The sequence below is a fragment of the Bactrocera oleae genome, chromosome 6 (genome assembly GCF_042242935.1).
Source record: "Bactrocera oleae isolate idBacOlea1 chromosome 6, idBacOlea1, whole genome shotgun sequence".
Taxonomy (NCBI): Eukaryota; Metazoa; Arthropoda; class Insecta; order Diptera; family Tephritidae; genus Bactrocera; species Bactrocera oleae.
In genome coordinates, this window is record NC_091540.1 from 67,883,515 (window position 1) to 68,133,993 (window position 250,479).

The 250,479-nt window shown below is 34.7% G+C and overlaps 11 protein-coding genes across 11 annotated transcripts; 4 read left to right on the forward strand and 7 right to left on the reverse strand.

The window, feature by feature from the left end:
* The first annotated feature begins 207 nt into the window (after nt 1-207).
* LOC106623731 (putative uncharacterized protein DDB_G0271606) lies at nt 208-106,975 on the forward strand. Its single transcript, XM_036364373.2, has 11 exons — nt 208-795; nt 23,945-23,976; nt 53,771-53,790; nt 76,482-77,654; nt 77,753-77,860; nt 85,859-85,937; nt 92,077-93,146; nt 99,604-99,735; nt 101,543-102,303; nt 105,288-105,473; nt 106,548-106,975. The coding sequence occupies exons 4-11, from the start codon at nt 77,510-77,512 to the stop codon at nt 106,659-106,661; spliced, it is 2,595 nt and encodes an 864-aa protein (XP_036220266.2). The 5' UTR covers nt 208-795; nt 23,945-23,976; nt 53,771-53,790; nt 76,482-77,509; the 3' UTR covers nt 106,662-106,975.
* Nucleotides 48,633-50,819, reverse strand: Rac2. Its single transcript, XM_070110872.1, has one exon. It carries the CDS (start codon nt 49,513-49,515, stop codon nt 48,937-48,939), a length of 579 nt encoding a protein of 192 aa, XP_069966973.1. The 5' UTR covers nt 49,516-50,819; the 3' UTR covers nt 48,633-48,936.
* Nucleotides 103,624-104,418, forward strand: LOC106626288 (uncharacterized). The gene is made up of 2 exons (XM_014246101.3): nt 103,624-103,731; nt 103,796-104,418. Exons 1-2 carry the CDS (start codon nt 103,678-103,680, stop codon nt 104,360-104,362), a joined length of 621 nt encoding a protein of 206 aa, XP_014101576.3. The 5' UTR covers nt 103,624-103,677; the 3' UTR covers nt 104,363-104,418.
* A 5,945-nt stretch (nt 106,976-112,920) lies between the features above and the next one.
* On the forward strand, nt 112,921-117,791 carry ppk26 (pickpocket 26). The gene is made up of 9 exons (XM_014243851.3): nt 112,921-113,079; nt 114,527-114,736; nt 115,232-115,492; nt 115,550-115,813; nt 115,897-116,101; nt 116,566-116,705; nt 116,766-116,896; nt 116,962-117,214; nt 117,343-117,791. The coding sequence occupies exons 1-9, from the start codon at nt 113,009-113,011 to the stop codon at nt 117,593-117,595; spliced, it is 1,788 nt and encodes a 595-aa protein (XP_014099326.2). The 5' UTR covers nt 112,921-113,008; the 3' UTR covers nt 117,596-117,791.
* A 25,151-nt stretch (nt 117,792-142,942) lies between these two features.
* LOC106625848 (larval/pupal cuticle protein H1C-like) lies at nt 142,943-143,428 on the reverse strand. The gene has a single exon (XM_014245669.2). It carries the CDS (start codon nt 143,426-143,428, stop codon nt 142,943-142,945), a length of 486 nt encoding a protein of 161 aa, XP_014101144.2.
* A 7,995-nt stretch (nt 143,429-151,423) lies between these two features.
* On the reverse strand, nt 151,424-152,228 carry LOC138857814 (cuticle protein LPCP-23-like). Its single transcript, XM_070111645.1, has one exon. It carries the CDS (start codon nt 152,154-152,156, stop codon nt 151,539-151,541), a length of 618 nt encoding a protein of 205 aa, XP_069967746.1. The 5' UTR covers nt 152,157-152,228; the 3' UTR covers nt 151,424-151,538.
* A 2,572-nt stretch (nt 152,229-154,800) lies between these two features.
* Nucleotides 154,801-155,707, reverse strand: LOC106626555 (pupal cuticle protein C1B). Its single transcript, XM_036363726.2, has one exon. The coding sequence runs from the start codon at nt 155,624-155,626 to the stop codon at nt 154,949-154,951; it is 678 nt and encodes a 225-aa protein (XP_036219619.2). The 5' UTR covers nt 155,627-155,707; the 3' UTR covers nt 154,801-154,948.
* A 58,358-nt stretch (nt 155,708-214,065) lies between these two features.
* LOC106623555 (probable cytochrome P450 316a1) lies at nt 214,066-216,842 on the reverse strand. Its single transcript, XM_014243108.3, has 4 exons — nt 216,382-216,842; nt 215,364-215,829; nt 214,706-215,292; nt 214,066-214,644 (listed from the first exon to the last, which is right to left on the reverse strand). Exons 1-4 carry the CDS (start codon nt 216,536-216,538, stop codon nt 214,307-214,309), a joined length of 1,548 nt encoding a protein of 515 aa, XP_014098583.3. The 5' UTR covers nt 216,539-216,842; the 3' UTR covers nt 214,066-214,306.
* Nucleotides 216,843-218,609: 1,767 nt separating this feature from the next.
* Nucleotides 218,610-221,261, reverse strand: LOC106623556 (cytochrome P450 4d8). The gene is made up of 5 exons (XM_036364475.2): nt 221,079-221,261; nt 220,628-221,014; nt 220,490-220,559; nt 219,113-219,684; nt 218,610-219,057 (listed from the first exon to the last, which is right to left on the reverse strand). Exons 1-5 carry the CDS (start codon nt 221,236-221,238, stop codon nt 218,714-218,716), a joined length of 1,533 nt encoding a protein of 510 aa, XP_036220368.2. The 5' UTR covers nt 221,239-221,261; the 3' UTR covers nt 218,610-218,713.
* A 10,121-nt stretch (nt 221,262-231,382) lies between these two features.
* LOC106623558 (uncharacterized) lies at nt 231,383-232,202 on the reverse strand. Its single transcript, XM_014243110.3, has 2 exons — nt 232,096-232,202; nt 231,383-232,025 (listed from the first exon to the last, which is right to left on the reverse strand). The coding sequence occupies exons 1-2, from the start codon at nt 232,147-232,149 to the stop codon at nt 231,459-231,461; spliced, it is 621 nt and encodes a 206-aa protein (XP_014098585.2). The 5' UTR covers nt 232,150-232,202; the 3' UTR covers nt 231,383-231,458.
* An 11,677-nt stretch (nt 232,203-243,879) lies between these two features.
* LOC106623559 (larval/pupal cuticle protein H1C) lies at nt 243,880-244,964 on the forward strand. The gene has a single exon (XM_014243111.3). The coding sequence runs from the start codon at nt 244,110-244,112 to the stop codon at nt 244,797-244,799; it is 690 nt and encodes a 229-aa protein (XP_014098586.3). The 5' UTR covers nt 243,880-244,109; the 3' UTR covers nt 244,800-244,964.
* Nucleotides 244,965-250,479: the final 5,515 nt, after the last annotated feature.

Here is a 250,479-nt window from a genome sequence, read left to right on the forward strand (position 1 = left end):
TTTGTTGAGATGTATGCAACTGCTATGCATTTCCTCTCTCATAGTACCGTTACTTGCTGCACTCCACAACAGTACTTACACATACATAAGTTGAGGATGGTCGGCTGGCTATTGACTGGCATTTGACGGCTGTTCGCTGTTTGCTTTTTGCCTTTCGTCTTTTCACTATTTCGCTGTTCACTACTGCCATCTGTTCACTGCTGGTCGTCGTGCGCTGTCGTCTGTGCTTGGACGGCCCATTCGGCCTTTCGTGCAATGTAACGGCATTCGGAAAATTCAGTTGGTAACGACTTTTCCGTGCGTTTAGACGTCTTTTCGTTGCGAGCTTCTCACATACGGCCTTCGCGTGTTTTTCAGTTTATTGCGCCATCCGATTCGCGCATCAACTTAGAATTTAGCGCAGCAGTAAGGCAAATACGCGTGTAGAAATCGTGTTTGAGAATTTTGAGATTACCAAATTGTAAATTCAAGAGTGATTTTACGATTCTGAAGGCATTTTTAATGTGAAAACATAAAGTGATGCTGATTGAAAAGTGAATTTAGGGAATATATTAGGAATATTAAAACACAAACTAAATGTAATCAAAGCGTATTTATAAATTCGCACAGAGTGATCGTAAAAGATCGTTATTATTAAACAATTTCGAGTGAATAAATATTACAGTGAAGTGTTTAAAAGTGATTTTTGAGCAAAATTTTATTCAATTATGATGGTAATATAAACAAGAGCTAAAATATAAATACTAAATTTTTGAAAAAAAATGTTTTTAGTTTGAGCGTGTTTCGAAATTCTTGGTAAGTTGCGATATAATAAACAAAAAATGTTGAAATAATAATGTTTATCAATGTTTTGGTTCAAATACTGATAACGAATAAAAAAAATAAGAAAAAAAGACACAGATTAACGAAGCTGAACAAAATGTTCAGAGATTGTATCGCAGCCTTGGGCAAAAATCGTTGTCTGATTTTGTGAAGATATCTTGTCAAATAAAAAACTTTTCCATACAAGGACTTGACTGTGATGGATCAGTTTGTATAACAGCTATATTCTATAGTGGCTCGATATTCGCGGTTCCGACAACTGACCAAAAATGATTTTTCAAAATGGACTTGTGCGAAGTTTCAGTTCGATATCTCAAAAACTTAGGGACTAGTTCAGGTATTTACAGACAGATAGGCTGACATGTCTAAATAAACTCAGCTCGTCACGCTGATCTCTTATATACATATACACTGTATTATGTTCAAGGTTTAAAAAGTATTGAAAAGAGTTTTTAATATAATTTTTGAACATAAAGGGATTTTCTTAAAGACTCTTGACATCAGTGGTAAAGATGCAACTGAATTTAGCTTGGGTATTAAATTAATATTTTGCTTATATTATAGTATAATTAAATTTGGAATTGGTATAAAATAATTATACAGTGACTATATAATACTATAAATAATAAAATATTACTTCCATAAGATTCATGCTAGACGTCCAATGTTTCCGTTGATGCTCCTTTTTTATTAATTGTAATATAATAATCATGTTATTAAAAAGTTAAAATGAAACTAATATTTCCCAAAGTTTCGCGTAATAAAATTCTTTATGAAAATTTCCAACATTAATATATTTTATTTCGCCGCGGACGCGGCTTAAAAGTAATATCGCCAAAAAGTATACTTGAAAAACTAAAAATTCCCATTATAAAAAAGAAAAAATAAAACTAAATAAATAAAATTTAACTGATGTGTTTATCTATTGAAAAATTGTTTCCTGTTGGAGCAGTAAGGCTTTCAAAATTATGCTAGATCTGCTATCTATACAGATGACTTTGACTTTGTATTAAACATTACTACAGAAGGAGGTGTTTTCAGCTCTCTCATGGAGCCTCACAATATGTTTCTGATTTTCGAGATACCATATATCTAAGACCTGCAGTAGAAGTTAGGAAAAAATTTACCTTGACAGTTCCAAACTTTTCTCAATGTAGTAGAGAGCTTTTTTGGTAAAAGTAAGTTATCATCACGAAATTTTCTATGGATTTTTAGCAATCAAGGCAACTTTATAATCTTCGAACATATTGTTTAGTATCTAGTTGCCATGCCAACTGACCGATCAAAATCAGGTTTAAAAAAAGTTTTCCAAATTTTTTCTCGTTTATAGTTACAGAAGTGCATCTTAAATTTTTTTAATTAATTCTACCTAACTTATAGTCCCCAATATTGTAATTATTAGCTATTGCTAAAGTCTTCAACTTCATCTTTGATTATTCGTACATCGAAAAACGACCTCGTCTGCTCTCAATATAATTATATATTTTTAATTTCATTTAAACACTTATATTTTCAACAATTAATATCGGACGATCTCATTTTAGAGTGGAATATTTTTGAGGTTAGGTACTTCTAAAATAAAAAAACACTTGGAATTTGATACATTGTTCTCATTTCTGTTTCACATCATCTAATAACCACTAAATTTCTTCTGTTTGGTTAAATAAACACATCTGTTAAGTTCTTTCCGAATGTTTATTTTTTGAAGCAAAGAGTGCTTTCATCCAAAACACTGTATTTTAGTTTTTTTATTGGCGGTAGTGAATCGATTCAGTTCGCATGCTCGCGGACGCACCAAATCAAATGCTCTACTACTTATGCATATGTGAGTGTGTGCATACATATTGTTTATAGTTCAAAGAATTGTGGCCAAAATCCGGCAAGATTTAGTTAATTATTTTCGGTTTGAGAAGCCTCTTCCATTGCAGGTGTTGATGCCTGCATGTCTTCGAGCAGAATCAGAAGAGCCAAATTAGTGTGAAAGTGTTTTCGAAGAGCTTAAGTAAGTCTTTTCCAGTACTACAAAGTGTGCTTATGTTTGCTAAATAAATGTTTACTAAAATAAATACTTTGGCTTGAGTGTTTATGGAAATTTTTGTGGACTTGTTAACACGATTATTGTCCCGAGACGATCTATGGCTAATGGGTAAGCAGACAAACAAATGGAATGGTTTTTGCAACAATGTGCAAAACTCGCAACTAATTTTATTTAAATATACCATACATGCAAACTGACATGTGTATATATGCATATAATCCTAATTAAAATATGCTGTAATTTCGAAAGTTTTGCGCTCGCACTCATTCGGGTAAATATTTCATAGAGTTTCTTTGTGTCTGAAGTTTCAAAAGCTCATATGTATATTTCCCTGTTATTGTTGTTGCATGTTGTTGTTGTATGTTTAATGGCAATTTATAGTTGCAGCATTTACAGCTACTTCAGCTGACTCATATTTCACAATATGCGTTGATACCGTTAATTCATCAAGAGAGCGTCAACATATTGTGGTAATGAATTACAATAAATTACAGTAATGAATATTAATGCGCGAAATAACAACTACAAATAATTGAAATTTTTTATGCGCGTAATTTACTGTTATGAACAAAAGTATGCGAGTAAGAGCGTTCAGTGTGTTTTAAACTCATGAAAATCAAACCAAAATTGTTTAGTTTTTTTGAAAAGTTCAGTTTTATCCTTTAACATTGTTGTTATCTAGAGTTTATCATCCTCGATCTTCCAATTTTTTGATGCAATTTTAGTAGTACGAACCGATTCTACTTTTAGCTATGAATTTGGTCACACAAAATCCTTACGATTCTTCGGCGTTTAAATCTAAGAAATGTTTGTGTTTTTTTTTTAAGTTTTCGTCAGGGCAGAAGAAGAATAGACTTTAGAATATCTTCTAAGTGAATGCTATCTGTCGAGGGTTTCTTTGCGATGTCTCGGAGGTTCCACATATGTTATACAAGTTTTTGAACTGAAGAACGTTTCAGGGTCACAGGGTGGTTCAGAAAACATAACAGAGTGAGGGGATATTAGTCCTACTAGTTTCATAATGGTCCTCCCAAAATTCACCCTACCTATCTATCTTGGTTTTTTTCGCCCATATTAATTTCTTACGAACTGCACTGGATTTAACGTTTTCGGTGCGAAAAATAATGTTTTATTAAAGGTCAGAATTTTTCTTAATGCAATTTTTCAGAAAACCAAAATCAATTTTTTCCTCAAGGTGCTTTATGGAGAGCTAACTAATTGGTCCAAAGTTGTGAGAGTTATGAAGAACATTTTTGCTGGTTAATTTTGACTAAGAATTTAACTTAGACCATAGCAGACTTTTTTCTTATAACTCTTTCAATTTTACTTTAAATCTTTTCAGGTTTAGTTACTCAAACAATTTTAAAATCAAGGGCATAGAAAAAACCTCTGTACCTTTCCTTTCGACTTCTGTAAAACCTTGTTGAAAAAAAATTTGCTTATAAATTATATTTTCGGTGGATAAGAAATTATGAACCTTTCACCTCCATTTTAAAGGAAAGGATCCAATTTAAAGGGAACGGATATCGAATGGTTCACTATATATTGTCTGACAGAACTTGAGGACAGGTCTGATCTTGTTTTTATACCAAATCGGAGTATCTTAATTGTAACATACTAACCGAATTTTATGAATATCCCTCCAATTCTGATCGATAACTACGATCAAAAGTCCGGAGCGGTGTAACTAATGTATGTGATCTAGGACAAGATATTAACCAACTTAGTGTAGTTTTTCTCTATATTAAACTCATCGCATAATAAATTCATGAAACGGAAATAACTTCATAAATAGTTTTCTCAAATATTTGCGAAATAAACGCTGTCAATTGAAAGCTATAAACATTTTGTTTATTAAGGCAACAAATAAACAGAATGTGAAAACAAATTTATAGTTATAAACATGTTGTTCTTTTTTTTTTGATTGTATACCATTTTGTAGCAAAATTTCGAATAGCGTATTGAACCGGATAGACTACATTGTATAAATGTTACTTATACGCTATGGTCTACCCAATATTACATGCAAATGTATTACCAATAAGTAAACAAAAATTACTAAGTTGGCATGAAATGGCATTTTGTGTTATCAAAGTTTACCTGGAATAAGGAATTTAGCCGCTTAAACCACCTTTGAGAGTGGCGAATCGAACAAATAAATTGTATAAATTATTTAAACTGCCATAACGCTGCAGAGATAGAGAGTGGTTCCATAGAGTTTTCATAGGCATAGAAACAGTTATGTTATAGTGATTCTCACATGCTTACTTCTATCAAATATCACTTTATAACTCTCTTGTTGTTGGATATACACGTATGTACAATATTAAGCTTGCCAAAAAGCTTGTAGCTTGTTGTTGTTGTAACTTTTGCAGTATTTGGTATAAATGATCAGCTTGGCGAGCTGAGTCGATTTAGTCATGTCCATCTGTCTGTCTTCCCCGCTGTATAAACGCGAACTAGTCCCTCAATATTTGATGTATCGATCTGAAATTTTGCATATGTCGTTTTATCTCCAAAAAGATACTTGTCTGTTGGAACCGCCTAAAGCATATCGCTGCCATGCAAACTGAACGATCAAAATCAAAACTTTTATCGAAAACTTATTTATTTGAGACTATAATATGCGAACATATTGTTTGGATAAGACTACTTTAACTTATAGCTGCCATACAAACTAACCGACCAAACTCAAGACCTTGTATGGATAAGTTTATATTAGCGAAATTACCTTCACGCAATTTTACATAGATTTTTGCCCAAAGTAACGTTACAATCTCCGAATATACAATACAAACTGATCGATGAATGTCAAATCCTTGTCTGGAAAACTCTTTTATATGACAATATTTTTCTACCAAATTTGGTACAAACTATTGTCCAAAACAATCCTACAATCTTCGAACATATTGTTTCCATCGGAACAATATATTATATCATATATCTGCTATTCAAACTGTCCCAATTAAATCATAATAAAGATCTTTTTATACCCTTCTATGTTATAAGAAATGCACCTGCGACTCGGAGGCCACTACTTGTCAAAATTTACATTTAAAAAATAACGTAGATAGGGCAAACACAAAAATAAACCAACAAATCTGTAAGTTATCTCGCCTTAGTACTATCATCAAAACATCACCCAATGTAAATTCGTCTGCATTTCACACCTCATTAGACTTCTTTGGCATTTCCTTATGCCAAACATTTGCATATCTTTTCGCAGTTATTAAAATTTTGATATATACCGATCTTTAATATTTTCGCAAAATAATATGAAATCAATTTAAATTTAGCTACGAAAAGTGATGAGAAGAAATTTCCACACATTCACTTTGTTATTGTTATTGTTATTGTTATTTTGTTGCAATTGCAATGGTGCAGTTGCATTCGCCGCTGATTTATGGCGAGTAAATGAATGCAGACAAAAGGCAGAAATGTTGCACAAGCAAATATACGCGTGTGAAATTGTTGTTGCCCGCGTGCTCATGGCGGCGTGTCCTTTGTGTGTCTACTAAAAAATGTTAATATTTATAACGAGCCGAATGTTAATGCTAAAAATAATTATAAATTAATTAAATATAATGCCGACGATGAGCGTAAAGTGATGTGTGGCAGACAGTCGGCCACTCATTTGCTGGCGTACTTGGCACGGCTGTCTATGCGGCGGACCAAGCAGTGCAGTGCAGCACAGTCAGTTGTGGCATTAATGAACTGTCCACAAATGAAAAAAGCGAGACAAGAACTCTTGACTCGACAGTTGCTGGGGCAGAAGGTTGGGCAGAAGGTGGGGCAGAAGGAGATACAGAGGAGTGCTTTCAACAAATATCACACACACATACAAACGCTTTACACGCATGCGATTAAACATACATTACATATTTTTACATTCTATTGTCTATTGTTTGTTGTTTTTGTGCGCTAAATATATAATGTTCTATTTTTCGCACCACCCTTCATTATCCCCTTGTATATACCAATATATAAGTTTATTTGTTTTTTGGTTTCAGTTTTTGGTGTTTTTGCATACTTGCTCGCATATTGTGCTACTCTTGTGTCAGTTTGCTTGTTTTTGTTGCTTCTGTGGTACATGTAAGGAAAATGAAAATTGAGTGATGGATTGGCTTTTATGACTAATTAATGTGAACGGATGTTGTCTGTGTCGATTTCACGCCAACGCAACTCGCACGAAATGCGAAAGTATGCATGTAAATCTTCTCAGCTAACAGGTAAATAATTATATTGTGTGGTTTTCTTGGGCTTGTGGAAATTCGCAATACTCATGATTTCAAGTCAGTGTCAATTTTAATTGTAATGTGAAAACGTTGTATAGCTCACTTAACTTCTAAGTTGTTGCTGCTTCTAAATCTGGCCCTTTTGTAAAGATCCTATACTACTAATAAATTTTCACCAGAGTACAGGATAATCTACAAACTATTGTACACTGTATTCTGTTAGTTTAAATCTAATCTAAAGCATGTAAGAATCCATCTAAGTGATCTTATGCTCTCTTCGTTCATTTTTTAATCTAATTGTAAATCAATATTAGATTTATATATTAATATTATATATATATTAACAGACTTATAATGACCCCTATTCAGATTCATTTAAAAATTATATGTGCTTCAAAATACCCACTAATTTAGTCAAAATTTGTAATAATAATAAATGGAACAAACTTCTTCATTTGTGTTGTTATCATTTGCGTTATGGTTTCGAATTTCATAATATCCCTAAATATTTAAAGGTTTTGACTGAGAGATGCTGCAGATTTCCTTAATAAAGGTGTTGCGATCAACGAACAAACATTTTTGCTCCTCTCTCATCATTTATTCACTAGATTTTCAGCACAGAGATCTGAGTTAAGGCGAAATAATACATCTGGGGAAGAAATAAAAGGGTTTTGGAAACTACTGCTTTCAGATCGACAACTTTAGGTAAAAATATTATTGATTGGGTATTTAAAGAGAGCGTGTCATATAAGAAAAATTGTAGAAAGTAATTTGGAAGTCACAAATTTGAAAAAAAAAATTTAAAATAATATTAAGCATGTTGAAGAATTTAAAGTTTACTTATTTATAGAAATTTTTACGTGTCTCTTTTTGAAATGTGTATGAAATTTCCTATTCAAGAATTTCTAAAGGAAATAATATATTGTAAGTTTATGCCAATTAGTCTTGAAGCCGTTATGTATCTTTGTAACAATTTTTGGTAGAGAAACTATATTATAACTGTTCATTAAACAAATAATAATAGAAATAAATGAACAATTGAAATTTAACAAACACATAATCTCAGAAAGGAGAAGCATTTACCTACAATAGATTTTAAATCGAACACAACAAAAGGCGGAACTGGTCAGAGGGTGTTCCGAAAAAATGCTTTTTGGAAAATTTTTTTTTGAAGAGACAATTTATTTATTGAATAAATTAATAAAAATATGCATTTACAGATTTTATTGTACTTTATTAATCAGCGATTCATTTTGAAAGTTTCATTCATGAATACAAGAACTTTACTCCGATCTTTCAGTTTTAAGGGCAGCTATATGCTATAGTCATCCGATTTCAATAATTTCTTCGGAGGTTGCATGACTGCCTTAGGTAATAATTCATTCCCGAAAAAAAAAGTTTTTTGTGAAAAAGTTTACACTTCAGAGTGGCTTCAAAAATGGATATTATTATCAAGAATCTTATTTCCGTTATCATTAGCTGACAAGTACATATGTATATCTAAGAAGATAGTGTGAAAATGTCAAGTTGATCTATCCAGCCGTTTCGGAGAAAATTTTTCACCGACTCTGAAAACAGCGTTGCTAGAAAAACTGGTTACGCTAAGTTAAAAAATTCTTACAAATACGCTCGTAGCTCCAAAACTATGTGACGGATCAACTTTTTCTCATTTTTAGAAAATGTTCGCAAATATATGTACATTCGAAATATATGCAAAATAAAAAATAAATTTTTTTCAATACTCGTATAATCATTTAATTCGGTTTTGGAGCCGGTAAATAATGGAAAGTGCTGAGTGCTGATTTGTGGCTACCCTAACTGGAAAAGAGAGTGAGATAAGCAACATACGATTTCTACTCTCCATTTTCATTACATTCATATAGAAAATAATTTTCTATTAATTTTTCCCAAATAATTAATAAAAAAAAGATTCTATTCTTAATAAAAATAAAAAAGTTTCGAAAAAATAACAATATATTTTATTGAACAGTTTTATCTACTCCTTAGAATTTTATGGTTGTTAAGTATTTTCAAAACAAATACTTTATTTGATTCTCCAAAAATTATTCACATCGTTCAATTTAATGCAGCAACGCCTACCAAATTAATATGCCAGACGATAATTTGCAAACACATACACCTTCAACTTGCTCTGTGTGAACATGTGTTTTGTTGTCATGCTTATGAGCAATTTTGATTTGTTAAGCCAACAAGCGCTTTGTTTTGATGTTATCGTTGTATGTTGTAAACGGTTTCCGTTGCATGTTAGCTACGAAACTTTAACGGAAGTAAACATTACAAAATCCATGCTTTGAGCTTTGCCACTACCCACCCCCGCCACTCAAAAGTTAACGAAATAATTGACAAAACAAATTTTATGAGCGATAAAATGAGTAGATGAGAATATAAGGTGTATACGTATCTATATAAAGATATATATACACATATATACTTGTGTGTATGTGCATTTTTATATATGTGATACAGTTATTGTATGACTTAGTAAATAAAAATTGCGCACGCAACTTGCCGGCAATGATGAATCGTAAATATACACACATATATAAAAGTGCACATACATATATACATATATAGGTGTGCATAAAAAAATAATTTTTGTTTTTGCTTCCCAAATGTGTTGACAGCCGCAATGTATGCGCATTCGATTGATTAAAAAATATGTAACAACTTGCCACATTTGTTTTACTACCGTCAACACCGCCTAGTGACATGCCACACTACACAACGCACTTGTGCGCAGTATATTGCTACAAATAACTGTCAATATGTGGGCCTTTTTACACGCTACTAAACACTTAATTCTATTAATATGGCCCACCCATCAACGATACCCCGACGCAACAGCCACTACTTTGCGGCAGCAACAGCACCGACTAGTTTGCAGCACATTTTTTTCTTCACCGCTAAGGCTAGTAAATTATTAGGTAGTGTGCTGTCCTCTTCACCTTTTTCGTGTTTTGTTGAGTGGCACCATGCAACATTGCCGGCACTTTGTTGCCACATTATTGGAATTCGTAGAGAATTTCGTTCGCATGGCGCTCCCTTTCGCTCTCTCTTCTTCTTTGTGACCCCGCCTGTTAGCTCGTTTGTGTCGCTGAAAGGCTTATGCATGCCAAATTATTAGTTATTGTGTGGCTCATAAATTGCATTCTCATGCTTTTGCGACGGCCTCATGCCACGACTTGGCATTCTTTGCCGCATAGTGTGAATACATGACAAATTTGCTGTGTGTGCGCAATGGCAATTCAATCATCATAAATGTAATTTTATCAATTTCACTGCTTTATTGCGATTGACATGTGTGAAATGAACTGTTACCGTTGTTAACGTTAGTTTGATGCAGTGACTTCATTGGTTCTCAATTCCCTTTAGTGACAGCCACTTGGGACACGGTAGTTAAATAGTGATTGTCGGTTTCAATTTATTTTTAATTTTAATTTTTTATGATACTGGCGTGGTTGGCGAAATCAGCATGAGCTCGCAAATGATTTCAAATCATTATTTTATTATAAATATTCAATGTGAGCTATTCCTGGTATTTATTTAGTATTTATAAAAACATATCTCTATTCAGAACTTTTTTAAGAGGCACACCTGTTGAGACAGAACAGGTAGCCCTCTGGCTAGCTCATCGGCTTTGCGGTTGCCATGCACCCAAACAAGTCTGATAATGAAGCAGCTTGATGCTATTTCTAGATAACCCTCGTCGGTATCTGAGCAGAGAAAAAGGCATCAGTAAGAGTCTATGCGACACGGTGTTCCAAGTTTTCAATGCAGTTGAAGAATGAGAGCATTTTGACGTGTCCTTGTTTGGATCCCTTCACATGCCTAGCTTTCCTGAGACTTAGAACGCTTAACGCTGCAATGTACTTGCCGGCAATGTCCACGAGGTCTATGCGTAAAATGGCATTAAGTGTTATTGTTGGTGTAGCCCGCAGTGCATTCTACAGCAATATAAGGCAACCGATGTCATCCTTAGTCTCTCCCCAATATTTGACCTTCATGAAAGCTTTCTTTCAGGGATAAGCAATAGGTATTTTACCATATCAACAGCTTGAAGACGTGACCACCGAAGAGAGGCACGTCTGTGATCTTATGAGTATATTTTCCGATAAATAAATACATTTAAGTTTTATTTGTATTGACGGCTAAGCCGCTTCTATTCGCCCAGTTGGATACCACGTTAAGGTACTCTATATTTTATGTGTAACAATATTGCAAACAAGTAATTAATAATAATAAAACAATTCAACTGAAAAATTTTTTTTTTTTTTAAGTTGAAATTTACTTTTAAAGTTTTAATTTATTGTATTTAAACAAGTCATATCTACTATAAAATTATTTTGAGTTTTTGATTTACAGATTTTTGCTGAAAAAGTGGCAACCTTATCTAAATAAAACTTTTTAAACATCTTTCTTTGCATAAATTATATTTATAAAAATTTCTCAATACATCTACAAGTAAAGTTCCCTTCATGAAAAATATTATTATTAACATATTTATTTTTAACTTTAAAACTTCATCTAATCGACGAAAAGTTTCAAATTATTTTAATGTTTTCCTAGTTTATATAATAAGTACTTACTATAACAAAACTGAAAAGTTCCACAGAGAAAGCGTTGAAGATTTTGTACAAAATCGAATTTGTCTCTCGAATATCTTCGCTGATTATGTTCTATTTATGAAACCCATTTTCACATCAGTGCAGAGCACACAAGAACAATTGGGAACTTGTAGAATTACGAATAAATTCCATTGGAGTGAATATAGTCAATTGTGAGTGTATGTGCGTGTATGTGTGTGCGCGCTAGTTCAGAAGCTCATCAACTTAAAGTTTTACACAATTGAAATCCAATCAGACATCATTCATAATTCAAACGAATTACGCGCGCACTTTTCAATAACATATCATAAGCTTGGAAATATTTTGTATTTATGCACATACATACGCATCTAAAGATATACATACATTTATATATATATATACCATCATATCATATGTAAGTTCATAAATAAACTATTCTGCCAAAGATTATATCCAATTGCTAAAAATACTTATGAAGTTACGAGTATATGAGTGTGTACCCGGTAGGAAATTTCATTCAGTGTTTAACGAATGTTTATTATAGTTACTATTTTTTTCGACTTTTCAATACAGATAATTAATTATTTCGATTATTTTATTATACCTGTGAATGTTGTGATCATACTTATATATTTGCAGATAAATTAAAGGTTGTCATACTACATCTATTTTTATCAATTTGTTTGAACTAAATTGTTTAAGCATTTAGCAATCCTTTCAAAAAATGTTTCCAAAAGAAGTTTTTCTAAAAAATACATTTTTATTTTGTATCTGTCCAAAAATATATCGTCAGCCTGAAAGCGTTTGAATTAGAGTTATAGTTTCACCATCATATTGCAGTGTCTATTTATATTTAATTAATTTTGACTGGAATCGAACAAATTCTACGCACATCACACATCACAAGTTTCTGAATTATTTAAAGAGTTATAAAAATTTTATTTTTTCGGCATTATTAGGAAAAGTTTTGGTTTTGATATTTTTAAAAATTCTCGAAAATTTATTTGAACTTATTTTTTCAAGCGAAACTTAGTTATAAATAAAATAATTAATTAGTTATAAATAAATACTTCATTCAGTTTATGTCTGATTCTGAGAAAAATTATTAAGCTTTTGTTTGAAGAATACCTCATTTATTGTGTAGATATAATCATTTTTTAAAATATGACTTGAAAAAAATTACATAGCCGAATAATTTTATTTTTGAACGATTTAGGTCTGTGAGCTTAGAGTTACTAAGTGAATGTGATTTCCTTACGTGTTCGCTTTTTAAAGCCAATAAGAGCCAGCTTTCTTCAATTTGGCCTGCCTTCTTGCCAATAATCATGCACATTCACAGCGGCTGTGGTATTTATGAACACGGCTTTGCCTAAGTTGTCGACAATATATTCGTATATATGTATATATATATAGGAGTATAGATAACGGGTGATTAAAAAGCGAATTTATGAAAATATTTCAAGATTTCAAAACATTTATTAAAAAAGAAAATAATGTAATAGAAAATATATAGTTTTTGCTACAGCCAGATTAATTTATCGGAAGCAAAAAGGACATTTAATATTATACGATATCCTTCGTGAGTATTTACCTGATAATATTCGGTTTTAACTCACAGTATATAAACTTTCTCTTTTTCTTTAAAGCTAAAATGCAATGTCCATAAATTAATAAATATGCTCAAAGCAGAGAAACTCTGCTCAAATAAAAGTCATTGTTCCACCATGTATATATAACGGTAAATCCTTATAGGTAGCTAACATATGTATGCATATGATTTTGCGAGCGAAACACTCGGGTAATTTTCCAAAGCTCATTGATTTCGCCTTTTGATTGTGCACTCGAGTTATGTGAGGTCTAGAAGAGAAGCTGAGAGGGGTAAGAATGACTTTTTTAGTTTTTTATTTAAGCTTATATGTATGTATGTAAGTCAGTAGTCAGGCAGCAACTTAATATGGCGACTCTCCGCTGGCATTTTTGAACTTCCTCAATATGGTCTGCCTTTTAAGTAGACGGCAAAGCATATTTACAGATTTCAGTTAAAGACCAAATCCAAATTGCGCCTTTTGTTGTTGTTGTTTTCGTACTTCTACTTTTTCTTCTAATTTTCATACTTTTTTCGCACTTTTTCTTATTGAATGCGGTGCATGCCAAAGTGTGTGTGCAAAGAATTTTCGATTTCATATGCAATGGATTTTCATATGAGTATGTGTATATATGTCAGTAGCTATGTATGTGTGTGTGTACATGCGCCGCTTCGTACGTTGTACAAGTGGAGCTAAATGATTTATGATGTCGAGTGGAAGAAGTACTAAAGTTAGTTATTAAGTGCCTTGTAAATAGCAAAAGCGGTGGCAGCGACGGCGGCAGGAGCTGAGGTGGGGACAGCGGCTGAAATCAGTGTGCTTTACTATTGGCACACACACACATACATATATGTATATATGTATATACACCCACATATGTAGCTGACAGCATTTGAAGTGCTTTCGACTGTCGCTATATGTGTGTGTGTGTGTGTGCGCACGCTCCGTTTGCAGCAAGGAAATTGCTTTGTTATGGCTGGCGCGTTGTTGCATGCAATGCAGCGAAAGTATTGATGCGGCGTTGAGTTCTCGTGTCCTGTCGAATGCATTTTCAGCTGCAATTAATCAAAGTCTGCAGAATTTAGCGCAAAAAGAAAAATTTTAAACAAAACTTAACAATCTGAGAACAAAATTGCGCCAACTTTTAATATCGTTTATTCTAAATTACAGTTATATTGCTTGGGATTTTAGATACCGATGATTTAGTTGGAGGCATTTCAAGGATACATGAAATATTTATCTGCATAGCTCGTTAGCCTTGACTTTTCGTTACAGTTATGATTTGAATTTTATTATATTTAAAATGAATCTTGCGATGTGGCAACTTTGGCTGATACCATTGGGGTTATATTGCATGAAAAAATTTAAAATTTAAATCGGTACATGGGTTTATGAATATGAAGTAGAAACTGTCTAACCATCCAGCGAATGGCGCTACAAAAATTAGACAAAATCGAAAAAAACCAAAATTCGGTCAAAGAACTGAAGGCCATTCCAGCCAAGATTTGTAAAAAGTATATGGAAAAATAAATATTTGCATTAAAATACGTGAAAATGTAGATTTTTCTTAGTCCGGGTCATATTTGATCATATGATATTATGAAAGCTTCTATGGTAGTCGAAAGGAATAAGTTTTGCTACGTTAAAATTGTTGTTAGGATACTATAACTTGCTCTTTAGTATTAATTAATAATATTATTATAAAAAAATACTAGTATTTTTTAAATAGTTAGTTTAATGACTCTGGTCTTGAAGTGTCAATGAAAGATGAAGTACAGTTATTCCAAGTTAATCACGAACATTTCTCTCGCTTCATACTTTGCACATCTCTCTTAGATTTACTTAAATTGCAACAGATTAAGGCAATAAAGACGCTAAGCGGCATCCCCTTGAACCACCCCTCAGCCACCCTGAGGACACTTGAACCTGAGAAATCTAGCGCTGGATATCAAGAACTACCAGCACGATGAAAAACTTTACGGCACATTTGTTGGCATTTATTTTATGTATTTGTTTGATTGCTCAATGTTGTTGCTGTTGTTGTTATATTATGTTGGCTGCCGCTGTCACTGTCGCTACTTAAGTGACTCAACTTGCGACTAAAACATCATCGGCAGCAAAATAAGCGCAAAACACGCTAAGGACAGATACATTCATATATACATACATACACACACATACATTAGTTGCCATACACACACACACACACAGCTATACATAGAATTGAGCAAACCACGCGGAAAAAGCTTTGACAAATGAAGACTGACATTTACAAAACAACAGTTGGGCAACAGCAACAACAAAAAATATACGTAAAATAAAATCTTGAAATGATACAACAATACTAGTACTAACAACAACAACAAATTATTTTTGCAACGCGATTTTGACTTTAAGTGGGCTGCAGAGTTGCTACGCCGCTGCTGTCGTCTATGCGGCTCGCAGGCTGTCGGCAAGTGGTAGTCAGGCGTAGCAGCAACAACATTAACAACAACAACTATCCATATAAATAATAGCATTTACATGCAGCGTAGATTTTTTTGCGTCACTCATTCTCAGTCTTCGGCAGACATTTCACTGATTTCTCTTTGTTGTTCCAAGCTCTAGCTGGTTGTTGTTGCTGTTGTTGTCAATTGTACTAAAATGTAGTACGTGAAAGATTTAAAACAAAACCACTTAATTTTTGAGTCATGCACTCACCAACACACACACAGACGCGAATACATGCAAATGCCATCAGTGGAATTGCGGCAACTCACCTCACGCCCCTCTTGACGTGGCCTACACTTACCCCACGAGTGTAACATGCACTCTTATGCCCCTGCAACGCCAAAAGCTTCACTGCTCTTCGCATTGTCAGTTGACAATTGCATAAATTGCAGACGCATGCTTTCTCCGCTTTCCCGGCTTGTCAGCTTTCTCCCACCTTCTCGCTCTTTTCTTCTGTGAAATTCGTGCAGCGTGCGCGTGTCACTCGCGCGATTTTTCATAGTCCAAACACACACACAGAGCTACTACTTTGTGTATATAATTTTGAATCCTCATTTATCGCAGCGTTTCTGACAAGCTTTCGCATCTGAAGACACTTATTTGCGCGCTTTTAGTCCACTTAGTATTAATTTGACTTTTGCATATGGCGTGAAATTTGTTTCGCTCATATTTTCTCTCATTTACATATGTATATATTACATATTATCATTTTTGTCGCGGTTTTCGGCTTAGCAGCACATTTGTCATGATTTCTCCCTCCCCTTGGCACTTGCTCGCGCCTCGTTGGAAAAGCGTTGGCTTATTTTTTCAAAGCAAAAGAGCAATGTAGCAATATTTAAAAGATCAAATATGCTTAAGGAGCCATTTATCATATTTTTGAGTGGAGTGAGTTTTGAATCATGCGTGCCTTAATGTGAACACTTGTTGAAACACAAATTGCTAAGTATTTACCCATCAATAATTATTTAAAAGCCTCTTATTTAGAACTTAAAATTTTTTTGTTTGATTTGATAAGTTGTTGCTATTGGTGTAGTATACGGATCCTACAAAAACAAAGCACTTAATACATGAAATTATTATAGGTGGGACTAACTGAGGAATTAGCTCATGTATATACAAACAAACGAACGAAAAGACGAACATGGCAATATATATGTATGTCATTTACAAGATCTTTGACGTTTCCTCCTGGATGTTACATGCTTCACGCTTCAAACTTAATATATCCTCTTCAAGGTATACAGATACTTGACGACGAAGAAAGTCTTCATATATCAATAAAACACGTCTTGAACTCATCAAAAATCTGGTAATGTGATTTATTTTAATACTAAATAGTTCAATTGGATAGTTAAAGAGTAAGAAGCAAGGTAATCTTAGTTTTACAAAAATAGACAGGCAAGAAAGAAGTACTGGCATGAATTTACCTAGTCAGTATTATTATTGTTATTTTTACAAGCATAATATTTAGCCTTACCACGTGAGTAACAATAGAGCAATGCCAACAATCTGTCCCTATAACTATAAAAATACATTCCTCAAACACTTAAGGCTCTCTAGATCATCTACGATTAATCCCGATTCATGTTAGGTCAAGCCGTCTGATAGTAAAGAGCAAGAGAACAAAGATTCACATTCGCTCACAATGCAGTATGGATAAATCTTCTCTCATTCAATCGATTCTACGAATGTTATAATATAAACGGAGAGTTCTACAGTTACCCTATACTTTAATTAGTATTAAAGTTTAACAATATTTAGCTCTATTGCCATAATCAATGAAGAGCCCATTATTTTGTAGCAACATTTTATAAAAGAGATAATAGAATATTGCTAGTATACAATTGATCACATATTGCCAATATTTGGGTTTAACTATACATGTATATAGTTTCAAGTTATTATTAAGATCGAGCTAGAGTTTCTAATTCGGTAAAATTGATGAATTGATGAACACTTAGCTAAATTAGAACTGATTTACTAAATAATTATACCCTAGCAGAACTTATTTCAACTCTGTGTATATTCCATGGCACTACTTGCTACGTATCTTTTACTTGCTGGAACATGTTTTAGAAATAATTTTATGCAACATTTATGGCAAACAAAGCATACATTTTGGGGCAACAAATATTGCAAAAACTCTGTAGAATAAGACTTAACAGGCTTTTTATGCAAATAAGCAGAGAAATGTATTCGCAAACATACGCAAATAATATGATAATTAATTTAGTCAAGGCCAGTGGCAACAATTTCATTCACAGAACAAAGTTTTTGTTCTACACGAAATCGATAAGTGAAACTAAGCAGGAACGCGGAAGAGTGGAAGGTCGGCAGAGCTAGCAAAGTATTCGCTTTCATAAAATGTTAATGTGATTGCTTAACACGATTGAGAATGACACAAATATTTGTGTGAAATATTATAAAAGAAAATTAGTAATTGTGAGTTGAAGCCCATAGTGATTTTGCGGATCGGTAAGAATACTGTAACCTTCGAACTACTTTATTTCAAGAAAATTAACTTAAAAATATTTTATGAGGCCTTTTAGACCACATTGCAAACATTTAATTTTTTCAAACTATTTTCTCAAAACTGTTCAATAATTTGACTTCATCGATGGAGATAATTTCAAAGGAAACTAAATAACATCTTGGGGTTTGAATTTTCTTGTAACTGTTATTTATGAATTCTTATAGAACTCAATTTTATGGGATTTATATTTTTAATTCCGGTAATGTTAGATTTTCTCACAAAATCACTTTTCATATGTTGTCAGGATCAATTATTTCTCTTTGTCTTTTTTTCCTATATTAAACTTAAGGAAATATATAAATTACTTAGTTAGATTATTTTAATTGCTTTCTTTTTTTTATACACTGAACAGTGAAAATTAAGTTTTCTACGAAATTTGTAGCACCCAGAGACAAACGTTGGAAACCTTATAAAGCACTTATATATAAGTAATCAGCGTGACGAGCTGAGTCGATATAGCTATGTCTCTCTGTCTATACATACGTGAACTAGACCCTTAGGTTTAGGAATATCGGTCTGAAATTTTGCACATGTGCTTTCTTTTCCAAGAAACTGTACATTTGTTGGAACCGCCGATATCGTATTATAGCATATAGCGTCTATACAAAGTGAACAATCTAAATCAAGCCCTTGTATGGAACATTTTTTCATTTGAGAATATATCTTCATAAAATGTTGTTATCCAAGACAATAATGTTTTCTCGGAAAAAATTGTACTGATCGGACCACTATAGTATATAGCTGCATACAAAGTGACCGATCAAAATCAAGTTCTTGTATGGAAAACGTTTCTATTTTTGTAGTGTATTAGAGCTGCGGCGCAACCAAAATTAAATTTTTTTGTGTTATTTCCGAAATTTTCTGAAATATGTAAAGTTTTGACTTTAAACGCGCCTCACCCTGAAACCACGCAATATTAAAAATCTCGATGACAGTTCAAGTCGATGATAGATCAATTCGATGTATTGGGCTGTCATCGATTTGTTAAATTTTCAGCTGATAATCGACATGTATGTTCTATGTTTTAAGGTAATCTAGTACTGTCGTGCTAAATTTTATGAATAATAATATTAAAATGATGTTTCTGCCGTAATTATTAATGACATTTTTTACCGTTAATTGGGAGTAACTTTACTTTCATCTATCAAACGTTCTTAGATATTGTATTTTAATATTAATTAAATTTTTATTCGCTTTGTAATTATGGTCCTTGAGAGTGTTTATTATTTACACATATACACACTTCAATTCAATTATTATTCCAATTATATAAATACTCCGCGTATATAACGGTGCTTTAATTGCAAATTACAGCGAAGGATAAACAATGCAACAACAGATATCCGCGCAACAACAATGTAATGAGTACAAGGACACGCAGTAAACTATTGTCGTCAGCAAAATCGTGACTGTTGCTGTTGTTGCATTTGTATTTTTGCTTTTGTTTCACATTAATTAGAGCGTAAAAGTTTTGCATTCGCCGCCATTGTCGATTGCGGAATGCGACGTTGAATGCAACACCAGTGAAGCGCTGCAATCGCACAATGGCGTAAGAATGTGTATGTGTGTGTGTGTGTGAAGAAAATTTAGGATGGCTAATGTTGAAGCAAATCAAAGCGGAAATCAAAGGCAATTTCAACATATGCAGCATACAACACATACACACACATTTCATATCAAATATGTGGCAACAATTATATAATTTGCACGGAGCAGTTGTTGCCCCAACTGCTTTGGAAGCAAAATAATAAAAGAGTCTATAAAAAAATCGCCTATGAAAATATAAACAAGCGAATGGTGAGCTAATTAAAATATGAGTGGCCAGATTGCACCTTTTCATTTCGAATTTTAATTTCATTAAATTTTTCTGGTTTTGACCCATATGTGTATGGGTGTTTGTTTGTGTATGTGTGTCAGCACTTCAAAGTGAAAAATCTGAAAGAACTCAAATCATTTTTCTTTTCGAATATTAATTATTATGTTCTCTTTTTCCCTTCCAATACTATTCAACTTTGTTTATTGAACTTTTTTTTTTTTTGGATTTTGCTTTTTGTTTTTGTGATTATTTGGCACCACAAACGTTACATTAGCGCTGGTGGTGCGCAACACAGGTGCGCTCGCCATTTCACTGATTGCATCGACGTCAAATTTTATGTCTTTTCCGTTGAGTTGCCGACACATGGTGAATCCCCTCGATTCCCTTTCATCCGGTACACACTCAGCCACAACCGATGGCTTTGCTGTGGTGTTGCAAATCAAATTTTTCTCAACACATACGCAATAAACAATGCATACTTAATGTGTTGCGCAACTGATCTGTGTGTATATGTGTGTCTGTATGTGTGAACTGCGTCATTGGTTTAAAAATAAATACCTTTTGTAGTACTTAATTCGTCAGGCAGGTGTGTCGAGCAGTGAAAATCAATTCTGGAATTTATTTTTATTATGGAGAGGAAAGGTGTAGGTAAAGTGTATTTTCGGCGATTGCATAATAACGCGATCGACAAAACGGTTCTCTCATATCCTTATTTGGATTTGCTTCTCAATTACGTATCGATCCCAAAGTAGCACCTGTTGGCGAGAGTTATTCTGTGCTTGATTTTTAGTATTGAGATGTTCTAAGTGGTATTATGCTAGTTCGACAAGATAGACAAAGTCCTACATTTTCAAATAAAAAGCTGCCAACAGTGACGTAGTTGCCAAGACGCGAGGAATTTTTGAGTGTCCAGGTACTTTGTCTTGCCCTCGTTCACCACAAGACTAACCACTTTTGATCCTGTCCTTGCTATCGACAGCGGCTATGAAATAGACGAAACACCATTACGCCGATCTGTTTGCTGAGGGCCTTCTTCAGGATTTGACGTATTGTAAAAACCTGGTCTATGGAGGATTTGCCAGTTCGAAAGCCACACTTAGTTTATTTAAAATGAGTTTAAGTCTTCCAAACAATATTTTCGAAAGAATCTTGTATGCAATGTTAAGAAGGCTGATGCCGCGATAATTAGCGCAGTCTTCGCGATTTTTCTTCATGTGTATCAGACTGAAGACATTCCTGTTCCTATCATTGGGATGTGTTTAATCGACCAATTCATGCTTAGCAGCTGAAACATGCGGCTTTACAGCTCCTCACCGTCATCTTTAAACAGCACAGCCTGGAATCAATCGACCATTGGGGCTTTTATGTTCTTAAGCCGCCTTATAACTATTTTCATCTCGTCTTGGTCGAGTGGCGGAACTATAATGTCGTCACGGCAAATTGTTGGTGCGTTGTAAGCTACGAAGTCAAAATGATGCAGAGGAAACAGAGAGAAACATTTGAAAATAATTCGGATTCGAAGGTAATTTGCCTGACAACCACTATGTTTTCAGTATAAGTAATTGAGATCGGAAGTAGGAAAAAAAAATTCAAATGACTTCATAATATTATTCTTTCGTTGAGCATATAATATTAAAAGAATTTTTCCTCATATATTCTCACATGCAATTTAAAGAAGTGTAAACGTTTCGTATGATTTAATTGCAGTAATTTTCGCAATGATATCGCTTTGCGGCTCGCTGGCGAATAAATTTATTATTTTTTTTTCACGAAATTGAATTTCAATCCAAGGGCGGCTGCAAAAATATATCCACAAACAAACACACTTTATCCCCATAGACCCATGCAACATCTGCTCTGCGTTTTCCACCCATGTATGTATGTATGTATAAATATATATGTACATATGTATAAGTGTGTATATATGTGTTTATATGTACATATATGTATATGTATGCATATAACCATATATTTCTCCACACTTCGTTGCATTTCACTAGGCATCTGCGGTTGACCGACAATATCAGCCGATTTTGCAATTACGCACCATTTCTGGACCATTGCCGACGTCGGCGTCGACTGCGCCGCCATGCGGCTGTTAAATGCACTTTTAATAAATTATTTCTTTTATTGCAGCGGCATTTAAACACACGCTTGTGAGCATGTGTGGCATTTGGCATGACCCGTTGGCCACCCGCAAGTGTTGAAGGAAGATTTCGTTGAGTATTTTAAATGCTTCACGTCTCGCTTTTTTGATTTTTCATACTTAAAATCGATTTTTATTACTTGTGTGTGTATATAATATATAGTATTCGTATATTTTCCCACTCCACTTGAAGCTTTTTAACGCCTTTCTGCTCACCAATTGCCAGTTTTAAAATGCACCAGTAATTTAACTTTACCACTTACCTCTGGTCACTCGCTTAAAAACATAAAACGCACAAAAAAGAATATTTTTTAATATCGTAAACACTGACCACAAGTTTGTATGTACCGTTATTGCGTATATTTATTATTTACGCCGCGTAATTAGCGCATAAAAGTGGCGCAATTTTGGGAAATTAACTAAGAAGATTTGTGCGAGGTCGCCGGTGGTCTGCGTTTCTACACTCGATTTATCGTAAATACCGTTACAGCATTTCAACATTTACACTTCATAAATTTTACGTTGCTGCTTATGTGTGTGTGTGTTTGTATACATGCTTAGATTTAATTTAGCGCACTTACAGGCGGTTTGATTGGTGAAGCAAATTTTTTTGAAATTTTTACGACTCAGCTGAACTATTTGCGGCCATAAATATTTGTATTAGCTACCAATAAATGTGGAAATTTTGTGGAATCTCGAAAATATCTCATAAAAGTTATTGCTTAATACGACGATATATTTTTGTGCTTTAGTGCGTGCTCGTGTGTGTTTGTGTGTTGATGAGCAGCATTTCATCTGAAATATAGGCATGTATTGCATTTGATGTTGTTAACACAAAAATTTCCCAGATTATATGCAGTTTTCGGTATGGAATGTGAAGGATACAGACCTGCTATCTGAATTCGAACAATAAACGCGAGTGTTTACTTTGAACATGTTACAAAGTATATACATATACTAAATAATTATTGATCTATTTTTAAGAATTATATGCTGTTTGATATACAAAATCTTCAACTAGTAATAAAAAAATATATTTTATGTTGATGTTTATCTCTTTTAATTCTCTAATTCTAATTTTGATCAATTAGCTTGTATGACAGCTATGTATATGCTATAGTGGTCCGTACTAAACTATATGTTCGCGGATTGTATAGTTGCCTTGGAGAAAATCCATAGTAAATTTCGTGAACATATCTCGTCAAATAAAAAAGTTTTCCACACAAGGACTTGACTTTAATCGATAAGCTTGTATGACACCTATAGACATATATATGCTTCAAGGGGTCTACGGCGTTTTCATCTGGTGGTTGCACACTTTGTGGCAAACTTAGGCTATCACAACGAAATTAAAAATTTGTTTGTATTTAATCTTTGGATTATATTTAGCTTGTACCTGATACCTCGGCTGATCAGAGGGAGCAATACCGTGAGCTCTTATATTTTCTAATTTATGCTAAATTTGCTCAATGTATTTATTGAACTTTTCTGATAAAATTCCCTTTCTTGAAATATATTATGCGACATCTAAGCTCATTTATTACATGACAGGAAAACTTGATCAGCTAGTTGTATATATATACATATCTGTATAAATGATTTATCTACAACTTATCTGTATATTACTTTGATTCAGTTAAAAAAATATATAAATTTATTTTTTACTTTCAGTTTTCAAACGCCCTTCTAACTAACTCTTTTCGGTAAGTTAAAATACCAGTTTAGTCCTAAACCATATATAATTATACAAGTTATCAGAAAATATTGAAAAAAATGATATTAGCTACAATGAGATGTCTTCGATTCGTCACTTCTGTGCTAGTTGTGTTTCAGCGCTGTCCTCTAGTCAAAAATTTTATATTATATAATAAGTGAAAACAAAAATGATGTTATATAGTTGAATTTAATCGAGAGAACATGAGAATACCTTACAGCAAAAGTGTTATAACCTAACTTTCCCTATTTAGTTATGTCAGTCTTTTGCGCTTATACCAGATGTGTGTTCGTTATGATGAATCGAAGATTGCAGCTATAAGACAATAATATAGTAACAGTTATTACTTTAAATTAAACTCTTTAAAGTTTAAATAATAATCTGAATTTAATGCCAATATATCATTAAACTCCTATGAGCTTTAAAAATATAATAATGAGGACCGAAAAGACTCGATTACAATCTTATAGACGGCTAAATGAGTGAAGCTTTTGATATGAAATTAAAACCCTTGTCGTCTGTGGGTATCTTTCCTCCTAATGCTTGTGGTGTTTATTTCATCTTCTGGAATAAAGAGGCAAAACGAACTGGTCTAAAGTTAACAAGGATAAGAAGATAATACAGCATACAATGAGATAGCGTCCCGGTGTCCGAGAGCAAGTTTCGACAAAAAAAATTGTGAATCTTTTGTCAGTTAGCGATGCCACATTAGAAAATCACAGCGTTCGACAAGAACACGTGGTCCTTACAATGCAGCTTCGAAAATATCGAATTGGGTAACAGAGGGTGGTAGTGGCTGAAAAGAAGGTCTCCTCTGTAAAGTAAAGTACACGGCTATCTCTCCGACCTTTCTCTCCTCTTCTCTGCAAGTAGCCTAACACTCTCCTCCACAAAATCCACAGCGACCATACTCACTAACTAAACGAAGGAGTACAGACTGAATCTAAACATTACAGTCGATGTTATTACAATTCCGACGGTCAATAACCCTAAGATTTTAGGTGTAAAATTTGATAGCCTGTGCTCTTTTACCCTTCACATGACCGATAACTGCCAAAGAACAAAGCCGCAACAAAATGCTCAAGTCGCTTGCCGGCAGCTCATGGGGAAAAGAAAAAGAAACGCTGTTGGTAACATACAAGGCAATCGCATCGATATGGTCACCTGGATGTACGCGTTACAGGACGAGGAAGCTTCAGACATGCCAGAACACTGCACCCAACCCATCTAACACCTATCTCTCTATGGTCCGACCTTATCGAAGCAGATCGTTTCCTGGGCCTACCCTTAGATGACTTCGACGACAATTAAGCTGAACCTTACCACCCAAGCGGGGATTATATGATCATTACAACAACAACAAGGTCTCCTCTGTATTGTATAGATCAGGGGTGCTCACACGCTGTAGCTCACTTTGGATCCCAACAGGAACTTTTGCCGCAAGCACAACAGTTTTTACTTTTAGCAAATACAGTTATATTTGTACGCTTCGCAGATTTCCATTTGGCGCTATGGGCGTGGCAGGGAAATGCATTTTAATTCGCTGGCGTGTGCAAAATTTTAAACTTCTTGTTGTTGTAATTGACGAAATCAACACAACAACATCATAGCTATACTTATGTATGTATGTATATATCTGAGTAGGCCTATTTGCCTTACATACATACATATATATACATTGTTGCTGTACACACACACATATATATTCACAAATTACATGTATTGTGGTTTGTTGCTGCAATTGCTGTTGACTACCGCCTGTCGGTGCGCATGTTTATAGATGTGTGTGTGTGTGTGTTAAAATTCTTCTCATCTCATTAGTTGCCACATTGTTCGGTTGACTGTGTTGCAAGTTGCTGTTAGTTTGTTTACAACTTTGCCTGATTACATTAATGGGCAGTTTGTTAGTGCTGCACAATTTGTTTCGTCGATAATAAGTTTCATTGTTGTTGTTGCATTTGCTATTCTTCTTCTTGTTGTTGCTTGCTGCTGATTGTTGGTTGCTCGTCACATACAGGCGGCAGCCCACAGCCGTTTCACTACTCGGGCTGCCACTCAGTTGTTGTTGTTGTTGTTGCGGTCGCATGTTGTTGCTGCTTTGCTTATTTTTATTGGTTATTGTCTGGCGGTTTTGTTTACTTTTGCGGGACGGTGCACCGGCGCACCGGCGGGCTTTTCGCGCATTGTTCGCTCCACTTTGGCACTTTAAGTAAATACTTAAGCGAATTAATGGGCGAACTTAAAAATTCCAGTTGCAAAAGAGTTGAAAGGCGTTGCAGGCAAAAGTTTAGCAGTCGTGCCCCCGAACATGTGTATGTGTATATGAAGGCGAAAATGTGTCTGTAGAAAGTCAGCGAAAATGAAAGCCACAGTGTAAGCCTGAAACAATCTGCAAATTGCTTGTTACTTCGTATGTGTGTAGATTTTTCATGTGTATATATTATATATATATATATATGTGTGTGTGTATAAACGGAAAAGGTGGAAATGGCGCAAAGTTTTAATGATCAAATATCGAAATTGCTTACGAGTCACAAACTGCTTGTAGCCGTCGGTTCGGTTGGCTGTTGAGTGCCGCTTGTCGCCTGATTCTCAGCTGATTTTTTTATATTGTTCGGCAGCATTTCGGCTGTGACCGCTTTTGGCTGTCGTCAAGGACCGCAGTGCACACTTTCGAAAGTACTTCTGTCACATTTTATTCCATTGTAATTAAGTGAGTCGTTACGAACAGAAGTGTGTGGAGAGAGTAAATAGAGCGATAAAGTAGTTCTTATGGTAGGATATAAAAGTAATGCCGCAAGTAAATGAATCGTAAAAAGAATCGGGAATGCTTCTCAAACTTGAACTGAACTCCAGTTCTAATTTTAGTAGCTATGTTTAAGCATGTATATTTATTGTTGCCAAATCTTGTACTGAAAAATATTCCTCTGCTCTCTTTAAATGCCTTCTCTCTTTGTCGCTTTCCAACAAATTAATGATCCATATTTTTTACGACATCTGACAATATTCAAACTATTCATTCTTCAAATCACTATAAATCAGTTTTTCCTCTTTTGAAATTCAAGAAAACTCGGTCTCTCTTATTCTTAGCAAATTATTGAATTCTACTTCCCTATTTTCTATGATAAGCTCTGCTCTGTTTGATGATTACTGTATAGCGATTGATTTTCTGAGATGTTTTTATAAACAAAAGTGTTCCATTGTTGAAGCAATGAAGGTTTTAAGTAGTTTTACCTATTCCTCGTCTCTGCGATAGAAGTTTTACAGATAATTTCAAAAGTATTTGAAGATCTCTCAGCCAAAGCTTGACTACGGTTAAGATGATATTTATGTATTTGAGGACTCTAAATATATACTCGCCTTTTTAAAATTTTTATTAATTGCATCGCAATTTGCTTTGAAGGACATGCTTTAGTGAAATTCTAGTTTGGTCCACACATTCCATTATGAACACTATTTTCGACCTTTTCCAATGTGTTCTATATCTTTATAACTAATCACCATAAATTTGCTACTTATATGAGTCATACGCTGATAACTCTAGTTAACTTTAACGGCCATCATAAAGATGGATCGATGGAAAAGATGGATTCGATCTTATTTAAGGATATAATTTCCGTCTGCTTATTACAAAAAAAATCTAAAAGAACAAAGGCAATATATGATTTGTTTGTTTTGGTGGTTCCTCACTTTTAAGTTTAAGTTTAAGGTTAACTTTAAGTTTTAGTTCAACTTTAAATTTAAGTTTAAGTTTAAGTTTAAGCTTAACTTTAAGTTTAAGTTTAAGTGTATCCTAAGTTTAAGTTTAAATTCAAGTTCACGTTTAAGTTTAAGTTTAAGTTTAGGTTAAAGTTTAACTTAAGTTTAAGTTTTATTTAATGTTTAAGTTTAAGTTTAGGTTTAAATTTAAGTTTAAGTTTAATTTAAGTTTAAGCTTAAGTCTTAGTGTTAGTTTAAGTATAAATATGAGTATAAGTATAGCTATACGTTTAAGTTTAAACCCAACTTAGACTTCAAACTTTGCCTAAATAAAAGTTTGTTTATTCTTTAGTCTTTCCACGCTGAAACACTTTAAGTTTTCACGCCAGTTGCTGTCTCACTTTGGCTAACACATTGAGCACCCTCTGACCCGCTACAATGGCTTTTGCGCCAGCGCATATGCTAAGCTATTCATTGCACTACAATGTTTATGTTTTAAATTAAACGATAAACATTTCTATGGTTTCACAACGCATCGATTTAACGTAAATTACAATTGCCAAGAAAATACGAGCATAGCAAAGAACTTAGGGAAAATTCAAGGAAAGAAACGCAACGCAGCCATAAGCACAAACGAGTGTCGGGTGGAAGTCAATGCTGATGACTAAGCTAAGAAGCCGCCAAGACAGACAGCAGCTGGCAGGGAACATATGGATATAGTTATTTATGTGGCAGCTAAGGCGGGAACGGCAGGACAGAACAGCTTAACTGAAAATACATACTTCTTCATACATGTATGTACATATATACTCATATATGTATATATATATATACTTATATAGTATGGTCACATATTAACAAATGCAAAATATATCTATGAGCCATATTTCTCTTATTTATTCCACCCTCAGCTTGTCTTTTCTACCCAGTTGTTATTGCTGTTATTGTTGTTGACGCTTCTTGCTGGTATATTGCATTTCTCTTCCTGCCCCTTGTAGGAATACCATTACGCCGGCAACAGGATAAGAAATAGTTTAGTGTTGCATGCCAATGTCAGACCGCCTTAGCATGCCATCGACGAAAAATTTTAGTGGCAAGCAGCAGTGCAGGAAGCATGCAACAAGGCATATGCTGGCCGCAGCAAATGGAACACTACATGCCTTAACTTTATTTATATGCCACCACACATGGAAATGTGGGTGTGTGTATGTGTCGCGCTTGCATTGAAAAATAACGTGTAATAATTTGATACGAAGACGAGGACGACGACGACGATGGCGCTGGCGATGATGACGATGACTTTCAACTGTTTTATGTGCGCCGTAAAAATATGAAACAAGTAGCCGCCATCAGCTGTCGAACCGCAGTAAACAGCAAGCAGCCAACTAACCACTAGTAGTTGCACAAATACCAGTGTGCATGAGTTACGGCGGTTGCATACAGTCATATGTATGCATATATGTATATGTATGTTTGCAAAGTGTAAAATATTCCAGCTTTTCGCTAAATAGCTACTTGTCGCAGCTGTGGCATAAATGAAGGCGATTTAACGTCCACTTACTTCTCGTCGATATTAGAGTATATTCGAATGTTTAGGGCAGCAATTTGCAATTTTAGTTAGGAGAATGCGCGTTTCATAGCCTCAGGCTATTTTCTTCAAGGCAAATGGAACTCAAGAAAATTTTTTAATTTGGATTTGAATTACTTAGAAAAACTTAAAAATTTAATTTAGAAGTGAAGTTGTTAGAGGCAAGTGCACCGCATGGGCGTTGCTGACTTTTATAAAAATATGTTAAGGGATCATAGGGCTTGAAAAGGTTTTGGTTGCCACCTGAGAAATCCTTAGCTGTCTGATAGGTTTTTTACTTAAAACATATATTTCATTTCTTCCATCAATAATATACTTATACTACTTAATAAATACAACAAGTCTACTTTGTTGCTCTTTCTTTCTCATATACAAATTTTTGATAAGCAGTGAAGTGGCGAATCGAAGACAGGCGGGAGGTTTCTTGCTTGAATGCATCGATAATATTGTTAAATATTGTTTCAATGAACTCAGTAAACAATTAACTATATGTTTAATTAGAAGATTCATTTTAAAGATCGTTAATTAAGTGAAAAACACATACAGCAGTAATCTACCGAAATCATGAAGCAACGTACAGTTAATTTCAGCTATCCTATTAACAAGTAATAATTTTTAATAAAATCAAGCGTGTAAAAAATATTTTCAAACAAATTTCGGAAATCTTTTGTACATATGTGTTGTTTCAATATATTCTGTTAACAATTTTAATTAAGCGCTTAAGTGTTAAAAAGCTAGCGCCTTTGCGATACTCATCCACAAACATTTTCTAAATTCCCATGTCAGTAAATTGTACAGTAATTATTATATAAAGGGCGCCTCTATTTTATTACTCTGTTGCACTTTTCTCGTTTTGTTATTTTTCGTTTACAGTAATTAGACAAGATTTTTCAAATGACTCACTAAACATTTTCTTGGCATTATTTCAATTGCAACAACACCGCGTATTTGTGTTTATTTGTAGGTACTCGTATATGAGGTGGTCCCATGCACATGGTTGCATTGTTGTCTTCTTGTTGAATGAATTTGCCAGCGGAACAACGACACGCCAGATTTACCGCTACCACACAAAGCAATTTGAAAAATGCAAAATTTATGAAATTAATTTTTGAAATTCTCTGAAATTAAATCGGCTTTTCTTTGCCTTGTATATCAAAATTTCCAATTAATGTGTGTTTCGCGTTGTTATCATGCAACGATTCATCAAAGCGCGCTGACAGATGCGTTGCAGAAAGTGTTGAAACGCTTTTGAAATGCACGAGTGTGTCTACAGAATTACGACTGATGTTGGAATGCGGTGGTGAAGTGTTGTTTGCATTGTTGGAGTGTAAAATGTGTTAAAAGAGATATGTTACAAGCTGCTTTGTTAGTAAAAGACATGAAATTTGTTTTCTAATTTTTGTTTTTCACAAAATTAATTTTTTATAATTACAAACCATTTGGTAAAAAAAAATTGTAGAAAAATTAAAAAATTAAGAAGAAATATTTTTAAAAAAATTATTTGTTAAAAAAATCTTAAGGATAATTATTAAAAAAATTAATTAATTATAAAAAAAATTATTTTATAAAAAAATTAATTTATTAAAAAATTAATAAACTAAATAAGAATAGTTGTCTAAAAAAAAATAATAAATTAACAAAATCTTGACGATTATAATTAAAATAATTAATTAATTAACAAAATTAATATTAATAATAAATAATTACACTGAATAATAAAAAAAAAATTTATTTGTTGAAATTAAAAAATTATTAATTTCAATTTTTAATATTAAAAAAAAAATTTTAATTGAAATTAAAAAAATTAAAAACTTTACAATTACTATTTAATTAAAAATTTAAAAAAAAATTTAAATATATTTGTAAACAAAAAAAAATTTAAATATGTAACATTCCAAAATATATTTATCTTTAAATTTCTAGCAAATCAGTTTCCAACCCATTTAAGCGATTTCACATACCGATATGGGCAATTAAGTGCTGCCAGCGCATTGAAAATTTTAGCACGAAATTACACATACTCAATAACGGCATACATCGGTATACACAAGTATTCAATATTAATATAATGCAGTGAAATATGGCACCATAACAGTTATTATTATGCATCCTGGCGATTGGAAGTGATATGCACACGGACGAGCAGTGGCAATCAACATTAAAAGCGACATAATTGACAACTCGCATCGGCATACTTCCGTGCAACATAAAGCACTCTGATTCTTTTAAAATACACAAATATGTATATATGTATGTATATACAAGTATTTGTAACAGCAAATATATGTGATGCATCAGGTGTTAAGAGTGCAAAAAAAACATTATGTGACTGAGATTTTTAAGTGCGCGCCTTCAAAAGCTCGCTGACACATACTGTCATACCTTTATTTGCATATATTTATATCTATATAGTGGCAACCCTGTGAGAAAATTTTTTGCTAAAAATTCATATATTTTAGTTGAACTATTTTCAAAAACCGAATAAATATTTTATTATATTATGCCTTGTATTAGAGTTTCCTCCTCACTAAATTTGAAACGTGCTTTATTACTGAGATTTGGCAAATCTATCCAGAATACTACGGAAGTATTAATATTTAATAATATTTAGTAGTAGAAAAACTGCATTCTTCGTGAACTAAATTAAAATAGCAGCAGCATTTGCTTAAATAAACCAATAGCAACCTAAAAGTGGGATAGCTTAAACTTTCCGAGAATGTCATTTGAACCTGAAAGATTCCACGCATGATTTTTAACGTATATACATATATGTTTGTATATGTGTTTGAAATGAAATTTAATATGCCAATACAACAGGTTGTTGAGCATTAAATAAACGGAAATGGACCAAGTGTACTGTCAGCAGTCGTTGAGCATATCAGTGCACTCTTAGCCGCTTAACTGAGAATAATTAAAGAGTTTATTTTTCAGATTTCTCAAAATAATTTTAAACTATTATTGTTGCAGGGTTCTATGAAAGAATTTTACACAAAGAAATATATACATATTTCTCATGTATATTGATATAACCGTTTTGCCAACCTGAGTGCTCTGTACATACCTTCAACATACAGTAAATTTATTTCAGGATGCAATGGTGTGCATTCCAGAATCCTGCTGATAGTTCGGATCTCCCCGAGATATTTAGTCACTTTAATTCTTAGTATTTGTTCATATCAGTTTGACCTTCGTTTACTAAAGCCCATTTTACGGTGGAAATCGATAAAAACGACACGATTTATGTTTCTAAAACGGGTTGAAAAATTCGGGTTCGACTTTTGGTTAAGTTTGGTTTGGTTGGTAATTGTTGTTGTCATTATATATATTGCAGTTTTGAAAACTCTGCGAGTTGGTAATTCTTGGAAAAAAAAACATGCGAACTACTTCCGTTTACATAGACTCGGCTGTCAATCGAACAAGTGGTTATTAGTTTTGGAATATGTCGACTCTATTAAAGGTTCATTTAGTAGTTTCCAAAACGGTTCACCGATTTGAAAGCTGTTTGTTTAGTAGTCGTTTCACACCGACTTGAAATTTTCACACGATCTACTGAAATATATTTGTCAGGCATTGATCGAGGGAATAAGGTTTTTAAATCATTTTGATTTTTTAAACCACTCAGAATGTGTAATTTTTTCACAAAGAAGAATTTTTTTGGTAATCTACCATTTTGTCAAAAATCTAGTGCTTCGATTATTACCTATCTTCTTTTATAGTTATAAAACATTTCTTTTTTTTTTAGTTTTTAGATTTTAGATAATTTTTAGCATAAAACTTGCCATCACCTCCAGATACCTTTTTTCGGAGGTCCTCTTGGAGCTTGACTACAGGTTCAATGGAATCCCACATTTTTCAAAATGAATCGATGTTATTAAGGTATATTCAATTCTGTTAATATTGGTTTTATTTATTTAATAACTACATTGCTTCTTCTTCAAAAAAAAAAAAAAAAAACAAAGAAAGGTGTACTGCTGATTCGGAGGTAGGTTGATATATTTGGAGTTGCTGGAAATTACTTGAAAAGTTGACTGCTGTCTTCCTTAAAGTATTTCAAATACTTGACACTTTACATAAAATTTTCGCAACACTTTCAACCTTGTAGTCTCAACAAACCCACACTTGAAGCATACTTATCAGCAATCTTTAACTGATATTCCCATTCACTCGCTCTTACTTACTGTTCATTGACTTTGAGCTTCTAATTCTACGGCTGTTTCCGGCAAACAAAACTCGTCCACTCATCATGAGCGCAGCGGCCGGCGACTGCCTCAACCGAGCTGTCCGAGTCTAGAACTTTGTCCTGCGGCACTGTGTCACTGCGACATCCTGCCTGCCACGCCACACACGTGTCTACGTCAGCGGGCATAGTTGCTGCCGTCAAGAAGTGCATAACTTTCCATACACTTATGGGCATGTGTGTGTGTGTGTGTGTGGGCACTTGCCTTGACTTTAATATACCCATCTCGGACGATCGGCATTTTCCTGACTCCGAAGCGATGCCTGTTGCCGTGCTTGTGGTTGCCTCTTCACACACGCTCGTTGCGCGCATTGCATTCAAAGCTGTGTAAATAGTGGTAAGCGTGTTGTTTTTGCTGCTGTGAAGTTCATTACACCGACATGTTTTGTGCGAGCAACTATCGCTGACATATACTCCTGTTGCTTTTCAACGAAATTTCCCAAGATAAAGTCGACGCACGTTTTTGCTGTCAGACCGTTTCGCCTATCAGTTATAATGCGGCAGGCGCTTGGCTGTGTATGCGTGTATGCGTGTGTGTGTGGATAGTTGCATGTTGCACAATGCCGCCAAGTGATTGCTGCAGACGATTATCAATAACAAAGTGTAAGCAATGACTTGAAACACAACGGAGATTGGTTGCTAAAGTGACAACAGCAGCAGCAACAACAACAATGCCTGGTAGTAGTTACAATAAATAGAGTAGAAACTAACGGTGGCAAGTGCAAAAAAGTGATACCCTCTGCTTGAAGAGAGTAGCAGTTGTTGTTGTTATTGCTACAACATCATTTGGCCACTGACATTGCTGTCGCAGTCGCTGTTGCAAATTTATGCTGCCATAGGACTACACGAGCCGGTGACAGCGACACGCACGCACGAAGGCAGTGCTGCGACGACGATATCGGAGATTGCCACATCACTGAGTGTGATAGGAACTTGTGGTAGAATTTAAAATATTTATTGAATGCATAAATATTTTGGATATTATTTAAGGATTGAATCTGCAAGAAAAAAGAAATCGAGTTTCATTGTTAGAGCTGTGATTACCGTCAAAAGAGTAAGACCAAATAGTTCTAAACCGTCCCCAATCAGTAAGGTGTTTTAAGAGAGACTCTAAACTTTGGTATTACATAAAACATTCGTCCTAAATTTTTGGACTTTGTTCAGTGGCATTCTAGAAACAAGATATATTGTAATTCCGATAAATCTTGGGTATATCATATTAATAAGTGGGCTTTTTGTATTTGTTACATCTTTACTCAGAACCTGACTGCGTTTTAAAAGACGAAAAAGAAACGTTGGAGACCCTATAAAATGATCGGCTTGACGAACTGAATTAGTTGATTTAGAGATGTCTCTCTGTCTGTCCTTCTGTAACTATGGTAAAGAAATAGTCAGTCAGTTTATGAGATATCGATATCTCTACAATTGTCGAACCCGTCGATATCGAACCATTATAAGATATAGCTGCATTTCAAATCGACTCATCAAAATCAAATTCATGTGCGGAAATTTTTCTATTTGACAAGATATCTTTACGAAATTAGACTATTGTTCAAGAAACTGCTGCAGTCTCTGAATATAGGAGAAATGTAACGATCGTTACAGACTTCGTACCAAACCTCTATGCTGTAGTTCTTTAGAGAATACTAAAACTGCACGATCGATGAAGAACAATGGAACATTTCAGAATCAAGAAATTCTTATATATATTTATGTTTATTTTTTAAATCCCAAAAAGTAATGAATGGAGATGTGAATGGAAAATTTTGCAAAATTTTATTGCTTCAAGATAGTTTGAAAAACTTTTTATTAAACAAACGGTAGAAACGATAAACCGCTACGTTTATAGGAAAGCTTACTTATTTATATTATTAAATGTTGCGAAAATACTTAGACTCAGCATTAAGCAATTGTAGCCACTAACACACCGCATGCCACGCACATTGATCTTCTCTCCACAGGGCCGTTATTTCATGTTTATGTAGTACCACCAAGCGGTGGCCATCGTATATAAATACATTAACTCAATTAATTGCAAAGTAAACCGAAAAATCAATACAAAAATCCCATAAAAATTAGCACAAATTTACGCCATTTACCACTACTCAAGCAACAGCAATGTTGGGTGCTGACACAGCTAATCGGTATGCAAGGGCCACTGACGTGAATGCTTTATAGCATATGGCCAAGAGTCGAAATAGTCGAAGACTCGACCGCAGGCCATAGAAGGAATGTAAGATTACCGAAAAATATTTCAAGAATGCAAAAATATATGTGTGTGTGTGTTGTGTGCGCGGCATGGTGCACGCAATTGATGAGGCGCGAGTGAGAGCCAACAAACTTACATATGTATATATCAGTTATAAAAATGTATATACCTTATATAACAATGTGTATGTTAGTGAAATCGGAAAACTTTTGGCGCTCCGCTACCGCTGAATCTGATTTTTTTGCGTATTTCTCCTTACAGACATTCACTCATATGTATGTGTTTGACTGAGAGCCGAATTGCAGCCTCTCGTTGCGTTCTTATGTGTTGTTTTTTAAGGCATACAAATTGAGTACAAAGCTTAATAAAGCTTTTGGTGCATATAAGACATAAGAAGTACATTAACCCACGAGCACAGCTTGATATGTCGCTGACACACGTGACAAGAACCCTTCTTTTGTAAAATTGTGCCGATTTTTTTTATATATGCTCTCAAAGTTTTAAAAAAAATTCTGAGTTTCTTCATACCTGCTACTCATGTTTCGAATCATCTACAGAAGTTATGATCCTTTATTTCAATCGGAGTCATATAGACGGGAGTTGCGAAGAATTGATTCCGAAAGACAGTTTTTTAACTGTTGTCTTGCAACACCTTAGTTTTGTTTCTCTTCGACGCGGCTGTGGCCTGATAGTTCTGTGATGGTTCCCATACTGTTTTGGTTTCTTGTCGAATAACAGCAAAACTCTTGAGATTTTGAAAATAAAGTTTTCACGGATTTGATCGAACAGCCCTTATATTCCAGGATTGGTATCAAATGGAGGGGGAACTTAACAGACTTCTCCTAAGAAATTGTACTTGTTTGTACTTACCTGAGAGCAAATATCGGTTCAATAATGCAAAACCGACCTTTTTTGAATAACTATAAATATTTTGGTTGCTCGGGACGATATGAAAGTCAATTGTTTAAAGTTGTTTCGACTATTGTTTCAGCAATATTTCCAGAATTTCAATATATTTCAGGTAATAACAGCTTAGTTTAGCGAGTAACGTGTACCAGTTATACCAACCAATTAAATTTGATAGGCTGGGATGACTTTTTTTAACTTGTTGTACTTGTAGTCTTTTTTTCATTTTCGCGCTGATTGCATAAGTCTTTCGTCACTTCTGTCGTCTAGAGCTCTCAATCTCTAAGTAGTTTTGATTAATTAAAGAAATTAAAGACATTAATATTTTATTCAATTAAACACAGCCAAATCTAACTTCCCTTTTTACAAGTCGACATTTTCTCCATTTAAGTGCCCTAACGTACTGTTTTCGTTCATTTTCTTACAAAATACTGCAGTTTTCGTTGCCTTTTTGCCTATCTGATTGCCGCGCAAATTTTCGAGAGTCCACAGCAGCCAACAAAAAATGCTCCGCCTATGAAACGCGTCACATGCTTGGAATAATTCTGAATTTCACTTGTCAAAATTTTAGGCCTAGCGCTGCTTGTGGTAAAATACTTTCAAATACTTTCCTTATTTTACACAAACCCATTGAAATATCTTTTTCGCTGTTCTCCTTCTTCTCTCGTGCGGTCGCCTTATGCTTTCGTGTGTGTTTGGCCATTTTTTGAAAGTATTTTCAAAAAGATAAATCGCTTTCGGCTCGCCAAACAGCGGTAATTGATGGCGTCGTTTTAGCAAGAACAAAAAGAATAGCTGCAAGCATAAGTACAACTACTCACCTGCCCGTCTGTCCGCCTGTCTGCTTGCCTGTTGGGCTTAAAATACTTTTCTTCGCTAAGTTTTAAAGAAAATAGTTGTTGTTTTAGTCGCAGCAAGGTGAAATATGTTGTGTGGTATTTTAAAGTATGTATGTGCGTACTCGTACTTGCTCGGTCATGTCGTGCGTTATTTCAAAATAAAAATTAGCAATTATTTAGTTTTAAAAATAAACCCATTGCTTGCGCTGCTCAATTGCCTGTGAATGCGCGTTTTATGTATTTGAATTTAATTAACTTGTGAAATTGCTAAATTGCTAAATAAACATTAAATTCTTTAAAATACTATCTTGTGAAAATATCTATATGCGACATTTCAATGACTTTGTGAAAAGTTCTTGTTTAGCAACAAGAGAAATTAAATTAAATTCTGCGAAAGTCTCATTTTTACTTATAATAATTTGTTGAGAAAAGTTTGGGCATCTCTTAATACCATATTTTTATTCACAGAATTATTTATAGATTTATTTATATGCGGATATTTAACTAAAATCCCCCTATAAATTTATATGCGAGCGAATTGTGCGGGAACTTCTATAAATTTTCATAATATTTATATACTAACCTTAGTTTATAGTTAAAAATTTGAATTACGCTATATATGATCGTTTGGCAAAATGAAACCAAGCATTCTAAATATGTTAGAAAATATCTTCTCAGTAGTTTTTTGTTGTTCCAAAAATTTCGCAGACCGGCTATCGTTTGGGTTTTGCTTCGCCTTGTAATATAATGAAAAGAACGTCACTTCAGTAATAGCTTAGTTTAAGAACACTTCTCTAAATAAGTTTAAAAAAGATGAAATTCAATTAAAGAGTCCACAAAGAGTTTTTTACTGGGAAAGGAAATAAAGGTTTGTATTGACCTTTTTACAAAGATCTACCTAGTATTATTTTTTAAATAATCCAAAATGACAGAAACCGTTTCGAAATAATTTAATTATATTGGTATTTGAATTCAATCGCGATAAGTATATCTTCCCATTATTTCTAGAAGCGACTTTATACTGGCTGACTTCGAATAAACGCCACATGTCAACTTAGTTTTCCAAGACCACAATGAAGGGCATGAAAAGGAAATAGTCGAATTTCGGCGTTTAGCAGCTCCACTGTGATCAAATGACTCAATTTAAAATGCTAAACTGGCTCGGCGTTAATAAAAGAACAGGTTCTGGCATGGAAAATAATCCTATTCAAGCCACAAATTGGTCTAATCTTTGATTTTGATTCCCAACAAAATGTTTTTGAGAAAAAGTAGTCAACGATATCACCACTCTCGAATTGGCAGCAAGCTAAGCTTCTCAGAGCGAAGTGGCTTCCCTTGGAAACATACTGAGTTTTCATCTCAAAGTCTTAATTGTCTAAATGGAAATACACTTCGGCAAAAACAAATTAATTTTTTATCTTACGGATCTTAATCTAAATGGATAGAAGTTCCCAACAATAATAATATGTATATCCTGAACAGCGATCCCACAGTTACTGAGATATCCAGCGGAAACTTTAAACACGTCCTTTATTTCTTAAGAATTTGCCAAAAATATATTTTCATTTGTTGTTTTTATACTTATATATTCAAATGCAAAAGGGAATTCTTGTATGGTGAATACGATTCGTAGGGTCATTATCTGCACTACTTGGAAAAATCTGAAACTAAAAAAAAAAAAACATTTTCTTATAGTGGTCCTCTCTCAGCAGATGTTTACAGAAGCTCTGAAAGCATTCGAACATCAACTGTTGCAACGAAATCGTTAGGAAAATCAAAATAATCATGTAAACTATTTGGAAAATATGATATTAAATTATATTTTTTTAAGAATATTTATTTGGCTGTTTGGAATTTTGTACTGTTATATGGAAAAATTGTGCAGTTTACTTAAAAATTCACTAAATTTCAATAAAATAACCAATATTCTTACTGTATATGCATATTTGATATATGTATAACGCCTTAAAATTCAATTTCGCGATCCACGCTTTCAAGTCAGTTGCGCCCCTAAATTCAACTATTGCCAATTTACATTCAAATTTCCCGGCGGCTGACTACCGATGGCTCCAAAATCTAGGTCAATTAAGCGAATTTGCAGTGTCTGCTTTTCGCTGCTCTCGGCTGGTCACCCATTTGACACCAGCACCAACAACAATAAGAAGTGCAGATATGTTTCAACACTGCTGCCAGTGGCATTGAAAGTTGCGCCCACTCATTCATAGGCGCTCGAACACAAGTGTAGAGCATGTAGCGATGACGGCAGCAATGGCAGCGGTGTCGCCCCACAAATCAACCGCACTGCCATTCCACCAACAATGCCGTTACTCGAAGTGTTTTTGTTGCCACCAACCGCTAATGTGCAGCATCCCGTGGCGCGTAGCGCAGCAAGCAAATTCATTACATCCAAAAAGTTTGTATGCGTGTGTGTATATGTACATATGTATTGCTATGAATTACTGATATATTTATGTATGCATATGTGTGTGTGCTCTTGTTTGGGTGAATTTATATGACTTGTCATAATTTTTCGCCAATTTTAATGGCAGTGGTCCCTCTTAAAATATTGCGCGCTTGCATGTTTTTGAAATACTATGTGTATGCATGCGTATGTGTGTGTGAGTGTGAAAATATTTCTGTTGGTTTATTTCATTTTCTCATCATATTTCATCGAATTCGCACTCTGCTAATGAGCGTCAAGCAACAGGCAATTTATTAACAATCAATCAACATTTCTACTCGAGCGCTTTAGCCAAGGCATACACTCCTTTATATATATATTAACATATACATACATATATTGTATGCAGTTTTGCGAAATTTTTGGCATAAGAAATTTTATAATATTTGTGGCACAGCAGTTGAGCATTCCAATTATTTACTCTTCATTTAATTAGAAGATTGTTAGCTGCTTGCTAGTGCTGACACTTCAAATTGGCATAATGAAATGCGCATGCCTAAAAGTATGCTACAGTAAAATTAATATTCAATAAAATCATTGAGTTTGATCAGAAATATTCCGCTTGAATAGGTTTGTTGATAATTTTTAAATTAATATAAAAACACCATAGGATTTTTTACATAAGAACTTATAAATAATAAAAATAAATTAATAAAATATTATATTAAATGTAAACTAACGAGAAGAAGATATGCAAAAATATAGCAAAAAATTTTAGCAGTCTTCTTACTTATCCAATTATAAGTTAAATTGTAATATATCAAAGCACTTTCGTTGCATTATTTTTGTAATTTTACCTTGGAAAAAAATAATTTTTTTAGTTTTTGCATATTTTGATATTATATACTTTTAAAAATACCATATTAAAGTTTTAAATTTATACTTCAAATATTTTGATATGTTCTAAAATGTAACCACTCAGTACAATCCGTTCTATCAGTTTCTCTTTAAACGCGTTTTTATCAAAACAGCAACTTTCGAATTATTAGAATATTTATTGACATACAAAATAGATCTTTTAAATCTAAGTCTAAAAACATTACCACCTGCTCCAAAACTTTTTAAACTGTATGCCTTTTTAATACTCCTTAGTTTGATATACATATTCTGCTGTCTCTTTACCAAAAAATTGTTGATTTGTAATTCAAAACAATTTTCCTAACCATGTTGCCACCCCTTCCAAAATTTTTTTCTTAACGTATTCCTAAACATCTGCAATTTGACACCCATATTAAGTGTTTTTTCAATAAATTAATATTGCAATTATATGGTAACTCTGGTTAAAAAATAACTGCTTAAAAAATCATGCTAGTTTGATTTGAAACCAAAGTGTAAAAATTCGTTGCTCCCATCAATCGAATAATTTTTTTGAAATAGGTGACAGCTCTACTCGAAATAAATTTCGACTATAAGGACTCATAAATATATTATTTTGAAATCCTTCCTAATTTTATGATTTTTGCAAATTCAAATGTCCAAGAAGTGGCAGCTTTTAACAAGTTTTGTTTTAAACCACTCTAATACTCGTAGACTGAACCCAAAAATTATAATTTTCAATAGCGTGGCTCGCTGTGTACCAGAACCTAGGACCTATACTCCTAGAGACTAAAAACATAATAATTCGAAGAATGCTTCAACAAGTGCTTTCCGATAAACCTTAAACCTCATAAAAGCGATTCGTTCAAAAAACTTTGTTTTCAAACATACATTTATTACCATTAAAAGTAATTTTTTTACCGCAAATACTTTATTTAACTAATCTTATCAAATATAAATTTAGTACTTACCTCAATAAAAGACATGTCATCGTAGATAAGTCGTTTCTTGTGGTTCACATTAAAGAAAGCAACCAGAAACAGTTGCTACTAGAATTGATGTTAGAGAAAATTACTTTCTCTGTTTTTTTTTGCTGTTATCAGCATGATTTCATCTACAACAAGCGACAATAACAATTTCTTAAAAGTACAGACGCGTAACAATCTTTTTTAGTGAAACTCCTTTAGGCACGACAGTGAAATCGATAGGCGTCAACTTATTGATGATTGCCTCGATTTGAATTTTGTTTTTGCTTTATTTTTTGTTTTTTTTTTGATTGCTCGGTGTGGAAGTGAGGTGTTAAAAAATTTAAGTTTTAGTGTTGCCACTTTTTTAAAAATCGAAAAAATTTTTAAAGTGAAAACACAACAATATGCGTGTTAAACAGAAGATATTTAAAATTTCCTGTTGAGGAAACAATTTTTGAGGAATATTGCCACCTGTCAGATTTGTATACACTTAAATCGATACTGTGAATGAAATATTTCACTATGGGATTATCTAAGGTTGGAGAATGATTTCAATATGAGATATTATTGGACAGAGTTGCCACCTGCTTCAATATTTAAGCAACAAAATTTAAAAGGAGTCAATATGGGTATCAAATGAGTGAGAATTAAGAAAGATTTTAGTTAAAAATACTTTTCCATACTCTAGTCAACCCTCTCCAGTAATGTAGGTATATGTTTTTTATTAAAAATATGGAGTTTTGTTTATAAAATTCTTTCGTGTGTTACATGTAAACGAGACAAATTTTATATGTTTCAACTTCTAGTTTTTTATTAATATAATTAATTAGTTTCAAACTTTTTGTTTTATCAAAAAAAAAAAAACACATACTGCTATTATTAAAAGTATTAAATTTAAAGAATAAAAATAATTTTCTGAAATAAAAACTCGTTATTGGCGTTAAAAATAAAATGACAGTAGTATTATTACAAAATTCTTGTATTATTAATATAAAATAGATTTTAATTGCACACATATCGATAAAATGCAATTTCTAAAAATACTCGACTTGACTACTTATTTAATTAGTTATACTTTCAGTACGTAGGGAAGACGAGATTGAAGACTTAATGCGGTTTTGCGTTGTTCATTTTAATTAGTATATATTTTGTGCTTAATTTTTAATTAATTTTAGTAATAACTTAATTAATGCACCATATGTGGGAGATACCTCAGCATATACATATATAAGAAACAAATTTAAATTAATTAAACTTATTTATGATTAATGCAATCCTAAAAAAATTACTAATAAAATAATAGTTGTGAGTAGCTTAGAATTTATTAAATACATGTTTTAAACAATTAAATTATTAATATGAAAAACAAAAGAAACACATTTTATTTAATGAAAATTTTTTTCAAATGATTTGATGATGCATATATTTATATTTTATTTGATTTTTTATCATTGTAACAAAAAAATTTTCATATTAAAAAAAAATTAAATTTTATTTAAATTTTATTAAATTTTATTTAACTTTTTTTTAATTAAAAACTTCATTAATTTTTTTTTATTAAAATTTTTTTTTTTTAATATTCTCTAATTCAAATTTAAAAAATTTAAACATTTTTCTGGATTAAAAATTTTCTTAATTATTTTTAATTAACCATTTTCTAAATTTGTTTCGTACTTTCTTACATTCTGCAGAACTCACTTCTGTCTGCGCACATTAATTTACGCAACTATAAATGTGTTTGCTTAACTAATTTGTTGCTGTTTTTATTACGGCGCCAACAACAGCCAGACCATCGACATAAAATTTACTTATTTATTTCCCGGAATTCCTTGTGGCATGTGGCAGAGGAAATGTTAAGCGCAAAATTTTTTTTTTCAATTCTTTGTTGTTGTATGCCAAAGATATACATACATATATACAAACAAATCGAACCTAACTCTTTTCAGCGTTTACGTTATTACTTTCCGTGCGTATATATAAGTATATATGTGCGTGTGTATGTCTGTCTGCGTTCACCGGTCATCAATTAAAGAAAGCCGCCCGTCGCTGATCTTGCCGGGTTAAACAAGAAAATTACTTCAATTCTTTACTAAATGCTGAACAGGTCTACAGACATATCAAGGTACATACGAATAGTGTGTGTATGTGTGTGTGTATTTACACATTTAGATGCCCTTAGTACGTCAGTATTTGCCAACAAATCTTATCGCACAACTTACACCGATAAATTGTTTGTTTGCCTAAATATTATTTAATATATTTCTTTAAATCGGCTACTAGTCGACGCTGGTGTGTTCTTTGTATTGGTATAACTATATGCATCGATATATATGTAGTAGTGTATGTATGTATTGGTATATACTTCTAAGAATATACTCAATAAGTCAGTGACATTGAAGTATTTATCGTCTAATACATATATTATATAAACATACATATCTACTGATATATTCTTCGATTTCTATAAAGCTTAGGCGCGGTTGCGTTGTTCTTCATGACGCATGCTTAATTCGATTTTGCTTCATCAAAATAAATTCGAGCAACATGATTTTTGATTTGTATACATATATATGTACATAAATCTATATATATATATACTTCTATATGTATGTATGTATGAACTTAATATTTCCGTAATATTTGTTCGAAAACTTCTATGAGTATTTTATGAATCAAATATTTCCATATGTACCTTTATGTGTATGTACACATAGTACATACTGTGTACAATCCAAAAGTCATCACGCGCAAGTTAAACACTTGTAGCTTTAAAAATATCTCATTTATAAAAACTTTAATACTTCATAAGAGCAGAGCACTTGAAAAGCTGGCAGAAGATCGGAAAATATTTGGTTTGCTACTGAAGCCACTAGCTTTCAATAAGAAGAAAAATGCGAAAATATACAAGTTACTCTCCCAAAGAGCGAAATAGTGAATAAGTAATAAAACGAATTTAACAAAAAATATCAATATGTTGTTTCTAATAATGACGGCATATTAACACTTGAAAAGCTATCAATATAATATTTTTTTCACAATTAAAAAGTATTAAAATAAACATAATTTAAGTATATACGTCAAATATCACATTATTATCAACTTGTACTCCCTTCTGCTGGTGTTTTGAACTAAGAAATGCTGTTCCAGCAGAAACTTGGCTAGCGAGTGATAGCCCATCTAGAAACAATTCCATTGTCAGGAATATATTACTTTTAAATATATATATTGGGTTGACAACTAAGTAATTGCGCATTTCACTCATAGATGGCTTCAGTTGAATTTTTAGGTTTGCTGGCGTAGTCCAAATGTAAAACACATTTTGTTATTTGATAGTTGGCAATTTAGCTGTCAATCAGTAAAAAAAAGTTTTCTGTTTGGTTGCGTAGTTTTCGCTTGGCGTTCGTTGAAAAATGGAAGATCAAAAAGAACGTTTTCGTCATATTTTGCTTTTTTATTTTCGCAAAGCGAAAAACGCATCGCAAGCTCACAAAAAGTTATGTGCTGTTTATGGCGACGAAGCCATAAAAGAACGGCAGTGTCAAAATTGGTTTGCCAAATTTCGTTCTGGTGATTTTTCACTCGAAGATGAAAAACGCTCTGGTCGTCCAGTTGAAGTTGATGACGACCTAATAAGAGCAATAATCGATTCGGATCGTCACAGTACAGCAGGTGAGATTGCAGAGAAGCTTCAGGTATCACATACATGCATTGAAAATCACTTAAAACAACTTGGCTTTGTTCAAAAACTCGATACATGGGTTCCTCACGAACTGAAAGAAACGCATTTAACGCAACGCATAAACAGCTGCGATTTGCTAAAGAAACGTAATGAAAATTATCCATTTTTAAGACGATGAAAAATGAGTTGTTTACAACAATATCGAGCGGAAAAGATCGTGGAGCAGGCCAAGTGAATCAGCTCAAACAACATCAAAAGCTGGTATTCATCAAAAGAAGGTGTTGTTATCAGTTTGGTGGGATTATAAAGGAATTGTCTAATTTGAACTCTTACTACCCAACCGAACGATCAATTCTGTTGTCTACATTGAACAACTAACGAAATTAAACAATGCAGTTGAAGAAAAGCGGGCCGAATTGATAAATCGAATAGGTGTTGTATTCCATCATGACAATGCAAGGCCACACACATCTTTGGTCACTCGGCAAAAATTATTGGAGCTTGGTTGGGATGTTTTGCCACATCCACCGTATAGTTCTGACCTTGCACCATTGGATTACATTTTGTTTCGATCTTTACAAAACTCCTTGAATGGTAAAAATTTCAATAATGATGATGATGTCAAATCGTACCTGATTCAGTTTTTTGCTAATAAAAACCAGAAGTTTTATGAACGTGGGATTATGATGCTGCCTGAAAGATGGTAAAAGGTTATTGATCAAAATGAGCAATACATTACAGAATAAAGTTATTTGAAAAAATTGTCTTTGCAATTACTTAGTTGCCAACCCAATATATCTATTTTTAAATATTATATGTTAATATTGATTTCATTAAGTTTATGCGATCTATTGGTAGATAAGAAAAAATGACCGATTCTCAACTAATACATTTAACTCTTTTTTTTTTTAAATTTTCAACTTTTGCCAATGAAACCGAGGAAGTAAAATTAAATCAATAACTCAGGTTTTGATTGCACAAATAAAAAAAAATAATCCAAAGATTGTCTCATTATATAATATATTAAATTTGCTGTGTATAATGAGTAATCACATACTTAAACTCTCTTTATACTTGTAGATACAGTGCATCTAAATTTTCACTTGTCATTGGATTGCATTCTACATTTTTAGAATTCATGAATATTTATAGTTTTGCGTACTCGAGTATGATAATTGGCCAAATGAAATAATTGAGGAATCAACTCAATAATATCTGGTAACTCTACATAGTTGTCAAAAATATGTCAAAAAGTGCCAAAGATGTGCAAAAAAATTCAGCGAAATTCAAGAATTTCCTGAAATACCAATACAGTATATCTTGTATATTGCATGTATAGTTGATATTCCCTACTCTTTTTAAGTGTATAAAAAATTGGCGCAGGAAGTATTGTGCTTCGGCGTCAAAGAGTACAACTTATTGAATTTAATTGTTTCACACACTTAACCCAACTTTTAATATATACATTTTAGGTTTTTTTGGGTTAAAAGCTTCAAAACCAGGCACATGCCGTAGTAAACTCTTAAAGCCACTTAAAAATCCATTACTTAGCTGTTTGAATAGTTTTGAAACTTTACCATAAGTGCATAAATTTGTGGGACAAGTGGTCGTTTGCACTTTAAAAATTAAGCAATTGAAGCTTTTGTTCCTTTTGATAGGGCGTTAGGGGGAGTTGTGGTATTTAAGAAACGCAAAAAAAAAGTCAAAGTTCCTTAATACGAAGTTAACCGATTTCAATTGAAAATGCATTGGAAAAAACATTTGTTTATATAATTGCACGCGTAATCACATAATACTCGTTAACGTAGATTTTATTTAAAAGATTTGTAAGTAAAACATAGGTATAATTAAAATTTTTATAAAGTATGTATTGATAACTTTCAGTATATGTTTTTATTGATCTGTTTGAAGGTGAAAATGGTACATATGTAGCTTTGAAAATATTTTCAAAGTTGTTGCGAAAACTGAAACATATTAGTGAAAGTAAGTCAAAAGATCTGTTTTTGAAATAGGGGTTAAGATCTCGCAAAAGAGCGAGTGAGTGAAAACTAAGCTTTAGGTTTGTTCAATATTGATCATTTTAGACTTTATTTGAGTAATATAATTACTGCTGAACCTTTGAACTGTTATAAACGGGTCTTTTTTTTGCAAGAGAGAGATTGACAAATGAACTTACTCTTAGCTTTATATCCCTGTCAACTTTATTTGATTAATATAACTACTGCCGAAACTTTGGTCGGTTAAACAGGTGTCCTATTTTCTTTGAGAAAATAAATTTCTGCATTATCAAAGAGTTTATAAGCAGCAACTGGACTTTCGTGACTACAATCGAGAGAGTGTGAAAACTTATATAAGTATAAGCCTTTACTGACTCCGCAAACAGCTGTCTTGCTGACGTCACATTAGCCAATGCTTAATTTTTCTTTGATTGTTAAAGATTTCACGTTAAAAACAGTAAATGATGTTTAAAAAAAACATTGCGTTTTAACATGATATACTACCGAAGCTATGCAAATTCTTAAAATTTTTTGCATTAACATTTCTTCGAACTCAATCTTTATTTGGTCGAATTTTTTATGCGAAATTATTTTGCACCCTCTCAAAGCAACTTTAATGCATGTATTAATTTCAGATATTTGTAAACAAAGAAAGCAGAAATATTGGAAAAATATTAAAATTTTAATATTTTCTAACTTTTTCAGGTTAAATTCTCGTTCATTTTTAGTTTACACGCTTCTTCACATACTTTTCACAGTTTGTTGACTGTCGTATAATACATAAATATTGTGCGCTCTCTCTTTTTATCTCACTATCTCACTCTGAGTGTGTGGGCAACTCATAAAACCAGCTGAGCTGAGGTTGATTTCAGATAAACGCTGTGGAGCTGAATTGGAATTAAGTAAGCTTTTGCTTTGGTCTGGCTTTTGTCGTTTTTTTTGTTGTACATGTGTGTATATGCAATTGTTATTCTTCTCTACACTATACAATCATATTTATTGGGTTACAAACTAATGTAAGAGAGAAAAAATCCAAAAAATAATTGAAAATAATAAGAAAAAGTTGAAATAAAAATGTAAAAAATCTAAAATATGCGCTTTGCTGCTAACACACGCATACACTGACAATTTTCTCCACATCTAGTAATTTGTATGTGTACATATGTGTGTATGTATGCACAACAAATATAACACATACGGTGCATTAATTAGTTAATAATAAAAATTCCAATAATTTTGCGCTGAGTTTTCATTTTCAAAAATTTTTTTTTTATTTGCTTTTTTAATCTACTTTCTGCTTTTATCAGGCAAATTACATATTTTTAAAGCAATACTTCATATAACAGTGTGTATCAAAAGTCGTTAGCATTGTTTTGAGAATGATACAAGCTCACTCGTTACATGCAAATTTTGTCTTTAGATCCTCAAAAAATAATAAATAAACAAAAAACCGAAGCGATCTTGCCTAAATCGGCATAAAATCTTACGCTTGAAAAGGTGGCAACCACTTCGCTGCACTGAGCCCGTCCACACACCACTAACAGCAGCATTTACAATAGCGCACATTTGCGCGAACGCTTGACCCGCATCACTGGACAAAGCACCGAACGTATAGCCTCGTCGAAGACTGTCTTCAAGCCTTTCTGCGTCAACGCCGAACATTCCAGATACTTAACAGCACCGATCTCCTTGGCCATAGCCAAACCTTGCGGATATGTGATGGGCGTCAGTTTTTTCTCCTTTAATTTCTCAATTGTCGCCTTGTCGTCGCGCAAATCCAGCTTAGTGCCGACCAATATGATCGGTACATTGGGGCAATGATGACGCACTTCGGGATACCATTTTGCTCGCACATTCTCGAATGAGGCTGGATTCACCAGTGAAAAGCAGATGAGAAAGACATCTGTCTGTGGATAGGAGAGTGGTCGCAAACGATCGTAATCCTCCTGTCCGGCCGTATCCCAGAGACCCAAATTGATCGGTTTTGCATCGACCATCACGTTGGCCGAGTAATTGTCGAACACGGTCGGTATATATTCGCCGGGAAAGGCATTTGTTGTGTAACTGATGAGGAGGCAAGTCTTACCGACGGCACCATCGCCGACGACGACACACTTGATGGCCTGCATGGTGGATTTGTGTAGCTGGGAGTGTTTGTTGTTGTTGTTGTCGTGACTGGATTGCACTCAAGTTGTTTAGGGGTTGCGGTTAGGGCTTAGTAATATTTTTTACTATGGGGGTAAAATGTTTTGTTGTTGTACACTATTTCTGTTGTTGTTTTTTCGAAATATTATTGTTTTTATTATTATTTTCTTTGTTATTGCTTTGCAATACTTTTGTTTGTCTTTAATTTTGTTATTGGACTTTGTTGTTGTAGTCTAACTTGGTTGTTTTAGTTTCTTGTTAATTTATTGTTGTACTCTATTATTGTTGTTGCTTTTTATTGCAATATTATTAGTTTTTTTTGCAGTTTTGGTGTACTTTTATGTTGTTGTAATGTACGTTTTTGTTGTAGCGTACTTTTTTGTTGTTTTTTTTATATTTATTTTATATAATTTTACTCTCTCCTCTTGTTGTTGTTTCTTGTTTCAGTTTGCTGCAGCCTGTGTGTCTTCTAAGAATTATCTGCTTGATTGACCAGTTTATTTTCACTGAATTTGTTGTTGTATTGGTGCGTTGGAGTGGACGTGTCGTGCGGCTTGGTTGTGGTTGGGGGGGGGGCGATGACTGTAGTATCTCTGTATCTCTTTGATTCTTCGCTCGCTTAGTCGATTAATATTTTTCATGTATACACATATGTAAGTGTGTATGTGTGTGTATTTATTGCTTAGTTAAACACAATTTGTGGACTCACTCTCCACTTGTTCGTAGTCCGGAATTTTCTTCTTATTTTACTTTTAGCCGTTTCACTAATTAAAAGCCAACCAGCTAACTAGTTTGCGTCTGTTCAGCTGCCGTTTGTTGTGGCGATTACACAACGCTTCAAATTAAAATTGAGAAAAAAAATTAAACTTTTTTTATTAAAAAAATTTTTTTTTTGTTGCTCCAAACGCGTTGCGGCACAAATTCAATGTCAACAATGCTCGCGTCACTCAGCCACCTTTCGAATGTGCTACACCTTGATTTGTTGTTATTGTAATATTTTCTTGAAAATTTGCCAATTTCTGAGTGGCTAGCGTGTTGTTGCCTTCACACACAGATTTTTTTTATGTTTTCGCTCGTTTCTCTACTCAATGCAATTTCAATCTTAGCAATGGTCGTGACGATAATAGCACGGCGACAACGCGTAGCACGAAAAACACACCCAAACGCTTTGGAATCTCTGCAGAAACTAAACAACAAATACTACAAGTATTTAACGCTGTGCTGTGTAGGCCGCCAGTGTAGGTAGTTAGTTGGATACCAAGATACTTTTACTTGATCGTGTAGTGCGCTCACTCTGATTGCCGTGGCGTGTTGTACAATTCGACTCTTTTCCACTAATAAATCGCTAAATTATTTCTGAAAACCCTGTATCCTCTGTGATCTCACTCCGACCGATCAGCGTTCACTACAACACAGTGGTGGCTAGTAAAATTGCTGTACAAAAGAACAAGCGCTCTCATGTGCTCTCACAATCAGAGCTGCTTTTTTCATGTTTCGCCTTCGGAGATTAATCAAATGCATGCTACAAACACAAGTTTTCGTGAGCGTGCGAGTGTGTGTGAGAGCACAAAAGTCGTAATTCATTCAATTATGCTCATTAAATTTCCTACAAACTCATATATACATACGTATGCAGAAATATATATAAATATATATAGTATATTTATACAATTATAAAAATATATTTGTATATATGTCAACTTATGCAGCAATATTTGTCTATATGTTTGCGCTTGCCTCGTATCTTTCACTCACAGAAAGAAATCACATTTACATATGTTAGTTGTTGTTTTTTTTTTGCATTTCTTTTGTATAATATTATCTACGGCGCCGGTGAGTCATGACTTATGACATACAACAATGCAGCGCTGACACAGGTACTTTCATATACATAAATAAATACATACAGACATAGAAACATCTGTTAAAATGTTTTTGTAGTGATAAAATAACACTCCAGGCTCTCACCGTGGTACTTGTTATTTACTTACAAACATACAAATAGACATATTTACATAAAAATGTCTACACATTTTCCACTTGACCTTGTTAAGGGAAGTTTTTCTAGCGCTGACACAAGAATAAGAAAAATTTGTGAATATGTATGCATGTGTGTCAATAGATTTGCATATATTTGTGAGTTGCACATACATTTTTATATACTCATAGAAAATAAAAACAAATACTATATATAGAATTATTTTTTTTTAATATCGCATGCGACATTTTTTAGCTCAAAGATCATAATTTATCGCATGACATTTCGACATACAAGTTTGGACCCACGCAATGTCAAAATTAATTACCACTTTTTTTATTCATCAAATGGTCTCTTCTCAATAAATAAGCATATATGCATGAAAATAAAATTCTATAACTATAATTTGATCCCCCATAACATCTACATATATTTATACCATGTAAATAAAATTATATTTTCGCTGAGATTTTAATATGTTTACTTCAATATATTACAATATATTAAAAATACTTCCAAACATATAATTCATAATTATTTATATACGTATGTATATTCTTCTGTATTCCTAATTTATAAATAGGTATATCAGTTCAAAATAATGTGATTTATTTTTAGACCTTTACTCATATATCAATAAAATAATACTTGCATATACTTATTCGTTATTAGAGAGAATTATTACAGCGCGACTTGTTGAGAACGTAATCAAATTAATCATTATTGATTGCTGATAAACATGACTACAATCAAACGTGTATAGAAGCTTGCGTGACTACAAGCTATGTGACATATTACCGAATATATTGGGAATTGACTGGATTTAAGACTTCTTCCAATCATTTAACGTTTATTCGAAATATTTTTGAGTTTAATAGAATGTCAATATACGTGTTAGTCATTATTGTGAATTTTGAAAATTTTGTATGAGTGGAAAATTCGTAATCCGAGCTCTATATCGGAAATTAACGGTATTTAATAGCAATTAGATTTAATCTAAATTATAAAGAATTTGAAGAAATGTCAATTTAATTTAATGAGTTTCGAAAACTTCGAAAATTTTCTGTTCAAACAAAATTCGAAATCCAAAATAATGATTTTTAATCAGAGCACCGAAATTTGTTTGAAAGATATTGATTCGTTAAATAAATGTACGTACATATTTATTTATAAATTTACCAAAACCCTTTATTTCAGTCTTTATAATTTTTTTACTCTTCGAATGCGTAATTACACAAATTCTATTATATTTTTTTAAAATTTGTAATGTCTCAACTTTTTTTGAAAGAGTTGAAAAATAATTTCGTTGTGGTATAAATTTTTTAATGTTCGAAATAGTTTTAATATATTTAGAAATAATAATTTATATATAGAATGAATCGAATCCCGAAATTCGAAATACTTTAAAATAGCAATACAATTTTAAATACTAAGAGAAAATCAAAAGCCAATATTCGATTACATAGGTATGATGCTCGAAAATTTCTTCATTTTGAAATTCGAAACAACATTAAAATATTTTAATTCTAAGTCAATATTCATGAAGTTCAAAAATATTTTTATAGCTAAATAGCTCAAATAGAATTTCCAAATAAAATTAATGATTTTCGCTTACATATCAATTACGAAAATATTTTCGAATCCCGAAATACGGTTTACTTGTTAACTTTTTTTAATTTCACAGGCTAATTTAATTTTAAAGTACTTGGTTGTCATATGTTTATGTTTCAAAAATATTTGCAGTTTCAATAATATATTAATATCTCTGAATACTTATATTATCGAAATTTATTTGAAGTGTTGAAAGATAATGTTTTTCCTTTTGTGCCATTAAAAGTAGTACTTTTAAAAACAAACTAAAGTGCTATAATATCAAAATCAAAGACATTGTTTCAATTTATTTCAGCCATTACTGATTTAATTTAGAAGAATTTCTTTAATTAGAAATAATTTTTTCTTTCATATGTAATATCATATGTTCCAATATGTTGATAAACGTTCAGAATATTACTGAGGTGTTACTCAAACTAAGAAACGCAGATTCTAAACGTTTAGTTATATGTACCTATTGCATTAATGCCGTAGATTATGGTTTTTTTCAATCACATAATTCTGGAAATTTTACCTCAAAGAACGTTTCAAAGTGTGGGTAAATATTTATTTGATGTTTTAAAATATTTTTTTGAAGACAGCTTTACAATTTAAAATATATACCCAATTTGAATTTGACTCATTTTAGCAATATTTTCGTATATTTTCAGATTTATTTCAATTAAAAAAGGTATGTAATTGACGTTTTATAAATCTAAGTAAAATTTTTTCAAAAAAATTAACATTTCAACGAAAACTAATGTATAATATAATATATTTCCATAATTTCAATATCGCCCAAAATGTAGGCTACGTTGCTAAACAACAACAGCAACGCTTTAAATTAAGTTGTTGCCTACTTTTAGGAAAATCTTAGCTAAGACATATACCCGTTAAAGTGAAAGTAAAATTGACAAATTTAACAAACATTCGAAATACATATATCTATTAAACATAAGAAACCTGAAAGGTCAGCCATTCTAGGTGAAATATTGGGCATTTAAATTTACTTCACTACTATTACTGAATACCGGTGTGTACTGTAACTGCTTATTAAATTTTATTACAACCAAAAGTTATTGTTGCTGCAACTCAACTCATTTTCCTTTCATAGCAGGATATATAAATAACATGTATGAAATCGATCTATACATACATACATATATGTATGTATATAGATATGTGCTTAAATTGCTGATTACGCTTATTGAACTCAATATAAACTCTCACCACTTAATTGCACCGCAATGTAGAATTCAAACTTAATTTACTGCAATTTTGCTTAAATGTGTCAGCTATTAATATCTCTACAGGCGGGTGAAACCATGAGTGCATTCTGAATGGCAGCAGCTACTTATATATTTATGTATGTAAATATGCACAGAATAATTCACTTACTAAAGTTTATTATTGTTTGTTGTTGTAGGCACGTTATTGTTATCTATTATAGACTCACGGCTATTTGGTTTAAAGATCGCATTGCATTTTATTTGGGTATAGTTATGTGGTAATTTCGGCCCAAAGATCTAAAAATGCAGTCTTTACTAAATATGCGACCGTTAAATAAAATATTAAATTGCGAGAACCAATTATTTGAATACCTCCATTTCTATATCCAATGATTCGATGCTATAAAAATATTTATTAAAGTTAAGTTGAGGATATTGAAGTAGATTTCAGCTTACACAATAACAATTATGCGAGTGTTTTTATATGCCAGCTTTAAACAGTTTTTAATAAAGAGAGTGAACCTGAAACTAGCTCAGCATATTTTGCTTACTGGGTATACATTTTGTTTGCTTATACATATATGTATCAAAACAAACACTTGTGATCCTTACAGTTCATTACTACGAATAGCCTCAAATTGTTTTATTTACGTAAACTCACCACATTTCATTGATTTTGCAATGGGGGCCATTTCGAAACGGTTGGGAAAATTATTTAAAAGACTTTTACATACTTATGTAGTATATAAATGTGGAAAAATTTATACTAAGAGGATTATGTTTTCAAAGGGATAATATGGAAACATTTTTAGAAATAGTATACTGTGAGAATAGTAGATAAACCAGTGACGTCCAAAACTATTAAAGTGTTGGTGAAACAACTTTGGCTGTGAATAGTGATCCTGCAATGAAACATCAAATTATTAATTATCTTATCTGGCGCCGATATCGGATAATATTTCGCTCCGTAGCCTAATCGACAGTCATCCGAGAGGATTGAATTACGCTTTTGAAATGCGGATGGAATAATTTTTATCAATTTTCTTGAAAAGGAAAAATCCACAACAATATTGCTGCCACATCCATAATATCTTGAAGATCTGTCCCCAAAAAATTTTTTCTTGTTCTTATGCCGCAAGGTAATGGTCACATAAAGAAAGTATTTGCTAAGACTGAGGTCTATTTTGAAATGAAATATTAATCTTACTAAAAAAATTATATCGAAAAGTAAAGATTAAATAAAATGAGTGTATTTGGTATTTATGGTATTTAGGCTTCAAGTAGTTTTCTATTGAACACAATATTTTCACAACTTTAATTTTCACACTGTGATCTGTGTTCACTCTTCTCTTTTTTTTCTGACTCTTTTCAATTATATGATCATAAAAATTTTAGAAGAGACTAACCGAATTCCATGTGCCGAGTTTTGTGCCAGAATGTTGGTATGATTTAAGGAAGTGGTATAAAGTTTGACCAGCTTTTTCAATAAAAGTGTTTTTTTTTTTAATTGTTGATATATTTCTATATGCAACAATATAAAAGCTACGAGACATTTGACCATAATATACGGTCACTGCTTCTGTCGCGTCATTATCGATGTGTGAGACCTGGCGTTGTTCTGATGGAATATAATTCCTCTCCTATTGGCCAAAGCTGGCCGCTTCTGGCTGATTGTTTTCTCCAAATGATGTCAGCCCAGGTGCGAATTAAAACTATGGCTGTAAGGGAGCAGCTCATAGTAGATGATGCCTTCCCAATCTCACCAAACACAAAGCAAAACCTTCTGACCGAGCCTAGTTTTGTATCCAAACTTGTTTTAAACGGTTTTCTTGCATTAAAGGAAAATGTATGAAATTTTATTACTAGACCTATTGTTATCGAAATAAAAAATTAAATAGGTATACGACTAGCAAAAAGTTTCAAAAATTTATTGTAATGCTTTCTGTAAACTATTTATTGGACTCAGTGCTGGTTTTCGACTAACAAAGTGAATGATTACATTACAAAACTTTAGGAGGAATCCAAGTAGTTAGTAGTAATGCTAAATGTTCTTGCAAATTTAATCTACTTTCAAGTTTTATCGATGTTGAATTTAATGCATTACAGGCTTTGTCTGCCACGTGACCATGTGGCTGAGTTGAATTGCAGTCATTCATTGTTGTTGCTGTTCAAACATGGACAGGGCAAAATATTTCTTGTCTATTTAAAATAAACAAAATTAAAATATTTGGCATTCTTTGGTGTCGAAAACCGTGAAACAACAAAACCACAAATTGGTCGCGCACTCAGCACAGCGGCCACGGCCATGTCTCGTTACGCGGGAGGCGGAATTGGTGACGCGTCTGTGTGGGAAAGTGAATAATAGCAGTTAAATAAATGTGTAATTAGAGTATTTAATGCTTGTATAAATTATATTGAATGTGTATATGTATGTGAGTGTGTGTGTTGTTAGTTTTTGCTGGCAATGTCATTTAATGCCACTTCAAACTGTAAAATATTCCATGCGCCATTCAGAGCGCTCAACAGCAGCACCAAACACACACATACACAAATCTGCTTTGCAGCAAAAGCCGCTCATTTCGCAATGCAAATCATTTGCAGCGTTTAAATATTTACGCTTTAAGTTGCACATGCAACTGTGTATGTGTGTGTGTGTATCGCATAAATTGTACTTACGCTTATTTTATTGTATTTGCGTATGTGTGTACATTTAAAGTGTGTGCTCAACACGTTGCAATCTGTACATGATTTATTGCAACAAAATGCACAACAACAACAACAAAAACAGCGCTGTTGTTGGTAACAAGCGTAAACAGCAGTTGGCTGCAGCTACAATTGTAACAGTTAGGCGAGCGACAATAACAAAATGTACAACAATAACAAAAGCAAAAACATTAATAACAACCACAACAACAAGAACACTAGTTGTAACAACAGCATGTACAATAAATGTCTGCCTCATGCAACATGATGTGCAACGAAAATGAAATAAAACAAAAACAAACATTTGTTAAAATGTGGAGAAAAAATAAATTGCATGGAAATTGTGTAAATAATTAAATCTTGCAATTATTATCATTATTGTTACACACACTTACATATAAGTATGACTGCATGTGATTGTGTGTGTGGCATGTTGCCGCTGTGGTTGTTAATTTAAATCGCTGGCCAGCTTAAGTTCGCTGCAACTCGCCGCTGATAAGTCAACGGTCTCGCAATTAATATTGGTGCCAGAAGCTTGCTGAGGACGAAAAAGAGAGTTTCCTGATTTTAATAGAGGCGAAGAGCACAAATTCTTAAATTCGAAAATAAATTTCAAGAAAAAATTTCGAGAGAAAATGGGCGACTAGTTTGCATACATACAGATGGACATGGCTAAATCGACTCAGCTCGTTACTCTGATAAATATGTACTTTATAGGGTCTCCGGCGGGTCTTTTTGAGTATGACATAAAAATGATTCAAAGTGCGAAGTGGACATGCTCAACAGTCGTTCGAAATGATACCAGCAACCGTCTTAAAAAGTCTCGGTGGTTACTGGTTTTATCAAAGACACCCCATTTAAAATTTGATGGGCATGTGATGTCGAAAAAAGCTGATATAAGTTGACCAACCAAATTTCAAAATTTTACGCAACTTGATTTCTCTTTGTTCCCTTATTTACTTGTAAAATATAATATATGTCAATACCAGCACTTCTTGCCGAAATCTTTTTATTGTGTGAAAACGAATTATAAAATGCGTAATGAATGTGGACCCTAACGTGATTCTATCATACTTTCCGAAGCATACATCGACTAACCTGCTCTGAAAAAAGCGAAGACTGTCCTATCTGTTGGATAGAGGAGAGGCTTTGTTTTCTGGTATTCATAAGCTGGGATCTACAGCGCTTGTTTCTATACTTGAAAAATGTCATTCGCCTGGCAAATATTTGTGTCGAATGAGGAGGCTATCGTCGCTCCAGAAACCTAATTTAAAGATTCCCAGAAAATGTATTTTCCAGACTGGTTAAAGAAATTGAAGCAGCTCTGGATAAAGTGTATCGAGCTTAAAGAAGACTGTGTTAAAAAATAAAAAGAAATTGCCTTCGTTTTCTAATTATTATAACTCATTTATATATCAAAACACCGAAGTTTGAGTTACAGCGCCACCTGACGGTATTTCTTTATGCTTGTTATTCTCAAATGCTAATAAAAATTGATAAAATTCGATTTTGTCCAATCGTATTTACGGTATGTCAGCGGATTAGGTACGTACAAAGTCAGGTAATTTTTCGTTGTTAACTCTCGATCGTGAGATTATGTTTGAAAAGGTACTAAGATAGTAATTTCTGGAAAAGCTGTTATGAGTTGGGAAATCAGTCAGAAAGAAGCTTGTAAGTAATACCATTTTGCATAGCTTTGTATGGAGCGTACAGTTCCTTTAGGTTCGGTCCTTTTATATGAATCGAACCGTTTCCAAACCGAACAGGTATGGAAGCAAAGTTTTCTCTTTTATATAACCATTTGATGTACAAGTAGTAGTCAGATATCGGACCACTATAACATATAGCTGCCATACAAACTGCCCGATCAAAATGAAGTTTTTATGTGGAAAACTTTTTTGTTTGACAAGATATTTTGTCGAACTTTTTTCATAAATTAGTGTCCGAGGCAACGCTGCTATCTTCGAAAATATTGTTGAGATTGGAGCCCTAACGCATACAGCTGTTATACAAACTGACCTATCAAAATTAAGTTAAATATATTTTTATATGTTTATATGCTGTAAGAAATTCAACTGTGAAGGGTATTATAGCTGTTGTTTTTTTTTGGTCGCTAAAAATTTTTTGAATGAAGTTGAGTTTTCTTTGTTAAAAATTTTCATAACATCCACTTTGAGCTAGTTTCGACTAATTGATGCCTATTAAGCTCTACATAGAGTAAATCGGGTGCACTCTCTTTACAAATTACTCGTATAATTTTTTTCAGTGTACTAAGCAAGACTCTATATAAATGTGTAAACAAATTATATGTATTTCAATCGGCAAAACCTTGGCTGTATATATATGTTGTACCGTATCTGCTGCTAATTCATATATTTATATGCGGCATTAATGGCCAACGTACTGCCTCCGCATTAACACACTTTTTCATTCAATAAAACAGGCACAAATGTTTATATATATGTATAAATGTACATATGTTTGCATTTGTGGTTGACATTTCGACTCACAACCATAATCATGTGGTTGACACGAATAAATAAATAAATAAATAAATTGCACTTGCAACAAATATGCAGCTTGCAACAGCCAAAAGGTCTTTACCATATTTGTCGAGCAATTTTGATTTCATGTGCAAACACACACACAGCCACACACAATCAAAGCAGATAGGCTTTGCAACTGTCACTGCCAATGCAATGTGAGAATGCAATAAATGCAAAAGCGTTTAATTGTCGAGTGATAAATGCGTTGCAGCTCAAACAGAGCCGGGCTTGTTGCAGATATGGCAATATGGCTGTGGCTTTGTTGTTGTTGCTGCCAACCACTACACATTTGAGTACACTACAAAGCTTGGCATGCGTGCGTGTGTGTGTGGTCGTAACATGTCCCCAGGTTTGTTAGTTGCTGCTGACCATTGCATGGACCTTTGTCACCGAAGCGACAAACATCACTTCCGGCTCGTCGCCATTTGTGGCACTCAAATCGCGTAATTATTTACGCTTTCGGCACGCACACAAACATAAAGCATATAATGTTTATGTAAGCCTATGCTTGTGATTATGTCCGCTTTATTGCGTGTATTTAATATCGCAAAAAAACATACACACATACACATACATACATACATATGTGTTGGTGAAAGTGAATTTGTTAATAAGCCGTCGCATTCACTTAAATATCCAAATAAATGAAAGTACTCGCTGGTGTAGGCCCAGAAATCTTTGTTATTAATTTTAAATAATTAAACAGTTACTTGAATAATTCTCGCTTAATTAGCGCCAATCGGCAACTGGGTCAACTGAGGTTAAATTGAATTACTTTAATGAGGATTATTTGGTTGAATTAATTACTTGGCAAGAGTCGAGCACTTAAAGTGCGAAATGACAACTAAATTTTCAGATTAAATGAAATAGAATTACAGTTTAAAACCATGTTAATTGAATAATATTTGTAATGAAGTGCTGCAACTACCATTTGTACATATGTATATATTGTATTATAGTCCTGTACATAAAAATATGATTTTGTTTGTCTCTGAAATTGCAATATTTCTTAATAAAAGAAAACAATTTTGACTTTTTTGGCATATATGGATGTCATTCTGCTGCAACGAAATTGCGTTACACAAGGAAATTCCGTCACCCTAATTGTGCACAGTTAACCACTATCGTTAAGTCTGAAAAACATAAATATTTCTATATTATACGATATAATGCTCAAATAGCTTAAAGAAAATGTTATCAGGTTGCCACCAGGTGTAAATTTTTATATTAAAACAATTGATATTTGATAACTTAAAAGTGCCATATGGTTACCAAAGTGAAAAGTTTTAAAAAATTTGCCACAAAAAATCTTGGTTGTGCAGGTTGCCAACTGTTAAAAAATTTAATTGTCAAAATTAATACAATATAGATACCAAAATTAACAGCTTTAAGAAATTTACCAACAAAAATATTGTAAATTGTCTAAAAATTATTCATTAATTACAAAATTAATACAATATAGATACCAAGGTGAAGAACTTTAAAAATAATTGTTTTTGAAGAGTTGCCAACTGTTAAATTAAATTATATAAACATATTAATTTATAATATACGAAGTATTACAGTTGAAGTTTAAAAAGTAACAGGTTTAAGTTATTTGTCTGCAAAAAATATGTTTGAAAAGTGTTGCCCGATGGTTTATAATTTAAATAAAATTAAAGCAGTAATATAAAGAAGCACTATATTATTGGCACTAATTTGAAGAGGTTTAAAATGTCATACAGTCCAATTTCCTTGTTGAGGGTTGCCATCGTTTTAAAAATTTAAATTCTATGAAATATATGTTATAACCTAATATTAAAATTCGAGTATCAAAGTTAAGTGTTTTAAGAGGGCTCACAGTGGAAATTATTTTGCAGAGAGTTGCCAGTTATTTAAAGTCGGTATTAAAATAAAACCGATAAAATAAATAAAAAATATTTAAATTCTTTCTTGAAATATGTCTGCCAAACTTTATTCAATAAAATTTAAATAATTGCAATATTGTAGACCTAACATTATAGGAAAAGTATTTAATGATTTTTTTTAGTTTATTAAAAAATAAATTCATTAGCATTACTCTAATAGTTGTCGTTAATCAGTTACCATAAACCATATCGTAGCACTCCTATAAGGGCTCATAGATATTTTTTCTAATATCTATATAATTTAATTATGAATTATTCAATATTTATTGCTCACCTTTTTGAAGTCAAGATTTACGTAGAAAATATGTCAATACTGGCGGCCGTATTTTTAAGCTTTCAATGAAGTTTTTTAAAGATAAAAATATGGCAATTCTATGCCACAACTTTTTTTTATGCTATATGGCATCTTTACTCAAAAACTCACACGTACTATTCATATTGCTTGTGCAATAATGATTTTATGCCATCCAAGTTATGCACACATTTTTCAATTTCGTGATAGCCAGCTGCTTGAAACGAATCAAGAAAAAATACCGTTAGAGAATTGAAAAGTAACTACTGTCTACATATTTAGGCTTCTGAAGACCTCAATATTGAATATTAAATGAACAAAGATGGATTCTCTTGAAGCTTAAAGCAAGCACACAAGTCGCAATAAAAGTATTGCATACTTCACGGCGCTGTCAGTAGCATTTAAAATATTATGTAAAGATAAAACATGTTTATGTATTTGAATGAGTGTAAATATGTATGCTGACCATAGATAATTTTTGTAGGATGGCATTTTATCGCCTCCGGTTGTTTGCTTGTTGGCAACTCTAACACTTTTAAAGCAACGCTTCGGACTTTTCACTTCCTTATGCTCTTTCAAAGCAATGAAAGAGCATCTTACATATTTTCACGCTCTGTACTACTGTGTTTATAAAAACGTATATGCATGCACATACGCATGTGTATGTGTGAATTTTATAAGACAACGAATTTATCGCATTTAGACGTGCAGTCATCTGCGGCTTATTTTATGAATATGTCACGTGTCCTACACATCAACCATCGCTATATATTAAGCAGCACATACACGCTTTTGATAGAAAATACTAACAATAACAATTTTTCATATTCACAGTTGTCTTCTACTGCAATCGAAGCGCCAAGAGGTTACAGAGTTGCTTGCTTACTTTGGTTACTCAACTGTTGGGCTTTTCGCTTTGTCGAGTTGTCATCAACTTTTCTAACATTTCAATATTTTATGGCTAAGATACATTCAATTGGCATACTGACATGTCTCCTTAAACAGACACACACACACAAGTACAATAACACATGTGATTCCGTAATATTTGACTAAGCATATCGCTGGGCATGAATGGAGATATTTTGAAATTGGCCAAGGGCTGCCTACTGTCATTCTCCCTTTGTGCGCATGAACAAAGCGCCAAACTTGTCTGCCATCGCGCTTGTATGGAGTGGTTGTATTTGCAATTTGTTTCGCTTTTCAGTTCTACGCGCATTCTATACTTATGTGTGTGTGACTTTGAAAGTAGCCACTGAATTTTAGCTTTACTTTTTCTTTTCGTTTCTATTTACAAACATACTTTATGCAACGTTCTCTTCCGCCTTCACATACATAGCCAGCTCATCCATTTAACTCGTGTTTGAGTTTTTGTTTGCACATAAAAACCCGTTATAAATAAAAAATGCTCTGTTTTTTTAGGATAAAAGAATGTGTCCTTTGACATTTGATCGTTCACTTTTGATATGCTTCGGTTGCAATGTGGTTGAGAAATGAGTATTGTGTTGATGAAATGAAGCAAATGTAAGTAATGAGTGGAGGAGCCGTGGAAAATTGCTACATACTAGGCTTTCCATATATAGACCAATATGTGTCAATTTGTAGATTCGTGTTTATATTTTTATGAAATTTTTTACTTGGCTTCGTAAAAATATACAGTTATTGCTTAAAAATTAGAATCGATAAGTATTTAGGGAAGACAGCCTATCCATGGAAGAAAAAGAACAAACAACAAATAACAGTCTTTTATCTGAGCGAGCGATAACAATAAAGTAATAGAATAAAATATTTAAAAACCCTTAAACCCATAAAAACTCGTAAAACATGACATTAAACATTTTAGGGTATTCAGTTAAAATGAAAGCTATACGATATAGTGGCTCGAAGATATTTTTCCACACAAAGACTTAATTTCGAATTTCAGTTTGTATGGCAGCCAAATGCTATAGTGGTCTAATATTGGTGCCGATTTGTATAAATTAGGATCAGCCTATGAAATTCTCGGTTTTGCTGAACACTAAGTTGAGATAACTAACCATAACGGTTCTTATCGGAAAATTCTATTTAAATTTCGCATTCGAGTCTTCAGTGGAAAATTTGCTTTGTTTGAACTATTTTGTATTTTTGGATCTCTTTGTAAAGCAATTTCACGTTATTTACATTCACCTGAAAGGAAACGATTTTTGAATGCAATTGTAAGGCCCTTTTCAGCTTCATTTTGAAGTCGAAATCCTACACATGAGATATGTTAAGTTTTGAGATATATCTAGAGAATTCAGTGGGTGTTTTTTCAGCAATTTGAGTTTTCGTACTATTTTTATTAAAAAAAAATGTTATCCCCCCTGTCAAATCAAACTTTCTGACACAAAAAGCTGCTCGTTAAAATCCATTAACTTTTTCTAGATGACTTGTGTTTGAAACTTGTCATTGTGTGGATATAATGCCCGCCACATTTGCTAAACCTTAACCCATTATTTACGAAATATACATTTTCCAACACTTTTATAAAAATAAAGTAAAGATCCACCTCCACTAAGTAGCTTACATGAATGTATTAATAATAGATATAGGTCCTTTGTAAGCGTAAGTATGAAAATTTTTTTATAAATGATTATTACGATCACACATATGCAAAAATTTAGGACATCTCTCCATATATGCTTCAGTGAATGTTTCTATTCACAAACTTGTGAATGATGTCTAGTAACAGTCAATCTTTTCAAATAGCGACATTCCTCGAGTCTTAAATAAACACATACGTATACATTTATATATGTTAACTCACACATTTTTCTAAACACGCAGAAACATCACCTTTTAATCCAACTGCAATTTTAGATGGAGCGAAATATATGGCTATATGGTTTACAGCGTTCAGCTGCTAACGGTAAAGAATATCATATCAGCGCAACTCGATGAATAGCGTGCGTTGACTCGAGGCTGACCATTTGTTCGTTTGAAAGACTGTGTGCTGACACGCTTGCATTGATGATGGTTTTGTTGAATGGCCATTATGAGAATTGTTTTGTTTTAGTCTGTCTGATTCGCTTTGCGTGTAATCTAACTGCGTGCTGTAAGGTATATCCTCTTACTTCGGAGTACTGTTTTGAGCAAGTCAAGTCAATAAATAGTTCTTGAGATTCAAAAAACTGTAGTTGGAGCAAAAGGATTATTTATGTTAGAAATTTGTGCCTTCACTGAAGAGCTAAATATAAAATTAAGCAGTTCCATTTATTTTAGTTGTGGAATTGTTTATTTCAAAATTTTCCTCCTCAGTTCGTCGAAGTATGAATGTAATTATTTTCTTTCGAACGAATTAGTGAATAATCTTAATCGTATAATGATGACGCTCAAAATTAAATCTTAAGCATGTACATACAATTTGGTTGGTCCATTTAGGACCAAAATAGTTTAATTTTGTTTTGTTTCAATACGAAAAAAATTGCGTCATATTTGTCGAGACCCCTCCTCTCCACAACGTGAGAATAGATGAGATTTGACTGGACCCCCTCCCTCCCTTAATCATCTCACTTAATTTATGGACGCCCCCTTATGAATGCGAAAGATTTATATTCATACGCCATGTACGCCCTAACTTTAGTATCTCCAATTGTATCTAAAAATAATCGAAACTCAAAATATTTTATGCTGAAAATATCAACGATGAAATCTTAAGCGAACACATTGAATATCTTACTCCAGCTTCTATCTTCCTCCTACCGCTTATTTGCCACAGTTCTAATTACAAACTTTTCAGCCTCGAATGCAGCCGTAATTTCTTAATTTACTTCGCCTTAATTCACCGACAGCAAAATTGCCAACTTTGCGGCAATTCTTTTGTTGTTCACTACAGAGACGGCAATGCTTGTTGGGTAAAGCGTACCACTTAAACGAGTATATTGTGTGCTGTTATAACAACAACAAAGAATTGAATGAAATTCTGTCAGCAGGCCTGGTGTTACTCACCGTTGGCAGACAGTCGAATGTGCCCATTTTCGAAATGAAAAATGCAACCACAAATGCACACACACACACACCGCCTATACCATATACATCAGTTTCCTTGCGGACTTATTGCTCGTCTCGTGTTCTAAAGCCTACAAATTACTTTCTTAGTTGCGCTTTTGCAGATTTTTTGTTTTTTTTTCTTATTCCTTTTTTTTTTTTTTTGCTTCTTAGCACTGCTCAAGTGTGGAAGCTCTTTTAGTAAGCTGCTCTACTTCGTCACTGCCGTTTTGCGCCGCTTTCTAGTACAGTTAATTATAATTAAGCCGAAGTGTTGAAGTCGCTGCAGCTCGTTGCATTTGCTGTGCTTACCAAAGCGGTAAATACCTTCTAAAATGCCTTTTTAACTAAGCAGCTCTCATACTATTGCCTTCACTGCAGTTACCGTTGACACATGGGGTTTCTGTAGTGAGGTTATGTGCCTAGTTGACTAAATGCTGTTCATTGCCTAGATTAAGTTATTAGGGTTGTATGAATACCTGGCTATTGATATTTAATATCCTCTTAGTAATTTAATTTGCAGATATTTCTTCAGAGGTATTGTGAATTCGCTGAATTATAAGAAGAAGAAGTATGTAATTGATGTTAGTTGAAGAGTTTCTTTAGCTAAGTACCGACTTTGCGTACGTTAAGTCAGAATTTCGTAGTTCTTACAGTAGCTTTTAATAATTTATGATTTATGTAGAGTGTTGAGAAGTAAAAAAAAGAAAAATCATTAACTTTGTCGGCTTTTATCCATAACACACTTCCCATCTGAACAATTTGTTCGTATATTATGGACAATAATCTATGCTAAATTATGTGCAGATATCTCCTCAAATGAAAAACGTTTTCCATACAAAGACTTGGACTTGAACGATTCATTCCGAATTGAAGATAATGTTCAATTTACTTATATGAGAATTTTCCAACTGATGCGCTAACGCATGTCGTTTAGTTGGTAAATGGGATCCTATATTTTTTTTCTATATGAAAATTATATGTTGCCTACATTTAGGCGTACAAAAGGTAGGGATAGTATTGATTTGATTATACCACATTTTGGCATTACTATGTCTGTTAATAATACATAAAGGATGCGCTCTGCGTCTCATTAAGTTACCTGACATACCATCTCCAATACATAAGAAGTAAAGTCAACCACTTTTTTTGAAAATCCTGATTTTATCCATTTTAGACACAAATATCCACCATTAATATAAATACACGTCCACATAATTTTATTAAGATACCTCACATTTCCTATATATGCGGTTAAGTTACCCGGAAGTTCTAAAATCTTTCTATTAGATATATGGTGGCTAAGAGCAGTATTGACCCGATTTAACCCATTTTTGACAAACCGATATACCATTATCAGAAAAGTATTATCTCCGCATTTCAATAATATATCTACTGATTGATATTTGCAGTAAAATTTCAACCATAGGCACTGGCGTCCACATCTTCGGTTCATGGGGGGCTTGAATAGTTATTGTCCGATTTTTACAATTTTTAGACTTTAGATGGCAAATCTAAAATGAATTATTTGGGCAAAGTTTTACCATAATACTTTCATTGCTGATTGATTTATATATTGAAAAGTGATTGTGTTGTATGAGAATTTTTACAGTAATGTATATGACTTCTATAACGTAAGAAAGCAGATGTTTGAGCAATTAATGTGTCTTTTAAAAAAAAAATTTGAAATTTAGATTTGATTATTTTTGATTGAAAATTTGTGTTTTTTTGATATCAGGTCAATAAAAGCAAAAAAAAAAAAAAATATTTTAAATAAAAAGAAATACAATGTGTTTGGGACATAATAATGTAAGTTTTCACCAAATCTAGTAAAAGAAAAAAAAAATGTTGGACTATTATGTTTCTTTTAAAAAGCTCAAAAACTTGGTTATTTGAAATTTTTGACATATATTTTGAGGTTATGTGAAAAAAGTCAATATACAAAAGTTATAGATCGTTTCATTAACTACAACATTGCCATATAACTGTTTTCTATAGAACTTGTCCTTTTGCCGGATATCGAGATAAACCGTTTTTAACCCTTAAACATTCAGGCACGCCCCACCGCTTCCTTTTCCCAACCTCTGATCGCACGTAAATCGTCTTTCCCTTAATGTCTGATATTTTATCTTTCGTTTACAATGGGTTTCAACCGACTATGATTTTTTTTGCCTTTAAAAAAATTATCTACCGTGGTTTATTAAGCAAAAACTTTTGCATGCCTTCTTCATACTATAAATAATCTTTTTTGAGTAATATTTTTATGAGCATTAATCTACCTATTTCTTCTCTCCTCGTTGAAAAGTGAAAATAATCGATTCATTGCTAATGGTGTTAAATAGTTTTTGCCACATAAATACACATTATAGTAATTTCTCATTTGAATTAAATTTCTGCAACGGCTTAATTATTGAACTTTGACAAAAATCAATAAAATACAATGAAGGATAATAATTATAAATACTTAACCGCACAAATAAATTATTTATTGCACTACTTTTCACTGCTGACACATAACAACCTGATATTTTTAATATCAACCTCAATTCATTTAAAGCCATTTAACCTCACATTAAAGTCAAGTATGTCATTGGTGTTCTTTCTGGATTTTCATGCGATTCTATTTTGTTTTTGTATGAAATTTGCACTAGTTGCAAATTGTGTGGCAAGCATATGCAATTGAGTGGAAGTGTACGGGTATTTATGTAAGCCGTGACACACTTTCGCGCTTCACTGTAACTACAGCAAATTGCAAGACTGAGTGAGTATGTGTGACTGATACTCACACAAATGCAAAAAAAAAAACGGGTATACAAATGTTTACTTTATGAAGGCACTAACACTACTTCATTACAAGCTGTGTGTGAGAGCAGCTTTTTATACCTAAAAAATATTTATGAATGAAAAAATTAAACAAAAATTGTGTCTGTGAGTTTGTGTGTGCCATTTTATTGGCAATTAAAAGCAGCAACATGGCCTAATTTCCTGTTTCTTTCACAGTTGTTGCAACAGCGATGACATAAATATTTGCTGACAAACTTCACTTCGCAAGTAAATGTGGTGGGGTTGTAGGTAAGGGAAGAGGAGGGCGGTAATAGAAAATGAAACTAATTTCATTTAAGTATGTGTAGTTGTGTGTCAAAGTGTGGCTTAGTAGCGCTTAGTTTTTTAAAAGGCGGAAATGGCTCTCAATTAGGCGTTAAGAGGTTAAGAGTCTTACTGTGTTGCCTCAAATACGCGCCAACACCAACACCAACACCAACAACAACACAGACGTAGTAACACATTGAAGAAGATCAAATGCATGTAAGCACCATGAAAATGAAAGGTTACACACACACACACACAAATATACACGAAAACATATTGGGCTGCCTTTTCCTCTCCAACAACAACAAAAATATATATGTTTATATACGTATACGCCAGCTTGTTATAAAAATTGCAAAATATGTATATTTGCATAATTATATACGTTTGTGTGTGCGTGTGTGTATTTAACAGCCATTTAACTGTTTTTCTTCATATTAAATAGGATAAGTTTTAAATGCCATAAAGGCCAGTCGGTGAACGCACACCTGTGTGTAAGTGCATGCGCGAGGGAGTACATTTACATTTATATATATGTGAAGCACACACACACACATGCCAACAGTAAGTCACTGCATGTGTTTGCGGCGCCATTGACAGCACCCCAAAGGCTGGCAAATGGGCACAGAGTGAAGTGTAGAACATTTTATGAATATTGTTAGCAACATGTGCTGCCAAAGTAATGAACGAGCGTGCAACAGCTCGGCTGACTAGCGAACGCACCTACACGCATGCAAAGATGGGAGAAGAGATAACAGGAGTAGCAGCTAACACTCCTATCTTGCCTTACAAGCGAAATAATCATAAAAATGCAATTATGAATGTCATTTCTATGAAGCTTGCCACACACACATACATACAATGCCAATGAATGACACATGTGCGTTTGAGAGACCAAAGAGCGTCTCCTTTAGTGTCTGCGAGGTGAGAGCGCAAAATTCTGCGCTGCATGAAATTAGTATTAAAGTATTGAATGACTCGCTGTGTATGCGTGTGTGTGTGTGACGGCATTTTAAGGCTGCAACAATTTGCTAATATTACCGCACACACCTACATACACACACACACAAAGTATAAGCGCGTACGTGTTACGCATCGGCCATCAAATACGCTGATGTATTACCAATTTGCTGGCGCTTGAGCACGCTTTAATGCAGAAATATTTGCTTTTCTTTTTATTTTCGCCTTTTTACTTTTATGCCATAAAAATAGCCCAACGTGCATATATTTGTGCACACATGTCGTCAATGCCTTGTGCTGGCATGGGCTGTATGGTCATAAAATCGGCGTCGCATCCACTAAACGCTTAAAATGTTGCATACTTGATTCGCTTTATAACGGCGGCGTATGTGTAAAATTTATGCCTGCAAACCCTGTAGGAAATAATTTAAAAAATAATGTTAAGTAAATAAAATTCATTATAGAATTGAAATCACATTACGAATATGATACTCTTTATACTCTCGCAAAATGTTGCTATAGAGTGTAAGAGTTTTGTTTAAAAGTAATAATAAAATTAATTATTAAACTGAATTATTAAGTTAAATGATTTTTAAATTATATTTATTTAGGGTTGCCAATGGAAACTGCAAAATATCAATTTACATATATACAACATTATAATCAATATTTTTTCAATACAAAAATTTACGTAAATTAATGTGTATAAATATAATCTTCATATAATGTTTTTTTTATTAGATTATAATTAAATATTTTTAGGCTTTCCTAAGAGTTGCCAACAAAATAAAAACTTTATTTAGTTTAGTTCGAAGTTATGTAGAAGATTTCTGAGGCATATTTGTTGTATACCCCTATTAAAAATAAGGTTGCCATACATTTGTAAATATAAAAATAAGCATAAAATATTAATTTTATTATTTGAGCAAGAGATTTTTAAGATTTTAATAAAGAAAATAAGGTCTATAATATGTTTGGCAGCGCTTCCAGCGAATTCTGCTCAAACACATAAGCATGTATAATATTTTTACACTGACAAGGTATTTTAAGTTTGCCACGAAGTTTTTAACATCCAGAAGGAAGCGTTGGAGACCGTATAAAATATATATAAATATATATATATATATATATGTATCAATGATCAGCGTGATGAGCTGAGTCTATTTAGCTATGTCCGTTTGTCTGCCTGTGCGTCTGTATATACTCAGTATATATATACTGAGGGACTAGCAGTTTTTGTACATGCGCCCTTTTCTCTCCACGAAGCTGTTAATTGCCGCTATCGGATCACTATATCAAATGGCTGCCATATAAACAGAACGTTCAAAGCCAAGTTCATGTATAGAAAATTTTTTTTATTTACCAAGGTTCATAAAATGTATCATGGATTACTGCGAAAAGCAACGATATAATTTCCAAATAAATTATTAAGATCGGACCGCTATATTCCATAGCTGCCATACAAACTAAAGGAACAAAATAAAGGCTTTGTATGGAAAACTTTATCATTTGCCAAGATATCTGCACAAAATTTAAGACTTTCTAAAGTAACGGTATAATCTCCGAAAAAAATTGTTCAGATCGTACCACTATAGCATATGTCTGCTATACAAACTGACTGATCAAATCAAGATAAAAATCTTTTTATACCCTTTTACGCTATAAGAAAGACACCTGTGAATGGAATTATAGCTGCGGTATAGCCGAAGTTAACGTTTTGCTAGTTTTTATTAAAAATTTCAACTTTCTAATAATTTTTTCAATTGTTTGGTTCCTTATTGTTTTTGAATATTTTGTATATTCACCATCGTCATCATCAGCTACACACCCTGGTACGAGTCTACGCTCACTGCAATTTAGTTATCCAATTATTTCTGTCCCTTGCTTGAGTTCCCCAGCATCGTAGTTCCAGCGCTTCAGCGACCTCGTCCTTACATAGTCAAATACGTTATATTTTTTTTTTTTGTGTTGATCTATGCAATTATTTGACTATTTTTAGTGATAAAAATTTATTATTTTTATATTGCTATTTTTTCTACAATAATTCATATTCTGGGGTACATTTTTCTACAGGGTTTTTAAGCTCATACCCACCTACATATGCAAAACTAAATATTTATTGTATTTTTTTTTTTTTTTAATTTTATGGGATGCCTTGCAGTCTGTCGCGACAACATTACTTGTAATATTTATCGTAAAAATATTACTAAAAGGATATTTTGTGTGTACGTGCGCCTTTGTCTATGAAAAATGCACGCGAAATGGTTGAAAAGTAGCTATGCGACTTAAAATGGCATAGTAGGGAGCTGGTGTTGTTTGACGATAAAATATTAATGGAAAAAATTAGTAATACTAATATGAACTAAATAAGCTGTAAGAGCGATAGACAGTGCTATGAGAAGTTTAAGTATTGAATCGTATACAAATTATTTTTCCGAAAGTGGATATTTTTAAAGTTCTTGTGTGCGTATTAATAGTTTCTAGAGATATATTTAGCGTTGAGAATACATTTGGAACCTATTTAAGTTCTAGACTGACCTAACAGTGATTTAAACTTTGGATTCCCTTGATCCTGTAACCGATCTTCAGGACCAAAAAACGGTGTCAGCCGGTGAGGATGATTTTTTGCTTAAAATTATCTCAAATCCAAACAAAAAAAATATTATTATAGATAACAGAATAATAACAAAATTTTGATTTTTAACAAAATGTCAGCTTCTCAAAGAATATTTTTTTTTTGTGAAAAAATTTACACTTTGGAAACTTCGTCGAAAATCTTATTATTTTTATTATTATCTGACAATATATATCTAAGAAAGTCGTGTAAAAATTTCAAGTCGGTGGGTCTAGCTTATACGGAAAAAGTTTCCTCACCGACTCGGATAATAGCGTTTCGAGAAAAATTTTATAAAATTTAGAAAACTGATTACACTATGTTATTAAGTTCTTTCAAATACGCTGATATCGCAGAAACTATTAGCCAGCTTAATTTAAAATTTTCGGAGAACATTTCTCAAAAACATTTTTTGCAATTCATGAGTGTTTATAAACTTATAAATAAAGCTGTAATCCGACATGTATGCTAAATATTTGGAGTCTGAAATTATTTTTGTTAGTACTTACCCAAACTAACTAACTAAAATATATTTAATAAAATCTTTGGACAAACTAAAATGAGTAGTAACATTCTAATAAAACCAAATTCTAAAAATCTTTAGTGTATCCTAAAAGCCAGTTAAAAGTCTACATTGTATTAAAACTTCGAAGAAAATGATTCGGTCTCAATTTGAGTGACTTTGTCAACTATTTAACCAACATATCAATAACGTCATGGCTCTATGACTGACAATTAAATAAATAACTGTCAGATAAGCGACACTAACAAGCATGAAATGAATAGCTCACATAGTTTATGTGAGCGTTAGTGAAAAATGGCATACTATTAAACAAATGAATTGACGAAAGGGATGTGTAAGTGATGTTTGAGTGTGTGTAAAGTGAAGGAAATGCATGTTGCATGCAACACATGTGCCATTTAAATGACGTGCTGATGGCAATTTCTGGAGTAAAAAGAAAATAAATAAAAAAATGAAAATTGTTATTCATAACAGGCACGTAAATCAAGTGAATTATAAAGAAATCAAGTTCGCTTTACATATTTAATATATGAATATATATTAGGGTGGGTAAAAAAGAACATTTTTTTATTTTTTTTCTTAAATGCCGTGAAAATAATGTCCTTGCCTTTTGTAATATCGAACGATATTTTTTCAGTATTTCGGGACAAATAAACAAAAGTATTTTAACCCACCCTAATATATTATATATAAATATATATTATAAATATTTGTAAATACTGAACTATAATATGGTGTCACTATGCATATATCTACACATAAATATACATATATAATATATATATATATGTAAAAGTGCTTATTCTTCAAATAACTGTATGTGTGCTGTCGAAGCGAAGCGGCAAAGTTGCTTTTGTTTGCGCGTTGTTTCGGAAATGAAAATATTTATGACAATAAACGCGCCTGAATAAGCAAATAAATGCGGCAGAAGCGAGTGACTGAAGAGTGTAAGCGCGTATGAATGAAATGAATGAATGAGTGAGTGAATGGCTCAATGCTTTAGTGATTATGCACCGTGCACATAAACACACACACGCACATCTACAACACAACTCAACGGACCAACCGACAGCCTCGCCTTCAGCTTGCCGCCCGCATTCTCAACTTTATGCAAAAACATTTGCTATTCTTCAATGACACCATCGTCGCTCGCTCTACCTAAATAGACGTGTGCGGGCCTTAGCTGCTTGGTTGCCAGGCTCCATGGTTGACTGAGTGACAGTGAGTTGTTTGTCCCATTGTCCTTGTAATGAATGCTTTATTGTGTCTTTGCTGTCTTTGCTTTATTTAGATTTCCATTTTCATTACAAAGCCTGTTGTTGTAGGCGGCCGAAGGGTTGAGTAGCGGCTGGCGAGGAGTGGCAGGTTTGTAATGCTTTCAATAGGATTGCTGGAAAAGTAGTCGGTTTAAGATAAGAGTTGCCCGAGATGACGACTGTCAAATAATGGATGACATTATTAAAACATAAAATGAATATTTTATATATTTGTGCTAAATATGTATGTGTGTACATGGCCAATTAGGACAATGGCTTTGAAGTTTATTTGAAATTTTAAAATTTAACGAACAAAATATATTTTTGATATTATTTTCGACCATAAGCATAGTTATCTATTGTTCTATATAAAAATTATTTCATATATTCATAACTGGTTTACCTTTTGGTAAGTAAAATTTATGATAAAATCTAAGAAATCTGAATATTTCGCAAGAAAATTAAACGATAATTCCATTGCATCATCTGTTATATGGGCACTTATAATGTGAAGACGCTTGAGTCCCGTTGGGGCAGTTCACATCTACCCCAGTTCCCATCTACCCAGCAGACTATGAAATATAGCTGATATATTCTCCGCTATGACAGATGACTTCGAATGTGCCTCATTTATCAAACTCATTACTAAACATATTGGGAGACCCTGGTGCATACACCAGTGTAATATCGAATTGTTCTGGCTATAATAAGAAAGATGCCAAATACATTTATAATATATTTGGATTGAAAATATGTACGGATCATTTCTTGTCCAATATAATACCAATGTATTTTATACACTTTTTATATCTAAGATGAGTTCCATACTAAGTTTGCACTGAGATTGCTGACATAGAGTTTCCAGTAACTTTTCTAATCTCTCTCTATTTCTCTGGTACTTTCTTCTTATCACTTATGTACTTCACAAGATCTTCCAAAAAAAAGACCAACAGTGATGGCATAAAAATTCATCCGTACATTTTAATGATTTTGCAGCCTCCAGCACAGTCTTATGCAGAGTCCATACGTCAGGCTGGTCCTAAATTAATTTCGGTAACTTAAAGCATGCACAATATTATTAAAAATTTCTTCAAGCAATTCAATTCAAGCACTTTCATCTGCATTTTGCAAGACTGCGGATGAAACATCTCAAACCAGGTGAAATAGCCGCATTGATATTAGGCGTCTCAACAAGTTTGTGTTAGCCTCAAAGCGGTTTTGAAATATTTGAGCGTCGTTTCGATCAATACTTAGGTGTATTTAGGTATCATAATGGACTGGCGTTCGCAGCTGGCCAAGTGTTGAAAATGAACGAATTTCCAGCCTAGACCCTTAAGATGTCAGAATTATTCAGTGAAGTGTCGCCTAAAACCTTTTAAGTGTTTGTGAAAGCTATAAAGTTATGAAACTCATTGGAACTTCATGTGGCTTCATTAAGAACTCATTCTTAACAATTATGTGTGATTTTCTTCTCTTTGACATGTGGTTTGAGTGAGTAGCGATGAAAGACATAGTAGGAAATTCTAAATATCAATTATAATTTTTTTCTGACACAAAAATAAGCGAATCTCGCCTTCAGATGTTACTTCATTACTTAAAGCTTCGGATTGGCACATAATTCGCTCTTACTCTTCCATAAAAAAGTTAAAATCCACTGAATTGTAAACTCACAATTGCCTTTTTAATTCATTTTTTATTCTTGCTCAAGTTCTTTAGCGCACTTTCGCATAACCGCAAAATCCACTTTTAATAAAAAACAATCAATCAAAATTTAAGCTACTTAAATTAATTGAATTTCCATGCATTTTGTGTTGTATATTTTTAATACTGAAAATCGTATTTTAATACGAAAAATCAATTATAACCGACAAGTCGGCGCGAGAATATAAATGCGCGCTCTATGTGGGTGTGGTGTGCTTTTAGGCGCATAAACGAGCAAATGCACGCGGATGTAAATTTGAGTGTGGAGAAGGCGGTGGTTACACACTTACATGGATATAGACACAAACGCATATATACAAAGACCTATATATACATACAGCACAATGCTAACGTTAATCCGCGCACCGACACACGCCCAACCACACTCCCGCACATACAAAACAATACAACGTGTTGTTATATGATGGACTTATTTACATCTTCTTGTCAGTTCATTTTTATCCATATTCTCAATTTAACTGACTTTTTTTTGTGTTTTGATCGACTCATGAGCCTCTCCCGCTCACTTTTCACGTAATCTTTTTTCTGCTTGCAGATTTTTTAATCCATTGTGTACGGTTTTTGTGCGCCGATTGTTATTAATAACTGCGGTTACGCCATCAGCAACAACAACGAAAACAACAACAATCAGCATCGTTAAGTCGCCGACGTAACCAACAAAAACAGCAACAACAATTCATTTGTTTGTGCGTTTCTACTGCCGGACAATGCCGAGCGCGCAAGTGATGAGGTAACCCTCCCAATCAGCTACAGCGAGAGCATATCCTGCAAAAGAAAAAAAACAACAATAAAGCACAAAAATCGAGATCGAAGGCAGCAAATCATTTACGCAAACAAATAAGCGCAAAAGCACGTACTCAAGCCTAATCCCAGGCGTTTGAGCAGAAAGTCGACAAAGCATAAACAACTTGGGCCAAAAATACCACACACAAACGAACGCAAAGTCACATAACACGCGCGCCAGTTTTGCCCTAGGCTATACGGGCTAAGGCGCTTTATAGCAGTAATCCTGCGGCCTTTTCGTGTTCTCCGGTGCCCAGTGCTCGTCTCCCGCAAAAAACACGAGCAAAAAATATTTTAGTTGAAATTCCAGAAATAAATCCATCAGCACATTGGAATTTCGTAAGAACACCCATACTTACAAAGTCACACAGATACATACGCAAGCTTGTGTTGTACACACTTGAAATTCCAACAATTTCATCGTTTTTCGTTCGCCTGGTTTACCATTAAGTTTCCATCATTGCGTTTTTATATTTTGCGCCCACGTGCCCCGAGCACAACCACCATCCGCACCAGTTGCAGCAGCAGCCGCATACGCAGCAGAAGGTTGTGCTCCTGCCATCGCCGGCGACCCACCTCTACTCACCACACCAGCACAGCGGCGCGCACAGCTACACCACCGGCCACTGTGACGCAGAGCCGTCGGCATACGCGAGCAAATCAGCCGCTCTGACAGCGAACCACAGCTTAAGCAGCAGCAACAGCGTCGCCAGAAGTCCCACCAGCGGCTTCTACAAGCATCACACGACGTCGTCACATTTTCTCACCGTCGGCGACACAATGAAACTGTCAAAGCTGTCTAATCAGACGAACTCGCAGGATCCGCAGGCGGTGAACTCGCGCATCTTTGTGGGCAATTTGAATACGTTCCAGTGCTCGAAAACGGATGTGGAACGTATGTTCCAGATTTATGGTCGGTTGGCGGGTAAGTGTAGGCAGAGCAATAGAGTAAATAGCACATTTAATTACAAATTTTCGTAATGCAACTTTTCTAATTTTAATATTTTCATTGTCTGCTTTCAGGCATATCAATGCATAAGGGTTACGCTTTCGTTCAGTTCACAAATCCTTTCGATGCACGCAATGCTTGTCACGGCGAAGATGGACGCACTGTGCTGAGTCAAACTTTGGGTGAGTGATATGCATATTAATAGACATTTGTAAATATTGAAGACTCAGAAAGGGGACAAAGCAAAGTTACGAAATATTGAATCCAAATTTTAAGATTCAGAACATCGAAGTTGCCTATGACTATGAGTCCTTTATATTACTCTACAAGTATATTATATTTAGATCTATCCGAGACCGAGAAACTTCGATAATTCAATATTTAGTCAATTGCATATTGGTTGATGACGAGGTTCAGAGTCTCTCGCTCAGTCCTAATGGATAGTTCAAGTAACCAATGTGGATCCAATAAATGGAAATATTGACGTAGGTGAAACAAAGAGATAAAGGTATTAGATCGGTATGCTGCTAGAAACTTACGATTTCTTGTACCAAATAACAGTTTTGTATCTTAATTTCCGGTTTAGTTATGCCAATTTATAAATTTTCGATTAAGGGCATTATGTGGGCGTGGTAGTGGTGCGCTACGCCCATCTACGAACTTGCCCTCACTTTTTCGCCAAGAACCAGGTAGACCAACTTTCATTACTATATCTCAGGTTTTATTTAAGTTACAGCTTGCACATATAGACGGAGAGACGGACGGACAGGCAGTCTTTCAGAATTCAACTCGTCTCGTCATCCTGATTATTTATATATTTGTATATAAATCCATTATATATTTGTATGTAAATAGTTTAAAATAAATTTCGTGATAGACAAAATAAGTTATCTACTCTGGTTTGTCTGTTCTAGGCTTAATTTCCCTTAGGTCTTATTTTTTTTGTTTTTGTGTTCTTTTAAAGTTTAAGCTGCGAAATTATCTGTCCTAGCTTCATTTTTCATTCCCAAAGTAAACGTTGTAAGCCAAAATATTAGCAATCATCACATAAAATTAACAATGGTTATATCAGTTTGCTTTAATTGAGTAACCGATTACTCAAATCATTGCTTTATTTGGAAGTCGTCAAAATCTCGATAATTATTTCGTGATATAACTAGCTTCTTCTGGGGCATCTGAAACCATAATAACACGTTGGTTTGCTGACTTCAAACGTGTTCGTAGAGACACCAAGAATCGTCCAAATGAGGCTGTAACACCAAAAAACATTTTAAACAAAACCAAACAAAATCTTTTTCAATGATCGGAAAGTGAAGTTGCGTGATATTGCTGACATCGCAAGGGTTTTCAAAAGAATATGTTGGCTTTATATCGTATGAGCATTTGTCCATGACAAAGCTCTGTTTAAAGTAGGTGCCGCGTTTGCTGACTATTGACCGACAACGTGTTGATGCTTCTGAGCAGTGTGTGGTCATGTTTAAACGCAACAAACGGTATTTTTGTACAGAATAAAAACGATCGTCATCCGAGTGGACAGTAGCTGGTGAACCTCGTTCAAAGCGCCCGAAAGAACAATAATCAGCTGAAAAGGTTAGTTAGCAAATTAGTAATATACTTCACATAAAACACTAAAACAAGTAAGCAATATGTTCTAAGAGTAATTTCAATTTAATTTACGAGTTCCCTGAAACTTCTTAGCTTCGCAAAATACGAAAGTTCCAACAGCCTAACCCAGTTAGTGGCGAAAACAGACGACCAATTGGCCGTCTAAAACTTTTACTGCTTAATCTGTTTCTTGTAACTGCCACTTTTAATGGCTTCACTGACTGTGCAACAACGTCGACGGCGAATGCACTATGCCATTTTACTACTTCGCCACTGCGTACTTCTTCCGACTTTTTGCTAAACCGTCCTTCACTTTGCGGCCAACCCCCAGCAAGCGCATTTTCTTAACCTTCGATGTGTCGGCGGCGCGTCTGCGGTCTTTTTCATTCGCCTGCCGCTCAAAATTCCTTTCAACACCCGCGCATACACACACATACGTAAGCATGACTGTTCCACAGGCAGTTCTTTGACTTCTTCACAATCCGTTAGCTTGAAAATTTATTTTATTTTAAATTTTTATATTATCCACTGCTTGTTCTTGCCTTCATTCAATCCTTTCAAGTTGCTGTTAAAACAGCGATAATTTCTCTTTCATTTCCGGGGTATTGGCCGCAAAGCGGATGCACCAAGTTTCTCTAACAACTACGCGAATTTTCTTTTCCGACTCACTCAAGCAAGCAAGGTAGTGAGCAAGGCAGCGTGTGGGCCAGTTGTCTGCTATTGAATTTTCGAAAATTGCGTTTAAATTCGAAATGTCCTAGATATTTAGATAGTGCTCAAAGTCAGTTTAAGGCACGCAAGCTTTGCATTGCTCTCTCCGTGTCCTTATTGCAATTTGACTCAAAGCGAGAAACCTTATACGTTACGTTACTGTTTCTGACATTTTCTTCAATATATTTTTGTTGACAAGCGGAAGCTGGTGTTTTTGTAAATCTCTTCGGTGAAAAAAACTCATTTTTGAGTCAATAATCTTAGATATTTACCATTGAACTTAAAGGATGACAAAACACTATAAATTTACTGGAAGGATATATAAATATATATGGGACATATTGTATATCTGTGAAAATTTTACGATAAGTCCATGCTTCTACAACGACTTTGTTGTCTTGATGGTGTGGGAGTATTGAGGTTTATAAAAAAATGTCTCAACTTTGTAAATGTCTTGGGCCGCAACAGCAGTAAAGAATTTTAGGCTTCATTTCAGACTGATTGCATCATGGTCTATTGGTATATTGGCTTCGTATTGCTTAGGTGAGAGTACCAATACTGATTATACATATGGTAGTTGATTTACATTTTCGAAATGGTTTTCTGCACACTTCTCGAATTCAATTCTTCTAAATCAACTGATAAGTTTAAAAGATTAGTATATTTTATGTTCAGGCCGCTGGCTTATATTTTTGAGTTATAACTTTTCTCTATTCTGGAGTGGCAATTTACCGAAACTCAATACTGCCGCGAACTTTATTTCAATCTTCACTGGTCTTTCTCCATATAAGGAGTTTCAAACTGAAGTTAACTGCATCAAAAAGGGAGTAGATTTACTGCTAAATCGTCGAATTATCAATCTTTACTCGAATAATTAAATTTTTATTTGGATTTTGGTTGTTGTTTAAGCGGTTTCAAAAATCTGTTTACTGTGTAAAAGAGTTGTCATCGTCGTTATCTAACATAATAATAAGCGTCCGGCAAGGGAACTATTCCGCTTTAAGATCATATAAAAGGGGTGTTTAGTATAATGCGTACATTTGGGGTGTAGTAATTGGATTTGAATAGGTACCAGTTTAATATACTAAGGACTTGACTCTTCGCGATCGGTGATGATTTGAGTTCTTTGCTCCTTCTGGAGCTTAAAGAGTTTATGAAAGTGTAAGTAGACGCTCTCTGAGTGATATGACGTATCTGAAATGTCTACTCTGTGTTGTGAATTGTCGATATCGATGTAGTTAGAATTGTCTTCTTGATGCTTCTGCCTCAACAACATTGACAATGTTGAGCAAAGCTTTCTTGAATACTTCTTTGTCCTTAGTTTGTGCTATCTGAGTTCTAGGTATTAAGCATGCTTCCATAGTAAAGTTTCTAACAGCAGCATTTCGATAAACTGATAAAGATTTAGATGCATGAGATGTTTGAGGTTAGAAATTGCAAAAAAATTAATTGGCTTAAATATTTTACATTTCCAAAGACACTTAAAAATAATTTTGCATATTGTTGAGAGTTTTAATAAACCTCCGCTCCAAATAAAACTGTTTTCATTAAATGCACTTCCAACCAAAGTATACACAATCATTATAAATATAAAATGACTACATATAAATACCATATGTTTCAAAGCGCATCGTTACTTCCGATGAAAATGAGATTGTTGTATCATAAGTTCAAAATAAATGAACCGTGATTCACTTCTTCCGGTACTAAACAAGAAACCAACCAACGGCGAAAATATGAACCAATCGCAGCCCATTTTGTTGCACTTCATTTAAACGTGGCAATAATGTGCACTTAATGAAATTTCAATACTGGCAAATTGTTACTCCTTATTGTTGTTGTTGTTGTTGCGTGATGGCGAATGTGTGCGCAACACAGAAGGATATAGAAATATATGTAGGTATGTAATAAGTGCGCATCCAACGATTTCATTAACGTTTAAAAATGTTATTAAATATACACATACATAGATGCATGCCTATACATACATGCATACAAGCATATATATTGTATATATACAACTGCACTCATTTTCTGGCAAATAAATATGACTGTTTCAGAGAGGCAAGGTCTCTTACTGAAAAAATCATCGAGTTGCATATGAATAATTTCACCTGTTCTCGACATTGTGTAACCGTATATTTATATACATATCTACGAGTTCCCATGCAGGCACAGTGTTAATGTGAATGTGGGAAAACACAACCGGCTGGTTCGACCGGTAAGTGCGTTGCCTTCTGCTAGCTGTTGCACCATAGTACACATACTCTTACATACATACACAGGTACTTATGGAGAGAGTGGAATGCGCGGTTGTGTGCTGAGGTGCGAATTTATTTTCAACAATGCAGAAAATATGCGATTTCAGTGAGAACATCTTAATGCACTTAACAGCGATGCACAAACAACTTTTACTCGCACACTTTTACATAAAAAACTGCAGAGCCGAATATGTATGCATATGTGAATGTATGTAAGTGTATGTATATATTCTGATTATTTGTCGCGAATGAAGGAGCACATGGAGCAGTTGACGCCCAATGATTTGAACTTTTCCCACATATAATGTAATTTCATATTAAATATTAAGTGCTATGTGACTGTTAAGGAACAAAAAAAAAGCTCTATAAATCTGTTATCATTCCCTTCCTATTATATGGCGCAGAAATATGGACGATGACGAACGGAGATGAGAAAGTACTTGGAGCGTGCGAGAGAACTGTTCTGAGCAAGGTCTTTGCAGCCGTCCGTGTGAGCGTTAAGTACCGAAGAAGATGGAACCGCGAGCTGTGTGACCTCAACGGCGTTATGAATATAATTAAGCGCATAAAAATCCAACAAATACGTTGGTTAGGCCAAGTTGTAAGCACTGAAGACGATGCTCCAGCGTAAAGCTTCTTTGATTCTCGAACCTCGCACAAGTGGGCAACGGAAGCAAGGGCCCCCACGCATCCAATGGAAGGGTTAAGTGCACAAGGACCTGTCTGTACTTGGGATGTAGAACTGGCGTGATTTCTACTGGCAACTGTGGATATTTTGTGTTCACGGTTCAGATCGACTCACGGTTGTAAGGCCACAGAAGAAGAAGAACAAAAACAATCTTAATGATTAAAACAAGAGAATGTTGACACTCCGAAACCAATTCGAAGGTTTTATTTGTTAACAAAGAGATATTTTTGAGCTCTGCATTTATCTGCATTTAAGTTTCTAGCGGAGCTCTAAGCCAAACCCTGGAAAAACTACTGTCATCTCCAATATAAACATCGGTTTCGTTGAAAAAATTCTTGTTACAGCCTCAATTAACACATGTCATTTGTTTTGTAATCTTAACCAGAGTTAAAAAATTTTTGGTATCAGTATCAACAATGAGCATCATATCCAAAATAACCCTAGTATATGCTAGGTTAATCTTATGCTAAGACGAGGATTTTCGAGTTATCTGCATTTATGTTAAGACCCACAGAAAACTAGAGAGAATACGTGTTTTTTCTTATAAAAATATGCAATGAAGTTCATATTAGCTGGTGTCATCTGTATACTCCTCACTAGCATATATCACCATATATCACCATATGCAACAGTCTACACATCATAATTGACATGCATACTCACGACACCTCGTTGCCGACGACACGGGCCAGCCACCTGTAGAAAAATGAAAATTGGCACAGGCAGTGACACTCTCCACCTTAAATGTCGGCATGCTGGGCGTTTGCTCCAGCGCTTTATGGAATTCAATTAGTCACATGAAAATCGGAAAAATGCACTCCACTGCAAAATAAATTAAATAAAAAGGAGAACTCGGTGATTTTATGGTAAGTAAATTTTCTTTATTTAACTACGGAGAAATTCTTGCTCTCACTCTACCCCTCTTACACATCGGCCAACTGTTGCTTAAGCCACCGCAGCATTCTTTTACTTGAGCTTCATTTCGTCTTTAATTCCCGCACTCTACAATGAAATGCTTTAAACGACTCTGGTTGACACGCTCCATTTACGCGCGCAGTCAACTGATAAAGCAATGAATCCAAGAGCTAGAGATAGAGTCGGGTGGAGCACAGGAGAAGGGAGGCTCTACAATTGCCATAGCACATCCTAACACAGTCCAGCCGCATAAGTACCAAGTACTCACCAACTATATGGAATGCCAACAATAATAAAATATATAGTAAAAGTCATCATCATCACATACCAACCCACCGAGCTACTCACACCACGTTTCGGGCACATTTAAACCGCTTTGCCGCTTAGCTCTTAAAGTCGTCCGGAAATCCTTCTTATTTCTTATCCTTAATCTTAATTATAGCAAGCAGACAGACGGCAGAGCTCACCCGCCACTGTATATGCTCCTGCCCAGCCGCTCCGTCTGCGAGAGCAGTGATTGAGTAGCGCCAAGAGTGTGGCTGTTTGCCGCCAGTCAAGCTGACAGTCCTACTGGCAATTTGTAGTTGCATTTGTCAGCGAGTGTAGGGTGTGAGTCCACTCATTTAGCCGCATGTGAAGTGCCGTAATAAGAGAATTGAAAAAATATTCAAAATTTACGGCGTACGCTATGTAAGATTTAGTATTCGCTACCAGGCAACCGTCGCTTTTTAACGAGTGGGCGCGTCGGCTAGCACAGCGAGTCGAAAAAAACGAAGAAAGCGAGAGGGTGGTGTTTTAACAACGGCCTGCAGACTCTATGAATTATGATGAGTGGCATGTCGTGGCGTGGCGTACACAACATCGGGTGAATATTACTAAAAAATTTTTGTTGCCGCTTCTGCGGTTGTCACACCCTTTTCACTGGTTATGGATGGGTGTGGAAATGTTTTTGAATATTTTTGACAGTCAAGCTCACTAACTTAGCCGAGTCGAGTGCCGAGCGACGAGTGGCGAATGGTAAATGGTCTGAAAAATCTGCTGCGACTTTTATTAAGACAAATGACTGTGTTCTGCGTGGCGGAAGTTGTTTCAATTTCGTTTGGATTTTTTTCTAACATCTCTAGAGATTGATTAAAAAACTGTTTTCTGGCCATATTTTTTTTTTTTTAGTTTTTTTTTCATAAATTAATAAAAATGTTGGCGTGAGTTTCTTAGAAACGTGTACTTAATAAATTTCAAAGAATACTAGGACTTTATTTGAGTTTTTATGAAAATTAAAAAAGAAAGAAAGCGTTTTGATGGACTCGCCCGAAATCGTTTAATGAATGATTATAAGCCAATTAAATCTATATTTGGAATATTAGATATTTCGTTCCATTGTTTGTTACAGAAGAACCAATCTTGTGACTGATCTGTGGAAAATTTACGAAAGCGCAACAGATTAGAGTGAGAATGATAGGCACTGGAGTGGCGTCTTCCATTTTAAATGAGTATATTAAAAATACTGTATAAATTAGCATAAAACGGTACACTTTGATTACCAAACTTTAAAGCAAAAGGTGGTTCTGTAGATTATAAAGCCTAGAGGTTGTTGGAGGTCTTGCGTGAACCTAATGCCTACCCTATATTGCTCTTGGATCTATACATATACATATTTACGAATAGGGATCCCATCACGTCAAGAGCACCTAGCGAATTCCTGGCAAACCTTAATTAGATTCTATTATATTATGCTAGGACTCTTTATTACTTACTTTTAGGATGTTCCGAGACATATTTTTGGAACCATCAGACGATTATAGATCAATGACGAGAATATACTGCCTTTGCTTCCCAAATCGATTTTAGGTTGTTTAATCAATCAAGGCGTCATATCGATGGAGCCCCATCTATGATAAGATACTTCATATATCTGTTTTCAGTTTTAAGCGTAAACTTTATAGTTTTCTTTCGAATTTGGGTTGATACCTAAGTATTTAATTTTTTCATTTTTATTTCAGATGTCAATATGGTCGCTGAACCCAAACCACACCAAATAGGTAGAAAACGACAAAATGTCTCGAAAACCGGAAATGACTGGTAAGTTAAAAAGTCAACTAATACAAATCATTCTGAATATAACGTATCCATAACCTTAAAAACAATTTTCAAAAATTAACAAAATTTGTTATGTGCGTGAACATCACTCTCTGAGCGATCTGAAAATGTAGCCTAAAATGCGGTAGTTTTTTGTCCAAAATATATACTAAGTCATTGAGTGTATTTTTGGGATAAAAAAGTTTCTCGTAAATTTTTACAAACGTTTGGATGGCATTTAATGCTTCTAAAATTAATTTTAAGTTAAATCAAAGAATAATTAAAACACAAATGTAAATAATAACTCAATAGAATATCTATCTACGGACAGCCTGAAAGTATAAAAATTACATAAGTATGCAATTTAACCAATGTAAATAGAATAAAGGAGTTTATCAATCGAATTAGAAAATTTTATAAATATTTCTTTAAGCGACACACTTGATGAGCAATTAAAAAACAAATATTGCTTTCATATTTCGTTAGATTATACCTTTAAAAATAACATACTAAAAATTAAAAGCAATAGCTCAAATAGTTTTTGAGTTACAGCTTTCTCAAGTATAGCCGCTCATTTAAATTCACTCAATCAGTTTATCTATAAACGCGATTTTCTTGAAACTACATTTTTTTAATTTGTTTCAGTGATTACTCGGGTATAAATTACCCGACCACTATCCATTTATTCTTCTTGTTCTTTATAAAAACTAAATAAAGTTCAAGTCTTGCAATATTTTAAAATAAATAATTAATCGAGTCACCCTGTAAAAGCAAGTGGGTTATTAATATTTTTAGAAACTGTCGAAGAAATAAATACATAGTATATAAATAAACCCGTCTGTACTTGTCATGTTCAACATTACGTTGAATGAGTAATAACGGTATTACTACAGCAAATAAAGAAAGCTCGAAAGGTGTGTACCCTCAGCCAATATAATAGCATTGCCAAGAGAATGATTGATTGCAGTGCTCAAGTATTGGCAGCAAAATTTATTAATGACCAACGAATTGTAAACATCTGTCCCCTTTTGAGCCATCAGCGGCAGAGTAGAGTAAATTGGAAGCAATTGAAGGCGCATGTGTGTGCAATTGAATAATAGTGTAAATAAATATATCATTATATATAAATATATACATATGTGCAGCACAAAAAAAATTTACTTTTGAGAGTAAGGTTATATTTGGCGTAGTTGTGAAACACTCTAATGTCCCAATTCACGCTTCAAAGTGCATTTTAATTAAATTTCTATTTCGGTTCGGTTATTTGCCGAAAACTGTAATTTATATATTATATATATTTTTCTATTTTTTGGTGTAAACGTAACAAATGCGCAACAAATTCAAATCATTTAACAATTTTCTGCACTAAACCCCAGTGGCGCACACCAACTTACTCAGTGCATTAAGCACTCGTTATTGTTGCTCGTGAGCATGGAGCCTTAAGAGGGTATATTGAGAAAAAGTAGTAGTATTGCTACTTCGTGTACACTCCACCAACTTTTACCAATTTCTCACTACTTAAAATATTTATATATCATTAAACCGTTTACATTTCTTTCCACTCCTACTCCTCTCCTCCACTATTTTCTCTTAATCACACTCTTTATACCCTGAACAGGCTAGACTAAGTTTGTAACGAAGTTTGTAACGAAGTTTGTAACACTCAGAAGGAGACATCGCAGACCCTATAAAATGTGTATATAAATTATGGGCATGTCAAGTTGAGTCGATTTAGCCATGTCCGACGGTTTGTCTATATATTGTACATATGTGTACGCAAACTAAACCCTCAGTATTAGAGTTCTCGATATGAAGTTCTGCACACGCCCTTTTCTCTCCAAGAAGTTGCTTATTTATCGGAACCGCTTATAACGGACTACTATAGCGTATATTTGTCATACAAACTGATCGGTTGAAACCAAGTTTCCCGAATCTTCGATAATCGAGTCACTTTAACCTATAGCTGCCATACAAAATTTTCGAACAAAGTTCTTGTCAATAATTTTTGTATATATGAAGGGTATTAAAGCTTCGGTGCAGCCGAAGTTTACGCTTTTGCTTATTTATTTGTTCGTTTATGCAAAATTTACTACAAAAATTAAATTCGCAGCAAAGTTGTTGCGCCTCAAACGAAAGTGCTGGCATTTCAACAATTTATTTCGTTTATTCAGTTAAATTTTTGTGTACTTTCTCTGCTCAGCACTTCGCTGCGTGCGGTTACTTTCTGTAAATAACAACAAACAATTCATCACTCGAATGTCCTTTTTGTTGGCTGCGAGGCAGCGGCCACCTTTCTTTGTTTTAATGCGGCTTGTGGGCGCTTGGCGGCTGGCAAATGCTGACTGACGGCACAGAGCTGAGGACTGTAGGAGATTTGTCGCAGTTTGTTGGCAACAATTTTTCCCACTCCAAAGGGTGATCCATACAAACACACACATACATATACGATGATTCGTATATGGTAGTTTTATTCTTTTTTTCAATCAACCACTGTCACTACCGGAAAAAGAACTACTCGTTGGCCTTTGCTGTGCGCTCGCGCTTTGATATGCGGCCTGAAGTGTTCCGTCAACACTACAAGTGCGTCACACGCATACTCGTGCAAGTTCACACACACACATACCCATGTATACATGAGTGCATATTTGTATATTTCTCGGCTTACAAAAACAATGATCGTGTGTCCGTTTGTCGGCGAGTGCAAAAATAATACCGTTGGGCGTTGTGTTGCAGGCACTCTTACTTGTCGCCAGTTTGTTTGGCGTAGACATTTGCCGTTGACGGTCGGGATAATGATGACCAACTTGTTTATGTGTGTATGTAGTGCCGACATGTGTGTACTTTACTCGCTGTCGCTTAGTGTTGCCACTATCGTTGTGCTTTTCGTGCTGCTGACAGTTAATATTTAACAAACGCTTGACGTCTGTGACCCAGTAGGAAATTTTTGGGTTTTTCGCAAATTAAACTTCGGATACCCTTGGACGAAAAAATTTAAACAGTACACGAAAATGGGAAACGGGTGCAACAGATTTTTATAATATCGTCTAGCTTCAATTACAGAATGTAATTCTTTACAGTTGTGAAACTTAGATATTTTATTTGCAAACAATTTTGCACGAATAGCAAATTTTTAAACGTCACTACATGACTAACACATATTATAGTCAGAAAACCCATACATTCCTTAGCACATAGATAGGCTTTTAAAAACGCTCTGGCAAAGTCAGAATTATAATATTTTTCAATAAATAATAGACAGACAGCTTAAGTTCGTTTATTTGGTAGTTAAAAAAACTAGCGGTGAGGGATTAAAAACGCGAGCTTCTGAGTTCAAACTCCTTCGACTATTATATAAATTCAACTTATGAAAACTAATGCTATGTCTTGTAATTAAATTATTTTAAGTTATTGAAAATAGTGCAAAAGGCATTTTTTCTAGTACTAAAGAATAAGCAAACTATTTCAATACCCTAAATTGTTAAAATTACAACGCGAAAATGCTTCTAAAATGCTTTTATCAAAAATACTGGCAGAAATTCCACGTAACATGTATTTATTAGTATTTGAATCTCAGCGACATCTGCCAATATTTTCAAAATATATTGATCAAAGTTAATGTTAATCACATGTTAAAGTTATCCCTATAGGGCTTGCAGTCATTTGCTTTAATACAACAAATTTCATGGCGTTTGGCTTATTTTTAAAGTCATTACTTGCAAATGAGCTGTTGTTAACTAATTTCAGGTTTTAAAATCAAAATTTTAAAAAGTAGGCTATTATCTTTTTTTTCGACTATCGATGTCTCAAAACATGTATCTCTCAAAAGATCTTTTAGACATGGTCACCAAGCTTTCTTTCTCTCGTTTTTTCTCGCATTATCTATGAAATGGAGTTAAGAAAATAGAGAATAGCGTATATTTGTATGCCTTATAAGTGCTCTTTAAAATTACTTACCATTACCAATCTCTAAAATGTCCAGCATGATCAATAGGATAGTTGTATTAATATGTCGCATTGACAAAATTTTGCAAATGCCGTGAAACCTCTTAAATTAAGGTTTGATTTTTTTAGTTTGTTGATAATTAAAAACATTTTTATGTATATATTTTTTGTAATAAACGTTCTATAGCTCCTAAAAACACCCTATATGGGCATGATTACCAGTATACATTTCACCTGGAATAGATATCATTAAATGCAACTACATAAACAACAATTTTAAACCACAAAGTAACCGCAACTGCCACACATTTATCGTGTACGCACACACACAATTGTCGAATCATCAATTGTTGCCACACCACTTACCACAAGCCACAAATGCCACACAGATTGTATTCGATACAGTGACAATAAAATGTACCGAAAATACAGCCGCCCAACCAACGTTTACCGCAAATCAGCCAGAAAGGTCAAAACACAAAATGGCCTACATACATACAGACATACAACCGCAAATTGAGTTGAGTTGACTTGTGGGAGACGCGGTGGCGTTCAGTGGACTCAGATTTGGTGGCTAAGCAGCGAACGTGCAACATGTTGACCTAGAGTTTAAGCACTTGTATGATGTTTGTTTTAGGGTGCTGGAATGGGTCGAAGAAGGCGCTTAGTTCTACGTGTATCTGTGTGTGTCTATGTGTGTCTATCAATCAGTGAGGCAGTTGGTGAGAAATTTGTGTGGGTTGTAGCGTTTGCTAAAGGGTTGAGAAGCATTTAATTTTTTCTAAATTTTTTGCAAGAGTTAATAGTGGTTGGGAGTAAAGAGTAAACTGTTTGCACTTTATATATATATATGTTAGTATATAACTATATATGTATGGTATATTCATCAGCGAATATTGACAATATCAGTGTCTGTCAAGCAGCAATTTTTAAGTGTTTGACTTTCGGATTTACTGCGTTTTTGTCGTTTTTGGTTAGAATGGTTACATTTCGATGCAAGACACTAATTGTCAAATGGGAGAATGTACTCGTATGTGCTTTTTTGCCAGGTTTTACTATTTCTATTGCATTGGAAAGCACTGATAAGCAATTAAGAAGGACAACTTCGGATGTAATCGATGTGTGTGCCAAATAATTGTAAGAATCTAAATTTTTAATTAACTGGTGACCGCAAATATGTTCCATTCGGCCAAAAATTTTCCTAAAAAGGAGAAAAAACCTTCACAAACACAAGCAATTTCTTATAAGAACTTTGATCGGTCAGTTTATATAACAGCTCTATGCTATAGTGACTCCATCTAAACAATTACTAGTAGTTCGGAGATTTAACTTGTATGACAGCTATATGCTATACTGGTCCGACTTGAACAATTTCTTTAAAGTTTATACCATTGACTTCGGCAATAATTCATGCCAAATTTGGTGAAGATATCTCGTCAACTTAAAAATGTTCCATACAAGAATCGAGTTTTAATTGATCAGTTTGTGTGACAGCTATATGATATAGTGGTCCGATATCGGCGGTTCCCCCAAAAAAGTACTTCTTGGAGAGAAAAGTACGTCTTCAAATTTTCAGAGCGATATCTCCTAAATTGAAAGATTAGTTCGCGTATATACCAACAGACCGGTTAAATCGACTCAGCTCATCTGATAATTTACATACCATATATATTTTATAAGGTTTCCGACGTTTCCTTTCGTGGAACTACAAACCTCGCAGCAAATATAATGTACCCAGTTCAGGTCATAATAATCTACGTATTTTCAAAATTCTGGTTTCATAAAAATATCTCACCAAAATTCTAAGATATTTAGTCTAAAAAGAATTTAGAAGAGTACAGGGTGGCTAAGGAACATGCGATACCAGAAGTAAAATGTGCATAGAATTATGCTTCCAAATCTCCCTAAATATTTGAGTAATATAATGTAGTATGCAAAATAGATTAAAAGAAGAACGCATGGGTGTAATTTTTGGCAATTTCGCATCAATGTAGACCAAGTAAAGAACACTCTCCTTTACAAAGTCATTTCTGCGGCATCATACTCCCTGCATACATACATACATATATTTTCACTTTCGATTCCACCATCACCATCATTTAACGGTGTTTACATTTCAATTAAACTCTTTGTGCGTCATTTGATTGCTTATGTTTCACTTTTTCCACTCTCTCTCTTTCTCTCTCACTCATTTACACAGGGACTACTTCTACGATAGCTACTGCTCGTCGACACTGCTGCGCTCATCCGGTGTACGTCCGAAGAAGCGTAAACGCCTAATGACATCCACGTCGCGTTTGCTCAGCGATGCGGTGAATAGCAGCAACATAAATGCCGCTGTTGCTGCAGCTGCACTGGCCCAACAACACCAGCAACAGCTGCATCAACAGCAACAGCAACAACAACAGCAGCAACAGCAGTCCACACACTTGTTGCCCCATCCACATCATCAGCATCACGTGCAACAGCAGCAGGCGCACAATCACCATCAACAACAACAACAACAGCAGCAACAACACCAGCATCAGCAGCAGGTAGCCGCCGTCGCCATGGCTGCCATGACAGCCAACCTATTGCCACAGCAACAATTGTTGCTACATCAACATCAACACAGTTTGTTGGGCAATGCCACCGCTGCCGCAGCCGCCGCCGCTGCTGCTGCCGCTACATGCAATGGTGTTGCTGGCGGTGCGAGTGGCGCCAACACACCCACCAATGCCGCACATCACAATCTCAGCGTTTATTTGCAACAACAACAACAGCAACAACAACAGCAGCAAATCAAACAACAGCAACAAGCGGCAGCGGCTGCAGCCGCTGCGGCAGTCGGTCAATACACGCTGACCGCGACGGGTGGCTTACAATTGAAATCGTCGTCAACCGTGCAGAATGCCACATCAGCAATAATTGCCGCCGCTAATCAAACAACATTGCTGAATGGTGGTGGTACTGGCGCGGCTGCCCTCAGTGGTGGTGGTGGTGGTGGTGCCAATGAGCAGTTGTCAACGGCAGCCAACAACTATGGCAGCTTGGCAAATGGCCAGGCGCAGCAACAACAACAAGCGTCATATATTGGTGGTGCCTTGCAACCATTGACATTGTCGCTGCCCGGTATGCAGCAAACACAGCAACAACAACAACAGCTGCAGCACAAGTCATCACTTTTGCAAAAGCAAACACAACAGCAACAGCAACCGCAACAACAACTGCTGCCGCATCAACAAGAGCAATTAAGTTCGAATCAACAATGGGGACCGTTCAAAGTTTACAGTAAGTATTGATGATACGCTGAGCGACTATTGACAATTGACCAATAACGGTTGCATAAACCGCCCGACCGACGGACGAGCACAGTGTCTATGCAGACATATCTACTCGTACAAGCTACAGTTTGTGCCTGGTAAGCAACTTAAACGGAATTAATGTGGGATTTCCGCTCGGCTCTTTGCTTATGGAGATGATGAGAAAATTCAGTATGGAGAGACATGTTGCAAAGCTCTAAAAGGGCTTGGATAGAAACAAAGGTTGACAAAGAATTTGTTTGTGTAGGTCGGCAAAAAGTGAAACGAGGTGAAATTGAAATATTTTAGCTCCTGTATACTCAGGGTTTACCATATACAGTATGATGGCTCCTTCGGACAATTTTCGGGGGAAACTACAATATCTTTGATAAAACCGACAGATAAACCGTAAAGTGAAAAGGCATTGTAGGTAGGACTTTCAACAGAACAAATCGCAGCGCCATCTACCGATTTCACTTATTATCAATAAACTTTTCTCGATAAAGTTTTAAAATATTTGAATAATTTAGTTTCGTTGAAAATTAAAATCTTGTTTTGTTTTCTAAAAAGGTTCACTCCTTGTCAATCGCGGGAAAACTTCGTAAAAATTGTATCGGTTTTGGGTGTCACGGAAACCAGTTTTAGCGGTTGTCATAATTATTGACTTTATGGAAAAAAGCTTGATATTCCCCTAGTACATCAAGTGGATTACTGTGCTTGTTTAAAATATTCCTTTTAATATTTTCGTAGCTTTTTTCTTCCAATAAAAAAAAAGCTTAAATAGCGGAACTCAATGTAAACTTTAGTAGACTTTATTCGGTATTTTAAAATTTAATAAACGCTTTCAAATTTATTAATTTACAAGTTTTGTCACATTAGTCAACAGCTGATTCCAATATTGGTTTTGCATATGTTCGAAAAGACGAAAAACCAATCAGATTCTGTGACACTTTTAAAAATGAGATTTAGTTTGCAACTCGGACAACTATGTAAATCTGTTTTGGAGTCCACAACACCGCTGATTATTATTTGTTTGTAACACCCAGAAGGAAACGTCAACTACAATATAAAAAATATATATGTATATATGAGCGGCGTGACGAGCTGAGTCGATATAGCCACGTCCGTATGTCTCTTCGTTTGTCCATCTGTATATAACTAGAGCCACAGTTTTTAAGATAATTATCTGAAATTTCGCACACGTCTCTTTCTAATTAAAAAGCTGCCGATTTGTCGAAAAATGAAGTCTTTGTAAGGAAAACTTTTTATTTGACGCGATATCTTCACGAAATCTTTCATAGAATAATATTCAAGTCAACAATAGAGTCTCAGAAAAAATTGATCATAATCGACCACCTCAAATCAAAACCAAAAGTTCTTCTATGAAACCTTTTTTTTTAAGGGTATTCTAGGTCCGGTGCAACCGTAGTTAACCATTTTACTTTTTTTTCTTCATTTCGCTTGATTGCGCTCATTCGTTTTCAAATATTTTCCGATAACCTTTCTTTAAGTTGAGATCTTTACGATAGTTTTGTAGATATATAACACATTTTTTGAAAATATGGAGATATTTTCGGTCAACAGAAAAGGAACATGTATTTCTGTAAAGACATTGTTTTATAAAACACTCACTTAGACTCTGAAGTCTCATGAGGAGGATCAATGAGGTTATGTAAGTTATGTTACTATCATTACTGAATGACTATGTCAACAGAAGTGAACAAAGCGTGGAAATCCATATCTGAAGAAAATTTTTCTATAAAAAAACTCAAGAATAACGACAGTCTACACAATGGTATAAATCACGTCTTCCTGAAAATCTAAAGCGAATAATAACTCTTATTTCGCTTTAAATTAAAAAATTTATGAAAATGGTATTTTTAAAATCGATATATATAAACCTATCGACTTTTTATTTTAAACCTTTTCAACACGTTTTTTAACGTGATACTTTGAAAGTGTGAAAAACTTGAAAGAAATTTGATTTTTTATACGTAAATATTCGAAATGTATTTTTCAAAAACGGTTTATTTAATTTTTACGATTTTAACTGTAAGAATATTATTGTTAAATGCGCGTAATATGGAATACAACGCTGCACACAGTGCGGCCAAATATCAGGAGTACATTGAGGGTTTGCTCAAATTGAAAGGTCGAATGCTGTCCCATGCCATGAAGATGCTATTGAAGAAAGAGGATGACGAACAAGAAAATCATGGCAAAGGTGACGGAGCAGAGGAAGAGCATTTCATTGATCTTGGCAGTCATCCGATAGCTACGCCGCGTACTCTAAATGCTGAAGACTTTACAATGCCACCGAAAGAAAACACCACCTGCAGCACAACAACCGAAAGGCAGACTGTAACGTGGGTTGCTACCACCCATTCGCAATATCGCAACATGAAATATGGTAGTAAAGGTAGCGATCGCGAAGAAGAAGAAGCGCCAACACGGAAACATGCGTTGGATACGGATGAGGCGACGACCGAACGTTGTACTAATGAAATGAAAAGTGGGCATGGGCACAGAGAGAAAAACCGAGAAGAGGAAAATACTACGAGAAAACACGGTTTAGACAGCGAAGGAGAGGCTACACATCGACATCACCATAAAGATAAACACGATGAAGATCGCGAAGAGGAACAGCATACGACAAGAAAACATGATTCCGAAAACGAAGAAACCGTAACGGAACGACACGACAATAAAACGAAAAACCGACACACAACTGAAGACAATGAGGAGACAACAACGACAAAAAGAAGTGAATCAGAAGTCGAAGATGGTAAAAAGGGTCACAACACAACCAACGATGAACACAAGTCTGAAGATCATGAAGAGGAAACATCGAAAAAGAAAGCCGATAAAGAAACAGAAGAAGAGTCTACACAACGTAGTCATAATAAAACAATGGAAAAAAGTGATGAAGAAACGGTTACAAGAAAAGAAGAATCCAGCACTAAAATAATATCTTGCACTTGTAATCGCGGAGGGATGGAAACTACTAAAGCCGGTCATGAAGATAAAGGCTCACATGAAACTAACATCGAAAGACCGCACACCAAATCAAAAGGACCATCTGCAGCAAGAAACGAAGAGGACGAGCTAGTTAGAAAAATTGCGTTACAACTATTTAAGTCACACATTTTACATAGAAACGAAACCACGACAGAAAATGCAGAGGAAGAAAAATCCGGCGAAAAATCTACGGAAGAGGATGAAACAGCAGAGGAATGCAGCGAAAGTCCAGAAGAAGAATCAGAGTGTGAAGAAGAAAGTGAAGAAAGCGAAGAAAACGAAACATGTGGACCCGAAGAGGAAGAAGTACCCAATCAACCACCATACAAGGAAGAATCTACAACAGCTGTAACCCGAAAACAACAGAATGAATCGGAAGTAGAACAAGAAAAACAGGGGCATAATGAAAGAATATCAACGCATGAGCCGCCAGTTGAGACCAACACTTATAAACAGCATTTTCAACTCTTCATACTTGAACCGTTAAAAGATGGCGTATGGAGACAACAAGGACCCGGAAGATATACTACTTGTGGACCTGACGAAGAAGAAATCACAGAGACAGCTGGGCTACACACCACATGTGGATCTGATGAAGAAGAAATCACAGAACCAGCTGGGCCACACACCACATGTGGACCTGATGAGGAAGAGATCACAGATCCAGCAGAGCTACACACCACATGTGGACCTGATGAAGAAGAAATCACAAATCCAGCAGCGAAGTCGGCAGAGCATGAAACAAATACTTCGAAACCAGTAAACCCCTTCAATGAAGGTGGGGCTATAAAAATACTTTATATTAATGTAACAACACCAACACCAGATTTACTAAGCGGGAGACCTGCAGATATTAATGCCACGAACGATACAACATTCACAACGCCTACTTCGATTGAAGCTTATCCAACGATGTGCTTTCCAGTAACTGAACCGCCGGTGAATGGCACGCTGGAGACGACAACACCAATCTCGTCCCAAAATGTTTCTGTACCGCCTTCAAACGATACGCAGACAGCTACCACGCCCGCTTATCAAAGCGCCTCGTCCACAGTTACGCAATCACCAGAGAGCGCTTCAATAGAAAATACAACTCAGGCACTACAGACAACCCCGGCTTCAGTCACACAACCTCCAGTTGGCGATACACAGAAAGCAACAACCCAAACGCAAACCATTTCTACTCAAGAAGTCGCGACAACAATGAAATTACCGAATAATACGCAAGAAGTGACAACACAATCCCTTGCTGGTTATGCGACCATGTGTTATCCTGTGACCGAAGCTCCCAGCGCCACACCCGCGAAGCCGCCAACACTAATAAATACACAGAAACTGCGAAGGCACTTAAAGCATCGTTGGAAAACCCAACGAGAATTCCGCGCACCTTCAATGCGTGCCAAGCTCAGTCGCGTCGTGCGGGAGTTGCGAGAACGTGAGAACAAAGACGTTGACAAGTCTAAAATGTTGACCTTAGTACATTATGCCGGACAACCACATTACCAACGATATTATTTGCGTGGTCTCAAAGACTCTGAAAGCTCAGAGGGCAGATTCAAGAAGCATGAGGATAACTACTATCCCGACGAACAGGATGACCCAAAGTTTGAAAAGCGTAGTAAAAATCTACAACTGCTCGATTATGAGGAAGTAAAAGATGAAGATCAGTCGGGCATATTTGAGGATGCAATGAAGGTGAAACTGCCGTTTTGTCCAACGAAATCGCCACCACCACAGCCTATGGCGCAGAAATGTGCGGGTAAAAATCACAATATACAACATTTTCGACATCAACCAACGAATAAGCCACTGTCGTTAATGCCAATGGATCAATGCAAGAAGTGTGATGATGAAAAGAATGTTTCGCCATATATAGTACCTATACCACAAATAGATACCGGTTCGAACGATGTTTGTAAGTCACCAGATGATGCTGATGTTCTCAGCTTCGACAACAATTTTAGCTACAAAAATAATTTTGACACTGCCAAGGGCTGTAATGATTTCGGTATGGAACAATTCACAAAGAAGAGTCAAGCTCAAATTTCATTAGAAAACTTTCGCAAACAAGAACAAGCTGACCCCATACAACAGAAATTGAGCTTTATGGGCCGCTTATTGGGAAGAAACATGAATTGTGGAAGCACAAAAATGGCTTCGAATGCAATAAAAACATTACCGACTGCATCACCTGCAAAAGAATCAACAGAAAGTAAAGCAAACAGCTTTTTTCCACTACGAAAACTCTTTAACAAATGGTTCAAGTCAAAACCGAACTGTGATCGATGTCATCAGAAGGCAAAATTGAAAGATCTTCTACACCACAAAGATTCTATAAAGCGTTTGAATAGTGGAACCACTAAGACTAAGCGACAAAAAAGTGAGCAGCTCAGAAATATAAAACATCATAAAATCGATACCGAAATACGTCGACGACGTCACAGAGCCGACTTCGGGTCCAAGCTACATAGTCGACATAGAAACAAACGCAACAATAATATATGCAAAATCAATGCAAGAAAAGCAGCACGGAACGACATCACGGAGCATAGAAAGCGGCGACGACTTGCACTTAGGCGTCGTCCACGTCGCACGAGCATCTACGAACAGTCGAATAATCATATGAATTGGCGAAGTGATGATGTGCCAGATTTACCACAAAGCTGGAATGGTAATTTCGAAAGTGATGATTACAATATTTTTTGATTGGCGATTTCTTTGAGTAATTCATATGTATATATTTCGTAAATAATTTTCTCAATTAATATAAAATATAAAGCTGTCAGATGTTCTTGTAAAATAGTAAATTATATGCAAATATTTTGTAATAAATGTTATCAGCATACGATTAACGTCGTGAATTTCAATTGCCCGGTTTCTAAAGCATGGTTTTCTTTATTAACAGGTTAGGCAAGCTTACTTGTATATATATTTGCTTATGGTATATCTCGCTACAGTGACCTAAATTTACTATCCTTCATAATAGAAATAGTGTCTTTGATGTATTTACTACCAGAATAGGCTTCGGTAGAGCGCGGTCTCGAGTTGTGTGATCATAAATCGATATCATTGTACAACGAAGTGAGATTATTGATTTCGGTTATAGATGCAGACTTGACTAAACTCTCTGCAGGACAAAGCCAGCATAAATAGCTTGAAGTTTTATCTCTCACTTGATAACTTTTGAAGAGAATGTCAAGATAGGCATGTTAAAGGGAGTTACTTTTGGGGGACTTTAGTTATTACGATATTGAATTTTAGTCTATACATGTACATATATGACATAAGTAACAGTAACGAATACGATTACTCATACTGCTGTACACCCAAAAACATTTATACAGAATATGGTGCAATATTAGTACATATCTACATATACATATATATATACTTTCGAAATATATTTAAAAATAATAATTTTTTTCCAGGCAATCCGGACACATTAATTTGCGGCAATTGTCGAGGATGTTTCAACGAACTGGCTGAATTATTAGACCACAAGCGGAGTTATTGCAAGTTGCGTTTCACTTGCAAGTGCCAGGATGTTGCCTTCGCTGCAAGTAAGTACTGCAGACGCCGCAGCCAAATGCTGATGTTTTATTGCCACATTGTTATGCACCCACACCAACAACAACAACATAGACTGCAAGCTCTTAAAATATCTAAAGGCACATGCACATACATATGAATGTATGTATGCATGTGCTACAGCATGTTTCCATTGCATGCCACTTCATGCAAATTGTTATTGCTACACTTACTTTGCATCTTACTGCAATTTCTGTTGAAGTTGCTAAGCAATTTGTATTGTTTTTGTTGTTATGGTTGCTATTCTTCACACCGTTAGCTGCTACTGTTGTTTGTAATTAATTTATTATTGTTTAACACTTTTGCAAACGTGTCAGTCGACACTTGTTTGCACATGTTTGGCTGGCAGCCATATTTCGTTGCACATATTTGCTCTGCAAATACACTAGGGTGGTACTTAAATGAACCTTTTTGTCTTTAAAGCGAAATTAACAAGGTTAGCCTAAACTGAGAACAGCAAGTGTTTTATAAGAACATTAGGGTGTTCTCAAAAAAGTCAAAACTAGTTTGTGTAGTTTTTCTTTTATCAGTAAAAAAAATGGTTTTAAATATATCCTTTATTATTTGTTATGCAACAAATTCATTTTTTCCACTTGCAAATATGTTCGATCACTACTTTTTTAGTATGATCGATTATTTTCTGCACTTTTCACTTCAAAAAACTGGTTGATAGACATCTTTAAAAAAACATCTCCCAGTTTTGGTTTTTAATATTAATAGCAAGGCTTTCCGCTTTTTTCCTTATTACTGGAGAGAAAAATTCATATCTTAGTTTCTACTATTTAAAAAAAAAACAGAACTCGCTAACAAAAAAATTATTCGTGTGCCTCTGTGAAATTCATTATATTTTAATTTGTTTATAAAGCACCTTAATAATAGACAAAGTTATTTTATAGGCGGTTGCATACCAAAAGTTAAACATTCAACACATTTAGCATACATATGTATATGAAGCAAGGATAAAGTCAAATTTTACGACCTCGAATTCGAGCATAACTTGAATGATTGCATAGCTGGGCTGCGCAGTGCTAAAAGAAAAAATTGGGTCTACTTCAGAAAAACATGCCTTAATTATTTGAAGTATATTGTATTTGTTGAATATGTAAAACTCAATACATATGTAGTCTCGAAATATCGATAATCGTCTTCGTAAATAGTCAAAATTTGAAAAAAAATTATCTTAATTTTTTATCAATTATGTAGTTTCAACTTTGAGGAATTCAACTAATTGCAAAAAGTTTCCTACAGGGTCATAAACTCACTTACATGAAGTCGTTTACTAAATTTGTAGCCGAGTTTTAGGCGTACCATCGGACAACATTTTTAATCCATGAAAATGTTGTATAATAGCTTCTAGTAGACAAAAGTGTGAGAATTCATGACGCTTTGTGTGAGCCGGCTGCTGGCAGAAAGGATTATTTTCGAATTTGTGTGAAAGTTGGCAACAGCTGTTGCTCTATTATTGTCTAAAGGAGATGCCTAAATGTAGGATAGTGAGTGAAAGTGAACCAAACCTCTTATTTTTTTCAGCCATAATTGTTATGTTAAAATTGTTGAAGATTAAAGAATGTTAAAATTATTGAAGATTAAAATAGTTCAATACTTAAATTGATGGGGTTTCATGAATAATTGTAAAGCAATTGTTTGTCATTAAAACTTTTTTTTTGGGTTGAAAGTTTTTTTGTACCAAAAGGTAAATTACCTTTTTTTTGGTTTTTTTTTTCTTTTACTACCATTAAAAACAAACTAATTTCTCTCCCTCTCTATAATGTTCCATAGAAACACCGCCGATGAGCGCCAAACTGTTATGTGCCGTTTGTAAGGATGCCTTCGCCAATCCGTGGGATCTGATGGTGCACGCACAGGCTGCGCACATGGTCAACATTTACGAATTGGGCAATGAGGCTAATAACAATTATGCCACCGCCGATTGTGTGGAGGCTATTGCCGCTGCCAATGCCAACAACAACAACACCATTAACAGCAACAGCAAGAATATTAATGTTAACACAATCACACCGTTGTCCACCACTGCCAACAATATTAGCAGCACATTCACCAGCAACAACAACAACAACAACCTAAACGTCAACAACAGCAACATCACCGCTGATTTGGCTAATGCAGCGCAGTTGGCGTCGCCGTCGACGCAGTTTAAGCTCGAGTTGAACAACAACAACAATAATAACAAAAACATCGCCAACAACAATAACAACATCATCGGCAGCAACAACAACAACAATAACAGTGGCAGCAGCGGCGGCAGCAATTGTGACATTAGCAGCATTGGCAATGAAATACAAATGTCGCCAACAACCGAAACATTGTCAACGCCAACATCGGTGGCTGGCAATTTAGAAAGCAACAACAATAGCAACAATGAAAACAACAATATCGATATGATAACGGGCAATATGTCGGCTGGCAGTAACAATGGTTTCATGGCCAGCAATGGGCTTGGCGGCGACACCGATCACTGCATGGAAGGCAAATTCGGCAGTTGCAACAGTCCGACAAATGGCTCGATTGCCAACAAGGAGGTAAGTGGCAGAGATGTTTGTGTGGGTCGCAACATGCGTGTGCCTATGCACGAGTATTTGCGTTTGCTACTTCCTTTCAATACAAGAGAATGCTTCCACTTTTATGTGTGTGTTTGTATGTTGTGTTGCCGGTTGCAGTTGCAATTTTCGATTTGGGTTGGAGAGTGGATGGAGGTAGTGTAGACATTGTTGTTTTGGCCGCACATTAGCAAGTGCAACGAGTATGTCTGTGTCATTGTTGTTTGTATTTGCTTTACAAGTGCATCCTCACACATATACACACAAACGAACTCCGTTCATTTACGTCTAGTAAAGCTGTACTAGCAACTGTCATTTGTTTTTGTTTGTATTTGCATTGTTTAATGTTTGTTGGTTGGAGTTTGTGCGTTTGTGCTCCCATTGTCAACATTATTAAGCCATATTAGCACAGGCTTGTGTAATGCTTACTGGTATTTACTTCGTTGGGGGTCCACAATCGAAGAGGAGAGGGTTCTCATCGTTTGCTTTCGATGATTTTGAAGTTACAAAGTCAATGCGTATGCAAAGGTTTGATAGAAGAGTCCTTGGTTTGGTAAAAAAAATAAAACGTTTGTATAAATTTAAAAATATAATTTTAAGAACCCTTTCCGGGTCTCGAGAGGATTGCCTTGTAATACAACACATGTTTTGTATACGAAGCTATGGTAGCATATTAAGTGAGGGTATAAGCCGTAAAAATTTGTGGGATTTGAAGTTCGCCATTTAAGAAAACGCTCGTCCTAAGCAAAACAAAAATAGCCCAGAGGAATTCTTCTAGAAATATATTTGTATAAAAGCTGGTATGAAATCTACATTTTGTGAAAATTTGTTATTTCTATTTTTAGTTGTGTTCTATCTAAAGCTTGACGAATAAGAAAATAAGAGAATATATTAAGTAAAGAAGGAAATAAGAGATAATATTAATATATAATATTTTGTTAATAAACTAACCGAGACTCGCTAATAACACAAAGGCCACCAACGAAGCTACAACTACGATTCATTTGCAAAGTCCAGCAAATTTGTAGCAATTTAAACTTTGCGATAACACTACACGTGAGCTTTTATATCTTTAAGGCGTATAATACACGACGGTGCACGAACCAATTCTTCACTTCTTTGAGAGCTTAACGCTCGACTATCGATCATAAGTGGTGTTAAGAACTACAGACTGTTATCAGTCTACAGCCATGCAGACAATTAATACCACATTCAAGTCCACGTGCTCTTTGTCTGACTATGCTTGCGCCCTAAAATTCCCCTACTTGACCAGCACAACGTTTCCAAGCGCTATAAAAGCTCGCCGCTATGTTTGATTTTCATTAACAATTTTGTTAGCCAAGTTAATATATCAAAATGAAATTTGCTGTCTTCGCTCTTGTATTAGGACTGTGCCTTGCAGTCAACGCGGTAAGTTACTTTCAGTTACTATTAACTTTTGTCTTCCGAGAAACTAATAGTTGAACCACCACAGGCCAGTGTGGACTACTTCGTGGAGGATGAGGATGTTATCGAATTCTCTTCCTCAGAGTTAACCGATACGATCAGTGATGCTTTCCTTTTCGGCGTTCTCGGACGCTTGAAGCCGACCATCAAGGTTAGTTTGCGCACCTTAAAGGGTGTTCACTGCACCATCGAGAGGGTGATAAGCATTCGCGCGGCTGGCATTGATTTCATTGATGCCTTTAAGGATTGCAATAGCGCTGCTTTTAAGGACTTGAACGCCGTACTTAATCAAGTACAAACTGTGGTCAACACCAGCAATGATATTATTAACCTGAATGAGAATGTTTGCCATAACGCTGACTATAACGCTGAAGCTGATGGTAATAAGAAGACATCGAAATCTTGTTTCAGCAAGTTGGTGGGCAAGATGGTAACAATGAAGAAGCAGATTGGCACAACCATTAACTTGTCGAAGAAGTTGTCCTCCACACCGGGTGTTTATGGCGCTTGCAATGTCTACGCTGTGAATGATTTGCTCTCCGTATTCACTGAATTCCCTTCTTTTGTCAAGCAGTGCTCGAAATTGACCCATTAAATGTGGAGTAACATTCTTAATTTCACGAAATATACTTGTATATTGAAAGCATGTAATTTTTAGTGTTTCAGTGTTTTTGGATTTAGAAATAGGTTCGAATCCATGAAATATGGAGATATGCATTTCCTGATTCAGTCTGTCTGATCGTTTACTTACAATCATATAATCGTCCACCTTGCCGACATCCTCATACTTTAAATCAGACAGGCGTAGTCTTCGATTAGTCATTGTATCAGCATCCGAGGTTATTCGAATACATAAAAATCAGAAAGATCTGCCGTAGCAAAAGTGAAGGACAAAACCGATAGTAGAAGTCCAACTCTGTGTTGTAACTAAAAGGAAGCCTTTGCGTTCAATTTGTGTGTATATTTCTGGTAAGAGAAGACTCTTCAGAATTTAAATCGAACTTGAGAAATTTCACGTTTGACTGACAATATTGAGATATATGAAGAAATTGGACGAATAACCATTTTTAATAAGGGTGTAGCTTTTGTAAGTAAAGCTTTAGATTACGTAGGCTTAAGTGAGTCGGTCTAAAGTTGTCACACATTTCTGGTGCTAAAAAATTTTGCTCGAAGTTCGTCTTTGATATCTAGCATACTGAATATCTAATTGACTTAACTGATTATAATAGAATTTTGCTGAAGCTTAGTAGGCTGTGCACAACTAAATACTCTGTGTACCAAAATTAGATGTCTTTAGTCCTGACTATATAGCAGTTTCGAGATTTTGAACTAAAATTAAGTAACTTCACCCCAAGAATTTCTCAAAAATTCCCTTTTTTTATGAAAATGGTACCCTATAGTGTTAAACTACACATGGAATCCGGATATAAATAATTTTTTTGTTATTAAAATATTTTCAATCACTTACCAAATTCTCCACTCCTTTTCTCTCTCTCTCTCTCTCTGCTCACTCTCTGCAGGAAACTCAGCACTCACCGTTGGATGGTCACACCACAATCTTGGCACACAACCACCACGCAGATGATGTAAAAATGTTGAATGGCTCGGTGTCGTCACGTGGCAGTTCGCCAGCTTTGGAGCATGAAGAACAAGAGCAGCAAATGCAAAAGCCACAACCCGCTTGCATTATGCGCACACTGAGCATTGTAAGTGCAAAGTAAATAAAAAGTTAAGCAAAAATAAAATGAAATACATTAAATTATTTGCAAACAATGAAATATACCCTCACAAGTTTGTAGAAAATACAAAAGTGGGAGCATTTAAATGCATATGCGAATAACTTGTATGCGTGCCCTGTAGGAAATTTTAACGAACGTTTCAACGTAAGTGGTTTACTTTTACCATATTATTATTTTATTTAACATGGTATGTTATGTTTGCCAAGAAATTTGTAATGCACAGAAGGAAGCATCGGATAAATGATCAGCGTGACAAACTGCGTCGAGCTGCCATACAAACTGATCTATCAAAATCGAGTGCTTCCATGGAGTAGTTTTTATTTGACAAGATGGCTTCACAAAATTCGGTACAGACTACTCTCTAAAACATTGCTACAATCTCCGAACATATTGTTTAGATCAGACTACTAAAGCATATAACTGCAATATAACGTGATCGATAAAAACTTGATAAAGGTCTTTTTTTACCTTTTTATGCTATAAGAAGTGCACTTGTGAAGGGTATTATAGTTTCGGTGCAGCCGAAGTTAACGTTTTTTCTTGTTTTCTATAGGGAATGCATAAAAATATTAAAATAAATAAAAGGAAAATTTTGTAATTTCTAGTGCGAAATTTTTCCTACAGGGTCTACATACCAGTATTAAAAAATATTAATAGATATCACAAACATAACATGTGAGCCTTAAAAAATGAAGAATTAAAATCATAACCAATACAATGGTGGTCACCAACACAAAAAAAAATTGCCTTTGTCATAAATTAAGTTAACAGCGAAAAACGCTAATTGCTGGTGAAAAACGCAAATGTGCAAACACTCACTCACTTGCGCAATTGCCAGCAGTTAGCGTAAATAAAAATGCAAACAGTTATAAATTATGCGACACATGCGCTCAGCCACAAGTTGGGCGTGATCAATTTCGCAAACAATTGAAATTAAAAGCAAAATATTGACAATTATTCATTTACTTATTTGTATTTGTATTTATTTTTTCTCACTCTTTCACTGTCTCCTTGCTCTCTCTGACTGTTTCACACATGCAGGAAGCAGCGACCACCCCGAGCACAACTGGCAACTTGATGACCGGCACTCTGGCTTTAAGCCTTACAAATGGCGTTGGCAATGCCGCCACAGCAGCAGCAGCGGAAATCAAATAAATAACAACAACATTGGCAGTAATCGCGTGACTTATATAATACAAACAGAAAAACAAACACAGCAACACAAACAAAAGTCAAATTAAAATGGATGCGAGTCTGGCTGCAGCGTTGCTACATGGCGTATGAGTGACGCGGAGGATATTAAAGCCGGTGTAGGCGGACATACACACACACATTTACTGTATGAATCGTTTGTGGTAGGTTGTATATATTATATGTCTACTTATAGTGTTATACAAATTTGGTGGTGAGTGAAAAATTAACAGTAAACTTAATTTGCAGTTTTTAATTTGTTTTTGTGTTTTTTTTTTTAATAAATCGAATATTTTCTTAATTTTTTAAAAACTGTAATCATAAGGAAACACCATCAACAAATTGTTTGCACAAATTAAAACTATAAAATTAAATATAGTCAAATATTTTAAGCCGCCTTGCTGTTGCGTTGTTGTTGGAATACAAAATTTTGATTTACTATTACTTATTGTCTACTTTAGCTGTATAGTTTTTAAATGATATGAGATTTTTTTAAAAAAATATAAATTATTTATCGCTGTCATGCCATTTTGTGTACGTAGGATCAAAACTTTAAGCTAACTGACTTAAAAAGGCTTCAAAGTCAAACTTTCAATAAGGAAAAAATATTTTGTAAAATACAATTAATAAAGGGTTAATTGTATTTTACAAAATATTTCCTTACTTACTAAAACTAAAATAGTAGGCACAGTTGTAGATATGTTAGCTCAAACTGTTGGAGGAGGGCAGTAGCTAATCAAATTTTTTCGTCTTGACGAGATCTATCATCTGATCAAACATGACCCGGACTGTCAAAAAAAAAATACATTTTCACGTATTTTAATACAAATCTTTATTGGCACCTTCATAATAAGTTACTTAGCCAATACAAGCATGCCAACGCTCCACTTTGGCCAAAGCCTCTAGGTCTAGCTCCCTTTTAGACCTCTCCAACCCTGTATTATATTATATATGGACTACATCATATTTTCTGCGCCGAAAAGATACCCAATATACCCAGAAAACACTTAAAGTTTGCCGGACATACGTATGTATGTACAGTTATAATTGTTACATATGTTTATAAAGTACTCGTAAAGGCTTAAAGTCTGTTTTCATTTCGTTTTCAGAGCTATTTAATTATATACATACTCATGAACGCATGCATGTACATATGTATGTGCATACAGGTTTATCAAGATATACATATATAGTAGATGTTTACCTTAAGCTAGTCGATAGTTGCATATAATATGCAGGATATAAACATACATATCATTTTAAATTAGTTACAACATTTGTATAACATATTTACATAGATAATTAATTTTAAAAAAATATAAATACATAATACTTAAGATTAAGGAATATATAAAAGTATATAACAAACTTGGAATATGCAATGAAACAATTAAGAAAATCAATTCTACTAAGGCAATTATAACAAAATGAAAAAAATATATACAAAATGATTTTATTAATTTAAATTTATTTAAATACAATCAAGTATAATCCCAACTTTTACCAGGCACATTAAAAATAAAAAGAAATGCGTCAAAAATAAAAAATAAAATGTGTCTCAAAAATAGTTTAATTTACATATACTGTATGTAATCAATATAGTTATTTAATATGCCAGGCAAATTGTAATCAAATCAAATAATATGGTAAAATGAGCTTTGTACATAGATTAGTAATTAGTTGAGTATTTCATAAGATTTTAGTGTATCAAATACCGTTATGTTAATATGAAAAATTAAGCATCTAACAACTTATGTATAAGTATATACATCTATTAACACATATATGCCAGTATATATGTATATATATATATATATAAATGTAAATGTTATTATATATATTGTACTTACACACAATTATGCCATTAAATTCAAACAAAAGTAGAAATAAATTATATAAAAGCACATACAGTGGTGAACAAAACAAAATATTTATGAGTAGATAGTAAATATTACAAACAGAGAAAATATTAATTAAAGTCACCAAAAATTAATATTGTGCATATCTAGCTATGTGTGTGATTATATTATGTACGAAATAAAAGTGAAAGTTCACATGTAGGACTATGCACTTAATTAAATTTAAAAATATACATATTATTTCAAAATATATTCTTTAAAAATTACTTAAAAATAAAATTTCTGAAATTATTTGTTGAAAACTTTACAAACTTCACTAAAAAAGTTTCAAAATAAGTATTTGACAAATAAACAAATGTAATTGCAATTGTTGTTTGTGTGAAATCAATTTTCGAAGTTATTTTAAAACTAGCTATTTTTGAGATTAACATTTTGAGTGCGTTTTTTATTAGGAAACCGGTCTTCGAACAACTTTATAAAATTTTCTTAAGAAAAAAAAATGTTCTCATTTATTTTGAAAGTGCATGTTCGTAAAATTAAATTATATAAATTAAATATATGAATCAGAATAATACTAATCTACATCAGTTTTTTTATTTATTTTATTTTATTGTATTATATTTTATTTCATAACATTTGTTTTCTTGTTTCATTAATTTTTTTGGTTTATCTAATTTAGTCTAATTTTATTTTATTGTATTTAATTTTATTTGGTTTCTATTTTGTTTTATTTTATTTTTGGTACATTATTTTATTTTATTGTAATTTGTTTTCCTCTTTTTATTTTATTTTATTTTAATTTTTTATTTTATTTTATATTATATTATTTTATAAAACTTTACTTTTTTATTTCATTTAATTTAATTTTGTTTTATTTTACTTTATTTTTTTTTTCTTTCATTTGAAAATTAACATTTTACACAAAATATAATCGCCTTGAATATTTTCCTTATTAAAATACATTTGTATTTATATATATTTTTATCCGGATACTGAAATTATATCTGTCAAAATTGTGTTGCTTATATTTGACATAACAGTAAGCCTATAGAAAGTTGCTTAGATTTTAGTAAATCAGTTAAAGTAAAAAAAAAACTTTTAGAAACATATTTAAAAGTCCTCCAAAGTATTGTAACAAAAAAAAAATAAATGAAATAATAAAGGATATATAACTAATCAAACTTTATCGCCTTATTTTAATTCGGAAATTTATATGGAATTTTTGCCAGTACAAGAGACAAGTAAGTATGAAGCAAAATATCAAAAACCAGGTACTACAATAGGGAAACAATTTTAAAACACCAAAAAAAAACAAAAAATATGATAACAAGTTAAGTGAAGCAGGTAAGGAAGGGCTAAGTTCGTCAGCACCCGAACATTTTATACTCTTGCAACTTGCAAGGATCAAAGCAGAGAAAATACCTCCAGATGTTATGAAAACTTTATAAAAATGTTGCAGAGGGTGTTGGCATATTAATCGGCTTATGCCATTAAATTTTCTCGAATGTTTTAAGAATGAAACGTGTGGCAGTGAAATTTGTTCCAAAATTGTAGAATGCACCAGCTCACACATCAATGCTTATTCGTGATTTTTTGGCCAAAAACAAAACCGTAGTCATACCTCAACCAACATATCCACCTGATTTGGCTCCCTGCGACGTTTCCTATTCCCTAAATAGCAGAAGTCAATGTAAGGAAAGCGTTTGCCACAATTGATGAGATCAAGTCAGAATCGACGAAAGAGCTGATGGCCTTACCGAAAAGTGCACTTTAAAAGTGAGGGATTACTTTGAAGGGGACAAAATAGATATTGATGAATAAGCAAGTACTTTAAAAAAAAAAAATAATCAAAATTCTCCTTTTCCTTCGAACACATCTCGTATACGCAATTAATTTAAGCAAATATTAACCTGCAAGACAGTTTATTTTGAAAATTTCCATAATTTGCTTACAAAGCTTACAATGCTCCGAATGTTAATGTCCAATTACAGTTGACAACATTAATCCAGCTCATTCACAATAGAATACAAACAAAAAGAATGGAGTTAATCCTCAAACCATTACGGCAAAAGTATTTCATGTGCAAATTGAGTCATTTCAAATGCAACAAACTTCCCTAAAATGGTGTCATAAAATGTTTCTTCATCAGCACGTGTGCAACCAAAGGTGAACACCAATACAAATACACTTCTCTTCTTTCTCTCCTTTCATATATATAAGGTGTGCGCTCTGCCCCGGTGCGAGTGTGCAGTGGTGACGCAATGTTAATTCAGTGGCAATTCATTGCAACCAATTCACTTTTTATTGCCAACTTTGTGCATTGTTAGTGTTATTGTTGTTGCCTACCGTACATACCGAAATGCTAATGTGCTACAGGTAGCGCAATATACTGGCATTTGGAAGCGTGTCCATGTTGTCGCATCGGTCTGCGCATTGCCCACTGCTTAGTCCTGTCGTTCCACCGGCTTTAGGCTAAGCACTTGCGGCAGCAGTTGATTTAAAATGCAGTCACTGCAATTTCTGTTATTCGAGCAATTGTGTTGAAAATTCTCACAACAACAAGACGCTCGAGCGGATAAAGTTTATATTAGGGTGGTTGGCAGAGTTTTTGGAACAATATATCAAACATAGTTTATATATTGGAGTAGATTATAAGGGGAATACGACACATTTTTATATGTTACACTGATGTTTCATTTGGTAAATTCATGATATCTGACAGCTATATTGACAGTTTTTGAGCTTGAGTTTCAGAAAAAGTTCATTGAAGAATAATTTTTTTTTTCAAGTATTTAATATTTTCTAATGGAAATTATACAAATGCATATATTTACCTAAATCGGACATTATCCAGAGCACCATTAGATACCTTTGTGGTTGCAAATGTCAGTCTACACACATATTTTGATTTAAAAAATAAAAATTATATCCATCTTCCCAAGGTTCGCTGAGACTTTTTTCTACAATGTTATCGCTCACCCTAATGAATACACCAGCATATTTACACGTACAAAGATGGCAACGTAGGTTGAATGGTTGTATGGAAATTGAATTGGCGCATGTAGAGTTAACTGTAAAATTGTTACCATTTGTTGCAGTGTGCTCTAATGTTGGCGCATCAGTTAAATTGTCTTCTTCCAATTGCTATCTTTCTGTGTTAAAGCCTCAGATGGGAAATATTTTAGACCGCTTTATATGTTTTAGGTGTAATCATTACATTTGGAGAGTTCAAATATCACAAATTGTTGTTTGTGTATTCTTATTTTATTAACATTGAGTTACATGATAGGTTCAATTGGCTTGAAGTGTCATTGTTTGGAACCATTTTTTTCGTTTGAGCAGTTGATAAAAAGATATTGAATATCTACAAAAAGCTAATAGTGTGCTCTGTGGCAATTCTCTTTCCAAATACAATTTCGGGTTTTTATATCCTGAAGTTTAAGTTTATATATATATATATAATATATGATCTTTAGCCATGTCTGTCTACCCGTCAGTATATACACGAACTAGTCCCTCAGTTTTTGAGATATCGATCTGAAATTTTGGAAAAGTTCTTTTCTCCTAATTAAGCTGCTAATTTGTCGGAACCGCTAGGTAATGCCAAATTCGGCGTATATTCAAAACTGGTCTAGTTCTCATTTAAATAATTGAAAATATTTAATGATATCTCTTTCCTATCAGCGAAGATTATATGTTATGCATGGCATAAAGTCATACACTCAATATATTAAACCACTGAATGCAAATTTCCGTAACTCTAAAAGTACGTGTCGACCTAGTAGAATTGTGTAGAATTATAATGCCATAATGGGCAACGGGTTTGCCAACACTACTACTATTTGTTCAGTAGTCCCGCGAATGCATTTATTTCATTAATTCGCATTTATCTAATAAAGGTGAGCGAATTAAAAGCTCATCAGCGCAGTGATCCCAATTGGGATTAGCGTTGGATGTTGACATGAACATTAATTAATTGCCGTCATAATATTTAAAAGGAGAAATACGCGTTAAAAAATTTCAAAGCGTGCAAACGAAAGCGAGAGTAATTAATAGCCACATATGGTGAAGATAGCACGAAGAAAGAAGAGTGATGGACTATACGCCAGTTATATCAATTTCAGTGAGCGTAAATTCTCAATTGGGAGTTTCGGCAACGAAAGTTACAGATAGTGAGGGGTCCCAAAACTCATTTACATCACAACTCAGCCGGAAAACGCATTCCCCATTGCATAGTTGAAGGCGCCAACGCACCAACGTGAAATTAACACACCTAAAACGCTGCTACTGCCTAGTTCTTGTCATCTAACGGTATAAAAGTCGCTGTAATTCGCTAAGCGAATGCACAAATTATCGTCAGTCGGTTAAGTATCGTAACGCGCTCGCAGTAAACGCTTAGAAAAGCTGAAACGCGTTAAACTACTGGTGAATTAGAGTAAACGTAGAGCAAATATGGAAACCGAGGAGAAGAGGGATATGCAAAAGGAGGCTTCATTGAGCAGTATTCCAGCTGCTTTGCAGTGGTAATTCTTGTTAATGTGAATATGTGTGAAAAATTGTGAATAATTTTTGAAGAAAAGAAAACAAAAAGCAAAGTGAATTTGAAATATTTCTAGATGATAAATCATTGAATAAGAAAAAGATTGCAAACAAACTTCCGAAAGCAAATCAATGACTCGGTATGGAAGTTGGAAATACAAAAGATAATGTTTGGAAACAAACCATTAACGAATAACAAATAAAATCACAATTCTTGACTGAAATAATTAAGAAAATGCGAACTAATTGAAAAATGTATTAAACAATTATAAAAAAAAAAATTAGAAGAAATGAACATACATATGTATATGTTTCGAAAATATACGATAATTTAAACAAAAGTTTCAGTGTAAAAATGTAAAAGACAAAAAAACAAAATTGTAGAAACAAATTTTCGAAAAAGAATTAATTAACCAAAAAACAAAAGAGAAAAGAGAATTTCTTCAACTTCAAAAATTTAATTATAAAAAAATGTATGATCTAATATTAACAAAATACGAATAAATTAGAAATGTGTAAAAAACCGTTAAAAAAATTATTTTCGAATTTAAGTAAATAAAATTTCATGAAAAAACATATATATAAACGTTTAAGCCATGTGATTAAAAATAGAGAAATAATTTAAAAAATATGGCTCTTAATAAAGCCCGGTAGCACCGAAACCATATTTTTCAAAAATAAAAATAAAATCTTACACGAACTTGGTTTTGATCGTTCAGTTTGCATGGCCGCTATATGCTATAGTAGCGTGATCTGAACAATTTCTTCGAGAATTGTATCGATGTCTTGGATAATAATCTGTGCCAAATTTATTGAATATACCTCGTCAAATGTAAAAGTTTCCCATACAAGCACTTTATTCTGATCGTTTAGTTTGAATGACAGCTACATACATGTATGTTTGTATATGTACTATAGTGATCCGATATTGACCGTTCCGACAAATGAGCAGCTTTTTGGAGAGAAAAGAGCGTGTGAAAAAATTTGCGATCAATATCTCAAAACTTAGGGACTAGTCGCGTATATAGAGACAGACGAACATGGCTAAATCAAATCAGCTCGATATGCTAAACTTATATAAAATATCTACATTTTTTAGGGTCTCCGACGTTTCCTTCTAGGCTATAGGAATATAAATATGAGGATATAAAAACTGAAATTCAACAAAACAAAAATATATTAAAAAATTAAACAAATGTTCAATAAAACATAACACAAAAAAAAATCTTAAAAAATGTAAACACTTATATTTCGTAAAAGCAAAAATATAAATATTTTAAAATCGAATATAAGTAATAGCTCAATGTGATTAAAAAATAATTAAAAACAAAATAGTGAAAATTATTTATAAAATACTTAAAAAGTTTACTTATTATCTCTCCTTTTTAAACCCTGATTTAAATTTTCCGCTTGCCTCTGTAATCCTCTTAGGAAACGTGCGGCGCTCATGGCGAAAACCGCAGCTGCTTCGAGAGAAAATATCGACAACGACAGCGACGCAGACGATGTGGACACAAAGCAGGCGATTAAATATGGCAACAAATGTCAAGCGACCTGCGGTATTCTGAAAGAATACTGTGACTACAGTACAATACATGGCTTCCGTTATTTGGGCGAAACGAAACGGCCGCGTTGGGAAAGGTGAAGTGAAGAGTTGTTTTTTAAAAAATAAAATATTTGTTAAAAAATTATTTATTTAACGTAATACTAATTTAATTTTCTATAGAATTGAAAGCGAAAATTATTCATATAGTTTTAAGGTGCAGCATTCAACATAAAATATTTTTTTTAAACATCTTAAAATAGTTTCGAATGATTTCAGGATTCAAGAAACTGTTTTGTGGCAGTTTCTTTCTTCTTGAATCGAGTTGCATACCAGTTCAGGGTTTTCATAATTTAAAATTACACTTACCTACTTCTGGGGGGAAAAAACTGGACATTTAAAGCTTCAAACTTTTTTCGGAATCTGAAAAGCTTATATGTTACCAGAAGTTTCTGGAAACTATAGAATATACAGGGATATTTTTTTTTGGAAAATGTATAAAGTTTAAGAAAATAGAAATTGCCCTATTTACACTTAAAAACAAAGAAAGTATAAAAAAAAACTTTCGATACCTTTATTTTAAAAATTTTCAGACTTTTCTGGGTATTTGTGCTGATATTCTCAATTTATACTTGCGCCACGCTGATAATGAATATTTGGGATAAGTGGAACAATAACCCAGTAATTGTGTCTTTCGCCGAGAAATCCACACCTGTCTGGCAAATACCCTTTCCAACTGTAACGGTTTGCACTGAAACAAAAGGAAGACAAACAGTTTTAAATTTCACCGATTTGTACTGGAAAATATCGGATAGATTTAACAATGTTTCCCAGATTAACCTAACGGAACAAGAGTAAGAAAACAATAATGAAAAAAAAAACAGACTCACGAAATTTATTTGAAATTGCAGGCGCGTACGCATGGAGGCTCTGGCTCAAGTGTGTGACGCCCACTTGTTAACCGATTTCAAATTTGGTCACCTATTAGCATCGGGTTCTGAGATCGTAAGTTCGCTGAGCGCCATCACACCAGTGTTCAATGAAACCTATTTGAATTGCAAGTGGCGTAACTCACCGGAAAAATGCCAACAAATTTTTAAGAAATTTATAACCGAAGAGGGTGTTTGTTACAGTTTCAATTCATTGAGTCCCATGGAGATTTTCCGGCCGGAAGGGTTAGAATTACATATATACAGTGGCTCTTGACAAAACGCTTTATTTTCTCATTAAATTAAATATGATTATATTTTTTTCTTAGCATGATTAAGGAGATGCTTTTCCAAACTGACAATCGTACGGCCACCGATTGGAATGTGGAAGATGGCTATAGCGCAAGTGCCGATCCTGAAACCTATCCGGAACGTGTGCTGGGCCCCGGAGCGCGTGCTGGTCTATATATGGTGCTAAATGGCTTCGAACAGGATTTTGATAATATGTGTCGCGGTCCGGTGCAAGGTTTTAAGGTGAGATGATATTTATTTTTATAAATCTTTAGTTAAAGTTTTTTTAATTGTTCCAAATTTTCTTACTAAAAACCAATATTTTGTTATGAATTCCATAAATTATATGGCGACCCTAATTTTGTATGATCATTTGCTGACATATTCATATAATATAATTAAGTAATATTTTTCGCCACAAATTTATCGTTAATTTTTTGGATAAGTTTTATGAGAAGTCGATAATCTCTCGATTCCTTAAATTTTTTATCGATTAATTTAAATCGTTATCAATTATTATTAATTGGTTTTTTCAAATTTAGTATATTTTTATAAAGATAACGATAATTTTACTCTATAATGTGACATATGTACAATACATAATTTTCATTCCGAAAATATTAGGGACGCATATATTTTAATATGGCTCTTTAAGTCTTAAGTATCTTATAGATATAGTACAACCTCTAATCACAATCACCATCTAGATCATTTTGCATACACCCGGTGAGGTGGCACAAATATCGAAGCAATACTTCCGTATACCCTTCGATCAGGAGGTTTTGATTTCGATAAAACCAAAAATTATAACCACCTCGGAGGGCTTGCGGCACTATGAACCACATAGGTGGGTTTTCAATTTTCCAAAAAAATTTTAAATACATTTTTTTATACAAATATTCCACAGACGTCAGTGTTACTTCCAAAAGGAGCGTTATTTGCGCTACTTCCAAATTTATACGCAGAGTAATTGTGAGCTCGAGTGCTTGTCGAATTTCACACTGAGCCAATGTGGCTGTGTTAAGTTCTCCATGCCGCGTAGGTGTCCATAGAGTTTAGTATCAAGTCTTTGTTTAATGGCTAACCTTATTCCGCTTCAACAGACACACCAGATACACCGGTTTGTGGCGCCAGCAATGTGAAATGCATCAACGAAGCTGAGGATCAACTCTTACTAAAGGAATTCAATCAGGGCGCGGAAAATGCAGAAGAAAACGTGCGTGGACGTACCGAATGTGATTGCTTACCTTCGTGTACTTCCATCGCTTATGAAGCGGAAATATCACAATCAGATTTCGATTATAAAATGATAGCGAATACTTTTAAGCAGCAAGACGTTAGTAATTTTATAACAAAGTGAGTAAAAATTCACAACGATGATGCTAAAAAGTACGAGTATACAACATTATTAGCACTTATGCTCGCAGAGAAATGCTCAAAAAAAATTTCTTTCCAAATGTTTTACCTTTTCATGTGTTTTACAGGAATAAAATGTCCCGCGTGTCAATATTTTTCAAAGAAGCACAATTTCTAACCTCTAGACGCTCGGAATTATACGGTACCACCGACTTTCTTGCCAACTGCGGCGGTTTGTTGGGTCTCTTTATGGGCGTGTCTATACTGAGTATTGTAGAGATCGCCTATTTCTGCTCCGTACGCCTCTGCACGAATCTGCGCATGCGTCATGTGCGTCGCAAAGAATTAGAACGTGAAGGTGAAACTACAAAGGAAGCTTAGAGGAGTTTTCTTTATTACATCCAAATTAAATTTTATAATTGGCGCTTCAAGCAATTGCGATTGGCTAATTTCTTAAAGCCTTTTGCTGAATTCTTAAAAAAATTAATTTGTTATAGATCAAGTGTCTTAATAGGTGTCACTGGATAGTTGTTATTAGATTATTTGTAAAACAATAAATTCCTAAAACAATGGTCCTCGAAAGAATGAAAGGTGTTTTCTTTTTGGTGTTTTTTTATGCTTTTGCCGTAGTATTCCAAAATATCGATTTACAAAATAACTTTTTTTTCCTCTTTTAAACTCCAGATCAAATTTGACCCGGACTGGTTGTAAACAAACAGCTGTCAAACTCACACTAATTGACATATTGAAATAAAGCTTTACACGAACATAAAAAGGTTGTACCAGTTCGGATCAAATATGATCTTAAGTATATTCCGATCAACTCCCGTAATAGGCCAAAGATCTTGCAGTATCTTATATATAATATATGTACATTCATATGCATATATATCTAAGATATCGGCAATGGTTTTCAAATTAAATTTCGCTCAAAAAAAATTGTCGACCTTTGTAGAGTTGATTTTAGGAAATTGTTTCCATTTAGGCAAAATAAAGTTAGATTGGGAAAGATTTCACAGAATAAATAATACACTTACGTGCATAGATATATAAAGTTAAAATATATTATGATTTAAGGAGGAAAAGAGCAAAAATATATAATAAATTTAAGCAAAACGATGGTCTAGAAGAACCTCAGGCGAAAATTCTCGTTCTCATGAGCTGAACCGGATATTGATTGTTCAGATGAACTCCAAAGAGTAGGGAAATGTCCAAACCCATCTATTATGCAATTTATGAGTAGCATTTCGTGGAAAGAACTATCAACTGTTCTCTATGTTCAAAAAAAAATTTAATACTAAAATCAATAATTCTTCTCTCAACGATTTATTCTTCCAGTATTGCTCAAACCAAATAAATAACCTTAAAATAAGCTTAGGTCAACAATGCATTCGAAGTCTCAACTCCACTTGCAACATTATCAATTCAATTTGCCTCATATGTTATGCATCGCTTTCAGGTACACCAGAATTACTGCATTACCATTTGCAAAAGAGCTGGTCAGGTATTATATTTGATTACATCAACACCTACACACCAAGCAACCAGCAATTCGCATCAATGAACTTCCTTCAAGCAGCCGCTGTTCTCCTATACAGATATTCATGCAACAAGCAGGCATCATAATTATCACTCTTATCCGCTTCATCTCAATTATCATTATCCAAAGGAAGCATGTGTGTATGTATGGGTGTGTGTGTGTGTCCTTAGACGTCTATCATTTGTTTATTTTGCTTGTGCAAACAATTAGCTTAGCATTTCCGGCATGTTGTCTTCAACATTTTCATTGGTCTCATTGATTTACCGCTACCACCAGCACAATAATACTATCTGCGCAACTCAGTCGCTCGCTTCGGAATGGAGTCGGCTAAGCCATTAAGTTCGTTATTGGCTTTCTCACTGCAACATTGTCTGAAAATCAAAATGAATTAAGTTAATTATGTAAGCAAATATTTACACAATAGTATCTCAATTTAAGCAAACATCAGCAAGTTGCAACAAATTTTTAAGGGAATTTTACGAAGATTGTGGCAATTGTTTATGTGCAATGCGTTAAGAGGTGTAATGGTGTAACTTCATTCATATCTATTGTTGTTTGAGTAAGTAATGTACGTAAATTCACAATATTTTGTTTGTGTAATAAAATGTTTAATTATATCGTCAGATTTGCTCATGGAAATTTGTTCCATTAAAAGAAATATGAATGCAAGTGAGCCATAAAATAGCTATAAGGAAGTCTTTAGCTACATATGAATGTACTCGTATATTTTACTTAATCACTTCGATGCAACACATCTACTTGTAGATGCATCAGATGAAGTCATTTTACGAAAGGTTACATTACAAACAAAGTCCGATCAAATTTTCTACATTGCTCGATATCAAATCTCATCTGCTCATTCACAGCTTATTTGAAGCATCGTATTTAATTTCATAGCTACATATTATATAATATCTATAATATCACATCACATTATCAGTATCATTCCAAATGACATCGTCTGACCTTATATCATTTATTATGACATATATCGTCACGTAATTCTCAATCACATAATAAGAGATCATAATACACCTTTTGCAGCACATTAACTAAATAATATCATGTTAAGTTATAAGTATATATCCCATCATATGATCCCACATTCACCAAATTCAGACACTTTAAAACACATCACTTTCAATCACATCTACATCACATCATATTGAATCCACCATTGCTAGAAACAAATATTACCACATCATACATTATATCGAATATATATATTATATATTTCCTCAAATTACATCACATCATATCATATCTCTTCCCTTCACTTTATATCAAAACACTTAACATCAATCTTATCATTTTATTTACTCGCATCATTTACTTATGTGACATCATATCGCATATTAAGCCAATACCAATTATCATCTCGTAGAATCTCTCGTAGAATTCAATCATATCGTATCGTATCACATCATATCATATTTCATCACATCGCATTATATCCCATAATCACACATCACATCTAACTTAATCACAACTCTTCAAATAATACCACATCAAAATTCATCACATTCACTTAATTAAATCACCTCATATCATCTATTATCACATAAGCATGTGGAATATTGGCGAACGTTCGTTAAAGTTTTCACAACAACAATTTTCAAAAAAGCATTAACGCCCTTTTTTAATGTGCGGTGACACGCCTGCATTACACCTGCGTGCAATAGTTTTCAACAGTCATCGATGCCTCCAACCGCTTAACCACATATCAGCGGCTCACGTGTCGCCATGTACACACACACACTTCACAATATCCACTTATGAATTGTATATTAAAGCGCAATATGTGTGGTATTGTGGCATGAGCTTTGATTGCATGCGAGGCAACAAGTGCGCAACGCTTCACAAACGCTTTGGCAGCGTGTTGCATGTATTGACGTATGTGGCACACTAAAGCACCGCCCCGGCGTGAGAGAGTGAGTGCTGCCGGAAGTGTGAGAGAAAAATTTAACGCGCCACATTTGCATAGCTAATAAAAGTTTCATATAGTTTTTGCGCCTACACTTCACACTTGCACCCACACACACACACATGCACACGAATGCACTGACACACATGAGTTATTTATAAACTTTTCATTTCATTCGCATTTCGTATAAAATTGTTATTTTTATCCATTTTTATACGTCCGCCAAGCACCCAAAGTGTCAGTCGTCGAGGCATTCACTGCTTGCCACAAACTCCACAAACGTCCCAGCGTTGCATTGGCACTTTAGTTGTTGCGAATTGTAAAGTGCTCGTTGCGCTGCCACTGAGGGCTTTCATCGCGCCTACGCTGCCCACCGCTCTGCTCGTCAGTCGCCACTCACCGCTCAGCGCCGCTCGGCCCTCGACACTTTAACACCGCTTCGCATTCGTGCATATCAATTTGATATAAAAATGAATTTATGACAATTTTATTGATGGCTTGTTGCGCCGGCTGGGCCTGCACTTCACTTCGCTGTTACTTTCTGCCCCTCGATACCCCTTCGACTCAGTTCATCATGCTCTATCGTTGTTCGATGTCCTTTGAGTCATGGCACTTGACGCCACATTATTGATTTCACAGTATCACACACACACACATATGTACATAAATATAATTATGTGCTAGTGTGTATGTGTGTGCGCTGCAAGGGCATGTGCATTCATGTGTGAATTGCTAGTCAACATTGTAACGTATGCGTGTGCTTGTCTGTGTGGCATGCTGATTGGTCGCATATACATATGTATGTATGTATCTCTGTGTGTGTGTGCTCCCAGCGTATCGCTTAAAATGCGCCTCCTGTCATGTGTACAACCTGTTGTAAGGGACTAATAGCAAATTGTTGCTTCGCCATTCACTTTTGCCATTATTGCCTGACTTTCGCCAACGTTATTGTTGTTGTTATTGCTGCCGCTGCCACATTACATAGCAAATAGCATGTAAAGTATCAAAAATAAAAATTCCATTTTTTACTCATTTCACTTTGTTGACTTTTTATGTTAAGTGCAGCGCATTTCCTGCATGCGAAGTGCCACTTAAATATAACCTCAGCTTACAAATTGAACGCTGTTCGATGGCAACAAGAGGAGATAGGCATTCGTTTAAAGCTCCGAAGGTGTTAAGTACGCTATCGTCGCTTTCGTTAATTAATACTGTTACTTTGAGTATATTTGCAATAAGCGGATCGACAGGGAATTGGGGTGTGCTGGAATCGGTGAACGATTTAAGAACCTTTGAGTTCCTTTTCGACAAAAAAATTTCAATACTGGAATCCTAAGTATTTCTAGAAACCTTGTAACCTTCATACTAAGGCTCTTCCTTTGTGGTTTTATGTTTCATTAAGAAGAATCAGAAAATTAGGTAAACTCAAGAAAAACTGAGCCTTGAGCAAATGAGAAATAAAAAACAGAGACTGATCAAATGTAAATGAAACTCTACGAAGCGTATTTTTAATACTAAAACTTTGAGTACCATGAAGGTAGGTGAGTACCGAACGCTCAAGGTATAAGCAACGCATTTATGTTATGTTATGCAAGTCAGCGGCAGTATTTTGCTTCGCCCAATATGAATGTGTATGGATGGATGTAACTCATCATAGCTGGGTGATTTTATTAGCTCAATCACTATGAACCAGGTTTTCATAATGCTATAGTTCTACAAATACGTTCAAGTTGAAACTGGGCCCCTTTAAAAACTCCCAATCAGTTGTGCTACTCAAACCGTTTATGTACTGTTACAGTTTATGTAAGTAGGAATAATAAATAATTTAGTGACCATACAAAACCCTCAAATCATGCTAAGATTACATTCGTATATTATTCGAAACTACTGCATTTCCGATTATATGGACCTGAGGGTTTCTGCCAGAGAAGATTCTGCACTTTTGATTGAAATTTTTTTAAGAAAATTATGGGTTTATATAACGACTATGTCTAACAAATACTACTTTTCACAGGCGATTGAGAACATAAGTCGACTCTCGATGAACAAAGTTAGGGCAGGGAAGATCTTGGACTCCAACTTACAAATGATAAGCCCATTTAAATTTTTAAGGGTATTTTTATTACAAATATATCCTCGCATTGTCATACAAATGACTACAACAGCACTCATCCATTTAATGACCCTTGGCGAGGTGAGCCTTTTGTTTACTATTAGCGAGGTCAACAACCATACATTTTTAAGGTCAATGACCGTTTTCTTTATTTAGCGAAGTCAGCAATCCTTTCTGAGGTCAATAACCATTTTTGATTTAATATATCCTTAACTCATGTTTTATACACATATGTCCCATATAATATTCACACAAAAATTACTATTTCACGGTCATAAAACTTCATTCTCTAGAGGAGATCCTCACACGTCAACAATGCATTTGCAATTGAAAGCGTAAATTACTGGATTGCTTTATAATTCTCTACAGTCTGGCAACACCACATAATATCAAGTCTATTATGGATTTTCTCACTTGCCTAAATTTACCTCTTTCTCTTATAAGCATACAGATCTGCGAACCAATATAATCACATACATGAACTCATGACGATATCTGCAACCATTTATAACGGTGTTGTTCAAGCATTTGAATGCCACAGCAGCCGTAACTGAGTGAAAGCAGCGCGGTGTCTGATACTGTGATTAGGCAAGTGAATGGGAAGTTGTCTCTTGCAACATGGCAGCGCACTAATAACGCAATTAGAGTGCAACGCCGTTAGTGGAATGCCAGTTGCGGCATTTAGAAAGGAGTGAGAGAACAAATTTAGAAGTGAAATGAAATGAAATGTCGCACAAGGCCAAGCAAAAAGTTTGATGTGAGGATTAACCCAGTGGGAAGTGAAGTACGAATAAATTGAGCAACTATCAAATATCACTCGGCTAATCGTGGATTGAATAAAAGTACGAAAAAAGAAGATAAAATAAAGAAAAGTAAATATTTTTCAGGTTTTAGGTAGAAAATATGAATTATCAAGAAATTTAACATGAAAGTGAAGATTCTTAGTATCATAAATAATATACTTAATATTTATTTGGGCTAAGGGACGTTTAACAGAAAGAAAATATGTTCATATTCAATATTCATGTTAACTTACACAATTACCCATATATTCGGCAAACAACCATTTACATTAAAGATAATCGTTATACTTAATATTTATGTTAAGGTATATCATGGACCAACTTCACTCATTTTGTTTAGTTTTAGCACAACTTTTCATGAGTCTATGACCTTTTTGCTCAACTTTAGTAAGGTCAAAAACCCTTCAAGAGGTCCCTTTCAAAGGTCATCTTTTACTTTTAGCACAGTCACCAATCCTTCGTGTGATCCTTGGTTTAATCAATTTAGGGGTCACCTGACGACGACCTCACTTACATTAGTAAGTATGCCAGGAAATTCACGGCTGCCAGAATGTGAGGCATACTTATTAGGACAAATACATAATAGGGTACGTGATAACGATATGTGATGTCAAGCCGACTAACAACACTGTTGTCTACATCTAATTATTGTTAACCACTAACAAAGAGGTGTAGTATTTTGCTTATTTATTTATGCTTTTATATTTGAAAATGCTCAAGATCACCTTATCTAGCTCGATGCCTTAACACCTCGTAGTTAACTAATAAGTTTTCTTTAAAAACACATTATATTATTGTAGTAGTATATACAATCGTTTACCTCTCTCGAAAATACCACTGGGTAAATATTCATAGAAAGTTTCGTGGCGTTCAGATGAAACTTTTTCCTGCAACAGTTGTGTTGTTTGTATGCATGTGTGGGTAGAAAAGTTTTCTTAAACTCTCTAAGCGCACCTTAAGAGACATTGGAAACTTGCAAATGCTAGTTAGAAATTGATAGAAATGCGCTTGCATAGTTTAAAAGTCATTAAGAAGTTTACAAAGTAGTTTGCTGCAATTTAGGAGTAATTGAGAAATTTGATTGATTTTTATTTTGAATGTGAAATGACAACTGTGTTGAACAGATTGTTTCGTGTTTTAAAAAACTTCAGATTTATAAAATTTAAAATATAATTTTTTGATTTGATAAATTGCACTTATCTTCTCTTCGTTCAACTACTCTTACTTGGCCAACGACTGTTTTGTAAATCTATTTTAAATAGGGCATCGAGTATTGCCTACATTTAGGCGCTTTATTAAAGCAACAGTCATTGTTTATCTAAGTCGTTACCTTGTAAGTTACCTTATTTAATAATAGAGTAAGTAAAAATGGCTTTGTTCGAGAATAACTGAGTCTTTAAGCAATATACTTACAGTTGGGATACATCTATCTTATCTGATAGCTTTATTTAGTAATCATAATTCATATACCAAAAAAGACAAGCAGACTTATTGTGGTAAGGAGCTGGTATATGAGGTGGTTTATAATTATATCATAAATAAGATGCTAATGAGATATCGACACGATTATAGAGCCCCTCCTACTGAACTGCCAACTTCACCTACACGTCGGTGCATCCCGTCGATAACAAAACAAACGTGGAAAAAATTAAAAGGCGATTCGAAGTCTGGAGAATAGCAGACTAGACGGGAATTTAGAACAGCTTAGACACTCTTTGAAAATAACCTGTCATAAAAGCCGAACTAAAGCCTCGGAAGAAACTCGCTAATGCTGACCAACATAGGAATAGAAAAAAAATATATTTTTAATTTTAGCTCTTGAAGCATAAGAACTATGCTATAAGCCGGAAAAATTTACTAGATTGCGGATAAACTCATTAAATATAATAGAGAATAGTAAGATCAAGATGGATGGACGAATTAAACGAAGATACTGAAGAAACTCCGGTCCGCGGAATTTTCCTTTTAAAACCGCCAATTCACACTTCAACATGTTAAACTAGACTCATTTAAACTCGAACCAATGCGAAATTGTGGCTTGAAGTCATAAAATCGTACAATTAATAATAAATTCATGCGATCAAAAGAAAGCAATGCATATCGTGACGATAATAATGAAGAGGAGCGTGACTACGCGTGGCCCATAATCTAACCACACATCACGTCATATCACCGAAGCATATCTATACACTAACATATGTACATTTTGCTTGTACAAGTGAATCCTTGCGTTGGCGACACCGACCCGTCAAGCAGCGACGTCTAATGAAAAAGTGCAGCCTAAAATTTGTATGCAAACCGCGAAGTAAATTAGATGACGATTTTTTTCCACCACCCGCGCTCCACATCAGCACCTTGTGTGGCAGTAGTAGCAAAGTAGAATACGTTATCGACCATTCCATAACACTAATGCGACTCTGAGTCAAAGCTGACGCTTGTTGGTGTTGGTGTTGACGATGAAACTGACAAGCCCTGTTCGAGGATTCACGCCAATTCGATGAGATTCGATTAAAATTGATTGAGCGCAATTTAGTGCATAAAATACGCAGAATGCAGACGCAGACACAGAGACGCAAAGAGACTGAGGCAGATAAAGCCACGCACGTCCGCCACGCTAACTCGGCTAATCTCGTTAAAATGGCAAATGTCGCAGCCTTCGGCATTTCTAACGGGGAGTTGGCTGATGGTTGTTGCCATTGCTAAGCATTGTCTGTGACATTATTTAAAATTGCTGTTGTGGTGTGTCTGTGCGACGCATTTCGCACTATAACACTTGGGTGTGTGTGTGTGCGACATATCCAAATTAGGTAATAATGACATATGTGGCATTCCACTAATAATTTTTGTGGCACGCGCAATAGCTGCTAAATTTTAATTATTTGTGGTATTTGCGGTTAATGACGACACACACATCACGTGAAATGTACTCGTATTTTTTAGGGTGGTAGCTGTTCTTTGTAAAATATTTATTTTAATGAAAGACATTCTCTAAATTCCAAATAGACATCTTTCTTAGATACGTTTATTTAAAAAATATGAATACGCACCCTAATGTAGCTGAATTTTTGAAGAAGTAGATATATATATGGTAGTTTGATTATAGGAGCCTTTTGGGATACCAAAAGATAATAAGTTTATGAGATACTCCCGATACTTACTATAAGCCATTCAAAGTATTTAATGCATCTCATAAACCCGAATTTTTTTCGGACATAAATGTGGCTGTTTCTCCTTTAACTTCTTCAATCATCAATTTTTCGGAGATCTTCAAAAAAAAAGAAATCTTTTTTCCATTGAATACACCGAAATTGAAAAAATTTTGCGATAATTTAAGAATTTTAAAATTGTGGTAAAATTAATCATGTTAAAACCATCTTAAACCATATTTCGATCTGGAAAGCAAGAAATAAGCTTTTATATACGCACAAAAATCTTAATAAAGCCATTGGGATCTAATGTCTGATTTCACAGTTCACGAAAGATCTTTAAAAAGCGACTGATTTTCACTTAAGCTCTGATATCTGCCGCTATCTATCATAAGCTACTAAATATTTTAGAGGCATTTATTTAAGATAAATTTGTTGCCGAAACCAATTACAAGCAAGATTTTCCGATCGCATAAAGTGCTCGTATGGATCCATAATATATGTATTTGTATGTATTGGTATAAAGTCTGGATGAAGGAAAAATCTGGTGTAGGTATTTCTGGATCGGAGACCCAAAGCTATATTTCATTATCTGTAAGTACATTAGGGTGGAGCGAAAAAAAAATTTTTTTTTAACATCTAGAGGGCCCACTTTTAAAGTAAATTTCGAGTTAAAAATGTTTTTGGACAAAAAAGGGTTTTTTTTGTTAAACTCTTCACATTTATATAAAATTCCCCAATTTGACAGTTTTTGACTAAAAATGTATTTTAACGCTTAAGGAAAGCAGGTTGAGAGGGCTCCGGACAGCTTCTAGAACACTTATCACTTTTATGAAATAAAAAATTTTCTTTTTTTATAATCTACAAATTTTACTCTCAGGCTAATCAAAAAAAAAAATTTTTTTTCGCTCCACTCTAATGTACAAGTACATATGTATGTATGTGACAGGTTTACTAGGAAAACTTGTTAGCTATTTGACAGAATACATTTTTCCATTATGTAGAACAAACAGATTGTATCTAGATCATCTCCAGCACGACTTTGATCTTGAGTGATTATCTGCCAATGGAACATTAGACGAATTTTATCGCGCACAAACCGATTCAATAAACATATTTTTCCTAGATTGATATAACCTTCCTCATGTGAAGTTTGATTTCCATATGCCAATTAGAGTGTGTTTGACAGGTGTTCGTTTGCGACGCGAAAACTTTGTCTGGCGATATTTACCATGGAAGTATGCTTGAGAAGAAATGCTTGAATTTTTGTATTTCCAATACAATCACGGCTACGGAGTCATTGAAAATGCTGCGTGTTTTGGAGAGTCTACTTTATAAGGAACACAAGTATTTAAGTGGCAAAAAACGTTGAAGTTCGACTCGTCATGAAGTCAAGGACTCCTACATTGTACTTTTCTTTTTAATTTTTCGATAACTTCTTTCGCTCTAAATGGTTCTCGAATACGAAAAGAGTCACTATAGCATATTGCTGCCATACAAACTGATCGATCACATTTCTTGTAGGGAATCTTTGTATTAGTGAAAAGTACTATAACTTCGGTGGAACCGAATTTAGCGTTTTTTCTTGTTATGACGCATTTTACCATGATATAAATTGTTAAGGAACTACTAATGTTAGAGATAACTTCAACTGTACTTCACTCGATGCACAAAAAGGGGCTTCAAACCAACACATAGCTTTTTGCACAACCGAACTCGCCCGGTGGGCGAATACAGTGGAAAGATCCTTGAGAATGGGAAAGTCCAATTGTATACTGCCAAGAATATTTTTAAAACTATGCAAGGGTGTGTGCATATGTATGTATATTTATATATGGGTGTATGTTTGCGCAATGGTATATGGGTAATTCACGCTGTGTGAATTGTGCAAATAATGAATTACAGAATCATGAAAGCAAATTGACTTTAATGGAAAAATCAAATATTTACACAAAGAACCGTATGAAATGAAATGCAATGAAAGCCAGATAAAGGAAAACCAACAAAAAAAAAACGAAGAAAAGATGATGGCAGCAAGAAGCAGCAATTCTGCAAAGGACAAAATTGAGGGAGGAGAGCCAAAAGTGGGGCATGCAAGTGAATGCTAGTGAGGCACGTATGCATAGCTGAAGGAAATATACATAAGCATATGTATGTATGTGTGTAGATAAATATAGATAACAACAAATTGAAAGCCAGTCGAAATGCCAAAGCGTCAAAATGAATGTGAATATTTGTTATGAAGCGAAAAATTGCTGCGGGCAGCCAAACTCGTCAGCCAGCAGGCTCTTGGAGGCACAATATACATATATAAATATATACTTCTCTGTTTTGTCGGTGCTGCATTTGTTCGTCGAAATAAATCTACTAACAAATACAGAGACATGCACTCAAAACCTGTGTGTTGTGGGAACGTCGAATGCTTAGAATTTTGGTAATTTCGGAGGAAACTAGAAAATAAAATAAACTTAGTTGTGCCTGCCATTGAGGGTCTGTCATATTTCCGGTGCAGTATGTGAACATTAGGGTGGTACACAACGATATGTTTGTGCTAATTCAATATTTCAATATTTTGAGGCTCCCAATCAGAATTCATCTTTAAAATCATAAATATCTATTTTAATTCAATATCTAAAATTTTTGAGTAACTCTAGTAATTCATTTTGAAATTCTTCATATATGAGCTATAAACTTATATAACATATTTACTCGTATGAACTCATACATAACATACTCTCCTACACCCAACAGCACTCCTTTTATTACACTATCCAGGCAAATCCCCGCCTTGTGCACTCGACGCGTCGGCAAGTTTTTCAAATTTCACACATTTAACTGCTTTGCGTGCTCACTTCCGTCTGGACAGCTGCGTCCTTTGGCACTCTGCGCCACTCTCTGCGCTGTCGCCATCGCCGTCGTTGCCACATATGAGTGTTTGACGTTTAACCGCACAAAATTTTACGATTGCCCGCATTATTACGTCTGCACTGTGTTGACTGGTTTCTGTGTTTATTTGCTTTCCTTCGTTTGCTCCTCTTTGTTTTTTTTTTTTGCTGTGCGCCCATTGCGTTATGGTGTTGAAGATTTGCCTTTTCGCGCCATATTTGAGTTGCATATTGTTTTAGCTAATGTTTTGGAAAAATTAAAAAATTCCACAATTTTGATGGTTTATTTTGCGCGCAGCTGTACGGGATATTAACTGTGGAGAGAGAGTTTAGAATTGCAACAACTTTGGTTTATTTAGTTAGTTGAATATAAGTAGGTTACAGCACTTGGACGTGCAACAAAGTAAAGAAGTCACAAAAAATTAAAGACTTAGCTAATCAGCAACACTAATATTTTTGTTGTTGTAAAAAAAGAAAAACTCCTCATAGCTTGACACAAGCATAAGAAGTTGGCTCCATGCGGTTGAGAGGGAATATCTTCCACGGCTTCTAATGTTCTAACTTAAGAGGCTTTGAGCAGCTGGGGTGATAAAAATCAGGAATTTTACCAAATCCACTGAGTTGCTGGATAAGTCTTAATTGGTTATCACTCGAGAGCACGATAGGCTTAAATAATTCCTAAATATGGCCGCCTGAATTCTAGAGCTTTAGCGCCTTTCTTTTCAACCAATCAACTAACCAACGAAGAACATGAATAAAAATAAGTCGAAATGGGGGAATCCAGATTATCTTTTATTGCCAACAGATATAATACAAAAGAAATGTCAAATATATAAAGACTTTATATAGACTACATATACAAACTCTCAATTTTCAAAGAAACTATTTCAACGCATATTATTATACCAAGCGTTAATGTTTCAGAAATACGAGGAAAGGATCAAAAGCCTTTAAGCCTGAAATCGAATGTACTTAAACAAAAACCTGTACACAGAGCCGTAATAGAAAGTAAGATTGTGGAGGGTGAACTAGAGCCATTCTTTCACTTGAAGCATTAGTGGCGCCCCTAACGATCATGGAAGAATTCCGTAAAGAACAGAAGCTGAGAGTTAGGACCTGAATATATAAATAAATTAAATTTTCAACAAGAATCAAAGCTTATTCAAAATCTCTTTTTTATGTTTTGTATAATCTACACACTCTGTAATGAATTTCGAATGACATCAAAGCACTTCTAAAAACTTGCAACACATTTAAGTGGAATACGCTTTAAATTCAACCTTTGGCACATTGTACAGAGAAGAAAAAATTAGGTGGCACCGTGACCAGCGCAACGCCAAGTTCACAAGAGCGGGTCTTTAGACTTTGCCCTGCAAATCCATACGTGTCAGTTGGCGGTTAAGTGTGTTCCCTTAATGTACTTACATTTTAATTAATTAAAAGTGCGATCCACGGCGCTTTTTTATTGTTTTTGCTTTGCAAATTTTTTCAAAACGAATCACATACATACATAAACAACAACATGTGAAAGCATTTAGCGATGGACTCGAGAATTCACGATATGAACGCAGCAGGTGAACAAGGGAAGGATATATGGAGGAATATATATGTATGTATATGTACCAATAAGTATATGTGTGTGTGAGTCCGCTAGCATGTTACAATTTTTTTGAAGCACCGCACGTGGTCATGTAAATAAAGTCATGGTGACAACACCCAGACAAATGATGATAAAAGCTAAATAGAAAATAAGCATTAGATTAACTACACACATTAAGATAAATATATATGTGTACGTGCGCAATGTCATTGGCAGTGAGTTGTTTGGAGCTAAATGCTACTTTGTAGAGCAGAGAATTAGCGCTGATGGATGTATGGACATGTGAGTGTGTGTGTGTGTGTATATGTGTGTTGAATCGGCTGTGGAGTCAGTCATAATGTCAGCGGCGTTATAAAAAATGTTTACTTTAATGATAATGCGAAGGTGGCTGAGTAAGAGTGGATGGGAATGTGAACAGTTCCCTACGTTCATCATACGCACCGGCGGGACACGCTTGCCATTAGACATATGTTTTATATGTAACAGTAGGCAACAAATGCTCGATGTGGCTGGTAATAAGCAAGTATACGTATGGATATGAATAAATTCATATAGTAAGCTTTTTAATCAAAAATCCTGAAATTTCCAACAAAAAAAATACTTCAATAGAAGAAACTGGAAAATAAGCTGTAACATAGTCGCAAGGTTTCATAGATTCACTTTTGTCATATTATACTTTGGATATCTAAGATACTTTTCAGAATCTAATTAAAACGATATGAAATTGCCGATGTGAGCCACATGTAGAAGGCTCTTTAAGTTCAAGGTCAGACGCGAAGTAACTTATGGATTTTAAAAGAAGTTTTTTTCTCATATTGAATATATGCATCTGTTATGCTTAAAACTTACAACTTGTAGAGTAGTTCTGCATATCAACTAGTTAGTTCACTGAGAACAACGATCGTCCAATTAGATTATACAATAATAATTAAACCGCTCTGGTTAACGGTAGAGTGCATACTTAATATACTTTTTCGCTTAATTTTTATCGCCATAACCTTATTCTCAGTTTTTATAGATTGATGACGATAAGTTCTACAGTTCGAAAATTAGATCCAGATCAATCCATCATAACCAAACTGACTTTAATTTTAATTGTTCTACCATAAACCATTACTTTTTAACTAAAGAAACCAAGAACACCAAAATATGCTTATTGGGTGTACGTTCACCCTTTTCCCACATAGCCTTAAAAGCTTTAGAGCCACATATATATTTATTTAGGCGTAGAAAATCAGACCTTTATAGCCCTGAGCGCAATGTCAACAAATATGAATCATAATTTCGGTCCAACAAAATAATGAATATGATGAAGTTGCAACATAACGGCCACTCAAGCACACGTACATACGAAATTGTGTTAAAATTTACTGTAGAGAGTGGCACGTGAGATAGATGTGGAGTCAGTGGAACCATGTGGCAACAAAAAGAAAAATATATATTGTTAAAACGTATGTGTGTGTGTGTGTGGTTAACTAAAAACACTTTGATACTTTTGGGAGCACACATTAGTGGTACCCATGCCACAACAGCAACAACAACAAAAAAATAAACGGCCACAAAGCAACAACCGAAATGAGGTGGAATGACGTCGGCAGCAAACAAACATGCGAACAAAAATGAGAACATAACAACAACAACAACATAGCAGCGCAACTGGAAAAGTTCCAAAATGTACACACACACACACAGGCGCGTACAATCACACATTGGTGTTAAGGTGTTGAAGGCGCTTTGTTTTGTTGGGCACACTCACATACACACACGCAAAGTGTACCGCAAAACGAAAGCGACAGTTTGCCAGCGTTTAATGGGGCGTATGAGTGTTGTGTGACACAATTTTCCTCGTGAAAAATGGCACAAGATGGGCGTCTAATAAGATGTGAAGGAAAGTATCCACACATGTAAATGTGTATGTGTGCTCGTCCCTTCGTTTTCAATGTGTAATTCTCTTATGCTTTTGCCACTTTTTCACGTTTTATTTCCATTTTACAATTTAACGCAATTTAATGGTAAAATATTTGGAAAAACTTTGTAATTTTTCGTGAAGTTTCTGTTTTTTTTTTTTTGATTTTGTTTTATGTTGCCCATAGTGGACGCTAGTGACTGGGGTGCGACGCATTAAGCAAACTAATGGAAATTGTTGCATAAAGTTTAATGAGGCAAATAACCCTTTTTAGGGCGAATGTGGCAACAATTGACCGAAGAGAATTTTTTGTTACACAAAATTTACCGGACAGTCTTTGAGTGTTTATTTGTGTGTGTATGCGCTTTAAAATGTACAATAAAATAAAGAAAAATTAGATTACTTGCAAACTTTTAAGTACATATTGAATTTTTGTACTTCTCAACCGGTTTATGTGAACAAATAAACTCGCAAAATATAAGCTTTCTGAACATTGAATTTCTCTATCGTACTCTAAAATATAATTTCTTTATGTTTGCTAATAAAATTGGTCAACTGCAATGAAATTACGTAGCGCAACAAAATTTTGTCACGGTGGCATTATAGAGAGCGCCACCATAGTAAAGATTTAAACAATAAGAAAGTTATATTTTTGGAATTGTTCTTTATCTTTCTCGAATAAACTGAAACATTAGGTCTAAAGGTTGTCAACTTGTTAAAATTTCAATTAATTGATAACTAAATTAAAATGGCAAACTACAAAGGCTATAAAATGGTGATAACTGGATAACTGAAGATAAGACTACCGAGATTCAACCTCAGTCTTGCAAAGGCTGGACATTAGAAGATAAAGTACTTGGATGTTTCCACTTCATTCTACTCTATACAACTTTGACAACATGTGTCCAAGAAGATTTTTGGCCTTATTGCATGAATGCCTATTGGATAATTTCAAGTAAGAAGCCCTGCGATTCCGATGTGAACAAGCGAGCCCCTCTGACCAGCTCATGGGCTTTGCAGTTACCACTGGATAAAACACCTTAATCAACTTTATCATAGAAAATAGAAGTAGGGTAGAAGCCATTTTTGTCAGATAAAATTAAAAATTGCAATTTAATTCAGATTAAATTGTTAAGCGAATGCTTTAAGGTGACACACTTAAAACACATTTCCTAGACACACATGGCAAGTGGCAGTTGAAAATCGATCAAATAATTAGTTCAAGAAATAAGCTTAAATACAATATGTATTTGCATATGCCGCCACGATGTATAGATAATTGGTATGTAATTACACAGGACTTGTGTTCGATACGTATCCCAACTAACATCTAAAAAATTGTTTTCCAACCTTATAGTAGCCGCATCTCCGAAAGCATTGGCATATTTTTATTATAAAATAATTCATAATATCCTATACCGGTTCGGAAGCCTCTTAAACTCATATGAACAAGAAGTAAGTACGTCAAGTACGAATGGAAAGAAAGTATCGATAGTACGGACATAAACGCCGACTATTTATTATATGAATATATTATTTTTAGCTTTTATAGCATTGAAGGTAAAAAAATAGTAAAACTATGTCCCATCTTTATCTAAAAATCGAGAAGTTCCTTCTCCTTAGCAACTTTTTTTTATTTCTACAATATAAAATCAAATTTGTTACACTTTCAATATTAAATTCACAATCTTGTAAAATTTATGACTAAAACAAGCTCGTTAAAGTTGACTGGACATGCCAGGAGTTGCGAAAGTATGTAAATGTCCTTGAATATTTATTCAATTTGCAACAACGCGCCAACAAGCAGAATTCACTGTACACATGGGGAGTAGTGTATATGAAAATATATATAACAGTATATATGAAGTCATGCACAAATTCAAATATACATATATAAACGCACACATACGTGGTTGGGATTCATAACAACAATAAAGCAATATAATCCTTTTTCTAATATTTCACCAAGCTGTGCTCTCACTCCTCCCCGCGTCGAGCGACTTTCAATTGCAATTCAAGCTGATTTATATTTATTTGCACACTTTTGCAATTTTTATTGGTCCCGACCTCATAGTTTAGCATTTTTTTCGCTTCCTTTCGCCGCACACACACACACATGCAGGCGCTCATGCGGCATATCCTTGCAGAGTTTTTTTTTTTTGTAATATTTTTTATTCTTCCTATTTATTCTGCTTACCTCCCTTACTGTGTGTGGGTGTGCTTGTGTATGTGCTTTCGAATTGTTTGCTGCAATTGAAGTGTTTATTGATATTCAAATTCGTTGCGATTGTTGGCTGCAACAAACAAGTTGCAAGATGCCAATAAAAATCGCAAGGACGATAAAGCAAGAAAAAATTCGAAAAATAATAAAAAATTTGCCAAAATCAAATTGTTTTACGGTCAGTTGCACTTTGTAGTTTGGCAAACAATTGCAATTGCCGAATGTCCAAGCCAAAGGAAAGCGAGCTCGCGTTTCCGAAAGGAAATAGAAATTTTTTATATTTTTTATTGAATAGCGAAAGCGGTAATGCTTGTGTGGCCGTTGGCAATTTAGTTGGGGGATTATTGCCTGATTGCTGAAACATATTGTAAACAAGCAGTTTTGCATGTTCGCCTTCAGCTAACGACAAAGGATGCAAAGGATTTCAAGTATGACAGGTAAAATGTTCAGAAGATTCAGGTATAAAACAGCGATGTGTAAAATATAGCTTCCGACGATAAAATTTAAAGCTAATCAAATCTCAATCTTTGAAAATTACATTCAACTATTTTATAGGGTTTGTTCAGGCTTTAACACTTGATTATCCCGAATGCGTTAGTAAATGCAAACTTCAATATGATGTATTTTAAGATATTGTTTGTGTTATAAAATGTTATCTTTTGTTAAATAATCTAAGAGACTTGAAGTTAATAACCATTGTGTCGTATTGATTAGATGTGTCTGGGACTTGGTTCCGGACCAAATTAAAAGTTTTTTATCGTTATTCATCGATAGAAAGTGAACGACAAGTTGCTGAACTTTAAAAGGGTTTGCTATAAAAATCAATTGGAGTAGGTTGATCGTTTGTGGTTTCTAAATCCATCGCATAAGGTTCCACGGGTGGAGAAGCTCAGTCAAGAGCCAAGCAAATCTGCAAGCGTAAAAGTCAAAGCGTCAAAAAAGCTCTTACACATTTGGAAGGAATAATTTCGTAAAAAGTTGCAATCAATGCTCCTCAAAAATTCCGGAATTCGCAGCGAAACTTTATTGTATTATAAAAGGGGAACTAGAATTTCAGCACAAAAGTAAACTTCAGAAAAGAGATCACTTATAGCTCAGAACTCTTGAAAAATGTTTGTTAGTCGAAACAGATCGTTATATTTAAAGTTAAAGGCGTAACAGTTTTCCAGTTTTTCGTTCCGATTCGCTTGGAACTATGCAGTATGATCATAAAAAATTACCTATTTTACATACTACGAGACTGCTTGCGGAAACTTGGCAGATATAGCCGGCTAGAAAAAAGTGGTCACCAAGCCAATCAAAGCATGAAGAGATATCGATATTGGCTACAACTCTCTGGGCTACGCTAAACTAAGCTTTTCTGGAAGGATACAAATTGGAAAGAATCCGACAAATTGCTGAACACCCCAGGAACAAATTAAGACTAAAAGAAAAAATTAGAATAGTTTCGACGGAAAACTGTCTGTTCATCGAATGTTCAGTGATTGAAAAATAAAGAGCAAAGTTATCGAAATAACTTAACCCGTAATATTGCATGTTCTCTCCGTTACTTCAAGGCGGTTGTCAGGCTCCCTCAAGGCTCAGACAGAATTAGAAGAAGTGAGTAAAGGAAAAGCACAACAGACCGCAGTACACACTGTCCCTGACGTTCAGACATATCGATTTGAAATTTGGTGCAGGTCCTTTTATCCCTAAGACTCTACTCATTTGCCGGAAACGCCGATATCAGGCCACTAAAAGATATAGCTGTTATAGAAACTGAACGATCAAAGTCAAGTCGTTGTATAAAAAACATTTTTATTTAACAATTGTTTCCACTTCTCACCACTTTTTAGCCGCAGACCTGCCATATTCACTTATTTATACCCAATAACAACCAGAAATATATAAAAAGCGTGCAATTTATGAATTTCAACAACATTTTTTGCCTTAGGATTTCGATGCAACAAACAAGTCATAAATCGGAGTGACAACAAAGAGCGTGCCACATACATTACAACAACTACAGAAACTTTACACAATTCGATGACAATGCTCGGCGTGTCCATCATTTGCAAGAAATTCACAATGCCACAAATCGGTTGAAGGGGTGAAATAAAAAGAAGCATCACCACAAAAACTATCAAAAATCGACAAACAAAAACAACAAATTACACACTTAAATGTTGGCGAAAAAATCACTGACAAACCGCCGACAATGGTAACTGATGCCACCAGCGCAGCAGTGACAAGCGACGCTTCAACACGGCTATCGATTGTAGTATCGAACAACGGGTTAAGTGCATGGGTCCTCGGATATTATGGTGAGGCTGAGAAGCTCAATCGAAGCATCGGCAGCGCGGCACGAATTGAAATCACATCCGGACATTTGAGCCGCAAGGCAAAAAATGGCGACACATTCGGTGGCAAGACAACGTTACGGGTGTCCAGGGTCGCTTTTCAGTACTTGTGCGTGGGGGTGTATGTGTGAGAGATGTGTGTGTCGAACGCAAAAAACTTCCACACTTATATATGTGCACATGTGTGTGTCCGTGTGTATTCCTGAATATCATTCATCGTTTTCACTTGTGCCCTTTGTGTTCATTGTTTCACGATTCGATGTTGTTGGCAACGCCGGCAATCACTATCGATAGGAGCAATTGCTGCTCGTCGTGTATATTAAGTGACAGCAATTGACACTTTCGAATGAATTTTTAATTTTCGTAGGTGGCATGCGCCATACAGAGCGAAACAGAACGAAAGATAAGGGTGAAAAAAGGATGCACACACATACGTACACATGTATGCTTGTATGCTAGTATATGGAAATATGGAGCGGTTAAGTGTGCGTGCTTGGAAGTGGATTTCTATGACGTGGAGCTTAAAGTGTGTCTCTTGCAGATTTCGCCTAAATCTCTGTGCTCAAGTAAGCTTTTTTATAACCTTAAGGAAAAAAAAATACAAATAAAAAATTATACAAAAAATTTCAAAATAATAAAAAAAAATTTCATATACAAAAACATATTAACTTGTATCTTTGTCTATTAATATTTCTACACGGGTCGCTCCTGTAGTCTTTTGTTGATAAATGATGCCAAAGTGAATGAATAAAAAAAAGTTGATCAACGAAATTAACCTTGTTAGCCTGTTCGTCAGACATGCCAGCTCGTTTGTTCAATTTCTTTGCAATATTTCAGCGTCACTGCAACTCAAGTCGCGCCCACCCACCAACACACAGAGGCACACTCACACGAGCATTTACTGTGTAGGAGCAGAATGATTTATATTTATTTTTTTCTATTAGAAAGCTTTGAAGATTGAACACATCAATAAATCAGTTTTGCTAAATGAAATTAGATTCATCAGAGTTCATATGAACTGGATGTAGTAGAGCGGCGACTTTCTGTTTGTTGGTGTTTCTGTGGAGTAGTATTTGTGTGACTTCGAGAAGAAATATACTTGTAGTTTATGTTGTAGCTGGTTGAAAGCAGGAAACGCACTTAGACACTTAGTAGAGCGAACTTTTGTATAAATCGGTGTAATAAAATCCGGGTTAGTAGCAGTTTGAAGCAAAATATCGGTTTTTATAGTTTCCAACAAACGGAGTATTTAAAGAAACCCTTGAATTGTTGCAGACTGCTCAAATTATAATTTTCATGTTAGAACAACTTTGGGTGGGTGTGATCATTCATTTAGCTTTAAAAAAATTTCGTATAATATATATGTAATATATATTAACATATAATTTATTATATTTATAAGATTTTTTGATAATAAATTACAAAGCCGCTATTTTGACAAAAATTCAAAATTTTGACGGATCCTTCGATTTTTACCTGTATTTATCTATTGTAATAATATTTATTTTTAAAGGCGACTGTTTAAAAAAAAACGATTTTTACCATTTTTTTATTTTTTCCTATTTCTTAAAAAATAATAACAATTTAAATTTGGAAATGAGTCCAACTCATACTCGAGAAGGGTTTATAAAGAAAATTCTCTGAAAATTTCAAGTAAACTGGTCCAGCAGAAGTCGAGAAATCGTGGTCTGAGAAAAACGAATTTAAAGTTTCGCGTAAAGTCGTTTGCTCGATTAGACAAAGCCGAACCAATTTGAAGGCTGGGTCAGTAAAATGTCTACATCTCCGAAAACAATTTAAGTTTTCAAAAATTCTCTTGTAGATATATTCTTGAATAGTTAAACTTTGATAACATGAAAAGAAATCAATTTGTTTGGAATTCTACATTAGAATACCCCCTAAAGATAAAAAGCTACTGTTAATAAAAGAGCACAATATTTCGACAGTGCCGAGTAGGTCTCATACAATAGTCTCTAAGCGCATACAATAGCTCATAATTCTAAGTTCTCCTCAAAAATCTGTTCATCTATACCTGAAAGTCTCATCTTCAGGTTGAAATACTTGATTCAAAGCCTGCATACACAAATCTTTTTGAAACATGGGCTCATCTAAGAACTTGCTGTTTGTTGTCGATGAAGATCCATTCGTATTCCCCTCTATTCAACCTATACGCCATCTATCGGCTGTGACTATGAACTAAATATAGCAAAAACTTAATTATATAGGCATTTGAGAGTTACAAACAGTACTTCGATTATACTGTATTGCAAATCAGATCCTAACAGAGTCTCGCTATAATATTAGCTTTTCACCAGTATTTAATGGCATTCTGAATTTACTCTACTCTCCTTATGTATATGGATTCTATTGGATCCTTTAGTTAGTAGCATGATCCTGAAGTGGGTGTTCTATATTTATTACTCCTGAATTTCTTGTTGTAAACTGCTTAGAGAGTGTTTATAAAATGCAAATTAATAATAGTGTGAGTACGTGCTGCCTCCTACTCACTTCCCGGCTTTTAATATTTGCCTAAGTGTAGCATGACGGCATGCAACAAGTTTCCTTAGCTCAAATCCATACATATTTACATGCTTCCAGAACCTTTTTTTTAATCATATCTCCCTCATCCATGTTTGCGCAAACGCCCCTTGCTGTAGCTTCATCGCTTGCTTTTAGTGTGAAGAGCCACAAAACTTTAATTTTCCGTAAAAGCTTGCCAACTATTATATTATAAATTATTCATTACAACGCCCTCATCTGCTAGCAGCTAGTAAAATCAGCAAATCAGCGGCACATACACATACAAACAAACAAGGAGCTGCTGCTTGGGATCTGCCACATTGGCATATTCCAACAACAAGTGTGAGTACTTGCTGCTGACAACCTTGGTGCAAAGAGAGTGATGAAGGGGGCAAGCAGAGGGCAGAGCAGAGAGTTTAAGGGAAATTTTGCTGCTTGCTTCTCGTTTGCAACTAATTTGATGCACAAATACGCACACAAACACACGTTTGTATTAATATGCGTGGATAGACACGAGCTGGGACAGAGACACACACACACAGATTTTCTTTCTTTTTTGCCTACCGCGTTGCTGTGGTTTGTACTTCGCATTTCATCGCTCGCCACTGCCACCCACACTACTACAAGTACTGCTGGCTGCATAACGGTTTTTGTCCGCTTCTTATTTCCTGGCTCATGATGTTGGCATAGCGCGGCAAGTATTTGGCTGCCACATGGTTTACTGCTCGATTTCTCTTTTTTTCGGCAGCGACTTTTGCGCATTCTTTTTTCTCCGTTTGAACTGCTGGCCTGATGTTTGATTTTCCAGCAGCGTCACTGAACGCTCGAGTCAGAGTCAGAGCGTTGACGGAAGGTGCAAGTAGTGCGCTGCGAATGGTGGCAGGCGAAAAATGTCTGTTATGTGGCTAAGAATTTCGAGTAATTAATGGCAACGGTTTGATTAAAAATTCCTGAATAAATTGTGCGAAGTGATAGCTGCGGATTTGCCGCTAAGCAAAGATTTGCGCAAATTCACGAACACACACACGCATACACTTAAAAAGGAGGCATACACATACATATTATGTGGCGCTTTGAGACTCGCTTTAAGACCACCCATCACTCTTGCTTAATTGAATTGCTCACGGTGGCTCAAGTCGCTTGCAGATTTGCTACTTTCTTACATTCGAAAGTGCACTGTGTCTTGAGTTGAATTCAATTATCCTTGCGGCAAAGTCGTTGAGCAATAATCAAACTCAAATACAACAACAAAACAAAACAAAAAGGAAAGTGAGAGAGCGGCTGTCAAAGGCCTGCTAAAAGCACTTAAAGCTTTAGAAACATATACACACACACAAATACCAAGGACACTTCCCAACTACACACACACATACACACATACTCGCTTATACACACAAAACCGCACCACTTGTTGGCGTCCAAATTTAAAATGATTATCGCGGATTACACGCACAATTGGCCTGGCAGCCAAATATCTCTCTGTGTATGTATGTGCTCGTGTCAGTGAAATCTCCGCAGCGGCGTCACAAACAAAATGTCAAAATTCATCAACATCCTTAGCATTTCGCTGCAGGCGCACTTATCCTTGACACGCACACACACACGCAGGCAGATACCAAGTCGCAATCGTAATCAAATTTGCATTATTTACAAATTTAGTTGAGTTGCGATTTGTTGCATGTGAATATGGATATGCTTCTTAATAATTTTTTTTTGCTCGTCCTAAAAGCGGTTTTATCCTCAGGAGCATCCTTCATGTGACTGAGGCTGTTTGGAAGCCATTTTTGTGGCTGTGTAATTTAAACTCACTGGGATTATACTCCTTACGGAAGCCGGTTAATTTGCATGTTAAGAAATGTCTCCATTATTTTGATGTCAGTGTTGACTGCCAATGAGTCTTATTAAATTATGTGGAAAATTGAGTTAGACGCCAGTGTCAAGGGTACACAAACACAAGCGATTTTGGATTTTTAAATTATATATTTAAATTACATAACTGTTGTGAAGAATTGTGTTGTAATAATTGTGTGATAAAACATACAAGAAAGTTAACTTCATAAAATACTAGTCCTCTGGAGTCCAAAGATGCCTTGCAAAATCTTTATTTTGATTGTTAGTCAGTTTGTATGGCAGCTATATGGTCCGATATTGGTGATTCCGACAAATGAGGAGCTTCTTGAGAAGAAAAGGACGTGTACAAAATTTCAGACCGATATCTCTAAAAATGAGGCACAAGTTCGCTTTTATGAAGACAGACGGACATGTCTAAATTGGCGCAGCTCGTCACGCATATCAATTATATATAATTTATAGGATTTCCGACGTTTCCTTCTAGGTGTCACAGACTTTGTGGTAAACTTTGTGGAGAAGTATAAATATAAAATACTACAGCGAGTATCTGGTTAGGATGACAGAAGTTTTATTTATGACGAATCTTTCCGAAATACAAAAAAGTGGAAAATGTTATTCGTAATCGATGTGTTTGATCGAACTTTATTTTATAACACTCTAATTGGTAAATCCGCAGAGCAGTTTACGACAAAAAAGTTTTTTGCTTCGTATTGAAAAACGATATAAGGTTTCGAATTTCAAAATAGAATATGTGTATGAGCTGTTTAAGTACCAATGAAGTTCTACAAAGTCCAATAATATTAATATATTATAACAAAGTTACGAGTTTTATTAACAATAATGAAGTTAACACATCCAACAAATTACGTGCAACAATAACCGCTTAATAACCCCAGTGTGTGCCGAAACCATCGAAGGCAACATGAGCGACAGCAGCAGCTGGCGAGTAAGCAAAAGCTGGAGCAGCTGCTACATGTCCGTAAGGGGCTACTGGAGCAGCATGAGAGTACACAACTGGAGCAACCTTAGCGACGGGCGAGGGGATAGTTTTGGGGATCAACGGAGTAGCCACTGCAGGAGCAGCATAAGTAGTGACCCTCTTGGCGATAGCTGGTGTAAAGACCTTGTTGTTGATGCGTGTATCCGATTGACGTACGCTAGAGTAGGGAGTATCCACAGCCTTGGAATGATGGGAACCGGTGCCGACGAAGGAGCGCACGACATTTTGGTGGGTCGTAGTCACCGCATCCACAGAGGAATTGGCAATCCTGGCTACGGCAACGGGAGCTACCGCTACGTGGGAGAGTATGGCGTCAGCATTGACCACAGCGAGGAAGGCGACGAAGGTAAGTGCGAATTTAAAAGCCATTTCGGTATTTAATTTGTTTGAGGTAGACTGCTTGTGATGCGCTAAAACTGCAAGTGTCAACTGATGCTCTTTCTCTGAATACTATTTTATACGAATGCAACATATTTAGGCGCTGCCAGTAGTTAATTAGTTGCAATTGGATTTTATAATTTTTTTTTTTAATTTTTTACTTAACAATGAGTGAGTGTTTGCAAAATATTAGGCGAACTTGTTAATTGAACTGGCTGAGCTGTAAGAAATTCGCTTGTAAAAATTTGTCAACCGGTTTTCAAAACGATTTGTTAGTGGAAAGAGCGAAATAAAGGAATGAAAATAATATAGATCATGATTTAGCATATTCTCTCAGCGCGCTGCTACCAGTTTTATTTCGTTCAGTGATTGAATAACTTGACCTGAGACAGTGAAAATTATATTACAACAAGAATAACCATCAACTTCGGTTGCACCGAAAATATAATACCCTTCATAAATAAAAAAAAAAGGCCGGTACATATACTTGATTTTGATCCGCCCGTTTGTATGACAGTTAGATCATATAGTTGTCCGATCCGAACAATATATTCAGAAATTAAAGAATTTCCTTGGATAATAACATGCCAAATGTGTTGAAGATATCTTGTCAAGTGAAAAGGAACTTGATTTTGATGATTTTTCACTTTGTATTGCAGCTATATTGTATAGTGATCCGATATTGATGGTTCTGACAAATGAGAAGCTTCTTGGAGAAAAAACGAAATTCGAAAAATTTTAGATCGATATCTCAAAAGCTGAGGGACCAGTTGGGTACGAATGGACGAACAGACGGATATACAGACTTACAAGGATAAATCGACAAAGCTCGTCATGCTGATAATTTATGTATGGGTGTACATATTTTATAGGATTTCCGACGTTTCCTTCTGGGAGTTGCAAATTTCGGGGCAAACTCAATATACCCTGTTAAAGGTATACAAAAGTTAGGCTACGATTTATACAGCGTCATCCAACGTACTATGAACACTATTAGTGTGATAAATTAATACACTATATCAAAGGGAAATGTAGTCGTTTCAGAAAATTTATCCACTCATTCTGGCTGTTGTTTCATACGATTATTTTTGCAAAGCAGTCTACTAAATTAAGAACACTAGTGATATAAAAATAATTACAACCAGAGAACCTATTCTATACGAAATCAATTCATACAGTGCTGTTCAATAAAATAGTAGCTCCTCTTTTTTCAACTCAAAAATAGACATGAGCTCTTAGAAATAACTGAAATTGACTTTATTTAGTGTGATTCCAAAATGTTAGCGAAGGAGCTCAGTTATATATAATATGCCATATAAAAATATATTGATTTGGAATCAACAGAAAGGCAAACGTACTATTGCTATAAAACAGGAAAGGCAAACAAGGAATTGAATAAATAAAAATGTCTTCCATAACCAAGTCCAAGCTAATTTCATTTCTAGTTAAACAATTTTTCTTTTTTAATTTTAAGCAACTGGATTGAAAGAGAGAAAAGAATTCAAACCTAACCAAATCGAATATTGAAACAAAGACTCACACAAAAGCCACTTTGTGTTGTCCGAAATTAAAGCCTGGTATAGAGAGAGAGCATATTCAAATACCTCTTGCTCTAATGCCATCTAAAGTTATTTGTATGGAGCAGGCACAAAGTATTCTGTAACTCAGTAGTCAAACTTAGTAGAGCTCTTGGTTCAGAATTTTCCGGAAATAGTTGACTCTGCCGCTGGCTTAAGATGCGTTCAGATACAAGTCACAAAAGTAGGTTATTCATTTTAATTCTATAACTACAAAATTTTGAGTTCTCTAGCCTTGAACTTTTTATCAAAATATATTTCTTGCAAGAAATTTTCTCCGAGAAAAGATGTTATATTTATTCTAGGAGGCAAAGTGCGAAGCATAATTTACAATGTTCCGAATTACATCAATATAGCTTTATCGTTATATTGTATCTTTATTTTAAAAATATCTCTTGTTTTTGTCTGAGCTGTCGTCTTTGCAGTTTAGCCCTCTATTTGGCAAACTTATTTATGAACTTTTCATATTTTTTCTATTTTCTAAGCAGAATTTTCAGATTTTTATTCATTCATGGCTTTTTTCGGACACTCTATGCTTTTAAACGAGATTCTTTAACTACTTATAATTGTTCACGAAATATAATGTAATTTTTAATAGCTTTGAAAAGAACTCTTTTTTCTTCATTATGAACTACATTGCTTAGACGAATAACTTTGCTGAAGATCTTCTCAGAAAAAGCCGAGTCGCAAAGCCATCAGCTATTTCAGGCGATAATATAGTTCCAACAAGTTCACTGTGGAATTCAAAATTGATTTCGTTTGATTATTGAGATAAAGTCAATTTGAGGCCCTTAAGCTAATAATCAGGACTATTTCGTGGAACTTTGAAGAAACGACTTTATGAATTTAATTTTAGAATATTTGTGTTTTAATAAAAAATATTCCGTTTCTCACGTTAGCTATATATATCAGATCAATAAATTTGCTTTGTTTTTTTTTAATGCATTACTACTCATTTGCCTCTATGAACCCCTTGAGAATGTTAATCTTTATCACTTTTCCCTTTCTTCAAATATTTCAGAATTAAGGTATCTTCAGTGGCGGAAATATTTTCACAAAACAATAACAGTAATAACACTCAAGCCCCAACACTCAGCACATCGTCACCAACAAACAAAGATTTCAAAGTCAAACCACGCGAGTGAAATTAATAACAATTTGCCAAAAAATATGCATCCAAAGAAACTTTCAACAAGAAAACAAATAAATTTGTTGTATGTGTACGCTTAGGTGTCTGGAAAAAAAACATTTTTAAATATTCCAAGTGAAATGAAGAGCTTAAAAAAACGTGAATAATAGAAATTAAATGCCGGACAGATACTCATTCAGGCAGATAACAACTCAATTCAATTTGTTAGCATATTTTTGGGCGCGTTGCCCACGCCACAACAATTGTCAGGCATACGGTGCAGCGCAGCACAGTTCGTGACAGTGGAACGAAACGGCAAAGTTTTTCAATACTCATAAATATTCATCATCGCTTACGAGCAGTTGTCGAGTATGAAGCAAAAGTGTATCGAAGGAATACAAGTAAGTAAATGGAAAATGCATAAATAAAGTGATGGAAAAAGTAAAAATGTAGTTGTTAGAGGGTGTGAGTTCGAAAAGTTTGCTGATAGAAATTTGTGATAGAAGAGAAAGTTTTTACTTTTATTATTTCTTATGCGCTCGTTATTTAGGTGAAAACAAAAACAGAGTTGACACTTGAATGATTGCGGTGAAATATGGAGTGTTTACATATTTTTTTCCATGCGTACTTTCGTGGAATGTGGATAGACAAGTGTATCAAAAAAGTCTCAAGAAAACTGCAAATATATATGATATTAGATTTTAGGACAAATAGTTTCGTTCTAGGCAATTTTCTGAAACTCTTATTGTATTAATGTGACAACCCATGAGAGTTAAAAAAAAACCGTCAGGTGGATTTTCAATACAGTCCGCCCTGAACTTATATTGGCTCAATTACTGTCACCTCAGAAGTTAAGCTAACTGGAGAATACTTTTTAAGAGTCACAACAACATCTGCACTCCATTTCGGTTTAATCAGAAGCAATCCGTGGCTTATGTTTTCTGCGTATACTGAAAATGCTTGAAAAAAAGCTACTTCAAACTATAAGTCTTGCTGAGTGAGGTCTTGAATTACTTATTTATTTTCTATGAAATAGTTAGCCATACTGCTCATTTTGTAATTTAGTACTTCATTTTTATAAGTCTCAGGTTTTCGTATTGGCTCCAAAATGTATGCTAAATTTTCTGCCTTTTTTTTTTAGTATAGAATTTTTTTACTACAGTGAAGGGTAGGGAAAAACTTATTGTTTTCCAGAATCTGATATAAAATTTAATGAAATTAGTAAAAAAAAACTGCTTCGGAATATGCCTTGAACTTTAATGACTAAGAACTTTAGCTGATGATTGGAGGCATAATTTGTTTTTGTTTTTATTCACCGTTGAGTAAACAGCTTACACGGCTATTCTCAGAGTTTCTACCTAGTGTTTTGACATTATCTAAATTATTTTTCATTTACTGCAGTTGTGAGCATTACATCCAACATCCTAATGGTAAAATAAGTTTTTACAGCCATGTTTGAGGATCATCTGTTGGTCTCTTCTTGAACGAAGCATGTTTCCCCATAAATTTCGAAAAGCAATCGAATTTCAAAAATCAAAAAGAGTACACTTTACGTTTGCATACACGTTCTCTCTTAGTTCGACTTCAACTCGGTAACTTTGTTGCCATACATTTTTTGGCAAGAGAAAAAAGTTCAATAATATTGAGCAGACAAACGAACGAAGGTGGTTAGTGCATACATACAGATATACATACGCACATAAATATTTTCAAATAAAAAATTTTGCGAATTTACCTTATTATCATTTCCACTGGTACTTAGCAACAATCCATTTGAGCTATAATTAGATCACTTTAATTATCACCGCAATAGACCGAGTGGCATTGCTTGCATGAAGCACTTCAATGAACAAGAACCGGTTAATATTTTTTCCTTACCTGACCTCAGTTAAGTGCGAATTCACAACCAAACGAGCAAACAAAGCTTAACACCCACTCAAACAAATATAGGTATGTAACATAGATATACCATATAACGAACATTCGAGCGAATAAAATATTTTCTCACATATACATACATATATATTTTTATTTCATGTTTGTACAAATATTTATGCAATATTAGCCTATTTTTAGCTCCAATATTCTTCAAATATAAGATAGCAACAACGCGCCATAATTAAGTTATCAATTGTATAATCAAATGAAAGTAAAATATAAAATTCAAAACTCTGTTGTCGAACGAATTACTTGAAATCAAATAAAAATTGTTAAAAAAAAATTAACCGATTCGCTGAGTGATTGAAATGGGCGGCAGCACTTAACGCACAATTTGCCAAGCCGATTAGCAGACACACAAATTTAGTGCATTTGTTGGACTAGCCAGTTCATGTGCTACAATCAATGTTTTGATAAATATTTGAGTACGCTGGCAAACACCCCCCAGGAAAACATGACGATTTCTCGTCAATTTTAAATTAATATAATTATTTCGCAGCAGTCATATGACCATTTGGTAGAACTGGCTAGTGATATCCTTAATCCCTTTTGTTTTGATACCAATATTGTAATAACAATTTTTGCAAATAGTTGGCAACCCTTTTGAAAAATAATTGCAATGGAAAGAATTCAGCCTTTACTACAGTTCGTTATTCGTACTTCAAATAAATCTGTAAAGTATTAGATAATATATTGTAGTCGTCTATCAAAACATCATCGACACTTCATGAAAATTCTCCCAAAGGTCTCTGGCGAACTTTAAAGTAGACTCATAATTGGAGGACCTAATCGGATCGCAAATTTACACATGAATTTCGAAGAAACTGTGATATACGAGTATGATCATGTTAGCCTCTGCCTGTGTTTTTCAAAGTACTCAAGAAGACTTTCTTCAGCGGCGATTATGATAAACTCTTTAAAACCCACATGTCATAATATCATGCGATGCTTTTACTAAGATGAAATGGTACTCCAAAGATGTTAAGTTCTTGCAGAAGTCACTGTAACCTCAGTGGTTCAAGGTTTGTACATGTAGTCCCTTTGCTGTTAAACTTATAAGCCGCAAAGTTGGTGCATCTTATGATGTAAGATTGGAATGTAAAATTACTGTTTTTCAAGAACTTAGAGATAATTTGTTATTGTATTATAGATAGAGAAAAGCTATATAAGAAATATGGATCATATCATATTTTACTCGTGAAAAAAATTTCCAGATTACTTATGAACTGAAATTGAGTTGATACTATTATTTTTCAGTACATTTCAGAATAAAATTAAAAATAGTTTCGCCAAAAGTGATACAGAAATAAAGAGCAATACTTGTTGTTGTTCTTTTCTCTCAGATTATGGAGACATGTATATTACGATTTAAAGTAATAATATGATAACCCACCCTATTATTGGGTTAGAAGAACGGGCGTGTTTCGATTTTTTTTTTTAGGAAGGTTTTGGATACCCATCGGTACTTGAGCCAAACCCGTGACATCTAAGTGTTCTTATCACAAAACCGTGCAATATTCGTTGAGAGATCTTGCAGACATATGATCATGAGCTGCTTTTCTAATATCTTACAATTTCTTATTTTGGAAAAATTTCCTACAAGATACAAATTTGCCAAATTTTTTAGCTACGTGTACATATGATAACCATGCAAAATAAGCTAATCAAAACACCCACCATTTATGAAGGTCAACCCCTACTATCACTGTCAGTGCAAACACATTCATACCCGCATGAATAAGCACATATTATCTCTAGAGGTAAAATCAACCATACAAGTATATTTCCATTTCAACATTGCCCTCCACAGCTAACTGTGCCCTCATCACCATCACACCAACTACCTTAACCTTTCCATCGGCAAATCCACGCATGACAGCACAGTTTTTGTTTTTGTTCACCTGCCCAACAGCCGAACTACACATGCGCCACATTAGCGTGTACTTAAAATGCCATTTGATATGATTCGTAGATTTTAATTCGCTTTGACGCGCATTTGCTCCATATTCATTGAGTGTTTCTTTCACTCCACTTTTTTGCTGCTGTCCACCTTTTTTTCTACGGTGAAATAACCTTTTACAGTGCGTTTATTGTATTTAAAATTTTTGCTGTGTGCTTTGGTGTTTACCGTGACGTGCTTGACTTATGCTCAATTATAATGGAGTGGCGTGGCTAATGTTATTTGTATTATTATCGCAAAAAATGAAATAAACAAGAATGAATGAAAAAACCGTTAAGCCGCAATGTTTTATGCTGCAAATAATTCATTTTGTATTAATATATCTTATTTCAATTTGTGGTCACCATTGTTTTCATTATTTAATAGCTTAATTTTATTTATTTTTTTTTTTTGTATGAGAAATGATACTTGTTTGATAGCGACCCACTAGGAAAATGTTTGCATAAATGTTGGAAGTGCAAAGGGCTCTGTAAAATCTTCGGAATTGCAATCCAAAACGGGAAAATAATATAATTGCACAGATTATACGGCCAAGCATGGAAGGTTCAACAAGTATAGTAAAGGTATTGGTCTAATTTTTAGAGAGAGATAGTTATTGGGGGTGTTTCCTACAAGATACAAGGTGAGATCAAGTGGAGTATATTCGTAAAAACTGCCACAGCTAAATTGTTTATAGTAATATACACTTCTTAGTCTCATTCCTTTAGATATCAAGTTCCGTAAGCTTGGTTTTTACTGGTACTGGCCACAAAATCTTAAATTCGAAGAATATAAGAAGGCTATGTAATCACAACGACAAATTAGATATTCGCATTAACTTCTAACGGAATGTCCAAGTAATGGATGATTTCAACGAGAGTAGCCCATAGAAAACTAAATTGGATTTTACCCGATTAAGATCAATTAATTTTGGAGATCCAGCTTTTTTAAACTAGTAAGCTCTACTTTGAAGAGATTTCTAAGACAAAAATACATTTGGATCCAAAGAGTTTGGAAACTAACAACGTCTTAAGGCCAAGTTGGTAGCCAAAAGTATTTTGATGGATGTGCAGATCCTCAATCAAAGTGGTATCTAACAATGCTCTCAAAGCTAAGTGTTATTAGACCCATATCTGAGACATTTCTGAGGAAACTTCTTTTCTCTAAGCAATAACAATTATCATCTGTACATAATCGTATCCTCTTCTCTTCGAAAGTCGCTGAGCTGGATTGCTACAGTGAAGTCCAGCTCTGTGACCTTCGAAGACAACAGGATACGGTTATTTAAGGAGAAGTTATTTTGCCAACCAAACCAGGACTGCATCTCCTGAAACACTTCTTCAGCCATGTATCAAATACCATAACGGTTATTCCTTCCGTTCCTTTCAATTATCATAAGTTGATTATATTTGCATAACAATACATTTTTATTCAAAAAAATTTTTTAACAACCAAAAAACAACAATTATATTAAGAAGATAATAACTTTTTCAAACTCAAAAAGTGTTTGGAAATTATTCACCAACCCCAGTGGGTACCGAAACCATCGAAACTCATGTGCGAAGCAGTCTCAGCTGGAGAGTAGTGGATTGCTACAGGAGCGGCTTGGTGGTAAACCGGAGCTGGAGCAGCATAGCTGACAGCTTTAGCAACAGGCACTTCGTGATGATATACTGGAGCTGGAGCTGAGTAAGTGACGGTCTTCGCAACAGCTGGAGCAGCAACAAGAGCATGGGGTTGAGCGGGAGCATAGATAGACTTGGCAACAACGGGTGTAGCGTGTGTGTACAAACCGGCAGCGGGTGCTGGAGCCGCGTAGGTCACAGTCTTAGTAACTGGTGCGGCATGAGCGTAGACAGCAGCTGGAGCTGGGGCAGCGTAAACAGTCTTGGTGACGACGGGTTGGTAGACATTATTGCTGACGCGTGTGTCCGACTTGTGTACGCTGGAGTAAGGAGTCTCGATGGTTTTCGAATATTGCGAGACGGTACCATCGAAGTTGCGCACCACATTCTGGTGGCTGGAGGCGACGGCATCCACGGCGGGATTGGCGACATGAGCGTAGGTGATCGGTTGCAGGATACCAGCGCTGGCGACGGCCAAAAGTGCGGAGAGTATGATGAATTTGAAAGCCATTTCTGTAGATTTTACTTTTAGCGAATTAAATAAAGTAAAATATTGAAGTTTTTGCTGTTTACAATTGTTTGATCGTTTATAGACTGATACTGATTTCGGCAAAATGTGTTGTTTTTATATGATCGCGGTGTCACGAATTAGCGAGAGCACGGCCTAGTTTGCAGCAGTAAATAAAAATCATTGCAAATTTTATGCCTTCCGTTTACTTCGGCTTTGAGTGGCACGCATTTCGCTTTGGATTTGTTTTCTTTTTTAACGGTTTTTCGAAAATCAGTGCGTGCAGGCCTATAATCACATTGACATGACCCTGCCTTTTTTACCCTTTACACTAACGAACCATTGTATTATAAAATTAATTGTTATTTTTATAATTAACCAAGTGTTAGATAATTTTTGTTGTAAAATACATTTTTCCATTTGATGTAAGTCTCAATATTGGATACGGATGTGTATTCCACACATAAAAACAATGAGGGTCAAACATTTTGAGTTTACGCCTCCACAGTTAAAAGAATTTATGATATCGTAAAGAAGTCAAAAGAGTTTAAAAATTCTTAAACTTGAAATAACTCTGTGACTATATCCTTACGATACTGCGAGGTAACATTATACTTGTAGAGCCTACAACACCTGATCCCACTATCAGCCTGAAAAGTCATTATTTTTCTTAAAATCTTTTTTTTAATTCATCATTTAAGTATCGTACAAGCGATACTATACTTAATTTCCAGATATACCTAGTCCATTATTGTAATTTTTTTTTAAAAGGACCTCATCTCTTTAATCTGAAGAAGCTTGATTAAAAGTTTCTTAATATAAAGACATATGAAGTAATATTGTTAGTTAAATAACATATTGAAGTCAAACTTTACCTAGACGATGCTAAATGACTTCGTTGGGGCCAGGTGCCTCTGCTAATATATTAAATTTAATAGGCATTATCAAGCTAATATCTAATCCCCGAATAAAAAAAGTAATACGCCGAATAAATTTGATTTATCGGAGATTTTGATATGTGTAAAACCTGGCTCTGACCATCTTTTTGTCAAAGTTTTAACTATCATATCCCTTAGGAGAAATAAGCTAGCTGTTAAATGTTCAGAAGCTACTAAACAATTTTCCTACAAATGGGAGCACAATGTGCTAGTATGTTATTTATATATCGACTGTATTACCTTGAAGTTTATTTTGAAGCAGTGGCACATGTCAGAAGTTAGTGGCGACTTAAAACGAACGGACGAAGTGTTCCGTACTAGATACTAGATAGGTTGAAAAGTATGTTTTTGTATGGTTGACACCATAATAATTGAATCCATCAGTCTAGTAGACCTGACCTTCATACATTTCATAGCTTTCGAAATTTGATATTGTTCTGAGATATATTGTATTTTGAGAGGCGAAAATTCAAAAATTTTTATGTATTAATTAAGCACTATTTTTTGATAAGAATATAATTGTGATAAAATAGTGAGACTTGATGAGTGGTATCCGGTATCTGCACTAGGCGAAGCAACCATTCGTAAGAGGTATGCTAAATGCCGATCATACCATATGAGTATCGAAAAGAATAAACCCAGTGGATATTTGAAGGAATCTCTTAACTCTTTCATTTGACTCCGATAGTCATCCAAGTAAGCTGGATGCGATGAAACGAATCCAAATTGAAAACGGAAAAGTCATTAACAGTGACTATGTCATAGCGTTATAAGAATGTTTGAAGGACGAAGTCGCAATAACATCTTTTTAAAGAAGAAAAAAGTCTTGTTTCAGCAGGCAATACACTGAGGCACTGCTCAATGGAAAACATGTTAAAATTATCTTTACGGAGTTTGAATTGCTTTCGCATCCACCATATTCCCCGTATCAGTCCCAAAGACTTTTTTCTGCTCTCAGTGACAAAGGCAAAAACATGATTCTTTAAAAATTGTATCTAAATGTTGAGAGATTGCATTAATCGGTTTTCCATACTCGCTGCAAACTACGAAAAGAGGAAATAACCTACATCAATATATGGTAAATTATACACAAGCAGCAGTAAACGAAAATATCGGGGCTCCACTCTTGGCATTTCAATAGCATATGAAGACATTGGTTGCAGCTCAATCCTAAGTAATGGATCACCATCAATAATGAGGACAATTGCTTTGGTTCTATCCGGTAAGCGAAAAGTGTAAATAGCAGTAAGCTAAAAAAAAATTATTTTTTTATGTGATAGAAAAATATATATTAGAAAGGGGATTGTCTGATCTAACATCACAAATAGAAGAGGAAAGGAAATATTTGAAAAATCAAGCAATTATAAAATATTCTATCGATCATAGACACTGGGGTGGAGCGAAAAAACATTTTATTTTTTTTTGCTTAGCCTAAGAGTAAAATTTGTATATAATAAAAAACGAAAATTTTTGAAAGAAAATTGAATTTTTTTGGAATGAAAAATCTGATTTCATATGTCATATTTCGTTGCCTTTGGGATTTTCAAACTCTGTGCTAGCGGTACCAGTCAAGTGAATAGTTAAATGTATTTAATGTCTTTATTGAACGTCTCTAAGCAGATTTAATGATGTTGTTTCTTCAACCGTTCACTAATTTAATAAGACTATTCAAATATGTAACTTTTTTAATCCCTTAATCAAACAAATGGTTTTTGCATTACCTTCAATCCAAAACATTTTATTCAACAAAAAATAATCAACAAAGAGAAGTAAAATCAACACTTATATTTATGTATGTTTGGGAATGAGTATATCATGTATAACAGGATGAATCATATATTTTGAAAAATTGATTATTTACCAACCCCAGTGAGTACCGAAACCATCGAAGCTCATGTGAGAGGCAGTCTCAGCTGGAGAGTAATGGACGGTTTGGCTGGCACCATAACTGGAGACACCGGGAGCGTTATGAGTGTAAGTGGTGGCAGCGGAGCCTTGATTGTAGTTGGTGGCTACTGGAGCGGCATGGTGGTACACTGGTACTGGAACTGGAGCGGAGTAGGTGACAGTCTTGGCCACGGCGGGGGCAGCATAAGTGACAGTCTTGGCCACAGCGGGGGCAGCATAAGTGACAGTCTTGGCAACGGGCACTTCATGATGATACACTGGGGCTGGAGCGGCATAAGTTACGGTCTTGGCAACAGCTGGAGCGGCATAAGCCACAGTCCTGGCAACTGGAACGGAATGAGCGTAGACAGCAGCTGGAGCTGGAGCAGCGTAAACAGTCTTGGCCACTGCGGGTTGGTAGACATTATTGCTGACGCGTGTGTCCGTCTTGTGTACACTGGAGTAAGGAGTCTCGATGGTTTTCGAGTACTGCGAGACGGTGCCATCGAAAGTGCGCACCACATTCTGATGGCTGGAGGCGACGGCATCCACGGCGGGATTGGCGACATGAGCGTAGGTGATCGGTTGCAGGACACCAGCGCTGGCGACGGCCAAAAGTGCGGAGAGTACAACGAATTTGAAAGCCATTTCTGCGAATTTACTTTTTGCTTGTTTACTTTTTATTGAAAGTGAGTTTAGTAGCTGCCTTGTTGTGCTTGCTGTGGATTGATCGATCGTTGAATGATGTATTTTCAGCCGCAGCCTACGGTTTTTATATGATCGTGATACGAAGTGGACGTGAAGAGTGTGCGTGTGCATTTGCGCGTGTAACTGTAAGACTCTCAGCGTTGTTTGTGTCATAAGTCATGACAATATTTACGGGTTTTTTGGCACTCAATTCTTGATTTTGAATAATAAGTTTTGTATTTTGCTAAATAGGTAACGGTATTATAAAAAAAAAACTTGCCTCTGATTGAAAATAGTAGGCGTAAAATACATGCTTAAAGAAATCGTATGAATCGACTCAAAGCACGTATACCGACATAGAATTTTCCAGATAAGTTAATGTTATATGTTCAGGGTATAATAACTTCGATGCAACTGAACTTTTTTCTTACTTAAACCTAAAGTAATTTCTACTTGCACTCATAACGTTGCTATAACGATCAAATGTCACACCTAGAAGCCTTGCGACAACTATCTTCTGCTCATTCAAGATTTCGAATTCATCAAATTAGCCGGTTCCCTAGCCACTGGCAGATTTACAATTAGCAATAAGCAACAGCAATTGTTTAATATAGAGTGGGAAAGGAGAGCGGACAAACACATACATACATGCACAGCTCATGTTGCAAGCGACAATTACTCAATAATTCATTAGATTTTCATGCAACGCATTTAATTTCAAGCAATTTCCAGCTCACATAATGCAATGCTTCGCACTCCGTTTTTCGTCTCTTGCACTCCACACAGCTATGAGTGACATTGTGGCAAGTCCACAGCGTATTTGCCACACGATGCGGCAGCAAAGAACATTATCGAGCAACAACTAAAACAGATTTTAATTACAAAATTTGCACTTTACTGCCATATTGTTGTTGTGATGTTGCATTACTGTACATTTTGTTATTGTTTTTGATTTTTTTGTTATTGTTGTTTAGCTTCATGCCACAACAAATGCAATTGGAACGCTTGTAATGCTTGAACAGTTCAACATTTGTTGCATGCAACACTGCTGCCAGTTGCATTAATTTTGTTGCCCAATTGCTGTTGTTGTTTTTTTTGTCGAAATTGCCAAACAAAATGTTCGTGTTTTAAATTGCATTTGTTGCGTAAACGACTTCAGCTGGACGACCTTCAAATGCCGACTCGGCAACTCTACGCACAAACCGTTACATATTGCTTGTGTTGAGTATTTATGTGTATGTGTGAGTGTATGCGTATATAAAGCCAAATACTGTAGTTAACACAGAATGCAAACGTTTGCAATTTGTTGGCGAGTAAAAGCCAAAAATACGGACTTTTAGAGCCCACAAATACTCCTGTGTATATGTATGTGTAGCTATATGAATACAAACACACACAGGCATGCATATTCACATGAGGGCAAGGCATCGTCTGCAAAAGTTGCAACATTGCATGTCAGAATGCAATTTGGTGACTATAAATAGCTTTGCCGCTCACACACAGAAACACACAACTCACAAAGGCAACAACAACAACAGCAGCAACATGCAAGCCGTCGTGCATTTTGCGCCATTCATCGCTGTTAGTCGGCATGGTCGCATTGCCGGGGCGTATAATTAAATTATGAAAGGGACATAAGACGCATAATAAGTCATAAATCAAATTTACCTACCCCTGGGGACAGTTTGGATGCAGACAACGTACACAAATATATTTAGACAGATAAACACTCGAGCAGATGAGATGGATGAGATCGAGAAGCGGTATGGGCAATTATATTAGTGGTGTGATTGTTGTTGGGCAAACATATGCAAACAGTTTGACTGTGTATGTGTGAGTGTGTGTCTGTGTATGAGTGAGCCTATGCAATTGCAAGTGAGCCAATGGCAAGACATGTCTGTGCAAGTTGTAGAGTTGGAAATGATTTGGCTGTATCGGTGGAGCGGTAAGGAAGGGGTTTTAGGCGACGGAGGAACAGCATATGACAGCTGAGCTAGTTAACAGCAAAGCCAAAGCAGTTATGCCGGCAAATGGACAATACTTTGGCGTGGTTTCGACATGCAAGTGCGTGGCAAAGAAAATACTCTGACTTTGACATATGAAAGGACATCAGGGAGTTGTTCTAATAAAGTGAAAGAGTTGAATGCGTTGGTGTCTCAATTTTTTCATATTGAAAATACAATGCGAATAATTATTGGCAAATATGTCTATTTGTAATGATCGATATCTGAACTAACAGGTTTGTAGCCAGTATGGCGGGGACTTCAACAGATCTATGTCAAGGAAGCAGCTTCATTACCACCATTAATTATTTATTATGGAACTGATAAACAAACCTTGATTATGTAGTCTTTTTCTTAATAATAATACCATGTTTCGACCGACACTTAATCACGAGATTTAAACGAGATTTAGGTTGTAGGAGAAAACTTCTTATGCGACTTTGATTTAGCGCCATCTCTTTGTCAGTAGGGAAATTTATCACATTATCACAGCTGATTAAGACATTACAAACTGTCAGAGTGAAAAAAATTAAACCAACAAATAAAGTAAAAAGTTTAAAATTAAAGCAATATCATGTAAATAAGTAAAAAGAACACAAAATAGCATCAACAAAAGGAGAGTGCGGCTGTTGAAGCCGATCTAATAGAGTTGTGGCGAGAAAAAATGCCACAGCTTCCATCGGCTAGTCAAAAACAGATGTTTATAAATCTCCGACGGCAGTGAGGACAGTTTAGATTAGTAAACAGATTTAATGTAATCTAATCACTTCAAATTTTTGGTGATAACATGGTATAAGTCTTTTAAATAAACATTTTCTCTTAAAACTGACTTCTTAAATATTAACTATATCAAAGCTGAATGGCAGAGATAAACTAACTATTATATTTACAAATAAAACATTTAAGAAGCTAAACACTTAATATACAAGACATAAGTCAATAAGATCTGTAATATAGTACACACAGTAATTCGAAGTTAGTTGGAAAATACAAGCACTTTAGAGTGCTCTAGTTACCAATTAATGGATATTCGTCCTCTTTCTTAATGCTAGAGACTCATGTTTCTAACTCGAGATGCATTGTTTTACATAAGATAACGATCCAAGTCAATCTAATCGGAAACGATCGCAGAAACTTTGAGGTATTGTTCGCATTGTTGAAGACATACTATACATATGTATAATCGTTAGAAGAAACTTTAATACTCAACAACGAAATTTCTTTCCCCTATGAAAGCATAATTCGAAGGAGTATAGCCGCAATCTTAGTCGTCACGTGATCAAATTTTCTTCATACCTTGCCAGATTTATTGAACTTCTGTTGTTTATTCATATATTCTAATTCTACTGGTCATTATTTTTTTTTTTGTTGTTCTTAGATCCCGTCTCCAAACAAAAAACTAGGCTGTGAACTGTAAGAAGCATAATGAGGCAATGATTGGACCGGTTCCGAGTTCTTGTAACTTTTAAATTGACGAGATATCTTCACGAAATGTGGCTATGGTCTAAGGCGATGGCGTAATCTTCGAGAAAATAGTTCAGATCGAGTCACTATATAATACTGTTATTCTGTACTATATGACATACACAGCTCAGCATTTTGTTGATTTTCCCCCTTACAAGCACAATCTGTGTTCGCTGAGAGCAAAATATTACAGCTTATAATTCACTAGGTAATTAGTAAGTTGAAGATTTTAATTGAACAAATACAAATACTCATAAATATCAATTTAATTACATGCTAATATTAAATATGATTTAATTATTGAATATATTCAAATTGATAAGCCAGGCTCAACCCATAATCGTCTTCAAAAACACTTAAATTTAACTCAAAACACACATGTAAACCACACTACGCGCACTTCTTTTCACACACACATTTACAACAACTTACAAGTGTATATGTGTGCCACTCCTTTACCACTTACGCACGCCAGCCTGCTACTTGTCATTGTAATTGCTAAACCGGCATTAGGGGATATGTTAATTTTGCTTGCAACATGACAGCACCAACAACTACAACAAAAACGCTTACAATTGCAGCAGTATCAAAGTTGTTGTAACAACAAAGACGGAACACAAAGCCATCACTTGCAAGTGCTGCAAAAAGAAGTCGACCAAGCGCCGCAAGACTGCATTCGACCGAAACATATTGCGTAAGCGTACAGCAACAACAAATAGCGACGAGTAAATATGCACAATTTTATAACGACGCTATGAACCCTGCCGCTGCTCGCCAGTGTGGCGCACTAATTTTTGGCTGAGCGAATAAGTTTTCGAGGCTCAGAACAATCAGGCAAACAGACAAATTTGCAAAAGACTCGAGGGCCTATTCAATCTCTGGGCACTTGTTAGTTACAAGTGATGCTGCAGTTGTTGTTGTTGTGTCTGTTTTTATTGTACACGCAATGCCACTTTTGTCTTGCGGCAGAGTGAAAGTTGCAACTTTTGGTAAAATTTGTTTGGCAATATATGTATGTGTGTGTGTGTGTGATGTTTCTGAAATTGGGTGCGTGTAAGTGTGTGTGTTTGCTAGTGACATTACAAACACTCAAACGCAATTGCTATGCATATGCAGGCGTGTGTCTGCTGCGCTAGTATAGTCGCATTAATTTAAGTACACACACACACACTAATTTATACATGCATGTATTGGTGGAAATGTTTACAAATGCAGCATCCGAAATCCATTTAAAACACTTTTCATCAATTTTATGGCATTTGCATGCGTTTGTATGAAATGTATATGCGCTTCTATGTATCGTTATGTATTTTTATGCATGCATGCGCATATGTACATCTGTATGTGTTGCTCGCATTCATTTGGTTTACCATATGTTCTTCTTTTGCATATTTATGCCAAACGCTTTGTTGCAATCAGCATTGTTGTTGTTTCTGTTGCTGTCAGTTGAACTTTTCACTTTTGGTTGAGTAACTGTGCGTAACTGTTTTTAAGTATCATTGGCGTTTTTGCTCTGTGACGCTTGTTTGGTGTCGGAGACAGCTTCACACATTATTTTTACACCAACACAGTTGCATGTTGGTGGAAAGCTCGTCACAGACACACTCATGGCATGTGATTGCCACAAATGTGTTAAATTATTTGAAATATGTAACTTTTAAGTACCTTTTGGTGTTTGTGGCAGTGATTCGCCATGTTTTATTTATAAATATTGATGGGGTGCCTAAATAAAAAAAACAACATTTTTGTCAAATTTGAGGTTATGCTTATTTCCAGATTATATCGGGTGTTTTTTTAGAGGTATAGAACTTTAAATTGCAATAAAACAACGATGGATTATTCGATTCATATGAATTTTATTTATCCGAAAGATAATGTTGTGGCATTACATTTTATATATGATTTCTGGCCAATTTTCGATGACTTTTTCCAACATTTGTGGCCGTATATCGGCAATAACACGGCGAATGTTGTCTTACAAATGGTTAAGCTTTTCTGGCTTATGCGCATAGACCAATGACTTTACTTAACCCCACAGAAGGAAGTCTAGCGGTGTTAAATCACAAGATCTTGGAGGCCAATTCACAGGTCCAAAACTTGAAATCAGGCGGTCACCAAACGTGTCTTTCAATAAATCGATTGTGGCACAAGCTGTGTGACTTGTTGCGCCGTCTTGTTGGAATATTGAAAATATCAGCTTAAGGGAGCTTTAAAATTAACATACTATACATAACCCTTAATTTTGTCTAGTCGCACACCTAATAGTCGTATGATTACTATCACGAGTAGATATAGATCTGCAGATGCGAGATAAAAACTAAACTAATATTTTATAGAATTTATGAAAAATTCTCAATTGCTTTTACTTTTAAAGAAAGGAAAGTAGTTGTCCTGCTGAAAATAAATGGCATTATCATATATATAATATTTCTTTACCACTGCCGTAATTTTATAGCGAAGTTCCTTAAATATCTTTGATAGAGAATCTAAGTTCATTTCCAATATAGTAATTCAGTAAGATAATAAAGTAACAAGAAAACACGTTAACTTCGGTTGCATTGAAGCTATAATACCCTGAAAAAATACAAAGGTTACAAGAATTTTTTTTTACAAGAATTTGATTCCGATCTAATTTCGTGAAGATATTATGTCAAATAAAAAAGTTTCCCATACAAGCTGATTCCGATTGTTCAGTTCGTATGGCAGCTATATGCTATCGCCCGTTTCGACAAATGAGCAGCTTCTTAGTGAGGAAAGGACAAGTGCAACATTTCAGATCGATTGACGTTAAACTGAGGGACGTTCCAAATAAGATCTCCCTGATTTATGTCACGGTGTTCAGCCCCTATACCCAAGCTAACCTACGCGTATTTTGAGCATATAATAAAACGGTTAAAATGATAATAATCAAGAACGCGAATATCAGCCAAATAGGAGCTGCCAACAACAGGTTAGAAGGCATCCAATGGTTTATCAGACACAACAAAGAAAGCTTCCAAAACCAAAAGCAAGTGTCAGCTAAGGAAAAACTCAAAGGAACACATTAGGAAAATACAGAAATAACAAAGCCAAGCACGCAAAAATACCTCTGGAGTTATGAATACAAAAGATGAGCGATCCCTAAAAGCACACACATATGCTTACACACACATACACATATGACACTTACCGGAATTCCTCGGCATGTTCTAAGACCCAATTGAGTAGGCGCTGAGTAGCTGTTGAGTGGTTATTGTTGAGTGTTTGCCCACTCCACTTGGCCTAGGGCGCCACTCGCAGTTAGCAAAGTGATGGTGAAGAACGTAGGGGGGGTGTTGTAAATATTTTCGCATTCCTTTATTATGGAAATAACAACAACAAGCCGCTGCCAGTATGAATTTTATGAAACTCTGACGACGAAAGCTTCATTTGCGCAAAGCAACCAATTTTTTTGGCGTTACATGAGCGCCTATGTACATAAGTATATGTGTTTGTGTGTTATTTAATGCGGTTGATGAAGGCGCACGGCCGCCTAAGGATGCCCGACTACCACCTGCTTACTCTCACTTTAATTTAGCGGCCTTGTGAGTTGTTGTTGTGTCTTCTCGCTTTTCATTGTTGTCATTATTTATATAACGAATGCTCATGTTATTGTTGTTGTTGCTACTATATTGTAGAAGCTTTTGTGGCGCTGCAGATACGCATTTGCCTTCCTCATTGTGACCGTAGAATAGAGATTAAAATTTAATTTTTAATTTAAAGATTTGTTTGTATTTTATTTTCTCGCAAATCGTTTGCTTTTTGTTCGCTTTCTACGAGTATATGTTGCTTTTGTATTTATATATCTGTTAAAGTATACATACATATGTACACAAAAATATATCTACATATAAGGAGGGCTTTACAGTAAACTGTGAGTTTTTGTTTTAGAGAGCTCTTGTTGCTTTCTTTTCACTCATGATCGCTTATACTATCTTGTATGAGAACACACACACAAACACACACTTGTCGGTGTAACGGCACTTTTGTCGGTAGGTTGCTGCCACATTTTATTGTTGTGTTTATTTGTCCTTTTGGCTTCTCATGTAAGTATTTTCGCTGGTGGCCTCAGTTCAAACAAAGCTAACTGCATCTAGTCGCTACTGTTGTTGTTGATTTTATACCCGAGTTTACAGGTGATGTGCTTAGATACTATAGTTTCTTTCATAATCATCGATCACTTCTCAAAAAAAAATTTATTTCAATTATTTATATCAGTACTTATGCTTCACATAGGTCAGACATTGAATTACTTTGGCTACGGAAAAAAATATAAAATGTAACTGAAATTGTAAAAAAAAGAGTCTGAGAAGCCCACTACGATGACCATAATCTCATGGCTATTAAGTCCATAAGTAAGTCTAAAGTCTTTTGAACCATAAGTTAGTACCGTCCACAAAATGTTCTTGATGAGGCACCAACTAATAACATTATAAAAAAAAACACTTCCAGAAAAATATTATCAACAACCGAAGCTTTTGAACCATCTTCTTTTGTCCAGAAACGTGGAATACTCTTTATGTTTATTTCTTATGCGAGTACATTTATATCAGTATCTGACACGAGTTTAGCACTACCTTACACGATTTTGTTGTCTTTGTTAGCGCATATAATCGTAATTTTGTTGAATGACGTTAACGTTTGTGCGCCCAAGCTTTAAATTGACTGCACTTCCCAGCAGTATCTGGGTTGCGGACAAATATGGCACATACATATATAGATGCGCACAGGTGCCTAGTTCCGTGTACATGTACAACCATGTGCATAACAATCATAGCCTTGTTTATGTTTACATCTATGCCTGGCAGGACATCACCAGCACCACCACCAATTTGCTCACTCTCATCATTTCGTTTGTCTTCCACAAACAAATGAAAGTAATTTCAATTCAACAATTCAAAACCCCAACTTCTGCCAACTTCGTATGGTCTTAAGTGTGCTGGCCGGCCCCTTTTGCCGTTAGCTTTATCTCTACCTCACACTTAGCCGAATCTCTAAACTGCGCTCCGCTCACTCAAAGCTCGCAAACAATGAGATGCGCTTTTGTAGATATGAGTGCCCGTTGCACGAAGTAGTATCACGACCGCAATCGTGTCCGTGTGCAAATAAACCACAGGATTGTTGTTGGGTTTGGGAAATTAAAATTCATTTTAGAGATTTGTATGAATATTTCATTTATTAAAAAGAAAAGAAAGCGGAGAAAAGCAAATAAATAGGAGTGTAAAAATGGGCGTACATAAAGTAGTGGTTTTATCATTTGCGTACGTTCCAGATTGGTTTTGTTTGTGATTAGAGTAATTTTCAAATCAAAATCATACACAAATTTATTTAGGCAATTACAGTAAAATCTTGATTGCTCCACTGCATTATTTACACGCTTTAAACGTAAGTATTAGAATCTGGTGTAAGAGCTCTGGATTTTGGGAACCAAACGTTTTGCTGTTAGTGAAAGCTCTCTTTCAAAGTCAAATTTTTGCGAAGAGTGGAGAAAGTATGCGCTGCAAAGTATATACTCATGGTAGTATATGGCAATAGACTGTTGAAAACTACTCGTAAAAGAAATGTATTAACTCTTCTCAGCTGATTTTGTTAGTTGAATTCGTAAAATGACGCACTCACGTCGGGATTAAGTTAATAAACCTTACAATTGACGAATTGTCTACAGCTCATAAGGATGAGTCTGTCTAATCGTTGTTCAACCCGATGACGGATAGTAAGAGAAGTCGAAATATTTTATACAACATTGAATCTTAATATAAACAGGGTGACAACCTATAGAGATTTATGGAAACTTACGACTAAATATATTTTTGAGAAGAGTTGCCATTTGTTCAATTTTTTATGCAAAAAATAAATAAGATAATAATAAGATTTCAATATGGACAAAGAATTAAAAGGAGTACCTTTCTTAAAATTTGTATATTAAATCATTATGGTTGCCACCTGATTTAAAATTTTACCTAAGCCATGTTTAAGTCCTGTACTACATAACAAATGTACTGAGTACTGAGAAGTGATTACGGTTGGAAATCTTTCGAGAAGCGGCTGCCACTTTTTTTATACAAACTTGATAATGAAAAAAGTTATTACAACATCTTGTATCTTACTAAGAACTTATCTTACAAAAAATTATGTTAACTGAGTATATGGTTAAGAAGTGTTGCCACCTATTTCAAAATGTCAAGCAATTCAATTACAAAAAATTAAATGTCAAAAAATTAAAAAGATGCTGAAATTTTTAAGCAAATAAAATTTATGACAAGGTTGCCACCTGTTTCAAATTTCTAGGGTACAAATTTTATATTATATATAATATATAATAACAGCACTTAAAACTGAAAATGTTTTCAGAAAAGATTGCCACTTGATTTTTTTAAATAAAAAATGCATAAGAAAAGCGAATTATTACAATATGGGTAACTAATTAAACTCTGAAAACTCTACTAGTTAAAAGTATTTGGAGAAGGGTTACCACCTCTTTAAAGATTTAATTTAAATAAATTGGTAGAATAATTTTAATATTATCGGAACCAAATAAAGGATATCTAAGATAGTTTTGTTATGTAGTAACGCAACAAGAAAGTAGAACAAACCACAATCTATACGAGTAATATCACTATACAAAAGCAAATACTTGTATTTTTAATAACTAATTCACACTGTCCTAATAACCAACATTTTACACGAAAACACCCACTCACTTGCTGAACTATGCAAATTGCGTTCATTTTATTTCTCTATCACAATCTGTTGACATTAAAATGCCATCATTTAATCGTCCAAACTTCAGTGGACACTTGGCAATATTTCCAGACACACAATTGGGCGCTCAGCCATAAAACGATTAACATTCAATTAGTATCTTAACATTACCATCATACGACTCGACACGACTTTGCCCTCATTTATTGCGGCAATCTTTCTTGTTCTTCTTCTTCACCGGTTTCATCAATGATTTTATCAATGCAATTATCCAGTACATCCATATTTACGAAGACATAAAAAAGGCGCCCTCATTGCCACCGAATCACTGATGTCAACCACAGGTCCACCCACTTGCGTCCCAAAACAAACAATGTAGTGTAAATTGTGGCAAATTATCAACGCAGTCGGACGACGCACACAACATTTTGCGAAGTGGATGAGACAAACAATATTTTGGTTGTGGCAAACCGTTATAAAAATGACAATCTGCTGAGCAGGCAGTTCAAAGGACAAAGCGATTATTGTGAATGCGTTCGTATGTTGTGTATATATGTGTACTATAATGATGTATTTATGTTTGTATATTTCTCAGAAGCTGGTCTAAGTGTTTTGCGGCGACAGTTCGGTGTTGTTGTCATCGTTAGTTGGTTGGCTGGTTGGGCGCATCTTCAAAAGGTTTTTATGACATCAACAGCTGTTGTTGACAGCTTATTGCACAATTATTAGCTACTTTGTGGAGTTATGGTACGGTTGTACTTAGAAATGTTTGTATATCACTCCCACGATGCTTCTTCAGAGCTTCGTACGTAGAGAGGACAAGTATTCCTTGTTAACAATAATATATATATGAGGGTACACGTCGGTTATCTCTGTAAGTCGTTTAGTCAAGTAAACTACTGTCAAAGTTGTCATTTTTCATACACGGTTTGGTTCTTGATAGTGTACAGTTAGAAAACGATGTTCCTCAAAGTTTCAGTTAGCAAATATTGCAATAACGGTTGCCAATCAGTCAATTTTAAAGTCACAGTTATTTTGAGAAATTTTGGCTTTTACCAAACTATGCGAACCTCTTAGATAAACAGAGATGATTTAACTGATGATTTAATGACTGGTTTTTAAAGTTTGTCAAAAAAAAACAAGTTAGTAATGACAGAATAAACTACGAAGACTAAGGATATGTTTAGCCATTGAAACTTTAGAAGTAAACATAAAGCTGTTCAAGCCTGTCACGCATACTGGCTTGCTTCGTTTATTCAGAACGAGTTTAATACGAAGTTCAGATGGGTTTAATACGAAGTACTTATTATTAAACACATATTATTAAACACATACTACATTTTCATCCCAGGTAAAGAGCTCTAAAATTAGAGAGAGAGGGTGAAATAAAAGTGATTTAAGATCCAGTGGGCAATCGTAGTAAATCAAAGCTGAACTTATTCGATATCTAGAGTAAAATTGTGGTAATTTTACATGGACTCCACTCGACAATTTCAGCTCCTTATCCTCCAAGACAACACGGATGGGATAAGAGTTCGTGACAGTGATGATATATATAGTAGGACACAGCGTCATTTGGCATACGTTCTTTTTTCACAAAGAAGCTGCACTGGGCTGAGAATGTAAAGTACGCACGGAAGTCAGTAGTCTGTACATTTGAGGAAGTGTTCATTGATACTCTTAGAAGGCGAATCTGTGACATTCTGTATTGACGATCTCTCTTTTTTAGCTAAAAGTTTATTGATGTTTTTTAAAATTTATCATTTCAAATATTTTCTTATTCTCTTCCATTGCGTATATATTGTCAGCCTGTACTTGATTAATTACATCTTCGGTTGCCTGAAGCGCAACTGCAAAACATCCATTTCATAAATGATTAAAGATACTAATTTAAGTAATTGCATTAAGCAGGGTTTTGCTGACAGAATTGACTGCAAATGCGCATAAGAAAATACATATATATATATGTATATATATATATGCGTTCATATAACTACATGCATACAAATTAAATTATTTACACATATGTACATACATAATTGGGCATCTCTTTAACATTGCATAAGAGATAAGTGCACTTACACTTAATATAACTGTTAACTACAGGCGCATATACTTATTCTCACATATACACGAATATCTGTGTGTATGTGGGGTTGTGTAAGCAGGTGTTAAAGCACCTTTCGACCTTATCAAAAATGCCTGTTGCAATTTGTTTTGTCGCTGATAACGAGCCATCACGTGTCCGCAGGCCATAATAATACTATAGATATGTGAATATATCCGTTAATATACAACAATACAGACGTCTGTATGTATGTATGCGTATATGCATATAATATTGTATTCAAATAAACACATTTCGTTGACTTTGCGCGTTTTGTGCTTATTTCATGCGTGTGTGTGTGTAGTTTATGCATACATGTGTGTGTGTATGCGTACGTATTTAATTATTATATTGTTTATGCTTATAATGTAATTAATGGCAAATGAATGGCGTATTAATTGTTGCCGGTAAACATGAATATCCGGGGGTTATCGCATATATGCCATTGATATCGTGTCTGAGTGTGTGTGTGGTTGCATGTGCGTGCGCGTGTGCTCTAGTGATAATTACTTGTGCGTGTATATGTGTTGTTTGTGTTGTTACAATAACGCCTCGTAAGCAGCGATTAAGCTCATACCAACACAAATAAACAAAAACATAAATAAAGCAGACACGCACACATATATACAAATATACGAATTATCATATATTTAAATCGCATTTGTTAGGTTAGGTTTGCATTGAACTCATAGGCGACTGCCGGCAGCATTTCCAAGCATTAAAGCACTCACATCTCTGCCCACTCCAGCTCACCGTTATGCGTGTAAGTGACAATTTGTTTGTTTTGTTTTTGTTTATATGTCAAACAAACTTGCGACACGACTGCTGCCTACTAATGGTTTCGGGGCTGAAAGTTAGCTCGGCAATGTGTCAAAGGAAATTGCCGCCAGCAGCTGTTTACCAATAGGACCACCCGCGTGGGTATAATAATTTTCTGTAGGAAAAATTCTCACAAGTATTTCGGTAATTTATGTGAATTTCGCCTAAACTGCATAATAAAATAATGCCGGAGATCGCTTAAATATTTTCTTGCTTTCTTTCTTCCCTTTATCGCTTCCTCTTCTTATTACCTGCCAACGAATTGCCATCAATCGCTTTGATGTTGCAGCAAAAATCAACAAAAGGAGTCACCTGTGAAAATAGCCAATCCCGTCGCTGGCGTGCATAACATAGTAAAGCATACCTTTTGGCGCGCGAACGTTTTTCGATTTTACTAAGAAAACAAGCTGGCTGCTGGCGCCAACAAGTAAGTGAGGAAGCAAATGAGAAAAGCATTAAATTGAATAAAATACAATTTGCCTGACCGAAAGGTGGCAGCAACAAGCACTCGGTATTCTAAAATCAGAAAAGTATGTAAAAGAAGGTGAATAAAAAAAAGTTGAATGGAAGCAAGAAAAAGCGAAAACAAATTGCACTGCAAAATAAACGGCAGATAATTCTAAAAGTGAAGAAATTATTTTTATAGCCACCCACATACAATTCTTACACACACACTAATATAAAAGGTTGAAGGAAACGCTTTGCGCCCAAAAGCGTGCAACAGGATGATATAAATGAGCAGTGCAAAAACAACAAAAGCAATGAGCAAATATTTGATTCCAGTTGTATAAATATGTATATGTGCATGTGCCTGATGAGCTGCAGATGAAGAATTACAAAATTACGTGGTTGCCACAGTAAATTCTAAATTAACGTTTGAAATGCAAAAGCCTGAAAGCTTGTAGCAAATGAATTGTGAATCAGAAAATTTAATTGAAAACGCAGAAAGCATTAATAGATCACTTTGCAGTTTAAAACACTATACATTATCCAGAAAAGGTGTCGTACTTCTTAACTTAACATGAAATATTTAAGAAATATAGAAAATGTGTTTTGTAGGATAATCGAGTTGTAGCTTTCTGCTCTCCAAGTAGCTCTCCCATAAAGCCCATTAACCGAAATCACGCGCCGGCCTTATAAACTATCAAATAAACACTTTCAAAATTATGCAGCCATAGCTCCTTTATCCATGTGGTTAGCACTCATGAAATTAATTTTAGTTTGTTGGTTATTCATGGAGAAACTTCAACAGTTTTCTTAGGTATTTTTGCTCCCACTCACCATATAGATGTTAGCATAACAACATTAAATATTTTAATAAAATTTTATTCTTATATATATTTTTATTTAACTAATCCAATTTAAAATTAATTAAAGTAATTTTTAGCTTATTTAAATATCATCTCACTTTGTTATCGCAAGTGTCGTCTAATCAGTATCAGCCCAAAGCATCCATTTAACTAAGTAATGGTATACTTCTTTCTAACAAATTATGCTAATTACTTTTCATTGTAATTGTGGGCATTATGATCCATTTGATGTACAGTTTAGCGCTTTTCTAATTAGAAAGTTTTGTGTGAAGTGGAATTTAGCCAGCAGGCAACTGTCCACAAGTATAAGAAGGATAGAATGAATGGAAGGCACTAAACAAGCGAATTACCACTTTAATGAAAAAAAACTTAATTTTTACAATGAATAATAATATTATATTGTACAATATAAAAAATAATTTAAATTATGCACTTTGAATATTTACAATTTTAATAAAACATAAACACAAATTTATATATTTATTGACTTTTAAATTTATTTTTATTAACTTTTTACCATTTTTTAACCTCAATAATAAAATAATGCACGAATATTCTTAAACATTTTCCAGCCAATATTTTGTAAAATAATTGAAATGCTGATTTTTTGAAATTTTATTTGCCTGACCAACGGATAATCAAGTAAAATATAATAGATTGATAAGCATATAGTCAATTGCATAACGAGAAATATGAAAAAAGGAACATATATAAACTAGCGACAAACAAATAAAAGTTTAAATATAGAGGATATGTAGCGTGAGTAAGTGAAGAGCAGTATTATAAACCAAAAGATGCCAAGCAGATAGTCGAATGTAAATAAAGTTGTATTTGTGTTAATCCATATCCAAATGCAGGCGTTTCATCAGTAATACCCAACCACTTTAAGGACGCGAAACACATAAAGTCTGCTGTTCCACGTCTGAGTCGTTCATCACGAAACGCAGAATGGAGCCAACAATAACTGCACTTGGTGACAGTTTCACTTATTTAAGGTTTCTTTTACTATTTGGAGGACATACAGTCATTCGCGCAATTTTTCACGTGTTTTTAAGTGCAATCTCTTTTAAATCATAGTTTTTATAAAATTAAAAAACAAGTGGCAGCACTCAAAATGGTTGCTAAGCATTTATAAGCCTCTTAAGTTTGAATACCATATTGTTACAAACAATTTGAATTTATGGCGTATTTTTTAAAAGTTGGCAACTCTCCCGCCAAAATATTTTTAAATTTACTTTAGCCTCTTAGTTTTGTTCCACTCTGATAAACTTAACAATATTTTCGTCGCTTCTTCAGTTTGAGTAAAAAAATATTCAGATCTTGTAGAGCTTTACAGGTATGTCAAAGGGTTCTAGAAATATTTTGTCAGAAAAGGGAGCACAATTACTATGAGCTTTAAAATTACAATATGATTAAAAATATAGAATTTGATAGCACCGATTTTTCCCTCTTGAACCATCGATGAAAATTTGCATTGACAAAAGCACTCTAGTAAGCTCTTCGGCCTCAGTAAAGTTCACCTTTCAATAGTTGTAGGAGTTATGATTGAAAATTTTACGGGATGCCAATCGCATAAGCTGCCTGCAAGAACATGAGATGAAATATTTTCCGTACTTTCTTTCCGAATGTCCTGCCTTTGCCGAAGGAAGGCTTAAATAACTTGGATCTCATACTTTTAGCGGAAATAGAAATAAAGCATGTCGACAAAACGCTTCGCACCTGCCACAAATTTATCTTAGCTAGGTAAAAACCACTGTGGCAGATGTCAATATGAACCACTGTGGATATACGAAGACTTTTTGTGACGGTGGAGAAGTTCGTTGTTTTGAATATAGTGCTACAATAATTCGGTATTTTTATTTGTTCATGATCATATATCGAACACACTGTACGCATATTCGCATGTGTTTTAAATAAATTTCTGAATAATATTATTGCGTTGGCTTTCTGGCTGTTACTTCAACTGCGTTGCGTGTACTGGCGTGCGTTGTTGTTAATCACATTCATGTTGTTGTTATTGATGGTGTTACTGATGCTGATGGTGTTCACATCACGGTTGTTATTATTATTGTTGTTGTTGTATTACTTTTTTCTTGTTGGATTTACGATATTGTTGTTGTCGTTTTGCCTATTTGTTGTTCTTATTACTGTTATTTTTGTTGCTGATGGTGTTGATGTGGTCCATGAGATATGCGCTGACATTTTTATTGCCGCACTTGACACTTCCGACAACGAGGACGACGACTGTCTGCGTCACACGCTCAAAAAATTATTATCACCCACCCTAAAACCTGTGTGGGGTAAAAGAAAAACTCTCCCAAACTACGAAACAAAAACAATAACAGCGCTGACAAATTTAAAAGTTGCGAAATAAAATTCATAGCTGGTACACGTGTAGCAACGTCGGACGGTTGAGAGCTGTTGGGGTTGTACATATATATTACTCCCATTACTCCCCGAACAGATAAAAAATTGAAAATTGAAAACATCCACCCTCACACTGGCCCACCGACGCACATTTCGGCTGTCAGTCGGAGGAGGGTTCCAAATAACGAGAACTCTAGGATGTCACACATTCATAAATAGTACAATATGACTATAGTATATAGGTATTCTTTCAACATTGCTGTTGTTGTAAGTTAAGTAGTCTGTAAGGCGTTTGCGTTTAGTCCTTCGGTCAGTCGTTGACAAGCAAGTGTCTCGTTTCATTTCAACAGCTGTCTTTGGTTCTTGCCACGAGTATTTTTGTGGTTAAGAGTAACTGTTCGCATGGTTGGCTGATTGTTTGTCCCCGTCCACCGTCTTTACGAATGTGCGGGTCATTTTATTGACCTCATTATGTGTTGCGATAAAAAGCTGTTTTCCATTTTTCCGCTAATAAATTTGTTTTGTAAGTAAATGATAAGAGTGTCTTTTTTATAGCCACGTCGGTTGTTAAACTTTTATCTTTAGCTTTTTTAGAATCACTCAGACAAATGATTGGCCGCAGAGACCAGCCTGGAGTTGGAGAGAGGTGAGTTTTTTGTGGCTACTACAGCATACAGCCGAGCTATTCTAAAACCACCTTAGACCTAATGAGTTCTGCAAGCTCATAATTTCGACCGCATCAAGTTTTGCAAACCTCAATTATCGGTCTTACTTCAGTTTCGGGAACCGAATTTAACTCATAAAAGATATGGTAACAGAAATCAGCACACAAAAACTTTAAACAATTTTGAGGATTTTTATCGACTTCTTTGGTTCCCTCGTTTTTTCTTTCTTTAACTGTCATAAAAACTGCATGAAATTATATTTCCTGAAATTGATCAATTAATGATGGAACCATTTATAGATATCTTCCATGATCAATAGACTTAAAAAGTTACTATAACCAGAATCTTAGAGGCAAGATCTGGGTACTGTTAATCTTAATATAGGACTCCGAACCTCCGGTAACTTTTTCAGTCAATGTTGTTAATTTCCTGTACCGTACCTTTGACAAACCAAAGATGATTACTTTAGAGTTATTTGTAGTTAAATATATAAACTCTGGGAATAAAAAGGAAGGATAGATATAGGGAAAGTATTGGCTTTTATAGTGGAAGAGGGTTTGTTGGTAACTGCGAACAAATTCTTTTGATGAAATGAGGGCTTTAGCCTGACAAGTTTAGAGCATTCATCTTGTTATTCTAACGATGATTGTCAACTGCTCAAATAGTTCTTGATTTTCTTGTTCCATCCTGGCGAAACCTCGACCGGTCGAAGATAATCTAGTCATACCTAGGTGTGACTAAAATTGGAAAAGGTTTCAACCACTCGATTGGAAAAATGTTCTCTTTCAAGCTGGATATTTGAAGAATATCAAAAATTGTTTGGATATTAAAGACATCAGAGTTTGTGATACCACAATAATCTTCACGAAATTAATGCGGATTATTAACTGAGCTCAAGTGACAGTGACTTATGGTCTCAAGATGTATTCACATGAAAATTCTTTGCGAAAATCTCATCAAAATAATCGCGCGACAATGTTTAATATGTATTTCTGTTGGAAAACTCTTGGCACTGCCTTGTATCCTTACTATTTATGTTGGCCCCGAAATGTAGGCAATGGAGTTTACGCTTACTATATTGCGGGGAAGAAACGGGATGACAAACTCATCTGCAGCATTGGATAACTTGAAAAAATTAATGCTTTAAATTTTCGTAATGCCCACATAAAACGTCACTGTAATTCCTGTTGAGTTCTCTAGTTCTAAGTTAAAGTAAACCGCATAACAATCTCGTTAAATTCCATGTATTTGGCATACTAAGAATAACCAGAATGGGTTCGGAAAGTTTTCGAGCACCAAAACCAAATGATGTGGAAAATGCGAAAACGTGTCAAAGTGGTGAAATGACAGCAAACAACAATTTTTATTTCATCTTTTTTGCATTTTGTGTTGAAAATATTAGAATAAACTCGTATTTATTTTAGTAGAACAACCATAAACGTGCCACAAGGAGCTGCTTAAGAGTACGTATGTGTGTATATGCCCGTCCAAGGATATGTAACGATTACATACGAGAGCATATGGAGACACGCTGGGGCACTCTACGCTGATATTGCATTCCACTAGCCAGCAACAACAACGATGACATCACAAAGTCGAAGCTGAAGCCGCGTGGCAAAGAGCTCATTAGGCGGCAAACCCCTGAAGAGATGAGTAAATTGTTGGAAAAACGGTTGGCAAATTATGGAGGTCGCTAATAAGCAACGCCACCAAACGACACCAAACTGAATGTAAACAAAAACAATACCAGAACAACAACGAACAGCGAGCGCAGCACCAAGCGACCACAGCGGAGTACTTGAACCGCCCGGAAAACACCCACAAACCACTGTTGACCCGGCTAGAGCGTGTTGCGCGCAAGCTTTGGCCGCGGCAGTGGGTTCAGTAGCGGGGACATTCTCACCAGCTTACTGCAGCGCTTGCCCTCAGTGCAGCAACGACACTGCAGCAAGCCTTTGGCGTCATGTGGCGCGCACACGCAAGACCGCTAGAACAGTGTCACATCGCTGGCGGGCAACTTTGGTGGCATGACTTGCATGGTAGAGTTTTTATACAAGTAAAAATAAGGAATATCAAGGCAAAAAAGCGCGTTAAAGTAGGAAAAATATTTTTTTCGTAGAAGATACAAACTTGCTTGAGAGCGCCTTGAAGTGCAGAGAGTCCACGCGCAACGCCAAGTATCGCTGAAGAAGAGCTAAAGAGCTGGAGATGTGACGTGTATGGAAATCCAAGCACGCTGCATAAGCGGTATAATTAAAGTCGCATTTGTGACAGGCGTATGTCGCCTGTGGCGTTTTTAATTTCTACAAGAATGAAAGCATTCGTGCCACAATCAACACACGGACTCACACAAGCATACAACTACACAAAAGTTTAGCCGAAAATTTGCCGTAGTTCACAGCATGCTTAGACTGGCAGCTGTAATAGCCCGCGGCTGATTAAAATCTATTAGAGAAATTCGCATTTCAAGTGGATATGAGCAGGACAATGAGATTTCTAATGCAGATTCGCAGCTTGTCATTGGGTGTTCATTTTCTTTATTTCAATTCATGCTTCGCGGTTCTATTCAATTTCGTGCAAATCATTGAAATAAGTAATTTTATTTGTTATGGATGTCAGAAATATCACTTGAGGCTCGGTTACTACTTTAAATTTCTTGGAAAATTAATTTTTTTCAATTTTTCCCCAAAAAAAAGAATTTTTAGCAATGTTTAACATTTCTGTTGGAAAACCTTTGGCCCTGTATGATAACTTAACACTTTAAACCTTAGCGCCGAATTGTAGGCAATGAACTTTTCGCTTCTTACATTCCAGAGAAGCAATAGGGTGACGGTATATGAAAGAATTTAATCAAACAATTGAAAATGCTAAAATCTAATAATTTAATAAATGAAATGTCTATAAGTATGAAGTATTGAATCATTCTTCAGTCTTCATTTTAGCAAGGGGCTGACTACAAAAAATATATATTAATAGTTAAGTGACCAACTTTCTATATTCACTGTTTATGGAGATATAACCTTCAATTCATACTGTCTGTATGAAGATAAAAAATGGCACCATTATTGAAAAAATATTCAAAATAAACTCAGAGCCTTTTAAACAACACACTTAGAACAAATGACAGGAAGATCTAACTTTAAGCCTTGCTTAAGTACGCCTTGGTCCAGTACTTAAATTTAATTAATATTAAGGTCTCAAAGTTTCAGGGATTTTTTTTTGCGTATTTTCAACAAAACTTCACGACGGGACCGAAAAAAATAGCACCCTAGCATATATGTATAAAAATATGGAGTAAGTATTAAATGGCTGGGCAACCTAGTCTACAGACTGCGGTTTGTTTTGTAAAACAAAATATTTTTCTTATATATTTCAATAGTTTTTAGTCCAGTGATTGTTAAAAGTCTGAAGAAACATATTGAAGTCAGCACTTAGCCGATGAACATCTTATCTATTAAAAAAGAAACACAGGCTTATCTCCTTACTTGCAGAGTAATATTTATGTACAATACTTCTTGTCGTTATTATTTTGAGCGTGAATTTTCCAATACTCGGTTGTGAGCTAGCTTGTTGCATCAGATCAATAGCTCAATTGACACGTTCCGAACATAATCAAGCGAGTGCCATCATCATTTCCGTTGACATTTTCCCTTTAACATTTCGCCAGCACTTTCATACGTAAATAAGTATGTGAGTATGTGTAAGTGTGTGACATAAAAAAGTAATTTTTCGTAGAAAAAGAACACTCACACCATGAAAGTAGCATAACTTTGCAACAGGCAACGTGGCAACCTTGCACACAGCTATACATACCATATTCATACATACATATAAATATTTGTGTGTGTGTATGCGTGTAAGTGTATATGTGTTTGTGTGTTGGTTCGCGTTAAAATGCGTGGAATTCTTCGCATAAATTAACACCAACCAAATGTGGTTTGCTCTAGCTCGAGACAGCCCTACCAACACATATGCATACAGACATATACATATATTTTAGATACTGTTCCATAAATATTTCATATAATGCTTAGCATTTACAGCCGAAGCCATACGCATGCATAATAAAGTCATTTTAGCACACAAATACTTCGATTACTTGTATTATCTCATCGCCAGCCCTGCTTAGTGCGAGCTGAGAGGTTTCTCTCGGCTGCTGCTATGCACTCCCTCATTCCTCATTTGGTTCGACTGCTCATTTCAGCCGAAGCACTCAACTTTATTGGCATTACTTTCTATCATTTTTTAATAATGTGTGCGCTCCCGGTTATTGGTTATCACATTTTTTCCGTTATACGCACACACATTGTTGTTGTCGCTATGAAAATTGATAACCCACTTATGTGACATAAACCGTTGATGTCACATGTGCTATTTCAAACATTTTGTGTTCCTTGTGGTTATGTTTTGTATGGCTTAAAAGCGTACGGACGGATAACGTAAATGCAGTATAAGGTTATGATAATTACGAACTCACGTGGAGGCCACTTGTGGAACAATAAGAGGGTGAATTGCTTCCATGAATATGTGATCTATACTGCTTTGGCATAAGAGATGATCTATATAACATAATTTTTTGTAATACACCACTTTCATATTAATCCTTCGAGAAAACGGTAAATCAGTAGATATCCGAAACGATGACATCATGGAACTACTATTACTTTAATAATAGCCGCTCAGATGCTAGTAGTAGCTCAACAGTAAGCGCTACTGGGAACAATAAATAGGGTTTTAAGGTCAATTAAAAATATGTACTTTGACAAAAATTGACCTTCTTTGAGTTTTAATATGATTTAATCTTATAATACTCGAATAATCCATTGACGATTTAAAGAACTATACGAGCTATACATCAGATATAGTCAAGATTTCTTAAAAGTGCATAATAAAATACTACAAGTATAAAGCTAGATAGACAATTGTGAGATTCTGATAATTTTTAGAAACTGTTAGTTTCACATAAACCTCCCAAGCGCCCATGTCGGCTGCTCCATGTATACCGCTCCATGAGATATGTGGTAATAGTCAATTAATTCTGTGTTAACATAATATTATTTAACCAAAATGTTGTGTAGCTGCCATAACTGGTATTCAGCACTGTGTCTTACAAACTTCAAAGAAAACTCTTTCCTCTATTTAGTTATTCTCTTTTCGCATGCAGCGTCATCTACAAACTATTATTACCAAGATTACAGCCATTTATACATTGTATTCATTTAACAAATTATGTTCACTAAAAGCACTAAAGCATTTAAATCCCCTTAGCCTAATTTTCGCAGCCTGCGATGGCTCATAAATTATGTCTCCAAATAAAAATGAAAAAAGAATTCAATGGAGGCGCACAAAAACTGCATACATATAAAATCAAACAGAGACGGGCGAATCGAAAATCTAATAATTTCGGCATATTTTACTAATATTTTACTATGCCATATTTGCACACGCCCGATTGAGCGCGAGAGCGTGACGTCTGGCATTCCACAGCCAAGGCCAACACGGTCACCGGTCAGTTGTTAGTAGTTGCCGTCCAAATACGGGTGGATTAAGCCAAAAGTGTCGCACACAGTTGGACAGCAAATGCGTGAGATCATTTCGGGGCAAGGCTTTGGGGGCTGGGACGAGTGGGTGGATATGTGTTCGTGTTATTTACAAATCATGTTGCGTGGAAAGTCACGTGGCATTCATAATTCTTAAAATATCGGGCATTTGGGGGCACAGAATATTAGTAAGTGTAGGAGAAGGAACGCAAAAAAAAGCTTTAAAGCAAAGTGCAAATGAACAATGTCGCTAAAAAAGGGAGTGGAAATGTAAGTTGCAAACGAAGTGCCGACTGGACGTGACGTGCATAATCTGCTTTGAGGCAATGTTCGTCATTTCAAGTTAGTGGGTGTGTGGTTATATATATGTAATATACATATATAACAGTTATGGTGTCTGTATTTATAAATCAAAGTTGGAGATATAGTTTATATATATAAATTTGAGTTTCTTTGTTCAACAGTATTAATCCTTGACGTCTACTGCGACGCTAATTTGAAATTTAATCAGGAGAGTCGAAAATATTTTTAAATGTGATAAGTGATAAAGTTGATAATGTTATATTCCTTACATAGTTTGAAAATTAAACTTTTAGCCCTACGCTTTTTAATTCATGTTCTCAAAACCTAAGAACGGATATATCATCTGAGCAAATTTGACCCTTACTGACAAAAAAAAATAGACTTCTGAGCACTTGTCAGTGACTTCAGCGAATTTTGGTTTCTTAGTTTCCACCAAATTTTCTAGCACCATTCGCTACATTTTTGGACAGTGGTGGCGTCATATTCATAAGCTCAGGTCTCGACAGAAGTAATGATGAATTTGATATACATATATAAAACGCTCAGCCACGTTGTTAAGCTTTTCTTTTGCGTTCCCTACTCGACATCGGTTTTGCAAAAGGTTCAGGTCTATTGATATTAGTCTAACATTGACATGCTTTATACCCAAAACATTAACCAAGTGGAGATCCTCTGCTAGCTCTTTGATGCCAACACTATGGGAGACCCTGTTATTAAGTGCTACACCGTAACAGGAAAACCAAGCTCCGACTCATTGTCAGTCTAATGCTATTGAGGTGATTCTCCTACCAAACCAGAAAACTTCAAACCAACAACGTTTTATGATAAAATAAGCGCATAAATGGACTATATATGACTAATTGTCCACTTAACTACCAGAGATAGAAGTAGAAGATCCTTCTGAGTTACTATTAAGGCACATATATTTATATGAATACTTTCTGTTTAAAAAATGCCCCTAGTTTAGAATATCCTATAAGGTCGCCTCCGTCCTTTGATAGTTCGAGTTATATTTTCACCCTGCGTAGCTGATTTCGATCTCGGTTCCAACAAGCATTGTAAAACAGTTATTTCTCAAAAGAGGTCACAGCTCGGCAAGCAATGACAGGCATTCAGCAGTTTTACTCCACACGAAGGTTTCTTATAAAACTATTAAATTATTCAAAGAGGGGTTTAAGCCCTCAGCGCCAATCACATAAAATATCAAGATGCAAAGATTTGACTAATTCTCAATCATACTATTTAGACAACCATGGCTCCCATATGGCTCATTCACTTATAAAAGGGAGGTTATAAAATCACTTTGGATATTACTCAGTATAGCTGCTATAAGATTCAATTAAACGGACTGAGTGTTTGATTGAAAATATATGCAAAAATTAAATACCATTTCAAATATAATATAAGAAAATTACTTAGCTCTCCAGGAACATACATTTAATTAAATCAATGACTTTTGTCAATTTTCGCTTTCATTTTCATACACAAGCAAAAAAATTGGCATTTTCATACACGTGGAAATTGCGGTAAATTTTCATGTCAAGTGATGTCACCTTATTTCGCCTTCTAAGCATTTATAAGCACACCTTTACAAACAGATACACGTGTAACAAGAGCTTGGGTAATTTATTTGTGTGCGCGTCAAGCGGAGACAAAAGTTCAAGCGTAAAATATCAGGAGTCATTGTATGCACATATACCCGTATGTTGCATGAAAACTAACACATAGGTATAACGTTATTTATATGCACCCTCGAAAAATAGCATGATATCAGTTAAAAAGGACACAGCAGGAAAAGCAAAAAATATATAATAATAATAATAAAGAAATTGAAAAAGAGAAAATTAAAGGTGAAAACGCAACTATTCACTACTTATTCGTACAAACAACAACAAAATAAAAGAACGCACCTTAAGAGAGTGCAAAATTAGAAAGGAAGAAGGTATATAATCATATAAGCGAACAGTTATGGCATACGAACCAGTAAACATAAGCTCTATAAACCAATTGGATTTATAGAACAACAGCTGGGTTCTCTTAACAACGGTTCGCAAAAGAATACTTGCTAAATTAAGTAAATACATGCATACATACAACGCCATAAACTTGGTTAATTTTTCGAAATTCAATTAGATTAATTAGTATTGCAACTGGAATATTAAAATTTTTTTGAAAAACTGCAGCCAATATCTCTTAAAACACAAATGACTAACAAAATTTTATTATATATTAGACACCAGCATTTTTACCAGCAGTTAGTTCGATTCGTTATTCACCAAGGCCACTGACGAATTGAAGACTGCTAATAAACGGTATAGTAAAAACAAATCCATCCATTTTAGTATTACACCTAAAGTTTCATTGTTCGAGAACTTGTTGCCATTTTGAAGGAAATTTCATAACACCACGCTATTAGAAACTGTCTTTCTTATTGACAAAAAACTGGGACAGTCGATTTTCACAAGCTTCTCTTGAGGCGAATTGTACACCAGCAAAACCATTCGGCTTGAGCAGGTAGTATTTAGTTGGTGGCAGGTTCGGACTATAAGATGCATGCATAAGAAACTCCCAACAAAGCTGTCAGAGCTACTGGCGTATCTGGTCTGACGTTGTTCTGATGGAACACAATTCTTCTTTTCCCTCCTTCAGATGGTCCAATTCCGGTTCAAGTTCGAGTTATACGTTAGACCGAAAGGAAGTAGCTCATAATAGATGATTCCCTGTTAATCCCACTAAATACATAACAAAACCTTCCTGCCCGTGAATCCCGGCTCGGCCACCGTTTGCGCCGACTGACCGCGATTCGGCCACAACCATTTTCGGCTCACTTTGTTGTAAGTGACCCACTTTTCATCACCACTAACCTTTCACGAATTAAGCAGTGATTCGCAGATGGAAATCCAATCCATGAGGTTTCTCTCATCTCACCTTATTTGAATGGTTTTGAGTGATTTTCAAATGTTTAACAGTGCTTATACTCGACGATTTCCATTACACATCGATCTAATCGAACTTGCGCGTGATTGGATGTTACAATATCAGAACCATAAATACTATATCAAATTTTCAGCCACTTGGCTTGAATTTTCGCCCTTGACGAAGAAAAAGTTTAAAATATTTTTAATGCGTGCTCAATTAATACTAAGTTAAGCAATCACAAACCTACAAAAGAATTTTTAGAGATTTTTTAGTACGATATCTTTCTAACATCATATAGCATAATATAACATTTATTGAAAAAATAAAGGATTTTTTCTTACTAAACCTTAGATAATGGTAAGAAAAATCGAATTAGGTAACTTAAATCACAATGAAGTAAGCCCTTGATCTTGATATACTTGTATAACTCGTACCCCAACCGAGTAATTTTTTACTATAAAAAGTTCCGACTTTAACGCACCAGATTAGTTCTTGTGAGTTAAAACCAAAAACTTTGGCTCCGTGGTGTACTTGGTTATTTCAAATGTATAGTCAAGATACCTATTCATTGTATGTATATTCTTACATATGTAAATATAGTATTGTATAAAATGAGTGTGAAAACACTTTCGTTTTCATTTTTTTTTTTACAGCGCCACCAACTATTGTGTGCATGTCCTTCAATTTAACCACAAGTATATATTCCCGTTTTCTGTTTTTTTTACATAACCATTCCACTTTTTATTTGTTATTTTCACTTTGTTAATTTCACTCTACGCTTTGCGTGTTATATGCAGTAATTTGAACGTGACACATGTGAAAACTACTGGAAACCAATTTGTAATAAAAGTAGCGCTACACCACGCGACCGAGGACAATCGGCCATAGTGGAAATGATAGTTAGTGGCAAGAAAAAGCGTAGAAAAATCCTGACACATCACGAAAGGACATCACATGCGGTTTTGCACCTGCAGGTGACCGTTATAAGGACTTGGCCAGCGTCAGTAGTTTTTCTTCAATTCATGATCTCCCCTGCTTCCATTGTGCCGACGCTGACAGCAATGATTTTCATTTGCACCGCTCACCATTTCCTATTGTTTAGTGGAAGTTTAAGGTTGTGGCGGTGAAGGTGGAAAATAAAATAGACAATTGCGTGAAGGTGGCGAAGCGGATTAAAGCTTTCTTACTCCTTCCAATCAGTGGCGCGGCAAAACTAATTTCAGCAAGTGTGTCCGTTCGCCGTCTCCCGCTGCTGCAATTTGCTTTTTTGCCTTTCAATTTAATGCCAAAAGCAGCAGGAGCAACAACAACAAGGCTCATATCTATGTAACACTTTGTGTTGCTTTTGCTGTTGCTGCTACTGCCCATGGCTATTGCAGTACAAGCAAAAGTTCTTGATTGGCATAAACTATGCGGCCTTCGCTGTTGTGAACGTCACTGCTACTACTTGCAACTGAGATATGTAGATATATTGTATATGTATGTATTTATATATATGTACATTTGTATATATATATTTATCTAAATAGTAGCATGAACATGTTTCGAAGTGTAAAGGAAAGAATTTTTTTTCATATTTCCATTAAAGTCTAATTCCTCGGAGTAAAAGTTATTCCATAATCTCCAGCAGTTATTTGCTTTTAACAAGTAGTTTACAACCTTAGTTAGATTTTGAAATCTAGTGAAACTTTGCCTAGAATTAAATCTCTCAACTACAATAATTGTGTAGGCTTCTAAGAGGCCTAACACATTACTATATGAATTGAAACCTGAGCTGATTCCATTTATATTTTGTCTTTTATATCTATAACTATCAGCGATATCAAAGAAATAGTTTACTGAAGATCTTATCAAGTTGCTTCTCTCTCGCGGTTTACAATAACCCTCAACGAAATCTTTTGCTCTTTATCAGTTTTTATAATATACTTGAAAAGCTTTAGAGTTCTATATACATCTGTTGAGTTCAAATTAAGTCACACTGGAAAATCTTATTTCAACATCATATCATATACTTTTTCACATTTGCGCTTCCTCAGTTCGTAGCCAGAAGCTCCTCAAAAAACCTTCATAATGTTCGGCTAGCTCGGTAAAAGTTTCTTACGAGGAAAAAATTCTGATGGAGCTTCTTGGCTTTATCTTAATTACTATCAAATAAGCACGTAAATACTACTAGGGCTATATATTGAAAAGATTGCTTCAGATCACGTTAGCTTAGGTTAAGTTCAATGGCTGTTCCTCAAGATGGATATCGAATTTGAACTACATTCCATTGCGAAGCCCTAAAATATAACTCATGTAATCAGATCTTAGAAGTCGGCCAGTACAAATCTTGTTAGGTTTTTTAGCCTTACTGAGGGTGAACAGCACATTAGATCTCTTGGTTAAGCTCCCACAAAGTCCAGCTCTCTTAGAAAGCACGAAGAGAGCGGAGTTTCGACCCGTTCCCATTTTACTAATAGTGGAGCTACGGTGCCTTTTCCTGCCAACTCGGAAGGTTTGCAATTACTTGCGATTCCGCTGTGGCCTGGCACCCCAACTAGCCTTATCAAAAAGTGACTTGATGCCATTTATAACGAGTTAAGGCATTCCTTAACTAGTCTTGAACTTATAGTTAGTGAGTGAAAGATGACTTTAACGTTTTACTAATTTTTTTTTTCCAAACCATCGACTTCATTTTCATTAAAGTTTATGTCTTAAATAAAAAACTCTGAACTAAACTTTGGAAATTGTCACTTATTTTTGCCATAACGCTCTGTCGGTTGCAAAGTACCGAGTTGCAACAATAATTGAAAAGAAGAAAAAATACTACCTAAAAGAATTTAAAATAAATGCCAACATTTTATTGCTAGCCAACAACAAACTCCATAGCATAGAAAATCTTTAATACAACAAAGTCTAGTACTAAAACAACAACATAATGTAAACTACACAACGTTAAAGAAATTTGTGCAACATTTAACAATGGCCGTGCAACAACAATGCAATTGCTTAACACAAGCCAGCGCGGAAAATTGCATTATCATCAACAACAACTACAACAACGCTGTAGCATTTACACCGTCAAAGGACACAATGCAATGTTACATTTATATTTTTTGTTGTTGTACTATTTTATAACAACTCCCATCCCGCAACGGCTCCTCTGACGCGGCCACAAAATGAGGTAGTTAGCGCGTTGTTCCAGAAACGCCAGCGGGCGCTTCGCACTTCCTGCCACGCCGAGTGCCACAGAGTGACAGTGATACGCGTAATATCACGGAGATAGCGAAAATGCAACACGAAAGCGTAAGCACACACACATATACATACACATACTATTTATAGTTGCATATGTATTTGTAAGTAGTCACTCATAATTACAGACGAACTGTTGGCGGTGGGCGTTGCTGTAGATTATGCAGCGCCGTTAAATACTGAGTTTACATTAACTAATACTTTTATGCACCCTGGTATATATAATATATTAACTATAACTTTATGCATGTAGGTTTGTATGCACAGTAAGTATAAATAGCTCGGCATTTGCTTTAGTGGCGTTGCTCATTGTCGCGCCACAAGACTGATGAGCAGTTTGTGACTTGACGTTTTTCGCTGTCAACGCTGTCATATATATATAAATATTAAATAGTACACTTGCCTATAGACAAAAACAATTTACTAGCGTTCTTCCCCTTTGGGACTTGCAACAGTGTGGCATAATTTCATTTTTTCGTTTTCTTCTTCTTTTGACATTTGCTGTGTGCATAATGTGCATAAATAACAGTTAATAAATGCTGTTACTATTACAAAGCTATTATGACATTTACCTTTTTGTTGTTTTCTCACTGTTATTTCATTTATACTTCTTGTTGCAAGTTTATTTAATACTTTGTTTGAATTACTGTTGTTGTTGCATGACTTTCGTTTACTGGATTAAATAATTTTTTTTTTGTATTATGACTTTTATTGCTGGTTTGCTTACTAAGAGAATGTGCAGAATATATTTAGTATCTTTCTATGCCACGATTGTTCTGTATTTAATGTGTACAGCGGCCGGTGATCCAAATCAACAATTTTGCCCCAAGTCTAATCACAACCTGTGGTCCAATGGACTTAAATTTGCACTTCCAAATGGTCAATACTCTGCAGCTAAGAAATCAGAAGTACAGTTTGTGGGTGAGTGATATTCTGATTTAGAAGCCCTCGTCACGTTTCGAAAAAGTAAAAATCAATACTCAAAATAAAAATTTATTTAAACTCCTTTTTTCAATAATTCAAAGGAAAATTCAAAAAGACCGATTAAAAGATGTGAAGAAAAATAATAAAATAGTGTCAATTGACACTGCATCACACATATCACTAGCATGTGATATAAACCTACATTTTATATGTTCATTCGCCTTCTGGTTATTTCACACCAAAGCAAAAACACAAAAAAGAAAATACAAGAAAAACATTTTGAAAATACAGAAAAAACTTTAAGCATATAAGAGGAAGAACCAAAAACTGCAAAATAAATTGTTTTGAGAAAAACAGAGAAGTGCACAAACAAACAACTACAATGCAAATAAAATAACAAAAAAGTTTTACGAAACAACAAAGAAAAGCTTGAAGGGTTCGCATAAGGAAAACTGGATGCTGCAATAGATTTGGTTGACAGCAAAATACTTCTTTGAGATATTGCTTTCACAAAGGCACGTAGCGCAACTGACGGTAAAGAAATTTTCTTCATACAGTAAATAGATAAAAAATATTTAATAAAGTTGTATTTAAAAAGAATTGTTCTATTAAATATTAGCTTAAATAATTATTATAATTGAAAAAGTATTTCTTAAATGATTTAAGACATTTCTTCCAGTGAGATTTTTTCGTCCTTGGTTTTTGCAATTACAAATATTAGCTTGTTACTTCTTTAAGTATTTAAATACATTTCTGTGCGTACCATATATGTACAGATGTAGTATTGTAGATATATCTTTGCCCACATATAATATTTATTCCCATTCTCGCGGCAAGCGTTCACATTTGTCTCAGGTGTTCAAGCATCACAGCGATTTTGATTGATAGTCTCACTGGGCTTTAAACTGTTACACACTGATTGACGTTTTTTTTTTTTTGATTTTGACGCGAGGGGAGTGTCATATGCTAATGCAATTGTTTATAAGTGTGTGCATTTAATATTAATCAGAATTATCATATAAATCATTCAAATGCAACAAGTTATTGCTATTGTTGTTTTTTTTTTAATATTAAGCTTAAAAGCTTTCTCGCTTAGCTTAAAAAGGCGTTTAGGGATGTCTTGTTTGATTTTGTATTGATTACATGTTTAATGGAAATCTATTTTAGTAAATTTACACTTTATACACAAAAAGTAAATTAGGTGAAGTTGTTTAAAGTGTGTGGAAAAATTGATTTATTTAATGCATCTAAAAGCACTTCTATTATATATTCAATAGTAAAGTGTATCTAAATTGCTAACCAAATTGCTAACCAGTAGATATTTTATGGTGGGCATATAAATCTGTTCAACAGAGGGCACTGAAATTGAAAAATATATTTATTAGAGCTGAATTCTCTTCTTTTTAATTTCGTTGAAAAAGAAGATACAAAATGCATCGTATCAGTACCGTATAGCTAATATAAATATTTATTACCTTGCTAGAGTTTTATATATCCGAAGAGAATTATTGGGCTATTAAGAAGACCCAAGTACTTTTACAACGTGATAAATAAACTGGAAATTGTTACAAATAACTACATTTGTGGACAAAGAGATGAGTTTCAGCAAAATTTAGGGATCACTTGAATCAGAAAATTGTTAGCTGAAGAAATTTCGGTACGGCATTAGAAGAATTTCATACTCCACGCACGAAATCGCGCTACTCAAGTTCAAAGTATAAAAGTTCTAAAAAGCCGTTTAGCTGATGACCCCAAAATAGTGTGTCTTCCATAACCTATTTTGCAAAGATTATAAATGTGAGAGATATATTGGGTCTATAACTATATTCGCGCAGTTATTTGCTTTTTAAAACACTATAATTTTTATTTCATACTCAAAACTCTTATCCAATTTTGTGATCTAATAGCATATAAAAGTAATTTGAGTTAAAATTTTTAATGAGCATTGGTGCATGTCTCGGCTAAGTTCTGATGCCGACTTAAAACTCATCCAAAATATATCGTAACTAAGAGCAACGATATTCTAAGTTCACCACAAGACTAAAAAATTTTTAACGTAAGACTCTTCCCCAAAAAAAAGGTATCACTGGTAATCGCCTTTAAACTCAAAATATAAATAAACTTCGGCTTGATAACTAGCATTGCCTCCACCAATTTTAACGCATTTTACTGCGAAGAAAGAAATATTCGTTTCTAACCTCAGTTTGATATGCAGGTTTATTCCTATTATCAAATCAAAACAAAGCTAGTTAATACAATTAGATTTAAATAAATTTACACTACAAAAAAAATGTAAAACAATAAAACATTTTCAGCGAACTGTTATAAATATAAATACAATTCCATTTATTTCTCTGTATGTGTGTATGTATGTATGTAAATATTTATCAGATTGCGCTGCAAACACAGAATGAATGAATTTTTAATAAACTGAGATAAGTGCAATGCCACGCGACAAACTAACAGTAAACTAGAGACAAATGAACATATACTCACGCTAGAAATGAACACAGGTGAGATATATACATATATACTGGAGTTCATACAGCCATTGACACCAACAGCAACAGTTGCCTGCCGGCGGCTATTGCCGCCCACCAGTTGCCGGACCAATGTCAACGCCAATGTGATTGTGTTAAAAACTCTATAAATAACAGAGTGAATAACAACAACAACAACAACAAACATAAGCACAAGATATGAGCGCAATAATAGACTTTGTGTTAGTTAAGGATGAAGCTCCGCAAGCACACCTGACAGGTTGCATCTACACACAGGTGTGTGCGTGTATGTGGTTGAGCGCATTTTGGTTAGGAATGAGCGCATCTAATCCAGTTATTGCATTTTAAATGCACTGTATGTAGCGCTACAACAAAGGCAACAAGAATGAAATTAACAGAAGCTGTTCTAACGGTCAACCAGTTGGTTAACTGGCTTGTCGTTGTTTGCACGCCTGTAACTATGCAATGATTTAATGTGCACGTTTGTTTTCATTAACACATCTCGTTGATATATTGTCAACAATTTTTATTGCTGTTGCAAACTGCATTGCCTAATAAGAATTGAATTCATTTAAATTATATTTTTAGCTTTTCCTTAGGTGCAAGCTTACATAGAAAAAGAGGCTTGTAATGCGCAAAAGTGATTTAGGAATTTATAAAAAAAATCTGTGCTGATATGAAAACAATTTGTAAATTAGAAAGCAAATTTGTTCCTCTTTTGGATTTTAGAATATTTAAGAATTTTTAGAATTTTAAGCACGAAGTGCGTAACACCCAGAAGGAAACGTCGGGTACCCTGAAAAATATATATAAATAATTAACGTGACGAACTGAGTCGAATTAGCCATGTTCGTCTGTATATATTCGAACTATTTTTCAGTTTTTGAGATTTGGTTCTGAAGTTTTGCACACGTCTTCTTCTCTCCAAAACGTTGCTCATTTGTCGGAACTGCTGATATTGGATAACTATAACATATAGCTCCCAAACAAACTGAAAGATCAAAATCAAGTTTTGTCAAGAAATGTACGAAATTTGGCAAAGATTTTAGCCAAAGCAACGCTACGATCTCCGAACATATTGTTCAGATCGGACCACTGTAGCATATAGCTGCCCTTCTATGCTATCAGAAATGCACCTGTGAAAGATAGCTTCAGTTTACGCAAAGTTAAGATTTTTTCTTATTTTTATTGTCTTTTCAAATAACAAATTTAAATTTTTGGTCACTAGAATATATTTAAAAAATATTCTGTCCCAAAAGGAGGATTAAGAGCCACAACAAATTGCCAGGCTACTCTGAAGCAACCTTACTAATTAATAGAATTTCACGCTATATTGAACAATCAATAGTTAAACACTGCAATCTTTGCTTTCAGCGCAACCAATAAGTAAGACAACTTACTCTATCGCATGCACATGACTGGTTGCTCTTACAGAGCCACCATTTCCATAAGACACCGCAGCTATCTGCAACCGCTTCTGCAAGACTACATTCCGGCACTTCGCTTGCTGCTCTTGTTTGCCGGCATTTGACTGTAGAATTTATTTTTACCACCAACTTCGGGCAAAAGAACAATGCATTTATGTTGCTGTGTGTGCTAAGTGTCCGTAAAGGCGCTTAGGAACCTTATTCTGCGGCTTGGCAACTCATCTGTTGCACAATCTAGATAAAGCGGCATGTGTGTTGGGTACTTAATTTGATTATGTTGACAGTGTCTGGTAAGAAAAGGGATTATTTCGCAAGAGGTATATGAATAAGTAGCTTTTCCGCTTTTAAAGTGTGCTTTATGTGCTTTAATGTTAACACTACACTTCTGAAAGTAATGATTATATACGATTTTATGTTAGTCTTACCATTAAGTTTATATATAATGTCTTTAGGTTATCATATAAAAACCTCAAATATTTCGATTAATTGACTTTGAAGGCTGATATGACATTTTTCAGCTTCCGACCTGTAGTCATCAGTCAAAGTACTGACCTTGAAGTATCCAAAATTGCTTAAATGAGGAAAAGGTTGAAGCTCCGAGTTTTCAGAATATATATTAGTATTGGGTCTATAACCATATTCGTCGGTTCGGTATGCTCCTAATCTGCGTTGAAAAGCCACTGTCCTTGTGCGTATTTTTCAGTATATGTCATGGGCGGCTTACTTGATGAAGATTGTTGCCAAACACAAGAAGAGCTCGTAGAATATTTAGGAGTCACTCAAGCCGACATTTCAAAACGTTTAAAAGCAGCCGAATATATTTACAAGCAAGGAAATTGGGTGCCACACGAATTGAAACCAAGCGACGTTGAAAGGCGAGTTTGCATGTTAGAAGTGCTGCTGGAACGCTACAAAAAGAAATCGTTTTTACGTCGCATTGTGACTGGTGATGAAAAATTGATTCAATACGACAATCCTAAACCCCAAAATTTATACTATATGAAATTTAGCCAAGCAGTCAAATCAACGTCAAGGTTGAATATAAATGACATAAGGGTAATGCCTGGTTAAAAACTCACCTTAAATCCAGACGTTGCCTTTTTTTGCCTACCATTTGCTCAGCTTGATTTCGTAAAGAGATGTTTACTAACAAAATACAACAAAAAATCATCGCTCAATCCTATTACTTATATTAAATAGTTTTCCGAAGGCTATATTTAGTAGAACCTCACTTTCAAAAAAGGACATTCAAGCCTCCTTAGTTTACTAAATACAGCTATGGTATATGACAATTGATATTCTTTTCTGCACAATCACCTTCCAATAAATTGGCGAACAAGTCTATGCCACTTGACACAAATCAAATTAGCGACAAAAGATCTCTGCCCAGTTAACTACTGCTAACAAAAAAAAAATGTAACAAAAGAAAAATGCGCAGAGAAACTTTCACAACTGTAACTTAAGCACTTATCAATGCACATTTGACCTTCCCGCCAATACAGAAACTTTTTTACAGCCAGATCAGTGTGGATTGCGGATTTTCACTTGGAGCGACATCAACGACAACAAATCGAATCAGAAAGTTAAACGTAAATCAAGAATCGCTGAGTAGCTACAAACGCTGGCGCGAGACGGCAAAGCAAGAAATTAAAATGCAAAGTTTCAACTTCGCTCGCGCAGAAGGAAGAGCATGGCATTGGCTGAAGATGACCCCTGCCTTTGTGATGTATATTTTTTTAACAAACTTATCCAATAAAACTTTTGCTAACATTGATTTAAAAAGGTGAATAATAGCTAAAGAAGAGACATATGAATAACGGTAACACAAATATAGAGACTTATATGTATAACATATAAAGGTTGGCAGGGTTGCAATTTTAGCGAAACAGCAAGGTAAGCTGTGTATTCGTAAGCAGGAACTTCAAAAATTTCAATTTTTACGAATTTCTCTGTGTATATACTTTCAAAAATATTTATTTTAATATATCACACATTTCAAGCAGCACCTAAGCCCATAAATCTCTTATCCACTGTCATATGTGATATGTCAAAGTTTTTTGTTATTAGAAAAGTTGTCAAAAAGGATTTAGCATCAGAAATTGCATTTCAAAAGCCAAACGCTAACTCGCTTCAAGCTTTTCGAACACCTAGCAAGCACCTTTTTTTCTTCTAATTCCTGCTTATTTACCGCGAGTATCATTTCAAATGCATTTATGCTTTATCTAGGCAAAAATCCACAAAGCAAAGCAGGTGTTAAAGCGTTGCAGCAACTGTTGGCATAGCCTTCACACTTACTTAGGCAGCCCATAAAAGTACTCGCTGTTATTCTTTCGCTTGCTGTTCGCTCGCATTTCTCACCCGGCGCAATTGTTTGTTGATGTTATTGTTTTAACGTTTACCGTTTATTGTTGTATTTTAGTTTTACTTTTTCTTCATTATTTTAAGTTTTGTTGACTTCACACAGTGCTTAGTGTACTTGTTGTACTTGTAAGGAGGAAGAGCCGCACGAAACCTAGCGTCTGCTGCCTGCAGCACTCGCGGTGCTACTTGCAACTTGGAACTTGCAACTCGCACTTAATACTTTAATAGCCGCAAAAGTTTTAGCTACTTATCCCGTTGTACAAACACATAGTGACTGAAGTAGTTCCCAAAGTTTCTACTTTATTTTTAGTTTTTTGTTGCACTTTCACATTTTTTTTCTGATTCACTAACTTGTGAGCAAGCATTTTTAATACGATTTGCTAGTTAAAACTGTGTTTTTTCATTCAAAAATAATATCTTTAAGTAAATAAAAAATTTATGTTAATATAAAAACCACTCAAATTGAAATAGAAATAAATTTTTGAATCTTAGCATCCCAAAATAGTCAAAATGAAATACACAACAACTACAAAATATGGTCAAAAAGCGACTTGTAGTGATGCTTAATTTATCAGACAAACAAAAAAAAGAAATAAAATACTTTTCAATATTCAAAACATGCGTAATGAAAACCTCAGCAGAAAGTCATCGTATTTTTTTTTTTTGAGAGCTTATGGTGAATCTGATCTAGCTGAATGAATGTGTCAGAAGTAGGTTGCACGATTTAAAAATGATGATTAAAAGACGAAGAATTTCCTGGGCGGCCAAAAAGCTTGAAGATTAGAAACTGGAAGCATTTTTCGTTTATGATGATCGAATATGTTTAAAAAATTACCTTAATTATTTATGCCGTCCTTTTGATAAACGTACTTTTATTATAAGTAGTAAAAAGGTGAGGATGTGAACGTACTCATACAAAAGCATACATCGAACTTTTCTGTCAAAAGAAATGTCTGACGCAAAGCGAAGCAAAAGTTTTATGTGAATCAGTATCTATCCTCAGAGCCGTAATATTCTCTTTTGGATTAAAAAAATTCAAATAGGAAAACACAGTGCTGAGCAAAGAAGTGCCATATAAATTAACAACCTTCAGATACTACCTACCATATAGAGGATTTTCACCACATGAAATTATGAGTTATAATTTTAAAAATAATATTTATCTGTACCTTATATTTAGGCATTACATTTCTTATTAGATACAAATATAATACGTTTTTAATCGAATATAGTTGAACATTTGGATTTAAAATTTTTATATTCCGTATTAGGGATTACAAAATAAAAAAATTTTAATTCAAATGTTAATTCAATTATTTTTTTAATGCATTATTTGCAACCCTGTTAATAATTTTATCGGACAATGCTGAAGTCTTTGAAAATGGAAAAAAGTGATGAAAGAAGAAAAAATAACCAAAATGAAAGGAAATATAATTTAAGGGCGATTTGAGGACGTGAGGAGGAAAGAGAGGGGTGGTGAAATGGTGTAACTCGTTAGTGGGTAATATAAAGATCTACAACTTTTGACTTATCACTTCTTTCCCATACTTCAACATGTCTGTGAAAATTTCAAATAACCAATTTTTTGGTTTCTTATTTTTATCTTTAAAAAAAAACGAATAAAACGATTAAAAACTGTCTCTTTCATTCCATCTACCGGTTATTTCGCAACGTTTAAAGTTTATCGATAAGAAATCAGATTAACAAACCTATTTTTGTGGAAATTGCATTAGTTTTATTCGAAAGCTTTAATTAAAATGCTAAAACTGTTTAAAAGCTGACACTTTAAAGTTGCGAGCTTCCGCACTGAAAATTATTAATGAATTTCGATTTTAATGAAAGTAATTGAATTTAAAAATTATTACACTTTGCCATTAGCACAAAAACACACATACATGTATGGAAAAGAGTTGTTTTAAAAATTTCGCTTAATAAATCCACTAAATAAATAAATAATTTACAACCATTTGACAGCTGCGGATAATTACTGCATTTGTCCTTCAACACTCAGCCGAGCTCATTATGAGCCACATTTATTTGTATATGTACAAGTATATGCTAACTGTATTTATACATAAGCACAACCGGCAACATGAAAACATAGTATTTAAATATTTTTAAAGTTTATAAGCGAGCAATAAAAGTATGTGATATTATTGCTTCTGGCGTGTTAACAATAATGGTTGAATATGTAAATAGCAAAAATTAAATGTGCAACAAATACTTTAATGCCAACAGCATTAATCCCTTAAGCCTATATTCACACACACACACACACATATCTACATATGTATGTGCGTTTTTGTGGGTGTGCGTTGTGGAAAAATAACTGTTATCAAATGCATTGTGCAGTCAGTGCTCGGCTCATTAACAGCTGAATTGTCAGCAGTTGCATGCGCTGTGTTGTTGTTGCAATTTATTATTTGTTTGTTGTCAACTTGTGGTTGGCGTTTCTGTTGCTGCGGTCGGTCTTTGCCGTTATTGTGGTTTTTCAATTTTTTTTTTGTTTTCAATTCCATAAATACTTTTTTGCGTATTTTCCGCGACTCATAGAATTGTTGCATTAGCGACATTAAAGTTGCGCAATTAATAATGCTTGCAACATGTTTGCATTTATTTAAAAAAAATAATTGAAGAGTGCTGAAACGTTTCTAGGTATTTCGGCACTCTTCAAGTCTTAAAGTCTCACACTGAAGTCTTAAATCAGTATATTTAAAAAGCATAATCATTCCGGATTCCGGCAAATGTGCTTTTCTTGTTAATATTATATTATATATCCTGCCGAAGCCCATATATGTACATATGTATATAAATTACGATCTCAGAAACATAATAGTTTTGAACACAAATACTTACAATGTCCAAAATAGTCTTCATACTGGGTCTTGAATACTGGTGTCTTCACCGTATGACCAAATTTGATCCGGACTAACAAAAAGTACTAAATATTTACGTATATTAATGGCCTCGGCAAGTCGATTACCTTTCGTGAAGGGTTGTCGGCTACATTGTCAAGCATCTCTTTTGCGACCTCAACTCGACATCTTTTGGTATGAGTCTAGCATTTTTTCGCTTCATACCCAAAACATTAATCAAATCAAATTGATTCGATCAATAATAGATATTTTTTCTTTAACTTTTTGATGTTATCATCATTAGGAGAGGTTGATGGACGACTAGCATGAGGCAAATTTTCGATGACTTCACGACCTTCACTGAAAGCTTTGTACCACTCAAATACTTGTGCTCGTGATAAAGTTGACTCCCCAAAACACTTCTGTAACATGATTCCGTAGCCGACTCGTTGTTCATTTTTTTTTTTGTTATTAATGGTAAAAATCGTCAGAGAAACTATACGCGTCGTAACTGCTGCCAAATAGGGGTATATGCCTTCCAGAGACAATTAAATCTCATGGCTGCGTTCGAGATTCTCAACTGTAGAAGTAAGTTAAACCTGACAAAGATCTCCAAGACGAAATCCGTCCTACTGAAAACTAATTTTTTTAAGCAAATTTAATGTTTATGACTTGACAATAAGCATGCAAATATATTTTACTAAAGTTTATTCATACATTAGACAAACTTCCTATCCTTTCACAACTCAGATTTCATCTGATGTTCTCCATCTCTTATATTTGTCCTTCAATTGTCTACTTTGAACTGTCGCTTCCCTAAATATTAAAAGCTTATCTATAAACTTCAACAAGAGAAATCAATTTGTTTACTCCAATTTCTTCTCCGTAATTTCTCGCACACATACACTAGCATAATTCCTTTCATACACTCTCACATTAGTCCACAGCTTGGTTTCCGCTGTACTTCTGTTACAAACGAACTTAAATGTCAACGCATATCCGTCTGTCGTTTTTTCTGTCTGCAGCAGATTCTATTCAACTTGTAGAATTTTAGTTTCACTTTTTTCTGCTTCCTCAACTTTTTTACTATTTCTTTATATCTCTTAAGACAGATGCTTACAAAAATTAAGTACTTCAAATCGATTGGAATCAAGAGTGGCTGATTTTCATCATAGAGTGATGTGTTGCTGTTGTTGTTTATTTGGATGCAAACTGCTTTTCTATTTGTTTTTTATGTTGATACGCGAATTATAGATAATTGTCTATGAAAATGTCTTGTTTAAAAGAAATAAATTTGTAAGGTTGCCATCTGTATAAAAGTCTTAATGAAAAAAAATGTAAAAGATAAAAAATTGATAGTCATCCCAAATTGAAGATATGTAGTATATGAAAAAGTTAATTGTGGAGAATATTTATTGAAGAGTGCTGCCACCTATTAGAAAAAATTTATTCAGAAAAAATATATACACATATGGTTAAAAGTTGCAGACATATAACCAAACAAGCGAAAGATATATGCGGTAGATATTTTTTAGAAAGGGTTGCCAACTGTTCGCATATGGAACAAAATCAGTTAAAGTAAAGCCAAAAAAAGTGAGTATAACTTCTTCAGATACAGATTTCAGTTAAATATCTTCACCTAAACGGATACATACTTGTAATTATCTTCAAGCATAAAATAATTGCTTCTTACTGCAACTTATTACCCTAAATAGGCGTTGCAATAAATGCAAATTAACGGTAAATTACCTCTTACATTATTAAACCGCACAACAAAAAGAAAAACTGACCGACAAAACAACAGCAACAATTTCTTATAAAAAGTTATTAATGTTGCCACATTATTGTTGTGCCTCAAACTCATCGGTGGGGCACATAATTAATGGCATCCATCAAGTTAATTAGTTGCAACAAGTAAGTAGAAAAGTTTGCGCCAGTTTTGTACCACCGTATATAAGTGTATGTGTGTGTGTACGTAAGAAGTGGAGAAACCCCAAAATGGTATGCGAATGTATGGGAAAAGATGCAAAACAAAATTTTGCTTTGGTAATTAGTGAAATGGAAGTGAGGTCGACAGGCCTTTTGCCTTCAACACGCTCAAAAGAAGGCTTGAAGGCATGAAGACACTAGCTGCTTATTTACTTTAAAGATTTTGGTTATAAAAAAGAAGGACGTGCGGTTGCAACACCAACGCTTAAAAGAAAATGTTATTGAAAAGATATTAATAAGCGTAATTGAAATATTTTTGAATACAAAAGAAGGGTTAATTTTGGAAGAGCAGGGTGCTTACATGGAATCATAATTTATAATATAAAGTTATAGAAATATTTATATGACACGAAAGTCATTTATTGCAATTAGAATTCGAATTTTTAGTGACTGATGATATAATAGACAACTGATATTGTAAGAACATACACGGTTCTACAATACTCTAAATTTATATTTTTTATCTTCAAAAATACAAATAATTTAAAATATACATATAATCATATCAGTTTTGAAGCATAATTTTCCTTTCAGCGGATTATTTGAGTAAAAATATTTCTCAGCGCTTAAGGTCGCCGATTTAATTTTGGATAGTTACGACTTCCAACTGCACGTTCGTTTCGAATTTCTACATTATAATACCCTGAACCGGGATATTATGTTTGCAATAAATGTTATAATACCCAGAAGGAAATATCAGTATAGATATGAAATATCAGGTATATACAAATAAATGATCAGCATGATTAGCTGAGTCTTCGTGATGAGCCATGTCCGTCTGTATATAGGCGAACAAGTTGCACAGTTTTTATGATATCGATCTGAAATTTTGCACACGTCCTTTACTCCACAATAAATTGATTATTTGTCGGAGCCGCCAATATATGATCGATTCAGTATATAGATTCCATACAACTTATCGATCAAAATCAAGTTCTTGTATGAAAAACTCTTTTATTTGGCGAAATATTATATCACGAAATTTATCATGGATTATTGCTTAAGGCAGCGACTCTGAATAGAAAACAAATTGTTCATATCGAACCACCATAACTTATAGAATCCGATCAAAAATATAACATAAAAATCGATCTTCTTATCGATTCGGTTTGCGCTTACCGTTCAGATGGACCAGTCCGGTTCAAATTTGATCAGATGGTAAAAAAATTGTGTCTGTTTTAAACTTGTGTGAGGTAATATATTTCCGACGTATTCTGACAATTGCAATGTCACAACTTTCGTAAGAAATAGATAAGAGAGGTTTTTTGAGCTCCATTCACAAAAAACTCTCCATCAATTGCAATTTTTTAAATCAGAAAATGAGAAAAATATCGGTTGTGAAACATACAAGTATCTCTTCTTATAAATATTTTATATACCATGAAAACCCACTTCGAAGACTATAACAGAAGGTAATGCAAGAATCAACGAACTACCTGTCATTTCATCAGGTTTCTTAATTCCAAGTAGCTGTAAAATAGTAGGGATAATATCGGATAACTCCTATGATGTCATTCCACTGCTTGACAATGGAAACTAATATTTCATTATCAAAGATATTATTTTTAATATAAGATTACAACTTAATCTTTAATCTTATGTAATTTTTCACAATTTCGAAATCCATTCGCGAGGCTAAGCGACTTAGCTGACAAACTGTTTGACACCAACGCTCAACAAACGAAGCTATCAAGCGAACTGGTTAAAGGTAATAAAGGTACAAAAATAATGACACTTCGTGGTCATAAAGCTAAGACAAAAAGCTAGAGCGAGAGAGAGAAAAAGTTCATTAATGATTTGCATAATTTAAATTGTTTTTGCCACAAGGCTTGCGGCTGAATGAAAAAATAATGGTATGAATATGACAAGCAAAACTATAGAGGCAAACGTTACCAACTATTGCTATGCCGGTGTGTAATCTAAGCGGTGTTAATACCAACGTGGAACAAATAACGGCAAGTAGCTGATGAAGCTACTGGCTAATAACTTTTTTGTTTTCTTTTTTTGCTGCCGTTTATGTCAGCATAATGTCAGTGGCAACCTGACTGTTTGCATTTTAATAGCGAAGCATGACACCCTCAGTTGCAACAAAAAAGCCGCAAGTAAATTATTATTCGCTGTCACTGTGCTGTCGCTTAGTTCGCTTGGTTGTTGTGGTTGTTGTTTTCTGTTGACACTGCGACAGTGTGTTTAGTTGATGATTAACGCTGCTATAATAGTGATAATGATTGCCACATAATTTTTGTTGCAACAACAATGTGGCGACAATGCCATAAATATAATTACGCCGCTGTTGTTGTGCAAAAATTCTAACTAACAATAGCTTTATTAGTTTGATGACAATATTAGCTTAGTAGCATTTGCCATTGCGATTAATTTCATTTTTTAATTACACAAATTATGCGATAATTGATTGCGCGGACACAATGACACGCTCATCAGAGTCCAAAAGTAATTAATTAGTCACATATGAAGTCCTTTATACCGGTTTATATGAGAAGTGTACGAGCTCTGCAAGGCTTTGTAGATTTCTAGCGTTCTCTTTGCGCTCTCAATCCATTCAGCGAATTGCCAATGCATGATAACGGCAAACCTATCGTTTTATTTTCAAAGAAATTTCAGCCTTTTGCCTTTACACGAGTTATATGCGAATGCTGTATGGATACCTATTGGACAGTGTCCAGTAAGAACCCCTACATGAAGAACTTTACTAAGGGCAAATAGTTCAGCAGATTTCAGGCGTTCTGCTCTATGCCAAAATAATCTCGCAGATACACAGAAACTGGCCAGCAATTCTGCTATGACCAGGCACTCAAACGAGTCTGATAATGAGGCAGCTTGATGGTATTTCTAGTGAGAACAGGTACTCCTTGAATAAGTTTGAGCATACAATTTATTTTTTAGATGTTTTAAAAGGAAGTAGAAAACCAACTTCATTCTATTCTTACTTCTTTACTAATGGATGTTGATCTCTCAGATATCTGATCATTTTCTAAATCCTAACAGCCATCAAAAACATAGTTTTAATGAACTAAAGACACTTTATATATTCTATACAATTTCTTTATTTCTCTAATCTCTCTAATTCTAATTTCTTTAATTGCAACTTTCCCTGCGGGGCATATGTGGATACTTCCGATTCACTTTTTACTTTCTTTACATAAATTTGTTTTGCTCCCTCTCTAACATTCTGCCCTTCGAACTATTCAACATCAGCCAAATTTTTTCTTCAATCGCCTCTGTTGACTTTCTCATCTGAATGAGTGTTTACGTGCATCCGTGTACAGCTGCACACATGTATGCGTGTATGTGTGTGTTTTTGTTAGCATTTGATTTTGATTTTTCCCTTTTGACAGGCTTTTAGCTTTATATGGGGATTTGTATGCAGGAAAACACGAATTTGCACTTTTATGTGATTTTTCTAAAGCGGATTCCATTCATTTGACGCTAACGCGCTTTTCACACATTCACACATATGCATGTGCTGCAGCACAAACACATAAACACGCGACTATGCATCATTATACCCAGCAATTTGCACCCATTTGTGTCAAAGGCAGGCGTTGAAGAGCAAAATAAAGACAATCCCAAAGCATTGAGCTGCCGAGGTGTAGTTTAACTTTTTTTCGCAGGGGGGATAGCAAGTGTCTGAAGAGCAATATTGACTGAAACAAATTGAGTAGTTTAAAAATTTTATGAGCGAAAAATATACGTCACCCATCAAACTAGCTTAAATTTCTTTACTGGCGTTTGCAATGTCTTAATAAGTTTGGACGAGTACCTGCAAACATATCAGTCGTTCCTTTGCTTAAATAATATTATCTTGTAAGTACCTGTAACATTGTAAGAACTTAAATGTCAGATTCTATTGCAGTAAGCGCTGACTTTAAGCGCTCTTACGACTCATCGTCTCAATTGAGGCCCGAGACATAGATTGTTGGGTTTATATTTGGATAATTGAAAACCGGTCAATTATTGTCAACTTTGAACCTAAAGCTTACGGCTGCTAGAATGTCTATAAGAGACTGCTGAGTTGATTTTTCATATTGAACTTTTACCTTTAGCAAAATGCCCACCTCCAGAATCTAATTCATGTTCCAAATTAGAGGCTTTAACTCGCTAAATAAGCATCCTAAAGTGCTCTCGAATGGATTTGCCTCATCTTAATCTCATTTAACTTCTTTAGCTTCATATCAATGCTAACGCAAGTCTTAACCCAAAATGGAAGTTCAATTTAATATTTATTGCAAGTTGATACTCAAATATTCTCAAAAGTCTTGATTTCAAGTCTAACCTAATGTCTTCCAGGTAACTTAAATATAACAATTAATAACCGTAAACGTTTGAGGGGCTTCTCACTCGTCTCGTCGTACAGCAAATTAAAAAGGACATTCAGAGAATCGCATACCTCCGTAAGTATAACCTTACACAAATATTAATTACCACACACATTCTTTCATGCCGAGAGTGCAAATAATAAGACTAACCATTTTTTATACATATGTATTATTATATTATGTATAGTCTATCCTAACAAAATAGAGCCATTTATAGATAATATTATGAAAATCAAAGTAACATGTCGTTGGCAACACTGATTGATATTATGTATTAAGGACCTTGCCTTAGGTGTAGTACCTAAAACCTAACTATAAATACTATAGATATGACATTATGACGCATATTAATACGGATGATTACACAGCCGACAAGTCAAATGACCTGTGAAGTGAAGTGGAAAATATTTATTTACGAAACAGTTGGACGTAAATGAAGGCAAAGAGAAGTGCACAGGATATTCTATACAGATATATATATATATACATATATATGTGTATATACATATATATATATACAATGAAGCACTTATTATTAGTTGCCTGCTTACTCTGCGACGGCAGGATTTACTGAACTGGTTGATTAGTGACCATGACAGTGACAGTGTGTGGGCTGAAAGGCGAAGGGCGTAAAAGTGACGAGTGCATTATTTCATACTTCACTAGACCCAAGCGGGAAAAAATAATATTTCTTAAATCCCCATACATACACTTGTCCACCACACATACGCTCATTCACTTGTACAATACTTCTGAAGTTATATATGTATGTATGTAATACCGGCTACTTGACTGACCGCCTTATTGTTGGTAATTCATTGCAGACGATTTAACGGATTAAGTACAAAAAAGTCGCTGTCAGTCGTTTAAGTAACACGAATGCCAAAGGACAGCACACAGAACGCATAACGGTAATGGAGAAAGTGAAGTAGCAAGCTGGTCGATTGGTTAGCCTGAAGCACTAAAGTGCCGACAGAAAGTCAGTAAGTCATTTAATAGTTAAAGAAACTCTGCTGTTTTAATACAATATGGAATATTGAATGTACAATACACACGCGAATATATTCCCAACAGATATGATTTATAAGTCTCTGGACGTACTTTACAGTTTGCAGTACGAGTATTGGAAAATTATTCTTTACAGATTTTGTCATTGGATTCAACTATCGCAAGGGCTGGAGAGAGTGAATTAATACAATTATCGTCTTTAATTTCCCCACACTATATTTTTTTACCAAAAAAGCGGTTTTTGTAAAAAGTAGCCAGATTGTCTAAAACCACTATATAAAAGAGAAATTTTAAATTATATTTACAAAAAAAATATTTCATCATTGCATTAATTCTCAATTATAAACTTTAATTTCACTTGCCACAAAATAATCGAATTTGAAATGAAAATTTAATAACAATTATTCCAGAAAAACATTTAAGCCAATTCAATCAAAATATTATATTAGTACTCGTATTTTTCTATAATATTTACGTTTGTTTATATACATACATATGTATATATAATATATGTATATGTTATATTTAATAGTACGACTATATCGACTTTTAATTCAATTGTTGCGACAACGAAAATCAAAGCGAAAATTGAAGCAGTGAAACGCGTAAACAAATACATAGACACATTTATGGGCATATATTCGAGTATATACTCAATTTCGCTCGCACCAATTTTGAAATTTATTAATTCATACGACAATTCTGCTGACATCAACAGTCTGCAAAGAGCCATATATATACCGGCACTTGCATGCACACATACATACACACCATATAGTAAATGTAAATGCTAATACTCATAGAGCTGTGCTTATGTAAGCACTCATTGCAACACTGCGTATTCATAAATTTCCAATTTTTTCTAAGCCGTTAGAAAGTCCATCTGTGCTTATTTGTTTTTTATTGCGAAATTGAAGAGAACATACAATAGTAGCCCGCAAGCAAAATGCCGTTATATGCTAAAAGAGTTTCCAGTTTCACCAAATAACGGTAATGATTGCTGTGGTTAATGATTTTCGTAAACTGATTAGTTTCAAGCTAGTAGGGGAAAGTTGTTGTTGTAGCGGCAGAATTCTGCCGAGTTGACAGTCCTTGGCCGGAATAAATCCGGGTCCGTTCCGGTTACGTAGACCCGACTATCGTGGGAACGGAGTAGGGAAAAGTTCTTTGGTAACGGTTCGGTAACCTCAAAGAGATATCTTACAATTTGTACACAACTTCCTAGATCTTGTTGCTTGTTCTGATCTTAGTACCCGCTAATTATGTATGTATTATCCATAGCCAGACCTCAATTCTCCTCCTAAGCTCTAGTTCCAGGAACCAATCCTTTTTTGTCACAGGGGGCTTTTTGTTATTATGAGACATAATGAGGGTTTCTAAATATTTTCGAAACTTCTTAAATGTTTGCTAGTAGTACTCAAGAGTTCTTAACAATTGGCGCTGAAGGATATATCTTTCGAGCAGAAAACTAGATACTATTTAATCGAACCCTAAAAACTTGTTTCAATCTAAACATATCATTCAAAATAGACTAGTCATATGACCATTCCATGGCAATCCTATTGGATAAGCTCTTCTACTAGGCACCACAAAACAACAAACATTTGTTGCGGAAGGACATCCATAGCGTGTAAGCAAATTTACACAGAATGACGTTCCGCCAGCCATTCGAATGCACGAGTATGTAACTCATACAGCTAGGATAGTTCACACAACTGTTATATAATACGTGTGTATGTTCGGGCATATCAGACAACCGCGTGTAAGGCCGATATCCTTTTTATGGCCATTTTATGCAAACAGCTTCCTGTATATGCAACGGTTACGGCGACAGCGGAGACAGCGGCGACTGCATTTGCAAATTTCTGTTGTAACGGTTTTTGTGTTGCACAAAAGTGTTAGCAAGCTTCTTTTGTTTTACTATTGTACTTTTTATTTACGTGTCCATTGGTTGGTCATTTAACGGAATGATGCAATGCGAGAAATGCAGCAAGTTTACAGCAATCACTTCAAAACAACGCTTAAGTTAAAGCTTAAAAGTGTGAGGTTGTCAGAACGTAGTCGACGTAAAATGCGGTCCTTTCTTCAATATTTCTCCGTCCAGTCTGCACTTCTCGACCACATGACCAGCCCAGTCCAAGTTATGTATCTAAGTTGAGGTTGATGCCGTGTTCAAAGTGGTCCCGATTTCAAATCTACTAACGTAAGAAACGAAATATTACAATCGCGCTTACATAATTCACTTTGATTTTGGTGGATCGGTTTGGTGGAATTTAAAGTTGATTCAAAGACTATTTCATGCGTTTCCCTTATAATGCCGGCCGCAGAAAGCGGCAAGCCCCAATCAAACCCTTTTGTCTCTTAGAACTTATAACAGTGATCCCCTAATCAAACATCTACATTTCGAGTGTGAGTACTACGAAAAACAAAAACTAGTAACGGTAAACCTCGCACATATTTTTACTCCATGATTTTTTCTCCTTCATTTGCTTTTTGTTTTTATAACGGTTACTTTTTTACCACCTTCCTGTCCGCGTGCAACAGCAAACATTTGCAGGGGTATTTGTATTACATGCGGCAGGCTTTGTACTCCTTTTATTGTTTTTGTTTTAAGAATTGTTTGCCTATTGCAATGTCTATACCAATTTTTTTATTTCCGATTTGTGTAGTTGTTGTTGATTTTGTATTTGTCACTGTTATATAAATGTTCATATTGTTCGTTAGACATCGCGTTATGCGGTTGGTAAATCGATTGCTTTGTTATTGTTGCTATTTCAAAGTATGTTGAGTTGTGTTAGCATACGACTAGAAAAAAAGCGATGCAGAGCTGCATTGGGAAACGAAAGTGACTTTAATTAATATGTAAAGACACATAGTATTTGTGAGCTGATGAGGGATAGGTTCAATCAAGTTAGTTTTTTTACCGCATGCTATATGGAACTAGATAATATTAGAGAGAAGTCTGGAAATCCTGAAAATCAAGCAATTTCTCTCAATAATTTTCCTTCGTTTTAAAAAACATCCGAAAGTTTCAATCTGATATTGCATCTTTGAACAAACCGACGTCATTGCCGGAACTTCGACTTTACTGTGTCTAACTAAAACTCTTCAATATTATATTAGTATTCAGATTTAATAGATTAAAGCATTTTTATTCAAGTTCTCAGCCAGAAATGCATTCGTATTAGTTTTGTAAAAAACGTTAAATTTTTTGGTCCAACACTCTAACAAAGTTCCACTAACTAACAATTTTTTAACCATTTTGATTGTAAATATGCAAAAACAAGAGATGCAAAATTCGAAAACTAATACAACCACGCATATCAAATACAATGGGAATGCTACAACAAAGAATACAGTTCTATTTGAAAATGACACGTGGCTTAGTTGTTAGTATACAGTGTCCTTGCCTTTGGCGCTTAGATTTATACATACGCACATATTTGTATATATAAAGGAAATACAAATATACTTGCAATTTAAATAATTTTTTGTACATTCTCATTATGTATTTTTCATTATAAATATTTGTATGTACATAAGTACATATATTTCTATTACATTTAACATTCTTTGAATATTTTTATTAGCACTGATATGTGGAAACAAATTTCTTATTACAATCACTCATTCTTTATGTTTGGTTTCATGACCATTTGTTTTGTTTATCTTACTTTGTACGCCTTTTCTTACTTTGACTTACTTTGCCAAAAGCTTTTGAACACATGCTGTTGATTGCATGAGTTATAACTACAAAATATGTTTGAAATATGACACAATAAGCCCAATGCTGAAAATATGTTTGCCGAATATTACATTTTAGTGATAGGAAAAAATATGCATTTTCTACCCAGTAGGGGTACCCACTACTCTCCTCTACTTTTACTAATGCCCAATCATTAGTTACTCCTTGCGTGACTTACACGATATCCAAAGCTACGCTCATACTTTGAATACTATAGCTTTACATGGCATTAAATCTCGCTCTCTTCCAGTGTTTTGATACGGTCCACCAGCTCCTATCAAAAAAATCATTGTAATCCACTGGTCGTCTAACTTCTTTCCTTGCGTTGGTTACATAAATTTCCAAGAATTATATTATTATTTAAAAAAGTACATATTGCCGGACAAATCGATATTCTATTGACGACCCAACTTTTTAAGAACTTGTAATAGATTTGACTACGGCAATTTAGTGCGTAAACAAATTCCAAATTGAAAGGTTTAGTATTAAGAAACTCGTTTTCATTTAGCATTGCTAAAATTATCTGATTTTTTTTTCGCTAACTCGTTGCCATTTTAAAGTAAGTTCATAATACCACTCTCATAGAAACCCTCGTCCATATTGGCAAACAAATGTGAGAGTCTATTTTCACAAGCTGCTCTTGAGGCAAATTTTTCACCAGCAAAATCATTCGCCATTAACAGGAATAGGTAGCAATCACTTGGTGTCGGGTTCGAACTTTAAAGCGGATCCATAAGAACTTCCCAACTAAACTCTCGGAGCTTTTGGCGAGTCACTATCGATGTGTGTTCAGCGTTTAAGCAGCTTCACTCTAGGACAAATCCATGGAAAATGATTTCAGATATACCTAAATAACCACCTTTACCTATAAACCTGTACACAGGTGACTTTCGCAGCCATTGTATTCACAAATATCGCCATATCTTGCTACAACTAAACGCCATTTTTATTCTATGAAACTTTCAAATACAATTTACTAAATACATTCATATGCGAAATATATTTTATAGCAAAAAATCCTGTAAAACATTATTTCGAACTCACCTTTGACATTTTGTAAGACGTCACTGAAATGTCATCGTGCCACCAACTGACGTGAAACTTTAAAAATTTACATTTTCGCCACGAAAGTGAATTCCGATCGGAATGAAAACATTCAAATCAACAGCAAAAGAAGTTGAAAAATTCGAATATATTCATTGCTACAACTGCTGCTTTGTCTACTTGCCACAACACCATTGTCAACCGAAAAAACCACAAAGTGAGTCGGAGTTTCAAATTTCCAGCGCGCGGCAAGCAGCAAAAAACTTGTGCAACATGCAACTTCGGCCGCAACCAGCCACGATGATGGCTAAAACAAAAACTAAGTACAAAACAACAATTACAAAACAATCATGAATTTAAACACCACAATGCCAACGTGAAAAACAGAAAACAATAACAACCACAACAAACGACATTAAAATGTTTCGAGAAGATTTTGAAGCATTTGTTGCGTGTCATTAAAGCTTCAGTGCTGATGCTTTGGTGTTGGTTGAAAGAGGAGGAAAAGAGGCACTACTACAATAACTAGAGGAATGACAGAACAAAATAGTAGATAATGTCATAAGACGATAGAAATCAAAACAACTTGGAAGGGTGACAGGAGGAAATGAGTTCAAAAATCAGAGAAGCAGGAATCTTAAAGGCTTTAAGCATATGTGGTTGGAGTTCTTCGATAAAGCGCCGAAGATAATAGATAATCGATAATAGATAATGGATAAAAGGTAATAGATAATAGACAATAAATAATATTACAGATAAGGTATTTTTTTATATTTTCGCGTACTAACTTTCAACCAACTTACTTACTTTTTCCTTTTGTAAAAAAGTAAGCACTTTTATGAAAAGTGAGCAGATTTGAGTTCTACAGTAAACCCGATATTTCGCAAACAATTTATTTCGGTTTTCGGAACAGATAGCTCGATAGTACTAAGTTGTATACGTCAGTTCCGATGACAAGATTACAAAAACGGGCAGATTTGCATGCCAGCGTTGCCATATCGTCTTTGATTGTAGCTGTGAACATAGTTATATAAGTTTCAAAGTATTAGCAGAATATACAAAAATACCCCATATATTTAACAGACTAACGTTCACAAGAAGTATGGGTTACTTTTGTGGTAAAATTATTGGCCCGTAGACAACAACAATGACTATGCCCGAAGCAGTAATTTGAGTCTACAACCCACTAGCCCCCTCCCAACCAATATTCCAAACTCACAAGATTCTATGAAATGTTTTTTATATGCTCTGACAAATATATATGTATATTCTATATATAGTCTCGTTATCACCAAATCCCCTTTCTTTGTGCGCCATCTGATGGCCCATCAATGGAGATGACCAAAGGCCAAAAAAGCAACAAATAAACCGACACTACATTGTTACTGTTACTGTTGTTGTTGTTTAATGTTTATCTCTATGAAATGACATGTTTTGTGGCGTAACCGAGCCAAATGTATTTTTGTGCAAACGCAAAAAGGGTTAGCACAAAGCAAAGAAAGGATACAAAGGCAAATAAGGAGCATAATAAAAAACGAAGAAGAAAACGATGAAATGGTTTCTTTACTTTTGCTCCAATTGAAAGCAGCACACTTATGCATATTGTGTCCGTTTCAAATGAGCGCACCACAACAACACAAGCAAACAACAGGGATTTTTCCACATCCACTATTCTTATTTAAGGATAATCGCAAGGATGCTACTTTGCTTTGTAAGGTTGAGACATCGGAAATTCAACAGATGCTTTTAGATTCGTACAATTTTGCATGAAAGACCACATGAAATGGACTTTTGACTCTTATTATTCATTGTTGTTGTTGTTGTTGTTGTGATAAAATTGGTTACGATTGTTGTCAAGGATGCGTTATGCGCCATGCTAAATGCATATGTATGTGTATGTGTGTGTATGTAAGGTGTTGTGTGTTTATGTGCGGTTTCGATGAAACTCCCAACTGTTTCGGTAAAATTAAATATTAATAGCAGAAAATTAGCTTGTAACTCAACTGTGAAATGTACTGTGCGAAAGTGTCGAATTATTGGCTTAGCAAAACAGGATGCTTACGCTTTTGTCGGTTAGCTGCAAACGTTTGGGTCTTCTGGCGAGTGATAACAAGCTTAATGTAATGGAATGGTATTGGAGATTGTTGGCAATACTTTTGTGAGTTCAAGCGAGTTGACATTGTTTAGATTTTAAGGAATGTTTTCAATATTTTTGCTCTTTATGATATAAATTTTTTTTTCTCAATTTATTTTCATTTCATTTTCGTAAGGCATTTGCACTAAATTTTAGCTATTTTAGCATATTCTTATAAAAAACATATGCATCTTTTAGTGTTGACTCTTTATATAGACCGATTTAGTCATTAGACTACATAACATGTTGATATTTTGAAGATAATTTCATAATACCACTCTATCGTCCCTATTGGCAAAAAATGGGACAGTCGAATTTCACAACTTTCTCTTGAGACGCCAGCAAAAATATTCGCCATGAACACGAACAGTGATTACTTGTTGCTCACCCAGCTCCCGGAGCTGCTGGCGAGACACCATCGATGTGTGTAGCCTATGTTCCTGATGGAACGCAATAACTTTCCTAATAGCCAAAGCTAACTAACAGCTTCAGAGCAATTGCTTCCTTTAGACGGTCCAAATGTTGTACAGGTCTGATTTAGGAGTTTGGTCGTAGTGAAGCAGTTCATAGTAGGTCATTCCCTACCGATCTCAACAAGCACATAGCAAAACCTTTTTGACCATCAATCCTGGCTTGACCCCCGTTTCGCTTGAAGTTGTCGTAAGTTACCAACTTTTTATTACCCGCTTCAGAAATCGATCGATTTTCTTGAGATTCAGCAATAATTCACAGTAGTATGAAATCTTGTCTTTCAATTTTATTATCGAAATAATCGTTCTTTTGCTCTTTTGCAATCTCCGATGAGGCTCACTTTCATCTGATTGGCGCGGTAAATAACCAAAACTGTCGATTTTCGTGCGAAGAAAATCCACAAATTATTCATGAACAACCATTACATTCACCTAAATTGACCGTTTGGTGTGGATTTTGGTCTGTTGGAATCATCGGTCCGAACTTCTTTCGAAATGAAGCTGGTGACACCGTTACTGTCAATGGAGAGCGGTATAGATATTAGATAACCGTTACAACAACAACAACGGTATGGATCAATGATAACCAAGTTTTTATGGCCGCAATTGAAAGAAGTTGATCTTGACAATATCTGGTTTAACAATACGGGGCTACATGCCACACAGCACGTGCAACAAGCGAATTATTGCGAGAAAAGTTGGGAGATTCGATAATTTCAAGAACTTGTGACATTGAATGGCTTCGAAGAAGTTGTGATGTAACACCATTAGACTGCTTCTTGTGGGGTTATTTGAAGGCATTGGTCTTTAGCAATAAAGCAGACTCTCCTCAAGCTTTAGAAGGCGATATTAAAAGTGGTATTCATGACATACGACTTGATTTAGTGAAAAAAGTACTCGAAAAATGGGTTCATCGAATTCCTTCCTGCAAAAGCCGTCGTACTTAATGGTATCGATTGTACTTCACATTAAATAACAATCATTTGAATTCTCTCAACAATAAGTGTGTTATTTTTTTGTGAAAAAAGACTCACTCTTATTGGAAAACCCTGCATAAGTCATCAGGCTTACGAGATAGATCAATTTCCGATCGTCCGCCTATGCGTCCATGCAAACCAATATTTTCGATCATTATATTTTTATGAAGCTTGATAAACATCTTTCTTATTGCTATAAAAGTATTGCTGTCGCAACTGTTCGGATCCGGGCAATTGCTAGACCCACAAAACGGTCGGTTATCCGAAAATATATAACTTGCTAAAACTCAATTACCAATAGTGTATTTGGCACAGAACTCATAAGAAAAAGTTATGTGTGTATTTAAATCAACTTAATATCTCATAAGGTTTTTGAATTATCCTAACTACGCTTATTGGAAATAATATATATATTTACTCATGATAAACGACAGTGTGAAAATCTCTCATTTATTATTCAAGACTACTAAAAGTGAAAACCATTCGCTAAAAGCTCAAAAGTCAAATTATATAAAATTACGGGCAAAACTATTTCTTGTAAAAAATAAGTTATCTTAAATATCTGATGGCTTCAAATTTATTAGCATTAATTCAAAATCTGAATCCCTATTTTTTAGGATCCTATTTTCTTATTACGTAAATTTTACAAATTTTCTTCCGTCGGCAGCATTAACGCATCCTTTCCATCTTAAATTCACAAACAAACTGATTTCAGCAGCTGGCACACGACTATTACCACAAAGCTATTCAGGCACTGTAAACGCCACTGTTAAGGATATTGGCACTATAACAGCGACTGTTACACTACTGTTAAGTGGGGCTGTTATTACCAGTGAAGGTTCGTAAGTGAATTCGAGTATATCAGAAGCGCGATGTGTCAATACAACGCAGTTTTATTTTTCACTTATTTCAAAAGCAATTCGTTATTGCTTATTCATACCCATATTTATCACAAACATATGTATACACATATATGTATACATTTTCTATCAGCAACTTATATTTTGGCCGATGTTATCGTCACTTTTCAATTGCGTTGCAAATAATGTTGACTGCTTGCCCCCCCCAACAACCACCACCTACACCAACCCTACAAGCGTTGAGTTTACTGGCTGTCTGTTTGCTAATAAAGCGGACGAATGTAGGGAGCATGTGCGCAACTTACACACACACTGACATAAATGCATACACACACATATTAATACAAATAGTATAGTAGATGTATGTGTGTATGTGTACCTCCAACCAAAGTTGTTTCTGTTGCCAAGTTTTACTGCTTGCTTTCTTGTTGCTGTCGAAGCTCGATATCTGCCTGCCTTTGTGTATGGTACACAAATGTTTGTATGTGTGTGTGTGTGTAATGTATTGAGTACACGACATCCTTGGAGAAATCACATTCTAACACCACTCCTTTTGTATGTATTGAAATTTTCAGTCTTGGCCAATCAATGTCGATTTACCCGGCATCGAACGTTAAGAAATGATGAAATGTTTTTCGGGGTAAGAAATTATTGATGTGGCGTTAATGGAGAGAAGTGAAGAGAAGGCAAGTAGAGAGGAGGTGAAAGCATTAAGCGTAATTGGATAGCAGAAATGTATTGAGTATTATTGAATGTCAAATATGTAATGTGTAGGTTTAGTGGTATTTGAAGACGGCAACTAATCAATAAACTAAAATTAAAGATCTAAGATAATTAAATACTGGCGATTGGTTAAACATCGTTCCTATGGTTATATAGTGCAATGTCATATATAAATTAAATATTGTGAATACATATATCACTTAAATAATTAAATAATTGCGGTAGTCTAGTTTTTCCGCGAAACAATACCACATAGAGTGACCAGTCTTGGGAAGACCCAATTGGACGTCGCTAACGAATTTCGTAGTCTTTGGATGATATCGTTTAGTCTCATGCTGAAATATTACAGGATTTTGTATAGTTTAACATTACAAAGACAAATGTTCAATTTTCGATACAAAAATGTGTTCATTATTTCAGCAATATTTAAAGAAGACCTAGGATCCATTTCCAACTAATCAAATATACTTAAAGCCCTGCATTTCGCATCTCTGAAAAGAAATATGATGTGCAATCACACCTTGATGGGATAAACTTTACTTACACTTGACCTGTGCGCAGTTAGTAGAATTTTGAAATTACATATTTTAAATTTGTTAAATACATATTTTAAATTTTTTAAAATTTTAATTCATATTTTTTCATTTTATTTATTTTTATCTTATTTTATTTTATTATATTTTACTTTATTTTATTTTATTGTAAGTTATTTTATTTCATTTTATTTTATTTTATTTTATGCATGTTTATTTCATTATATGCAATCACATAAAAGCAACATGTTGCAGCAACATTGTGGAATGTATTTGTTGGTGTCAACGAGTAGTTTAAGGGATTACATCCACTTGAAAGTCAGAAGAAAAGTGTTTTTACGTAAATTTCTTTAAAGAAATTTTTTTTATAAATTATTAAAAAATAATGTATATTTAAAATAATGTATTGCATATATTGCAGATAATTTTAAGCCATTTATGATTTTAACAACGGCTCCGTTTGCATATCTCAACCCGTGTACGCCAATTTTAGATGAGCTGGTGCATTACGGTCTAATTTCGGCTATATTCCGCTTAATTTTGTCCTCGAGCTTCTCGAGAAAATAATTTAGAGGCGTTGAATCGTATGATCTTGGAGGCTATTGACTGGGACATTTCTCGATATTAACGAGTCAGCAAACTTTGCACGCAATGTTTCGTGTTATAACGCACGCAATTGATTCTTAAATCCACAATCCACACCAAACGGTCGATTTTTGGGGAAGCAGTTGCGTTTCCTGAACCACACGAGGATTTGACTCATGCCAATAGCGACAATCTTGTCTGTTGACGAAGCCATTAAGTCATTAAGGTAGAAAATCGTATTTTGCGCTAAGAGCTCTTACAGTAGCCACCGGAGAACGTCGATTTGCGTAATAATGGACAATTTACAAGCGTTGTACTAAAGTGAAACGTACCTTAACGAAATGGTAAACCTTACTGAATAGACTGGCAAAAATTAACTCAAAGTCTTAAGCAAACATCTCCGCTTCGAGCTGTCAAAATCACTTTACTTCCGGTAGACGGATAAAAAGTATAAACTGATCTCTAAGTCTCCTCATTCTTCATATTTAGAGATTGTAGATCCCATTGATTCTGTTTTATGATTCAGAATGTATTAGTACCTGTGATGAGTTGATGGTTTCGCAAATATAGACGTAACGATAACAGAGCTATAAAACATTTCCGACCATTATTGTACGTGTATATAAATATTTTATTATTAAGTGCATATATTATATATTATAAAACCCCCTACAAGTACCCCTACTTTAAAAAAAAAAATACTGAGAACCTATAAAACTAATCATCGCGCGATCTTAGCGCCACTTGCCAACCACTCGAGGAACACAAAATGATTTTCACTTCCAAACAGAGCTCCGCGCCAAGAGGCAGTACTTCATAGGCTAGTAATAAATGCGCAATCACAGATTTCATCAGCAGCATGGTGTATTTTCGCGCCACACAGTTCCGTGGACCGAGACCCCAGGCAAGCATGTCTGTATTTTCGGCACAACTAAAGCGCTCCGGGCGAAAACATGCAGGATCTACGAAGCTTTCAGGTTGACGCAGCATTTCAAAGACATTTATATAGATTTCCGATTCGGCGGGTAAAACGCCGTCCTTGACCTTTGAATGTGCTGTAACGAAATATATATAGTTCGGCTTAATACTTCTTTTCTGAAAGAACTTTAAGCTTACTGTAACTGAAATTTTGCTTGAGATCGCGCGCTATAATCGGCTGCGGAGGATACAGTCTCATCGTCTCCTGGATAACACACTCCAAATATTTCAGCTTCATTAAATTCTCCAGCGTGCAGATGCACGGCGTACCCTTCGGCCACACACTTCGTAATTCCTCAAGTACTTTTTGTTGTACGCTCGGATGTCGTGAGATCGCGACAAGCGCAAATGAGATCGCCGCCGGTGTTAGTAGGCAACCTTGAAAGACGAAGGTATTCAGCTCTTCACAGATCTCCGCATTACTCAGCGGCTCGCCGGTGATTTCCGCAGCAAGCAGCTGTTTCAAAAGTGTGTCAAACCGCAGCGGCACAGTTTCGTTGTGTGACTCATGCACTTGAATCGTATAGATCGCGACATTGGACTTATCAGTCGTTGGCATTGTTGTAGAGGCTGCACGTTGCTCTAAAATCAATTCGTTATTTATGCGATTGAGCGTCTTCAATAGCTGCTGCTGTCGTCGCTTCATCAGCGGACAAAGTATGCTGTAGATTGTGCCATTCGCGGAATGTAAGCTAAGGAAACGCGACTTAAAGAGCTCGATGAGCCTAAAACGTCAAAGAAAGTGAAAAGTAATAAAATTTCTACAAATTTCAATCAACTATTTGTACCAACTTACGCCAACACAGTTTGCGTATACTCTCCATACACCGGCTGCGCTTGCGCACACTGCTCTTTGCTCTCCACGCCCACTGCAGTTTCAATGAGCACATCGAGCACCACTCTCTGCACATATGGTTGTATATCGAAGTTGCTTTTACCATCACTTTCTTCGCGTAGGCGCTCCACCAATAATTGTGTTTGTGCTGCAAATACCTTCGCAAATTCACTCAGTCTCTGTAGGCGCAACGCATGCGTGATCAACTGACGTCGTTTTTGCCATTCGTCGGCATCTCGTCTCAACAGTCCCACACCGTAGACCGGTTGCAACAGATTGTTGTAGCCTGTATTCAAATGATCTGCGCTGTGTAGCAGCTGTGTGACAAACTCGTAGTCGGCGGTGAGGATGAAAAGCCGATCGAAGACCCAGCAACGCGAGAGTGTGCCGAACTTGTTGAGATAATTGCGTGACTTGACGAGAAAATCTGTGAAAATTTCACTTTCATTTATTAAATTACTGTTTCTGAAGGCGATTCAAAAGAAAAGGAGGTTAACAATGTCAAAGGCAAAAAAGATTAAAATTAGCGGTTTTATATAGAATTCTTTAAGGTTCCAACTCTTCTTAAAGTCTTCTCTCTCTCTCTCTCTCTCTCTCTGTTTCATGAACTCGCTTCATAAATAGATACCTCAACATACCACAACCATTTCCGAACACTGAGACTACTGTTGCCCGAAAAATGTTATTAAAATTTCGTTTCAGACTAAACACACTTCATTGGTACTATAAATTTTTGAACTTTGTGCTCAATTCAAAACTTTTCAGGCAATCATAGAGGTTTTTACAAAAATATTCTTTCTTTAGACGAAGATGACTATTGACCGTGCCTATACGACACTGTGTCGACACCAACGACGCTTCGTTTACATTTTTCACCAAAATGGGTTTTCACGATTTCTTACGACACTTTCGATCACTTAACTTGGTGACTTGACTAAAACAAAAAACACTTTTGCCACCAAAAAAACACCAAACTCACTTCTTGGCGTAAGCAGCAAGAACTTCTGCACCGAACCGATTAGCGGCAGCGCCAAGGGTCCACTTAGATTCGTAATGAGCGCACGTTTCCTACGCGTCTTAACATAATTCAACGCCGAAACGATTGTCAACGAAATGAATATGCAAATTACAATCATATTGCAACACAACACGTCGAAGTGACTGAAACAAACAAACTAAAAACCGAAAGTTTCCAACAGCGAAAGATGAAAAACAAAGCTGAAATGCAGCTAAGCCGAACTCGGCGCTTCGAAGCCAGCAACCGCTGCTCAGTGCTATTGCTGTTCAGCCGGAGACTGTGCGACCTGTACACACGATCAACTGCGTCACGACTGCGCAGTCGACAGCTGCTGTCGCAATGCCGCTTCCACTCCATATATTTTAGCTACGCCGCACCTGAGCGCCCTCTCTACCGTTACTGTTAATTTAACTATGTTTTTTTCGTTGATATTTATCCGCGTCCCCAATGTGTTAATTCATAAAAATTTATCTATCTATCGACAACTTGCTCCACTCGAGAGCCAACATCTACCATACATATACAATATTACCCAAACACAATAAATTTTACGATGCCGTCAATAAAGATGAGCTTTTCTTTACTGACAAATCACTTGTTTGGGTCCAAAGAGGTTTGTATTTTATGTATGTGAGAGCGTAAGTACATATATTTAGATGGAGATATACACAAAAATTTAATAACATCAAGCGCCAGCGTCTTGTGTTTGTTTTGGTTCAGCGATTTTATTTATTTGCTGATCCAAACGACAAACGATGGTGTTCGCAGATTAGCAGTAATGTGTGATGGAGCGTGCGCGAACGAGACAACCATAATTGTCTGGTAAATATCTTGAATTGAGAGAGCATCGAGTCAAATTCGGATGATTGTGCCTGAAAACAAGTGGAACAGCATTAGCAACTGCTTCAGCAGGTCAACAATAGCAACCACAACAATTTACGGAAATGAATTTCGCAAGCGTGTAGCAGGAGATGAGCGGAGCGGAGCAGAGCTTGAACTACAAGTTTGCGAACTGAGGTGACACACTAATGACTTTTTAACCCGTAGTGGCCCAAATGTAATGGAAATTTTTTTTAGCGGAAATTACGAAAATTAAGGTTAGTATTGATAAAGCTGATGAGGTTTTTGAGCATTTTGTTATGGAATCAGGTTTAAAGATATTCTGTTCGTATATAATAAACTCCATGTTTTTGGAATACCTTAAATTTCTATATGATTCTTTATTTTTTGTCGAATCTATCCTTTTGAATTCCTGCATCCATTTCCTAGCGCTGCTTAATATTGATGTAGTGCATTTTGACATCTTATGGCTGTTCTTGCTTTTCGTATTCCCAACATCACAATAACATCCAACATGATGACGCAGTGCCCGAGATTAGCATAAATTGATTGACTCGAATGATTTTTTAGGTCTGCTTTGCAAAAATCCTACTGTATTTTCCTTAACCCATGACTAAAAGTTCAAATATATATAGTTATCAAATCTTATTACTGCTTTTAATCCATATTGGAGCAGTGCAACTCTGCAAATTTTAAGTAAAAGTATTTTACCGCAATGAAGAGTTCCAGAATGAAAAATCGTAAAGCACTGATAATTTTCTTTAAAATAAAGAGACATCAAAAATGGCGGGCGCACCAAAAGGTTCTTAAGATGTGTGGTTTACAAATTGTTTGATCTACAAGTAGTTTGTTATCTCCAACAGTTTAGAAATTTTTCTAACGACAAAATATTTGCCGCAGAGACGAGAATCTCAAGATATGAACAAAAATTTTGTAGTTTTTTTGTAGTACTTGATTATTTCTGACATTGTGTAAAAGTTTCTCTTATTTTTATTTCTAGAAAGGCACTGTACGTGTATTGTCTTGCGACAACTCTCTTTTGAAAGTAATCCAAACAATCACAACAAATTTCATTTCTGGCTTTTCAGTTGCCCAGCCTCTTAGAAGCTATTTCTTCTGATCAGGTCTCGGAATATGTTAGCTTGATCATGTCGAATGAAGACTCGCTAAATAAACTTTTGTTTTTGAAAACGATTTTATGTAGATAAAAATAAGTTTTAAGATCCGTTACTCATTGAGCTAATAAAATAGCTATAGAAGTAGATAAGACTTTTCTCTCTCTCTCTCCCTCTTAATTGTAGGATTTCCGAGTTTTATAAGAGATACTTTAAGGAAAATTCTTAAAAACGTATATTTCCACATTTTATTTCATCGCTTTCATAAAAAATATAAAAAAAAATCAGGCAATATTCTAAAATATAATTAAATACAATATGTATGTTGTGAAAATCCTTCAATTTCTCTTTCTCATGCCCAACTGAAAACCCGTAGTTGAGCGCAGAACTATATTTGATTCTGGTTGCACAGCTTTGCCGAAGGGCAGCAGCTCGTATTCACGCACGATCTTGGCAATGATCATCTTCATCTCCAGCATAGCGTATTTCTGACCAATACAATTACGAGGGCCAGCGCTGAAGGGTATGAAAAGAAATGCACTTTCGCACTTATTACTCAAATGACGTTCAGGCACAAAGTCATTGGGGCGCTCAAAATAACGTGCCTGACGAAACATGCCATAAAGATTGATAAGAACTTCAGTGCCCGAAGGTATGATGCCATTTCCAATCTGAGAATGAGCTGCATAAAATTTTCTAAATAATTTAATGATAAAACAAAAATAAATACATCTCACTATATTTGAAGTTCTCTGTCAATTGTCTGCCCACAAGCGGCACGGTTGGATAGAGACGGAGTGTCTCCTTAATAACACATTCGACATATTTCAGCTCATTAAGTTCACGCAAGCTGATCGCTTGCTCACGATCATCACCCAGAACAGATGCGATTTCCTGCAAAACCTTCTGTTGTGCCTCTGGGTGGCGTGATAGTAAATGTAGTATAAAACAGATTGCCGAAGTTGTGGTATCGTGGCCTTCGAACATAAAAGTATCGACTTCCTCGCGTATATCTTCATCGGACAACGGTTGATCATCGATCGTGGACTGAAGCAGCATATCAAGCAGAGCCATACGTTTCTTATTGCACCCGAAGTTATAGTCTTCCATTAAATCTTCAGCCACTGTAACTACTGTTCGATTTTTTTCAAGTGCCTCGCGTCTTTGCTTTATCACATTTGTGGTGAATTTATGCAACGTTTTGATGAGTCGCATTTGCTGCCACTTGAGGTGGGGACAGAAGATGCTGAATAAAATTTCATTGGTGAGATGGAATTTAGTTAAACGCCAAGCGATAAGTTTTGTGATTCTGAAAGTAAAAAGATTCGAAATTTAAATTGGTAGTATTATTAGTGAAACTAAAATTAATTGATGTTAAGAAATTTGTTCCGGATTTTTTTTGAATTATCCTGAAACATTATAATCTTATTAATTTTTATAAAACAATTTATGTTCAAACTATATGAAAATATATAAACAAAATGGTTAAATTTTATGCCAATATTGCAAAAATTTCTCAATTTTAATAATTTTTTTGAATACAACATTTAACCAGGTGGCTCCGCATTCGGAAAAAGTTTTTCTCTTATAAACCTTCCCAAACCGCTTTTTCGAATGTCCTTTTCTTAGTAATTCGTAATGTTATAAATTAGCTTATCAAATATTTTTCAACACGTGGCAACCGTCCTCAAAGCAAATTTTAAATTTATAGTTTTCTCAAATCTTTACAGTTTAATACTCACTTTTTACCGCTTCGTTTTTTTTTTTATCAATCCTGTTGAAAAAAGATATTGCAAACAGGTGGCAACACTTCACAAAAATATTTTTAACTGTTAATCTTTTAATGGTTTTACGATACTTTATTCAAAAATAAAATGTATAATTTAATTAAAATTGTAAATAGGTGGCAACCTTACCCATAAATATTCACAAACTCAAATTTTTACTTATACTCCGCTATAAAATTTGTAAGGCTGTTTATTTTAGTTCTCTTATAAATAATTGTATACTAGTGGCAACCATGTAAGCATTAAAATGAGTATATGGCTTAACACGACAGTCCCGACAAAGTCTTTTTATTTTGTCAAACAATTTCGTTGAGCTCTGATACTCACTTATTCACAGCCAACTCATATTCAGTCCGCGCATTAGTTTGCGCTCCCACTTTAGTGCCCATCGCTGTCTCTAAAACATTCAATACCAAAACAAAACTTACAACAACATTATTACCGAAATCTCTCAGCTCCTCTTACCCGCTATAATATCCAGTGCGGCCAAGCAAACAAAGGGATAGACATCAAAGGCATTGCGGCCATCGGCTTTCTTCGCCAAACAACTCAACAATATCGTCGATTGCTGATCGAAAACCTCGACAAACTGTTCCAATATCTTGAAATGAAAGGCGGGTGTTATAATCTTTCGGCGTGCAAGCCATTTACGGCCATCGCTCAGCAGCAGCCCAGTTCCCAGCCATTGATGCAACATTTTGTAGTTAGAATGCTTGGCAATGTGTTGTGGTGAGGCCAAAATTTGTTCGTTCATTTCCAAATCGATGCTGGAAACCGATATACAATTGGCCACCCAAGCGGACATTACACTGCCATGTCGCTCGTGCAACTGCAACATCTGCTCCAGCATGTCTGCGAAGATTTTAATAATTTAATTTAAGGTTTCATTTTGAATTTCCTTTCGAATTTCACTTACTATTCATACTAAGCTCGAGATATATTTGCACTGCGCCTATAAATGGATAGCAGTAAGGCCCAGGTACATTGTGGAGTGCACCACGACGCATGCGCAGCATGGTGACATAATTTAGCAGCGCTATGATGAAAAATAACAACAAAATTGCGAAGAACAACATTGCACTTGAAATTAAAGAAATTGCCGCACTTGACACTTGCAATGTGAAAATTAAACTGCATGCCTTGCGAAGCGCTGACACCCAATATATTATTAATCTACATTGTAGAATGCAGTCCCAATACATACAATTACAATTGAACTTGTTAAAAACACTATGCAACAAATTGCAGTGAGCTTAGAATTCATATCATATCAATTAATGACTAACCACAATATATAATACAAGTATATATATCTATATTTATACTATACTTTAATAATCGAAATTATAAATATTAAACTTCTTAGATATTACTTTTCTAAATATTACTTTAAAGCAAAAATGGTTATTTTGATATAATTCGAATCTACGATAATCATTCTCTACATCGCAAAGTCACTTCATCACAAATATGTACACAGTTTTCTGATATGTTTACGAAATATGAATGCTTGAGGAACTTCTGAGCTATTTTCCTGTAGTACATATTGTGATGATTGAAAATATAGTTTAATTGCACTGCTAGGTTACGCACTTAGAAATAGCAAATTACTCGTAAGTTTCTGAAATGTCGAAATTTTGGAGTTGAACATTATCAAATTTGGTATGCTGAAAATTATGCATGTCTTTGGCATTGTAAATAAATGAATGTTAGTAGACTGATTAACGACCCTACCTTAAAATCTTTGTTATCTTGAACTGGTTTAGTTTCGGAAGTCCCGAAATTACAGGATTGAAAATTGGTAAATTTTGAAAAGTCGTTGGTAATGTATGACATAATTAACTTAACTTGCATTCAGTTAGTGCTGGATTAACTTAACATAGAATCTTTGTTATATTAGCTGTTTTCGCTTCGCCAAACGTTACTCTCCAACGAATCGAACAAACTATACCAGATGCTCAAACAAACGGGCAGCACTTGTGGTGTAACCCTGCGCTAACATGTCTTCTGGCGCATGCGCAATAGTGTTATGATTCTTTCTTAGAGGAAAACTTATTTTTTTTTGTCGTTAAAAAACTTTGTTGTAACCATTTATTTTCATTTAAATTATTATAATTTATTTTACCTTGTTGTTGCTTTCACATATAAATTTTTTTAAAAGAGAGTAGAGAAATGACCAATCGAAGACAGCTATTGTTTCGATTTCCGAAATTTCTTTATTGAAAATTGGCAAATATTAAAAAGCAATAAATAGTCTATGACATGATAACTTAACAAGTAATGAAATAATTAACGTAAAATCTTTGTTACCTAGAATTGGTTCAGTTTTGAAATACTCAAAAATTCAATACTGGAAATTGATAAATTCGGTATCTCGAAAACTTGGCGTGACTTTGGCATTATAAAAAATTACAAATGAGTATATAATTAACAACATGATTAAGTTAATCTACATATAGTTAATGTTAAAAATTTACAAATGTTCTGTAACACAGTGTTATAAATACATACATATACGAAATATAATATTACCTTAGCTTTATCAACGAGCATTCTATTTATATACCTACATACACATGTATATGCACGCAAGTCACAAGTCTTTTAATCTGCAGCGTCTAATATAACATAATCTAGCAATTCGATTAAATACAACTTTGTGTCAACTGTGAGTCTTTGTTTATTATACCCTCCACAGGATATATTAAGTTTGCCACAAAATTTGTAATAATCAAAAGGAAATGTCAGAGACTTTATAAAGTACATACATATATAATTGTGCAGTGTGACGAGCTGATTCGATTTAGGCATATCCGTTTGCATATATACGCACTAGTCACTCAGTTTTAGATATATCGATCTGAAATCCTGCAACCGTACTTTTCTCACCAATAAGCTGCTCATTTATCGGAATCGTCGATATCGGACCACTATAGCATATATACTGAAGGATAGGAATAAAGTGCTTGTATGTAAAGCTCTTTTATTTCATGAGCTATCTTCAAGAAATTTGGCATGTGTTATTCCTTTAAACAATGGTTCAATCTCCGAAGAAATTATTGTGATCGAGTCACTATAGCAAATAGCTGCCATACAAACTTATCGATGAAAATTAAGTTCTTGTAAGGAATATTGTATATTTGTGAAGAGTATTATAGCAACCGTGGATAACGTTTTTACTAGGTTTTTTTTTTTTTTTACTTATTTGCTATTTTAGTCTATTTTGCTTTAATCGCAATTAAAGTGCTCTTCTCTTTAATCATACATAGAACATGCATATGTACTCGTACATATATGATTTTTGCAACACCTAATGTGCTAGTGGATTATTTATAAAAGACGAAAAATTAAGTACTTACAGTAAGAAGCCGAAAAAATAGAATTATACAAAAAAAAAAAATTTTATTTTATATTTTCGGAAGATAGACAGATACACAGAAATAATACTTATTATATTTTTTTTGTTTACAAAATTTAATAATAATCACTGCAAAACTATTTCACTTAAAATTAAAAAATTTGATTTAGCAACATTTTTTATTTTATTAAAAAATCCACTCGTCCTGGCTATACAACAATAAAACGCTCAACTTTTTTATGAGATTTTTTGTTTCATTCTTATAATCATTAAAGCACACAACAACAACAAAAATTTAACAAAATTTTACTGCCTTTTAACACTTGAAGAAAAACAAAATAGCATTTTTATGCCCATTTCCGCTGTGCCGGCTCGAACGGAAATTAAAATACGAGCACTACCCCGCACTTTTCATGGCCTATGCCAATTGCTGGCGCCTGCAGGCTACATTTTTATTATGAAATCTAATTAACACGCTCGCCATCAGCGGCCAACAACAACACTACAAAGCCAAAGCGGCAATATCTAAGCTAACGACTAATAACGCTTACATACACATACAATTAACATATATGTAAGTGGCCCAACTGTTGGACAGACATGCGGCCTGCATGATGGAGTAAAGCAGTTGGCCAACCGGTGAGCTGGGTGTGTGTGCGTGGGAGCACAGTTAACTGCGCCCTTTCCCAATTTGAATGCCTACAGCTAATTTTGTTGTTGTTGTTGTTGTACATATGTTGCAGATTTCTGTTAATTTATTTTTTACTTTCGCTTATTCATTATAGCTTTGTATTTTTTAATTGTTGTTTTTCGTTTTTATTATAATTGAAAGTTGTTGTTTTTGTTATTGCTCTGCAATTCATATTTCACGGTCGTAATGTGATTACGTTGACATACGTAAAGTGGTCATTTGTCCGGTCCGATCGGAGCTTTGTTTTTTATCAACGGGCGGTCCCGCAAGCCCAACAACAACATCACAGTCGAGCAATGTTCATATATCGCTTGTTCTGCGTTCGCAGCTGTTATGTACAACAAAAACATATACAAACAAATGTACTGACACTTGTTGCTTTCTCACATGCCGACACTTTTGCTCTATTTGTTGTTGTAGCAATTGTAATAATTTCCAATTTCAATTTACTCGCATGTGCTCAACACATAAATGTCTATACTTGTATATGTATGTATATTTATATGCATATGCATATGTATGTATATATGTACATATGTATGTATGTAATTAAAAGGGTAGACAAAATTGAATGAAAATCCGAGCAGACGAGATTTTTCATTTAATTTGCATATTTATATGCATAAGTGTGCATACCATGTACATGTGTGTACCGATAGGTGATTTCGTGAGTCTGTCGGAAAAAATGCAATTTGTACATTAATTGCTTATCGGCGGACTGTTGCAAATAAATTGTCTTACAGATATATGAGGATATTTAAATGTATGTACAAATATTTCGAATACATACATATGTATATGTAGATATACGTATATAAAATTTACATTAAGTTATCCGATATTTTCGCAAATTGTTTTTTGCGAACCCTGATGTTTCAGTTTTATCCCTAAAAGCAAGGATGGAACGTAAACAAGCTCTTTATTTTATATTTCTTTTTCCATATATATAACACGAGATTTTTTTAGATATTTTGCATTAAACAAGTATGTAACCCTACAACCTTGAAAAAATTATATTGTAATACAAAATGTTTCGCTCTACAAAATAGGTCTTGAAGTTATACATCAAACATACTGAGCATATAAGTGCCTTATAAATTCGGTATTGCCCATACCCTTTAAAGGAGTTGTTTTATGGAAAAAGTCATTACGATCGTTTTTGTAGAGCGAAAATTGTTGTGCCGGAATATCATGTTTTCAGAGTTGTAGGTTTACTTACTTAATGCAAAATATTAAAAAATCCCATGTTATGTAGGTAGATAGGTAGCACTTCTTGTGCTGCCACCATGGGCTAAATTAAAGCTGGATGCGCCATTTTGATGCACTATCCATTATGTTTTTTGTGGACACCCATTCAAGGTTTCGTACCTGTTGGATACACAAATATTTTTTGTCGAGCTTGTAGTAGAGCTGGGCATTTACAGAGAAAGTAGAAAACAGTTTCCGTATAGCCGTCTAGCTTGCAGCTGCAACAAATAATGTTATAAGGTAAGCCCAGCGCATGCTTTCCAAAGTGCCAATGTCCCGTTAAAGCATATATTATGTATTTCTTGTTACTATTCCTATCATACTTGGACAATATCAGCTTTGTTATCTCGCAGCTAATTATTGATTTCCATCGTTATTTCCTGCGCTATTTGTTCAAAATGCCTATAAAGCTCTCCTTTGATCGTTCCCAGCGGACATGGTATTTACTCCGCCTCGAATTCATCTAAAGAGGCTCCTGGCTTTATCAAAACGTCTGCCTTTTCGTTGCCGATGAATGTTTCTATTACCCACATTATGGACAAGTGGAGATGACCTGCCAGTGAGCTTAATGTCTTTCTGCAATTGTTAACTACGTTGTAATTAATCTGTGATGTCGAAAATGCCGCCTGGCTATCTGTGTATATTGTTGCTTTCTACATCCTACCGTCGTTATTTAATAGAACTCCACATGCCTTCTCTATACCTAGTACTTCCACTTGGAAGATGCTTGCGGATTGAAAACGGGATATCAAGATCATTGGAGTATATCGCCGCATCTACTCCGCAGTCCATTTTAGACCCGTCGGTATAGATGGAGATAGTCCTCCCTTACTAAACCTGTTCTCCATTCACGTCTAAGTGTCGTATAGAAAAAAGTTATATGTCTGTTATACATAATATATACACCTTTTTCACAAAACCTCAAAATTTATATGAAAAAATCAAATATATAAGTTTTTCGATTTTTTTTTTCTACTATTCGTTCTGTAGATTGGACAGAGTTCCCTTAAGCTCTTAACTTACGCTTTCATACAGACTAAGTCATGTACTTTATCAGCACCTCGGCGTTTTTGAATAAGTACTAAAGTACTGGACGAGTTCCTTTTGATTATTATATTCCATTTCAGAACTCCATTTCGATTCTAAGCATCCGAGACGCTTTAATCAGTAATTACAGAACGAGTTTATTACACTGGACCCTATAGAACCCTTTAACTCATTCAAATCTCAGACGATTCTTATCCTCATGTAAAACTGTAAGCCCTGCTACTAGCTTACAGAGTAACCTAACCGTCTCTTAAGCTTCACCTATGTATGAGTAACATATATACATACATCTATAATATATAAGTGTTTGTCCACACATCTCCCATACTTTTACCAAGACCCGCTAAGTCGGCTTCATGTCACCAGCGTGTGCCATTCAATCAGTTTCAAGTCTTATACTTTTATCAACAAACCAAACACAAAACTTAACAATCAACAACAATATGTGCAATTGCAGAAAAATAAATGCAACGAAACACAGCAACAACAAATATCAATCACAACAAAGCAAACAACCATAAAGTACTTACAATTCGATTTGCTCGCAGCCAACAATGAGGCACAAGCGCATGTGGCATGATGAAAGTGGCAAACTTTTCGATTGCACTAAGGTACAATAATAATAATAGCAATGCAATAATAATAACAACAACATACGACACGAAGAGAGTGTAGTTGAAGTTTATGCGAGAGCTGGCAACAACAAGAGGACGATAATTGCAACTACAATATACTGCATACAAAGTGCATACACTCAAGTGTACTGCACTTGCCACATTTTGTTGCATGCACGAAGTAGGTACTTGTGAACTGTTAGAAGTACATATTATGCAGCTTATCATTTAGCTAGACAGTTTGTTTTTGCTGTTTTATTTTTGGTAGCCACTGTTGAGACAAACCTGTACGTTGTTGTTGTTTTTGTTATTTTCTGGTCAACGAAGCGTAGTTAGACGCAGTTGTCTGGCTAAAAGACTTCAACTCTCTGCAAGACAAGTTGAATGAACACCTGCAGATTATACACAAACATACACAGACATGTGGGTGCCCTCCGTTACACACATACACACACACACACCCTCAGTAATTGCAGCAATTCGTAAATGTGCCTACAATTGAGTTATCTATCGAGTTATTGGGAGAAAATTCGTAAAACATAAATAAGTTAACTGTGAGTTTCGTTTATTGCATTCCTCGTACCACAATCCAACCAATTGACCACCTTTCTTGCCCTCCACAACCACCGCTTGCGTTGACTATTAAGGACTCATGACGACTGAAATGGCAATAAGTTGAAAAGTTGCAGCGACAAAGGACAATCAAATAGCTGGACCAACGACCTGCAGTGATAAAAAAGCGGCAAGGAGGAAAGTAGAGCGCATCAAAGCCATGACGATTGCCCAAATTCATTGTGAACAATCAGGCACAAAATCCGTTGATGAGCCTGTGCCGATGTGTGTGTGCTGTGTCACATGTGGGCGGTGGTTGACTTGTTAAGGTTTTTATCACATTTGTCGTTGACATTGTTGTTGTTAGTGAATAATTTGTCGTTAAACAAGCAAACTATTTCGTGCAATTTTACACCCGAGTTCAACTTGTATTTTCCGAACTAAAAACTCGGCTCAAAATCAAAAGGAGTGCGGTTTGGATGTTTACTGATCCCTAGTCAAAATATGCACTTCATTTCCAACGAGAAGAGTACTCTAACGAAGATAAAGCGCATTGAAATTTAGATATGTTCGGATCTTACCGAGATCTTCAACATTCATTTGACAAACATCTGATGTCTACCATAATAAATTAACTGACAACACATATTATCTGACAGAGATCATCTAACAGCAGCCAACTTGTAGAAGCCTGTCTGAAAACATTTGACAGCATTCCGATATTTATGAAGCCGTCATTTGACTGCCGTCTGACAGCAGTCATCGGATTGACACCTAATATCTATTTGACAGCAGCATATATGACAGCGCTCATAATTTGGTATTTAGTAGTAAGCATAACCTTAAAAATAGGACGACGTTTCCTTAATAAAGATATTTTTTCTCAACTAATCTTAAACGCTATTTAAACCCTGAGCAAACTATGTGTAATCAAGTACTTGTATGGAAAACTCAAATTACTGAGTTCCAGCCGAACTGCATCCAACCTTTCTTGTTATTCCATATGCCTGCATGTATTTTTCATTTACTTCTAACGGTACTTTTTTCAGCTTCTTCACTAAATAATATTACGTTCATACAAATATTTATATGTTTTTATATATGCATACATATATAATAGCACAACACAGAAACAGAATATAATAATGAAATTATGGCAATTCACAATTGTTCTGCTCTCGCCAGTAAATCATTTTGATGCCCACCGCACCTCCCCTAGGCAGTCGTTTGCGCAATTCACAAGTTCACCTTTGATATATCGCCATAAGCAGCCGTTATGCCTGTGTGTGTGTATTAGAGTTTGTTTGTCTCTGCTCGTCAGCGCTCATTTATTGTCACTACATTTACTGGCACCTGTCGATTCCTTAAAGGCAAAGCCATATCGTTTATGGTCTTAAACAAACAGGGTGTATCGGAAATATGTTGAATCAGACGTCTAGTTTGTGAGGCAGTCAGAAGAATTTAGTATGCATTTTTTCGCATATGTTATCACTGAAACTTGTAGGCTTTTTCGAGATTAACCTTACAAATTATATTCTTTACCATATAGTCAATATTCGGGGATTCCAAGGCATAGATCCTTCGAGTCTATAGAAATACTGTTCAGTAAAAGTAGATTCTCCTGTGGTTAAAGTCAGACAAAGATTCGAAATTAGAGAAACATTTAAGAAAGAAAGCTTAACAATATAATTTTTCATAAAAGTCATCTGCTGTACACAAGTAATTTCCAACGAACCAATGCTATTTTAAACTCAAAGATCCTAGAAAACTTAAAAAAATTATATCATATCCAAAAAATGCGATTATTAAAATGATTACAACAAGAATTTGCAAAAAATAAAGTTTCTAAAACCGCAAATGATTTTTCTATCACTTAAGTTTAGCTGCGCCAAAATGTAGGCAACTAGGATTTTTTAAATGCATACTTTTAAGCGCCAAATGTAAACACTTAAGTGATATCCCATGAATATTAGAAAACTGCTTTCTGTATTTCAAAATATTCCACTCCTTCTCACTCACCCTGTACTCCATAATATGTATGAGTGTCTATATAAATTGCATTCATATGAATTGCTCACGAGTATATACGCGTACATCTGCACCAACGTTATGATTATCTATGAACGTTCTTTTGTTTATGACTTATGGGCTTCAATAAACTTATATGTACATACCTTACCACGTTGGTTCTTCTAAATGTGTTTATATATAAATACGCCGACTTTATGCTATCACACTAAAGCTCATTGTCAGCTTACACACCCTAAGGGAAAATTATTGAAGTTACATATTATCGTCCAAATTCTTGTGAATATTGAATATACTGATCGAATTTTCATTTAAGCAGAAAACTTCGAAACAATTTTAATTTTGCTAATTTTTAGTCTTTATACTTAAACAACAAATAAGTTTACTCAGCATGTACCCCAAACTGTACATCTCACAATATTTTTCAGCTTAAACAATACATTGTGTTCAGCCACAAAGTTTTTTCTGTATTGTTGCCTACATTTTGGCGCATTCATATCAAAAACTAACGAGTTGCTGAAAATTGTTCCTGCTGGGCACGAAAAACTGTTTGTATATTCTTATATTGTATATGAGTATATCATCTGTACTACTTCTTCAGTTATACATATGTATATAATACCCGAAAAAGTAGTACAGATGTGCCTAAATACATGTGAAAATGTACGTAAAGGCACATTTATAGTAAATGGCATTTGCAAAATGTCATAAAATTGTATTATTACATTTGTGCTTGATTTTATTTCCGTTTCCGTTGTTGCCGAAAATTATGTTGGTTATTTGGTAACTCAAAGCGCTTACTCTAACAGATACGAGTATGTGCGGGTCCAAACATATATGTATGTATATACGAAGGTGTGGAAGCTTGCTGGCAATTACCGTATTTTATACACCTTCCGCCTAAGCCTTCACTACAATGTGAGTTCAGTTCATAATAATTGCACAATTACTTTTGGTGACTTCGTGAATTTAAGTAGAATTTAAAGCATAATAAAAATGCAAATGGACTTAAGCAAGAGTGTCTACCTACCTTTTGACTCATATTTTATTGATAGAAATGAAAAAACTATTTAATGGACTACAGATCTCAAGTCAAACTCTTCTGATAACTTTCGAAGTATTCCCCCCTTTTAAATAGCTGACCTAAAATATCATATAAAAATACATTTAAAATAAGCGACCATTTCAGTTTCGAACATTTAAAAAGTATGTAATTGAGACAACCAAGTATCAGTGATACAATTCATTAGATCTTAAAGGAACGTGATGTAAGGCTCGCTTCAAATAGACATTTCACTCAAGAAGCATCACTCAACTTAACTGTTTTTTGTTGTCTCAGTAAGACAAAAGTGATGTTAAGATAAAAATTAATTCAGAAAATCAGTGCACTATTAACTTCAAATCCGGGTACACTTTAGTATTCTATAAAACTATATAATCATTCTTAAACTGTAGCGTTCTCCAAAAAGAAGCATTTCAGGTATTTACCAAACTATTTTGATGTGGTCTCTCTGAACCGATCACTCAAGCATTTAATCGTAATAATAATAGGTGCCTCTGATAACCATACTTAACCTAAGTCTTGGCAAAAATTAATTATTTAAAATAAAAACTGGTCTTCGAAGATGAACTTCGGTTCTACTCATCCTTACAGAAACCACGATCAAAATGAAACCACCAAATTTTAATGCACACGCAAAGCAATTTCTATTTATTCTTTGCAATATCAAAATTTACAGCAAACAAGAACTTCATAATTTAATTTCTCAACTTTGAGCAAGTCTTCACGTAAGACGGGAATTGTGTGAATACCGAAACCAAGTCGCCTACTGAGTCGATATTGCACGTGCCATAGGTGCCCGGTGTGGATGACAACTTCTTCGACAAGGTAATTGTCTTACCAATTTGATTTTTCAGCGACAATATTTTACCCAACACCTTAAAGAAACAGACGAAAGGAGTATTCTTCTTGGCATCAGCCTGATCATCGAGAGCTCCATTTTTGCAAACGTTGCTGTTCAAATGGATAATATCATTGGACGTCTTCACCACAGTTCGTACTTGACTAAGCACAACGTTCAGGTCCTTAAAGGCGGCACTATTACAGCCTTTAAAGGCATTGAGGAAATTAACGCCTTCATCGCGTATGCTCATCACACGGCGTATGGTGCAATTGATGCCTTTGAGTGTACGCAAACCGCCAGTGAGGGCAGACCATAATATACCGAGCACGCTGAATGTATCCACCTCGCCAAGTTCGTCGGCGAGCCCCAAAGGAGCGAACTCCTCTATTTCATTATCCTCAACAGAGTAATCGATATCGGCCTGAGAAAGAAAGGATATCAATATTTTCGATGATTGACTATGTTAAGTATGCAAATGTCGTAGTATTTACCGCGGCGAATGCCACGCACAGGACTAAGGCGAGCGAAAGTACAGCTAACTTCATTATGATAGGTTTGTTTGATAGAAACAGTTGTGACTGAAATTCGTTTGGCTACAGTACGCTTTTATAATATTAATGTCAACGAACAAAAAACACGAAAACATAATTGTTGGATTAAATGTCGCTTAACTGTAAATTGATAATAGTACTGTTATCAACAAATTTGATCGAGCAACTTATTTGCGAACAATGTGTTGTGTTTACAAATATAATGGAGATTTATAAAAAAAAAAAATCCATTATCGCAAAATTGAAAATCCGCTAAATTTGGGTATTTAACTGCGATCGAGAATACTTTATATCAGAAAACTTTTGCATGCCACAAAAATTATCGCAAAAAACAAAATATTTGTATAAGCCTTTCTATGCCAAAAATATATTTACTGTGTATTTTATCATTATTTTTATGTGTTATCTTAAAACTTATTTTTTTAACTGTCTGGTAAGGTATTAAGTAATGAATAAATTATTAATTAGAAGAATAGTTTTTTGTAGTTTTTTGTAGTTTTAATTGTAGTACTGTAATAGTACAGTATATATGTAAAATTGACAAATAGACCATAAGGTATTATTTCTATGATAGTTAAGTAAGAAGATTATATTTAATTAATTTGTTTAAGATATGTGATGGCACATTCAAGAATTTTTGTTGGAATCTAGTATTGACACGCTTAGTACCAAAAACATTAACGAAAATGTGCTGATTTGATCTGTAAGAGATGTTGAGATCCTCTGCTATCTCTCTGATGTCAGTGACGATTTTCCAGCACTGTTTCTTTAACTTTATCGATGTTATCGTCATTAACAGAGTTGGATAAACGTCTCGCATGAAGCATGTTTGAGGTGACCTGACAACCCTCACTGTATACTCTGTGCCCCTCAAATACTTGTATTCTTGATAAGATATACTCAACAAAATACTTCTGCAACATTTTCAATGATTTCTTAAGTGTATGGTTCTAATGGAAGAGACATTTTTATTCATGTTCATGGTTTCACGTCAGTCAAACTTTTCGCGTGGTAAATAAACAGCTGACAAAGATAAACCAGTTGACATGTTGAGGTCAAACTTTACACGAACATAAAAAAGGTTGTACCAATATGGGAAAAAAAATTAATCGATTCGGTTTGTGCGCACAGTTTATATGGAACAGTCTGGGTCAAATTTGATCTTGAGTGAATCTTATTAATAGAACTCTACCTTCAGGCTGCCACCAAATGGTTATTGGATTACGAGAAACTTTTACAAGGCAGAATTATACTAGAATTATAATGTCTATCGATAGGCAACCTTCATTCAGTAACAGCTTTCGAAATGTTTTGTAACACAGTTGATATATTTTATGTATACATGTAAATTATGTGGTTTCAGAAATTTTTAAAAATTTTAATTTACCCATTAAAATATCTTTAAATTGAAAGAAAATTTTATTTCTCAGAATGCTTGAATAATGTAATGTCAAATTTCTGAGTCTGATAAGACTTCTTGTTGGTTTTGTGCAGTTTTCAGTATTTTTTAAGCAACGTCTGATTACATTAAACATCTTTTTTAAGGGCGTCTTGAAATAAGGTATGCAGTATCTCAGTTAAAATATAATTTTTTTTATGCTTCTCACTATCATTTTTATTCCTAAAGAGTTTACATTATATACGAAACCGCATGGGACATTGAAGAAATAAATTTCAAGTACAAGAATGACTACATACATAGATCAGTTTTCAGCACAGAATGAGTTATCTTTATTCTACTAAATATTTATCGAGAAACAGACAAAGGGTCTTTCGAAAAGAGCCAGAAGTAACAAATTAAAAAAAGCCAACTTCCTCTAATCTTTAGAAAGACGTAATTTTTCCCATGAAAACCACACCATTTTTGTTTAACCCGTCTTTCGACTAACTTTCCAATTAATAATAATTGCAATTCTCCCATTTTTCGAGTTAGTTAAGACTTTTAGTAGCTTCTTGCATAGTCTTATATATTCAGGTCTTTCAACGAGCTGTCTAGTATAACTGCTAATCATCACCAGTTCTTATATTTATTTACAAATGTATATATACATATGTTTGTATGCTCAAGCGCTATTTCTGATTGCCGTGGCCACTTTGTTATAGTCTGCCCTATGCTTCATTTCTATTGTTCTTTTCTTAATGTTATTGTATCCAATTACAAATGACGTTTAGTGTGTGAAATGAACAAAAGTAGAAAAGTCAATTATACACAAGACATTGAAGTCCTACTTTACTATGTTATATGGCATACCCAATAGGAAAAGTCTGCAAATTTAATTGAAGAGAGAGTTTGAAGTTAGAAAGAGAATTCTGTAATCAAAAATTTTGAATTTCTCGTAGCATATATTTTGGTTTCTAAATTGCGAGATAGAAAGAGAATGAAAGAGAAATAAAGGAAAGAAGGAGCACTCTCTTATTTATTTTTGAGCTCATCAAATTAATATATTTTACGTTGTCAATTTCTCTAACAATTAGTTCTTCTCAAGCAATTCTCAATCGAGCCACTTCTTCAGTTTTCCCGTTAAAAAAGTGTAGCGTAATAAATTGGGTATACTGAGAACAGCGCCGGAAATTGTTGCCTACCTTTTGGCGCATTTCTAAAAAGAATTTTTTTAATAGAAGAAAGTTATAAAAAATTAAAGATAATAACAGTTCATTCAATATTTACACTTTTAATAAAATATTTTGCTCATACAATTAAATTTTTTTAAAGAAAGCTTTCGACGTCATTCTATTATAAGTTCTCAACAAGGTCATCACTTCGAACCCACAGAATGCCATTGCACTCTCCTAAATGCCTGCACTGCATTCTTCCCACCCATCAGCGATTCTTTATCCCTGTCACTTGCACCTCTGGCTTTCTCGCGCCATTGCATTGAACTAATTTTCAACGTTTGCGCTCGTTGTTGGTCACACAAACGCCTGAGCGCGCCATATAGAAAGAAAATGCGCTTTCTTAGCTAATTGGAATTGAAACATAAATTAAAAGTCGGAAACAGAAACGCATTCGCCAGCCAGCGCTAGCACAAATAAACAATAAAAAATCACAACAACAACAAAAACAGCAATAAACCTGAGCTCCTCAAAGTTGTAGTGTAAGTTAAACGAAAGGAGCCCGCTTTTATGTATGTGTGTGCGTCAGGATATTACGAAACGTCTCATTCAACTCCCGTGCCAGGCATTGAGTATCCTCTACCGACTCACCTCTAAGCCTTGTAGCGCATGTCACGTTGCAACTTTTGTGGTAATGTGCGAACATTACTATTACTATTTGCTGTTTTATTTGCTGTTGCTGTTGCTTTTGTTGTTGTAGTTGTAGTTGCACAACAAATGACCGCCAGGCGGTACTTCAGGCTTCGTTGATTCGTCTTTTGCTGTTGTCAGAAGATTAACTGTCGGCAATAATTTTGCAGCGCTTCGAGTTTATTTTTTTTTTCACTTTCGCATGTGTGTTTATGTGTTGGTGTGTGTATTGGTGTATGTAAGGCATTGGAGCCCTGTATGTTGGTTAATATTTCATCTAGGTGCTACAGTTTCCAATTGTTTTTGTATGCTAGTATGTGTATAGTTATGTTGGCTGCGCTAAAGTGCGACTGCCAAAGATGAATGTGGGAGCAATAAGCCTTTGATTGGTTTCGATATAAAAATTTACTGCCCAAGTGTTTTATGCCAGCTTGGCTGCAATGTGTGGACTGTAGGTATGTGTGGTATAACAGTATACTTAACGTTATGTGTTTATATGTCAGCTTTGGTGAAAATTGTTATAAGTAAAACATATTGCGGTTTGAGTAGCAACGGAAAAATTAAGCTTTGCTATTCTAATGATGATTACTTTCCAAGTACTTATGTGCCTTCACACTTACTTAGCTTGAAGGTATCTCCTCACAGCAGATTTTTTATTAAACAATTAAAAATAAATAACAAAAATTAATTAGAATGAAAAGAACAAAAATTGGTCAGTCATTCTATCCTGAACAGGGTATATTAAGTTTGTCATGAAGTTAGTAACATCCAGAAGGAAATGTCAGAAGCCCTATAAAGTATATGTATATGAATGTTCAGCGTGAAGAGCTAAGTCAATTTAGCAATGTCCGTCTGACCGTCTGTATATATTTGAAATTTTGCATACGCCCTTTTCTCCATAAGAAGCTACGCATTTGTCGGAACCGCTGATATCAAAATTGATCTAATCAAATTTCTATAGCATACCATATAGCTACCATACAAACTGAATGATCGAAATCAAGTGCTTGTATGGAAATTTTTTTTTGATTTGAGGAGATATCTTCTAACAATTTAGCATATATTATTATATATACTAACAAATCGAAATCAAGCTCCTGCAAGGAATATTTTGTATTTGTGAAGGTATATATATTTTATAGGATCCCCCCACGTTTCCTACTGGGTATTACAAATTACATGGCAAACTTAATTCTAAAAAAATTATCAAAAAAAGATCTAAAAACAAATTACCACTTTTATATTTTCAATCAAAAAGGAAAACAATGATAATATTTTTAAACAAAGTTCACATAAATAGACCCCATTAAATATAAGCAAAGGGGTATTAACCCCATAATATTTCAACAAAAGGGGTTGTTGATCCCATAAAATGTAAACAAACAGATCATTGACCTAATAATTTAAACAAAGGGGTCCTTGACTTCGTAAAATGTAAACAAGCAGATCATTGACCCCAAAAGTAAACAAAGGTAGTTGACTGGACTAAATGTAAATAAAGGTTGTGGACATGGCTAAATGTAAACAAAAGGGACATTGACCTCGGCAAAATGTAAACAAAAGGGACATGCTACACAAAGTGATCAGTGAGAATCAAGTCCTTGTATGTACTTCTCTATTTGACAAGATATTGTCACGGACTTTGGCATGGCTTATTGCCCAAGGCAATACTGCAATCTACGATTATATTGTATATATGTCTTACTATAGCATATTGTCAGTTACAAACTGATCGATCAATATCAAGATAGAGATTTTTTTATATATTTGTATGATATAAGATGTGCCCTTGTGAAGGGTATTAGAGCTTCGGCGCAGCTGTTTACTTGAAATTTTAGATTTCTTACTAGAATCATTCATAATCATCGACATCTTTCCGACAGAATCCATGATGAGAAGGAAAAAAACTAATTTCTCCATGATCGGGAGTTGAAGCTATTCGGAATAAATTTGAATGATATTCTTCCAGCAGTTTTCTAATACCAGAACTCATGTTGCGAAGTCATAATGGGTGCCCTTTGTGAAGGCGAAAAACAAGATATGGCGATTTGTCACACGGAACGAGATTAGTCCTTTCTCAGTTTGGCAACTTCTGTTTTCTTAAAAAACTAACTCTTGATACAAGGTATCGAACTTCAAAATTATCTATAACATATTATCTTTAGACATTTCTTCAAAAAGGGATCTTCTAACCATGACACCTCGATGATGGTTTTAACGATTCAAGTAAAGTTTTTTGTTGAAAATTTTTGTTTCATTCCATAATCTGTGCCTGTATAGAGCTTCGCATCTTCTCTCTTCACATCCCATTCGTTTATTCACCACTTAGTTACTCTTTACTCTCACGACTTCGAATGTATGGTAGTTACTATTTATTTTGCCGCCACTTCATGATAATATTTTATAGTCAAGTCAACTTTCCGCGAGTTACGCGACTTCATCTATCACATAAATGATGTGAAACTTTTCGAAGCCAGCAAGGATAACACAAAATGCAAACCAAAAAAAAAAACAATATAGTGTAAATACACAGAAACAGAAAACAATTATTAAAAAACTCAACAATATTGCAAATGAAATCATTTTTTTTTATTCCCGGTCAGTGGAAGTTTCACAATTTACAAATTGCTTTTAAATGGGCTGTAAAAAAAGTTTTAATGAGTTTTCAACGAACGCCATATCGCTTAGCCAGTACTCGGGGAGTTAACACCCAGTTATTAGAGTACAGATATTAATATATAAGTATACAGTATTGAAGTATGTGTGAAAGAAAAAATGAAAGCAGTAACAAAATATATTTAAGGCAGGTTTTAATGAAGGGGGCAGGGAGGTCCATTTCATGACCTTTAATTTAATACAATTGTATTTAGAATTTAAGACTATTTTTCTATGATATCTGTTAGTAACTGACATAGAAAGAAACCAAAGAAATTGTTATGTAGAGAAAAGGAGACTCACGCCCTGGTTGTTCGCATTTGTATCACTTTTCTGGCGTGCTGGAAGGCAAGCGAGCCCAAATATATAATTTTAATCTTTAAGATTATTAAATATTTTACCAACAACAATGAAAGTACCTTGCCATTCATGAATTTGTCGCGATGGAAAATCAGCAAAAAGTTAATGGAAAACGGAAGAAAGCGACAACAATCATTGCAATGAAAATAAATTTATTGAAAACCAAATGGAAAATACAAAAAAGCACAATAAAAATGTAAACTAGAAAATGAAAAGTTAAAAAAGTGATTATAATAATAACAATAACAACATCATTATTGACTAAATGAGCTTGGAAGTACAAGTTCAAGTCGTAATGCTGCGCAGTGAGCAGCAGGCGAAATTAAGCGTCGCATAATGAAATTGTCGCAACAAAAAAAGTTTTAAAAAACAATAAACAACAACAAAAACATGGCAAAAGTGACGGCGAGTGAAAATGTTGGCGCAGTATATGTTCACAATCAAAATTGCAGTAGGAAATTAATTTTTACGCCCACCCGCCCATTCACTTTCTATCTACAAATGTTTCACCCTCGATTTTCACGTGTAATTGTATTTATGGTAGTTTCTTTGCCAGTCCTTCGTTATTTTTTTGTTTTTGTCAGGAAGTACTTTTTTAATGTCGTTTGTTATTGTTGCTATTTTTGGGGTCGTTTACAAATAATGCAACATTTAATCAAATTTTCTGTAAAAACGAAGTAGTGCCGAAAGAAAGTGAGAATTTGTGATAATTACAAAACCAAGTTTCTTAAGTGATAAATTTAAAAATAGAAGTACTTCAGAGCACTAAATGAGTACTAGTACGAGCCATATGTAAATTCGAGACCAGTGCATTTAAAAATACGAAAATGTATTTTCAAACTGTTGAAAGTTTGGTAATATTAGAAAAAAATTTCCAAAGTCCTTTCGACTGAACTGTGGAAACCGAAAAAGAACCCAGATCCAAGAAATCGATTTTCTATAAAAATTTAAAATTTAATTTCTAGAAATTCTTCCTTACTTTCTATGGATTTCTAACAAGCTGAAGGGCTTAACTTATCCATGGTATATCTCTTTTTCAGCGAAGAAAGCAAAGTTGAGACAGTTATCATTAATACATAAATATTAATTAGACTTTCGCAAATATATTATCGAACGCCCCATAACTCATCATCACAGCATTTGGACCAAATATTATCACGAATATTATGTAAGGCTTATGCAGTAATAGTTTTGTTCAGAAATAAAGAATTCAACACTTGTAGATCATATCTTTATCTTGTGACACGACAGCATAAACGAGGTCACTGGTTGGATGACAATTCTCTAAAAAAAAGTGTAAAATGATGGGTGTCCATTCCGAAGGCTTGGAAAGGACTTGGAAATTACATCTTCTTGCTTCTAATACCCTAATCTATTCATCTGAATTATCATCTAAAATATCACAAACCTATTCGTGTTCGATTCAAATGACCTATTTCAAATATTCTCATATTCCTGCCTTTCTTCGACCTCTTTATAGGACATATGTATATAGCAGGAAATGAGCTATGTGAAAGACTCCTTACATCATATAAACTTTTATACAATAGTCTTGACATCAGTTTAATGCGAAATCAATACAAAAATGTAAAGATAAATAGCACTTTTGTGCTTAAAATTAAGCTTAAATGCAAGTTTCCCCAACAGCTCCAATATTAAGTATTTGTCTCAGTCTACCACTCTTCTGAACGCGCCAATCCACAAATAATATTATATAATAATAATATCAAAAGCTACATTGTGTTATGTTGGAGAGAAAATAATAATAGCAATTTTAGTAGTTTATTCAAGTGATGGATACCTATTAGGAAAAATATGAACACGCCACGCATACAACATTTTAAAGATAAGAAGATTAGGGTGTCAAAAAAGCTTGTTGGTTGGACTAAATTTTTTTCAATGAAAATGAAGGAAAAACTTTTTCACAAAAAAAGAATTAATTCAAATTTAAAATTGCAGCTATTTAGGTCAAAAAAGAAAATTTTGTGCACAAAAATATCACATAAAAATACAAAATAATCTTAAAAACTATTTCTGGATCTTACACAAAATTAAAAAAAAAAAATGTGGAAAACGGTTGGCCTCAAGGGCCATCCCTGCAACTTCCCTCTAATTTCATACGCTAACGTTCAAATTTCGCTTTTTTCACTGCTTTTGAGCTCTTCGAAATTTTTCGTTTACGATATCTAGCAAGATAATCAACCGATTTTGACCCGGTTTGCGGCAAACGATGTGTTTTTTCAAGGTTTAGAACTGATTAGTTCGATTTTTCAAAATTTTTATTTTTGAGATTTCTCAAAATCTACTGGTCCGATTGGGTCCAAACTCACACGAAATTCAAGTGCAATGAAACCCTTTAAATGGGTGAAGCCGTTTAAAAGTTAGAAGAGGGTCACATACATCCACACACACACACATACATCCACACATAATATACAGACATACGGACATCATCGTAGAAATGTTCGGGGAAGCTTCCTCGACCCTCAAAACGTCGAGATCTGTTGAGAACTCGATTTTTGCAAAATGGGGTGAAACCAATATCTTCCCGATTTTTAGAAAATTTTCAATTTTCTTAGCGGGAAGTTAAAAAAAACATTTAAAAATTCACTCAAATGTCAAAATTTACGTTATCATAAAATTTCCTACAGGGCATGCGTTAGTAAGCTTTCGCAATGCTTTACAATTCAATCGAATACGAGTACCCAATTCTCTCATCAAATTAAATCAAGCGAAGTAATGGAATCGCCGTTATGTTCCCGCATGGACAATAAAACAAAACTCAATGCATTCATAGTATAGCGGGTAATAACCATTTGCACACACATATACATCTATATATAATATATATAGAGATATACACATATACATACACATATAACATTTACGTACAATATAAAACGTTATACATATTTCTATTATATCATGTGTGCAGTCCGCACTTAATTGGTTGTGGAGGAGAGAGATGCTACAAATCGCCAAGGAATCAAACATTGACTGTACTAATTCAACAAGAAATTATGTTAAGACATTCTATGTTTACCCACTATATTTTTAAAGAGTAACTAGCTATAGTGTACATGCTTAATACAATTTCAGCTTTATAAAAAAAGTTAAGGAATAAATGGTTATATTTAGAAGCTTTGAAATGCTTATAAATGAAGAATATAATATGTTGTTATTACACCCTGAAAGAGATTTATTAGAATTGTCACGAAATTTGTAACACCCAGATGTAAACGTTGGAGACCTTATAAAATATATATATAAACAATAGCATGACGAGCTGAGACGGCCTGCATACACGCAACCTAGCCCTTCAGTTTTTGAGATATCGATCTGAAAATTTACACAAGTCCTTTTCTCCCCAAGAAGCTGCTTATTTACCGCCGATATTGAATCACTATAGTATGTAGCTGCCATACAAACTAAACAATAAAAATGTTTTTGTATGCCAAACTTTTTTACTAGACGAGATATCTTCACGAAATTTGGCATTTTGTCTAAGGCAACGATAGAGTCTTCGAAGAAATTGTTCAGGTCAGACCATTATAGCATATTGCTGCCATACAAACTGAACAATCAAATCAAGTTCTTGTATGGAATCTTTTGAATTTGTGAAGGGTAATATAGCACCGGTGCAACCAAAGTTAAAATTTTTATTCTTTGGTATATGTATCTAAAGCCTCACATTTTTATTTATTCATTCTTCTGTAAAGAAATAAAAAGATCTTAAAACTTCTTCTGGATTTATGTATACTTATAATATATAAGATATCTTCAAATCAGCAAACAAAGTGCCGCATTATTGGAGGGTGAATAGAACAAACAACTAATATAAATTACCATAAATAAAATGGCAAAAAAGCAAATAAATATTGAATAGAAAGAAATTATGCCACTTTCTTAAGGGGTCTGTAGACTCTCTTGTACCGAATTCAAATAATTACTTTATACATTTTTAAAATTTTTTCCTTTAGCAGAACTTCGTTTTATGATGAGACAAAACTTTTCACCAAAATTCATTCGGATCGGTGTGGGTGGCGTCCAACTATTTATCGTTTGGATATGGAATGACCCAATTATTACTTTCACAAATTAATTGTAGCGAGCTCAATCAAAGGAAGTCGGGAAACGGCGAACCGAATATGGCTACATAATCGTTTTATGGACATTTTTACATCATCATCAATACTTTTTTGAGTCACTCAGACCAATCACCAATGGAAGTTAATATAAGAAGAATTTATACCATACATTAACATTCCGATTAAGAAGTATATCCAAGTCTTTGTGTGGTTAAGTAATCGGAGATGTGAAAATAGAAAAAAACTTTTTAAGACTGCAATATATACTGCATACAGTAAACAGAAAATTTAAGTTTGTTTATGATGAAGCTGTACCATTTTTCATAAATGATGATACGTATTTTATCAATATATATTTCGATCTTCAGTGTCTGCCTTATTTACATGCACTAAGCACTTTCAAATTCGAGGAAATTTCAAAAAAGTTCAAAGAAAATATGCACTAACAAGAATTCTATAAAAAAGTATATATTGTAATTGAATAAAAGCGAATAAACACAGCGATAGCAGCCATCGGTGTGGCCTCCATAGGTTAGCTTGAGTAGAATGCGCCAAACGGTGGATGGTGATATATAAGAGCAACGATTCTGTTTGTTTCCACAATAGAAATGTTTGGAAATCGAAAAACCTCGTTCAAAGCTTTCAAGATATTTCCTTCGGATCTTAGGGGATCATCCTCCTCTTTCAAGCCACCTCATGCCTTTATTCAAGTACTTATTTATAGATATTATTTAAAGAGTGTTCTTAAATGTTCCATTTACAACGAAAGGGTTAATCTGGGGAAATTTAATACATCTCCATAAAATTAATTTGTATATTATCAAGAGATAATCTTATAAACATATTGTATATAAGATATGATGATATAAACGATTAACGGTAGAACAAAACAACAACTCGTACGTTGGGTTAAATTATGCCTTTGAATATTTGATAAGCACAACACAACTTACGCCAGCTGATCGCTAACCAACCTCGATCGACATCGCTTGTTCACTAGGCCAATTCGCATTGGCTGCTCGTGAGCACGACCATGAGCGAGGTGTGATTAGATTTGTAGGTGGCAAAATTGATTTGTAATGCCGCTGCCACTAATGTGGCGGTCGAAATGACAAGTACAAACTGGAATACGGCAAATACAATATATCGGCAAAGATAAGGTGAAAACGAAAAAACAATTGTGTATAAAGTAAACCGAGATTTCTTAATTGCGGTTTCTTTTATACCGTTAATGGGTAACATTGAAAAAAATTGTTAAGATTTATGAAGCGTGCCATTTGAACAACAAAAAGTTATTTTTGATAAACCAATAAATATGTATAATGCCAAAAGTCAAAGTCAACGAATTATGCTATGTAATGCGGCACTTTGCATTGCTAATGCACACCCACATATTTGTTTGTGTAATAAAGATTTGTGATTATAAAATTATTAAATAATATGTTTGAACTGAAAAATGCCTGTAATTACTATAAAACGCCCCGTGTGCTATGGCAACAGCATCAGTTCCCATTTCAGCTTCACAACGCTTAGAGCAACAGCTTACAGCCAAACACTTGGATTATTAATTCACAACAGCAAAGGATTAAAACCAATAAGCTCTACAAAATGGCATTCAAATTCATTGTACTCTCAGCAATTTTGGCCGTCTCCAGTGCCGGCGTGTTGCATCATCCCGTTAGCTATGCGCATGTTGTCAATCCCGCTGTGGATGCCGTCGCCGCGACACACCAGAATGTGGTACGCTCCTTTGGCGGTACTGTCTCTCACCACTCGAAGAACATCGAAACACCCTATTCCAGCGTACACAAATCGGACACACGCATCAGCAACAACGTCTACACACCAGCCGTCGCTAAGACTGTCACCTACGCTGCACCGGCTTCGCAAACCGTTTATGAACACCATGAAGCCGCACCTGCCGTGTATGAGCACGACGAACCCACACCAACCGCTGCTGTTTACACCCATGCCGCTCCAGCTGTGGCCAAAACTGTGACTTATGCCGCTCCAACTGTGACCAAAACCGTTAGCTATGCCGCTCCCGTTCATCAGTTGTATCATCATGAGGCTCCTGTGACCAAAACCGTTAGCTACGCTGCGCCAGCTCAGGTTTACCAGCATGAAGCTGCTCCAGTGTCCACCACCACCTACAACCATGGTCCAGCTGCCACCACTTACACCCACAATTCACCATCTGTCGCCGCTTATGGTTCCAGTCAAACTGTGCACTACTCACCCGCTGAGATGGTTTCGCACATGAGCTTCGATGGTTTCGGCACACACTGGGGTTTCTAAGCACGCTTTTGTTGTTGTATAAAACTGTACTACGGAACTGTTCAACGAGTTTGAGTTTAATTTTTATTATTTCAGGTTTTTTGTTCTTGTTGTTTTGTGTTTATTCTACTAACACATTTGTTATGTCATTACCCTTGCGATTTTATATAAACAATAAATGTTATGTAATCACTATTTAATCACTCAATTAACTAAGTTTTTCATTTCTCAGCAAAAAGAAAACATTTTAAGTAGAAAATATCTGTTTTTGTAGTTATCTTTTAATTCTAGAAGGCAACCATGCAATCAGCTATAAACAAATCATAAAATTGCTATTGCCTTAGGAGAAGTAAAACAATAATATTCGCAAAATCCTTTTAGCCATTCTGGTAAGCCATCTACAAATAGGTTAAGTGCTTCAGTGGTATATTAAATGATTGTGTGCAGCACAGTGGGACAAAAATGTTTTTAATATGTCTATAATTATATCGTTAGAGTAGGATAAATGTTCTAAAAAAGTTAGATTACATTCTCATAAAGTATGGAAAACAATAAAATGCTAACACGAACGAGAAAAATTCCCAAAAAGTAGTTAAATAATATTCTCAAAAAATTAAACAAAACGGCAACTCTGCAGAGAAAAATGGCCACTACATAGTTAAATAATATTCTCTAAAATTTTAAAACATGGCAGCCCTACTGAAGAAAATCGCAAAATCGCCTTCTCCATTATCTTAACAATATATATATATATATTCATCTATACCAAATTTTTATATAACACATATCTGATCTATAAAATATATATATACCTATAAATAATTAACTTTACGAGGTGAGTCGATTTAGCCGTGTTCGTCTATCTGTATATACACGAACTAGTCCCTCAGTTTTAAGATATCGATCTGAAATTTTCTACAAGTCCATTTCTCTCCAATAGGCTACTCATTTGTCCGAACCGCCGATGTTGGACCACTATACGATATAGCTGCCATACAAACTGATCAACCAAACTGAAGTCTTTATATGAAAAAATTTTTGATTTGACAAGATATTGTCACGAAATTCGGGAGAACTTACTGCCCAAGACATCGCTACATTCTTCAAAGAAAATGTTAAGATCGGACCACTATAGCATATAGCTGCCAAAAATACTGGCCAATCTAAATCAAGATAAAAATATTTTGTGCTACAAGAAATGCACCTGTAAAGGGTATTATAGCTTCGGTGCAGCCGGAGTTAACGTGTCTTCTTGTTTTGATTAATTTTGCTAGCTGGCATAAAAAGCTGGCAACATTGGTAAAAAAAATGTTCAGCAAAATTATTTAATCTTCATTTTTATAATGTTTATTGTTTGTTTTTAAGAACAAAAGGACGTAGCAACCCCATTTAAAATTAGTATATTTTTTGCTCTGACTATTTTCACTTAATTTTTTTCGTTATTTTCATAGAAATTTTAAAATCTTTCAACTTTAAGAAAATTATATTATTATATACAAGTACTTTTTAAATATTGATACATTTGTTTCATATTTATGCAATTCTAACCCACTGTTCAGATAATGCACTCACAAGTTAATGCAATTCTGCAATCGTATTCCTCAGTTCGTGCGAAAATCTCAACTCAAATCATCGACATTATTTACCCTTCCAATGTGGCAAAAGCAAAGAGAACAGCCAAACGTTCGGCTACGTGATTTCTGCTGCAACAACTTAAAAATCGGACATTGGCAGCAACGTGCTGAGCATACAGAAAAGTCAACTGCTTCAAGGAAAGCGCACGCACACAGGCGCCTTGCGAAGATGGCAAAGGGGTGACGGAAGTATGGAAGAAGAGGAAGATGATAAGTGCCAACGGCAGTGAGCGTCATAAAGGCATTCCAATGAGGGTATATAGTTGCACGAAGTGCTCATAAAAATGTGCAATGCAATACTCTCCACAACTACGCACACATACATACTTACACACAGTGCATTGGTAGTGCAAGTCAGGCGGCGTAAGGTTGGAGAGGTTGTGTTGCCGTGCATTTTTCATGCGTGCAATATGAGTCGCCTTTGACTCTCCTTTGACTCTGAATACCGTTACATATATATGTAGATATGTTTGTCAATCTGCGTTGCCTTTGTTGCAGCATTTTCTTCTCGCCTGTCAAAAAATATTCGATTTCAATTCCAAGCGAATGGTTTTCAATTTCCAATAAAGAAATTCGTTCGCAAAAATCCAAATTGATTTATAAAATTAAATGAAGTTGTTGTAAATGAATTTGAGCAAGTTTGCTATGCGAAGCGAGTGTCGTTAGCAATAAATCAATTATTAACGGTATGACCCACCCTAAACCACTTTATTTCTGCTGCTAATGCTCCGAGTGTCTTTATCTGTCTTGCAGGTATATTTTGATCTGTCGATTTGGGTTTTTTATAATTTATGCAATTTTTTTTGGGCGCAATACCTTTTGCTCCCACACTGTCTCACTCTCTATTTTAATAGAGTCATTAATTTTGCATTTTTCGTAAATTCTCGCACACATACGTACATACAAATATTTCGTCCTTCTTACTATCGAAGTTTACTTTGTTAGAGAAGGCAATCTTCTTAGACGCGTTGGCGAGGAATCTTCGTATAATTTTCGATGTCATATTTTAAATGGTGTCGCCGTTTTGTGCGATTTTATCATTTTAATGTGAAATCGATGAGACTTAAATGGCTGGCATTCTTAGGTGAAGAAAGTGGTTCAATCGAAGAATGTAACTCTTTTACATTTGTTTGTATAAGTTATGTAAATTAATTTTAATGCAATATTTACGATATTTAGAGTATTAAATTAAATTAATTTTTCAAGACCGAGCATAAGCCCAATTTAGACTAAGTAAGCTGCTGTGAAATAATGCCTTCTCTCAATGAAAAAAAAAACAACACTAGAAAGCAGGAGAGCGTCGGTTGTTTAAGGCTGGTCTGCTGACCCTCACGAGCCCCTCTGCAACTAGATCTTGAGAACTTATTACGCTAAATAAATAATCGGAGTTTCCATCAATAATAGGCGTCCAGACGGCTATTGTTTTCTTTAGTTTCAAGAATTATGTCATCCCAACAGACATGGTGAAACTGTCCTATTGTTGTTGCCGATTAACTGAAACTAACCTGAATTAGGTGAGGTACTCTGGTAGGCTAATGAGCCACGCAGAGACCAGTTTTAGTACATAATGATACCAGCGCTTAATTCAAGGCTAATTTCAATAAGCTGTGTGGCCTTACTAGCGATACCACTTAAAGTATCTCATACCGTAGGGGCCCCCCAAATGATTGAAGCGTTCCCTTGCCAATGAAGGACAAATGCACTAGAGACGAGGCATTGATTCCCTGGTGTCTTGTTCTTGACATTTGCTGCAGTCCCAAATCATGTTCCTACAACCTTTTCTATCGAGTGCCAAAAGTGGTACATGTAGTCGGTGCTTGCCAAACCGCCATTACCCACCGAGCTATGCTCGAAGGTTCTATAACCTGAATTAACATATGCTCTAACTCTCGGTATTTTTTGGAAATCTATTCTATTCATGAGCATTCATCCAAAAGCCTACTGCTATGCTGAACAGATTCTGCAGGTTGAATGAATTCAAACCTGAAGGTTCTGTAAAGACAATAATATACATTTATATAATAAGCTAATTTATAAATACAATAGAAGACTGAGAAAGATATCACACTTGGACCTGGACAATCAGAATGATTTAAGAAATGCATAGCTCAGACTCCTACAAATATTCGAAGGCACTGGAAAAGATACTTATATACAGTACGTTAGGCATTGAAAAAGGCTGGCTTAAACTGAAGTAGTGAATCACAAATGACTCTTAGCATGTTCGAAGTACTTTACATCTTTTTTACCATTTAAGTGTGATAAATACTTTTCTGTTAGTGATGACCGTACAATTAGTGGGACTATAACGAGAAAATAATCGTTAACTTACAATACTATAGTTTTCCTATATGAAGTTTTTGTCGGATCAGACAACATATTGCTGACTTCTGATATTCGAATACGGTATACTCAAAATTATGATTTAGCTCCGTAATACTGAAAATCTCCACACAAATTTGAGTGATTGCCAAAACATTGTCAATTTCTTCACTGACAGATAGCTGTTTCCTGAAGCGTGTTTGCATAAAATACCTAACCTATAAATGTTGCAAAAATTCACTATTACAAATTCCTAAATAACTTGAGTGGACTCAGGAATTAGGTAATAAAGCGCTGAATCAAAATATTTCACTTAACTTGACTGCCACTCATAACACTTCGTTGCACCACAAATGCATTGAAGCGCCAAAGAAATGTTACGCCCCAGCGACACAAGCCCTAAGCAAAGTATTCACCAAAAACTGAGTTGTCTCTTCATGCTAACAAATTTATTCGGTTGAAAAATATTCCCCACAGAAATTGCAAATATTTGTGAAATAAAATATTTTACGGTGTGTACCCGGTGGAGGCCGCAGTTAAGCGGCAGCTCTTATTGAATTAGTGACATCCAAAGAGCCAAGTGTCGGCACAAAAGTGGCCATCAACACCAAAACAACAGAAACAACAACAACAACGGCAATAGGAGCCAACAAGCCACAAATTATAGTGGCCATAATTGGAATGGAAGAAACTAGAGTGTGGACGGATGAAATTGGAATGTAAGTGGCTGAAAGAAATGCAACCAACACACAACGCTCTGAGTGCCCCGAAGGCAAAAGTGGCCAGCAAATTGCAAGAATAGACACTAGAGAGCATAGTTGGTGGTATTCGCTAGCTGGAAGGGAGCGGCAAACGCGCTGTTAGTGAGAGCGGCCGGAAGTTGTGCAAAATAAAAAGGTATTTATCAACATAATTACATTTTTAATGGCTTTTTAAACCGCAAAAGCCGCACAACTAGCGTAAAACAGCAACTGTGGCGTTGACAACAGCCGCGCGGCAAAAACAAAGCCAAGTTAGAGGGTAGCGGAAAGGTTGGAAATTCTTACTGCAACCGAGTTATGCATAAATGCTTCTTTCGTATTTTGTTTTTATGCCTCTTTTCCGATGATTGCATTTCACAACTCAGTGACAAGTGGAAAATGAGAAAAACGCTTCAATGGCTATAAGAGCAGGGCTCATTAAAGTCATACTTGTAACGTGCTTTGTGTGTCAGAATGAAAGGAATATTAGGTGAAGTGAAATTTTGCTTCAAACAATATGATATTAAGTTTCGCAATTTAGGAAAAAGTTACTTTTTCATAAAAATATAAATTTTTCTCAGCAAACAGCTCATTTTATATCAAAATCGATGACAATGGTTCAACTCACATCACGCTCTTTCTCACTCACGTCCAAAAAACAAATTATCTCAGGGTTCTGAAAACAGGCTGTTCTTACAATACTAACTACCTTCTTTACTAAATATATAGCTTCACAGCAAGCTAATATTTTAGATTCGAAAAAAAATTAATCGCAGATGACTAAGTTCAAAGAATAAACTCTATGATGTTGAATTCCGCACCGAACCCACGAAACTCTGACATTTCCGACACTTTCATACTTCTTTTCATATTGCTAACCCACGAAATTGCGGCATTTTCGTACTATTGATAAAAATTTCTCTTCGAACAACACGGACAGTACGATTGTGCCTTCACAAAAACCATCAGATATCTTTTTATACATATCATTATAGTTTTCAACTT

What these genes read in the sequence shown, in the direction of transcription:
- LOC106623555 (XM_014243108.3), bottom strand. Translation starts at nt 216,538, where the DNA reads ATGATTGTAATTTGCATATTCATTTCGTTGACAATCGTTTCGGCGTTG. An exon ending in CTTGCTGCTTACGCCAAGAA is followed by an intron (nt 215,830 to 216,381) that starts GTGAGTTTGGTG and finishes AAATTTTCACAG; the next exon opens with ATTTTCTCGTCAAGTCACGC. An exon ending in CAAGCAAAATTTCAGTTACA is followed by an intron (nt 214,645 to 214,705) that starts GTAAGCTTAAAG and finishes ATTTCGTTACAG; the next exon opens with CACATTCAAAGGTCAAGGAC.
- LOC106623559 (XM_014243111.3), top strand. Translation starts at nt 244,110, where the DNA reads ATGGCATTCAAATTCATTGTACTCTCAGCAATTTTGGCCGTCTCCAGT.
- LOC106625848 (XM_014245669.2), bottom strand. Translation starts at nt 143,428, where the DNA reads ATGGCTTTTAAATTCGCACTTACCTTCGTCGCCTTCCTCGCTGTGGTC.
- LOC106623556 (XM_036364475.2), bottom strand. Translation starts at nt 221,238, where the DNA reads ATGTTGTTCTTCGCAATTTTGTTGTTATTTTTCATCATAGCGCTGCTA. An exon ending in CGCACTGGATATTATAGCGG is followed by an intron (nt 220,560 to 220,627) that starts GTAAGAGGAGCT and finishes TGAATGTTTTAG; the next exon opens with AGACAGCGATGGGCACTAAA. An exon ending in GACAGAGAACTTCAAATATA is followed by an intron (nt 219,058 to 219,112) that starts GTGAGATGTATT and finishes AATTTTATGCAG; the next exon opens with CTCATTCTCAGATTGGAAAT.
- LOC106626288 (XM_014246101.3), top strand. Translation starts at nt 103,678, where the DNA reads ATGAAATTTGCTGTCTTCGCTCTTGTATTAGGACTGTGCCTTGCAGTC. An exon ending in TGTGCCTTGCAGTCAACGCG is followed by an intron (nt 103,732 to 103,795) that starts GTAAGTTACTTT and finishes GAACCACCACAG; the next exon opens with GCCAGTGTGGACTACTTCGT.
- ppk26 (XM_014243851.3), top strand. Translation starts at nt 113,009, where the DNA reads ATGGAAACCGAGGAGAAGAGGGATATGCAAAAGGAGGCTTCATTGAGC. An exon ending in GTCCGGTGCAAGGTTTTAAG is followed by an intron (nt 116,102 to 116,565) that starts GTGAGATGATAT and finishes ATCACCATCTAG; the next exon opens with ATCATTTTGCATACACCCGG. An exon ending in TGTTAAGTTCTCCATGCCGC is followed by an intron (nt 116,897 to 116,961) that starts GTAGGTGTCCAT and finishes CCGCTTCAACAG; the next exon opens with ACACACCAGATACACCGGTT.
- Rac2 (XM_070110872.1), bottom strand. Translation starts at nt 49,515, where the DNA reads ATGCAGGCCATCAAGTGTGTCGTCGTCGGCGATGGTGCCGTCGGTAAG.
- LOC106626555 (XM_036363726.2), bottom strand. Translation starts at nt 155,626, where the DNA reads ATGGCTTTCAAATTCGTTGTACTCTCCGCACTTTTGGCCGTCGCCAGC.
- LOC106623558 (XM_014243110.3), bottom strand. Translation starts at nt 232,149, where the DNA reads ATGAAGTTAGCTGTACTTTCGCTCGCCTTAGTCCTGTGCGTGGCATTC. An exon ending in TGTGCGTGGCATTCGCCGCG is followed by an intron (nt 232,026 to 232,095) that starts GTAAATACTACG and finishes TTTCTTTCTCAG; the next exon opens with GCCGATATCGATTACTCTGT.
- LOC138857814 (XM_070111645.1), bottom strand. Translation starts at nt 152,156, where the DNA reads ATGGCTTTCAAATTCATCATACTCTCCGCACTTTTGGCCGTCGCCAGC.
- LOC106623731 (XM_036364373.2), top strand. Translation starts at nt 77,510, where the DNA reads ATGAAACTGTCAAAGCTGTCTAATCAGACGAACTCGCAGGATCCGCAG. An exon ending in GATTTATGGTCGGTTGGCGG is followed by an intron (nt 77,655 to 77,752) that starts GTAAGTGTAGGC and finishes GTCTGCTTTCAG; the next exon opens with GCATATCAATGCATAAGGGT. An exon ending in TGTGCTGAGTCAAACTTTGG is followed by an intron (nt 77,861 to 85,858) that starts GTGAGTGATATG and finishes TTTTTATTTCAG; the next exon opens with ATGTCAATATGGTCGCTGAA.